The 243,793-nt window shown below is 38.2% G+C and overlaps 1 protein-coding gene and 1 non-coding gene across 2 annotated transcripts; both read right to left on the reverse strand.

Moving 5' to 3' along the window:
• Nucleotides 1-29,026: 29,026 nt before the first annotated feature.
• TMEM131 (transmembrane protein 131) lies at nucleotides 29,027-243,512 on the reverse strand. The gene is made up of 41 exons (XM_059134680.1): nucleotides 242,814-243,512; nucleotides 188,533-188,594; nucleotides 169,482-169,522; nucleotides 149,950-150,018; nucleotides 134,034-134,157; nucleotides 108,565-108,681; nucleotides 106,229-106,351; nucleotides 101,936-102,016; nucleotides 99,537-99,687; nucleotides 99,377-99,433; nucleotides 97,912-97,973; nucleotides 88,657-88,765; nucleotides 85,726-85,834; nucleotides 84,710-84,863; nucleotides 84,446-84,616; nucleotides 82,696-82,806; nucleotides 82,469-82,603; nucleotides 79,362-79,466; nucleotides 77,921-78,007; nucleotides 74,082-74,234; nucleotides 73,906-73,981; nucleotides 73,604-73,721; nucleotides 71,400-71,538; nucleotides 71,176-71,285; nucleotides 70,626-70,692; nucleotides 65,991-66,142; nucleotides 65,252-65,394; nucleotides 64,617-64,803; nucleotides 63,307-63,492; nucleotides 62,343-62,501; nucleotides 61,346-61,929; nucleotides 48,816-48,991; nucleotides 45,157-45,278; nucleotides 39,057-39,181; nucleotides 38,729-38,878; nucleotides 34,514-34,679; nucleotides 33,243-33,364; nucleotides 33,060-33,156; nucleotides 32,243-32,340; nucleotides 31,137-31,297; nucleotides 29,027-30,089 (listed from the first exon to the last, which is right to left on the reverse strand). Exons 1-41 carry the CDS (start codon nucleotides 242,992-242,994, stop codon nucleotides 29,805-29,807), a joined length of 5,625 nt encoding a protein of 1,874 aa, XP_058990663.1. The 5' UTR covers nucleotides 242,995-243,512; the 3' UTR covers nucleotides 29,027-29,804.
• Nucleotides 141,121-141,255, reverse strand: LOC131808739 (small nucleolar RNA SNORA42/SNORA80 family). The gene has a single exon (XR_009344938.1). It is a non-coding gene; the product is annotated as a small nucleolar RNA SNORA42/SNORA80 family (small nucleolar RNA).
• Nucleotides 243,513-243,793: the final 281 nt, after the last annotated feature.

The following is a 243,793-nucleotide window of genomic DNA, read 5'->3' on the forward strand; positions in this document are numbered from 1 at the left end:
TGAGCTCTTATTTATTTGGGAGATTTTTTTTTAAAGATTTTATTTATTTATTTGACAGACAGAGATCACAAGGAGGCAGAGAGGCAGGCAGAGAGAGAGAGAGGAGGAAGCAGGCTCCCTGCTGAGCAGAGAGCCTGATTCGGGACTCGATCCCAGGACCCTGAGATCATGACCTGAGCCGAAGGCAGCGGCTTAACCCACTGAGCCACCCAGGTGCCCCTATTTGAAGATTTTTGATGACTGCTTCAATCTCCTCACTGGTTATGTGTCTTCTTAGGTTTTCTATTTCTTCCTGGTTCAGTTTTGGTATTTTATATGTCTGTAGGAATACATCCATTTATTTCAGATTGTCAGATTTGCTTGTATAATGGCTCATAATATGTTCTTATAATTGTTCATATTTCTTTGATGTTGGTTGTGATCTCTTATCTTTCATTCATGGTTTTATTAATTTGGATCCTTTTTTTCTTTTTCATAAGTCTGGCCAGGGGTTTATCAATCTAATTCTTTCAAGGAATCAGCTCCTAGTTTTGTTGATTTGTTCTACTGTTGTTTTTGGTTTCTATTTCATTGATTTCTGCTCTAATCTTTACCATTTTCTTCTCCTGATGAGTTTAGGCTTTCTTCTCCGTTCTTTCTCCAGCTCCTTTAGGTGTAGGATTAGGTTGTTTATTTGATATCTTTCTTGTTTCTTGAGAAAGGCTTGTATTGCTATATACTTACCTCTCAGGACTGCCTTTGCTGTGTCCCACAGATTTTGAACAGTTGTGTTTTCATTTTCATTTGTTTCCATGAATTTTTTCAATTCATTCTTAATTTCCTGGTTGACACATTCATTTTTTAGTAGGATGCTCTTTAGCCTCCATGTATTTAAATTCTTTCCAACTTTCTTCTTGTGATTGAGTTGTAGCTTTGGAGCTTTGTGGTCTGAAAATATGCAGGGAATGATCCCAATTTTTTGGTATCAGTTGAGACCTGATTTGTGACCCAGGATATGATCTATTCTGGAGAATGTTCCATGTGCACTAGAGAAAAATGTGTGTTCTGTTGCTTTGGGATGGAATGTTCTGGATATATCTGTGATGTTCATCTGGTCCAGTGTGTCATTTAAAGCATTTATTTCCTTGTTGATCTTTTGCTTAGATAATCTGTCCATTTCAGTGAGGGAGTTGTTAAAGTCCCCTACTATTATTACATTATTGTTGATATGTTTTATTGATTTTGTTATTAGTTGGTTTATATAATTGGCTGCTCCCTTGTTAGGGGCATAGATATTTAAAATTGTTAGCTCTTCCTGTTGGACAGACTCTTCAAGTATGATATAGTGTCCTTCCTCATTTCTTATTATAGTTTTTGGCTTAGAATTAATATATCTAATATAAAGATTGCCACCCCAGCTTTCTTTTGATGTCTATTAACATGGTAAATTGGTTTCCACTCCCTCACTTTAAATCTGGAGGTGTCTTTGGGTCCAAAATAACTTTATAGCAGACAGCATATTGATGAGTCTTATTTATTTTTTAATTTAATTTTATTTTTCAGTGTTCCAAGATTCATTGTTTATACACCACACCCAGTGCTCCATGCAATACGTGACTAATATCAACCACCAGGCTCACCAACACCACACCTCCATCCCCTCCAAAACCATCAGTTTGTTTCTCAGAGTCCATAGTTTCTCATGGTTTGCCTCCCCCTGATTTCCCCTAATTCACTTATCCTTTCCTTTTCCTAATGTCCTCCATGTTATTCCTAATGCTCCAGAAGTGAATGAAACTTTCTCCGAGTCTTGTTTTTTTTTTTTTTTTTTTTTTTTTTAAATCCATTCTGGTACCCTGTGTCTTTTGATTGGGACATTTAGCCTGTTTACATTCAGAGTAACTATTGAAAGATATGAATTTTGTGCCATTGTATTGCCTGTAAGGTGACTGTTACTGTATTTTGTCTCAGTTCATTTCTTGTCTATGTTACTTTTAGGCTCTCTCTTTGCTTAGAGGACCCCTTCCAATATTTCCTGTAGGGCTGGTTGGGTGTTTGCAAATTCATTTGGTTTTTGTTTGTCCTGGAACCTTTTTATCTCTTCTACTATTTTCATTGACAGCCTAGCTGGATGTAGTATTCTTGGCTGCATATTTTTCTCATTTAGTGCTCTGAATATATCATGCCAGTTCTTTCTAGCCTGCCAGGTCTCTGATTGGCCAGGTCTCCGGCCAATCTAATATTTCTACGATTGTATGTTACAGACCTCTTGTCCTGAGCTGCTTTCAGGATTTTCTCTTTGTCAGTGAAACATCTAATAGTAAAATAAGTTTTGCTATTAGATGATGGAGTGTTGTCCTATTTTTACTGATTTTTGAGGGGAGGTTCTCTGTGCCTCCTGGATTTTGATGCTTGTCCCCTTTGCCAAGTTAAGGAAATTCTCTGCTATAATTTACTCCAATATACCTTCTGCCTCCCCTTCTTCTTCTGGGATCCCAATTATTCTAATATTATTTCATCTTATGGTATCACTTATCTCTCATTCTCCCCTTGTGGTCCAGTAGTTGTTTATCTCTCCTTTTCTCAGCATCTTTATTCTCTGTCATTTGGTCTTCTATATCACTAGTTCTCTCTTCTGCCTCATTTATCCTAGCAGTAAAATCCTCCATTTTTTATTGTACCTCATTAATAGTTTTTTTTTTTTTTTTATTTCGACTTAGTTAGATTTTAGTTCTTTTATTTCTCCAGAAAGGGATTTTACTTATCCAGGAAGGGATTCCCTAGTATCTTCCATGCTTTCTTCAAGCACAGCTAGCACCTTGATAATCATCATTCTGAACTCTAGTTTTGACATCTTACTAATGTCTGTATTGATTAGGTCCCTAGCCATTGGTACTGCCTCTTGTTCTTTTTTTTAGGTTAGTTTTTCCCCTTGTCATTTTATCCAGAGAAGAATAGATGAATGATAGAATAAAATACTAAAAGGGTAACAATGGCCCCAGAAAAATATACAGTAAGTAAATGGGAAGAAACCTGAAACTGGGGGGAGAAGAAAGGAGAAAAGAATATGTATTTATTATCTAATTATCTATTTACTATTTAATTAAATTTAATCTAATTAATAATTTATTATCTAATTATCTAATATATCAGACTGGTGAATAGAACAGGGCCACACACTTGATTTTGGGTGTATTTTGCTCTCTTAGAAGAAAGTGCCTCTCAAAATTTTAAAGAAAGAAAGCTTATATACATACAAAAACAATGGTAAACACAATGAAGAGATGGAACATCACTGTAAAGATGAAAATTTTAAAAGATTCTAAAGAAGGAATTGATAAGTTGGTTGAAAAAAGGGGGGAAAAGGAAGGAATGTGATCAGAAAGGGGACTAGAACAAAGCTTGCACTAGATTTAGGGTATATTTTGATCTATTAGAACAAACTGTATCCCAAAATTTTAAATAAAGAAAAACTTATATGTAAATAAAAAATAAGGTTAAATACAATGAAGGGAAAAAAAAAAGAATATGACAATATCAATGAAAATTGAAAAAATTGAAAAACCTTGAAAAAGGATTTTTACAAGTATTGATAAGATAAAATAGTTAAAAAAGTTAAAATAGGAAAGAGGAAAAATTAAAGAAATAGAATAAGAGAAAAATTTTAAAAATTTAACTTTGAAAGACTAAAGGATCATGGGGAAAAGTCATGAATTCTATGTGCTGTATTTCTGTGTTTCTGAATTTTTGTAGTTCTCATTGATCAGTGAACTTGGCCTTGGCTGGATGTTGTTGTTGATCTTCTGGGGGAGGGGCCTGTTGCAGTGATTCTCAGATGTCTTTGCCAGAGGCAGAATTGCACTGTCCTTGCCAGGGGCCAGGCTTAGTAAGCTACTCTGGTTTGTTTTTGGTAGTTTTTGTTCCCTGAATGATTTCCATACAGATTTGGAGGACAAGAATAAAGATGGCAGCCTCCCAATCTCTGGCCCCATAGCAGCCAAGAGCTAGGGACCACATTCCTCAAGGTACCCTCAGAGAAAAGCAGTTACTCCCTCCCATCTCCCTGGTCTCTGGCCACACTCTGAGCTCACCCAGCCCGTGACAGAGTGTTTCTATCCTTGGCGCACAGTTGCACTTGGAGTCTCCAAACCTAGCAGATTCCTGCAGCATGCTCCCATACTGCTCCTCCTGGAGGAGGAAGGGGGAGGTCTCCACAGATCTGCCTCTTGTAGGGGTCCCTGCTTGAAGAGCAGTGGCCTAATTATGCCTCAGATCATGGTTTAAGGCAACCCTAAGCTGAAAGCCCACTCCTCAGCTCCATCTCTGCAGCCAGCTTCCTGCTCTGATACCTGGGGGGCTCTGCCACAATCAGGAACCACTCATCTTTCTGTGTCCCTGTGAGTCCTGAGACCGCACTGCTCCCATGAGGGCTCCACCCCCTGCTTAGCCTCTGGAGTGACATCCCTCAGCGGAGCAGACTTCTAAAAGTTCCTATTTTGTGCTCCACTGCTCTACCGCTTGCTGGGAACTGACCCTTCCCCCCACCCCCCACCATCTCTCTTCCCGTGTATCACCTCAGATTCACTTCTCCGCATGTCCTATGTTCCAGAAAGTGATCGCTTTTCTGTTCCTAGAATTGCTGCTCTTCTCTTCAATATCCTCTTGAGTAAGTGTTCAGAATGGTTTGATAACTATCTAGCTGAACTCTTGGGACCTGATGATATCTAGGTCTCCTACTCCTCCACCATCTTCACCCTATGTCTTTTGATTGGAACATTTAGGACTTTATATTCAAAGTAATCATTGACAGTTGTGTATTGACTTTTTGTTACTTGTTTTACAATTGTTTTCATAGTTCTTCTTTGTTCCTTTTTTCTCTTTATTCCTTGTGTTTTAATGGCTTCTTTAATGTTATGCTTGGATTCCTTTTACTTTATATTTTGGGTATCACAGGTTTTTGATTTGTGATTACCTTTAGGTTCATATATATTATCTTACCCATATAGCAGTGTATATGAAGTTGATGTTTGCTTAAGTTTGAATCTGTTCTAAAAGCACTACTTTTTACTCCTCTGGTCCACATTTTTTGTATATTCATACTTTACATCCATTATTTTGTGACTCCCTTGACTGATTTTATAGATATAACTGATTTTACTGCTTTTGTGTTTTGACCTCTGTATTGGTTTTATAAGCAGCTAATCTGCTGCTTTTATTATGTTTGCATTTACCTATGAAAACTTTTACTTTCATATTTTTTTACTCCTGATTACAGCTTTTTCTTTCCACCCAAAGAATTCCCTTTAACATTTATTATAAGGCTGGTTTAATGGTGATGAACTCCTTTAATTTTTTTTTATTCCTTTAACTTAGTAAACTCCTACATTTGTATGGGGAATGTTCTCTCTTCTATTCTGAATGATAGCCTTGCTGGTACTGTATTCCTTGGTTGCAGGTTTTTTCCTTTCAGTACTTTGAATATATCATGTTGCTCTCTTCTGGTTGTAGTTTGTGTTGAATAATGAGCTGATTGCTTTATGATTGTGTGTAACTGTTTTCTTTTAGTGCTTTAAAGATTCTCTATCACTACTTTTCTATTTTTGTATTTTCACATTTTTATTTAAATTCTTGTAAGTTATCATACAATGCAATGTTGGTTTCAGGGTAGAATTCAGTGATTCATCACTTATGATACCCAGTGTTCATCATAACCAGTGCTCTCATCATCCATCTAGCCCATCCCTCATCTACCCCCTTCCATCAACCCTCACCATTTTAATTATTATGTATATTGGTGTGGATCTCCTTGGGTAGATTTTGCTTGGGGCTCTCTGTGCCTCTTGGATCTTGATTTCTGTTTCCTTCCCAAGATTAGGAACATTTTCAGCTATTAATACGTCAAATAAATTTTATGTCCCCCCCCCTTTTCCTCTCTTCTCCATCTGGTATTCCTATAATGATAATGTTATTATGTTTGATGATGTCATGGAGTTCCCTTAAACTAATCACATTTTTTTCTTTCTTTTTGCTGTTTAGTTTGGTCTTCCCATTCACTGGTCCCTTCTACTTTTTCTAATGTTATCAATTCTGTTGAAGGGCATTTTAAATTTCAGTTAGTTCTCCATGTCTTATTGGTTCTTTTTTATATTTTCTATCTCTTTGTTAACTGTCTCACTAAGATCCTCCACTCTTTTCTCAAGTCCAGTAAGTACTTTTATGACCATTATTTTGAATTCTTTATTATGTTTTTCGCTTACCTTCATTTCATTTAGCTCATTTGCTCTGGTTTTGTCTTGTTTTGTCTTGTTCTCTTATTTAGGACATATTTCTCTGTTGCCTCATGTGTCCAATTCTATGTGTATGTTTCTATGTATTCGGAAAATCAGTTACATCTCAATAGTTACATTCCTGACAGTAGTGGCCCTAAGAAGAAGATGTCCTATCGTGCCCTGTAGTGCAATGTCCTCTGTTCACTAGAACCAGGCACTTCAGCAGTGTCTCCTATTTAGGTTGTATGCATCCTATTGTTCGGGCTAAGCTATGTTTGCTTTTAGACCAGTTGACTGCAATGGGCCAGTTTGCCTGTTGTGGGTGTGGTTTGGTCCTTGTGCTCTTTTTTTTTTTTTTTTAAAGATTTTATTTATTTATTTGACATAGAGAAATCACAAGTAGATGGAGAGGCAGGCAGAGAGAGAGAGGAAAGCAGGCTCTCTGCTAAGCAGAGAGCCCGATGCGGGACTCGATCCCAGGACTCTGAGATCATGACCTGAGCTGAAGGCAGCGGCTTAACCCACTGAGCCACCCAGGCACCCCAGTCCTTGTGCTCTTAAGGGGACAATCTGGACCTACTGTGGGCTTACAGTTGGGTAGGTTTAGCAGTCAGACCAGATGCCTGCCCTCACCCTGTCTCCTGTGGCAGTAGTTATACTGGACTGCAAAGTACTCTCCCTCCATTGTCACCTGGAGGATTTTCTGGTGGGCAGGGCTTCAGTTAAACCAGAAGCCTTCCCCAAATCTATCTGTTGGGCCTGCATGACCCTGAACTGCAGGTGCCTCTCCATGTGCTGCTCCCTTGGGGCCAACAGGGAGACCAGATATCTGTCCTCAGTCCCTCTGCTGGGGCTGTAGTTGAACTGGTGTATGTGGTTATTGTCCCCTCTCCTTAGGGCAGGAGTCAATTTGGAGCAGTGCCAGTCCCTTCCCAGGCTTCTTGCAGGGTGTATTGCAACAGAAAGTACATGGAGGGGGCAGGTTAGATGGGGGAAGATCTGCAGAAGAACCTGGGAGCAGGGTGGGTGTTGTTAGCAAGGTAGGCACAGAGTGCTCTTGAGGGTTGTGTGTGTGTGTGTGTGTTTGGTGGGGGGTATAATGGTGCCTGCCAGCTCTTTTGTTCTTGGATAAGTCTCCTGAAGATCCCTGCCCTTTCAGTGCATGTTTAGAGATTAGTAAATGAATTTCCCTTGTGTACACCAGGAGCGTTTCAAGCTGTTGCTTTAATGCTCGTCTATGCTGGGTTGTTTGTTATGCTCTCTTTAAGGGTAGGGACTCTCTGACTATTGTTCTCTGAGTCTTCCAGAGCTAAGACCATGGATTTCTAAAGTACCAGAGGTAAACCCTGCTAATGGCAAATACTTGCAAAGTTAAGTCCCACTGGCTTTCAAAGCCAAATTTTATAGGGGTTTGTCCTCCCTTTGCAGGTCTCATGCTTCAGGGGTGCCTAATGTGGGGTCCACTCTCTTCCCTTCTCTGTGCTTGTGGTTCCCTCCTGTTTGCAGTTAGTCTTGCTGTGAATTTGTTTCCCAACCTTGTCTTTACCCCTGCTACCCTTTTTGATGTGTCCTTTCTATGATTAAGTGTAGAAAGTTTGTTTTGTCCATCTTTGGGCAATTTTCTGGGCTAGTTTACAGATGCGGCTATTATCTAGATGTGTCCATGGGAGGAAGTGAGTCTAGGATCCTCCTACTCTGCCATCTTCTCAGAAGTCTAAACTGTGGCATTTTTCTGTGCCCCACTCATCTGCTCAGTGTTCCTTGGTACCATCCCTTCCCAGTAAGCATTGGGAGTGGGGATTCCCCTCATTACTATGTCTCTACTCTCTTACAGTTTTCTCCCATCCAAGTACTAACCAGGCCCAACACTGCTTAGCTTCCGAGATCAGATGAAATCGGGCGCGTTCAGGGTGGTATGGCTGTAGACTCTCTTGCAGTTTTCTATGTGGTCTCCATCTTTTCTTGTCCAGAAGCCCCCAATTTTTCTTCAGGAGAAATTGCTCTATAAATAGGTGTAGAATTGGGGTGTCTATGGTGGGAGTGAATTCAAGGTCTTCCTACATTGCCATGTTGAACTCTTTTCCAATAACTAATAGGGATGTACTTATTTCCATTTTGTTTTACTTTAGCTGTTTTGTGATTACTTTGTTCTTTTCTTCTTGTTCACTTCCTTTTTGATGATCTTCTGTAGTTTTTTTAAAAAAAGATTTTGTTTATTTGATAGACAGAGATCTCAAGTAGGTAGAGAGGCAGGCATACTGAGAGGAAGGGAAGTGGGCTCACTGCTGAGCAGAGAGCCTGATATGGGGCTTGATCCCAGGACCCTGGGAACATGACCTGAACTGAAGGCAGAGGCTTTGACCCACCGAGCCACCCAAATGCCCTGACCTTCTGTAGTTTTATGTTTAGATTTATTTCTCTTTTTAAAATTAATTTATTTAATTCAATTAGTTAACATACAGTATATTAGTTTCAGATGTGGAGTTCAGTAATTCTTCAGTTTCATATAACACCCAGTGCTCATTAAAGCATGTGCCCTCCTTAATGCCCATCACCCAATTACCCATCCTCCCCACCTTTCCTCCAGCAACCCTGTTTGTTTCCTATATCTTATGGTTTGTCTCCCTTTCTGATTTTGTCTTACTTTATTTTTCCCTCTTTTCCCCATGATCCTCTGTTTTGTTTATTAAATTCCACATATGAGTGAAACCATATAGTTGCCTTTCTCCAATTGACTTATTTCACTTAGCATAATACCCTCCATTTCTATCCTTGTTGGTGTAAATGGTATGATTTAATCCTCTTTGATGGCTGAGTAATATTCCACTCTATGTATATGTGTATATATATACCAGATCTTCTTTATCCAGTCATCTGTTGATGGATATCTGGGCTCTTTCCATATTTTGGTGATTGTGGACATTGCTGCTATAAACATTGGATGCAGGTGACTCTTCAGCTTACTACATTTGTATCTTTGGTGTAAATACCCAGTAGTGCAATTGCTGGGTCATAGGGGAGCTCTGTTTTCAACTTTTTGAGGAACCTTAAAGTTCAGAGTGGCTGCACCAGTTTGCATTCCTACCAACAGTGTAAGAGTGTTCCCCTTTTCCACATCCTCTCCAACATCTGTTATTTCCTGAATTGTTCATTTTAGCTATTCTGACTGGTGTAAGGTGGTATCTCCTTGTGGTTTTGATTTGTATTTCCCTGATGCCAAGTGATGTTGAGCAATTTTTCATGCATCAGGTAGCCATTTGATGTCATCTTTGAAGAAATATCTGTTCACGTCTTGGCTATCATTTGGAGAGGAAGGAGAGATTAAAAACTTCCAGGACAAACAGAAACTAAAAGAATTTGTGATCTCTAAACCAACCCTGTAAGAGATCTTAAAAGGGATTCTTTAAGTGAGGAGACAGCCCAAAAGTAACATAGACCAGAAAAGAACAAAGACAATATACAGAATCAGTGACTTTACAGGTAGTACAATGGCACTAAATTCATATATTTCAACAGTTACTCTGTATGTAAATGGGCTAAATGTCCCAATCAAAAGACACAGGGTATCAGATTGGATAAAAAACATGACCCATCCATCCATATGCCTTCTACAAGAGACTCCTTTTAGACCCAAAGTCACCTCCAGATTGAAAGTGAGGGGGTGGAGAACCATTTATCATTCTAATGGATATGAAAAGAAAGCTGGGGTAGCCCATCATTATATTAGACAAATTAGATTTTAACCCAAAAAGTGTAATAAGAGATGAAGAGAGACCCTGTATCATACTTAAAGGGTCTATCCAATAAGAAGATCTAACAGTTGTAACTATTTATGCTCCTAACTTGGGAGCAGCCAGATATATAAACCAATTAATGGCAAAATTAAACACATTGATAATAATACAATAATAGTAAGGGACTTTAACACCCCACTCACAGCAATGGACAGATCATCTAAACAGAAGATCCACAAGGAAACAAGGACTTTAAATATTAAAAAAAATTTTTTTTATTAACATATAATGTATTATTAGCCCCAGGGGTACAGGTCTGTGAATTGCCAGGTTTACACACTTCACAGCACTCACCATAGCACATATCCTCCCCAGTGTCCATAACCCAACCACCCTCTCCCTATCCCTCTCCCCCTGGCAACCCTCAGTTTATTTTGTGAGATTAAGAGTCTCTTATGGTTTGTCTCCCTTCCCATCCATCTTGTTTCATTTTTTCCTTTGCTACCCCAAGCTCCCCATGTTGCCTTTCAAATTATTCATATCAGAGAGATCATATGATAACTGTCTTTCTCTGATTGACTTATTTCACTCAGCATAATACCCTCTAGTTTCATCCACATCATCGCAAATGGCAAGATTTCATTTCTTTTGATGGCTGCATAGTATTCCATTGTATATGTATATACCACATCTTCTTTATCCATTCATCTGTTGATGGACATCTAGGTTCTTTCCATAGTTTGGCTATTGTGGACATTGCTGCTATAAACATTCAGCTGCACATGCCCCTTCGGATCACTACCTTTGTATCTTTAGGGTAAATGCCCAGTAGTGCAATTGCTGGGTCATAGGGTAATTCTATTTTCAACTCTTTGAAGGACCTCCATGCAAAACAAGGGCTTTGAATGGCACACTGGACCAGATGGACTTCACAGATATATTCAGAACATTCTATTCTAAAGCAACAAAATACACATTCTTCTCTAGTGCACATGGAATATTCTCCAGAATAGATTTTTCTTTGTTGTGGATCTTCCATAAGTTTTTTGTTTTGTCATTATTTTGAAGCTTACATAAAACTGCTTATAACTATTTTAAGTTGAAATAACTTTAGGGTGAACACGTTCAAAAGTTCTACATTTTTATTTCTCCTTCCCACATTTTGTGTTTTTGATTCCACAATTTATACCTTTTATTTTATGTATCCATTAACAAATTGTTGCAGTTTTAATTTATTTCTACCTTTTGTTTTTCAACCTTTATGCTAGCTTTATAAGTAACCCACCAGATTTATAATATTAGATTATCCTGAATTTCACTATATATTTACCTTTACCAGTGAGGCTTATACTTTGTTTTCCTGTTACTAATCACTGCTCATTTGTTTTCTCTTACAGAAGCATTGAACACATAAGGACTGTCTAGGTGTGATGAACTCTTAACTTTTGCTTCTCTGGAAAACTCCTTATCTCTCTTTCAATTGTGACAGACAAGTTTCCTGGGTAGAGTGCTCTTGTTTGGCAGTTTTTTTCCTTTTAGCACTCTTAATATATTTGCTACTTCCTTCTGGCCTGCAAAATTTGTGCTGAGAAATCTGATAGTCTAATGGCTGTTTCCTTATATTTAGCAAGTTGTTTTTCTCTTGTTGCTTTTAAGATTCTCTCCTTGTCTTTAACATTTGAGACTAATTACATGTATCTTGTTTTGGATCTCTTGGGTTAATCGTATTTGGAATTTTCTCGGCTACCTAGATCTGGATTTCTATGTCCATTGCCAGACTAAGAAAGTTTCAACCATTATTTCCTCAAATAATTTTATGACCCCTTTTTCTCTCTTCTCTTTTGGGGACTCCTATAATGTAAATGTTGGTCTGCTTGATGTTTTCCTATGTGTCCCTTAAGCTATCTTCACCCTTTTACATCCTTTTAAAAATTTTGCTTCCTTGATTGATTGGTAAGTTCTCCTGCCCTGTGTTCAGATTCAGTGACCTTTACTTCTGCCTCTTCTAGTCTCCTGTTGAACGTCTCTATTGTATTTCTCAGTTCAATTATTATAGTCTTTATCTCTGTGACTTCTATTTGGTACTTTATTTTATTTTCTATTTCTTTGTTGAAATTCTTACTTTGTTCATTCATACTTCTCCTAAGTTCAGTGAGTATCTTTATGACCATTATTTTGACCTCTTCATCATGTAAGCCATTTATCTGTTTCATTACTGTGTTTTTCTGAGGGTTTACTTTGTTCTTTCGGTTGGAACATATTATTCTTTTTCTTCATTTTCTTTGTCTCTATGTATTGTTTTCCATGTGTTAGATAAAAGAGTCACCTTCCCAATCTTAAAGCATGGCCTCATTAGGAGATGGACCTTATCATTCAACCCTTCTTTAGCTCTTGGCTGTCTTAAACCTTTGTGATTTCCAAGAAGTCAGCTTTACTTTTAGTGGTTCCCAGTAGCTGAGGGTGTGCCAATACCCTCAACTACTGGGTGGAATACCTGTCAGTATTCCAAAGGGGAGGAACTTAGCACCTAGAGTTAGTCTGATTAGAAGCTAGAAGCTAGCTAATCAGGCAGCCGCTCTTTTTTTTTTTTTTTTAACATCATTATTTTTTTATTTAGTATTCCAAGATTCATTATTTACATATAACACCAGCTACTCCATGCAATACATGCCCTCCTTAATACCCACTGCTGGGCCAGCCCATCCTCCCACCCCTCTCCACTCTAAAACCCTCAGTTTGTTTCTCAGAATCCATAATCTCTCATGATTGGTCTCCTCCTTCAATTCCCCACCCTTCATTTTTTCCTTCCTTCTCCTAATGTCCTCCATGCTATTCCTCAAGTAAGTGAAACTTTAAGATAATTGACTCTCTCTGCTTGACTTATTTCATTCAGCATAATCTCCAGTCCCATCCATGTTGATGCAAAAGTTGGATATTCATTCTTTTTGATGGCTCAGTAATATTCCATTGAATATATGGACCACATCTTCTTTATCCATTTGTCTGTTGAAGGACATCTCAGCTCTTTGCAGTTTAACTATCGCAGGCATTGCTGCTATGCACACTGGGGGTACATATGGCCCTTCTTTTCACTACATCTGTATTTTTTTAAAATTTATTTTTTATTTATTTTCAGCATAACAGTATTCATTATTTTTGCAGCACAACCAGTGCTCCATGCAATCTGTGCCCTCTATAATACCCACCACAGCAACTTCTTTCAAGATATGTCTCCAAAGGCAAAGGAAACAAAAGCCAAAATAAACTTTTGGAACTTCATCAAAATCAAAAGCTTCTGCACAGCAAAGGAAACAGTCAAGAAAACAAAGAGGCAACCCACAGAATGGTAGAAGATATTTGCAAATGACAGTACAGACAAAAAGTTGATATCCAGGATCTATAAAGAACTCCTCAAACTCAACACACACAAAACAGACAATCATATCAAAAAATGGGCAGAAGATATGAACAGACACTTCTCCAATGAAGACATACAAATGGCTATCAGACACATGAAAAAATGTTCATCATCATTAGCCCTCAGGGAGATTCAAATTAAAATCACATTGAGATATCACCTTACACCAGTTAGAATGGCCAAAATTAGCAAGACAGGAAACAACATGTGTTGGAGGGGATGTGGAGAAAGGGGAACCCTCTTACACTGTTGGTGGGAATGCAAGTTGGTGCAGCCACTTTGGAGAACAGTGTGGAGATTCCTCAAGAAATTAAAAATAGAACTTCCCTATGACCCTGCCATTGCACTCCTGGGTATTTACCCCAAAGATACAGATGCCGTGAAAAGAAGGGCCATCTGTACCCCAATGTTTATAGCAGCAATGACCACGGTTGCCAAACTGTGGAAAGAACCAAGATGCCCTTCAACGGACGAATGGATAAGGAAGATGTGGTCCATATACACTATGGAGTATTATGCCTCCATCAGAAAGGATGAATACCCAACTTTTGTAGCAACATGGATGGGACTGGAAGAGATTATGCTGAGTGAAATAAATCAAGCAGAGAGAGTAAATCATCATATGGTTTCACTTATTTGTGGAGCATAACAAATAGCATGGAGGACATGGGAAGTTAGAGAGGAGAAGGGGGTTGGGGGAAATTGGAAGGGGAGGTGAACCATGAGAGACTATGGACTCTGAAAAACAATCTGAGGGTTTTGAAGGGGCAGGAGGTGGGAGGTTGGGGTACCAGGTGGTAGGTATTATAGAGGGCACAGATTGTAGGCAGCCGCTCTTAAAGTATGCAAATACACTTCTTTCAAGGGAAGACTGGAAGCTGGGTGTTTCTGTTGGCTCCCTCTGCACTGAGCCCTAATGTAATAGCTGATTAAGAACTGTTTCTTTGGTGCTATCCTGTTGAACCTATGAACACAAGCCCTATTGGTCATGGAGCCACACTACCAAGGGAAGTATTTTATGGGTGGCAGACACAAAAGTAGGGCTTTGGGAGAGCATGGAAATGTGCTTGTCAGCCTCACACTCTTTGTAGAGAGTCACCCCCTCGATGTGTGTTTAATTAGAAGCCTGTTCTTCAGGCCACAGCTTTGAAGATGAGCTAATAGGCTTCTTTCACAGATACCAAGGTAGAGGAGAATGCAAAGATGGTGGTCCCTGGATTATGTTCCCTGAGAGCAACTTCATAGGCCTCTAGATGTGTGCCAAACCAGAGGCCTGCCCCTTAGGATAAAGCTCTAAGACAAGCAAAGAAGCTTCTTTTACAGAAAGACTGGGGATGTGCTATCCTTGCTGTGCCCTGAGGTGGTGGCCAACCAAGAACAGTCTGTTTGGTTGCCTTAGTCCCATGGAACCCAAGAAACAAGGCCTCCTGGCCACCAGACACAGTACAAGCTTTCTTCCTGGGAATACTGGGAATCTGGAGTGTGGCAGGGGAAAAGCGTAAAGATATAGTGTCCATTTTCTGAGGTCTCTGGAGATGAGACATCCCTGACGGTATCTCTAACATTATCCCATTTAATATAATGGGCAACTTATCTCTGCAATTATGGGTAATATCAGGAATTTTGTTAGATTCCTCTCAAAATTTTTTTGGTGATTTAAGTTGATAATCCTTAAGTATAATGCACATCATAACTTCCCCCATTTTCTTTTTTTCCTAATCAGGGCCTTGTTCTGACAGTTAATAATAGCTTCTCTGAATTTCTCCCAACTTTTGTCAACAGTGAGATTACACAAGTATTTCTCTAGGTTAAACTTGTTTCTTTAGAATAATGGTTAGCCCAAGAATTATCATTAGAGTCTGGGTCTTTGTGTTTTATTTTATTTTTAAAAAGATTTTATTTATTTATTTGTCAGAGATAGAGAGAGAGCAAACGCAGGCAGAGTGGCAGGTAGAGAGAGAAGCAGGCTCCCTGCGGAGCAAGGAGCCCAATGCGGGGCTCGATCCCAGGACCCTGGGATCATGACCTGAGCTGAAGACAGTGGCTTAACTGACTGAGCCACCCAGCATCCCTGGGTCTTTGTGTTTTAATATTTATTGTTATTATAGCTATTTTTTGTTACATGTTAGTAAAGCATATAAAATGTCTTTTTGGGGCACCTGGGTGGCTCAGTTGGTTAGGTGACTGACTCTCGCTTTTGGCTCATGTCATGATCTCAGGGTCGTGAGATCGAGCCCTGCAATCAGTCTCCATGCTCAGCCGGAGCTTTTCTCCCTTCCCATCTGTCCCTCCCCCAACTCTCTGTCTCTCTCAAATAAATCCTAAAAAAGGGCTTTCTTATTCAAGGCTTTTTTCAAGATTTTTGACTCTTTGAGTCAAAAGCAGTCAGAATCCCTCCAAATGTAACTATGTACAGTACAGTAATAGAACAAGGCATCATACATATCATTGTCCTCACCTGAAATTAGCAAAGCTGGATTCTGGAGTGACACCACTCCTTTATCTCTTAACCAAAAATTAGCAATGCCTCCTTCCAAGCAGAGTCTAGGGGAAGACACAACTCCTTTATCTGTCTCTCTAGGTCACTTGTTCTACCTGACCTCTTTATATGGTTCTAATGCAGTTGCTTGCTCAATTTTACATATTGAGAGAGAGAGAGAGAGAGCGAGCGAGCGAGCGCACAAGCAGGGGAAGCTGAGGGAGAGAGAGAAGCAGGCTCTCGGCTGAGCAGGGAGCCCAAACGGGACTCAGTCCCAGGACTCTGGGATCACCACCTGAGCCAAAGGCAGAGACCCAATAGACCCAAGTGCCCCTGTAACGCAGTTTCTGCTTGTGGGAAATGGTGACAAGTAGTGAGCCAATACCCTGCCTCTTAGAACTTTCAGCACCACGGACAGCACCTCAGTCTGCTCTGAGATCCAGCCTCTTGCTATTTCACCCTCAGCCCTGTGTTTTCCCAGGCCCTTTACGTAGGGGCAGGGAGGTGGGGAATCAAGTTATTATTCTGTGGTCTGTGGGCAGTTCTGGCCAATGACTGGCCCCAGCACTTCTGCAAGAATCCATCTTCAGAGCTTGTTCCATTGCCTCTTTCACTCAAGGCATCAGTGGACCCAACTGCATACAGCTAGGGGAGTGAGGAGTGCCAGGTACAGGCCACAATCCTGCAGTTGTGACCTTCCTAGTACCCTTCCTCTACCTTCCTTTGCTTCTAGACATTTGACAACTTCTTACTTTCCAATCACAATATAAGATACATATTTATTGAAAATAACCCACATATAAGTGGACCTGCACAGTTCAAACTCCTGTTGTCCAAGGGTCAAATGTATATCATCATCTAAAAGTACTTGCATATTTTGTTAATTTAATAAAAGGTTAATTAAAATTCTTTTTGTATCCATTTCTTTCCATAAAGTGCACACCTCTAAATATTACTTACAAATGAATTTAAGGTCCAAGATTTTAGAAGTTAGTTACCAATCTGGACATTAAAATTTCAATAGCATATTAAGTCTTCATGAATTCTAGTATTTTAAGAATTTTTTAAAATTAAGCTATTTAAGGAGGAGTCAAGATGGCGGAGAAGTAGCAAGCTGAGACTGCTTCAGCTAGCCGGAGATCAGCTAGATAGCTTATCTAAAGATTGCAAACACCTGAAAATCCATCAGCAGATTGAAGAGAAGAAAAACAGCAATTCTGGAAACAGAAAAACAACCACTTTCTGAAAGGTAGGACCGGCGGAGAAGTGAATCCAAAGCGACGGGAAGATAGACCCCGGGGGGAGGGGCCGGCTCCCGGCAAGCGGCGGAGCAACCGCGCACAAAATCAGGACTTTTAAAAGTCTGTTCCGCTGAGGGACATCGCTCCAGAGGCTAAACCGGGGCGAAGCCCACGCGGGGTCAGCGTGGCCTCAGGTCCCGCAGGGTCACAGAAGGATCGGGGGTGTCTGAGTGTCGCAGAGCTTGCGGGTATTGGAACGGGAAAGCCGGCTACAGAGACAGAGCCGACAGTAAGCTTGCAGCTCCGTGTTACCTTGAACCGGTCGCAGGCTCGGTGAGCTCGGAGCGCGGCCGGAGGTCAGGCAGACGGGAGTAACTGGGCGCTGTTCTCTGAGGGCGCACTGAGGAGTGGGGCCCTGGGCTCTCGGCTCCTCCCAGCCGGAGACCAGGAGGCCGCCATTTGTATTCCCGTCCTCTGGAACTCTACGGAAAGCGCTCAGGGAACAAAAGCTCCTGAAAGCAAACCCGAGCGGATTACTCACCCCGGCCCAGGGTAAGGGCGGTGTAATTCCGCCTGGGGCAAAGACACTTGAGAATCACTACAACAGGCCCCTCCCCCAGAAGATCAACAAGAAATCTAGCCGAGACCAAGTTCACCTACCAAGGAGTGCGGTTTCAATACCAAGGAGAGCAGCAGAATTCCAGAGGAGGAGAAAGCCAAGCACGGAACTCATGGCTTTTTTCCTGTGATTTTTTTTAGTCTTGCAGTTAATTTAATTTTTTCTTTTTCATTTTTTTTTTTTCTCGCCTTCGGGTAAAATTTTTTTTTAACTGTTACCTTTTTCTTTTTTAACGATTTTTTACTAGTTTATCTAATATATATATATATTTTTTTACATTTTTCTTAGGTGTTTTCTTTTTTAAAAAAATTCTTTTCTTTTCTTTTTTTTTTTTTTTTTCTTTTTTCTTTTTTCTTTCTTCCTTTTTGAACCTCTTTTTATCCCCTTTCTCCCCACTCACGATTTTGGATCTCTTCTAATTTGGCTAAAGCATATTTTCCTGGGGTTGTTGCCACCCTTTTAGTATTTTACTTGCCCCTTCATTTACTCTTATCTGGACAAAATGACAAGACGTAAAAATTCACCACAAAAAAAAGAACAAGAGGCAGTACCGAAGGCTAGGGACCTAATCAATACAGACATCAGTAATATGTCAGATCTAGAGTTCAGAATGACAATTCTCAAGGTTCTAGCCGGGCTCGAAAAAGGCATGGAAGATATTAGAGAAACCCTCTCGAGAGATATAAAAGCCCTTTCTGGAGAAATAAAAGAACTAAAATCTAACCAAGTTGAAATCAAAAAAGCTATTAATGAGGTGCAATCAAAAATGGAGGCTCTCACTGCTAGGATAAATGAGGCAGAAGAAAGAATTAGTGATATAGAAGACCAAATGACAGAGAATAAAGAAGCTGATCAAAAGAGGGACAAACAGCTACTGGACCATGAGGGGAGAATTCGAGAGATAAGTGACACCATAAGACGAAACAACATTAGAATAATTGGGATTCCAGAAGAAGAAGAAAGTGAGAGGGGAGCAGAAGGTATACTGGAGAGAATTATTGGGGAGAATTTCCCCAATATGGCAAAGGGAACGAACATCAAAATTCAGGAGGTTCAGAGAATGCCCCTCAAAATCAATAAGAATAGGCCCACACCCCGTCACCTAATAGTAAAATTTACAAGTCTCAATGACAAAGAGAAAATCCTGAAAGCAGCCCGGGAAAAGAAGTCTGTAACATACAATGGTAAAAATATTAGATTGGCAGCTGACTTATCCACAGAGACCTGGCAGGCCAGAAAGAGCTGGCATGATATTTTCAGAGCACTAAACGAGAAAAACATGCAGCCAAGAATACTATATCCAGCTAGGCTATCATTGAAAATAGAAGGAGAGATTAAAAGCTTCCAGGACAAACAACAACTGAAAGAATTTGCAAATACCAAACCAGCTCTACAGGAAATATTGAAAGGGGTCCTCTAAGCAAAGAGAGAGCCTACAAGTGGTAGATCAGAAAGGAACAGAGACCATATACAGTAACAGTCACCTTACAGGCAATACAATGGCACTAAATTCATATCTCTCAATAGTTACCCTGAATGTGAATGGGCTAAATGCCCCTGTCAAAAGACACAGGGTATCAGAATGGATAAAAAAACAAAACCCATCTATATGTTGCCTCCAAGAAACACATTTTAAGCCCGAAGACACCTCCAGATTTAAAGTGAGGGGGTGGAAAAGAATTTACCATGCTAATGGACATCAGAAGAAAGCAGGAGTGGCAATCCTTATATCAGATCAATTAGATTTTAAGCCAAAGACTATAATAAGAGATGAGGAAGGACACTATATCATACTCAAAGGGTCTGTCCAACAAGAAGATTTAACAATTTTAAATATCTATGCCCCCAATGTGGGAGCAGCCAACTATATAAACCAATTAATAACAAAATCAAAGAAACACATCAACAATAATACAATAATAGTAGGGGACTTTAACACTCCCCTCACTGAAATGGACAGGTCATCCAAGCAAAAGATCAGCAAGGAAATAAAGGCCTTAAATGACACACTGGACCAGATGGACATCACAGATATATTCAGAATATTTCATCCCAAAGCAACAGAATACACATTCTTCTCTAGTGCACATGGAACATTCTCCAGAATAGATCACATCCTCGGTCCTAAATCAGGACTCAACAGGTATCAAAAGATTGGGATCATTCCCTGCATATTTTCAGACCACAATGCTCTAAAGCTAGAACTCAACCACAAAAGGAAGTTTGGAAAGAACCCAAATACATGGAGACTAAACAGTATCCTTCTAAAGAATGAATGGGTCAACTGGGAAATTAAAGAAGAATTGAAAAAAATCATGGAAACAAATGATAATGAAAATACAACGGTTCAAAATCTGTGGGACACAACAAAGGCAGTCCTGAGAGGAAAATATATAGCGGTACAAGCCTTTCTCAAGAAACAAGAAAGGTCTCAGGTACACAACCTAACCCTACACCTAAAGGAGCTGGAGAAAGAACAAGAAAGAAACCCTAAGCCCAGCAGGAGAAGAGAAATCATAAAGATCAGAGCAGAAATCAATGAAATAGAAACCAAAAAAACAATAGAACAAATCAACGAAACTAGGAGCTGGTTCTTTGAAAGAATTAATAAAATTGATAAACCCCTGGCCCGACTTATCAAAAAGAAAAGAGAAAGGACCCAAATAAATAAAATCATGAATGAAAGAGGAGAGATCACAACTAACATCAAAGAAATACAAACTATTATAAGAACATACTATGAGCAACTCTACGCCAATAAATTTGACAATCTGGAAGAAATGGATGCATTCCTAGAAACATATAAACTACCACAACTGAACCAGGAAGAAATAGAAAGCCTGAACAGACCCATAACCAGTAAGGAGATTGAAACAGTCATTAAAAATCTCCAAACAAACAAAAGCCCAGGGCCAGACGGCTTCCCGGGGGAATTCTACCAAACATTTAAAGAAGAACTAATTCCTATTCTCCTAAAACTGTTCCAAAAAATAGAAATGGAAGGAAAACTTCCAAACTCATTTTATGAGGCCAGCATCACCTTGATCCCAAAACCAGACAAGGATCCCACCAAAAAAGAGAGCTATAGACCAATATCCTTGATGAACACAGATGCGAAAATACTCAACAAAATACTAGCCAATAGGATTCAACAGTACATTAAAAAGATTATTCACCACGACCAAGTGGGATTTATTCCAGGGCTGCAAGGTTGGTTCAACATCCGCAAATCAGTCAATGTGATACAACACATCAATAAAAGTAAGAACAAGAACCATATGATACTCTCAATAGATGCTGAAAAAGCATTTGACAAAGTACAACATCCCTTCCTGATCAAAACTCTTCAAAGTGTAGGGATAGAGGGCACATACCTCAATATCATCAAAGCCATCTATGAAAAACCCACCGCAAATATCATTCTCAATGGAGAAAAACTGAAAGCTTTTCCGCTAAGGTCAGGAACACGGCAGGGATGTCCATTATCACCACTGCTATTCAACATCGTACTAGAGGTCCTAGCCTCAGCAATCAGACAACAAAAGGAAATTAAAGGCATCCAAATCGGCAAAGAAGAAGTCAAATTATCACTCTTCGCAGATGATATGATACTATATGTGGAAAACCCAAAAGACTCCACTCCAAAACTGCTAGAACTTATACAGGAATTCAGTAAAGTGTCAGGATATAAAATCAATGCACAGAAATCAGTTGCATTTCTCTACACCAACAGCAAGACAGAAGAAAGAGATATTAAGGAGTCAATCCCATTTACAATTGCATCCAAAACCATAAGATACCTAGGAATAAACCTAACCAAAGAGACACAGAATCTATACTCAGAAAACTATAAAGTACTCATGAAAGAAATTGAGGAAGACACAAAGAAATGGAAAAATGTTCCATGCTCCTGGATTGGAAGAATAAATATTGTGAAAATGTCTATGCTACCTAAAGCAATCTACACATTTAATGCAATTCCTATCAAAGTACCATCCATCTTTTTCAAAGAAATGGAACAAATAATGCTAAAATTTATATGGAACCAGAAAAGACCTCGAATAGCCAAAGGGATATTGAAAAAGAAAGCCAACGTTGGTGGCATCACAATTCCGGACTTCAAGCTCTATTACAAAGCTGTCATCATCAAGACAGCATGGTACTGGCACAAAAACAGACACATAGATCAATGGAACAGAATAGAGAGCCCAGAAATAGACCCTCAACTCTATGGTCAACTAATCTTCGACAAAGCAGGAAAGAATGTCCAATGGAAAAAAGACAGCCTTTTCAATAAATGGTGCTGGAAAAATTGGACAGCCACATGCAGAAAAATGAAATTGGACCATTTCCTTACACCACACACAAAAATAGACTCAAAATGGATGAAGGATCTCAATGTACGAAAGGAATCCATCAAAATCCTTGAGGAGAACACGGGCAGCAACCTCTTCGACCTCTGCCGCAGCAACATCTTCCTAGGAACAACGCAAAAGGCAAGGGAAGCAAGGGAAAAAATGAACTACTGGGATTTCATCAAGATCAAAAGCTTTTGCACAGCAAAGGAAACAGTTAACAAAATCAAAAGACAACTGACAGAATGGGAGAAGATATTTGCAAACGACATATCAGATAAAGGACTAGTGTCCAGAATCTATAAAGAACTTAGCAAACTCAACACCCAAAGAACAAATAATACAATCAAGAAATGGGCAGAGGACATGAACAGAAATTTCTGCAAAGAAGACATCCAGATGGCCAACAGACACATGAAAAAGTGCTCCATATCACTCGGCATCAGGGAAATACAAATCAAAACCACAATGAGATATCACCTCACACCAGTCAGAATGGCTAAAATCAACAAGTCAGGAAATGACAGATGCTGGCGAGGATGCGGAGAAAGGGGAACCCTCCTACACTGTTGGTGGGAATGCAAGCTGGTGCAGCCACTCTGGAAAACAGCATGGAGGTTCCTCAAAATGTTGAAAATAGAACTGCCCTATGACCCAGCAATTGCACTATTGGGTATTTACCCTAAAGATACAAATGTAGTGATCCAAAGGGACACATGCACCCGAATGTTTATAGCAGCAATGTCCACAATAGCCAAACTATGGAAAGAACCTAGATGTCCATCAACAGATGAATGGATCAAGAAGATGTGGTATATATACACAATGGAATACTATGCAGCCATCAAAAGAAATGAAATCTTGCCATTTGCAACAACGTGGATGGAACTAGAGCGTATCATGCTTAGCGAAATAAGTCAAGCAGAGAAAGACAACTATCATATGATCTCCCTGATATGAGGAAGTGGTGATGCAACATGGAGGCTTAAGTGGGTAGAAGAATAAATGAAACAAGATGGGATTGGGAGGGAGACAAACCATAAGTGACTCTTAATCTCACAAAACAAACTGAGGGTTGCCGGGGGGAGGGGGTTGGGGAGAAGGGGGTGGGATTATGGACATTGGGGAGGGTATGTGATTTGGTGAGTGCTGTGAAGTGTGTAAACCTGGTGATTCACAGACCTGGGGATAAAAATATATGTTTATAAAAAATATATGTTATAAAAAATAAAAAATTAAAAAAAAAATTAAGCTATTTAAAAAGATATTTAAATGCTATGTATGTACATATACATATACATACTGTATATATACATGTTTACATAAAAAACTTAAAAAATCTTTTTTGTTTTTAAATTTTTTATTTAAGTTCACTTTTGTCAACATATACTATATTATTAGTGTCAGAGGTAGAATTCAGCGATTCATCAGTTGCATATAACACCCAGTGCTCATAAGTTCAAGTCCCTCCTTAATGCCCATCATCCAGTTACCCCATCCCCCACTTCTGTTTGTTTCCTTCAGTTGAGATTCCCTTATGGCTTGCCTCCCTGTTTTCCTCTTATTTTTTTCTTCCCTTTCCCTATGTTCATCTGTTTTGTTTCTTAAATTTCACGTATGAGTGAAACCATGTAGTTGTCTTTCTCTAACTTATTTTGTTCAGCATAATACCCTCCAGTTCTATCCACATTGTTGCAAATGACAAGATTTCATTCTTTTCATAGCTTGTCATGTTCCATTGTGTGTGTGTATATATATATATATGTATATATATATACACATATTTTTTTGTATGTATATATACATATATACATGATGAATGAAGAAGATGTGGTATGTATATATATATACACACACAAATATATATATATAACAACACATCTTCTTTATTCATTCACTCGTTGATGGATATCTGGGCTCTTTCCATATTTTGGCTTTTGTGAACATTGCTGCTATAAACACTGGGGTGCACATGAACCTTCAAATCAGTATTTTTGTATCTTTGGATAAATACCCAACAGTCCAATTCCTGGGTCATAGGGTAGCTTTATTTGTAACTTTTTGAGGAACCTCCATACTATTTTCCCGAGTAGCTGCCCCAGTGTATATACCCACCAACAATGTAAGAGGGTTCCCCTTTTTCCACATTATCACCAACATCTGTAATTTCCTGAGTTGTTCATTTTAGCCATTCTCACTGGTGTGAAGTGGTATTTCATTGTGGTTTTGATTTGTATTTCCCTGATCCTGAGTGATTTTGAGCATTTTTTTCATGTGTCTCCTGGCCGTTTGTATGTCTTCTGTGGAAAAATGTCTGTTCATGTCTTCTTTCCACATCTTGACTGGATTTTTTGGTGGGCGGGAGGATGTTGAATTGGTAAGTTCTTTATAGATTTGGGGTACTAGCCCTTTATCTGATAAGACATTTGTGAATATCTTCTGCCATTCCATAAGTAAATTTCTTTTAAATTTTGTTTCCTTTGCTGTGCAAAAGCTTTTTTCTTGATGAAGTTCCAATAGTTCATTTTTGCTTTTGTTTCCCTTGGCTTTGGAGACAAAGCAACAAGTTGCTGCAGCCGTGGTCAAAGAGGTTGCTGACTCTAGGATTTTGATGGATTCCTGTCTCACATTTGGGTCTTTCATCCACTTTAAGTTTATTTTTGAGTATGTTGTAAGAAAATGGTCCAGTTTCATTCTTCTACAGGTGGCTGTCCAATTTTTCCAGCACCATTTATTGAATAAATGTCCTTTTTCCATTGGATATTCTTCCCTGCTTTGTCAAAGATTAGTTGACCATAGGGTTGAGGGTCTATTTTTGATCTATGTGTCTGTTTTTGTGCCAGTTTTCTGCCTTGCTGATTACAGCTTTGTAATAGAGCTTGAAGTCCGGAACTGTGATGCCACCAGCTTTAGTTTTCTTTTTCAACATTCCTTCAGCTCTTCAGGGTCTTTTCTTGTTCTATACACATTTTAGGATTGTCTGTCCCAGCTCTATGAAAAAAGCTGATGGTATTTTGATAGAGATTGCATTGAATGTGTGGATTGCTCTAGGTAGCATAGACATTTTAACAATATTTTTTCTTCCAGTATTTAACGATTTTTTTCTTCCAACCCATGAGGCATGGAATTTTTTCATTTCCTTATGTCTTCCTCAATTTCTTTCATAAATGTTCTATATTTTTCAGAGTACAGATCATTTACCTCTTTGGTTAGGTTTATTCCTAGGTATCTTATGGTTTTTGGTGCAGTTGTAAATGGGATTGGTTCCTTGATTTCTCTTTCTTCTGCTTCATTGTTATTGTAGAAATGCAACTGACTTCTGTGCACTGATTTTATATCCTACCATGTTGCTGAATTCCTGCATCAGCTCTAGCAATTTTTTTGGTGGAATCTTTTGGGTTTTCTACATATAGAACCATGTGGTCTGTGAAGAGTGAAAGTTTGACTTCTTTTTTCCCAATTCAGATGTTATTTATTTCTTTATATTGTCTGACTATTGAGGCTAGGACTTCCAGTACTATGTTGAACAATGTAGAATGGACATCCTTGCCGTGTTCCTGGCCTTAAGGTAAAGTTCTTCCTCATTGAGGACGATATTTGCTGTGCATTTTTCATATATGGCTTTGATGATATTGAAGTATGTTCCCTCTATCCCTATATGGTGGAGAGTTTTATCAAGAAAGGCTGCTGTATTTTGTCAAATACTTTTTCTGTATCTATTGAGACGATCATATGGTTCTTGTCTTTTATTAATGTGGTGAATACTGATTCAATTTCTTTGTTATGGGTTTGTTTAGGTTGTCTATTTCTTTGTGTTTCAGTTTTGGTGGTTTCAGAATGCATGCATTTCTTGGTGTAGATTGCCTAGTTTGTTGGCATGTAGTTGCTCATAATATTTAATTTTTTGTATTTCTTCTGTGTTGGTTGTGATCTCTCATCTTTGATTCATGATTTCATTTATTTGGGTCCTTTCTCTTTTCTTTTTGATAAGTCTGACTAGGGGCTTGTTCTTATTCTTTCAAAGAACCAGATCCTGGGGTGCCTGTGTGGCTCAGTCTGTTAAACGTTTGCCTTTGGCTTAGGTCACAATATTAGAGTCTTGGGATTGAGCACTGCATCTTGGGCTTCCTGCTTGGCAGGGAGCCTGCTTCCCCCTTTGCCTCTACCTGCCACTCCCCCTGCTTGTGCTCTTTCTCACTCCCTTTCTCAAATAAGGACATAAAATCTTTAAAAAACAAAACAAAAACTTGAAGCACCTAAAGAACCAGCTTCTAGTTTTATTTTTCTGTTCTACTGTTCCTTTGATTTCTGTGTCATTGATTTCTGCTAGAATCTTTTATTATTTCTCTCCTCCTGCTGCTGAATTGAGGTTTTACTGTTCTTTTTTCAGCTCCTTTAGTTTTAAGGTTAGGTTGTGTATTTGAGACTTGTTTCTCAAGAAAGGCCTGTATTGTTCTATAGTTGCCTGTTAGGGCCATCTTTGCTCCCTCCCAAATGTTTTGCATTGTCATGTTTTCATTTTCATTTGCTTCCATATATTTTTCAAAGTCCTCTTTAATTTCCTGGTTGGCCCATTCATTCTTTAGTAGAATGCTCTTTAAACTCCATGTATTTGATTTCCTTCCAAATTTTTCTTGTAACTGACTTCAAGTTTTAAAGCACTGTGTTCTGGATATACACATGGAATAATACCAATTTTTTTTTTTTTTTTTTTTTAAACTGGTTGAGGCCTGATGTGTGATCTGGTGTGTGATCTATCCTGGAGAATGTTCCATGTGCACTTGAGAAGAATGTGTATACTGTTGCTTTAGAATGAAATGCTCTGAATATATGTGTGGTCCATCTGATCCGTGTGTCATTCAAAACCCTTGTTTCCTTGTTGATCTTTTGCTTAGATGGTTTGTCCATTGCTGTGAGTGGGGTGTTAAAGTCCCATACTATTATTTTATTATCAATGTGTTTAATTTTGTTATTAATTGCTTTATATATTTGGCTACTCCAATGTTAGGGGCATAAATACTTAACAATTGTTAGATCTTCTCTTATTATGATTTAGTGTTCCTCGTCATCTTTTACTACAGCCTTTGGCTTAAAATCCAGTTTGTAAGACATAAGGACAGCTATCCCTGCTTTCATTTGATGCCATTAGCATGATAAATGTCCTCTATCCCCTCACTTTCAATCTGGAGGTGTCATTGTGTCTCAAGTCTCTTGTAAGCAGCACATTGATGGGTCTTGTTTTTTTTATCCATTCTGATATTCCATGTCTTTTGATTGGAGTATTTGGTCCATTTACATTTTAGTTTATTTTAAAAATATTTATTATTTAGAGAGAGCGCAAGCATGAGCAGGGAGAGGGATGGTGCGGGGGGGGGGGTGTGAGGGGTGAGGGGGCAGGGGGAGAGGAAAAGAATCCCAAGAGGACTTCTCATGGAGCAAGCTCAATCTCGATCTCACAACCCTGAGCTCATGACCTGAGCTGAGATGAAGAGTTGGGTGCTTAACTGGCTAAGCCACCCAGGTGCCTCAGAGCTTTTTAAAATGATTTTATTTGAGAGAATGAGAGAGAAAAGGAGCAGGGGGAGCAGCAGGTAGAGGGAGAAGCAGACTCCCTGCTGAGCAAGGAGCCCAATGTGGGGTTTGATCCCAGGACCCCAGGATCTGAGCCGAAGGCAGATGCTTGACTGACTGAGCCACCCAGGTGCCCCAAGCTTTTACTTCTAAAATTCAAACTCAGCTTTGTGCAAAGCAAACTACCATGCTAACAAGTTTTTCACCATAAACCGTTAGATTGAATCCTGTCAGTTCAGGTTAGATGGGTCTGTTGCCAGGCAAACATCTCCTGCGAGAGTTACTGGGAAGGAACAAAGTAACAGCAAAAGCTCTTGTTTGTATTTTTCCTCATTTCATGTGTATGGTTTTTCTCAGTCCTGCTACTGTTAGCAACATGGAGTGAAATTAGAACTTTTTTTTTTTTTTAAAGAGGAAGGCATTTTGGGAGTGTGAGGTGATTCTAAGGAAGAAGTTCAGAAGCCTTTAATGAGATACCTTTATTGAGGTAAAGTTTGGAACCAAATTGTTTCTCTTGTAAATGAGGTAAAGTTAACAACAGAAAGCTCACCTGTTTTTGTTGGTCAGTAATACCTGATTGGCTTTGGTGGATAAAGAGAAGCTCCAGCCTTGAATGTGTGTGTTGCAGTTTTGCAAGTGCATACAGGAGATAGGAGATACGCTAGTGAGACTGTCTGAGGGCCACATTTGCCATGGGCCCCGAGCACCAGGGCTCTGGTGTCCCTGAAGGACAAAATATAGGTTGGAAAGGCGACATGGCTGGTTCTACTGAGCCTTGGTGTAAAGCAGAGAAGAGGTGGGACTCAAATTCACTTTGCATGTTTCATCTGAACCACTTTGACCTTGGGGAATGGTTGGATTTCTTCATGATGTAATTGACCTCAAACAGAAAGTTTGTGTTTAGTGTCTGCTGGTTACCCAGCAAGGCTAAGTGTTCAAAAGCTGGCTTTTAAAATAGACTGGAAATAAGTGGGGGAGAAAAGCCAGTTGGAGCAGGCAAGACCGTGTGAGAGAGTCAGCCGGGCTGACGCACTGTGGCGTAACCAGTGTGCCTGGTATGTGGTGTTTCTACAGGTTCCATTTGGAGCATCTGAGGGGATCTGAAAAATTGCAAAAGGGTCTAAACACTTGTAATTAAAAGGAAGAATAAATTTTAGATGTGCCAATTATTTTCTCTCAAGGACCTTCAGTGACCACCATGGAAAGACATGGAATTTAATTAGACCACAGGGGTTTCCAGCCACAATAAATCAAACTGCACGGAATAAGGCAATGATAGAACGGTACGCTCTGGGGTGAGAGAATCCAGTGATGAATAAATTCATCTTACTGTAAAGAAGAGACACACAACAATTCAAGGCTTTTGAAAAAAGCATCATTTATTTCAAAGTACAACACAAAGTTGTATTTTTAAGAAATACACATTCAATCTTGTATCCCAAGACTTGGCTATGTGCATTTCAGTTTATCGTTAAAATAACTTCAGGTATACAAATGGTACATACCTCAAGTACAAACAGCACAGAAAATGCGTATGGTCTCAACCGAATGTTTTTACATTCATTCACGGTTCTTAAAGTTGACTTACATTTCTGTAATCTGCTTTTAAACCAAGACAGCCTTATTTTAAAAAAATACTCTGTATTTTTCAGCACAAAGTCCTCATACATTTTTAAAATTAGATCTTGGTGCATAATATTGCGAAATTATTAAAAACCAAACTTGGTAATTTAATAAAATTGTCACATGCCAGGACTTCTGAATCAACTCAAATTATCTCCTTAGCTGTAAATGTCAAATTTGTGTTCAGACAGATAAATAAAGGATGAAAGAAGACAGGTGGTGGAGACTTGATAGCAGCTAAGGTTTTCAGATGTACAGGTCTTATTAGAGAGTTTGTGGCTGAGTCCAGACTTTTCCCTAAAAGCACAACAGCAAATCTCATATTATCATAATTGCAAGAAAGATCTGAAAGAAGCGAGTGGTACAAGCCTGCCCTGCTTGAATCTGTTTTGCAAAGATGAGGAGGGTGGGGAGTGGGAAGCTACAGCAGTAACAGCCTTAAAAAGATGTCTCAAAAACTGGCATATCATGATCTAGATGAGGGGCCCCCACTTTGTTTTGTTTTGTTGCCTAATTTCAATTCTCATGAGGGAAGTGTGAATTAGACCAAGGGTCGGAGCTTCTTCTTCCGATTGTGGGGCTCCATATCCGCCATGGGTTGTAGGTCTGCCCCAAGTCATCGGCTGGACTCGAGGTGGAGGGAGCATGAGGAGCAGAGGAGTTTTCTGTGCCCATGAGGCCAATGCTTGGCAGCGCGTTGGCTGGAGTGGTGAAGGGCAGGGTACTGTTCAGGTTGCTGGACCAGATCGAGTTGCTGAATGGAGTGGTGGACCACAAGCTGCTGGTGTTGCCAAGGATCGACTGAGAAGACAGAAAACACGCAGCATGGAGCATCAAGGCTGACAGGCGCACATGTGCTACGCGGGTGACGCTTATGCTAGAAACTGGGGCTGGGCCAGAAGTGGTTTCACCTTCTTTATTTTGAAACAAATGTTTCATACGTACAGCCATCTCAGCATCTGAGCAGATGGGTCTGCTCTCTTAAAGGGCTGGCAAACCACAGTGGGCCACACCCAGCCCTGCCTGTTTCTAAGTCAAAGGGCTGCGGGCACATGACTGCCCCGCTGGGGGAGGGCCCGTCCGGCCATGTCCGCATGACGGCAGCAGAGGGGAACAGATGCAAAGAAGCAGGATGGCCTGTGAAGCCTAAAATATTTACTGACCCATTTTAAAAGCAGCTTAACCATTCTCTAAAGCTGAATCCAGAATGATTTACAAGTAAAGAAGGTAAAGTATCTACTTTCAACCCTGCATGTCTAATTTAGTTTTCCTGAGAATGAAGAGGGAATCACAGCAGGATATTTTTCTGTGATCATTTTGTGAAAGCTGAAACCAGTAATTATCTTGGCAAGAATACTTCTTTGGAGCATGATCTCGACAGAAAAATTTAGCTGAAAAACCAACAAATGTACACTGGAAAAGCTCAAGCTAAGGTGCTCCCCCAAAGCAAAATTAATGCACCCTTCCAGCAGCTTGCTGCCGGGGGCTCGACAGCCTACAGGTCGTAGAGGGTGAAGGCCACCCTCTGCCGCTGTCTGGCTGCCAGCCACACCTGCGGCCTGACTTGCAGGTTGGGAAGAGGCGGTAATGTTTTGGCTCAGCTCAGAGACCCACCCCACTGGAGCTCACTTGTGCTTCCTATAGTTTCCTGACTGTAATCGCTGAGGAATACCCGTGGGTCCCTTGGGCAGAGTATGAAGACACGGCAATGAGGACCATAGAAGAACTAATCTGCCCCTTCCAGGCCATGTTCCGGCCTCTGTAACGGCGTCAGTGCCGCCTGAGGAGCAGTGACAGTAACAGCAGGAGTGATGAGGGAGCAGGTGAGGCTGAGCCCCAAGTACTCACTGTGGCCGTGTGGGTCGGGGAACTGGAACTGGCTGGCCAGGAAGGGCTGGGATCTGTCGCTGGAGAGTCCCAAAGGTACGAAGGGCCACTACTAAACTCGTTCCAGCCTCTCTGGGAGGCCTGATTGCATGACCGAGATAACCCAAGTTTGCTGAAAACTTCTGCAAATAAGGAAGCAATTAAGTGTGTATTATTTTGCCATGCTCACTGGGGCATTCACTCAGAGGCACATGTCCCCCCAGCTCTCACTTAGGGCCGGCCCCTCACCTGCTCTGCCAGCTCCCACCACAGCCTGAGGAGAACGGGGCATAGGGGGTGTTCCCCAGAACTCGAGTGCACGGCACACAGTCTGAGCTCTTTACCCGGCCCGCTAACTGGATGACACAGTGCAAACATCCCATTGCTAACGTGACTGCAGCTAAAGCAAAGCTCACACTGCAGCCTCTAGTCTGGGACACCAAGTAAGGAGCCCAGCATGGCCTTTCAGACACACAATCCTTTCTTGAAGTTCTTAAATAACCGCTGGGAACCACAAACCAGCTGGCACTCCTAGCACTGAGCTGGCTCTACCAGATGCCTGGGCTGTGGGCGGGTAGAAGAGAAGGCCCTTTAGAGAGGTTCCTGCTGGGCCTCCCTTGCTACAGGCCGCTGTGCCAAGGGCTGATGGGGCCTGGGCCCAGGCATCTGTCTGGGAAAGCTGCAACAGCCCGGCTGCCCTGAAGTCAGCCTGCGTGTTTTCTGTCAGTGCCTGACTACAGGGACAAAGAAACGTGCTGACAAAATGACAGGCTGGAGGCGCCTGGGTGGCCTAGTCAGTTAAGTGTCTGCCATTGGCTCAGGTCGTGATCTCAGGGTCCCTGCTTAGCGCAGGGAGTCTGCTTCTCCCTCTCCCTCTGGCCCCACCACTTGTGCTCGCTCGCTCTCTCACTCACTCTCAAATAAGTAAAATCTTTTTTTTTTTTTTTTTCCAAATAAGTAAAAGCTTTAAAAAAAAAAAAAAAGGCTCTTCTAGTTCAGTGTGTTTCTCCACACATAAAACTAGACCTCATCTTCCTTTTTCTTTGTCCATGTGCTTATTAGTTGCAGGTCTAGTGTTAAACACTCACCACCAGTTAGGTTAAAAGAATTCCCAAAGGCCGAGAACGAATTGAGGGGTGTGAAGTCAGGGCTGCTGGGGTTGCTGGCAGGACTCCACAAACCCGAGCTGGATGTTACAGGAGGAAAATGCAACACACAGAGATGTATACTGGTTAGTGCGCACAGGCCTGTTACACATGGCTTCGCAGACAGCGGGCGCTGCGTCACCAGGGGGCACTCAGGCTATGGAAGACAGGCTCCTGTGCCAAAAAGGGTTCAGGCACAGAGAGGTTCTGAGCTCCTAGCCTACGCAGGAGCTGTGAGCCAGGCTCAAAGCAGGTGTTCTGTGGAGAGAACAGGTATTCTTTTTTTTCCTTATGTTGATCTTTTGGTAATGGAAGATTGATTTAAAAAATTTCCAATCCAGCACTCACCCCTTTCAGTACAGGGTAGGTTGAGTTGGGGCTGTACGGACAGTCTTTACTGTTACTGACCTGGGAAATGAACCACAGCAATCGCTGCCTGTCACCGTGCCCAGGAGGGTTGCTCAGGGTCAGGAGAGCACATCTCCAGTATTTAGTACACACTGTCACGTACCAACTCTCAGGCATAGTTTGTTCTCCTCTATGTGCTCACATCCTTTCTTACAACAGACCGTGACAGGGGAGTAGGACGGACACACACCTGGCCCTCTGTCGGGGGAGCCACTGGGCCTTCTGCTTCCACCCAACAGACCAGAGCTCTGAGAGGATGGCCTAATTGGAATCTCGTGGGGAACACAGGTATGGACGGAAGAAGCTAGCCCTGCCTTTTAGCTTTCTTTTGATTAAGAATGGTCTACTGTACCTGTCTGAGCCATCGCTGTCGACAGGAGTGTGTGAAATGCCAAGGCTGCTGGAAAAATCTGTTTTGTTTGAAGAAACTTTAGCAAAGCCATTCCCGCCTGTAACAATGGACTCTGAATCAATAAAAGGCAATTCTACTGTGCCCAAAGCCCAGGTGTGACAGATAGGACCCCAAGCCACTCACCTGGACTCTTGTCGTACCCGGCTGTGACTGCAGCAAAAGTAGGGTTGCCATTCTTGCCAGGGAGTGAGGCTGCTTTTGTCAACTTGTGTTTGCTTCCATTTGGCTGCTTGGTTTTAGGGTCACTTGAAGGAAGAAGCAAAGAGAGAGGCCATTCCTCATTAGTCCAGGCTGGAGGCCTGCTGGGGGCACTTGTCTTGGGTGGTCTGGCTGCCCCGAGACTGAGCCCATGCAGTGCCCTCACTGTAGCTGGGCCCAGGTTTTGACGGGGAGCTGGAAACAGCCCAGGACAGCCCCCCAAGTATGGCCTGGCCTCACCTAAAATGCTGCCAGACCTAAGACTGTGCCGTCTGATGGGACACAAGGGACTTGGGGGAAAGGTGTGAAAACAGAAGGCCCCTAGAAAAGAGACCAGGGCAGGGATGAACATTTAGGGGCTGGCAAAGCTGCAATCCCATTTTAAAGAACACTGTGTAGGGAGCCATTGGGTCATGGGCTGAGGAGGAGACCAAGGGCTCACTGGCAGGCAATACTACGTGACAGGGTTCTGGTCTATGGCCTGTCAGGACCTGGTAAGGGGCCCAGTACAGCAAGGGCCCCCCCAAGCAGGGCAGCCTGCCCTCTAGTTCTTTGGCAAGAGAGAAAAACCGGGCAGGTTGCCTGTCATTTCAGGCTGGGTAGTTCCCCAAGGGCAGAGCAGGGACGGTGACAACATTGGGCTTGGCTTGCAGGTGTGTGTGTGGGGAAAACGTGCAGCACTGGGGGCATTCTGGCACTAAGAACTCGTCCCGGACTCCTCACTCTTACTGAGGTTGCTGTTACACCAAGTTAGCCAAACATGGGGGGGGGCTCTGGGCCTCCACGAAGGAGCGCCATCGCGGGGTCCTGCCTGCCCATCGGGAGGCTGCCGCCTCTGTGCATGGCACCTGGTGCAGCAGCTCTTGCGCCGGCCGGTCTTGGCCTGTAACTGCTGAGCTCTGCAGCCATAAGGGTGAAATAAACATCCTGTAGAGCCGCTTCCTCAATGCACAGGGCGGCTGTAGATCTTCAATACTTAGGATGCTCACTGCCTCCTGAATTAGAAAGTAATTCTACTAAGTTAAATGATGCATAGTTGGGGTCGGGCAACAACCCCAGGAAAGGGCAGAAGATGGTAGAGGACAGGAGCGGTGGGATGGGACAGCAGGCTGCGGCCATTGAGCGCTTCCAATCCAAGAGTGCAAGCATTTACCGAACTTAGTTACCTGAAGGGTGGGGGACAGCCAGGGACCCACCTGCTGGAGCTGCTGTTAACGATGCTGCTGTAGCTGCCCCGGGTCGAGAACGGGCAAGGTGCAGCGGGGGGAGAGGGAGAGGCAGGTGTCGGTGAGGTCTGGCGTTGTTTCAAAAAAATGTCTGCGTTGAGGGTTTGCAGAGAAAGTTTATAAAGACTATCGGTAGCTGGAAATGAAAAATAAATGGTCTTGTTAATGTACTGTTTTGATATTTACTCTTGAAATTACTTTTGATGTTCTGATAGAATGCAGAACTCGACCGCTTCTATAAAACAAAAACGAAAACAAAAACAGCCAGCTTAAGTGGGTAGAAGAATAAATGAAACAAGATGGGATTGGGAGGGAGACAAACCATAAGTGACTCTTAATCTCACAAAACAAACTGAGGGTTGCCGGGGGGAGGGGATTGGGGAGAAGGGGGTGGGATTATGGACATTGGGGAGGGTATGTGATTTGGTGAGTGCTGTGAAGTGTGTAAACCTGGTGATTCACAGACCTGGGGATAAAAATATATGTATATAAAAAATATATGATTATAAAAAATAAAAAATTAAAAAAAAAAAAAAAAAACAGCCAGCAAGAAAGCTTTTACATGTGTTTTGTTTAAAGGTTTGAAAGGGAAAAAGGAAGTCCTGTGTCTCTCTGTCTAATGAGGCATTCTAATTCACCGCTCCTCAGTGCTCTGCCAGATGCTCCTGGACAGCTTCTCCCGGCTCAGGCTGGGAAGGCGGCTCTTCCTTGTCCTTCAGGGGTGGGCAGGGAAAGTCAGTGCCTGGGACCGGACAGAGTCCCTGTATTTCCACCCAGACACGTGTGGGGGTGGCGGGCAAAACATCCCTGAGTCCTATAGTTTGACCCTACCCTGCTGCTGCCCCAGTCCACAGCACAAGGATGCGAGCTCCTGGAGAGTCCTACTGCCCTTTAGGATAATGTGTACACAGCTGTTTGAAAGATTTAAAAAAGAAAAAGCCTACATAAATAAAATATTAATTCTGCACTCACAAAGAGGAAACACACATAACTTCTTTCAGAAAATGGCATCATCTGGCGAGGATGCATGCGGCCCCAGCCATGGGGGCCGTGGCCTCTGTGAGCTCAGCCCCCATGGGCTCCTGGGGTGTGTGGTTGCGCACCTCCCTGCAGTTCTCCTGGCACAACGGCCCCGTCCTGTCACCCTCCTTTCCCATCCCTGCCCAGCACACTCTTCTGCCGGGGCACATTCCCACTCCATCCCCACCTGACGGCCCTTCCTGGCCCGTGCAGGCCCTGTCTACAGCGAGGACAGCCTGCTCTACTCCCAGTCTCTGTGAATGGTCTGTTTCATCTCACGTCCAGAAAGACCAGAAGCCAGCTCAGCACAGTGCTTCCACTTCCCTTGTGACTCTCTCCCACACCCGTGGTTCTCCCCAAGCCCCCAGGGCTCAGAGCCCAGATGGAGCTGCATGTTCCCTGGCTGCATCAAGGCAGCACCTATGGCACTGCCATGCTAAGCCCCCTTCTTCTCAAAGCCTGAGCTAGCCATTCATTCCCCATCTCCAGTGCCGCCTTGCAACTACCCCAGGATTCTGGCATTCCTCAGTGGTGTTGGCCCCTTATTCCCTGTCCCTGCCTCCACTCCACCAGCTCTCACCCTTGATCATGTGGTTAATCCCTTTCCTATATGCTCTGTAGTCTGTTGACTTGATGCCCATGTTCAGGGACAGCCCATCTCAAAGCTCTCAACCTTTCTGCCTGCCTCAGAAGCTCCTACAGCGCAGTGTCTGGTGTCACCTCTATGTGGTAGGACCATTATATTTACAACTGTCCTGATCCTTCCCAGCCACCCCTTGTAGGACATCTTCTCTGACTACCCTTTCCCCCCAAGAAATGAGCCGGGCACTGTCGGCAGTGGGACAGTCCTCCTCCAATGGGATGTGTTTCACTGAGCCCAGGAGTAACTCAGTAAATGTCGGAATACAAGAGGGGAAGTTAAGTCAGAAGAAGACTTTTTGGACTAATGCTTGAAGTAAGAAGAGAAGATGGGGGGAAGGTAGAAGGTGACCAAGAATAGCATAGGGCATGTGCAATTAGAGAACTTTTTGACTCAACAGATTTCCTCTGGGGCTTTCTGTTTGCCTTTCAATAAACCCTTGGATTTGTTGTCTTTTAAAGTCATGATGTTATTCGAAGAGAATTTTCTCAGCATCTCCTAGGGGCCTAGGGAACCATGCTATAAGGGGTCCTGCCTGGGGGTGGAGCAATCTCTCCACATGGTTTTCCAGTGAGGTGCCGGCTAGCACAGCCGAGTGGAGAATGATCTACCCCCTGGAAAGCCTAGGAAGTGCAGCTCTGCTAGCAGGGGGTTTGGAGGCTTGAGATCTCAGCCAGGTCAGTTATCAGTGAAGGGTGGAAAAGGGAGAAAAGACGAGAAAACAGGGGGACAGAGAGTGTATTAGACTGATTCTTACTGGTTTCATGTAGCAGTTTTGTGTATATGATGGAGCCCTGCTGGAACTTTCCAGTAAGGCTAGTGGAGAGAGTGGAGAGGTTACAGGATGTGGGACCAGGCTAAGGTATTCCTTGCTTGGAAACACACACAATCGTTATGCAGATGTGGGCCTTGGAGCGAGTACACACTTTCTGCAGTGGCAAAGCCATCTAGCTGTCTGACAGGGAGCTCTGCCCCGAGGCACTGAGCTCTCGGAGGCAACAGCTGGCCTTCTTAGATGGGCCTGAGGAGGAAACAGAGCATTCTGCTTTCCAAACATTTTCTTCTCCAGACCATTTGTCTGGCATTTCTTACGTTCCTCCCCTCCTGAGGTGGGGAGCCGAACTCACATGGGTTTGGATCTGGTCACCTTTTCTCCTCAACCCCAAAGGAGGGACAACAGCATGTTTGTCAGGTGCCACTTGGTGGTGACGCTGTCACGGCCAGCTATCTGGTCTTGAAGGCTGTGCCTGTTGACACCCCCTCTCTCCTGTACGTGTTACTCATGGCAGCAGAGCTCACGCTGACCTCGCTGGGCTGCAGACAACCCTATGAAACTGGCTCCCTGGGAACCCGGTATCCCCAGTGCTGAAAACGTCCCTCTGTGGGGGGCGGTGATATCTGTTTAATACGGCACGGCCCAAATCACAAAGTGGAAGCCTAGGACCGGTGTCCAGCTGAAACTCAGAGGGGAATCTAAGGAAACAAAAAGCATTCAGCCTGGACACCAGGACTATTGAGAGATTCGTTTCAAGATCTCTTAATGACCAGGGATTTAGGTTTGTATCTCATCCCAGGCAAAAAAAATAGTATTAAATAGTGCCAGAAAGTCTCATGGAAAATAGGGGGCTAGAGGTTTTACCACAGAAAGTGTCTCTTTCCAGTGTACTTATACAGGTGAAAATGTAAGAGGCGCCATGTTTCCTATACAATGCACCTGGATTTCCAAGTTCTTTTCCTCCTTCCCTTTACTGAGGACTACAATCACACAGTCTTCATTTAAATCCCCCTTTGCCCCAAACAATCTTTTGTTCAACTCTGATTTTCCCTTTGGCACAAACTGGCTAAGTGTGAGTTCACTCTAACACCATATGGATTAGTCCTCAAGCTGGTCCTCTCTTGACCCCAAACACCTATAATTAGGCCCTTCCCTTGGCCTGTGTCTGTTGCCTTCTATTCTGGGTCATAAGTATGTAAGGCGAGGACTGCTATCTTATTTTAGTAGCCTGTGCTACTGCCATGATTTACTCTTGGCCAAGTCTGACAAACAAGGTCAAGAAGCTAGTGAGTAAAATAGAGAAACCTTCACACAGGTGGTTTACATAAAAGATGTGGGTCAAGCTGAAGGAAGACTGAATTTTTACAAAAACGATTATCACACTGGTAAACGTTATGAGGAACTAGCCAGGCAAAAAATGGCTGCGTTAACAATTTCCTAAAGAAGTATTTCTTTGGGTGAGTCACCGCTCCAGACAGATCTTCCCATTTTGTACACTGGGAAGTAGTGTGGTCTAGCAGCTCTAGAAAAAGAGCCCTCGTGTGAACTGTCTCCTAATTTTTCTGGTGTAAACACTCCCGCCATGGCCAAACAAGCTACGACACTTTTACCAATGGCAGACTATTGAACAAAGGGCTTTGGCTGGCTGGTACAAGTGGCCTCAGATACCAGGCCTCCTTTTAAAGCAATATGCCCCATGGAGTTTTCCTGCCCAGAGCGGACCCCATGGTTTCTCAATCCCCATACTTACAGCTGCCGGGCTTGTGAACTGGCACAGAATCCCATTCCGGGGGTGGAGAGTCTTTTTCACCTTCTGAGCTACTGGTGTTGCCTAGTTCTTGACTATTTGGGAGGAATTTTGCTAGAGCAGGTGGCCTGTTATCCACTAACTTATTTGTACCTACACAAAAACCAGGAAACAAAAAAATCATTAATGGAGGATAAACTCCTTTCTTTCAGGTCTTTTTCAATGAACCTTTTATAGGACCGATGACTACTAATCGATTACTGGTAACTCACAACTAGTAATTACTAGTACAATGAATCATGAAAATATCCATATGGTCAAACAAAAATACCTTTTGTTTTCTGGGAATTTCGTGATTTGGATCCACTTGTCAATGCAGTTGGAAGAGGAATCTTGGTTGGGAGATTTCTGCGTTGTTTACTTTCCAGTGGGGGGGTATAAGGGAGTTCTAAAGAACTGAAAGACAATCATGGATGGAAAATACAAATTTATGCCTTTGTTTTGGATCAGAGAGTAGAAGTTACTGATCACGCTACAATTTCCATTGCATATGTTTTCCTCATCTGGCTTCCTCAGACACTATGTAGTCATGGTCCTAACTTAACACTGGCTGCTTTCCAAATGTTTCTAAGACTGCTCAGAAGACATGCAGCATTTGCAGATTTATCCTTTGCTATTCTGAGTGCTGACAATGAACTGAGGTCCATTGTTTGATACTACGGAATGGGTTAGAGCATCTACCTCACATCGTATGTATAAAGGTTTTGGCAAAAACATGCCGTTTTGGGGGCTGCTAAATGCAGTCATTTTGCTTGTGAATGAGTCTCTCCCATTATCTGGACCACTAGCAGGATTCTTGAATGTGGAGATTCTGAAAGGTCTCCGACTTACAATGTCAAAGGGTCTGCACATTTGTCTCATAGAAACCATGAAATGAACCAGCGCTAAGTTCCTGGCTTGCCTATGAAAATCCACTAGCCCAATGCAGAGCAGGACTGATAGATTTGCCTAAGCTCTAGGGTGAATAGGGTGAGATGAATTTTCTTCTTTATTCTTAAACTCAAGGTTAACCCTGGGCAAACATTTAAGTACTATTTTTTATTCATTCAGAGTATATATGTGTTCTAAAAGATTCAGAGGTAAGCTTAACATAATAAACATTTATAAATAGAACTAACTGGCTCTGAACTTCCTGTCCAAGGCAAAATGGGAGGCATGCTGGGCTATTTTAGTTTCTATAGCCTGATGCAGAAAACATTAAAATCTGCTGGGAGAGAAGCAATCTCTAGGAGAAATGGACAGATGACCTATAGAAGGTAACAGTGTGAGCAATGTAGCTGTCTGGGCCATAAAGATATTCTTTACGAAGCTGCTTCTGTAATGGCCACCAAGATCAAGTCAGAGGCTTGGGAAGGCCTAGGACAGGAGCTAAGCTAACTGTGGTCCAAGAAGGGTGTTTTCCGATGAAGGCATGAGACATAGCTGAGAGAACCCAGTGGCCCCTTACCAGGATTCTTCCAAAATTTATCAGTTATCTTCACCATTCTGGTCATGGCCAGAAAGCTGTCGGTTCAAGGCTGAGCAGAGAGTTTGCTTTTCATTAAAAATCTGACCAAGTTTACCCGTGCCACAGATGTTCTAAAATGGGTGTGTTTCTGGCAATTTCCACCTTAGGGTACTTCCTGTTCTGTCCCCAACCCTCAGGTGCGTGACTCCAACACACCACTCTGGCCTCCCAGAGCCTGTCCTTCAAGTTCTTTTCTATGTACCACATCATCTTCCTTCCGTTACTACTCCAAATTCTCACTCCTAGAAGGCAGCCCGTTTCTGCTTAGGTTCTGGGATGGGGACAGCCCACTGTACTAATTCACATCAGATCTCAAAGGTCAGAATGGTTCAAACCTTCTAGGTGACAGAATAATATATAAATATTAATAATATAAATAAACCCATTTTAACATAGGCTATTTACAACTATTTATATGGTAGTAGGTTAAAGTCATTTCCTTCTCTTTCTTTTGTATCTCTGCATTTCACAAATTTTCTATAATAAATATGTATTAGATTTGGAATCAGTAAAAGAGCTAACCAAAAATCCAAAGGGTTCTGTTAACCCAAATAAGTAGAATTTTTGGCAGGTTAACAAACCAATGTGAAAAAATTCACTTTTTATGGGCAAGAGTATTAATGTTACAGTTTTATAAACCTTCCATGTCCTTCCACTTCTGATTCACAGTGTTATTTAAAAATTGCACCTAAACAACAACAACAACAACAACAATAAAGGCTCCCATGAAACCCTCTGGTGCTGGTGGCAGAGGTGGATGTGTGGGAATTATTTTTAGGTAAGTCATTTATAAATATGGAGGTTGGGGGTTATTTACAAAGCTAACTCTGTGCCACTGTTAAATTAGTTGGTTTCTTAAGAAAAAAGATGTCAGACAACTATTTTATTCATGCTGATTCATACTTTCCAAAATTAAGCTAAATGGTCTTTATCAAGAAACCTTTTTAAAGGCTTCTGAGTAAAACAGGAAAGAGCCTACTTAATTTATAATTTTTAAAATTAACATATAATGTATTATTAGCCCCAGGGGTACAGGTCTGTGAATTGCCAGGAAGCCTACTTAATTTAAATGATTCTTTCTAAAAGGGAAAAACTGTAAGGTGGTTCAGATGCCAGGCTTGATTTTTGCTCTGTAATACACATTCTGTGCTGCTGTCTGGGGAAGGGGGAAGGCAGAGAGCTGAAGCCAAGGTCAGGGTGAGCCAGGGCTCATGGGTCTGGAGGCCAGTATGTGAAATGTGGTGCCCACGGCTCTGAGCTGTGCTGTTAGAGTAATAAAGAGGACAATTACTCTGTGAAGGCTCCCCCCCACACCCTCATTTTAGATTATTACATTTAAGTCATATAAAGTGTTGGTAAATAAATAGACAACAAAAGGATGAATGGATAGCTGCTGTCCTAAGCCAGGCCTGCTTCTATGCCTGAGCTGGAACTCTCATTTCCTGGCCTCTTGGTCTTTTGGAAGTCTACAGGTCCACTTACTTCTATGGTGTTGAAGCTGGCCAAGATGGACTGACTGGCTCTCTGCCATTGCAACAGTGTGCTCCCCACTCCCAGGAAATGATTTTTTGAAGCGAACTTGAGGGAGTATAGTGGGAGGTGGCTGCAGAGGCAGACACCATGACTGAGTCACTGCTCTGCCTTTATCATCACCTATTTATAAGAAAACAGATTCCTTGGCATTTCAGGATTGGGTCTTGTAGCCTAGAGATAACAGAACATCCCACTAATACTGACTATCAGCGTTTTGGCTGACTGATAGATGGAACATTTATTCCCAATCATATAAAGCTTTCAAAAGAAGATGATAATACATATATGCCTCATTAATGGTATCTCTTTTTAAGAGTGCATCTATACCCTGCAGGTCATGGAATCACAGTTAACACACTCACATCATTTCTGAGGTGACAGGAGTTTTGGGTATCACTAACATAAGGACTGGCAGTGATTTTACCTGAGTGACAGAGCAAGGTCTTTCCTGTCATAACTCAGTGTAGACAGGGAATGACTCTATTCAGAGAGGCCACATTTCTGGTTATTAAAAAAGCCAGTCTTTGTATGATCTCATGGATACGTGAAATTTAAGAAACAAAATAGAAGATCATAGGGGAAGAGAGGGAAAAAGAAAACAAGACAAAATCAGAGGGAGTCAAACCGTAAGAGACTCTTAGTAAACAAACTGAGGGTTGCTGGTGAGGGGATGGGGTAACTGCATGATGGACATTAAGGTGGGCACTGGGTATTATATGAGACTGATGAATCACTGAATTCTATTTCTGAATAATAATACATTATATGGTAATTTAATTTAAATTTAAAAAATTAAAGAATACATGGTCTATTCTTTGTGAAAACAAACAAAAACAGAAACCAGTCTTTGTTTAACTCCATATCTGAGTGATGTCCTAATGAATTCTGACTGATTTAATAGATTTATCCCTGAGTTTGGAAAAACACAAAATAAAATTGGTGAGTTTTAAGAGATTAGATTAAGGAGATTAGAAGAGTAAGGCTGCATATGGATTTCTTCAGTTACAAAAGACAATTTAGAAAGACAATTCAGAGGACAGTGCTTAAACTATTTTGCTGGTAACGATTTTTCTCTTAACTATACACCAAGAGGATATGAGTTAGCCTTGTAACTGTCCCTTGATGGAGAGCCAGTAGAGAATGGACTCCTGTAGCTTTCTGTTAACCAGAGACTCAAAGTCCTTATAAAATTAGTAGCATTCAAGTGAAATCTTTTATAAAATTTTCAAAATCAAATTTTCTAATGGTCAACTTATTTTATAAAAAAATAATACTGTATAGGAGGAAAAGGGATAAAGGTAAAAATTAACATGTAGTATTTGTCTAAAAAATACTATGTCTCTGAGCTCAGGCATCAAGGCTAACATACAATGCAGAATGGGTAAAATCACCTGTAATTCTGCTAATGGTCAATTTATCTGATAAAAATTTGGATTATAACAGAAGTCAGTGGAAAAGGGATGAAGGTAAGAATTAACATGTACTATCTATTTAAAAAATTATGTCTGCCAGCTCACACATCAAGGCTAATCATGCAGATTTGGCAAAAACCACCTATGGAGGGGCGCCTGGGTGGCTCAGTGGGTTAAGCCTCTGCCTTCGGCTCAGGTCATGATCCCAGGGTCCTGGGATCGAGCCCCGCATTGGGCTCTCTGCCTGCTTCCTCCTTTCTCTCTCTGCCTACTTGTGATCTCTGTCAAATAAATAAATAAAACACTATTAAAAAAAAAAAAAACCACCTATGGAATGGTTTTGTTACAGTAATTTTTAGAAGGTTGGTTTTTAAATCCATGCTAAGAATTATAGCGTGGTTTTCTATTCTCACAAGATTTCCATGAAAACTATGGTTTTTCATAATCTGTATTTTTAGCTCTATTTACTTAAGAATATCTTATCCATCACCTAAGCCTGCTTTAAAAGGCCTAGAAGGATAATCCCTAGTCACTAGAGTGTTGTTGAGTCCTGAGATGCCAGAATGTTGTTAGCATTAATTAGTGCCTTAGGCTGATTTCTCTCTGGAGAGATCCAAGTGTGTCAACCACTGCTTCTAGCTGGATCAGATTGTTCTCAACGAACTGTGGGATTAGATCCAATAACAATTTGCACATAAGAGTGAATTTTAGGTCTAAATATTCCATTAGTAATAAATGACTGCCATATGCTGTATTATTTCATAAATTCAGAGATGACGTTTCATTCCACTAGTGTTAACACCTAATTTTTAGGAGCTGTTGATTCTGTGGAGGAGACTGCCTGTGCCTGATTTAGGCCCTTCTAGGGAAAAGAGTCCAGTTTATTGTTGTTTCTGGAAAACTCACGTATTATTCCCAGAATCAAAGAATGGATCTTTCCAAAATGTAAGGCCAATTCTAATGATAACAATGCTTTTCTTTAGTAATTTATACCCAATTCTCTCAACCTCCTAGGTCAATGCTCACTTATCACACAAGAAGGTAAACATCAGCTTCCAGGCTAATGGCCATTTTGTACAATCAACCATGAAGGGCATGAACAATGCTAAAACTAAACTTAGCTTATTCGGTAGATCTAAGGTTTAATGAAAGTAACCTTAGTTGATGACCTATTAGTTTAATTCCTTCATTCACTTGAGGAAACATTCTGTACCAAGGCTTCCCTATGAGGCCCACCAGAATTCTGTTCCATGGTGACTGGAATGGAGTTATTTCATAGTTAATTCTTGTCTGATAGGGGATATTTGCCCTGAACTTTTTTTTTTTTTTTTTTTTATTGGCGAGAGGGAGAGAATCTTCAGCAGACTTCCCCTGAGTGCAGAGCCCAACTTGGGGCTTGATCCAAGGACCCTGAGATCATGACCTGGGCTGAAACCAAGAGTCAGACATTTGACGGACTCAGCCACCCAGGTGCCCTCTTGCCTGAGTATTTTTCAGCTAAGAATAAATTCTTTCAAGTTTTATGGCACAGAATTCTAGACCCCAACTGCAGCTCTGGGCTAGTGAAGAGACTCAGGGGCTCTTTTTGAGAAAGTTATGCTCCTAGCTGTGATTAAACCACCAAGGCCACCTTTGTACGGAACTGAAATGGCTCTCTGCCTGGGAACAAATTACCAACCTAAAATTTCATCCTAAATTTTCAGAACAAGTCCTTAACTCTGCCTTTTCCATGTCTGATATCAGCAGCATGTGGTCCCCAATCAACACCAGGCATTAGAAAAACCCTGAGAGGAGCATGATGCAGCTGTGGCTTTTATTGCAGAAACCCCACAGTAACAACCCACCACAAAAACATGACCTGATTCACCAGTCATTTCTTATGTATACCTGATTTCTCTGCATACATTTGTTTTTCTTACCTGGGTTTCACATCTGTTGGGATTTCTTTCTTTAAGAGTTTTTTGCTTTTTTGCTTCACTTGAGACATTTCATTTTCCTGTTTTTCAGGCATGGCTTGTTTTCCCTTTTGCTTTTCTGTATCCTGTAAAAAATGTACACTTACACTTGCTATGAAGGATTAATAAAAATGAGTGATACAGCCCTATATGAAGGCAGAGACACAAAATCAAAGAGGCAGCAGATACAACACGTTATATGTATAAAAAGAATAAACTTCTTATATCTTTATTGTAGTTCTGTCAATTTTTTAGCCTTTGCTTTACTGTAATTATGTTTTGGAGAGCCTGAATTATAAAGAATGTTGTTATTTATACTCATGTTCTGCCTGGGGTGGGTGATAGCAGTGGCAGTGGTAGCTTCTCATTTTTAAGCACAGAGGTGGGTGTGTAAAACCTTGTTCTTTTACAAGAAAAGTCAGCTTGGAGTACAATATAAAGTCCTATACTTCCGGCAATGTTGCTAATCCTAAGTACAGGTAAAATCTGGGGTGAGAAAGCTGTGCAGGCAGCAATACACGTTCACACCTGTTCACCAAGTGTTCACAAGCAACACCGTGAGCATGGAAGTGTTACGGTGGGTTTAATGCTAACCATTCACCATCAACTAGAGGGGCTTCTTTATTTATTCACTTACTCAACTGACACTTACTGGTTAACCACTTGGTGCTGGGCAGTGGGGGCTCCCAGGGGCCCAAACCCTTTCCCCAAGGACTGTGAAGTCTAGCAGGAGGCAGACACATATGATGGTTGGAGACTTGTACCCTGGTGGAGGGCTGTTCACGGGCTCTGACCAGAGCAGAGAAGGGCTGTCTTACCTGGCAGTTGAGTGTGGAGCCTGCACAGAGAAGGCCACACCTAAGCTGCACTTAACAGCTATGCTGTGTCACTGGTCTGCTCACTGTGGTTTCTGGTCCCTGACTGGGTAAGTATGGAAGCCACACTTAGGCATGTTTATAGTGAGTCCACACTGTTGTGGCATCCAAGCATGAGACCAGTGGCCTGGCCTCCCAAACAAGGCACAGATCTGTTCAGGTCTTATTGGACTCATTGGGGGGTCCCATGTGGCATGGGTATGTACCGCCCATATGACAGACTAGAAAGAAACAACACCTTGGTTCTCACCCCAAAAAGCTGGAGCAACACGGTGTGCAGGGAAACACTGAGGCTAATCAGGGGACGGAAAGGGGAAGAACAGGCTCAGTCAAGCGGCACAGCTGTGGGTACGGGAGTTACTGGTACGGGTCAATGAAATGCAACCCAGCTTTACCGTTTATGGTCATTAAGGCACCGTGGGTTTTAACAGGTCACATCAGGTCAATCTGTTTAACTGTCAGGAGTAAATAACCAGAGAAAGGGCTAACTCACCCTCTTGCCCACATACATTTTAAGACTATTCTGAATTATTTAAGAAGTATTTCTTGAACACTTGACTCATCAAGCACTTTGTACACTATGAGCTCTCTGAGGATATCCAAAGAGATGGGTCTTTTGTCCTGCTGTTTCCCATGCACAAAGTTAGCATTCAGGTGCTTAGTACCTATTTTTTTTTTTTTCATTTTAATTTGCCTTAAAAAAGACTGAGTATAGGTGACACAAATGTGACACATTTCAAGTGTACAACACAGTGATTCAACATCTATGTTATGCTACACTCATCACAAGTGTAGCTCCCATCGGTCACCACACAATGCTGCAGTGGTATCATTGCCTAGATTCCCTATGCTGTGCCTTCCATCCCTGTGACTTATTCAGTCCACAACTGGAAGCCTGTACCTCCCACTCCCCCTCACTCATTTGGCCCATTCCCCCCCTCCCACCTATCCTCTGGCCACTACCAGTTTGTTCTCTGTATTTGTGGGTCTGATTCTGCTTTTTGTTTATTCATTTGTTTTGTGTTTTACATTCCACACCCGTGTGAAAGCAGGTGGCATTTGTCTTTCTCAGTCTGATTTTTTTTACCTAGCATAACTTCCTCCACCTGTGCAATCACATAGCAGGAGCTCATCCCTTTTTAATGGCCATGTAATATTCCACTCAAGCCTTCCTTTTCGAATGAATGGGTTGAGGAAGGTTGGAAAACACATCTGTGGGATAGTGACCCATCAAGTCTGTTATCTAGTTAGGAAGAAAACACACACAACTGGCAAGCAGATCAGTCAATAAGAAATAAAAGCACAGAAACTGTACGCAAGAGCACTGAGGAGGACAACTAAAAACCAATCCAGAGGGAGGACAGAGGTAATGGAGCTACACGGAGTCTGTGCTGTGTCTATAAGAAACAAATGTGGGGAAGGAGATGGGAGGAGCAGGAGGAAGTGAGCAGAGAGGGGAGAATAATGCCGGGGGTGCACAGAGAATGGCGGCAGATGGGGTCAGCTGGAGAGAAGCGTTAGGAGAAAAGCCAGAAAGGCAGGAAAGGGAAGTGAGGAAACGTGAAAAAAGCCTACCCTGAAAATGCTTCCAAATGCTTATTCATATCACTGAAACTGTTGGGATTCCACTCAAAGACAAGTAGATGGCATTCTACTTCTTTGAAGGAATCTGTTTGGTTATAATAAAGTACAGAACTCCAGGACTATGCACTGTCCTGAGGGCATACAGAGCACCCCACCAAATGTGACAGACCCAAAGGGGAGGGGAGCAGACAAGAAAAATAAGTCACATGTAAATTTCATTTAAATACTAACATGCAGATGACGCTGTTAGACATCTTTAAGAAATGATTCCTTAGATCACTAGATTAAAACTGAAAATGAAATTCGGGCCTGTAATATTAAAGGCTAAATAAGGATCATAATAAATTTGGAATATAGTTATCTAAAAATAAAAATGCCAAAATAGAATTATGCCTTCACTTTTCTGCATAGCACTTGTAACTTACAGTCTTAGACCTGTTCACAACGGTAACTTTAACTTCCATTTACCTAATGCCACTAAGTACCAGGCATTTTGCAGTATTATCTGACACTAGTGACAACCCTGAGAGCTGAGGACTTTGAGAAGTGAGGTGGTTTCCTTGATCTGGTAATGTGTGCCAAGCAGAGTCCCTATTTCTGGGTATCTGCTGAAGCCTGGGGTCTTCCCCTGGGCCACCTGCCTCTCCACGACAGTCCCTACCCTAACTGTGGGAGGACTGAGCTGCTACTGACGCCCACTGAACCAGCAGTGGTAAGAGATAAGTCCCATATAATTAAAATGGTCTAGTTCCTTCTCATCCTCTTTTGATACTTAAAATTTGAAAAATGACTTCATGAGCCAGAGAAGTTACTATTCCAGACAGTCCTTGACTTTCAAGCAGTGTGTCCATTTTCTAGTCCCCGACTTTCAAGCAGTGTGTCCAATTTCTAACTACTTTACTTTATCAACATGCTTGCCAATGCTCCTGTCGGGGCAGGGGGAAATAACAACCTCCAACGTGTAGCTCCCATCGGTCACCACAACGTGGGGGCTGTGACTGCTTCCTGAGAGCCAGTGACTGTCTAGGCCATGCCTATGCACTCAGAGGAGGCATTCCCAGAACGTGTGCCTACATTAGAGATAAAGCCCGATCTATAAGACAGTGTCTCGTGTGCTACAGGGGACACTTCCTTCTCTCATTTGTTTATGGGAGATTGTCATACCTCCTTGAGGAGAGGCTCTGTGTCTGGGTTGGAGGTCTCCGTGGTCGTGGAGGAGCTGTCGTCATCAGCCAAGGAGTCTTTCAGATCGTCTTCCTGTGGCTTTCCCTTTCCCTTTTTCTCCTTTTCCTCTTGCTTCTTAGGTGGTTTCACCTTGCGCTGAAGAGGTTTTCCTTTCCCTGGGGATAAAAATATATTACATGTTTATAAAAAATAAAAAAAATTATAAAAAAATAAAAAAAAATTAAAAAAAAATCAAAGTAAAGTAACTTTTTGATTTTTCAAATAGCTCAGAAAACACAGCCATTGCAACTTTCCTCCAAGAGGCTGGACTCTTTCATTAGCGAAGGTTTCTTTCTCTACTTTATTTCTTCTCTGATTAAAACTTTCCAAATCATGTTTGACTTTTTTGATGGGAATATTTGTAAAAGTCTATTTTATTCAGGCACAATTTATGTACAATAACATAAACCCATTTAAAGTGTACAGTTCAATGATTTTTGGCAAACTGAGTAGTTCTGACAAATCTATGTCTGTCTTAGAATATTTTTTGATATCTGAGGATGATGTGGCTTTGAAAAGTGACAGAAGTGAAAACCAGAGATCCTTTCCAATCTCTTTGGCGCTGGAAGCTTGAGAGTGACACAGGATGAACTGTCCTTGGTCATCACCCAAGGGATGCTAAGAGGCCTGGTGCCAGAGCCATGATGGCTGAGTCCAGATCTTGGCTCTCCCGAACCAGGTGTATGACCTTGGCTTCCCATCGGGGTTGTAATAAGGAATTGCATACAGCCCTCAAAACAGTGCCTGACACATAAACACCATGGAATGTTCTATATGGACAGAGTGAAACAGAGCTCTAGTGAGCTTAGTATTTTAAAAGATACGGATGCTCCCAAGACAAATGAGAAACCAACCCATAGCATATTTGAGTGCCTACTGCTTCCCAGGCAGCGCTCCATGTCCTGGGACTACAACAGCCCCAACGACATAACCCTTGCAGCTTCCGTTCCAGCTGAGTTAGACAACGGCAGAGAAACTGCCAGACTCCAAAACCTGTGGAATCACCTGCGTGGGCAGGCAGGCTAGAGCTGCAGAAGCTACATAAGCCACAGCCTCACCCATTGTTTACATGCCACTTGAAAATACATCCTTTTGATAATGGGGCTTAAACAAGTTATTTAAATCCTAATGTCTCCTGGCCACTGGTTAATTGTTGCCAGAAACTCCAACTCTGGCGTCTAGAACTGGGGTTGGCAAACGGTGGCCCTGGAAGGAATCTACCCTGCAGCCTGTTTTGTATGGCTTGTGAGGTGAGAATGATTTTTTCATTTTCAAGTGATCAAAAAAAAAAAAAAAGAAACAAAGAATATATGACAGAGATTGTATGTGGCATACCATGCCTCATGTATTTACTGTTTGGCCCTTTACAGGAAACCTTTGATGGGCCTGATCTAGAAAAAGAACAGGTAAAGGTCCGACTGGATTTTAGGAATGACATTTTGTCATTTTCTTTCACACTAATTCCAGGAGGTAATAAACTTGAAACTACAGCTAGGACATTAAGTCTCAAAAATTGAGAAGCTTTTGTTTTAGGAGAAGACTGAACAGTTGGTTTAATTACAACAGCTTCTGCTCCACCCTGACAGCCTGGAGCCCCTTTCTGCGATGGCAAACGGGAAGGAGCCTATGTGGCTCTGGCCCTCGGAGCCCCCCGATTTCTTAAATTCTGAGTTCAAGAGTTCATGCTGCGAGTACTTCAGACTTTCCCACATGCCTGAGATCGATACCCCATGCAATGAACAATTCTGTCATGCTTATGAACATTCTCTGGGTGAGAGGCACTATTTGTATAAATAACCAGTATTTACAATAACTCAAAACCTGCTTAATTAAATAGGAAAGCACTAGAAGTAAATTTTTTTTTAAACTGGCTCAAATTTTGAAGATACAGATACTTAAAGGAGAAAAAGAAACACTTAACAAACCAATAGTTAAGCCGAAAATTTGGGTTAAAAAAAGCTTATTTCATGAAAGATGCTTTTTATCTCCAGATCCCCATCTTTTCCAAATTTCTTAACGTCCTGCCCTTGGACTTCTTTTTAACTGTCAGTACCAGTGACCTCTAACACTCCTCATTCCTCAAGTTTGACTGAACACTGGACTATCCCTCTTTCCAACTCCTGCCAGACCTTTTCTGATACTGTGATTCTTTTGGCAACATTTTTTTGCCAGCTTCATCTTTGCTGGTGTTCCCTAAAGATCAGCCTTTGGAACTTCTCTTCCTCCTTTATATTCTCCCTGGGGGATGACTTTGACTTTAATCAATTTGACATAAGCAATTCAAATCTGAGATGCCCCAAACTGAATTAATCCTAAAAACTTCTTTTGGGTTCTCAGTCTGTAACAATCATTCTTAATCTGCTGTACCTTAGCCTAACTTAGGGAGCTTTTAACAAATATCAGTTTGTTTAGGCTCTACTCTGAGGTCCTGATGAAGCAGTTCTGTGTGGGACCTGGTGTGGGTAAGTATTTAAACTCCTTAACTGATTCTACTGTGTTAACTAGGCTGAGAATCATTAGTCACGGTCTCAACACAGTCACCACTATATCAATCCAACAGCCCAAGCTAGCAGCTACCTCACTGTCCTGGATGGTTTCTTTGGCTGCTTCTGTTTCCAATTTCAAATGTTGGTGGGAAGGGAAAGAGCATACTTTCATCAAAGGACTAATAAGAATTCAGACTGGATCAGCCTGATGACAGGCCTATGTGCCCTGCAAGGCTGTATGTATGGGGGGTGGTTCTCCTTCTTGCCACTTAGTGTGGGGCTTCTCAGGGAAGCTTATTCCCAAGGATCTCTTCTGTTCCTCAGGAACTGCTTCCCAGGGCTACGAATGGGCTCTAGGGAAAGACAGTCTAAAATGTTTTGCTAGGAGGAGACTGGGAAGTGGGAATCAGAAGTCAGAGGGAAACTGCCTTCTCAAAGATAAGTAATTTATTACCACGATACACAGGGGAGGACACAGGATATCCCATCTTAAGGGAACTATGCCTTAACCGGTGTATAATCTATATAAAAACTAACCCCTCTAAATAATGACAGTAAAACTGGAAGGAGAAGCAGCTGAGAAAAACGGGTTTCCAGCGGTGGCCAAGGGATACACCCAACATGAGTGACAGGCTCCTCAGGCTTCACCCCACCATCTGGATGAACAGTCCCCGAGGCTACTCACACTCTGCCTACTCCCACCATCACCAAGCAGACTCTTCTTGATTGAAGATGCTACCTGTCCTGCCCTGGGAAGCGTTTACCCCTTCGGTGATATTCCACATACAGTTTAAACACCTGAAGGGCAGCGATAAGCTTTACTGATCTCTCCATCCTCAGTGCCTTGCATGGTGTCCAGCACATAGTAATCACTCAGCCAGTGTCTGCCAAGCTGTACAAAACCAAGATGGTTTTGTGCTTTTGTAAACACTGAAATACGTCTATGGTGTGATCTGCTCGGGGGACTTGCCGCCCCTAGTCTGGAAGCTTATCCCATTTCACTCTTTCACGTTCACAACTAAGTATCAAGGACTGAATCCAAAGTCAGTCTTCACAGCAAACTGTGTGATTCCACATACAGAACATTCTTGAAATACCATATAGGAATGGAGATTAAAGGCTGCCAGGGGCTAAGGAAGGGATAGGAGTGGGAGGGAAGTGGGTGTGGCTAGAAAAGGACACACAGGGAAGGGATCCTTAAGATGATATAAATGTGCTATATCTTGGCTAGACAGGCATCAGTACAGAAATACCTCTAGATGTGGCCAGGTTCGGTTCCAGACCATGACAATAAAGTGAATCAAATTAATTTTGTGGTTTCCTAGTGCATATGGAAGTTATCTTTACACTATACTGCCATCTATTAAGTGTGCAATAGTATTATATCTAAAAAACCCAATGTACATACCTTATTACTAAAAAATGCTAACCATCATCTGAGCTTTCAGCGAGTTGCAATCACTGATCACAGATTACTAACCAAATTTAGTCATAATGAAAAAGGCTGCAATACTGCGAGGATCCCCAACATGTGACACAGAGACACGAAGTGAGCAAATGCTGCTGGAAAAGTGCCATGGACAGACTTGCTCTGTGTAGGACTGCCACAAACTGTAGGAAAACTCAGTTATCTGCGCAGGGCAACAAAGCCAGGCCCAGGGAGATACACATGCCTACTCACAGAAACGATCAGAATGAAACCGCTTCTTCATTGCTTTAAAGCCCAATTAAGTATATTTTTTCTAATAATTGAGTGGATACAAAACTTTATTGGCAAAAGCCGTTTGTCCCCATCAACAGGGTACCTCAGGACTGACCTGTGCATACAGGGCCATAAGGCAGGCTGCTAAACATTTGTGGCAGAGTACCATCTGCCTCTTACTGCTCTAGCATCCTGACTCAACAGAAAGTTCTAAGCCTCATCAAATAATCCAGCTATGAGCACTATATACGCACTGTAGTCACCACGAGTACTGTGCACATGGGTGAGGCTAAGCATACATCTGTGTGAAGAACATTCCCATGTTCTCTCCAATAAAGACAAATGCCCACTGTATTAATCAGTGTCCTCTGATGGAAGAGGGAACTCAGCGCCAGCGAAGGCTGTTTTTTTTTTTTTTTTTTTTTCAGATGTAGTCTCAGGCTTCCTCTTCCTGCACGAGAACTACAGAACAATGTTTTACTTTGGCCCTTGCTGCCAGGAACCACGCTGCTCAATTTAACACTCAATGGTAACAACACAGTTTTTCCTAGGTTTCTGAGGAGAGAGCACCATAATTAAAAACAAACAGATAAAACATCAAAAACTCCTTTTTGTCTTCACTGTTTTACCCAGGCTTTAATAATTTAAACCACCTCCAATTATTTTAAGGAGGCAAAGTATGAGTTATAAATTTAAAGAACACATCCTGGTCATTTACTTTTTGTCTTCACTAAGGAGCGAATAAATTTGTGATCAACTAGCCTGGCCAAGTTGCTTTGGCTATCTCTCTCCCACGTTAAGTCATTTCATTAACTTCAACCCAAAAGAATTTTTTCAGTAAAGTTTCAATTAGCAGCAAGTGGTTTCTCTGAATATGTGCTGTCCCTGGCAGCGACAGGCCCAAGGCAGGCCATGTAACAGGTGACCCCATGCTCTGGAGAAGCACTAATCCTGACAGGAATTTGTCTTCCTCCTCGTGTTTTCGCTGCTGAAATGGTCTAAATGAGGCCAATAAATAATACAGACCCACACACAATTTACTGGGGTCAGCACCAGGCATGCAAATTTATTTCCCCACATAATAACGTTATATAAGCATGTTAAACTAAAACATACAAAACATGCATATGAAAAAACTTCTTTAAGAGTTCTTAAAGCAAATAATGGTTTTCAAACTTATTCTGTCTGATTAAGTTTTGTGCACAGACTGTGAAGATACTAGTTTGGCTCAATTCAAGTTAGAAAAGAAGTTCTTATTAAATGAAATAATTTTACTTCTAAGCCGGGGAAGGAATTCATGAATTTGTATGAACGTGTGTACTCCTTTTGTTCTAGCTTTTCTGGTACCTTTATAAGGTTGTATATACCAACTGTGGTGCCTAAACAGAACCAATAAATAAGATACCCAAGACCTTATTCCTGTACCACCAAAAACATTACAGTACACAGAATTCAATTATGTAGGGTTTTCATAAAATTATTATACTCAACTCATTTTGGATTTATCACAGATATTCAAAAGCACACTGAACTACAATTTAATGTTGGGAGAGGACAGCTTCTGTTCTGTCTGGGTATTTCTGTCCATTCCCTTTAAGGGCAACTCCCTGTCTACCCAAAAACCACTAGAGGGACCTCCTAGAGGCCCACCTCCCAAGGACATTCACTGGTTACGTTCACTAGTGGGTTAACACAGGTTATCCCAATCACCAGTGGACCTTGTTGAATGCAGAGTATGACTGAGCACTCTGGGTTGGGGCCCACGATTCTACATCTCTTAAGGCCCTGGACCACAACTTTCAGTAGCAAATACTACCAACACTGCTCCCCTTGCGCTGATACTAGTCCTTCTCTCTGCTTGCTCGGGTCCACTTCTCTGCTCCTATTGGGCAAATCACGTTAGATTTACTCCGAGGACTGGTTACCTTTGCCTGTGGGACAATATGCAGTAGTAGAGGAGGGACTGGAAAGTTTATCAACCAAGCTTCAGGCTTTACCTATACTTGGCAGATGCCCTGCTTTGGGAGGCAGGTGAGTTTTTATAATTTTAGCTCTGAATCTAGTCTGTTTCCTTGGAGAAGGCCAGGAAGGCAGATCAGATAAACGCGCGCAGAACCCTCTATGTCTGTGACAACTGCACACACACTACATTCCTACACTGGCCTCACCAGTGTACCCTGCATGTCTCCAGTCCTCACTGAGGAGACTGACACCAGCCTCACGGACTTCTCTCAACCTATCACCTGGGCTCCAGGCCTCGTATGGGTCAGGTCAGTCATCTCTCCTCAGGACCTCTGAAATCCAAAAAGCTCTTGAGTTTCTCTCCCTAACACATTCAGAAACAGAACTTAAGGACTAAACTCTTAGTGCTGAACTGAAGTTAGACTTATGAATCACATGGTACATGTACTGTGTGCCTTTCTAGAATCTCAATTCCCAAACACGTGAGGCTTCCAGAGGGTTTTGTAAGGCTCTGTGGCCTCACTGTAGCTAATGGGCTTTACTTCTACATCCCATTGCCAAGGCTGCACCTAAGAACCTGTTACCGCCCAGAACTGCGTTTCCTTGAAGCCTACAGTCTCAGGTTTCACTTGCAGACCACAGTCTCCCGTCATTCCCTTGCTTCCACCATCTCTGCAGTTGGACATGTCGGATCTCCCATTCCTTGACTGTCCATGTTGTCCCCGTTTGTAGGGCTCCTTCCAGCCTCAGCTGGGTCCCAATGTTACCTGCGGGGCTGCTCTGCACATCCAGCTCTCATGTCCCATGGACTCCCAGTCCACAGAAATGTGAGCTCTAGAAATGAGCACCACCACTCTCAAGTGTTTCCTGTTTTTGCTCTCCCACTGGGCCCCTCAGTCCCAGCAACTGTGACTTCAGCTCAAACAGAAGCTCCTTGGACTCCCTGTACCGCTTCTGCATCTCTACCCACTCATCTACATCCACACAACTGTGGAATGAGTGTCTCATCTTCTGTAATCTACTGAACTGGGGCCAGCCCACCCACCTCCTTGGGCACTTGCTTCTCTTCTTTTTGGAGGTGGCAGGACAGTGTAGTTACAAGCTGAGGGCTTACAATTGGGCCTGGTCATGGTCTCCCATAATGCCTGTTGCAACCTTTCTTTCTGGACTGAGTTTCTAACTGGAGACACAGGGTCACAGCAATGCCAGCCACCAGGGTGCAGGAGGCATGTGCAGTCAGGCCTGGAACGTTAATTAAGTGTTGACCAACATCATTGCTCTCAGTTCTACTGCCTTTTTGTCCTTCACTCACAGATATTTCCAAATGCCATGCTCTCCATTTTTTTTCATTAAAAAGACGACCACACAGTATTTTCATGCCAGGGCACCTGGGTGGCTGATTTGATTAAGTGTCTGCCTTAGGTCCAGATCATGATCTCTGGGTCTGAGACTGAGCCCTGCATTGGGCTTCCTGCTCAGCGGAGAGTCTGCTTCTCTCTCTCTCTCTCTCTCTCCCCCTCTGCCCTTCCCCACTACTTGTTCTCTCTCAAATAAATAAATAAAATCTATTAAAAAGAAATTCATTCCCCTGCATCTTTTTTTTTCTTTTTTTTGTTAAAAGTTAAATATGGAAACTACAGATTAAAGAATAAATGCTCCCTTTCACTTACTTGCCCCCAACGCATACCCTAAGAAGTGGCCACTGTTAAGTCTGATGTGAACAGTACTCTCTACACCACAGTAACCAGGTTTCTCGTCCTATCACTTCACAGCAACTATCCTGCCAAGGTCAAGTAATGTCCTAGCTGCCAGACTCTGTGCAGCTCTGCTCTACCTTTATTTCTTCTGGCCTTGCTGGGATAGGGCGACTACATCTTCTGCCTGCTTTGTTACCCTGTCTGTGACCTTCTCCTTGCTGGCCCTGCCCTTGGCATTCTTTCCTTAGCCCCGTTTGTCCCATTTCTCACCCTTAAGATCAGTGCTGCGGTGTTCCACAGCTCCCTTCAACTCAGCAGGCTGAAGACCATGAGCGCCATCTCCTGCCTAATAACAGTCCCAGCAGAAGCTACGTCCCATGATGTAAGTAGCAGCTATCTCATCCACTTTAAAGGTAACAAATGGGGGCTCAGAGAAGTAAACGTCAGTCACACAGTTAGTAAGGAGCAGAGCCATGATTTAATCTGGGCCTGCCTCATGACCGTGTGCCACTCTGTGTCTCCCTACCCTAGATAAAGCTTTCCCTCATGCAACCATAGCCAGAAATAAGCACAGCTGCAGACGGCACCGTTTCTTCAGCTAATGCGGATACTGACATGTGACGGCAGAGCTTCCTTAGGTTTTAACCTTCAATCCAGCAATGGCCTCCATCCAGTGCCAAGGATTCTGTATTGCAGAGGAAGAAACCACACAAGTGTAGAGTCTGACGACTGTGCAGCTATATGAGGCCCTGCACAGGCCGCTTGTGAATAGAGGGCATTTCTGGGTGCCATCTTCCACGAGGAGCAGTGACAGGAGGAATGACTAGGGAAATGGCTTGATGGCCTACAATCTAGGTAAAACCTAGGGAGAGCTATTTATTTGAAGAGGAGTCACTTTGAACAGTCCAAAGGCTAGAAATTTTTTTTTTTTTTTTTAAAGATTTTATTTACTTGACAGAGAGACAGCAAGAGAGGGGATGCAAGCAGGGGGAGTGTGAGAAGGAGAAACAGACTTCCCACTGAGCAGGGAGCCCGATGTGGGGCTCGATCCTAGGACCCTGAGATCAAGACCTGAGCCAAAGGCATATGCTGTAATGACTGAGCCACTCAGTTGCCCCAAAAGCTGGAAATCTCATAAGCTCATTATAAGGTAGACTTTTTGTCTGAGATACTGGGGAGGGACAGAGGGGAACAGGGTGATTCTGAAACCAGAAGGTTCATATTTAATGTGAACATGATGAAGACTTGCAGGGGCTTGGGGTAAGCTTTAGAGAGCTTATAAAGGTTCTGCCCAGCTAAAAGCCTATGGTTTTATGACACACCACGGTTTTACAACCTGGAGATCAATGCCCACTTTTATAAGTTCTTCTAAAAGGCCAGTTTTCCACATGTATGCTACATTTCAATAAAAATACTTGCTAAAAAAAAATTAAAGGTTTTGTTTCCTTCCTTCTTTCCAAACAGCAGCAGTGGGAAGGATAACAAATATGATGTGATATGATGCCTGGAATCACTGTGTCCTCGTGGGCTCAAGAATCACTAACGATGTGGAGGTACACGTACTCCATCTCCAAAATACCTTTTAATAGGTCGATTCTAGGACCACTGTGACCATTAAAATCATTTTTTTTAGATTTATTTATTTATTTATTTGACAGACAGAGATCACAAGTAGGCAGAAAGGCAGACAGAGAGAGAGGAAGGGAAGCAGGTTCCCTGCTGAGGAGAGAGCCCGACATGGGGCTCGATCCCAGGACCCTGAGATCATGACCCGAGCCAAATGCAGTGGCTTAACCCACTGAGCCACCCAAGCGCCTATAAAATCATTTTTTAGTTTTAATATTTATGTTCTTACACTGTTGGTGGGAATGCAAGTTGGTGCAGCCTCTTTGGAGAACAGTGTGGAGATTCCTCAAGAAATTAAAAATAGAGCTTCCCTATGACCCTGCAATTGCACTCCTGGGTATTTACCCCAAGGATACAGATGTTGTGAAAAGAAGGGCCATCTGTACCCCAATGTTTATAGCAGCAATGGCCACGGTCGCCAAACTATGGAAAGAACCAAGATGCCCTTCAACGGACGAATGGATAAGGAGGATGTGGTCAATATACACTATGGAGTATTGTGCCTCCATCAGAAAGGACGAATACCCAACTTTTGTAGCAACATGGATGGGACTGGAAGAGATTATGCTGAGTGAAATAAGTCAAGCAGAGAGAGTCAATTATCAAATGGTTTCACTTATTTGTGGAGCATAACAAATATCATGGAGGACAAGGGGTGTTAGAGAGAAGGGAGTTGGGGTAGATTGGAAGAGGAGGTGAATCACAAGAGACTATGGACTCTGAAAAACAATCTGAGGGGTTTGAAGTGGTAGGGGGGTGGGAGGTTGGGGTACCAGGTGGTGGGTATTATAGAGGGCACGGATTGCATGGGCACTGGGTGTGGTGAAAAAATAATGAATACTGTTTTTCTGAAAATAAATTGGAAAAAAAAATTTATGTTCCAGATGGATGACCATGAAAGTAAAAATGGACCCATCACATTGATGTTAGCAGACTATCTTAGACATAGGTAGTGAGGTATTCAGTTTGACTGCCTAATTCCTTCTGGTAAGAAATGATTATATATGTTTATTTTATTCATGCCTCAATATTGAAAAAACTCATTATGTAACTTGATCTAATAAAAAGAACTTTAAGGATTCATTTCCTGTTACTATGAAAATTACCCTAAAATAAGTAAGCTCTACTAATAATGAGTTAGCAAAAAATACATTTCTCTGGAAAAAGTTAAATAATATTTGAGACATTTTACTACTCTGCAAATCCAAACACATGTAATTCTAAGAGGATTCTACGTAACTAGTCTTCATATCCAAGAATAGGAAATTCTCTAATAAAAGTCCTGGACTCTGGGATATTGGGTTTCTCCTGGTCTCTCATGACAGCCAAGCTCCCTGTTTCCCTGTGTAAATGAAAGGCAAAAGCCCTCCCTGGTACACTGGTACACCAGTGAGGGAGGTCCTGAAATAGGCTTGGAATCAGGTGTACTGGCAGAGCTGCCATGGGAGAGAGAGGAAGATGCAAAAGCTTGGGCTGTAAAGGGATTAAACTGAAATAGAGCTACAGGCTGTTATTGGTTTTTATATTTTGATTTTGGAAGTTACCAAATAGCTTACCTCTGTTTATGTGTTGATAGGTCACGTCTAAGATCCTAGTGCACCCCTGCCTCCTGGTGTTTATGCTCTGTGGAATTCTCTCTCCTGGAGTATGGGCGGGACCACATTTCTGAGTAGCAGACCACTGCCAAAGTCATGTGACGTCACTTCTAAGATTAGGTCGTAAAGGACTGTGACTTCTGTCCTGCTAGCTTCTCTCTCTTGCCTTCTAAACTTCCTTGCTCTGGTGAAGCCAACTGCTTTAAAGTGCCACATGGAGAGGGCTCATGAGGGTGGGGGCCACAGCCATCAAGGAACTGAGATCCTCTGTCCAACAGTGTATGAAGAACTGAATCCTGCCATCAACCGCCTAAGTGAGCTGAGAAGCAGATTCACCTTCAGCTGAACCTTAAGATGACTTCAGCCCCAGGCAACACCTTGACTGCAGTCTTGCGAGCCAGAGAACCCAGCTAAGCTGCACCCAGATGCCTGACCCACAGCAACTCTGGGATAGTAAATGTGGGCATTCTAAGTGACCATGAAAGTAAAAATGGGGTCAAGTTTTGGGGTCATTTGTTACTGAGAAATAGGTAACTAATGCAGTATACAGAACTCCAGAGCAGGGATCAGCAAACTTTTTCTGTAAAGAGATAGATAGTAAATACTTTTCAGGTTTGTGGACCTCATGGTCTCTTGCAGTTACTCAACTTTGTTGTTGTAGCATGAAAGCAGCCATAGACAATATGGAAATGAATAAGCATGGCTATGTTCCAATAAATCTTTATTTATAAAAACAGGCGGTGATTTGGCCCCCTGGCTGTAGTTCGTTGGCCAATCCCTGCTCTAAAGTACAGATTCTGTGGAAATATTATTATTATCATTTTTAAAAGATTTTATCTATCTATTTGAAAGAGACAGCGAGACAGAGAGAGCATGAGCAGGGGAGAGAGGCAGATGGAGAGGGAGAGGCAGACATCCCCGCTGAGCAGGGGAAGGTGAGGGGCTCCTTCCCAGGACCGTGGGATCATCACCTGAGCTGAAGGCAGATGCTTAACTGACTGAGCCACCCAGGTGCCCTGGAAATATTCTTTCTGAGTTAAAATGCATGGTCTCCATTTTTACCACTGTATTAAAAATCAGTTTAACAACTAAAAAAAAAAAAGCACAACCTGTCACAGCACAACAATTACAGACAGCTGAACATGGAAACAGATGTTCAGGAAATTTCTAAATTTGGTAAATAACCTAAGAAATTCAAATATTTTTTATGATAAGTGGATACTTCTCTATCTGCATCAGATATGGAAACGTTGGAAGTCCAAACTGGAGGTAAATTAGAGCCAGAAGAACACTTACTACATCAGCTGTTTATATCACAACTACAATCACAATAGCCCCTTAATCACACACCCACTTTCCCCTCATATGTCATGCTTTTCTGCCAGTGAGAACCAACGATTACCTTTGCTTTTGGACAATGGTGATGGCGGCTGCTCTGTAAACACTTCTAGGGGTGGGGAATCGTGGTGGTCGAAGTCTTTGTCCATGGCTTCTATGAGACTGGTGATGTCTGAGTCCTCTGAGCTGTGCCTTGTACTGCTGGCACGTTCTGGGTGGGCAGGGTGTGAGAGGGGGGCAGGGGACAGCCTGTCCAGCTGCGGCTCCTGGTGCTGAGGCACTGGTGGTGGTGGTGGAGGTGGAGAGTGCTGCTCCAGCGGGCTGTGGACATGGTGCTGACTACTGTGCTGGCTCTGTTTGGCTCCTTTGGACTTTCTGCCTGCTGTGTGACCTTGGGCCACTGCACTAGAATCTAAGACAAGGGCGCTTGCTTTGCTAGCAGCTTGTGCAGAAGTCCTGCTAGAGGTACTTGAGCTGTTTTTTGCTCTGACGTTTTCCACGTCAGCTGAGTTTCTATTGCTGTGACTGCTGTGTGGGTGCACTGGTGGGCCACTCTGCTTGTGACTCCCTCCACTGGTCCGGGATGACGAGCCGCCTGCTCCACAGAATCCCCTACTGTGACCGGGGTCACAGCTGAGTGTGTTCAAGCTGAAAAAAGGACCAACTGCAGATCAGTAAATAGCAACTTACAAAACCTAAGATTAAAAAAATGTTACCTCCTCAGGACAGCCACAAGAGAAATATAAATTAAGGGAAAAAAAATCCAGCAAGAAATAGGGATGCTTTCCACAATTTTATAGGATCTGTTCTCTCTGAAAATTTAGCAATCAAGTCAGTGATCTAAGAATATTTTAATCCTCACTAACATAATAATAAAAACATGGGGTTTGCTGTGAGTTCTTAGTAGAGAAGAGAGCTATACACAAGAGATTATGAAGTTATTAAGAATTAAGATTTCTTCCCCCCTGAGCAAAGACAAAAAGAAAAACTTATTTTTTCTTTTAATTATATCAGCCACATCTATGTGTACTAGCGAATTTATTTCCAGCATGTGAACATACTTTCCTTCAGATGAAATACCAACGATTCTCCTGAGATCAAATGGTCTGCCCACATCAAAGGGTGGGTTCGAGGCCTCAAAGGACAGTCGCCTTCGAAATGGCTCCCAAATTCCTTGAGCTTCTAAATAGGCTGTTCCAATTACCAAGAGAAACAGTGCACTGTAGGGGCAAAGAACGTGGAGAGTTGGGATTCACTTGTTATTCTAAGGGTAACAAAATTTTATATTAAAGGCAGAGTATCTTGGTACAGTACAACTGGATGTAAAAAGCAGAGATGCCTGAAACAATTTTTACTGGACTAGACAAAAACGAAGTGTCATGAATAAAAGTCTGCAGGCTCCTTTTTATAGAATGCCAGCTTACATGGAGGCTTATAGAGAAGAAATAATTATTTGTATCAGAACAGATACTTGGAGGTTACTTTTCCTTTTACAAAGAAGCTTTTGCCTTGCGCTTTTAACCTTCTAGGCCAATTCTTTTCCCTTAAAGGATGTGTGGGGTAACTATGTAAATTTAGAGGCAAGTGTATCAGATTCTCTAAACCCATAAATATACTGAAAAAAAGATAAGGTTGCTGAGGATTTAAAAAATATTTCTCATGTTTTGTGTTGCTTAGGTCTGCTTAAAAAAATACTATATAATGTTGAATAAATTGCCTATGCCCAAATCAAGTAACTTTACCTGGCAAATTATGAGTGTTTTTTTTCCTTTAAGAAATTAACATGTACTTAATTTCTATAAGAAATTTTAAAGGTAGAAGACTTTTGCTTATTGTATATGCTACTCAATCGGGGTTCAGTTCTGACTGTTCCCACTAGTAGATGTGGTTTGATCAAGGCAAAAAGGTCTGTTCTGTTTGCTGACATAGTCCTAGCACTCAGAACAGTGACTGGTACACAGTGGGCATGCCAGCAATAGTGTCAAGTGATGCCTGAATACCAACCTCAAAAGAAGACACAAGTACCTCATTATTCCTGAGATGATGATGTACAGAGCCAGCTCCCAGTTGGGTCTGGGCAGGGCTTCTGCACAGGTTGCTAACATATGGTATGGAAGGGATGCATTCAATACAAATACAAATTCAGAGCCACTGGTTGTTATAAACTTCAGTTCACGGATAACTCTAGAAGCTGTGAAATCAGGAGTAAACCTAAAACAGAATAGCAGCAGTTAGACTAGTTTTAAAAATACACCACAGCAGGTTACATCTAATACCAGTCCCACACACCTTTGGATCCTAATGGGGAATTTTAGAGTTTGGTATGTCTATTCAACTTTTAAGACTTCATTTTAAGGTTTCATTTTAATACCGAGAAAGCATTATTCTAAGAGGTTAATAACAAAAACTGCATGAAAAAAATAATGAGCTTAATTATTAATTCAGGAAGTGCTCTCTGAGCTTCTCTCCTTTCCTCTTTTCTCCTTTATCTGAATCCACTCTTTTTTCTCAGGATATATTCCTAACATATCCTGAGAGATAAAGCTGAATATATACACACAGAACCTGAGAGATAAAATAAAAAAAAAAAAAACAAACACACAGAACAAAAAAACCATCTTAGCCCTGGTGATCTTCTCTTCATCTCTTGCAGTACTGATTTCTGCCCTAATTATTTTACTTTTATCTTTTGCTAACTGTATGCTCTCCAACCAGATGGTCGGCACCATGAGGAGAGGCGTCGTCTTCTCCACTGTGTCGTTAGGTACCAAGCACTATGCCGTACATGAGTACTATCATTCCGTACTGAGTGACTACCCATTGAAGATCATGAAAGTATCACTCAGTTAAGGGGACAGAGGTTACATTTTATTACACAAACTCTATAATCTAACAAGTTACCAATTAACTGTCAAATAGGCTGCAGCTATTCCCAATACAGGCATTAACAATGTCTTCTGACCAGAACATTACGCACTCCTCCATTGTACAACATGGAAAAACTGCATGTGTGCAATGCAGGGACCTCTCTGTTACTGAGACTGAATTTAGAATCAATTTCCTACTAAAACCTTATGCTTTAACACAGCCCTGGAAATAATTGTGAAACCAGTTTCTAAGATTATCTGATCCACTTTGGATATATAGGAAGTTTCACAAACAATGATACAAAGAAATAACTAAAGATGAAGGGGAAACAAATCAAATGAGTACATTTGTGGATAAAGACTTTTTTTGTGAGTATGAAAACGTATCTTTGCACAGTCTGAACAACTGTACTATTTGAGGGTGATGGGAAGCCAGTAATTCGTTACATCTCCCAAGATAATACTTACAATATGATTATGTCTTTAGAGGCGTTGGCACTTAGTGCAAACTCTTGACAATTAACAACTTTAAAGCCGTATCCCTCACACGAGTACCCACTGACTTCAATGGTTTCTATGTGAATAGGAAGTTGCCCTGTATTCTCTACTTTAAATGTTCTTTTCAATGTGAAATTTGGTTCTCTTAGTTTCAAACCTAAAGGAAGGAATGTCAAGAGTATAAAATCTTGTTAGCAGGTGCTGCAGGTCCAAATGATCACATTCACCATAAATGTATGCCAAACATTATGTATGCCAATGTATGCCAAACTCCTGATGCTGAAGAGATTAGCTGGTACCCAGACTTCATCAGGAAGTACTATTCCACTTTATTGTACCATTTGAGATAGCAAAAGTTTAATTATGCTTTATTTTTCATACTCAGGGTAAATCATCTAAGACATGCAATGGAAATTGAACTTTTAAATATTTGAAGATTCAAATCAACCCTGAAAACAAGTCAGGGTATTTCATTAAAAATCTTAAGTATTCATCACTAATATACACACATGAACGTAGAGAAATACTGTTTGTTTTGGGGAAATTATTTATTTTTGGAAACGAACACTGAAAGTTGTGCCACTGAAACTGTTAGGAATACTTACTATCTGTACAATCTTTCAACAATGCTTCTGTGATTTTAAAGCGTAAGGAACTCCCTAGACCTGGAAGTTTGCCTGCCACCCTCAAGTTCTCAGTTGTTCCTTGTCCTTGGACCATCACAGCATCCACCACTGTCAGATTATTTCTGTGCAAGAAATACAGAATTTTCTCCCATTAAAATTTGCATTAATAAATTATAAATTTATATAAATTATAGATAATTGATCTATAACTCTTATTTTTTTAATAAACCATGTAAAAATGAATATACTAAACTTTAGAATGAAATATTTACACTTCAAGAATTTAAAAATCTTTACACAGAGAGAAGCAAGAGTTTTTCATTTTTAAGAGTCACACATGGTATAGTAAGAACACTATTCAGGTTTTCAAGTTCTAAATATAATCACAGAGGTACATTTCATCAAGTGTGATATGTTGTGTGCATGTTTTGGACAAAGTGAATACCCTATTTATTTTTAATTTATTTTTAAAAATACCTGAGAGAGAGAGAGACCATGGGGGTGAGGGTCAGTGGGAGAAACAGACTCTCTGCTGAGCATGGAGCCTGATGTGGGACTCGATCCTGGGACTCCAGGATCATGACCTGAGTCGAAGGCAGTTGCTTAACCAGCTGAGCCACCCAGGCACCCGTGAATACCCTATTTAATAAATTAGACGCAAGTAAGGACTTCTGAGTAAGTACTAAAAATCAACGCACACTTAAATCAGAGAACATACCTGATTATGATTAGTGAAGAAACAGTTCTATTGTGAATTGGAGTAAACTTTACTTTCACAGATTTCTTTTCTCCAGGTTTTAAAATTAGGTTTAAAATTGAATGTCGAGAGAGGCCTTCTGTAAATCCTGTTGAACTCTGCAGTGGATGAGCCTTAAATCATTGGGTAAAACAAGAGAAGTCACTACTATATTCTCTGGAAAGAAGTTTTTTTCTTTACCCCATCCACAGCCCAGTACTACTTTCTTGAACTGATTAAACATGTGAACAATTTTACCCCTCATGATTCAGATACTGTTTAGCCTGCAGAGAGAAGTAGCAACCAGTGATGGCCCTTCTCATTGTGCTTTAAGTCACCAAAAGGACTTTGAACCCCTGTCACAAAGTCCCTATATTTGTACTAGGCATTTGTTTTTGTATACATATCTTTTTAAGACTAAAAAATTCTGAAATGTAATACACATATATGAAAAGGGCATAAACCTAAGAAGCAAAGCTCAAAATTTTAGCACAAAGCTAAGAGCTGTGCAACCAGCACCCTAAAGTCCTATGTTGCCATTCCTACTTTCATCTAATCTTCCTGTTCCTTCTCCTTCTGATGGGTATCAGCTGAAGAGTCTTCAGGGTATATCAGATTTTTTTTTATTTGTAAAAATATTTCCAACTCATATCCATCTATCTTTGAATATTATTTTGAAAGCTCAGCACATAATTACTGTTTAACATTTGACTGACTGAAAGTTAAATAATAGCTTAGTTTAATAATCAAAAGATGGCTTATTGATAGCCAGTTACAGATAAGATTTAAAATATACTTTTTATTAAAAATATGATAGTTCATACTTAAGGATACGCTGTTCTAATTTTTAAGCAACATTAAGTTTAAGCTTTTTTGGTGGGGCGGGGGAAGGGTTGGAAACTCCTGGCTACAAATGTCCACGGTTCTTCAAGGCTCTGCTAATATGTGGAAGGGGAGTGAGGTTTGCATGACTTTCTCCTCCACTTGGCATAGTTAGGTTTAAAACCTATATATCTATCTTCTTGTGTTGGCATGATTCTACAAACATAACTTACAGTCAATAGACTTAATGAAGCTGCCTACTGAAGCATAACATTGTCTACCCTTTGAGAGACAAACTGAATTAGTTGCTTTTCTCATGGAAGACCATTTATAGTTGAAAGAATGACTGACAGTCTGTGGTTGTTCAGACTTGGGTATTTGGTAGAGATTTTCGCAAAAATGAAGTCCATCTGTCCAATTAAGGAAAAACAACTGAAGTATTTGTTGCCCATGATAAAATTTGAGTGAGAAAATTCAGAATTTTGGAAAACGTGCATCTACCCCTGTGAACTTCACAGTTTTCCGATAGTTAAGGAATTCCTTGATGAGATTGGTAATTATATAAATGAATATGATTTTTTTTGGATTTTGTAGAGTGAATCATGTCAACATTTGGAAGCTCTGCCTCTCAGTGAATCAGTATTTTCTGAATAACTGATGCATGCTGTTAGAATTAATTAAAAAGGCAGTTAAGATACTCTTTTTTTTTAAACTATGTATCTGTGCCAGGTCATGTCAGATATCTGTCATATACTTCAATCAAAACAATACAGCAGGGCGCCTGGGTGGCTCAGTGGATTAAGCCGCTGCCTTCGGCTCAGGTCATGATCTCAGGGTCCTGGGATCAAGTCCCGCATCGGGCTCTCTGCTTGGCAGGGAGCCTGCTTCCCTCTCTCTCTCTCTCTCTGCCTGCCTCTCCATCTACTTGTGATTTCACTCTGTCAAATAAATAAATAAATCTTAAAAACAAAACAAAACAAAACAAAACAACAAAAAAAAACAATACAGCATGAGAGACTAAATGCAGAAGCAGTGGGGCTCTATTTGTGTATTAGGTCTGAGAGCCATTAAAAGAGATCTGTAAAAATGTAAAACAATCTGCTCTTCTTGCAAAAAGTCTTTTTGGGAAAATACAGCTATTTTTAATTTTTATGTTACCTGTGTTAAATGGAATGAGTTTATTCTTATTTTAAATGAATTAAATATTTTAAAGATCTTTCACAGTTTTTTCCCAGTTTTGAGATATAACTGACATACATCACTGTATAAGTTTAAGACACAGGGGTCTCATTTACATATACTGTAAAATGATTATTGCAATGGGCTCAGCCAGCATCCACCTTCTTATACAGACATAGTAAAAAGAAAAAAATGAAAAAAAGAATAAAAGAGCTTTCTCCCTGTGATGAAAACTCTTCGGATCACTCTCTTAACAACTATCTACTATATACAGCAGTGTTGGCTCTAGTCAACATGTTGTAATCACACATCACATCCCTAGTACTTCCTCGTCCTGTACTTGGAAGTTTATACCTTTTAACCACTTCTCTCCCAATTCCCTCTCCCCTCATCCCTCTACCTCTGGTAACCACAAGTCTGATCTCTTTTTCTAGGAGTCTGATTTTTTTCCCTTTTTTTAAGATTCCACATGTAAGTGAGATACAGTACCGCCTTGCTCTGACTTATTTTACTTGGCATAATACCTTCAAAGTCCATACATGTTGCCACAAAATGGTAGGATTTCCCTGTTTGGTTTTTTTTTTTTTTGGCTGAATAATATTCCATGTATAAATTTATATACCATAAGTTCATTATCTATTCACTCACCAATGGACACTTAAGATTGTTGCCTTGGCTATTACAGATAATACTGCAGTGAGCATGGGGGTGCGGATATCTTTCTGAGTTAGTGTTTTTGTTTCCTTTGCACATATTCCCAGAAGTGGAATTGCTGGCTCATTTGGTAGTTCTATTTTAAATTTTTTGAGGATCCTCTATGCTGTTTTCCATAGTGGTTGTACCAATTTACATTCCTACTCTTCTTTCCACATCCACACCAGCATTTGTTATATCCAGTCTTTTTGATAATAGCTATTTTAACAGGTGTGAGATGATATCTTATAGTGGTTTTAACTTGCATTTCCCTAATGACTGTGATGTTGAGCACGTTTTCATATACTTTTTGGCCTTTTGCAGAAAAGATCTCTCAGTTTTAATTTTTAATATGGTAAATACTGAGAGATGTGACCCACATGAACAAAAAAACCTCTTGGGAGTCATGAATAATTTAATACTGTAAAGGAGGCCAAATACTTTGAAAACCATGGGTTTTATAACCACTAGAGAGGACGGTGATAGAATTCATCCTAACCTTATTCTAAGATCTAGTATTTCATATTTAGAATAAATTTGTGAGATCTAGAATATTCTTACACATCTTCCTACCTTTCACAGTGCCTACATTTCAGTGTTTTATACCCTGTAAGTAACACTAAAGAACTTGTGTTTGATAAGAAAAAAAGGTAAATATTAGCTCATTTACTTATGTATATTTCGTCCCTTATAAAAGCAGGGCAAAAGAAATCTCTGATTATTGAGCTTTCTAATTATTTGGAATCTAGATAACCTTGAGCTTATTAGGTTGTCATTTTATGCATTTTATGCATGGAAAAAACTGACCACAAAAAGATTCCAAGAGAAAGGTACGAGACTAGAATATATGTCTACATTCCAGCCTGGTGTTCTATTATTTGGCAGAAAAAAGATACATTGAAATTTACTTTCTTACACAAAATTGACTTTAAGACAGTATAAAAAAAACTACTATTCTACAAAGATTTAGCTTACACATGCCTTATAGACTAAAACATGAAACTATGGGAAAGAACACAAGTATTTCAAGAACTATAGGATATCTGGTTTGACAGGCTCATTAGGGACACTGACTACGTGGCATGACAGTATGGGGGAGGGCTCTGGGATCTGAGAGAACCAGACTTTAATTTCGCCCTGCCAGTTATTTCATACCTGCTAGGTATGAACTTGGGGCAAGTTCCTTCCTTTTCCTGAGCTTTATTTTTCCCCAGCAACAGAACAAGGAAATCTTTACCTTTGGGGGTAGTTAGTAATTGCTCAGCCTGGCTGCCTGTAATTCACAAATGTGAATGTACCTGCTATAATGCTGACACAGACGAGATGCTCATGCAATTCTGGGAAGCATTCTTCAAGATGGGTCCCCAATCCTGAAAACCTTCCTACTGCTTTTCTTTCCTGGCCTACTTAGCCACAGATTGACTTATCTAGTCAACATTCAGCATAGTCTTCCTACGCACCAAGGAACCATTTGAAGGACTTCCCATGAGTTTGTTTAATCCGTTCAACAACTATGAGTCTGGCATTAATGGAGCTTACAATTTTATTTGGAAGTATCCAAAATAAAAATTTAAATGACCAAGCTCAATATTTTGAAGCTTAATAAAAATAAATTATGTTAGTATATACCTCATTTAGATACTCTCAGGGTTTCTGGTAGCCAATATTGTAAACCTTCATGGACTCAAGGAGTAATGCCTGCAAACTGGAATCTTCTACCCAGTGTGCCTCATGTTGATCTAAATCCCATCTATTCCTCCTGGGTTTTTTTTTTTTTTTGCCTCTAATTATTGGACTGCTCTGACTTCTTCAGTAACTTCCCCTTCAGCCAAATTTAAGGATAGTCAGTAGGTTTCCTCCATGTTTGCACTTATCATATCATAGAGTTATTTCTCAGGAATAGTATGAAGTTTGCATACTTACACTGTTTCTGAAGACTTGGAACTCTAGCGTTCTTAAATCTACCTTTGCCACCTTACTCAAGTTAAACCTAAAATAAAAAGGTATATGTATTTCTTCATAAACAGCATCATAATTAATGGGTAATTAGAGTAATTATCAAGTCTGTACTTTATTTGCAAATTACCTTTTGGCAGATTCTGAGGTCAGTATTACCAGATTAATAGCCTTCCAAAAATTAAAGGCCACAATTTATAGTTAATCTTTTGTTCAGTTTTTAAAACTAAGATATTTAAAAGGTTCCACTTGCTTTCTCTTTATGATCTTTCACTTTTTAATATTTTTTTAGAAAGGAGTTCAACATTACTTTTTCTTGTCTTAAACTGAAAACTCTTCTAGATATTTAACATATTATGAATAGCTCTTTCCAGAACCCCCTCTCAATTTTAATTACGGATTTAGAATTTCTCTAAGTCAAATCTCTAACTGTATAAGCTGCGATAGAGTTCTAAATGTGTAAAATAATAATTCAATGCTAATATAGAACATTTTGATTAATTAAAGCAGAGCTTACCTTGATATTAACTTATCTACAAAGACTGAAGGATTGGAATATAAAGCCAAAGGAATAAATTGAATATAGACAGGAACATCTGCAGGATTTTCCAAAGTAATCTCTTCTTCCTTAAACAAAGTAACAAAACAGTAAATGAAATGTTTCCATAGTTAAAAGTAAGAGTAGATACTTAACAATCCTGTTACGAATTTCCAAAAACCAATGTCACTCTGAATACTTACGGAGGAGCAGTTTGTATTAGTAAGTGGAAATTTCAAGTGCCGGGGTGAGCTAATTATAGAAGGCCAGGAGAGCTCAGCAGTGATTTTTGATAATATATTTTTTTGAAGGTCTGTATTTACTTCAAATAAAGCACTCAGTCTAGAAAAAAAAAATTGTTAGTTACTATATCAAAATGAAGTATCTGAGTTTTCTGAATATAAGAAATCTAATTAGGCTTGTATACTTCAGAAATTTTATTCTGGCCCTGAATAAATATAGTTTTATTTGTTCTGACATTTTACTATGTTTTTAATAGACATCTGTAAAGATGTCTGTTTTGGCACAAAGAGTTGCCAAAGTCTCTATCACTGATCACCTGTGTTGTTTTTGTACTGAATAGTGAAGGACAAGGTAGGCATATACGTATAACATATGGTGTTAAGAGATCCTAAAGGAACTTGCAGCCTAGTGGAAAGATCTAGACACCAACAGCAGAGTGCTGATGCATATTCATCAGTAGAACTTATGAGAAGGCAGTGCATTGCTTGGCATACATCTTTTTACCCCCCGAGATTAAAAAGAAAAAAATGAAGGAAAATCTTAATATGCAACGAGGATGTCAGCTGAAGTGGTAATACATATGAGGGTTTTGCGCAGATATATGTAGAGTTATCAAAAATATTCAGGACCTCATTTGAATATTTCTCTACTTATGAGCATTCATAAGCCAGCTGTTTAGAACTCAAGAACATATTCCCTAAGGAAACACTATTACACACAGCACTAAGGTTCCTGGGCCCAAACACAAAAGCCCACTTTTATTTGTTTTTTTACATTAAGATTTTATTTATTTATTTGATAGAGAGAGAGAGAGAGAGAGAGAGAGAGAACACAAGCAGGGGAACTGGGAGAGGGAGAAGCAGGCTTCCCACTGAGCAGGGAGCCTAAATCAGGGCTCGATCCCAGGACCCTGGGACCAGGACCTGAGCCGAAGGTGGACGCCTAATGACTGAGCCACCCAGGGCCCCCATTGAAGCCCATTTAAACCCACAATACTACTGAACTGTGACACTCTAATATTGGTAAGTTTCTACAAGACGAAGAACAGAAATTCTCTGTAACACAAAAGTCAGCAGCAGGGAGAATGCCACAGTCACTGTGCACCTGGGACATGATGGTATGGGACAGATGAGAAGCCTAGCTTCTTAGCTGTGGAGTGCTGGGCATACAAGGAGGAAGAGAGAGGTTTTGGTAGGGGAGAGGTGAAGAGGCTCTTTAGCACCGCTCCAAGTTTATCTATTCATAATGTTAACATTTGGAGACTGTCTATACACTGTAAAGTCAGTAACGGAAATGTAGGCGACCAAGAACTAGTGAATTCATTAGAGATTTCTCTCTATTTATTTTCACCATTTTAAAGTAGAAATTTAACTCTTTTGCCTTAAGAAAAGTTTTGATAGTAGATAGTTCAGATAAACGAAACCCTCAGATTCAATCACTAATGGTTTGAAAAACTTATAGTACTATAAATTAGATTATCTTGATACTGACAAATACATTCAAATTAGCCAAGTGAAGAAGAGCAGTTGTTATCAGTTACCATGTTATCAATATTCTAATCAAATTCTCTTCTGGAGTACAAGAAAGATCGTACTTCTACCTTGCTGAGGAAGTGTGTTTCTGCTTTTGAATCCAGGTGTGGTAGGATTTGTCATTAGCACGTTTTCTGCTTGCCAATGACATATGGCTGAGCCTCAGTGAACTGGGCTCTAGGTGCGCCCTAATGGCTCAGCACCTGGAAAGGGACGAGGCAGTTCTTTTCACAAGGAGCAAATGGACACTTGGTCTCCACTGCAGGATTGAACCTAGGAAACAGAGCCTTTAGCAGAGGGCAGTGGTAGCTCTTACGCAAATGGCTGTATCTCAGGTGAACAATGTATGCATCCTCTATAAAGACAACTTCAAATAGGTCTTTGATTTTAAGGAAGTATCTCGAGCACTGAAGGAAAGAGAAAAATGGTAGTGTGTGTATTTCTGAGCAACATGGAATTAAAATGGCAATTTAAGACTCCTTTTTAATAAGTTTCTGAAGATGAAGCATTATTTTCTTAGCTATAGAGAAGTAAAAGAACCTAATATAAGAGTAACATTTAGAAAGTAGTATCAACAGAGACATTTCAAACTTATAAAAACAGCTAAACATACTTAAAGCAAAACCACTCACCTATGACCTGAATTTTCCTTTATTCCCATCCATCCTTTGAAGAGGCTTTGATGCAAATCCCAGTCAGCATCCCATGTGTCCTCCTGCATGGCTACACCAGGCTGTACTTTGGGTTCAGCTACAACAAGGACACATACTTTATGACAAACTCAGCCCTACAATCTACAACCACTCGTCAACTTCCCTTCAAATGACTTCCATGGTACCACGGGATAGAGATGGACTTTGAAAGCGGCAGCCTTTCATCAAAGAATATTTTGGGTGGAGTGAAGGGGATGACAGAGAATAGCAAGATAACTTACATTTGGATAGAAAAGGCAAGCCAACATAGCAATGATCCCCACACTGCAGTCCAGGATCAAAATAAATGTTTGCAATCTACAAAGAGGCACAGGAGAACCGTGAATCCTAAATCCAGAGAAGGTCACTGTAACACAATACTAACAGAAGGGAATCCTCAAATACAATGTTCTCAAACCTTTGACTTTTTTCCTGGCTCCAAGTCTTCCTTATTGCCCCGTAATCGTTTGTAGTAAAATCGCACATCTTCTGACAAAGATCGTATTTGTTGTATTTTTACCTTCTGTGAGAAGGAATTCATAATATTTAAGCTTTGATGAACTACTTTCCCCTGAAGAAAACAAACAAACAAACTCATTAGTATATGGTTGGATTTTCTTAAGAACACACAATTTAGAGGTGACAGACATATTTTTCAGAAACCAAACTCCAAAAGACACTTGGAATTTTTATCACTTGATAATCTCTAATTTTGTAATCAGAGCGCTCCCAAATATATCTATATTTATCTCTCTCTATGTGTGTGTGTGTGTGTGTGTATATATATATATATATATATATATATATATATATATAAAATTATTTTTTAATTTGTCATTTTCATGACCTGTTATACAAAAATCAGCTGGACAAATCTCTATAATCTTGTGAAAATGAAATAAAATAAGAAAAATGTCCATATCTGATGTTAAAATAATGAGGCTGCCAACAAAGGTAATAAACAGAGATAGCTTTGAATAAAGGAAATGGTCATTGTCAGTTTGTTAAGCAAGATTTGTTTATACCAAGGCCAGGCTGCCCTCCAAGTATCCAAATTCACGATGAAATAATTTAATTCTAAAATCAAAAGCCAAACAAGACAAAAAAAAAATCAGATTTATTTTACTTAGAAGTATTTTCTTTTTAAAAGAAAAAATATCATTTGTGCTAAACACAAATTAGACATCTTATAAAAATACAGGTTATCAAATATCTTAACACAGCAGACAGATTAAATAACCAGATAACCAATGACTGCTCTTATCAGCTGCATGCTTCTCCCTATGATAGGGTATCAGATTTTAAGTAAAAAATTAAATAATTTAAATAATCTTCAATAAGAAATATATTATAATCTTTCCTTTCATTTGAGTTTAGAATTCGATCTTATAATATGATTCCTAGTCATTGGAAGAAGTCTCAAAAATGATCATACCCACTGGGCAAATATCTGGTATAAGAAGACACAGAAATTAAGAGAGCACACAGAAAAAAGGAATTGAATGAGGGAGGGTGAGGTTAAAAGTAATACTCATCATTTGCACCCCAGGCAGAGGGAAACACAGCAGAAAGCCCATCTTTGACAGCCCGACAGCCCGACAGCCTGAGCCTGGCTTCTAACCAGCTGTGTCTTCCTGGCATGCACTGGTAATAATCATTTTGCTCAAGTCCATGTTTTGTCTCTCAGGAGTGTGTGTGTGTTGGAGGGTGGGTCAAAAGAGGTAACAGGTATAAAAGTTCATTTTATGATGGTATTCAAATATTAAGTATTAAATTATGAGTACTTGAAATGCTAATTTGGATGTATTGTTTTCATTAATTGGTGCTAGCTAGTATACTCCATTGGATAAGGATTTTACAGAACCTGTGACTGTTATGGAATGAATGTGACCCCCCCCCACCAACCCATTCATGCGTTGAAATTTTAACCCTCACCGTGACAGTATCAGAGGTGAGGCTTTTGGTAGGTGATTAGGTCATAAGGGTGAAGTCCTAATGAATGGGATTAATGACCTTAAAAGGAGAGACAAAAGAGCTTGCCCTCCCTCCCTGATCTGCTGGCTATGTAAGGATACAGTGAGAAGACAGCCATTTGTAAAATCAGGACCAATGCCCTCACCATATACTGCATCTGCCCAGTGCTTTCATCTTGGGCTTTCCAAGCATTCAGAACTGTGAAAAGTAAATGCTTGTTGTTTAAGATACCCAATCTGTGGTAATTTGTTATAACAGCCTAACTAGGACAGTAATATCAAGTTAATCTGTGATTCCAAGTAAGTATTTGGTAATGTAAGCCATATGAGGATATTTAAAAGTTTAATCCTACTTTGTTCAAAATCAACACCTTGTTTTTATACAGACGCTTTCTCATTTACTCCATCCCTGGGCCTTATGCTGTGTCACTACTGAATTATTCTGTTCTAGGATTTGTGCTGTATTTAAGGAGATCATTGATTGAAAAGGCAAAGGAACAAGGTCTTTTTGGATAAATAATGAAGTCAAGTGCAAAGTGGAATGATAAGAAGACAAAGATTTAATTAAGAATCAAATAGGTTGAAACTATGAACTCAAAAGTTATCTTTTTAAGGTGCTAAATTCCAAATTTAGGTTTTATTATATATAGCATTAAGATTTTTACAACATGCTGTTTTCTCATAACCCACCATGTTTCCTTCCACACGGCAAGGGACACTTCTACATTTGCCCCCATGTCTCCTGAACTTACCACATCGCCTTCCTGCAAAAGGCTGTGGCTGTCTCTTGGTTTTCCATTTCTTTTTTCTTTATTCTTTAGGTTCAAACTCTAAGTCATATTTTTGACTCTATCTACTCTACCTAGCTACTTCAATTAGTAGGGCCTTGTCAGGATATTCAAGCAGTTTGAATCTGAAATGTCTCTTGCCTAAGCTCACTTCTCCATTATTTTGCTCTTTCATCCACCCATTACCTACTTACTAACTGCCTGCTTTGGGGATATAGGATCCCTTATCCCTTTCCTAGAGGATCTTAGAGTCTCATGGAGAAGACCAACACATAGAGCAATACTTTAAAGCACTTGTGACACCTGCTGCAAGAAGTAATTTAAAATCATTCCAAGATGTAATACTTAGTAATTATCTAGCAGAGTCAAGAAATCGTCAGGGAGGGACGCCTGGGTGGCTCAGTGGGTTGGGCCGCTGCCTTCGGCTCAGGTCATGATCTCAGGGTCCTGGGATCGAGTCCCACATCAGGCTCTCTGCTCAGCAGGGAGCCTGCTTCCTCCTCTCTCTCTCTGCCTGCCTCTCCATCTACTTGTGATCTCTGTCTGTCAAATAAATAAATAAAATCTTAAAAAAAAAAAAAAAAAAAAAAAAAAAAAAAAAAAAAAAAAAAAAGAAATCGTCAGGGATATGACGACATGGAATTGAATCTCGGAAAATGTGTAGTTCTTTGTTGGTAGGCCATGAGGAAGGGCATTCAAGACAGACTAACAGCCAAGGCTTAGAAATATGAAAGGGCTTTACTGCCTCTGCCAATGCCCTAAGCTCAAAGCCCCTCCTGACATTTTTCAAATGGACAATGAACAGAGTTCCTGGGTTGACCTCAGGCACTCTACTGTCACTTCCGTATGCACCCTTTATTTACTTCTGCCAGAGAAACAATGTTTAAAGCTCAGCTCTAATGATGTCATGCCTTTGCTTAAAAACTTTAGATTTTTCATGGACTTAAATGCATTTTTTTTATGCTATCACTCCAACATGTCATTTCATCTCCTCTTCCAATTTCCCTCGATTCTTGTCAAACTAGGCAACTCACTACTACATAAAGCCATCTCAGACTTTACTGCCTCTGTGCCTTCAGGTTGATCCCAGGGATCTGAATGTAAGTTCTAACTACCCTTCCTATCTATCCTGCCAAAAGAAATTCTAAGCTAGCTCACATGGACAATTATGTGTGTAGTTCACTCACAGCACTTCATTTTTATAACTTTTAGGGCATTTTCTACATTCTGCTTTTACATTTATGAATCATGGGTCCATTTCCCAATCTAAATAGAAAACTTTTTGAGAAGGGACTATTTCTTATTCCTCTTTATACCTCCTATGGAGCCTAGTTCAATGTTTTACCTTAAAATAAGTAACTAGTTCAATGTTTTACCTTAAAATAAGCAATTAATAAAGAATAACTCACTTTACTGTTGGATTCTAGGAACACAGAGGTAAAGGCAAAGAAAAAACATATATATATTTAAAAACCCCTATAAATTAAATCTCTTACTGGAAAGGAAGGTGGAAGAACCATATGTTTTGGGAAGCAAGTCAGCGAACCCACTGCAATTACAGCCTTCACAGGAATTGTTAGGATCTGTAAAGTGAAGAAGCAGACCATAAAGAAATGTGTTTAAGTATGAGATTGATCTTGATCATTATTGCATTATTCTTGAGGATATAAAAGAAGGTCATCTTGGGACTTATATTAGCAATAACCAACTCAAAAGCAATATTAAAATTACCCATGAAAACTGTTCAATTTGACCAATGTACTCCATAAAATGCTCTGAAATACATTTCCATGTAAATGTAAACTGAAAACATGGTAAATAAGATGAAACAATGGGGAAGAAATGAAGAATAGATTTTTCATAATACTGGTTATTTTGTGGATGATTACGTTAACAAGGAAAGTCAAACTCTACTCCTAAAACAATGTATGCAACACTTAGCATTTTCCAGAGTTATGTGATTCTAAATTTTTTGTATGCAGCAATTGACCTCAACTTAATTTAAAAAATGAGTTTAACAGTATAGATGCTGAATATCAACTTACACTCTGAAACTCATAAAAATACTTAAGATATTTTTTCCCAATTCTCACCTTTATCCATACTAATAAAAATTTATCTTAGCTATGAAATGTACTTATTTCTCTCAGAGTGCTAAACAAGAATTTTTCACTTTTGGAGGTAATTAGTTGACACACTCCCAACAAATCTATTATAGTTATTACTATATATTATTTATATATATTATTATTAAATGACCAGTTCTGTTTATTCTGAGTTAGCTTTCTTTTATGTGGGGGTTGTTTGGGTTGAAAACAAGAGACTAGCGGAAGCAACTTGTTGAATTTAGCAGTGTTCAGCTTCCTGAAGAACTTGTAAATATTAAATTAAAATACTTAAGTCTGGCAGAAATATATCCATTAAAAAATCTGACTGAATGCAACATGATAATAAACACCACAAAGAGTCTTTCAAAAGCTCAATGATTCTTACTCTGCCCTTGACTTAGAATGACTCATGTAAATACAGTATCATAAGAACTCAAATTAAGATATGATTTCTTGATTGTATCTTCCTTTTTGGGAATATTACACAGGAGTGTATTAATGATTGCAGAAGAATCAGTTATCTCATTTAGGAATTTCAGTCAGGATCTGTGCAATGCTATAACTATGTGTAAGCAGGTTTCCAAGAGAGCAATTAAAAATGTGCCAAAGCCATTTTTCTGAAGTTGTTTTTAGTTAAGAGGTTTGGATTATATCAGAAAAGTAGGAGCTAATGAACACCAAGATTTTGTAAACTAAAAGCTCAGTTTTTAAGGTACAAAACAGATAAACTGTAACTTTATTAGCAAACTTAGTCATTTCTATAAAAACAAACAAAAAAAGACTGAATTATCAGAAAAACCTCATTGACATGAATTCCCACAGTCTTTACCTCATAGTCTGTGGTGATCTGTATGGCTCCATCGTGAATCCCTTCCAGTTTTTTTGCAGTAAGTTTGACTCTGAATACTGCAAAGTAGCCTGAAGCTAATATTACCTGTGTGTGGTAGAAAGGATATCATTCATTAGCCTCGCTAGCTGCAGTTTCCTCTTAAAATGGTAAAGAACACTATTTGTAATGGCCTGACCTCCAAATTCTAACATATACTGTATGACACTGAATTACCATACTATCTTGTACAAATATCTCAAAATAATGCCCATTCTTAGATCCCTATTTACTACACTTATTCCATGGGCCACTGAGACAACAGTTCCCTGAGGAACAGATTCCCGTCTGCCAAGGTGCAAAAGGGGTATGGTCCTCACACATCCTGCATGTACCTGCACCAACAGAGAGGGTGAGGGCTGGAGCAAAGGGAGTCAGATCGAAAAAAATCATCGCCAACCCTGATGTGATCAAGGGACTTGCCCCCTTCGTCTAGGGGGTTTTACGGGTTCAGGTCTTAAATTTAAGTTTTTCATCTGTATGAGTTAATTTTTGTGTGTGGTGTGTGACAGTGGTTGTCCCCTCTCCTCCTGTCAGCACTTTTCAATTGTGAAATTCCCAAAGAAAAATAATTCATTTTGTGAAGTTGCACCTTAATTATTAGTTATATTTTATCTAGAATTCATGGTTACCTTAAAATAGAAGATGGTAATACACCAAACATAGTCACTTTCTCCTTTTAAGAAGCATTTTCTGTGTTGGTTTTGTGCCATTCTAAGGCTTTCTACTCTACTGTGTAGACTGCACAAATCAGTACAAAGGTCTGAAGAACACTGAATTGTTGGCAATGTGTGTTTTGTAAGGAACAGGACGATAATTTAGTTCATAGCTTTGGGTTTTAGAAAAACAGTTGAAAGTTTAAAGTGTTATAAGCTTAAAGAAAAATCATTTTGTGGAGTTGCTATTTTGAAGTTGGCAACTCACTACAACTTCCTATTTTAAAAGTTCATAACAATGATCTCATCTTTCTGTCCCTTGTTTTTAAATTTACAGTTTTATATAAAAGCTAATTCTAAAACCCTAAATTATCAAACTGGCTTTATGTTTTTAAATGGACCTTTCAAGTTTAAATAGTATGTGTTAACATATGCTATTTATTGCTAGGAAATGATCCAGATTTCTAGAATTATTATATTTTTAATGTCTTCCCAGGAAACAGTAAAATGCAAACAGCTGGGAGTAGATATACATACACTTTTATTCTAACTTTACTGTTGAAGGAATACATTAATGGCTGGCTTAATTATTGCCCTTTTTCAGCATTCTACTTTTTCTTTTTTAAGATCTTATTTATTTATTTGATAGAGACACAACGAGAGAGGGAACACAAGCAGGGGGAGTGGGAGAGGGAGAAGCAGGCTTCCCGCTGAGCAGGGAGCCAGATGCGGGGCTTGATCCCAGGGCCCTGGGATCATGACCTGAGCTGAAGGCAGTCGCTTAATACTGAGCCACCCAGGTGCCCCTCAGCATTCTACTTTTATTAAAAATAAAACCTCAGCTGGAGTGACAAATATTACTTCCCTTGGACATATATATACTTGTTTTAAAAGGAGGCTTTATTTTTGAATCAAATTTAAAATGTTATAAATTATTAAAATATAAACAGACATAAATTACCTCTGTTCACAAATATCTGATTATGTAGCTTGAATGCTACATAGTTGCAATTAGAGTATTTAGTACTGTCTTCCACTTTCTCATAAATCATCTTCCAAAACTGCATCAAAAACTAATGATGTACTTTATGGTGACTAATAGGACACAATAAAAAAAAATCATCTTCCAAGTTTCTACACACAATTATATTTATAGTTTTTTTATTTGCTTCATACGCAATCATAGAATCATGATTTACTTTATGTATTTGACTGTTTCCAGGTACTTGAAATTATTAATAACACTATTACAAACATCTTCTTTTTCACAGATTTTAGCTTTTTAAAAAAATTTTAATACTTTTCATTTATTCTAATGTATCCAAGTTATTATCATTTCAACATGTAATCAATATTAAAACATTATCAGTAGTTTAATATTATTATTAACAGCTTACAATCCCAAACTAAGTCTTCGGATCTGGTGTGTATTTGACGTAAGACATCTTAACTGAGACTAGCCACATTTCAAAGGCTCTGTAGCCATATGTTAATTAGTTCCAACTGTCTGGGCAGCACAGTTTTATACCAGTGAGCTTTTAGCGCTTAAAATTACTTCCATGGGAAGAATTCCAGGAGTGGTACATAGTGCCAAAATGCCCTCCAAAATAGTTATTTTGGAGGGTCCTTCTGGCACAAACTATTTAAATAAATTTTTATAGCTGATGGCATCCCATGGAAGCATATTTGCCAACCATCTTTGTGCATAAGGACATTCTCTCTTTCTTTCAGAAGACTGTCACAAGGAGTTCTATCCTTAACTTACAGATGAGGTATGTTACGCTCCTTCTCACATAAGGTAACTCTCCTAGTTCTGTTGTGAATCGGTATAAACTCCAAGTTCCACTTTCAGTAGTGGTATGGCCTTTGACTGATACATCTGTTTTCTCTTGTTTCATGCTCTTTTATGACCAATTGTACCTATTTCTAAGACAGAGTTGAAGTACATGGGCAGATCTACAAAGGGATCAAACAAGGTTTGTCTCACTTATGGAAAACGGTCCAGAAATATTCTGTATAACTAAAAACACTTTCTACCAATGCACAGGGCTATCTCTTTGGCCAAGTAAATTCAATGAACACAGGATTAGTGTAGTACCAATTGGAATTTCTCTTGTAATGACACTTGTGTTACAATAAGATCACTTAAATTTTCTTTGTTAACGGAACTTTTTATGACAAGCTAGAACTTAACTCCTTTGGGTTTCAAGTGCCCTCATCATAAAAGAAGGGAGTTGAAGTAGATTATCTACAAGAACCTTTTAATATCAAATAACTGATGCTATTAAGAGTCTCATAAAAACATTAGTTCAAGTATGTGTCGTAGGAATAGTCTTTTATTTGGGGTTTAAACATATAACTAAGTTTAAGGAAATAATAAGAAAGTTTGCTTACTGATGACTGGTCTGATAAAGATGACTTTTCTAATTCCGGAAGGCTTGCAATTATCGTAGTTCTATTGCCTCTTTCAGTAGCTACCAGTTCTATTGATAAACCGTCTCCTATGATGTGCCAACTTTTTATAGCCAACTTAAAAAAAGAGAAAGATATGAAAAGGATTACTATAGCTCTAGCATAAAATCCCTAAATGTGACTTAGAATAAAAACAATTTTTTTTTTACCTCAATTGGATTGCTGTTTATAATTGCAAATAAAATATTACTTGCTTCTGTAGCACTCAATATGCCAAAATCTATGAAACGTTCCTCTATTTTCGGGGGTAATACAAAGTACTGGAAAGATATTAAAGAAAACAGATTAAACATTAAATCACACTTATATAAAAAAAAGCATGTTATCAAGAGAATGTAGCTATATGGACATACTAAGGTTTCTATATTTTATGGCAAGATATACATAGATACAAATATATAAAATATTCTTAATCTCACAAAACAAACTGAGGGTTGCCGAGGGGAGGGGGTTTGGGAGAAGGGGTTGGGATTATGGACATTGGGGAGGGCATGTGATTTGGTGAGTGCTGTGAAGTGTGTAAACCTGGTGATTCACAGACCTGTACCCCTGGGGATAAAAATATATGTTTATAAAAAATAAAAAAAGTATAAAAAAAAAAAGAATTCTGTACAATGAAGTATTTTTAGTAATTAGAAATGAAGACATTCATAGTCTCTACAGAATAACTATTTCTCCTCTAAAGACCCATAAAAGAAGCAGGAAGCTAAAGTACTAGGCACAGGTAAGTAGAGCCCCAGAGCTTAGGCAAAAAGTCCTTGGTCTTAGTGAACAATGTATTCATGATAGCAGCCAAAAATGTGTAATCACTCAAGCAAAACAAATGAAGAAAGAGAAGTCCCCTCAGCTCTGAAATTCTTGCTGATGTTGACTTTTTGGAGAACTACATCTCTATATGTTCTAATTTTCATTTTATCTTTCTTATCTTTCTTACCAGTTTTATTTCTTACCTAAAGTTCTTTCATTGATTATCCTAAGGATAGCTTAGTTTGGACCCCCACCCTGGCTTCTTTTCTGTATTAGAATGACTTTTATTATTATTATTATTTTTTAAAGATTTTATTTATTTATTTGACAGAGAGAGATCACAAGTAGATGGAGAGGCAGGTGGGGGGGGGGAGCAGGCTCCCTGCTGAGCAGAGAGCCCGATGTGGGACTCGATCCCAGGACCCTGAGACCATGACCTGAGCCGAAGGCAGCAGCTTTAACCCACTGAGCCACCCAGGTGCCCTAGAATGACTTTTATTCTTTTCTGCTATTCCAACTGTGTGTCTTTACCACCTTACTCTCTTATTTGGTTCTTTTCTTCATGCTGTATTTCCTGATTTTTTTTTTTTAAGATTTATTTATTTATTTGACAGAAATTACAAGTCAGCAGAGAGACAGGCAGAGAGAGAGAGGAAGAAGTAGGCTTCCCGCTGAGCAGAGAGCCCAATGCAGGGCTCGATCCCAGGACCCTGGGATCATGACCCGAGCGGAAGGCAGAGGCTTTAACCCACTGAGCCACCAGGCGCCCCTATAGTTCCTGATTTTGGTCACCACCTCCTTAAATAGTTTCCTTTTTGCCCTCCTTGTATTATTATTATTATTATTTTTTGCTTATTATCTTCTTCCCCTTAGTTTGTTTTCAGTTTCCCCGTGACTATAACTATTTAAAAGCAAAGCCAAGAGAAGCACAATGTGGAAAAGATCTAAATGCCAGCTGTCACAAAAGGATAGATGGCTACTGGGAAGGATGAAAACAAGTCTCCTTGAAAGTACTAAGAGGAGAGATTAGAGCAACTTGTAGAGCTCAGAAAACGGCAAAGTTTAAGCATGTACAAAATGATCGCCTAATAATACCTGAAAACACAAAAGATGGCTGGGAGCTTAAATGTTAAAGGTAGATGACATACTTACATCTAAAAAGCCTGTATATACCCGCACAGGTAAATGAAATTTAGAAGCATTGGTAATAAGTAAAATATTATTATCTATGTGCATGGACAATGTGGAGGGCATAAAAAACAGAGTAAAAATGTATCCTGATTCGTTCGGGAGAATTAAGACTGGTTTGCTGAAGTTGTGAACCTAGGAAATGAGGGGAGAGAAAAAACAATGGGTCAGCATTATCTAGTTGGTAGATGAATAAAATGAAGAATGGGGGGGGGGTCCCAGACATACTTTAAACATTGTTTTGGCTTCTTCTGGTAGCAACACATCATGAATGAGGATAGCAAAGCTGAAAGTGTTAGTCAGGTAAATTGGCCTTTCCACGGGGTCAGCAGGACTGTCTCGAATGTGAAATAATGTGGCAGCATGATCAAATCCCAAATAACTATTTGAAAAAACATAAACAAAATAAATCATTTTTATCTCTATCCGTTAATTTAAAATCCAAGTTCTGTTGTATTAATTTTACATTTAGCATTAAAGACTGTTATGGGAGAATCAGAACTATGAATATTTTAGAGCTTGAGCATACGATTCAAAACAAACATTAGACTGCAAAATACTGACATGTAATATAAAGAATTATTCTCTATTGAATTATATGCAATTGAACAATTAAAATCAAGAACGTATTAACAGAAAGTTTTAAGCTACTTAAAAAAGATCATGTTTATCATTTTTTTGTGGTTTCATATGTAATTTTATTAAAGCTTTTTTTTTTCATGTTTATCATTTAACTGTGACCAGCTTTGTTAAAATGAGTTCCTACCAAGTTGCATATTAAACTATTATTGTTTTAAGTATAATGAAAAATGAACTACATTATATTATTGCCCATTTATAAAAAGTTGTAATTCTAGAACACTGTTTATGAGTTTATAAATGAATATAAATGATTTTGTTTCAAGTGACAATATGCTTTAATAACAAAACACAACCACTTTTATGTTACAAAAGGAGTTACAGAAAGGAAATAGCTCCAATGATTTAAATGTTATTTAAAAATCATAGATTCCTTTTTCTATGTTATTACTGAATCACTAAGACTTCATTTAAGCCCAAATCTTATCATCCCATTTACCTTTTTCTTCTAAAAAAGTAAAAACTATGAAGTGTAAGATGTTTTTTTAATAGTAATTCCAGGGGGTTCATGTGAATTTGGTTACTACTTTTGCTAAGGTCAATTAGTAGAAAAACAATTTACCAATTAGCGGAAGTTGTAAAGCTTATTTTAAAGAGAAACTCACCCATCCAAAACTTCTGCCTGATAAGGTATTTCGAGTTTAGAGTAACTCTTTTCCTTTGCTTTAACAGTTATTTTCCCAGAAAACTGAGATGGTTTTTTTGCCTTTGATGCTAAAAGGAAACATAAAAAATAATCTCTGTCACCTTTTGCTACGAGAGTTTCTACAGAAGTTGAGAGTGACTACCGACTAACAAAATCTTTAAAAAACAAAGTTGAGCTTTCAGATTGGCAAACAGGAGACTTTGACAACATTTTACATCAAATACCACATTTTTCATCCAAAAAAGGGAGAAATATTTTAATTTTCCTGTAATGGGATTAAACAGACAAGGATTTAGCAAGTGAACATAACTGAGGAAGAAAAAAACAGTTATTTGAGCTGCTTCCATGGAGCCTGAAGCTATGGCTTTCCTTATACCAGCGCTTTTCACACTGGGCACTACTAACATTTTGGGCCAGGTTAGTTCCTTCTGGGGTGCAGGGGCTGCCTGTGCTGGGCACTGGACGATGCTCAGCTGCATCCCAGGCCTCTACCTGCTAGACAGCAGTAGCAGCCCCCCAGATGAGACAACCAACAATGTCTGTGGACACTGCCGAATGTCCCCTGGCCTGGGAAGCAAAACCAGCTCCCACTGAGAACCACTGGTTTACAGCTGTATCAAGGACTAACATTCCTTGTATGCCAGAGCTGTGTTATAAATAACAGTAAAATAGCATGAAATAAATATCAGTAAAGTGTCATGGAACAAGAAGTGTCAGGAGCTGCGAGCTCTGACTTTCTGTATTAGCCAAGCCTAACTCAAAAGAGTGTTAAAGCCATCATACTGTCCTCAGAGATGAAGTAAAATCTTTAAATTTTGTAGCATTATGAATAATTCCATCTGGAATTATAGAAATAGATTCAGTTGGATCCATTCTGGGTACCCACTGGATGTTCTTTTCAAAGCAAATAAAGAAGCTGTTTATCTTTATCCCACTTAAGGTAGTTTAGGAACACTTCTAGTTAGGAGAACTTTATGTGAGTTTTGCAAATGTGTGTTACCCAACGTTAGCACAAAGAAAGAAAAATAAAAAAGATGGTATGATATCTAGTATATGGCTATGTCAGACAGTGATTTCAGATTTTTACAACTTGCATTAATCCTCATTTCTTTCTGTTTGCTGTGTAGCCCTGGGCTCATTATCTTAGGAGGCTGTACAATATTCCCACCATGCACTGGGGTGATAGAAGGGGAGGTGGGAGGTGAAAGGTGGAAGGATTTTCCCATGATGATAAAAACCACGTTTAAGAAATGTAGCACTGGTTTAAAAGATGCTTTTCCTTTTATTAATATTACATTATTTAAGAAATAATTTTTTTAGACCCTGTGATCTCAGAAGAACTAAAGGTACTGACATTCATTTATCTCAAGAAGGGGAACATTTACTGGGTTGTCGATTCAGGAGCTGGAGAAGAAGAACTTAGGAGAACTATACAGCACACCTGCTCTTGGTGCACACTCCCCCACTGCCTGAATTTATCAGAAGGATGGATCCTGAAAGTTCTCAGGTTCAGGATACTACCAGCTGCTCTTCTTGTTGAAAGAAGAGAAAGCACTCACTGATGCTGATACTGGTAGACATGACTGTGGTACTCCAGCAACACAGAAGACAATTTATCACAGATTTGGAAGTAACTGGGGCATCAAAACCTTCTACATTACTATTTCCTGATAGCTGGGTTATGAAAGTATGCCACATATTTAATCTTGTTTCTTCAAGAGTTTTCTCTGAGCTCGTAAGTTGAACAGTAAAGCTTGGCATCCAGCCTGTGCACTGCTCCAGAACCTCCCCAAGCTCTTCATGTACAAGGAGTAAGCACAGATGCTCTTACAAACACTGTGCAGAGTCTTCCACACTCGGTAGGGCAGAGTGATCAAATGCTCTTTTCTTTTTTTTTTTTTCTAAGATTTTATTTATTTATTTGACAGACAGAGATCACAAGTAGGCAGAGAGGCAGGCAGAGAGAGGAGGAAGCAGGCTCCCTGCTGAGCAGAAAGCCCGATGCAGGACTCGATCCCAGGACTCTGGGATCAGGATCTGAGCAAAAGGCAGAGGCTTTAACCCACTGAGCCACCCAGGCGCCCCACAAATGCTCTTTTCTGATGAGGAGTTAAGCTGTGAAATGTGGGCTATGAATGGAGGTGGCTTCATCATAAAGCTGAAGTGTAAGCTTCAGGGCTCCTCATTTGCAAGGGCCCTTATGAGAAGAGTCCCATTTGAGTGTCAGTTCTCATTAAGTACAGCTAAGCAGCCACTAAATCACTATTTAAAAATTTCTGTGACAGCAAACTCAATAAATGTTCTAGTAAAGTGGGCAAAGCTTAATAAGAACATGCTATTAAGATATGGTAAAGTCTGGGTCAACATTTCAACTGTCAAAATATATAATATACATGTCTGAAATAATAGTTCTCTAATTTGACAATGCTATCATGAAGGCTATTATTTTAGTGCCCAGTTCTAAAATAATAGAACTGTCTGCCTTGTTTAAAAAGCCAATATGTGAAACTGTTACAGAGAATACTTTATTTCTAGTCTCAAATTCAAACACACTTATGAAATCCAAATACATTACCACTCAATTACAAAAAAATAATGACTTCATCATTAAGGCAAACCTTACTAAGTATATATGTGAAAACCCAGATTACAAAAATTTAATTGTAATCCTAATGTATTTGCTAATACTAATTGCAGTTTACGAACTTGCATTTTCTTTCATGAAGCAATCAAATAAGAGTTTGTGATGGTTTATAAGATAAACCAACCTAAGCAGTAATATAAAATCTGACTGTAAATGGTCAGTGTTTCTACACTAAGATATCAATATATATGCTTCTGGTTTATCAAAATAAGATACTTCAGTAGAGAGAGAAAGCTGAATACTTACCATCAAAACTAATACTTGCAACCTTGGTATATTTACTTTCTGAAGCTTTCAATGTAATTGGTTTAAAGTGTACCGTTATAGCGTCATTTTGTGGTGTAGGTCGAACACTCTGTAAACAGAAAAATATATACAGCCTTATTTTAGTCTAATGGCTCAGTAACTTTATACTGGAGAGTGTACTGAAAAGTGAGGCAGAATCAAAATTGGAAAAGTTTTACTTTATGTGCTCCCTTTCAATAGAACAGGCCAAACTGACACAAGTTCACATTAATGTCATAAAGTGTCTTCATGAGCACTGGGTGTTGTACATAAACAATGAATCTTGGAACACTACATCAAAACCCAATGATGTATTTTATGGTGACAAACATAACACAATTAAAAGAATCTTCATGAAATAAAATGATGGCTAGAGGAAAAGTGTATGATAGGTGAATGTATAAATCTAGAGACAAACTAGTACACTAGGTATGAATACATAAAACAGAAAAGAAAAGTATTTATTTTCTAAACAAGTGCCCAGTTCATATTAAGAGAGAAGGAGACGTGAAGATTTACGATAGGGTCTTTCTTGAAGAACTCCACAATAACAAATATAATATCCTGACTATATGAAGAATGAACATGAATTTGGGAGCTGGTAGCCCTTTGCCAGTAGTTTTGCAGATCCCACTTTTGCTGGTACTTTCTCTATGTCTCTAGGGCATGGCTGTGCAAGTGAGGCATGCTGCTGTTACTATACAGGGCTGTGCTCCCAGCTGTGGGCCTGAGCAATGGGGAGGACTGAAGGGCTGTGTAGCTTGGAGAGGTCAGAACAGTTTTAATTTAAAAAAATCAGATCTTACTATTCACCAACTAAGCCTATAATAACAAACAGTACAAGTTTATAGTTTTGGAGCAAGCTAGAAAAATAAATGCATTTTAAGGTGCAGTTACCTTTTTTTTTTTTTTTTTAAGATTACATTTGTTTATTTGAGAGACAGAGAGAGAACACAAGCAGGTGAATGGGCAGAGGGAGAAGTGGACTCCTGGCTGAGCACGGTGCCTGAAGTGAGGCTCAATCCCAGGAGCCCAGGGGATCATGATCTGAGCTAAGGAAGACACTTAACTGAATGGGCCACCCAGACGCCCCGTTAGGGGTTTTTTATCTTTACCGACACAAAGCATTTTTCATTGGAAAGAACAAAGATCCCAACCTGCTTCCCTGTTTTACAGATGAAGAGAATCTTGTAGTACAGAGAGATGTTTCAATACTTAGGCATCAAGAAGTGGGGCTGGAGGGACGCCTGGGTGGCTCAGTTGGTTAAGCAGCTGCCTTCGGCTCAGGTCATGATCCCAGCGTTCTGGGATCAAGTCCCACATCGGGCTCCTTGCTCCGCAGGGAGCCTGCTTCTCCCTCTGACTCTGCCTTCCACTCTGCCTGTACTCGCGCTCTCTCTCTCTTACAAATAAAAAAAAAAAAAAAAAAAGAAGTGGGGCTGGAAACCGGGTATCCTGACTTGATCCAGGGTCTGGGCCCTTTACTTGGCATCCTACTGCCTAAACATGTGTCAATGAAGTCATGGTACTATATACAAATCTTGATCAATAATATTCCTTTAGAATTCAATTTGAATCTTACTTGGGTCTCGAAACCTTTCTAGGGTTTTTGCTGAATTTTCAGGGGCTTCCTGAACTTGTTGTCAAAGCCTGATGTGACACTCACCAAGTGTACCTGCTAACATGGGCACAGACAGATCTCTGCAGGTCGCGGAGTTCTTCCCCTGGCTCCCTACCCACCCTTCCAGTTGATCTGTAAAAGTGGAAATCTGACTAAACCGAATGAAGGGCAGTTGCAGGAAGGCACAAGAAGCACGTGAGAGGAGTATGAAGAAAAGCTCTTTTTGCATTGTGTCCATGATCCGAGGGAACAAAGCTGGTTATACACATATTGATTAAATGGTAGGGCATCTCCCTTCTCACCGCTGTTTGTCTTTATTGGACCTGATGGTGGTTCTGCAGTTCTCCGAGCTGGAAATCTTAGTAGCCTGAGCTCTTGGCTCCAGGCTCTCTCAGTAGTTTATCTTTCTTCTGAATTTCTCATTTGTTTTTGAATCTCTAATTGGAGCTGCAAGTGGATTTGTTCATATTGATAATATTTATTATCAATAAGCTTGCTGTTAGTAGCAATCATTTTAAATATCAATCCCTTCCTTCCTTGAAGGCTGTGTGTCCATGTGTGTGTTATTTTTAAGGAATAAAACAATGCAGTTTGACCTGTGAGATAAACTACATAATGGAAAGGTCTCAAATACTATACTACTACACTAGTACTTCTTCCAAAAGAATGGAAAGCAGTACAGAAGTATATGTGACAGTCCCATAGTGATGGGTTTATGCACAAAGAAGAAATTAACTATTTAAGTAGAAGTGTCAGTTTGAGTAAGCTGCCCATCTACTCTAGGCCTTATTTTTCCTGCTTGTAAAAACACCAGGATTGGATTATGTATTTTTTCAGATTCCATCTATCTACAAAGTTTTGTGATTCTATTCATTTTGTTCTTTTTTCAAATGAGCCACTTTTCTCCTGAGGTCGAGATTTGTTAGAAAGATGATCAGATAAAGCTCTGTAGTTTGCAGAGGACTGCTACATACTCTACTGAATGTGACAGAGCAGCAACGAAATCTTGACCATTTTCAAACATGCCTAAGGTGGCAGTTCAGTAGGAACAACCACAACATTTTTTGAGTGTTATCAGCCTGCACAAACCAGAAATAGCTAAGCAATGATATTTATTAAAATACAGTCATTCTAAGTTGTTGGTGGGAATGCAAACTGGTGCAGCCACTCTGGGAAACAGTATGGAGGTTCCTCAAAAAGTTAAAAGCAGAGCTGCCCTATGACCCAGCAATTGCACTATTTACCCCAAATACTAGCTATTTACCCCAAAGGATACAAACATAGTGATTCGAAGGGGCATCTGAACCCCAGTGTTTATAGTAGCAATGTTCACAATAGCCAAAATATGGAAAGAGCCCAGATGTCCACTGACAGATGAATGTATAAAGAGGTTGCATGTATATACAATGGAATATTACTCAGCCATTAAAAATAAATGAAATCTTGCCATTTGCAATGATGTGGATGGAACCAGAGGGTACCATGCTAAGCAAAGTAAGTCAGTGAGAGAAAGACAAATACCATATGCTTTCACTCGTATGTGCAATTTAAGAAAAAAACCAGATGAGCATAGGGGAAGGAAAGGAAAATAAAATAAGATGAAAACAGAAAGGGAGGCAAACCATAAGAGGCTCTAAACTATAAGAAACAAACTGAGGGCTGCTGGAGCAGAGGTGGGTCGGGGAATAGGGTAACTAGGTGATGGGCATTAAGGAGGGCACTTGATGTAATGAGCACTGGGTGTTATATGCAACTGGTGAATCACTAAATTCTACCCCTGAAACTAATGACAATATATGTTAATTAAATTAAATTTAAATTAAAAATATATAGTCACTGTAAGAAGTAAGATCTTAGAATACTTGATGAAAAGTATTTTTCTCACATGAAACATATTACTTTAAGATTCTCCTTACCAGAGGAAAATTTTTATATTCAGTATTATTACATATATAATATATATGTATATATATTATAGCAATAGTATTTAATTGATTTGTGTTTTATATGAATGATCTGTTCACTTATTATCATTAAAAATAAAAAACAAACACCCAACCCTAAACCAGTTAAAATTCATCTTCCAAGGAAACAAAAACATGGTCAAACAAACGAAACACTTAAATAGTTGGCCATTCTGGTGGCTTTAAAGGAAAAATAATACATAATCATTAACTTGTATTAAGCATATTTACACTAACAATCTGTTTTAGTATCAGTCACTAACTGCTGCTTACTAAAGATCATTGAGAAGTGGAAAAAATATGGCAAGATTCCCAGGAAAGGCAGCTTGCACATGTTCTAAATATAGTTCTAGCCTTTTCTCATGATATTCATACCCAATTAAAGCTCACTAACTCTCAAGTAAGATTCAAAGGTCCAGGACACTCTAAAACTACTCACAAAAACATTTGAGCAAGTAAGGAAAAAACCTTCCAGAATGTAACAATTGTATTTTTAACAGTAGCTACACAAATTCACTAAAGCTCACATCAAGTTGACAGCGGTAAACTGACAAATACATCCGTGTTTCTTATTCATTATCAGTAAGGAAACTTTATGCAAATGTTCCTCTTAAGATGTCTCATGCAAATTTATTCCATCATTTATTCCACACTAATGTTTTTTAAGTGTTGAGGAAAATCATATTCTCGGAGTTGCATTATACACCATCAATGTCTGGTAGGTATCTTGTCCAATTGCAGGTAAGAAACTTTTATTTTGAGACACTTGCTTTAGGGGTCCCATATCTAGAAAGATGAAGAGACTCTGAATTCCCTGAAGGGGAATTAAAAAACCCTCCAGCTTCTGATTAAGATGTTACATATTTGTGAAATGGACAGAGGCAGGGACACTTTAAAAAAAATGTGTCAGTTTCTATGTCTGGCATGCTATGCAGAAAGGGGAAAAAAACCTTAGGAAGCTCTCTTAAAACTCAGTTTCCATGGTAGATGGGCCTGTCCCCTGGCTGATAAGGTAAGCAGTCTAAGCTAACACCATCTCAAGTGGACCAGTGCAATAGACTCCTAACTCTATGTAGTGCATTCTCCACAAAGTAGCTACTACGATCTTTACAACACAGATGATGACCCTCACAAATCAGATGATGTCACTCCCTTGCTTAAAATTCTGTAATTTGCTGTTGCACTTATAATAAGATCTAAACACTTCTCAAAGCCCAAAAGCCATGGCCCTCACCTTATACATTCAACCCTTCCTTGTTTCCCATGACATCCAAAGCTGTTCCCGCCTCAGGCTTTTGCACTTGCTTTTCACTTTGATGGGAACTTTCATCTGCCAGCTTCTCTTATGGGTGCCAACTGCTTACTCTTCAGTTATTACCTCAAATGTCAGCTCCTCAGAGACAACCCTATCTAAACCATCTCCCTCCCCCAACTTACATGCCACTCTGTTTCTTTTTTTGTTAGAACTTGGTTCAATTTACAATTATGTTGTATACTGGTCATCAGCCTCCCAGCTAAAAAGTGAGCTCAAAAGGGGTGGAAACCTTGGTTGTTTGATTTACTGCTGTGTTCTCAGTACTTAGCACAAAAGCTGGCATATAGCTGACGCTCATTAAATATTTACTGGGTGAATAAAGGAAGAATGAATGAGGAAATATGACAAGACTACCAAAACACTGGCAGAATTTAGGCTCTGGATATTAGAAAAAATACATACACAGGTAGCTACAGATGCAGATATACAGACAGGTATTATAGATCAAAAGGATTTTAGTAGAAATACTACATATGAAATTAAAATGATATATTTGCAAAGATTTGATTGGTATCATTATATACTAATATACTTTTAAGTAACTTTTGAGTTTTTATGGTTGAAGAAGTCTTTAAAAAAAGTTCTGATTCATCTACCTTCTTTGGAAAATCAGAACCTGTGTATGTTATAGGACTGTTGTATTAAATAAGGTAATCCACGTATTAAATAAGATAATCCATGTAAAGAACCTAACATAGTGCCTGACCCATAGTAAGAACAAAAATGTTGACTTATAATGTATCCTAAAACTCTAAGAAAAAGGAGGAACATGAGCCTCTTTCCTTCTCTTTTATAACTGAATTTCCTTCTCTTTCCTAACTATGGTATTTTTTCATTCATATTCTTATGATTGGTAATTTCATTTTAAAGAAAACGTTTATTGGAAAAGGCATTTAAAAAACAAGATTTTATTTATTTGTTAGAGAGAGCACAAGCAGGGGAGAAGCAGGCAGTGGGAGAAGCAGACTCCCCCCTGAGCATGGAGTCTGATGCGAGGCTCTATCCCGGGACCCAAGGATCATGACCTGAGCTGAAGGCAGACACCTGGGTGACTGAGCCATCCAGGTGTCCCAAAAGACATTTGTTTCGGTCCATTCATTGTATGTAAAAAGTTGGACAAAATTGCTTGGGCTAAGTAAAGTCATTTTCCCATCAAATCTCTAAACCCTCACATTTGGAGAAGTGATTGCAGGCGTCAAGTGTGTCCAACAAGAAAGCTCTCACAACGACCCTGCCCTGTGCAATGGTGTCCCACAAACAGAAGAAACCAACCATGGACAAACAGCACGGAGAACACACAAAAATAAAAATTATCAGACATCTCAAATTGAGGCAACAGCTGGGTGATCCATCAGTGACAGTCAATGTCTGCCCTACAGGCGAAGAGCTGCCGTCTGCAGCAAAAAAGGGATCTTCCAGTGTGCTGCCAGAAAGCTGTGCTAGGAGAGGCTTTCCCAGTGGAGAAAGCACTTAAGCTCACTCCAGAGAAAAAGGGCTGGGGGGAGTGGTAGATATACTACCACAGATACAGTAAATGTGCTCTATGTAGCCAAATGGGCTAAAGAAGAAATCAGTATCAAAAAGTTCAAAGAAGGTAAGTAGGTTGTAGCCAATAGAATCTAAACAAATCTAGCAGAAGGAATTATATTCTATTATGGAGGAAACCCAGATAAACGAACTCAGAAATTTTTTAACAAAAACAATCATAATTCTGGGTAAAGAAAGATTTCAAAATGTTAACATTTTAGTGATACAGAGGGCCTTTGCATTTCACTGACCGGTACAACCTAAAATGTGTGTGTGTTCATGGTTGGAGAGGGAACTCTAACAGATTTCTTTTTTTTTAGTTTGCAAATGTGAGGATAATGGTGTCAAGGGAACAAAGGGGTTCTCCTACTCTCTACCATCTTTACTCATCAGCTAAAGGATGTTTTAATGGCAGACAAAAATAGAAAATTAACAAAACCAAAAATTAATTCTTTTAAAGATTTTATTTACTTACTTGACAAAGAAAGAGAGAGAGAGCAACAGACTCCCTGCCAGGGAGGCAGCCCAATGTAGGACTTGATCCCAGGATTGTGGGATCATGCATTACTGAAGGCAGAGGCTTAACCGATGGAGCCACTCAGCTGCCCTCTTTCAAAGGATCAACAGAAGTGACAAACCTTTAGCTAGACTGACCAAAACCATCTTTAAATACAGAGAAGACTAACTTACTTAAATCAAGAATGAAAAACAGGACACTGCTACCTACTTCACAGGGACAAAAGAATCATAAGGGAATACTATGAACACTGGTACACCAACCGATTAGAAACTTGAGACACAGTGAAAAAATCTCTAGGAAGACAAAAGCCACTGAAAGTGAAGCAAGAAGAAACAGACAATCTGAATAGGCCTAAAGAGACTGAATTTTAAAACTTCCCACAAAGAGAAGCCCAGGCTTACAGGACTTCATTGGTGAATTCTACCAAACATTTAAGAAGAGTTAACACCACTTCTTCCAAACTCTTCCCCAAAATAGGAGAGAATACTTCCCAACTCATTCTACTGGAAAACAAGAACAAAACACAGCTACCTTTATAAGACAACAGGTATTTTAACATCAAACAAAGAAAACAAGTATATTATTACAGAATGGTCCTTGTCCAAAAGGGTGTTCTTATTAACACACATATAACTCACATCTTTATAAACATTTACACTGTTCTTATTTTGCTCATTTTTCCATATACTTTGAAAATGTCAATATAGTTAAAGAGACAAAATCAGTCCCTAACCCCTCAATATAGTAACAGTCAGCATTACGTATTTAGGAAAACATAATTAATTATTGCTAAAATAGGAATTACAAAGATATCATACAACAGAAATATTCACTGTAATATTTTCTTATGTAAAAGGTCATTACTAGAGAACATGGTGATAGTTTCATTCCACAGAGACTTTGATGGTAATCTTTCCAAAAACTGAATCAAAAAAAGTTTTTTAAAAGCAAGCATATAAAAATATTTCACTAAAGCTGCTATTTAAAAAGAAAAATAACAAAACAAAGAGATATAACGCTACTATTCATACTGTTGTGTTTTGTTTCAATGGTACCAGGGTGGCCAGGTCAAAAGAGCTGTTCCTTGTCATCTGTGGTGGGGTCCCAACCCATAAGGACCCCCTGAGAAGGACGGATGTGAATCACAGCAGACCCAGGCAACTGGACCACAGGTTTCTTTCAGCCTGCCAACAGTGGACAGGCAGGAATTCCAAGTGGGGCAGTTTCAGCCCAGAGTAGAGTTGGGGAAGCTCCCTACCAGATCCCATCTCCCTAGTTCTTCTACTTAGCAGCAAAAAATACTAGGTCAGACAGCAGGCCACTGCCTGGATTATGATCAATGAGCACAGTTACTGCACAGATATGGTTACCTGGGATGACCATCTCTTGCTCCCTCATTTAGGATTTGCAAACTCTCCTCTCTTTGGTCCATGCTACCAGCTGGCTAAAAACTCTGGATTTGGCCATGGATGGACAAAGGTCCCTAAGTCTCATGCCCATTTGATGTATCTCATTTTATCAGAATTCTCTGATTTAGGCTACTGATATTAGCACAAATTATAATAAAAATGTACTACTTTCTTTTCCCATTATTTCCTATATATGTATCTTCAGGACTTCACTAGGAGGTAAAGTTGTGGACCAATGCAAAATTTGGGTCTCTCTCTTTTTCCCTAAAATCGTGGAATGGCTCCCCAATTCCACAGTAAGGCCTAAAATTCACTTGTTTCATGTGCATCTGTGAGGGGAAAAGAGGACCCTGGTTTGTAGTCTGCTATCTAGCATGCTGTAGTAGTTGCCAGTTAGAAGGATACTTTGGACAAATACTAACAGCATTCTCCCAATACCTACCATATCTCTTTGCTTTATTATTATTTCCCAACTCATCTGAACCCTTTCTACCCCTCTCTCTTTACTTACCCATACCTTATGTCTAACAGCTAAACCTGATGGAACCATTATAACCCGTTTTTCTTTGCACACGGCACACATCCTAGGATTTATCAGAATCCACAAGTTTCTTAAATGATACCTAAAGAAGAACCTCAGGGACTTTGGTTCAGACTTGGCTTGAAGAAGATCATCTACTTTCCTTCTCATCTTTAAGGAAGACAGAGGAAGAACAGGTTTCTCACATCACACTTAGAACCCAACTACACTAGGCCACCATAAAACAGAATCATTTAGAAGAGGAGTTTAATTATTTTTAACTTTCTCTTAAGTTTAAAAACAGAATATATAAATTTGGAAAAAATAGATAAAAACTTACTGTTATTGGTACATCTTTTGTTCCTGAATTTAATAAATGAAGGTTTAAAACTTTTGGTAGATCTGTTAAAATTGAAGAAAAGAAATATTTCTTTAACATGTGTGCTTTACAGCAAGCTAGAATTTTTACCTTATTAGATATGAGACTGAACCTATTCTAGGACATGAAAAAGAACTACAATTACATTAGTAAAAAGAATGTGATCCTACCCAGCTCATAAGGATACAGTGTATTACAAGAACCATGCCCTCCTAAATAATCAGAAAAACAAAACATAATTTTTTTTAAAAAAGATTTTATTTATTTATTTGACAGAGATCACAAGTAGGCAGAGAGGCAGAGAGAGAAAGAGAGAGAGAGAGAGAGAGAGAGAGAGAGAGAGGAGGAAGCAGGCTTCCTGCTGAGCAGAGAGCGCAATGCGGGGCTCAATCCCAGGACCCTGGGATCATGACCTGAGCTGAAGGCAGAGGCTTTAATCCACTGAGCTGCCCAGGTGCCCCCAAAACACAATTTTTTAGTGGAATTAGACATTATTACTAATCTTTCAGTTTTCCAGGAAAGCATAAGGAAGCAAATTAATAATGTGCAATGTGAAATTATCACATTAAAACCAAATCTAATTTTCAAAAAGGGGTCTTTAATCCTAAACAATCAAATTCTAATTATACATGACCCACAGAAATCCCAAATTATAACTATTTCTATTTTTTTCTTAATAAATCCTTTGAGTGATTTCAATTTTAGAAATCGAATACTTTCTTTGAACATCTGGGGTAAATTTAACATTATGTTATTATAATATAACTGAATAATTAATGTTAATAATAAAATTAATAATAAAATGGCATTATCTACTTCTAAGAATCCAGAAATAGTTTATTTTTTATTTTACTATTATTTTTTTAAAGATTAAAAAAAATTTTTTTTAAAAAGATTTTATTTATTTATTTGACAGAGAGAGAGAGAGAGAGATCATAAGTAGACAGAGAGGCAGGCAGAGAGAGAGGGGGAAGTAGGCTCCCCGCTGAGCAGAGAGCCCGATGCAGGGCTCAATCCCAGGACCCTAAGATCATGACCCGAGCCGGAGGCAGAGGCTTAACCCACTGAGCCACCTAGGCACCCCTATTTTACTATTAAAAAAAAGATTCAGCATAACTGAATATGTGACAAACTAGATTAAAAAACTCAGAAACTATAACTTCCGCCTCACTGTTCTGTTTAAAAGACTTCACTTATCTCATGACCTTGCTTTCCCACCTAGTAAGCAATGGTGTCCCTCAGAGGAATGGGGAATGAACTTGTGAGGGCTCAGAGTTCCCAACAGTAGGTTTCTACGAGATCGTGTAACTCACTGAAAGGTAACTCTGAGTTACCAAGGAGTTAAAGAAGAGTCAGCCATTCAACACTGTTCCGAACAGAGAGTTTTTTTTTAAAGACTTAGAAAAACACTGTCTCTTTTCTTTACCTTGTGTTCGTAGTGTACCAAAATCTAACATTTCGGTTGAGGAATAAATTCCAGGAGCTTGGAAAAGAGAAAAGTAAACCATTAGATTTTACTTAGCCCAAAGTAAGATGTACTAGAAACAAAACAAACACATTTGCAACTCCTTCGGTTTTCTACTAACCTGTTGTAACTTCTACCTCAACAGGAAGAATGATAAACTCTGTGCTGTCTGAAGCATTCGTTTTTATTCTGATGAAGGCTGTGTGGTTATCTGCTTCTCTGGATGAAAAGCTGGCTCTCATCACTCCCTTGGTTTCATAAGGAGGGATCTCCTGACAAGTTAACAGACCATATGTAGCACAGATTTTGTAATGTTCCAAAACCACCACAGTTTAGTGAATAAGATGAGAATGACTGAAAGATGATTATTTTATATGCCTACTAAGAAAAAAAACCACATTGCCACTTAAATATATTCCATGGGTTGTAACACACTCCAATTTTGAAGAACATTAAATGTGCAAAAAAAAGTGCATCTTAGAATTGACGAAGCATGATATAAAAAATCGAGCGAAGAAAAAAAATCATCTGGAAACAAACTGTCAGTTGCAAAATTATCATTAAAAGACTGAATTATTCTATAAATCATTTATTCTTTAACGTGATGTTTGTGTATACAATTCACTCCTAAAATTCTCTACAAATAGACATGTCACTATTGGAGGGAAATGCTTTTCCAGAAGTCTACAGAAATTTCTTTAAATAATAAATAATAACTTAGAGAACTCTTTAAATGAAAGTGTCCTTGCATTTAAAACTAAACACAACAAAGCTTCCCAGGCAATTGCAGTTCACCAACTGCTTTCAGTAAGACTCTTAGCAAGTAAGATAGCAAACATTTTCAGGCCTGAACGACAGAACATTCAGAAACACACTAAAAGGAAGATTCATCAGGAAAAAACAATTTCTTATAGATGTATTTTTTCCTGGTTTTACAACAATCTGGCTTCCTTGGGACCACCAGAATTTCTCTCCACTCACCTTTTGGTATATTTGAGGAGATCCCTGTGATATAGAATTTACTGGTCTTCACTTACCTCTCTTCTCTTAACTTTTTAGCCTCAAAGTAGGAAAGAAGTGATTGGAACCCTCCTGGGGCCACTAGAGATGCACCATCCACTTCCCCATCTCTAGGGAGCTGACTGGTCTCTGGGCTTTTCTTATGTACACTGTAAATGGGCTGAGGGTGAGGTCAAGGCCAACTGACTTTTCTTACTCTAGGTTTGTAAGAATAAGAATAACTTTATCTTTTCTTGTAGCCACTGGGAGTCTTAAAACATTATGCCATCTCTGCTATCACTGATCACAGTTCTTAAATAATGAGAAATCTCAATTCTCTGATGTTTTTTGGTTACCAATTATATTTCACAGTAAATTCTTAGTTCTTCTATCTAGAATTAGAATACAAGTTGAATAGCTTATAGTTAATTCTCTGAAGCACTGTTTTAAATACTATTTCTCGTAAAGGCTTTTCAAACACTAACATAATTTCAAGATAAAATATTTTTTGTGAAAGGATATACATGAACCATCCATTAAATATTTCTATCTGCTAATGTGTTCCTGTATCGGAGGAGTTAACCAAATCCCTGAAAAAATATTTCTAATTGCTCAAGTCAACATTCTAAAAATGTCCCCTCTGCATCTCTTCCTAGGATGAGACTGGTCAGAAGGCAGAACAAGAGGTTAGGTGTGTTTAATAGAGCAATTAATAAATAAATTTGATATTCTGAACTTACTCATACCTGTAAAGTCTGTTGTCTCCAATTATGGATGATGAGTGGTCTGAGTGCCCTTGGTATAAGAACTGTACCTCCTGTGCTTTTCCCCTCTTTGATTAAGGTGTGGTAAATAACATTTAAAGAAAAACCCTCTGAGGACAGGAAACTGTACAAATAAGATAGTTGCTACATATTCATTGACTTGGCTAATATTTGCCAATATTCTCTAAGAAAAGGTGGTTCTCTTAGAATTGACACAAACTAGTATTAACTATTCAGTAATATTAAAGGTGGATGTAAATCACCTAAGAATTTAAAATGTTCTAAATTGTCATGAGGGCTTAACTACATTCTCTCTGAAAATGTCATCACTATCAACAATAAATCTGCATGTTCAAGTCTCTACCTCAAACATATAATGGATCTTTCCCACAGGGTTTTTTTTTTTTTTTTTTTAATTTTTGGTATAAAGCACATTATAAATGATTATATTCAGAGACAACATTACCAATATAATTCTATGAAAGAATAGTTGAAATCTCTTCCTTTTCACAGAGTGGGTTAAAGCTTCCACCAATTTTGTTCATTGCTCTTCCCCAAAATTACTACTTACACTTTTCTCTCCATGTATCATCTAATTTTCAAACATATCTGATGTAAGTTTAAAATTAAGATATAATTAAGGGAAAGTCACCCACATTTATATAGCTGATAAATGTAGTGTATAATTTCTGGTGTATTTAAGAACATAATTGGTTCCATGTGACTACACATGAGAGAAAAATATACCATCACTCACCCACAGTTTTCTGGTACCTCCTTGTTGACCTGTTGGAAGTTCTAGGTGAAGATCTCCTCCACTAGAGTACATTTCTACAACCTGTGACAAAACAGCATGTGATGGTTAAGTTCAAAATCACATTCTCAATGCAACTGATTTGCTGTTAAACAGAAATACGCCTGGCATCCTGTGTCTTAGAACAACTTAAAAACATTTACAGATATAAAAGTAGGATAAGTATCATGTCTTATCACTGGAGTCAGTGATTCATATGTGTGACCAGTGGTGGTTATTTTTTATTAAAACAAAGTAACTTCCAAATATTAGAGTATGGTTATATCAGACACTGGATTAAAGAAAATCCATCCACAGAACACCTTTTATTTTTTTCCGAAGGAAAAACACTTTATGGAAATACAACTTTTGTACTTCTTATAGTAACATGGTACATTTTTTTTTTTAAAAAGATTTTATTTATCTGAGAGAGAGAGAGAATAAGAGAGAAAGAGAGAGAGAGAGCATGAGAAGGGGAAGGGTCAGAGGAAGAAGCAGACTCCCCATCGAGCAGGGAGCCCAATGTGGGACTCGGTTCTGGGACTCCAGGATCACAACCTGAGCCGAAGGCAGTCACTTAACCAACTGAGCTACCCAGGTGCCCAACACAGTGCTTTTTTCAGTCACACATTTATATCAAGATTTAGCAGCAGATCTAACAACTACTATAATAGTGAAATAGTGAAGAATGCATCATTCTGGGATATATGTAACTTTTTTTTTTTTTAAAGATTTTATTTATTTATTTGACAGAGAGAGATCACAAGTAGGCAGAGAGGCAGGCAGAGAGAGAGAGGAGGAAGCAGGCTCCCTGCTGAGCAGAGAGCCCGATGTGGGACTCGATCCCAGGACCCTGAGATCATGACCTGAGCCAAAGGCAGTGGCTTAACCCACTGAGCCACCCAGGCGCCCTATATGTAACATTTTTAATGCAGTATGGCAGTATTTGGTTTCTCTTGGCAGCAAAAATCACAGGAACTGTTAATAATACCTCTGTGGCTTGCACCTATACTCATGATTTTGCTGAGCTAAAACTGATATACGAATAAACCACCCATATTTCAAATGCACAACTTGATAAATTCTGACATACATATATAGGTGTGGAGCTACCACTGCAATTAAGACTTTAAATATAACCCTTCCTCTAAATTTTCTTCATGGCCTTTGTAATCTAACTGTCTCTTTCTGCCCCCTCACACCCCCTAGCCAACCAATGAGCTGGGTCTGGCCATTCAAGATTAGTTTGAATTTCTAGAGCTTTATATAAATGGAATCATACAGTATGCACACTTGTCCTAGCTGCTTTTATTCAGTGTAATTATTTTGAGATTGATCATGTTATTGTATGTATTAACAGTTCTTTTCTATGTTATGGTTATGCCACAATTTTTGATCCATTCACTTACTGATGGACATTTGGATTGCTTCCAGTTTTTGGTCATTACAGATAAAGCTGCTATGAACACTGCATTTCTATAAGTCTTTGTGTGAACGTCTGCTTTCTTTTCTTTTTGGTAAATACCTAGGGATAGAATGAGTCATATGGCAGGAGACTTTCCTTTAAGAGCAGGTAACCCAGCCTCTTAAAAAGAAAGAATATACTTAATTTTTCATTTAAAAAATTTTTAAAAAGATTTTATTTATTTATTTTAGAGATAGAGATAGGGATAGAGAGAGTGAGTGCACGCAAGTGGGGAAAGGAGTGGAGGGAGAGAGACAAGCGGATTTCGCGCTGAGTCCTTGGTGGGGCTTGGTCCCACAACCCTGAGATTGTGACCTGAACTGAAATCAAGAATTGGCCGCTTAACTGGCTGAGACATTCAGGCACCCCAAGAATATTCTTAGTTAAATACAAATTTGGGGTGAAGTAAAAGAATGGGTGGAAGACCTTCACTTGTTTTACCATGTAAATCCTTTAGGAATACATAAAAAAAAAGACAAAGCAGGAAAAACAGCAATACTTTAGTAAAAACTTCAAGGTTTTTGGTGTATATTGTTAAAATAACACATTTAGCAAAGACTAACAAGCTAAGATTTTCTTTGAGTATTATTGCTTGCTTTCTGTTTTATTACAGTGTTCCCCTATAGTCCCAGTTGTATTAATAGTGATACCATCTAAACTGATGGAGTGACTGTAGAACCTTTGCTGAAAAACCAGAAGACATCACATACTATTTTGTTTATTCTTACAAGGTATTAAGGAAACAAGCACAACAATGTGTGGAAACAGAAGATTAAAATGTAGACTACTGATTGTAGGGGAAGGAATAAGGAAATGGGGACAGAAAAAGGCTACACTATAAAATTCAAAGGAAAGATCACATTAAAGCTAGGAACACGACATATTCCTGACTTTAAGTCCAGTAATATTTATTCTAATTAAACAACATACAGAAAAAAAAGGAAGCCAACAACAGAGAATATAATTTATATAAAAAAAACCTGCTCAAGAATGTTTATTTTTGTGTCCACATATATATATGCAAATGCACTATAAGGGGGGGTTTGGGACTAGAGCTGTGCTAATACAACAGTTATCAGCTATGTGGTTATTTAAATTTAACTGAAATAAAATAAAATGAAATGTTCAGTTTCTCAGCCACCCCAGCCACAAATTCAACTACTCATTAGCCACATGTGGCTGGTGGCTGCTATACTGGACAGAGCAGATACAGATATATCATTGAAGAAAGTTCTATTGGAGAGCACTGGATTAAAAAGTGGAACTCAAGAGGATTTTTGTTTCACATGTTTGAGTTAACTTTTTTTTTTTTACAGTGAGAACATACTCATGTTTGTCCTTTATCAAATCAGATGCAACCTGTAATTTACAGTATTTTCTTAAATTTAAGAATAAGACTAATGACACAGTATAACACAGAACCATGAGGTTAAAGTGCCTTCCAGATAAATAACCTGTACTGGTTCTAAGAGGGCAGCTTTGGCTTTTCCATTTGCTCTCCTGTGTGCTGGTGCCAAGTCCAGTGTGAGATATATTCTTCATTAAAATGTAGTAACTGGAAAAAGCCCAGATTAACAACAACAACAAAAATCAGTTGACTGAAAACAAACGAGGAAAGAAAGCAACAGGAATTTATGAGATTTCTGTACAATTTGTCATTAAAAATTAGTCAGAACAGGGAAAATACACAATTACCAAAAGTTAGCCAAAAGGATATAAATGATCAACTGATGATGAAGAGGAAACACTTTTCACTTGTAAAAACAGGATAGAAAGGCATTTTCTTCTTTTGTAACAAAGATATCTAGCTAAAAAATCATTAAAATTTGGGCAGAATATTCCTATGAGTAGCTATGCTCACCAAATGTTAGCTAAGTGTCGGGGAGAAACCCCTTTCTTGCTAATTCAGCATATAATTTCACAATTCATGTTCTAAAAATCTCACTATACTCTTCCTCACTTTCTGTTTATGAACATTTCTGCCAGCGCCTCTGGGATGACAAGAACCATTCTGGCTGTGAAAGCCCTACAGTTTGCCACAATATGTAGTGCTATCCCTCCAATGGCTATGTTCAAACTACTGTTAAGGCCTGCAGCACTGGTCCTAAAGAACTCTGGGTGTGGATATTATGGACTATTCTGGAAAGCATCCACATCTCCTTCCAACCAGATGACACAAGTAGCAGCAAATATCACGTAGTTGGAAGTCACTGAGGATGCAGGTGGAGATCTTAGGAGTACATGAGGGAGGAACATCAGCCATTCCCACTGTGCCAGAGACGAGGAACTAGTGAGGAGATTTCAAACTTGAAAACACTCAGTACTAACAGACTGAGTAAGATCAGGAGTGGACTTTTTAAATAAAAAAAATACGTTTGCTTTTAATCATGATTCTATATTACCCTTCCCTTGGGCTTCAATTTCCAGGCCGCCATCACCAAAAACTTATTACCAAAAGCAAGCATGAACAGTGTTATAAAAAATTTATGTCATACTAGAAAAGTAGTGGCCTTGTGTAGCTGAAAACTCCTAAATTAAATGTAGACCTGTTAAAATCTAATACCAGAGGAAACAGTTTTAGAAGTGGTCCCCAAAATTCAATACCTGGACTACTGTGATCCAAAACTCCAACTGCAGAAAGCTGCACTAAAAGAAAGCCCCCACCACTGTGATGCATCCTTTCAACCCCACTATTTTAAACAGTCTTGAAAACTGTAACAGACTGAGATTTCATACTAAGCATTAGTTTTTGCCAAAATGAAACTCATTCAAAATCACCATCATAAACTCACCTGTAAAGGCTCACTGTGAGGATTGTGTATATTTATTATAGGTGAGAAACTGCTGTTCACAGGAACTCTGGCCCCAAGGAATGGCCTCAATCGATATGGGTTTGGAACCCCAACACCAAATACCTATTTCAAAGATGAAAAAAATATGAGTTGCTCTGATAATTAACATTTTTATAGTTATAACTGACAGATCCAGAGAAAACGAGTGAGTCTTATTTAGATGGACAAATCTTAACTAATTTAAAAAGAATACACGTGTAGTTTCTATACTTTATTTGGCTACATATTTGTATTACTACATATATATGTGTATTTGGAATTATTTCTATATCAGAAATTAAAATGATAGCAGACCTTCATGAGCTCATAGAATAGACAAAAGAAGAAAATAGGGACTCAAAAGATTTCCTTACTCTAATCATAAGGAGATGGATCTAGGGCCCAAGGAATTTCTCAAATATCAAGCTCAGCTCCAGGTCATACCAACATGGGAAGAGAAGGCCCTGGGTTGACTTACTAAACAGGGTGAGCCAGTCATTCAAATGAGAAATATTTATTAAGTGCCTATGATGTGCTAGGCATAGATATACACATAGTGAATGATTTAATAGTGAATAAGAAAAATAATATGTCTTCTGTCATAAACCTTATATTCTAGTATGAGGAACAGACTAGGTAACAATAAAAAAGTTCTAAAAACCAGGTAATGTGGTATAGAATAACTGGCTGGGGGTAAGGCTGGGAATATTCTTTTAGAGAACATGGTTACAGCAATCTTCTCTGGGGAAGTGATGTGAGCTGATGTCACCAGCAAGATGAGAAAAAACTGCAGTGAGAGTGTATTCAGGCAAGGGGAAGTATGCAAAGGGAATGAGGCAGGAAATGGGCTGACTTGTTTGAAGACCAGGAATGCCATGAGAAGCAAGGTCACGGGGTGAGGTGGCAGGGCTAAGCAAGGCAGAGCCTTGTTGGCCTTGATCAGAAGTTTACATTTTGTTCTAAGAGCAATAGGACAACATTAGGATTTCCATGGGCAAGTTGACTAGATGTGATTTATGTTCACAGAAGGTCACTCTGATTACAGTGAATGAGGCCCATGGCAGGGACTGGAGGGGTGTGGAGGGTTGGTTGGAGGCTACCGTGTCATCCAGAGAGAAGCAATGGTGGCTTAGAAGACAGCAATGGCAGTGAAGAGAAGAGAGGTAGACAGACTCAAGATATATTTAGGAGGGGAACTTTGTGAAAGATTAGAAGTGGAGAAGTGAAGAAAGACAGAGGCCACTGAGGCTCTCCTTGAGAATGACCAGATCACAAGCCTCAGGTAGTCCAGCTTGGCCACAACCACCTAGGCAACTGGGGGTGCCTTTGTGGAGTAAAGGTCTTAATATTCTTATAACAGTCTTCACTTACTCAAGAGGTTCTTGTTAAATGAGTGTCATATATACGGTACTTCAAAGTTACTAATCTATGCAGGCTGCTTACTAAACACCCATTAAAGACTTATTCACCATACATAAACACAGGTACCTGACTATCAGTTTACTGCGACACTAATTTTCAAGATACATGGTATGTTCTGGGTCCTGGAGAAGAATGTTGAAAACAGAATCATAGACACTGTCAAGTAAGACATTAGCTAAGTAAGGAGTTAAACCATGTGTTCCAAGCACAGTATAACACAGTGGTTAAGAGGATGGTTATTATAGGTACAAAGACATGGGTTTGAATACCTGCTCAATAATCTACTAGTAGCATAATCTGAACCAATTATTTAACTTTTCTAAACTTCTCCTTCCCTATCTCAAAAAATGAGGATAACAGTATCGATAACATAGGCAGAAATGCATCTAAGTTATGTAGTATAGTGCCATATAAGCATTTTTTCTTAATAATCTTGATAACCTTGATATATAAAAGTCTTGATTCATAAAACATTAACTTTAATAACCTAAACAATAATTACATATAAAAAGAACAAATTTTAAACAATCATTTACTAAGAAAAGCAGCCATGTATATTTTACTCTTGAAACTATTATAAAGCATAATGTGCAAAGTAAAATTAAAAAAAAATTTAGTGTAAGATATTTTTTACTATTATTTTGTTAACCAATCTTACATTAATGCTTTAGCTGTAGCTTTAAAAGACTGTTCAGTCTGATCTGAATAGGGATAGTCACAGACACAATAGTGAGTAAAAATGCTCTAAGGCTAAACTCCTGTATTTCCTATTATCCCTGAGTTTTTAAGAGGGTTCTTGATAGGCTGTCATATGACACATCAGAGATGAGAACTATATTTTATAAAAAAATGAAAGTTTTACTCCTGGTTCTTACCTGGTAAGTAAATACCCCATGATTGGATGTGTTAATAAATAAAGTATTTTCTACATTTCCCACTACTCTTGCAAGAAAAACTACATCAAATGATGTATTTCCTCCTGGAAGTATTTTCTGAAAAAGAACAGCAATAAATAAAGTTAAATTAACAACTAAAAAATCCAATTGTGCTGACCACAGTCAAGTAGCTGAAGTTCTCTAAAACAATCATCTTAGAAATATTTCCATGAACTAGGTTCTCTCCCATGAAGGTATAAGCTTTAAATTAGCTAAATTATTCTGCAATGGAAAATAATAAAAAGGTATCTTCATATTGATGTCTATAGTCATATAGCTTTGCCAATTACCAGCTTAAAACCCTGTAGAGCAGAGTTTCCTTAGATTCTATTCCTTCAACAGCCACTAGGCTGGAATGAAGTGCCTAATTATAGGCTGTTCCCTCAACACATAATCAGGCAGGGACTGAGCCAAAGCTAAACTTCTTATATAGATGTATTACTCTACTATTAAGCAGCAACTTGTACTATTCCAAAGAAGAAATAAGCCCAGGCCTCAGCCTCCTGACCTATGTCACCCATTCACACAAGGCACTCTATGGGCCCACAACTTAAATTAGAAAAGAAGGCAGGGGTGGCAGTTATTTGCAGAAACTCACTCCTGTTATTTTGTGCAGATTGAAGATGTCATTGTTGTTAGTGAAATAAAACTTTATTACAACAGAACAATTGGGTTACTCCATGGACATCAAAGAGAATGTGACTGCAATTGTCTGCAATGAAGCCTTACAATGCAGAGTCATCAACCTCTCTCTTTCTGCCTCTATGGCTCAAACTCTAAAACACTGCCCAGATTGTAGCTTAAAATATATGGCATTGAGACTTCTGGCTTTACCTTAGGATGGAGAAAGCTGGAAAGAACACTTCCCCTGCTTATCAATAACCAAAACAATAATTTACAAAATCATAACTTTTCTTGAACCTATAACGGAGTTTGTGTAAAAAGTAACACAAAATTCAAGGAAAGACATGCACCTCCAAGGAGTCATGGGACTGTATTGGCTCACCATGGCAGAGAATGGGAAGATGAGGCTACCACATAAGAGGGTAAAATGTATTCAGCTAAAATGTTCACCCTCTGCTAAAAGCTGACGGTGGGCTAAAAGGAGAGTATACAACCACTGGAAGCTGGAAACATTAGATAGAGGTCACACTTGAACCAAAGTCAGTAACAGAAAGATACTTGGCAAATCTCTAAGTAGCTTGAAATTAACACACTTCTAAATAACCCACCGACCAAAGAAGTAGTCACGAGGAAATTAAAATATTCTGAATCAACTGAAAATTAAAACACAACATATCAACGGGCATCTGGGTGGCGCAGTGGGTTAAAGCCTCTACCTTCAGCTCAGGTCATGATCCCAGGGTCCTGGGATCTAGCCCTGCATCGGGCTCTCCGTTCAGTGGGGAACCTGCTTCCTCCTCTTTCTCTGCCTTCCTCTCTGCCTACTTGTGGTCTCTCTGTCAAATAAATAAATAAATAAAATCTTAAAAAAAAAAAAAAATAACCCACAACATACCAAAATACGTTGGCTACAGCTAAAGCAATACTTGGAGGGAAACGTACAGTATTACATGCTTATTTTGAGAAGAAATGCTTCAAATGAATAATCTGTGTTTCCAGAGAAAGGACTCAAATTAATAAAATCACAAGTGAAAGGGGGAGAGATCACAACTAACACCAAGGAAATAGACGTAATTATTAGGAATTTTTACTAGCAACTATATACCAACAAATGAAGCAACCTGGAAGAAACGGATGCCTTCCTGGACATTTACAAACTACCAAGATTGAAACAGGAAGAAATAGACAATCTGATTAGACCAATAACCAGTTAACGAAATTGAAACAGTAATCAAAAACCTCCCCAGAACACAAAAGTCCTGGGCCAAATAGCTTCCCAGGGAAATTGTACCGAACATTTAAAGAAGAAATAATACCTATTCCACTGAAGCTCTTTCAAAAAATAAGGATTTTATTTATTTGACAGAGAGAGAGAGAGAGAGACAGCAAGAGCAGGAACATAAGCAGGGGGAGAGGGAAAGCAGGCAAACAGGGAACCTGATGTGGGACTCGATCCCAGGACGCTGGGATCATGACCTGAGCCGAAGGTAGAAGCTTAGCAACTAAGCCACCCAGGCGCCCTGTTTCAAAAAATAGAAACAGAAGGAAAACTTCCAAACTCCTTCTATGAGACCAGCATCACCCTGATGAACATGGATGTCAAAATACTGAACAAGATCCTAGCTAACAGGATCCAACAATACATTAAAAGGATGACACACCACGACCAAGTGAGTTTTATGCCTGGGATGCAAGGCTGGTTCAACATTCGCAAATCAATCAACATGGTAGGGCACATCAGTAAAAGAAAAGACAAGAACCATACAATCCTCTCAAATGATGCAGAAAAAGCATTTGACAAAATACAATATCCGTTCCTCATTAAAACTCTTCAGAGTATAGGATTGGAGGGAGCAGTCCTCAATATCATAAAAACCATCTATGAAAAGCCCACAGCAAATGTAATTCTTAATGGGGAAAAGCTAGCCTTTCCCTTAAGATCAGGAACACGACAGGGATGCCCACTCTCCCCACTATTATTCAACATAGTACTATTAAGTCCTAGCCTCAGCAATCAGACAACAGAAAGAAATAAAAGGCATCCAAATTGGTAAAGAATAAGTCAAATTCTCCCTTTTCTGATGACATGATACTTTATGTAGAAAACCCAAAGATTCCACCCCCAAATTACTAGAACTTATATAGCAATTCAGCAACGTGGCAGGATACAAAATCAATGCACAGAAATCAGTGGCCTTTCTATACACTAAGAATGTAACTATAGAAAGAGAAATTAAGGGTCAATTTCATTCACAATAGCAACAAAAAGCACAAGATACCTAGGAATAAACCTAACTAAAGTGGTAAAGGATCTGTATGCTAGAAACTACAAAACACTTATGGAGAAATTGAGGAAGACACAAAGAGATGGAAAAATAGTCCATGCTCAAGGATTGGAAGAAGAAACATTGCTAAAATGTCCGTCCTACCAAAACAATTTACACTTTCAATGCCATTCCTATTAAAATACCACTTGGCATTTTTCAAAGAGCTGAAACAATCCTAAAATGTGTATGGAACCAGAAAAGATCCCGAATCGTCAAGGAAATGTTGAAGAAGAAAAACAAAGCTGGGGGCATCACATTGCCTGATTTCAAGCTATATTACAAAGGTGTGATCATCAAGACAGAATGGTACTGGCAAAAAAACTGACTCACGGACAATGGAACAGAATAGAGAGCCCTGGTATGGACTCTGAACTCTATAGTCAACTAATCTTCGACAAAGCAGGAAAAAATACCCAATGGATGAAAGATAGTCTTTATAATAAGTGGTGTTGGGAAAACTGGACAGCAATATACAGAAGAATGATGCTGGACCATTCTCTTACACCATACACAAAGATAAACTCTAAATGGATGAAAGACCTCAATGTGACACAGGAATCCATCAAAATCCTAGAGGAGAACATAGGCAGTAACCTCTTTGACATCAGCCACAGCAACTTCTTTCAAGACATGTCTCCAAAGGCAAGGGAAAGAAAAGCAAAAATATACACAATGGAATATTATTCAGCCACCAGAAAGGATGAATGCCCACCATTTACATCGACATGGATGGAACTGGAGGGGATTATGTTAGATGAAGTAAGTCAGGCAGAGGAAAGACAATTATCAGATGGTTTCACTCATATGTGGAACATAAGCATGGAGGACCACAGAGAAGGGAAGAAAATCCAAAGGGGGAGAAATCAGAGAGGGAAATGAACCATGAGAGACTATGGACCCCGAGAAACAATCTGGGGGTTTCAGAGGGGAGGAGAGTGGGGAGAGGATTAACAGGGTGATGGGTATTGAGGAGGGCACGTGCTGTGATGAGCACTGGGTGTTATACTTAACTAATGAATCACTGAGCACTATATCAAAAACTAATTATGTACCATACAGTGGCTAACTGAACATAATTTTAAAAAATCTATTTTTCCCACCTTGAGAAACTAAAAACAGAATGGAAAACCAAAATATACAAAACAAAGAAAATAAAAGACAAAAGCAGAAAGGAATAAAGTAGAAAACAGAAAACAGCAAAAAGTCAATAAAACCAAAGATAATGCTTCAAAAAGGTCCATAAAACTGATAAAACCCTGAACAAAATGATCAAGATTAAAAAGGAAGATGATAAAAATGTAAGCAACTGAAATGTGGACATTAACATGTACCTTTTTACACATAAAAAGGAAGATTAAGGAATATTACAAACAACTGTATGACCATAAATTTAATAACTAGAAGAAATGGACACATTCTTTGAAAAACAGAATCTGCCAAAGCCCATTCAAAATGAAACAGATGATAAGGACAGACCTCTATCCATTAAAGAAGTTTGATTTGTCATTTAAAACCTTCCTACAAAGAAAAACCCAAGCCCAGATGGTTTCACTGGCAGAATGGTAGAAGTCTCTATCATCAATTTAAGAAGGAATTAGTATCTATCTTACATACTTTACAGCATATAGAAAAGGAGAGAACATTCCCCATCTTGTTTTACTGGCTTAGCATTATCCTGACACCAAGACTAAAGACATGATGAAAAAAGAAAAGTCATTAAGTCTCATGAATGTAGACATACAATCAACTACAAAATATTGGCAAATTAAATCCAGTCAATACATAAAAAATGATAATACACCATACGACTAAGTGGGTTTTATCTTGACAATGCAACTCTAGTTCAACATGCAAAAGTCGTCACATCAATGTAACTGATACTATTAACTTACTGAAGAAAAGAAAACTCAGATGGTCATTTCAAAAGGTGCATAAAACAAATTGACAAAATTCAGTATCCATTCATGATTAGAAATATCAGTAAGCTGATATTAGAGAAATTTCTCAATCTGATAAACAGCATCTAAAAAACCCTAGAACTACCATATTTCACGGTGAATGACTGAGTGCCAAAATGTGGAACAAGGTAAGGATGTCCTCTCAGGACAGCTGAACAAAATTATACTGGAAGTACTGGTCAGCGCAATGAGACAAGGAAAAGAAATAAAAGGCATACACATTAGAAAGTAAGAACAATTTGTCTTTATTCACAAACAACACAGCTGTCAATATAAAGAACTCCAAAAATACTTCAAAAATCCTCCCAGAATAAAAGAGTTTGCCAAATCACAGGAATCAAAGTCAATATATAACGATCAGTTGTATTTCCATATACTAGCAATGAATTTTAGAATTCTAATTTTTTAAAAAGCATAATTAACAATCACACACACACAAATACTGAAGTGTAAATATATTAATGTGCAAGATGAAACCTGAAAGAGAAAAAATATTGCTGAAAGAGAAAAAAAAAAGCCTTTAACTTCAGAGAAATAAAAATCAAAACCACAGTGAGATACCACCTCACACCCATAAGAATGGCTAAAATTAACAAGTCAGGAAATGACAGGTGTTGGCGAGGATGCACAGAAAGGGGAACCCTCCTATGCTGTTCGTGGGATTGTAAGCTGGGGTAACCACTCTGGAAAACAGTATGGAGGTTCCTCAAAAAGATACAAATGTAGTGATCCAAAGGGGCACGTGCACCTGAATGTTTACAACAGCAATGTTCACCAGAGCCAAACTGTGGAAAGAGCCTAGATATCCATCAACAGATGAATGGATAAAGAAGATGTGGTGTATGTGTACACACACACACACACACACACACACACGAATACTATGCATACATCAAAAATGGAAATCTTGCCATTTGCAACGATGCAGATGAAACTAGAGGGTATTATGCTGAGTGAAATTAAGTCAATCAGAGAAAGACAATTATCATATGATCTCTCTGATATGAAGAATTTGGGGGGGTGGGGGAAGGGAGGGAACAATGGAACAAGATGGGACTGGGGAGGGAGACAAACCATAAGAGACTCTTAATTTCAGGAAAGAAACTGAGGGCTGCTTATGGACACTGTGGAGGGTATGTGCTATGGTGAGTGTTGTGAATTGTCTAAGACTGATGAATCACAGACCTGTACCCGTGAAGCAAATAATGCATTATATGCTAATAAAAAAAAAAAAGAAGCCTTTAAAATGGAGACATACTGTGTCCCTGGATTAGAAGACCTAATATTGTTAAGATGTTAATTCTCCCCTAACTGATTTATATATCCAATGTAATTGCAATTAAAAACTTCAGAGAAAAAGTTGCATGCAATGTGAGATAATATCCTACAGCAGAAAAAGTACACTGCTGATAGGAAAACTGATGAAATTCATATATTTTTAAAAGATTTTATTTATTTGGGAGAGAGATGAGAGCGATCATGACAAGTGGGGGGAGGGGCAGAAGGAGAGGGAGAAGCAGACCCCTGCTGAGTGGGGAACCTGCCACAGGGCTCAATCCCAGGACCCTGAGATCATGAACTGAGCTGAAAGCAGATGCTTCAGCCACTCTGAGCTGACTGAGCCACTTAGGCGTCCCTCATATAAGTTTTTTAGTAATATTGTACTAATGTTAATTTCCTTATTAAGATAATTATACTCATTATATAAGATGTTAACACTAGAGAGACTGGGCGAGGGATATAAGGATCTATCTGTACTGTTTTTTATACATTTAAGAGTACATCAAAATAACATAATAATAATTTCTTAGAAAGATTTAAAACAAAAGAAATTGACAAGCTGATTCCAAAATTTGGATGGCCAGAAAAGGGAATAAAAAGAGCAAAACAGGGGCGCCTGGGTGACTCAGCTGGTTAAGCGTCTGCCCTCGGCTCAGGTCATGATCTCGAGGTCCTGGGATAGATCCCTGTGTTGGGCTCCCTGCTGAGTAGGGAACCTGCTTCTCCCTCTGGCCCCCTCCCCGTGCTCATGCTCTTTCCTTGCAAATGAATAAAATCTTTTTTAAAAAATCTTTTTTTTAAAACAAAACAATTTTCAAAAATAAAACTGAAGGATTCACAATATCTAAGAATTATTAAAAAGCTATAGTAAACAATAAAGTGTGGTATTGGTGAAAGGGTAGACATTTTAGAGTCTATTAGATACATATTTGGACATAATGGAGAGTCTAAGAAACAGACCCATACTTAGGTCATCAGACTTTTGACAAAAATACAGAGGGGTTTCAATGAGAAAGACTATTCTTTTCAATCAATGGTGTAGGAACAACTGTGTATTCATATGCAATACAAAATGAGCATGAACCACAGCTCACACCATAAACAAACATTAACTCAAAATGGATCACAGACCTAAATATAAAATCTTAAACTATTAAACTTCTGGAGGAAAAATAGGAGAAAATTTTTGTGACCTTGGTTTGGGCAAAGCTTAGCTACAAGTCCAAAAAAGCATGACCCATAAAAGGAAACTTGATAAAATGGACTTCATGGAGATTAAAAACTTGTATTTGGAAACATTCTGTAAAGAGAATGAAAAGATATGCTGCCAACAGGGAGAAAAGATGTGCAAATCACATATATGATAAGGACTTATATCTAGAATATATAAAGAATTCTAAACAACTCAGTTAAGAAAACAAACAACCCAATTAAAAAACAGGCAGAAGATCACCACGACCAAGTGGGATTTATTCCAGGGCTGCAAGGTTGGTTCAACATCCGCAAATCAGTCAATGTGATACAACACATCAATAAAAGAAAGAACAAGAACCATATGATACTCTCAATAGATGCTGAAAAAGCATTTGACAAAGTACAACATCCCTTCCTGATCAAAACTCTTCAAAGTGTAGGGATAGAGGGCACATACCTCAATATCATCAAAGCCATCTATGAAAAACCCACCGCAAATATCATTCTCAATGGAGAAAAACTGAAAGCTTTTCCGCTAAGGTCAGGAACACGGCAGGGATGTCCATTATCACCACTGCTATTCAACATCGTACTAGAGGTCCTAGCCTCAGCAATCAGACAACAAAAGGAAATTAAAGGCATCCAAATCGGCAAAGAAGAAGTCAAATTATCACTCTTCGCAGATGATATGATACTATATGTGGAAAACCCAAAAGACTCCACTCCAAAACTGCTAGAACTTATACAGGAATTCAGTAAAGTGTCAGGATATAAAATCAATGCACAGAAATCAGTTGCATTTCTCTACACCAACAGCAAGACAGAAGAAAGAGATATTAAGGAGTCAATCCCATTTACAATTGCATCCAAAACCATAAGATACCTAGGAATAAACCTAACCAAAGAGACACAGAATCTATACTCAGAAAACTATAAAGTACTCATGAAAGAAATTGAGGAAGACACAAAGAAATGGAAAAATGTTCCATGCTCCTGGATTGGAAGAATAAATATTGTGAAAATGTCTATGCTACCTAAAGCAATCTACACATTTAATGCAATTCCTATCAAAGTACCATCCATCTTTTTCAAAGAAATGGAACAAATAATGCTAAAATTTATATGGAACCAGAAAAGACCTCGAATAGCCAAAGGGATATTGAAAAAGAAAGCCAACGTTGGTGGCATCAGAATTCCGGACTTCAGGCTCTATTACAAAGCTGTCATCATCAAGACAGCATGGTACTGGCACAAAAACAGACACATAGATCAATGGAACAGAATAGAGAGCCCAGAAATAGACCCTCAAATCTATGGTCAACTAATCTTCGACAAAGCAGGAAAGAATGTCCAATGGAAAAAAGACAGCCTTTTCAATAAATGGTGCTGGGAAAATTGGACAGCCACATGCAGAAAAATGAAATTGGACCATTCCCTTACACCACACACAAAAATAGACTCAAAATGGATGAAGGACCTCAATGTACGAAAGGAATCCATCAAAATCCTTGAGGAGAACACGGGCAGCAACCTCTTCGACCTCTGCCGCAGCAACATCTTCCTAGGAACAACGCAAAAGGCAAGGGAAGCAAGGGAAAAAATGAACTACTGGGATTTCATCAAGATCAAAAGCTTTTGCACAGCAAAGGAAACAGTTAACAAAATCAAAAGACAACTGACAGAATGGGAGAAGATATTTGCAAACGACATATCAGATAAAGGACTAGTGTCCAGAATCTATAAAGAACTTAGCAAACTCAACACCCAAAGAACAAATAATCCAATCAAGAAATGGGCAGAGGACATGAACAGACATTTCTGCAAAGAAGACATCCAGATGGCCAACAGACACATGAAAAAGTGCTCCATATCACTCGGCATCAGGGAAATACAAATCAAAACCACAATGCGATATCACCTCACACCAGTCAGAATGGCTAAAATCAACAAGTCAGGAAATGACAGATGCTGGCGAGGATGTGGAGAAAGGGGAACCCTCCTACACTGTTGGTGGGAATGCAAGCTGGTGCAGCCACTCTGGAAAACAGCATGGAGGTTCCTCAAAATGTTGAAAATAGAACTGCCCTATGACCCAGCAATTGCACTATTGGGTATTTACCCTAAAGATACAAATGTAGTGATCCAAAGGGGCACATGCACCCGAATGTTTATAGCAGCAATGTCCACAATAGCCAAACTATGGAAAGAACCTAGATGTCCATCAACAGATGAATGGATCAAGAAGATGTGGTATATATACACAATGGAATACTATGCAGCCATCAAAAGAAATGAAATCTTGCCATTTGCAACAACATGGATGGAACTAGAGCGTATCATGCTTAGCGAAATAAGTCAAGCAGAGAAAGACAACTATCATATGATCTCCCTGATATGAGGAAGTGGTGATGCAACATGGAGGCTTAAGTGGGTAGAAGAAGAAGAAATGAAACAAGATGGGATTGGGAGGGAGACAAACCATAAGTGACTCTTAATCTCACAAAACAAACTGAGGGTTGCCGGGGGGAGGGGGTTTGGGAGAAGGGGTTGGTATTATGGACATTGGGGAGGGCATGTGATTTGGTGAGTGCTGTGAAGTGTGTAAACCTGGTGATTCACAGACCTGTACCCCTGGGGATAAAAATATATGTTTATAAAAAATAAAAAAATTAAAAAAAAAAAAAAAACAGGCAGAAGAATTGAGCAGACATTTCACCAAAGAAAATATATCCATGACAAAGAAAATATACACATCAAAGAATATAAAGGGGCATTAAAGATGGTGAAAAGATGTTCACCATCATTAGTCAGTGATGAATGTACATTAAAATAAAAATGAACACTACAACTATTTGAGTGACTAACACTAAAAACAAGCAAACAGAACGCATCTTCACAATATGGAGTACTAACAAAGATGCTGAACAACTGGAGCATACATTCATTCCTGTTGGTAATGCAAAATGGTACAGTCATTATGAGAAACCATTAAGCATATACTTCACAAGAGACCAAGCAATTCCACTCCTAAGTATTTATATTAAGGGAAATGAGGAAAAGAAAATTTATGTTCATACAAAAATCTGTATGGGGTCATATTGTTGGCCACCTACTTACCACCTTCATTACTCCTCTGACAGTTCAAGGACTTGTTGCTGACACCAAAGGGCAAGGAGAGGAGCCTCAAGGCTTTTGAGAAAAGAATGTGATTTTTCCCATATTTATAGTGGTTTTATTTATAATAACTCCAAAGTGGGAAGAATGTAAATGTCTTTAAGTGGTGAATGGATAAACAAACTCTAATACTGTCATCCAGTGAAGTATTACTGAGAAATAAAGCGGTACAAAGAATGGATACATCCAACTACCTAGATAACATGAAATGCATTATGCTAAATGAAAGAAGTTGGACTCCAAAAGCTAGATAATGCATGGTTCCTATTTATATAACCTCTGGAATAGGGTATACTCAGAGGCTTGAACTGACTGAGCTGTCAATTACAGGACCATGAATTTTTGAAACTCAGAACTATACATTAAAATGGATGAATTTCAGGGCACCTGGGTGGCTCAGTGGGTTAAGCCTCTGCCTTTGGCTCAGGTCATAATCTCAGAGTCCTGGGATCGAGCTCTGCATGGAGCTCTCTGCTCCCCACCCCCCCCAATCCCCCACTTCTCTGCCTACTTGTGATCTCTGTCAAGTAAATAAATAAACGAATCTTAAAAAAAAAAAATGGGTGAATTTTACTGAAAGTATACCGTAATAAAAGTATATACATATATACATTTGCACATTCACTCAAGACAGTATTTTAGCCTGGACCTTTTTTTATAAGGGTCTCAGTTTTTATAGGAGTCTTCCAGTTTCCTGGAGCAAGGACAAGTAATTGAAAGTTTAGGTTTCACTATTGGCAGGCAAGAGTAAACTCAAATCTACTTTAAGACAACAAAAATCTCTAAACAAAATGGATTAATTTCACTGAGCACAGGCAGTCTGTCCATAATTCCCACTGCTGTGAGTTTAACTATAAGGGGTCATATTGTTGGCCACCTACTTACCACCTTCATTACTCCTCTGACAGTTCAAGGACTTGTTGCTGACACCAAAGGGCAAGGAGAGGAGCCTCAAGGCTTTTGAGAAAAGAATGTGATTTTTCCCATCTAAGATACCAGTGCTTGTAACAGAGATGTTTAAATTTTTAACACACCAAGAAAACAAATTTTTAACCACACTAAAAAATGCAGAGTTAAGCAGAAACTTCCTATTTTAAAGCAAGGAGTGTGGTTAACAGAAGCCTCACAGAAAGGGTTAGTGAAGAAATGTATATGGCTCATTCTAGGCACTGCATTAAGGTAGGAAAACTCATTTACTCTTAGCATTTCAACTGTAACTCAGGACTCATGAAGGTTTATAATCTGATTACAGATTATAATTTTTTTTTTTTTGAGGGTGGTCCCTCAAAAACCTCAAGCAGTAAATGTAATGTTTAGTTGGTAGCACTGAGACACTAGTGCTGTCAATCTGGGGAAAACGCAACGTCAATGCAAGCTAACAGTGACAGTACTATGCCCTTCACTGTAAGATGTGTTCCAAGTTCAGAGACATAAAAATGTTGAAAAAACTGTTTTAGAATCAATGAGTATGGTATCTCTGTTTAACAGCATTTCTAATGTCAATGAAGATATTCATAACTTACTACAGGGAAGTTTATCCAGCCAGAGAAAAACTGGTTTCCTTTAAAATTTTAATGGGAACTTACATTATATATTTATTATATATATAATAACTTACATATATATTTATTATCTTTCTATATCTATATTCTCTATATCTGTATCTATATTCTATTATCTATATTTTATATAAAATTATCTTTCAAAAGTCCATCTAAATTCAAAAAGGAAGGAAAATGATCATAGAACACTTAATTCTTAGTATAAACTTTGGCTACTACCAGAACTGGGTATCTAGTTTTAAGTAAGTACATGATGCATTAGAGACCTGAATTTCTAGTTCTGTCAGTAAAAAACTGTGATTTTGGCAAATAATTTAACCTCTGTAAGTTTCAACTTCTCCTAGTTTTATTAGATGATCTCTGAGATCCCAATTATTAAAGAAACCATAAACATGACCAGTCTGTTTAATTCCTATGGAAGATAAGGCTTTGCTTCATGACATCATTTATATCTGAGGAGGGGCAGGAAGAATCTAGCAATGAGAGTATAAGTTCTCTTTGATAGTTCTCAGTATCTATCAAGACTTGACTCTACACTTATTTTAGTACTTGAAGAAGATGCTGAGACAGAACAAGTATTTCCCTCCCTCCCCTCCTCCTTCCCCTCTTCTCCCCATTTTTTCTTCTTCTTCTCATCCTCCTTCCCCACCTTAGTAACAGGGAAAATCTAATTCCAAGTGACACTTAAGGTTATAACAAAACAGAGCAGCAGGCTCAGGAACATAACCTTCCCACAAGAACTCTGTCCTTTAGTAGTCTGGGACAAAAACTACAGTCAATCTTGACTCTCGTCTTTCTCTTGGTCTCACATCAGGAAATCCTGTTGACTGTGTTTTCAAAATATATCCAAAATCCAACAGCTTTCCTCACTTCTTCTTCTTCTTTTTTTTTTTTTTTTAAAGATTTTATTTATTTGACAGGCAGAGATCACAAGTTGGCAGAGAGGTAGGCAGAAAAAGAGGGGGAAGCAGACTCCCTGCCAAGCAGAGAGCCTGATGGGGGGCTTGATCCCAGGACCCTGAGATCATGACCTGAGCCAAAGGCAGAGGCTTTAATCCACTGAGCCACCCAGATGCCCTGCTTTCTTCACTTCTTCACTCTTGTCAGAGTAACTGTCTTTTACCATAGGGTACTGCAATAGTTAATGTAGCTGGTGTCCCTGATTCTCCCCCTTGTTATTCTGTAGTCTCTTTTTGATAAATAGTGATCCTTATAAAACATAAGCTATCATTTAATTTCTCAGCTCAAATCTGTGAAGGCTTCCAATTCCAATCAGGATAAGAGCCAAAGTCATCCTCATAGCTTGTAAGAGCCTTCACAGTTTATCCCTTCCCATCCCCATTCATTTCCCTCACCCTTGGTCACTCTGGTCTAGCCACACTGTCCTGTTTGCGCACAGGCAGGCTTTCACATCAGAGCCTTTGTACTGCCTGTACCCTGCCTGGAATATTCTTCTTCCATATATTCTACTCCCTTCCATTCAGTACTCTCTCTCACCTCTTTCAAGTCTGTCCAAATGTCACCTTCTAAATGAAGCCTGTCCTGACTATCTTATTTAAAATTGGAAGAGTGATGGCAGCATAAGATGTCAGCATGAGAATGACATGGCAGCCTAAGATGATCCTCCTTTTTGTCCCCCTTTTTAAGTTATGGATTAGAAATACATCCACAAACAGTAGTGTTTTGTGGGAATTGTGGGATTCAGCACCATATGCCAGGGGACTTGGGAGTTGTCTCAACCACCGGTGCATCTGGTAGTAGGTAGGCAGACTTCAATATGGGTTGCAGAATCAGTCCACTTGCCCCAACCACTCTTGCCATAATGGAAAAAAACCTGGAGAGTGCTGACCTTACCTAGGCAGATACCCATACAAGACAGATGTTGTTTGTTTGTTTTATTTTTTTAAAAAAAAGGTTGGTCACAATGGAAACTGTAAGAGGAATTTTCCCAATGCCAGTTCCATTTCCCCTTCTCCACCAAAGCCAACACTTCATGGGAATGAATAACCCAGCAGTGGAGACCTTTACAAGAAGGGAAAAGGAGAGCAGTGAGTGAGTACCCAACTAGACCCATTGTGCAGGGCGTGGCAGGAGAAACCAGTTTCTTTCCAGCAGCACCCAGAGTACTGAGGCAGGACCTCCAAAACTGGGGAAGGGAAGAGAGCAGGAAAGAGAAAGAGGAAGATAAGAATATAAAAGGGCATTAAAGATACACAGTTGCTGGTAACTGTACTCAGGACTTCAGCAGGAAGCCTGCCCATGAACCTCTGGGAATACTTCGCCCGAGGATACTCCCCACCCACTGCACTGGGTCTACAAGGCACCTCAATGGCCCAAGTGCTAAATCCACCTCCCGTCTCACACTGCAGTGGCTCCTTGCGCTCACTCCCAAGTGCAGTGGTGAGAGCAAACCCCGTAAATGGAATGTTATCAAGAAAACAGCAGAACGTGTGGGGAAGTGAGAAACCACAAACTCGAGCACCACCTTCTGGAAAATCTAAAAGGTGGAGAAAATCCAAATATAATAGCACCAACAAAGAATATACCACATCTGAAGACAACTACTTCAAACACAAAAGCAGAAATGCAAAACTTTAAGAAACATGAAAAATCGAAAAAACTATGATCACCAAAAGAACAGTAATTCTCCAACAACCGAAAGCATAGATTTTTGCAATCTACCTGTTTAAAAAAAAAAAAAAAAGGAACTACCTGAATCCTTTAAGATTTTGTTTATTCATTTGAGAAGGAGAGCACAAGCAGGAGGAGCTTCAGGCAGAGAGAGAGGGAGAGGGAGAAGCAGGCTCCCCACCAAGCAGGGAACCTGGTGCAGGGCTCAATCCCAGAAGCTGGGATTCTTTTTATTTTGTTCTGATTGATAATACCTGAGCAGAAGGCAGACGCTTAACCAACTGAGTCACCCAGGTGACCCTCAAAGTAGTTCTTCTGAACAAACTCAGTGATGTACAAGAAAACTCAGAAGGACATCAATGGAATCAGGAAATAATACACAAACAAAATGAGATATTTAACCTAAAGAAGAAATTAAAAAAAAAAAAAGAACCACATTGAAATTCTGGAGCTTAAGATTTCAATGATTGAAATGAAAAAAAATCCAACAGAGACCATGTATGGCAGAGTATAGCAAAGAGAATGCAGAATAAATGATCTAGAAATTTTGTATTATCAATTAGAACAAAATAAAAAGAATTTAAAAAAGTGAAGAAAGCCTATTGAATCTATCTAATTCCATCAAAGAACAAATATAATAATCAGAGTTCCAGAGAAGAGAGGGAGAAGGAGGCAAAAAGTTTATTTAAAGAAATAGCAGCTGAGAACTTCCCAAACTTGGGGAGAGACTTGGACGTCCATGTACACGAGGCTAACAGATCACCCTATTATCTCAATGCAAAAGACCTTCTCCAACACATGGTATAAAGGAACTGCCAAAAATCAAAGCCAAACCGTGGAAGGAACCAAGATGCCCTTCAATGGACAAACAGATAAGGAAGATGTGGTCCATACACACTATGGAGTATTATGCCTCCATCAGAAAGGATGAATACCCAACTTTTGTAGCCACATGGACGGGACTGGAAGAGATTATGCTGAATGAAATAAGTCAAGCAGAGAGAGCCAATTAACATATGGTTTCACTTATTTGTGGAGCATAACAAATAGCATGGAGGACAAGGGGAGTTGGAGAGTAGAAGGGAGTTGGGGGAAATTGGAAGGGGAGGTGAACCATGAGAGACTATGGACTCTGAAAAACAGTCTGAGGGGTTTGAAGCGGCCGGGGTTGGGAGGTTGGGGGAATCAGGAGGGGGGTATTAGAGAGGGCATGGATTTCATGGAGCACTGAGTGTGGTGCAAAAACAATGAATACTGTTAAGCTTAAAAAAAAAAAAAAAAAAAAGAAATGAAATGAAATGGAGGAAGAAGGGGGAGGAAGGAAGAGTTCTTTCCCCAAACTTCATAATTTGACTTTTCCTCAATTGGCTCTCATGCAAAAAATAAATACATAAACAAAAACATTTAAAAAAATAAAAAATAAAGTTCGTTTTCCCTCTTAAAAAAAAAAAAAAAACCAAAGACAAAGAATCTTAAAAGCACCCAGGGAAAAGAGTGTAATCTATGATGGAACTCCATGAGGCTATTAGTGATTTCTCAGCAGAAACCCTACAGGCCAGGAGAGAGCAGGATGACATACTCAAGGAACTGAAAGAAAAAACTGCTAGCAAAGAAGACTCTTACCTGACAAAATTATCCTTCAGATGCAAATGAAATAATTACTTTCTTGGACTAACAATTCACTGGTGAACTCTGAGGGAGCTTATCCCTGCTAGACTTGCTTTGTAAGAAATGCTGAAAGGAGTTTTTCTAGTGTTATTAGATATTACTAGTGTTACAAAAGCATATGAAAGCATACAACATACTGGATAAAGGTAAATACATAGTCAGACATAGAAAATCCTAATTCTCTAAGAGGATGGTTTATTAACCATTTAACTATACTAGAAAGCTAAGGAGAGTATCAAAAATAATGATAGCTACTATAATTTGTTAATGAATACAATATAAAAAGAGGTTAATAATGACATCAAGCATATAAAAGGGGGAAGAGTAAAAGGTGATGCTTTTACACAACTGAAGTTGCTATCAGCTTAAAATGGATGGTTTTATAAGATGTTTTACGTAAGCTACATGGTACTAAGAAGCAAAAAAGAGATTCACAAAAGTTAAAGAAGTAGGAAACAGAATGGGGGGAAAAAACACAAATCTAGAAAGGCAGGCAGAAAAAGAGGGGAAAAGAATCAGTGGAAACACAGAACAACCAGAAAGCCATTAAGAAGACTACATTGTAAGTCCATACATATCAAGAATAACTCTAAATGTAAATGAATTCACCAATTAAAAGGCACAAAGGAACTAGATAAAGAAATGAGACCCAACTCTGTATTGCCTACAGAAGGCAAACTTCAGCTTTAAGGACACACACTGACTCAAAGTGAAAGGCTGCAAAAAGATATTAAGTGCAAGTGGAAACCAAAAGAGAGGGGCGTGGCTAGGCTTGTATCAGGTGAAATAGATTTGAAAAGCCAAAAATGCTAACAAGAGACAAAGAAGGTCATAATATAATAATAAAGGGGTCAATGAATCAAGAGGATATAAAAATTGTAAATATATATGTATCCAACATCAGAGCACCTAAATATATTAGCAAATACTGCTGGATTTGAAAGGAGAAATCGACAATACAATAACAGCAGATGACTTCAATACCCCACTTTCACCAACGGATAGATCATCCAGGCAGAACAAAAGCAAGGAAATGTTGGATTTGAACCATACATTAGACCCAATAGACCTAACAGACATTTATAGATCATTCTATCCTACAGCAGCAAATATGTGTTCTTCTCAAGTGCACACAAAACATTCTTCAAGGCAGACCATATGACAATACAAAGAACAAGTCTTATGGCAAATTTAAGAAGACTGAATAATACCAAGTATATTTTCAGACCACAATCCTATGAAACTAGGAATCAGAAAAGGGAAGCTGGAAAACCTACAAATGTGTGGAAATTAAACAACATACGCCTAAGTAACCAGGTCAAAAAAGAAATCAAAAGGGAAACAAACAAACTGTAACAAATGAAAATGGAAACACAACATACCAAAACTTATAGGATGCTGCAAAAGCAGTCCTAAGAGGGACTTTCTAGTTATAAATGCATATATGAAAACAGAAACATCTCAAATAAACATCGTAACTTTACACCTCAAGGAACTAGAGATAGAAGAACAAACCTGAGTCCAAAATTAGCAGAAGGAAAGAAATAAAAATCAGAGCAGAAATACATAAAACAGAGACCAGAAAAACAACAAGGAAAAAAACAATGAAACTAAGAGCTGATTTCAAAAAAATAAAACAAAATTGGTAAACCTTAAGCTACACAAACCATGAACGAAGACAATATTCGAAGTCAGAAATGAAAGAGGAGACATTACAATTGATATTACAGAAATACATAGGATCATAAGAGACTATTATGAACAATTATATGCCAACACATTGGATAACCTAGAAGAAATGGATAAATTCTTAGAAACATACAACCTAACAAGACTGAGTCAGGAAGAAACAGAAAATCTGAATAGACCAGTGAGTAAGGAGACTGACTCACTAACCAAAACCTCCCTACAAAGAAAACCCCAGGATAAGCTGGTTTCACTCATGAATCAAACTCTTCTAAAAATCTGAAGGGACAGAACACTTTAAAACTCATCTTATGAAGCCAGCATTACCATTACACCAAAGTCAGACAAGGATAAACAACAAAAAAAACCCAACAACAGACCAATACCCTAGATGAATAGATGGAAAAATTCTCAAAAAATATCAGCAAACTGAATTCAACACACATTGAAAGTACTATACACCATGACCTAGCAGGAATTCTGCATGGGATGAAAGAATGGTTCAGCATATGCAAATCAATAAATGTGATACACATTTAACAGAATGAAAGATAAAAATCAAATGATCATCTCAATAAATGTAGAATGCATTTGACCAAATACAACACATTTCCATGATAAAAGCCCTCAACAGATTAGGTACAGATAGGCCACAATTCTATATAATAAAGGCCACAAAGGAAAATCCATAGCTCACATCATATTCAACAACAATAACAAAAAAAAAATTGAAAGCTTTTCCTCTAGGATCAGGAACAAGACGAGGGTGCCCACTCTCACCACATTTACTTAGAGTAATAATGGATGGCCTGCCTGGTTGGATCAATTAGGCAAGAAAAGAAATAAAAGGCATCTGAATCAGAAAGGAAGAAGTAAAATTGTCATATTTGCAGATGATCTGATTTTATACAGAGAAAACCCCAAATAAAGACTCAACCAAAAAACTGTTGGAATTAATAAACAAATTCAGTATATTTGCAGGATATAAAATCAACATACAGAAATCAGTTGTGTTGGTATAAACTAACAACTAAACATTTGAAAAAGAAAGAAATAAAACTATCCTGTTCAAGTGGCATAAAAAAAATACTTGGGAATAAATTTAACCAAGGAGGTGAAAGATTGTATAGGTGAACCTCATTTTATTGTGCTCCACTTCATTGCACTCCACAGATACTTTTTTTTTTTTTTAAACAAATTGAAGGGTATATGGCAACCTACAAGTCTATCAGTGTAATTTTTTTCAATGGCATTTGCTCACTTTATGTCTCTATGTCACATTTTGGTAATCCCTGCAATATTTCAAACTTTCTCATTATTATATTTGTTATGGTGATATGTGATTAGTGATCATGACTCACCAAAAACTCAAATAATGTTTGGCATTTTTTAGTGATAAAGGTATATGCATTGTTTTTTTTTTTTTAAGACATAATGATACTGCACACTTAAAAAACTACAGTACATTGTAAACATAAATTTTATGTGCCCTGGAAAACTAAAAAAAATAATTTCATTGTGATAGTCACTTTACTGTAGTGATCTGGAATCAAACCCATAATATCTGAGGTATGCCTGTGTTAGGAAAACTACAAAACCTTGATGAAAGAAACTGAAGAAGACACAAACAAATGGGAAGGTAGGCCATGTTCACTGATTGGAAGAATCACTGATAACTGTCTGTTAAAATGTCCATACTACCTAAAGTCACCTATAGAGTCAAGGTAATCCCTATCAATGACCCAAAGGCATATTTTTTTTACAAAAATAGATAAAACAATCCTAAAAATTCATATGGAACCAGAAAAGACTCCTAATCACCAAGGAAATGTTGAAAAAGTAAAACAAAGTTGGGGACATCATGTTGTTTGATTTCAAGCTATATTACAGAGCTGTGAGCACTAAGACAGCATGATACTGGCACAAAAACAGACACACAGACCAATGGAACAAAATAAGGAGCCCAGATATGGACTCTCAACTAATCTCCAACAGAGTAGGTAAAAATATCCAAAGGAACAAAGATAGTCTCTTCAATAAATGGTGCTGGGAAAATTGGACAGCTATATACAGAAGAATGAAGCGGGGCCATTCTCTTACACCATACACAACGATAAACTCGAAATGGATGAAAGACCTCAATGTGAGACAGGATTCTATCAAAATCCTAGGGGAGAACATAGGCAGTAACCTCTTCAACATCAACCACAGCAACTTCTTTCAAGACACGTCTCCAAAGGCAAAGGAAACAAAAGTGAAAATGAATTTTGGGGACTTCATCAAAATAAAACGTTTCTGCACAGCAAAGGAAATAGTCAACAAAACTAAGAGGCAAACCTCGGAATGGGAGAAGATATTAGCAAACGACACTACAGACAAAGGGCTGATATCCAAGATCTATAAAGAACTTCTCAAACTCACCACCCAAAAACCAGATAATCAAGTTAAAAAATGGTTAGATGACATGAGCAGACAATTCTCCAAAGAAGACATACAAATGGCTAACAGACACGTGAAAAAGTGTTCATCATCATTAGATGTCAGGGAAATTCAAATCAAAATCACACTGAAATACCACCTTATACCAGTTAGAATGTCAAGAATCAAGAAGTCAAGAAACAACAAATGTTGGAGAAGTTGTAGAGAAAGGGGAACCTTCTTACACTGTTGGTAGAAATGCAAACTGGTGCAGCCACTTTGGAAAAGAGTGTGGAGGTTCCTCAAAAAATTAAAAATAGAGCTACCCTATGACCCAGCAATTGCACTATTGGGTTCTTACCCCAAAGATACAGATTATAGTGAAAAGAAGGGCCAAATGAACCCCAATGTTCACAGCAATAAAGTCCACAATAGCCAAAATGTGGAAAAGAGCCAAGATGCCCTTCAACAGATGAATGGATAAAGAAGATGTGGCCCATATAAACAATGGACTATTACTCAGCCAACAGAAAAGATGAATACCCCAACTTTTGTATCAACATGGATGGGACTGGAGGACATTATCTAAGTGAAATAAGTCAAACAAAGAAAGTCAATTATTATATGGTTTCACTTATTTGTGGAGCATAAGGAATAGCATGGAGGACAACAGGAGAAGGGAAAATTGAAGGGAGAGAAATTGGAGTGGGAGATGACCCATGAGAGACGACGGACTCTGGGAAACAAACTGAGGGTTTTAGAAGATAGTGGGTGGGAGAATGGGTAAGCCTGGTGATGGGAATTAAGGAGGGCATGGATGGAGCACTGGGTGTTTATAAGCAAACAATGAATGGAACACTACATCAAAAATGATGTACTGTATGGTGACTAACATAACACAATAAAATAAGTAAAATGGGCAGAGTAACTGAACAGATATTTTCCCAAAGAAGACATAGCCAACAGGTATACAGAAAGAAGTTCAACAATTCTAATCATCAGGGAAATGCAAATGAAAATCACAATGAGGTATCACTCCATAACTGTTAGAATGGCTATCATTGAGAAAACAAGTGTTGATGAGATGTGGACACAAGGGAATCCTGTACACTGTTGGTGGGAATGTAAATTGGTTCAAAACAATATGGAGGTTCCTCAAAAAATTAAAAACAAGAACAACCATATGATCTGGCAATCCTACTTCTGGGTATTTATCCAAAGGAAATGAAAACAGGATAGTGAAGAGATATAAGCACTCCCATGTTTACTGCACCATCATTCACAATAGCCAAATGTCTATCAACAGGTAAATAGGAAAAAATGATATGATATACACACAAACATTCCCCCCATGGAATATTATTCAGCCATGAGAAAAAAGGAAATTCTGCCATTGTAACAATATGGATGGACCCTGAGGGCATTGTGCTAAATGAGTTATATAAAATCATTCATTAGATAAAAAATTCATTAAGACCTTCAACCCATGAGAAGAGATTATATTAGGAATAGTAAAATATGTGGGCTAAAACATTTTTAGTCTGAGATTGAAACAATGTTTTCTTAATCTTCAAATTATGTGAAAATTTAATCAATCAAAAGGTTCTAGACAATCAAGGAAAAAATAATTTGTGTTGCTTACCTATGTCTGTAAGGAACTACCTTTTTATAATTCTTATCATAATCCAAATTAGACTATTATATACAGTATTAAAAAAATCTGTATTCTTTGATACAAAACATGTATTACATGTTTCTTTTTAGTATTACATGTTTTATGGCCAATATACAATATAGTCATGAAAGATGGATAGGTTTAAATTGTGGTAATAATACTATGGAATTTTATTTATTTATTTATTTATTTTAAAGCTTTTATTTATTTATTTGACAGAGAGAGATCACAAGTAGGCAGAGAGAGAGGAGGAAGCAGGCTCCCTGCTGAGCAGAGAGCCTGACGTGGGACTCGATCCCAGGACCCCGAGATCACGACCCGAGTCGAAGGCAGCGGCCCAACCCACTGAGCCACCCTGGCGCCCATATTATGGAATTTTAAATCGTAAGTATAATTAACTAGACAATTATAGTTAATTAACAGGTAATAACAAGTAATGTAATTAATTATTGGAAGTCACATACAGAAAAACAAATTGTCACACAACCACATTCTTCACTACCCTTATTCTTCTTGATTTTCAGGTTAAAAAAAGACCTTACTAAGGGGGCTATTTGCCTGTGGGTTATTATATGGTTATATAAAACCGGCCTTTTAGAAAAATAACTACTCTTTTCTCTATTTCCTATTGGTTAGTTAATATAGAGATGATCCTGGTAAATAACTGAAAACTTAAGTGAGTTATAGGAAATGTTCTATTTTCAAGGATGTAAGATCTGACCAGAAATTTTGAAATTTCAGAAAGGGTCTGCCCTCCTGGACATGAGAAGACTCTTTTCATCTTTCACCAAAGGCTCTTAATGCAGGCATAACATTGAAGTAAAGGGGAAATAAGGTTATTTCTTCCCCCCAAGAATTCATTCCATTTCTCCCCCCCATTATTCGGCTGCTGGAGTCCACACCTTACTTCAGGAAATTAAGATGGAAACCAAGAAGAAGAAGAAGAAAGAGAAGACAGCATAGACTTTGGCTATCTTCTTCTGAAACTAAATCTAGGTGATTCAGCTGTAGATTTTGGTAGGTATAGATAATTTTTGTTTAATTTCACCTCCTGACAATGGAAAACAAGTATGATTTTTAACTTATCCTTTGACTAACATACAGATTTACTTTATCTTTTGAGGAATTTTCAGAAAAACACTTCTCTCTGCATAAAATTCATGTGTAGAAATAAGTCCTGGGAGAGTCTAGTTTGGAAATGTCAAGCTAGTGGCCGTTAGTTTATTTCGTTTGGTCTACACCATCTGTCTTTTTAAAACTGAATACATTTTCAATGTGTAAAAGCTGGAAGATATCATATAAAATTCCTCCTTCTGATTCTTTTTGGAACATAAGAAGAACCATGGATGGGCTTACATTCCCACCTGGTTAACCACTGGCTGGACCTGAGTGCGGGCTGATCCCTTTAGACTGGCCACATGTTCTCCAGTCACCCTCATTCCACGTGGCCCACTTCTCTCATTTACATTATTTATATGGTCCCTGTAAGCAATCTTTATTTGTTATTCTTGGTCTAGTCTTTGTCTTATGATAGAAACATGAAAAAAGTGAAAACCCTGGCCTTTAACAAGGGTGAAGCTCAGGCATTTTGAAACAAGAAAACATTGCTTGAATTAGCAGAGAATGCTAACGAGTTAAAAATAAAATCCGTACTGCTGTTGTGAACTATTTTTAAGCTGTTTCCATTTTCACTTCACTATTTTGCTCTTTAACTCAACAAACAAGTCTCTGCACATTGGCCATTCCCGGAAGTTGGGTGGTTACATTTACACATAAGTGCACCTCTATACACAGGTGGTAGCATATACATCTCATAGCCTAATATGATACAAATCGCTGGGTAGGCCAATAGAACACATAGACACTCATCTTGGGTCTTATCATTAACTGCATGACAGGGGCAAACCCTTCTGAAATTGAGCTCTGTCTTCCTTTGTATAATGAGGATACTGGACTAGATGAATATGTAAATCTCTCCCCAGCACAGTCACTCTATTATTTGAGAACATCAGCATGTTTTAAAAGCTCTGAAAACATCTTTTAAGTAACAACAAAAAAATAACTTCAGGGAAATTTAAGAAATACCTTCGAAAAAGGGACTTCTTCCATGAGAACCACAAAAATAAAATTTTTATTACTGAAAGTAACATGCTAACTCATCAGTTCCCTGCTAATACTTTGAAATTTAAAAAAAGCCAAAATTCCTTACTCCAGAAGTTGCTAGCTAAGAACAACATATGATGAAATAGGATTTTGAAAGGAGAAATGTAATATCTAAATAAATTCTATAATTTTAGCTACTTTAAAAAAAGATCCTTTTTATTTGGTCCTATCTCTTCAAAGGAGTCAGTGGAAACTCTGGGAAGATGAAATTAAGTTCCACTCACTTATCTCCCTCTGATGCTTGTTATTTAGCTTTTTTGGAAGCTCATCTATTAGTTATTTTAGCAGCCTATCTGTTAAAGCTTAATGTGTGCACTGTCTCAAATTCAAAATTTTTTTGAAGGCTCAAGTTTTCAGTCAAATATATATTTTTTAAATTACAAGTTTGCATACTATCTACAAAAATGATTATAAAATTAAATTTCAGAGGATACTTGTAATAGACAGAACTCTAAAACAGCCCCCAAATTTCCTGCCCTAATCTCTGAGATTATGACTACGAGGAGATATCACACCTGTGGTTATTTATATTACACAATAAAGGGGAATTTGCAAATGTAACTGAGGTCATTTTAGTTAGTTGACACTAACTAACTAGTTAGTTCATCAAAAATTTAGTTAGTTGACACTAACTAGTTAGTTCATCAAAAAGGAGACTATCCAGGTAGTCCTGGTCTGATGATACGATTAAGGCAGAATTTTCTCCACTGGTGGCAGAAGAGGAAGCCAAAGAAACCTGAAGCATGAGGGAGATATGATGCATTACTCCTGGCCTGAGGGTGGTGACAAGCAATGTGGGCACCCTAGGGAAATGAGAGAGGTCCCTGGCCAAGAGACAGCAATGAAATGGGGACCTCAATTCTATAAGCATAGGAACTGAATTCTGCCAAAAATTTCAATGAGTTGGGAAGTGGATTTTCCCTGAGATTCCAGTCAAGGACTCAGCACAGCTGACGTATTAATAGCTTTATGATACTCTGAGCAAAGAGCCCACTGGACTTATTATTATTTCAAACTTAAGGGAAACATTTATTGTAGAAATACTTACCCTATTTTGAAAAAATGATGCATGAAAATGTGATGTTGTAGCAGATATTGATACTAAAGTAATAGTTTCTTCAGAACTAGGATTATGTAAGTAAACTTTTTCCATTTTTGGCATTCCAACTGGCCTGTAAAAGCAAAAACAAAAAACAAAAAACACAACAATAAAAACCTGTCACAAATACTTCATAGATTCCTAGTTAAAAAATTAAATATCAAAGCCATTAGACAAATATACATCCAAACATATAAACAATTTATTAAATTGGTTTATATTTAAAATTACAAATGAAAATGCATTCAGCAAATGTATAGAAGTGCCAATTTTATGTCACATACTGAGCCAGGAGCTGGGATATGATGAAGCAAATCTCTGCCTGAAGGAAGCTTACAGTCTAGTGAGGAAGCAGGCAGGAAACAAAATGGTCAGATCCTTTCATTGCTTTCTGTAATACTGCCTTGCTTTCCTACTAATTCTGAATCATGTTCTCTTCTCCCCAAATTCCACGATACACACTCTTCAGTTTAGGAGAAACTGAGTGGCAAAGTTATATGAGCAGATCTGCTTTATGAGTTAGGGGGTATTATTGTCCTCATTTTATAAATGAGGACACTGAGGCACAGAAAAGTTATTTAACTTATCCAAAGTCACACTTGGAATCTAAGTTTGAATCCAGGCCACCTGGCTTTAGTCCATGTTCTAACCCATTATACTAAATTGTCTCCTCTCATAGGAATAACATAAACCACAAACTGAGTGGTCTGATATCCACAGATGCATTTTAATGTTCTCCTTGGCATCCACATTATAGTTTGTCTCAAAAGTGAAATCTCCCCAGTTATGTAGTCCATTAAGTACGTACACAGCTAATCTTAGTTGTACAGGCCTCCGGACTCATACAGCATTAGAGAATTCTGCATAAAAATTACACTTCTTCTATGCTCTCTAATCATTTAATTGGCACCAGTCTTACTTCCTCAACAAGATTATCAGTACTACTTTGGACAAAGGTTACATTATATATGCACCGTGTGGTCTCCATATTATCTAGCACAGGCACTTGGTAAGAGGGTTCGTGGGTGAGCTGCATCCCCCCACACCCCTCACCAGTGGAAATGAAGGTTCTCCTCAACCTGACATCAATCAACCTAAACAAGAAACTAATGCCTTATGTTTTCACAGCTTTCCAACCTGGCTCAGGCTGGTCTCATGTGCCAGGCCCTCATGCCTTTACCTATTTCTTTGTTCTGTGTTTTCCTCTCTATCCTCTATGCCAATCCAAATTCTCATTTTCTAATTCAAATACAGTTTCTTTCACAAGGTCCTCTCCTCAGGCAACCATTCTGGTCCACATTTTTATTTTATTGCTGCTACTGCTCTCCTCAAGCACCCCATCCCCATACATACACAAACAATGCTGGAAAAATGTAGAAGCTAGAGAAAGGTACTGATCCCAAGTATTAACTAAGAAACAGTAAGAAACCCTTGGGGGAACAAAAGGTTGCCTTGAACTGGAAAGTGGGGAAAAAGCAAGGGACAAAAAACAGTCTAAGCTGACAATGAGAGGCTAGGGGATAGGAAGTCTTCAAAATTTCATTCTCCATTTCCTTCCCTGCTTGTCTTGGGACAATCGGACCCTGTGCCCTCAAACTAGAACAGCAGAGGGTGGGCCTTACAGAGATAAGAAGCTGATAATCAACTACCCTGGAGCATACCAACCTCTAAGTCCTCTCTTTGGTCCTCCAAAGACCAAGACTGTTTGATTACAGTTTAGGAAGACACCTCCATACAGATGCTTCTGCCTGTCAGACAGAGTGGTGGCCAATACAGGACAAATAACAGTTTTTACACATATGTGAGTGTGGAACTGGATCCTCCTTCCTTGGGGATCATCTTCCTTCTTTAATTCACAGGAGACAAGAACCAAAAGGTGTGGTATTCTGCCTTTCCTCAATATGCATTACAAGATGAATGCAAGCGGAACTCTTAAGTTCACACATCAAAATAACATGATCTGTAAGGGGTATAATCAATCAGAAAATATACCATGTTGTGGTAAACTGTAATGTTCCCAATCTGCTGACAGAACCTGTGAGAGGATTATACTTCTCCACTTTAACATTAGGCTTGCCTGTAAGATTTTCTTTGGCCAGTGAAATGTAAGCAAAAGTGACATATAACATTAAATTTTAAAAGTTATCTTTTACTCTTTGCTCTTGTACATTGTTCCAAGAAATGGCATTTCTCAGATAGGCGTGCTGATTAGTCTATATCCCACTAAGACTTTGGGGCTGGTTGTGGTCATAGTATATATATAACTTGGTAAGTTCTGAATAATACGCACTTGAAGTTGGAAAAGTTGAACCAAGAACTAAAAATAAGCACAATGTGATATATTTAAGGAGATATGGCAAGACATTAGTAAAAGGAGGTAAAAAACCATATAGAAAAAAGAAAATATTAGTATAAAAATACAATGTATAGGGACACCTGGGTGGCTCAGTTGGTTGGACTGCCTTCGGCTCGGGTCATGATCCCGGAATCACGGGATCGAGTCCCACATCAGGATCCCAGCTCCATGGGGAGTCTGCTTCGCTCTCTGACCTTCTCCTTGCTCATGCTGTCTCTCACTGTCTCTCTCTCAAATAAATAAATAAAATCTTAAAAAAAAATACAATGTATAAAGGTGGATAAAAAACTATTAGTGACTTGGAAGATCAGACAAGTTAGTTGAGAATTCAGCAAGAAAATGCAGATATATATTTAGAATATTTCAAAAGAGCTTAAAAAAAGAGAGAAGCAGATAGATACGGCACAACTAGAAATGGTAATATTTAGAAGAATATTTAGTAATATTTAGAGTGTGGATAAAATGAATGGGTAAAATCCAAACTTTAAAAAGGCAAATTAATTCTTTTTCTTTTAAGACTTGAGAGTGCATGCACATGCATGGGGTGGGCGGAAGCAGAAGGAGAGAAGAGAAACTTTAGCAGGCTGCACTCAGCAAGCAGCCCAACCCAGAGCTTGATCTCATGACCTGAGATTGTGACCTGAGCACAAACCAAGAGTGGGAGGCTTAACTGATTGTGCCACCCAGGCACTTCAAATATAAACTAATTCTTAATTGAAAGCGTTTATGAAGTGTCAACAGGAGAGATAAGGAAACCCTGTACTTAATTAAACACAGAGTAAAATTAAAGGCATTGCAAGAGTTCCTTATACAATGTGGATATCAATTGTCCCAGCACCATTTGTTGCAAAGACTATATCTACTTAATTGTTTTGGCATCCTTATCAAAATCAATCGGCAATAAATGTGAAGTTCTATTTCTGGGATCTAAATTTTATTCCATTTATTTATGTATTTCCTTACGGCAGTGTCATAGTGTCTTGACTAAAGCTTAGTCAAGAAAGTTTCTGATATTGGGGAGCGCCTGAGTGGCTCAGTGGGTTAAAGCCTCTGCTTTCGGCTCAGGTCATGATCCTGGGGTCCTGGCATCAAGCCCCGCATAGGGCTCTCTGCTCAGAGGGAGCCTGCTTCCTCCTCTCTCTCTGCCTGCCTCTCTGCCTACTTGTGATTGCTGTCTGTCAAATAAATAAATAAAATCTTAAAAAAAAAAAAAAAAGAAAGCTTCTGATATTGGGCACTGGAAGTTCTCTCCTGTTGGTCTCCTTTTAAAACAATGGCTGCTCTGGTTCCCTCTTATTTCATGTGAATTTTAAGATCAGCTTGTCCATTTCTAGAAAAATGTCAGTTGGGATTTGTGCTAAATTCATAGATCACTTTAGGGAGTATCGCCATCTTTATTTGTATCTTCTGATCTATGAATAAAAAAATGGCTTCCATTTATTTAGTTCTTTAATTTCTTTTGACAATGGTTTGTTGTTTTTAGTATACAGGTCTTGTATTACTTCTGTTAAATTTATATCTAAGTATTTTACTCTTTTTGAGTTACTACAAATGGAACTGTTTTCTTATTTTTAAATTGCTCATTACTAGTGTATAGAAATATAATTTACTTTGCATACTGATCTTATATCCTGTAACCCTGCTGAACTCACTTATTCTAATTTTTTTAAGTGGATTGCTTTTAATTGTCCATATATAAGAGTACAACATCCAAAAATAGAGATGGTCTTCCTTTTTCCTTTCCAGTCTGGGTATCTTTTGCTCCTTCTTCTTGCGAAACTGCCCTGTTCTTGATGTAGGGGGAATTTTTCAGTCTTTCATGAATATATTGTTAGCTGTGGGACTTTCATAGGTGTTCTTTATCAGGTTAGGGAAATTCTCTTCTATTCTTAGTTTTTTGAGTGTTATTATCCTAAAGGATTTTTTTCTTTTTTAAAAAGATTTTATTTACTTGACAGAGAGAGAGAGTACAAGCAGGGGGAGCAGCAGGCAGAGGGAGAGGGAGAAGGGAGGAGTCTTCCTCACTGAGCAGGGAGCTGAATGGAGGACTTGATCCCAGGCTTCTGAGATCATGACCTGAGCTGCAGGCAGCTGCTTATCCAACTGAGCCACTCTGGCGCCCTGAAAGGATGTATGTTCAAATTATTTGTGTGTGTGTATTTACTGACAAGATCATATGTTCTTCTTGCCTTTATTCTTTTTTTTAATAATTATTTTTTATTTTTTATAAACATATAATGAATGCATTATTAGCCCCAGGGGTACAGGTCTGTGAATCGCCAGGTTTGCACACTTTACAGCACTCACCATAGCACATACCCTCCCCAACATCCATAACCCCATCACCCTCTCTCTACCCCCCTACCCCCCAGCTACCCTGTTTGTTTTGTGACATTAAGAGTCTCTTATGGTTTGTCTTCTCCTGATCCCATCTTGTTTCATTTATTCATTAGATAAAGAATATCAAATTAAATTTAAAGAAAGTCCAAAGAAAGAAATGTTAAAATAAGAGTGGAAATCAATGTAGTAAAACATTAAAATAGAGATGATCTATGAAATCCTAAGTTCACACATCTTGGGAGTAAAAAACTAGTAAGTTGATAACTACCTGACAAAACTGAGAAAGAAAAAAAAGATGGCACAAAATATCAATATCAGCAATGACAGGAGTTACAGCTATAGATGCTGCAGGTATTAAAACAATCATAGAATGATATTAGCAACTTTATGTTAGTAAGTTGGGAAATTATCCTGAAACTGCCAAACTCCTGGAAAAACATAGCTTACCAAAACTGCTAAATTAAAAAAAATATATGTAAGCACTACAAAAATAAAACTATTAAAGGAGCACATGGATGGCGCAGTCAGTTAAGTGTCCAACTCTTCTTTTTTTTTTAATCTAGGTTTTATTTTATTTTTAAAGATTTTACTTATTTATTTGACAGAGAGAGACACAGCGAGAAAGGGAACACAAGCAGGGGGAGTGGAGAGGGAGAAGCAGGCTTCCCACTGAGCAGGGAGCCTGATGCACGGCTGAATCCCAGGGCCCTGGGATCATGACCTAAGCTGAAGGCAGCTGCTTAATGGCTGAGCTGCCCAGGTACCCCAAGTGTCCAACTCTTGATCTCAGCTCTGGTCTTGATCTCAGGGTTCTAAGCTGAAGCCCCATACTGGGCTCCACACTTAAAATGAAACAAAAAACTATTAAAGAAATTAAATTCACAATTTAAAACCTTACCAAAACAAAATTCCAGTCCAGGAGTACATTCTACTGGCAAACTTTACCAAGTATTTAAAGGTAATATTCTACCAATTATTTGGGGGTATGCAGTGAGATGCAGGCACAAAATGGGAAAAATGAGGAAGAACTCTATGACTTTGGATCTGTGTTGGGAAAATATGAATTAGAATTATCAGTATCAGGCATGATTTACATACATGCATTTATTTTTTAATTAAACCTTTTTTTTAGAGAGAGAGTGTGTGAGTGGGGTGGGAGACAGAGGGAGAGGGGGAGAGAGAGAGAATCTTAAGCAGGCTCCATGCCCAGGGTAGAGCCCGACTTGGGGCTTGATCTCATGAGTCAGATGGTTAACCAACTGACTTATGCAGGTGCCTCTACACATATGCATTTATATATATATATATATATATATATATATATATATATATATATATACACACACACACACACACACATCTGAACAGATAAAGATATGGTATATATATATAGAATGAAATATTATTTGGCTATGAGAAAGGACATCTTGCCACTTGCAACAGCATGGTGGTCCTTGAGGGCATGATGCTACATGAAGTGAGATAGAGAAAGACAAACACTGTGCATCACTTATATGTATAAAAGCTGAACTCAGAGAAACAGAGACTTAAAATAACAGTTACCAGGGGCAGAGGAGTGCAGAAAGACAGAGATATTGGTCAAAGAGTACAAACTCTTAGTTAGAAGATGAGTAAGTTCTAGGGATCTAATGTCCAGCATAGCAATTATAGTTGTCAATACTATATTCTATAGTTGAAAGTTGCTAAAACCTCCAATATTCTCATAACAAAAGAGAAGTGGTAAGTACGTGATGTGATGAAGGTGTTAGCTAACTCTACAGTGGTAATCATTTTGCAATATATGAGTATATCAAATCAACATGTTGTATGCCTTAAACTTATACAATGTCACATGTCAACTATATCTCAATAAAGACAAAAATGAGTTATATCACAATACTTGTATACTAAATATATATATTAAAATATATTAAAATACATATACTAAAAATAATTACATAAACTAAGAATATATAATAATACCTATAGGGGTGGCAGATATAAAACTACATTATATATATATATACACACATATATATCATGCATTTTTCTGTGTATTTCATGAAAAAAGGTAAAGACAGCATTATGGTAAAGTAATGAGAATACTCTGGAAAGTAACACTACCCCTCAATTGTTAAGCATCATCATATAAAACTAGAATAAAGCTTTTAGAGGTTTTTTTGTTTGTTTAGAGTGACTTCTTCAGTCAAGATGGTTTTGCTATGTGACTTGTTTACTTGAGGTCAATGAATCAAAAGGTATTTGCTGATGGCCTATATTTGAGCCAGCTTTATAATGATGCTGGCTAATTTTTATGGTTGATACTTCTTTTTTTCTTTTCACTGTGCGGCATGCTTTAGTGCTTGCAGGCTATGGCACAGAGGCCAGGCAATGGTTTGGGGCCACAGTTTGTTCTGGCATGGGGCACTATGAAAGGCCCAGCAGGACGAGCCGGCCATAAATCCAAACCCATGCATTAGAGCTGATTCTTATATAACTGTATAATGCTCAATCTTATTTAGTGAGAGTGAGTCTCATATATTAAATATGATCCCTCAAGAATTCATTTTTAAAAGTACTTAAAGTACTTTAATAAATGCCACACGAAATAGAGTATTACAGAACTTAGGGTGGGAAGTAATATAATTAAACATTACAAAAAATAAACTCAAAGGTCATTTTATTGTCCAAGTAGAAATTTCAGTCTGTTTCCTTATAGGTTTTTGTCTAACTTCCTCATTAGGATTTCATAGATTTTTTTTTTCTTAAATGCTTAAAGTCAGAAGTTGGTCAGATTTCATGTATTTAAACTGACTTAATATAGTCACATTATCTCACCTGATTTTCATATTCTGTATTATCTAAATCGACATCAAAATCTAATTTACCACTACTTTACTCAGTTCTTCTGCAGCTTTATCTACAGTTTGATCTTGGACTATTTTAAACATTTTGTCATTTCTAGAACGGAGTAACAGTCTCTTCTTCCATATCACACAGGAAAGTCAGGTTCACCTGTGTAAGGTTCACCAGTTACATAAAAAAGAATTATTCACAGTCTTTGGAATATTCAACACATTTTAATGGTTTTGATAATGGTCTTTGATGTGGTTTATTTTACACATCAACTGACAATTTCTTTATAATGATGACATGAAGTTTTGTTGTGGTTAATGTTTTCTGGTACCTCTAAGGGCTAAACACCAAGTCTTATTCCCCTTCGGAGAGTTCATCAATGCAGATGCTAACCACCTCTTGCCACAAGCCAGAAGGATGTGGAACCAAAAGCCTGGTCCAAAATCACTGTATGGCTTACAGCCCAGCCACCATTTGGTCCAAAATCTTTCTGTGGCTTAACTGTCCAACCGGGGGGAAAAAACCCAAAGGTGGAACAAGGACTTCGTCCTGAGGCAGGGACAGAGGGGTATCCAGAGAGAGACTTATAATACACATTTAGAGTTAGGAAGTAGGAAGCTGAGTGCCCTCATAAGCTCTTCAAACTTAGTGGAATCCTTCTTGCCTCTAGTAAAAGGAGCTAGACCCCTTAACCAGGCTCATCAATCTCAGGCTGGAGGTCACAGGACCATGAAAGTAGTGTAGTTAAGTGTACATCCTGCTGGGGCCTCAAATTTGGGGCACGATGCTGTAGGAAGAAGCTGTATAAAGATAGCATGGAAGATAAAATTCTTTTTCCTCAAGCTTTACATAGACATAGAATAACAGTACACAGAAATAAAAATGGCTTTACATCCTAAAAGTTTACCACTAACATGCTTTCTTCAATAAATACGCTCTTTCACAATTCAAGTGTTCTGTAAGCGAACTGGCAACAGTCATTCACCTCCCTATAAATTTGACTTACATAATGTTTTCCCTCCTGTGGCCTTAGTAATAATCAATCTCAGTTAAGATAAAGAAGACAGAGTATAAGATGGACAGGTAGTCTGGGGAATCCTTCGAGAAGACAGGACTGGAGACGGCCTGCTCAGGAGGTGACCACAGGGTAAGTAAGTAGCTTGGAGGTATTTGGAGCCTGGAAGCAGGGAGTGGATCAGAATGCTTGGTGTGCAGTGCTGCTGAGGCTGGCCTTGCCCTTTTTTCTAGGGATCAAAGAGCAAAGGCCCTGGTCACACACTACAGAAATGAACTTTTGTTCAGAGGAGAAGGGTTATCTACTTCTGTTTTTCAAAGAGGTCTGGAGTAAGAGGAACAGAAGAAAGATCTCAGGAAGGGTGTCAGGAGGCTACTCTAGCTATGTGGGCTCAGACAGAGCAGGCTTCCTGTAGCTCTGGGCAGTCCACACCACAGGAAGCAGAGGGAGGCCTCTTTGAACAGACCTCATATAAACAGCTTCCCCTGGCCCTCCCTCTCCTCAGTTCCCCTGAGGATGTGAACAGATCCATGATAAAGTGGGATGCTTGAAAGAAAAGTCACACTAAACCATGAAAACTTTGGCCAAGTACTAATGTCTGCTTACTTGTAAATAAATAAGCAGTGCATTAATTTTCTGCAACATAACAAATTACCACAAACTTAGAGGCTTAAAGCGATAACCATTTATTATCTTACAAGTCTGTAAGTCCAAAGTCCAGGCCCAGCATACCTGGGTAATGTGCTCAAGGTCTCACTCAAGCTCAAAGTCCTCTTCCAGGCTCATGCAGGTTATTGGTGATATTGAGGCTGCTCTCAGCCTCTTGCCATATGGCCCTCTTCAATTCCAAAAGTAGCACAAGAAACTTCCTTGCATCAAACACCTCTCATGCTTGAAATCACTGCATTTCCGTCTACGACTGCTACAGACAAATGTTGAGGGCTCATGACATCACCTCAGGGCCCTGGATTATCTCCCTAACTTAAAGGTCAACTGATTTGGGACCCTAATTACATTTCCAAAATCCTTTATGGCAACATCTAGATTCGTGTTTGATTGGGAGGTGTGTGTGCATCTTGGAGGGCCAGGAATTTGGAGGACCATCTTAGAATTCTGCTTGCCATAAGCAGCACGTGTGACTGCAGGGCTAGACAGGTAAGATTTAAAAATAAAACACAGATTTTTCAAATGGCCTGCAGCACTGGTTCTGTTTGTTTCCACTGTCAACTCCTCCAAAGACAGAAGAAGGGTCAAAGGGGAGAGTGAATTATTTATAGATAAAATAAGCAGAATCAAAGATATGGCTGTTCTCTGTGCTGTTTGTGCACAGCTACTGACTGCCCATATTCCAGAAGAGTCTGAGGTGCAAAAGAATTAGCAAGCAGCAGCTATGAACTAGAGACGAGCATAGAAAGTAAGCTGTAATTCTGTGGTCAGTGGCAAGTTTCCCATGCCACAGAAAGACAAAGCAATGCCAGGAAACAGCTGCAGAAATGGCTGAGCAGCTACCCTCAGACAAACCTTATGAATGGCAGTGACACAGCACTCTACGAAACAGAACTTCTGGCAGGAAACTGGGCTGAATCAATATGCAGTACTTTGTACCACTCAATTACCACAAAATTCGAGCATCTTCTTATACACATTTGAGATTGAGGGCTGAGGGAATGGCCTTGAGATTGGAGGGGACGGCCTTGAGATTGGGGGGTGGAACAGTTAGAAACTGAAAAAGTGAAAAGAGAACCTACTTGATTTTATCCGAATATTAAAAAAATGATTAGAAGAAACACCTTTCAAGAACTGAATTTAACTTGAAAATAAAGACCTCTGATTTTAGCAACAGACTATTCAATAACTTCCATTTTTTAAGCCATTAATTAGGTCTCCATTTTAAGCTTTAGATTTGAAATCAAGATTTCCTGCACTTAATAATTACATAAACCAAAGAACTCAGTAAACCAAGTTTCCACCCAAAGCATCTCTCATAGTCTGCAATAAATGTCTGAAAAAAGGAGTTGTTTTGGAAACAGAAAAATATTTAACAGCCTTGGCATAAATAACTAAGAGGGGTGCAAAGGGATGGGGGGAGGTGGTCATGCCCAGATTGTACCAACTAATCGTTAGAGAGAAAGCAGGGAAGGGAGAGCGGGAAAGTAGTAGAATTAAAGAATAAATTTAAATGTAATGGATGAAAACATAGAAAGCCTATTTTTTTTTTTTTTATAAACATATATTTTTTATATACATATATTTTTATCCCCAGGTCTGTGAATCACCAGGTTTACACACTTCACAGCACTCACCAAATCACATACCCTCCCCAATGTCCATAATCCCACCCCCTTCTCCCCAACCCCCTCCCCCCGGCAACCCTCAGTTTGTTTTGTGAGATTAAGAGTCACTTATGGTTTGTCTCCCTCCCAATCCCATCTTGTTTCATTTATTGAGGCTTAAGTGGGTAGAAGAATAAATAAAAGAAAGCCTATTTTTAAAGAAAGTTAACTTATTTACTGTGGAAGAAGCTCTAGAGGGCAGTAGCGATGCTCACAGTAGTGAGAAGAGTCAGTACAGAGGGGGGTCCAGAAGGGGGCCAGGGTACGTCCTAGAGCTGCATCCTCACTAAAGGGCCTGGAGCTCTTTTGGAAGCCCTGGGTGACCATCAGATGCAACTTAGAATGGTAAGTTTTTCCAGATACTGCAAAGGATGTTTTAAAATTATAAGTGTCTTCTGGTTTAGCAAAAAGACCACAAGCAGTATGGAAATAGTCCAAAAAAAACCATAAAGCAAAACTTCAGTGCATGAGTCAAGGTAGTAAGCAATGATAAGTCTACTTAGAATTTTTGATAAAAATATTATGAAGTGTTAAGGATATTCTTCTCAAGTCCTAAAATTACTGCTATACATATCAAGTCAATGAAACATTTATAGCATGGGCATTAAGACAGTGCACTGCCAGATCAAGTAGAAAAGTAAAGCAAATGTTCAATGTAGTCTGGCAAAAAACACTTGATAATGTAAAGTTAATTTAATTGAGATGAAGAAATCAACAGGCAATCTTATTGGACTTAAAGATAACGTACTGTATATAAGCGTTAGGTGTCAAATACGTGCCAGAGAGACAAAGATAAATAAATTCTCTTCACAGCCTGATCTAGAAGGGAAGCAGACACCTGAACAGACAATTAGAGCAATAACCAGCGTGCAGACAGAGGTTAGTATAGGTCATGAGTAATGAAGACTGATTCCATTTTTGATGTTTGATTACTGACAGTTTTTAAGCCCCATAACGTCCCCTCATTTTATATGCCACAACTGGGCAAGCCGATAAGAGAGCCTGTACTCTTGCTCTTAGATGCCATGAGTTCAAACTTTCCAAGTCTGCCCCAACCACAATAAAAGTCAAGCCGGTCTCCTCTCTCTGCTCTCTCAGGTCATTTTTCAGACTTGCTTGGGAGCCCACCAAGCTCTCCCCAGAATGCTTTATTCTGTGAGTAGAATAAACCTTTCTGTACCCTCTTCACATGTGATGTCATCAGTACTGAGTCAGTATCCCTCCCAAGATAGGTTCATTTTTGCCTCATCTAGTTTCAATCAGATTTCCATCACTTAGAACCAAATAACTGAAGTACTGACCAAAACAGAGGGAATAAAGGCATTCTGTAATTATTGTTAATTTTCTTACAATATGAATAGCAGTAGTGTAGTTATGTAGAATGTCCTTACATACAGAAGTGTGCTGAAGAATATAGGAATAAAATGTTATTGTGTCTGCTTTCAAATGATTTAAAATTGACAAAAATATGAATATGGCAAAAATCTTAATTATTGAATTTACCTTAAGAGTACATTCATTACCTATTCTTTCTTCTTCATTTTTTTTGTTTATATGAAAGCATCCATACAATTCTTTTTAGAGCAGAGACTCAAAGTAGGTACAACATGGCTAGAGCTTAAAAAGACCACTTACTTTCATGAAGTGATTTCCTTTGGCAATCTGTTACTTCCTAACCTACCAATAATTCACCTTTTGCACAACCTCACTTTCTTTGAACTAGAATTTCTACTTTCAATTTTAATAAAAAGAAACTTAGCTCGAAAATGGCTAGGCAAATAAATCCTTCCAATCACATTGCCTGTGATCTTCCAGGGTTGAAGTTCTAAATTTAGGGACCTCTCTGCTTACATCCATGTGGCAGCTCTGTGGTCTATCGACTTGAGTGGGCTGAACTAGAGTTCCCAGAATTCCCTAATACATTACTGCCTAGGGTGGATTATGTGTGATGCTCTCTCCTGAGAGCTGGAACATGGAAGGGAGGCAGTTACATTCTGTAGCATACAGTAACTTCTCCCAGTTATTCACTCAGACACTAATGTTGGTGCCGCTGGGAAGGGATTCTGCAGGTATAATCAGTTGGCTTTAAATTAATTAAAAGAGAGATTAGGTAGCTTGTCTTAGCTAGTTGGAAGCCCTTTCAAAGAGAACTTAGCCCTTGCCTGAGCTAGGAGACTTGAAACAACAGATGGATCTGCAACTGCTCTGCTTCCTCAGGATCTTCCCTGAGAGCCTGCCTGTGGACATCAAGCTTCAGCACTTGCTCACGATCTTCCCTTCCTGTGCTGTAAATAAGAGCCCATGCTATGCTTCAAATAATTTTCTTCACTGTATTACCCAGCCCAGCTTGCACTGGAGTTCACGTGTCCATTTGCACACCTTCAATAAACTTTCACAATTTCTCTCATGAGATTTCAGTTCCAGTCTCTTAAGAAAATCCCATTTATTTCCTCTCTAGTCATACATTAATTCATGTATTCCTATCATTTCTCTTTGTTCATGACACCAAATTATTCCCTAGCTTAAATATTAACTGAAAACCTTTAAATTCTGCGTATCACTTCATCCCACAACTCCATTCTTAGGACTCTCTCCTGAGAAAAGTCATGCTGTATTTAAATCATTAGTTTCAACACTGATAATAAGAATTAAACATTTAAAGCAACACAAAACAATAAATAGATCCATTCAATTTGATGTTTCCTAATAACATAAAAGAAAGTAACAGATAATTCAATAGAATGAAAAAATGCAAAATGTGTTATGTTTAGAAAGCAGGTTATACAACAGTTTATGTTCAGAAAATACCACTGTGTTTTTTTGTGACTCAATAAATAAATAACGATGCACAGAAGAAGGACCTGAAGGATAAAAGCTCAATGTTAATGTTTCTGCATGGCAGGACTGCTAGTAATTTCTTACTTTCTTCTTTCTCCTGATTAGTAATTTCTAAGTTTACTACAGTGGACATGCACTGCCAGTATAACAAGCAAAATCCCAGTAAGTTCTGTAGTGGTGACTTATTATTACCTGTGGCCTAGAACAGGAATTCTTCATTACCTCTGAAGAATCCTGTATGGACTTTGAGAGGGATGTCCAGAAAACCCCTTAACCTGAATGCACAACACTGTCTGTAGGTGCAAAGCTGTGTGCCTTTGTGTGCATTTGGAGAGGTGAAGAAAAAGGTTCACAGCTTTCATCTAGTCCTCAAGAGATCCATGATCAAAAAAAGGTTAAAGCCACCAGTCCAGCATCTTTCATGACCTTACCTCAATTTCTCCTATTTCCAGGGTAGGGTATTATTTAAAGAGTTCAGAAATTTGGAACAGAAATTCCCAATTTCTACTCAGGCATTTTGTATAGCTGAAAATATCTTTATCTCAAGTGATATATAAAATCTGTAAAACTCTCTCAAAAAAACAAATTATAAAGTAAAAAACAGCTGGGTGTAACTTTTGACAAGATCTCTCTAGAGTGGTTACTGCTAAGCTTTCCAAGTAAGAATGCTGTTTGAGACTAATGATTTTGGTGCTGTACACTGACCTCCTCTCCTTACCCTCAGGTGGCACCAGAAATATAGCTCATGCCCTTGTCTTAGAATGGAGTTCATTAGTCTCTGTTCTGGGCCACTCTAGAGCGAGCAAACATATTCCAAGAGAATTTTACTATACACAGAAAACTCACTAGTAGTTAGAAAATAATGAACTCTTTCATGGAGATCAAAATATGTGCCATGTTTCATTAAATATCTTGCATTTGACAGAAGGAGACTGTGGGCGACACATTATTGTGATGTTCCTTGCAATCTTAACATTGTACACTTAAGCCGATTTTGTAAGACACAAATGATAGTGATATGTTTCCCATATAAATATTATGGTCTTTAAATCTAACACCCAAAAGTTAATTTTACTTACACAATGACTATTCTAAAATACTGATTCCATCTAGAAGTGCACAAAGAACTACACAAACTTCTCTCTACACCCCTACTCCTAAAATCCATGATCTCTGTAGGAATATAGTCTTAAAAGATAGAAGTTGCTATCAGATATATTGCTTTTTATGCTAGCTATTCCACCATGGTCCTGTACAAATACAATTAGTGTATTTACTACTCCAGGTTTTGAGATTATAAATAATTTATTTGAACTTAAGGTGTTTACTAGTAAAAAAATGGTTAATTACAACTTTGACAACATTAAATTTTAATTTTCACTTACTGAATCAAAGAGATCTAGATACAGTTTCTCCACCACTTCCCTTATATATTTTTTTTTTCTGCTAGTTTACCAGAGTGGCATGGCATGGCTCTAGCAGTTATATCACTAAGAAGTTCTCTTTATCTACTTGCTGAATTAGATTAGAACCAAATACAGGTGAAGACCTGTCTTTTCTTAATGTATCTGAGATGTGCAAAACCTGAGACTCAGAGGTAGAAGAGAAGCCAGAAATGTGGTTTGAGGAAGCAATTCTGTACACCATGTCTTTCTGTGGGATTTTCTTTTGTCTGCTCTTTTGGGTTAGTGATAATGATATTTATTTGGTGATGTATAAAAGTCTGTACGTTAAAAGCACATGCAAATAAATAAATAATACATCTTTCTATATCCCTATGGAAAATCTTTAATAGTATAACTGGAAATGAATTACTAATCACAAAAGTAACCCAGAAGTATTATGTTGTTTCTGAAGAGAAGATCCTTTGAACCAGGGAATTTATTAGGTGGGTATCTCTCAAACTTTAAGAATTAATATTATATGATAGACTTGTAACATACTGGCTTCCCATTTTCAAACCACCTTCAACAACATTGCTTTCTTGGACTTTCTTTGTAACTTTCTCTTGGACTTTCTTTGTAACTTTCTCAGAGAGATGATACAGATAAAAACCAAGATAAATGCATGCATAAAATACACATAACAGTTTAATGAGAACTTATGGTCTGAAAATTTTAAACTTACTGTTCATGGAAATCCAGCATTGGTGGCTCAAATCGTATAGGTCTGCAATTACCCCGGTACAGAGATATACTGTGAGTAAAAAGAAAAGAGCATAAGAAACAATTTTTAAAAAAATATGTATATCCCAAAACTGAAGTCAGACACTTGAGTTTTGTCAAAACAAACTATCTTTAAGGAAAGTGTAGTCTAATGTTCTGTTGTTTCCTTCTTAGTAAAGGAAATCAATAAATACGTATTTTTAAAAATGGAAAAAAAAAAGGAGAGTATTTTTCCTATTCAAAGGCACGTGAAAACAGAAAATGCTCAGGTAGACTCTATGTTGAAATTTATGTGGTTGAAATACTTGATAACAGTATATATCTTAATATGTTCACTCATATTTTTTTTGATACATGTACCATGAACAATAAACAGTCAACACAACTACACATACCTGGCAGACAATACAGTATACAGACTAAAACTACAATGACATTTTAACTACAGTGGCAAAGGAAATAAACAAAAACGAATTTGGGGATAGAAACCTTTAGGAAATGAAGTATCTTTTCCATCTGAGAGTTTAGAACATACTGATCTATTTAAGTATCACTTTCTCACCATCCCACTTGATACTAGAACTTCTCACTAAAACCAATTTCTGAACAGCAAGCCTCAAGCCATCACCATGACCTAACAATGATGTGATACAGAAATGACATGGGGGTTTGGGGGATGTCCACATACCTCAAGTTATCTGCTTAAGTATTGAGAGAGTCAGAAATTCAGGAAGCCACTTAAGTTTCTAAATAGTAAGACGTTTATCTTTCTGTTGTATTTTAAGAAATGATGTTAGAGCAAAACCATTCTGTAAAACTTTATTTCCATCAACACAATTCAGAAGAACACAAGCTTTGAATGATATAGTAATTTTTATTCAGGAAATACAGGACATATATTAGAAATAGACAAGGACATTCAGAATATGTAGGATATTTAGCTTTAACTCAATTCTTTAAATAATTTAGACTATTTAAAGATTAAACAGTCTGATTAGTAGAATCGAAGCACTAAAAGTAATGAAGTCTTAAGGTGTTTTTAGCTTGAAATCCCTCTACATATGCTGAGCAGAAAAAAAGGAAAAACACAAGAAAGGAGGAAAACAGCAAATATAAGACTACTTTACTAAAGCACAAGTCTAAAGACACTGAGACAAAGGTGGCACAGTTCCCCCCAAGATAGGAGCCACATGCAGCAAGAGGAACAAAATCTATTCCCTCTTGATTTCTGCTCTTCTTAGGCATGATCTAACAAGGACACTTTCTGGCATTTTTAAAATAAGAGATGCCCATCAGCTCATTCGTTTCAAGGGTATGAAACTCAAACAATAAAATATTAATCCAATGAAGGAGGAAAAGTATAATGCATGAAGTGAATGCATGTAAGTCATTAATTCATAAATATATATATATATATATATATATATATAGACACTGACTGTATTAGATGCTAGAGATACAAAGAAGATTAAGATACTATTTTTTTGTTTGTTTGTTTGTTTCACAGAAATGAGCATCTGCTCCCCAAGTTGTGCATGGAAATGTCTAAAGTGGCCAGGAAAGGTTAAGAAAAAAACAAGCATATACATTGTGTTGATTCAACATAAATCAATGAGCGCGAGGGGGGCTGTCTAGTGGCTGGGGCTATGGAAACAAAGCAAAGAGCCTGTTCTCATTGCACTAACATCCCAGTAGGGGAGACAAAAGTAGAGCATAATAGGTAATATGGGACAAATAAAAACAAACCAAGCACAGTAAAAAAAGAGAAGGTCTTTCTGAGGAGGGACATTGGAGCCGAGACCTGAATGGCGGAAGTCTGGGAGAAGAAAGGAGATCTACTTGGCATGCTGTGGAACAAGAGGGCTGAGGTGGCCAGAGTGACCAGAGGGAAGGGTAAGGAAGGGGCTGAGATCAGAAAAATACAAAGGCCAAGTCTCCATGCAGGGATCGGGATTTTATTCTAATCGTGACAAAGAGCCTCTATAGTGTCTTCTGCAAGGGAGTAACATGATCTGACACATCTGAAAAAGTTAATTCTGGATGTTGTGTCAAGAACAGATTGTAGGAGACCCAAAGCAGAAGCAGGAAGTCTGCAGAAATCCAAACAAGAGGTGATGGCAGCAGTGGTCTAGGGAGGATTACAAGGCAAAGTGGGGAGAAGTGGCTCTTTTCTAAATATATTTGGGAAGCTAAAGGAAACAGGTCATGCTGATGGATTGATTTTGGAATGTGAGAGAAAGGAGAGAAATCAAGGATCACTTAATTCTAAAATTTTCCTGAGAAACTGGAGAGAGTCATGACATGGGAAGAATAGGTTAGCAATAGGAAGGATAGATGGGTTAGACGTTCAAGAGTATTTATTGTTTTAGACATTTAAATCTGAGATGTCTTGAATTTGAGATGAAATGTCAAGTAGGCACCTGGATATACAAGGGTATTGCTTTCTATTAAAAAGTTACTGATTTTCTACATGTTTATAAAAAAATAAAAAATTAAAAAAAGAAAAAGAAAAAAAAAGTTACTGATTTTCGTGTGCTGATCTTATAGCCCAAGTCACTTTGGCAAGTTAATTCTAACAGTTTGTTTACAGATACTCTTAGATTTTCCCAGCACAATATGTGCTGCCAAAAACAATCACCACCTTGGGTTACCTCTGTAGACAAATCATGTGCAAGTAACAATCACACTTCCTTCTTTTAAATCCCTAAACCTTGTTTTCATTTTTTATGCCTCGTGTGGGCTAAGATCAACCAAAAAATACTCCACAGAAACTGTGTTTAACAATTTTTCTTTACAGATTTCTCACAAAATATGATAGAGGGACAAATGCATTAAAGAAGATTCCCCCATAAATAAATGTGTATTTTCGAAACAATAGCAAATTTATGTCTAAGGAACAGTTTAATATTTGAGTAGGTACAACACAAGTTGTCATAGGTATAATCGTATTTAAAAAAAAAAACAAAAATTCAATAATATAGTTTTCATGTATCCACAGCTGACTGAGATGCTTGCCACTATGCCTACTTTAAAAAGGGATGGCACTGTTTAGCATTTTATTAACAGAAAGCAAATGTTTGCAAATCTTTAATGCTGAATAATAAACTGGGGCAGAAGTAATGTAAAAAGTATACATTACCAATTTCAAAGAAACAGAATCTGAGACATTTTAATAGAATACTGCATGATTTTTATCCTTTCCAGTGACTGTATTTGTTTGAAAGTCTCAAATGTTTTTATTCTTATTACCCACTTGGGGACAAGGAGGTACAAAAAGACGGTTTTCTGACTTCAAGCTAGGAAATGACTAGAAAGATAAAAGAAATCTTGTGGGCTATGGTCTATGATGGTTGGTGGACTGTCAGGTTAAAGTTAAGCAGGTAGCTCCCCAATGAAGCAAATAAAGGCTTCTTGGAACTTTGGAAATTTTTTAAACTAGGAAATTTTAAATGTTTTCCTAAAGGCAGTTATTATCCTAACAAAAGGTACTCTTCAGCCAGTATTTCTCAAAGAATGGGTTGTGGTCTATCTACACCTTAATCAGCTAGAATGCTTGTAGAAAAGCAGATTCCAGGGCCCTACCACCATAAAGTGATTCCTTACATCTAGTCTGAAGTCCAGAAACCAGTGTTTCATGTACACTCCCACATTCAGGACTACTCTTTCGCCATCCTGATCCACAATAAGCACCGCAGGCAGAAATAAGGGGACAAAAGTACCTTAACAAAACTTTTAAAGTCACCTATAGTTTAAAGAAAATAATAACAACAATAATAATAAAATAGAACAACTGTCAAACAGAGATCATCAATCACTACAAAACCTGGCTCTCTGGAAATACAAGTAAAACTAGATCTGTTAAGACTGATAAAGAAAAAGGAGAGAAGAAATGAATGATGAATAGTAAGGAATAAAAGTGGACACAGCAATACAAATTCCACAGAGATTAGAAGGATCAAAGGAAATAATATGAACAACTTTATGGCACTAAATTCAATGATTTAGATAACTCAAGAACAGATCATCTGAACAGACCTACATCTGTTAATTTAATTCATACTTGAATATCTTTGCATGAAGAAAACTTTAGGTCTAGGTGGCTTTACTGCTAAATCCTTTCAAATACTTAAAAGAAGTAAGTAGTAAGATAAATAAAATTATTTAAAAAAAAAGTCACCTATAGTTTAAAATATGATTTTTATTAGAGACAGCTAAAAAAATACATGACTTAAGAGAAATTATATAGATTATACATTTTAGCTTAAATTTGCATTTCTCTAAGGACTAATAATGTTGAACATCATTTCATTTATTTATAGTCCAACTAGATATCTTCTTTTGTAAAGTGTATGTTCAAAGTTTTTATATTGGGATGTTTGTCTTACTGAGTTACATGAGTTCTTTACAGATTCTAGATATACGTCCTTTATCAAATATATGTCCTGTGAATATCTTCTCCCTCTCTTTCCTATTACAAACAGTGTCTTTTGGGGAGTGATTTCATTGAGATGGTGAGATAGGCTGTTGCTAACTTCAGTCCCCTTCACAAGAAGATCAATTAGCAACTATCCATGGATAAGACACTGTTGTAAAGTTCAGTGAGGGTGAAGAACCCTCCTGGACCACAGAGACTGAAAAGACTATGCAATAGAAAGGCAAGAGGAATGGCTACACTCTGATCACATTGCCCTTCCAAGGCAGGCATAGAGCCACAGTAAAAAGGTGCTGTGAAGTGTGTAAACCTGGTGATTCACAGACCTGGGGATAAAAATATATGTATATAAAAAATATATGTTTATAAAAAATAAAAAATAGAGACGTATTCGTCAAAAAAAAAAAAAAAAAAAAAAAAAAAAAAAAAAAAAAAAAAAAAGGTGTCCTGGGCATACAGTTTCTCCAGAGGGAAAGAGACAAAGGTGTAATGGGTTGCTTCCCAGAAGGCCCACTTGGGTCTTGTCACAAGGGGATCAGAGGAGGAATCTGCGGGGTGAATCTGTAGGTCTTGACTACTGGAGATTATACTGGGATACAGGGGAGGACAGGATATACAGCAACCAGAACTTGATAGACTGCCCTCCTCCTTAAAACAACACCCAAGTGGAGATCTTAGCCAGTGGCTATACCTATCTGCAAAGTCAAACCAGAGGCCCAGTCCGGCCAGTGATGTTGGTGGACAATTCTACATGATTTGGGTCCCCACTCAATGAGCCATACCAGCCATGAGCCTGTTCTGCAGCCTCACCTAGGCTGGGAAGCAAATTAAAAGACCTGCCTAGGGTTGAATATAACCTTCAGCTCCACCTAACCAGAAAGCCTAACTAGAACATCTGGAACCTGTAAACTCAACCTGCAGCCCTGCTTAAAATGGCACTTAGCAGAGAACTCAGCCAGTGGCTCAGCTCACCTGCAGAGCTGAGCTGGTTGCCCCGTCTGGCCAGGGAGCTTGGTGGGCAGCTTTGCTAGATTCAGGTCTCCGGCCATCAAATCATAATGGTTATGGAGCCTGTTTTATGGCCCCATCCAGGGCCCCATCAGGCAGGGAAGCATAGTCCTAACTGCTGAGTATAGCACGCAGTCCTGCCCAACTAAGAAGCATGAGCAGGCACTGTGGAGGGCATGTTCCAGCTATGCGTGGACAGGAAAGCAAGTCAGTAGTCCTATCCAGTTGTTCCCAGCCAGTGGCAACCCTGCTGACATCAAAACTCCACTAGCATCCTTGCCCAAATAGAGACCCACTTGCCCACGGACACTATCAGCTGACTCATCAAGAACCCCAAGCTGACTAAAGAACTGTCTCTGCAAAGACACACAGACAACCAAATTTTTTTTTAAAAATGCATAAATGAAATGAAAAGTTCAACAAATAGAGGATTTCTATTAAATGAGTTATATATTTAATATAGAAAAACAACAACCAAACAGAAACCCTAGGGATGAAGAATATACAATGACTTGACTGAAGAATTCAATAAAGAGCTTCAACAACAGATCTGACCAATCAGAAGAAAGAATCAATGAACTGAAAGGTTATTTGAAATTACCCAACAAGAGGAGCAAAAAGGAAACAGAATGAGAAAAAGTGAAAAAAGCATGCTGATTTATGGAATAACTTTAAGAGAAACAATATATAGTTGATCCTTGGACAACATGGGTTTGAACTGCATGGGTCCACTTACATGTGGATTTTTTATAGGATACTATTTTAAATGTATTTTCTCCTCCTTAAGGTTTTCTGAATAATATTTTTTTCTAGCTTATTTTATTGTAAGAATACAGCACATAATACATAAAACGTACAACACATATGTTCCGGTCAACAGTAGGCTATCAGTTAAGTTTTCATAATGTTGAAATTATATGTGGATTTTCAAATGCATGGGGAGTTGGTGCCCCTTACCCCGTTGGTTCAAAGGTCAACTATAGCTTTCAGTATATTCAAAGTTTTTTTCATGAATTTATCCTCAAGTATGTAACATCTTTAGAGGCTTCTGTAAATGGCATTTTTCTGTAACATTTTACGGTTGCACTTGTAATACAGAAAAAGTGTTGTTAATATTGACTATGTATTTTTCAGTCTTACTAAATTCATTTATTTTCACAGCTCTTTGGGTATATTCTTTAGGATCATCTATACAATCATTTTGTTGACAAACACCTTCCTTCTCTTCCTTCCCAAATGATGCCTCTTATTTCTACTTTCTGTCTTAATGTACTGACTAGCACATCCAGTACAATACTGAGTAGAAGTGATGAAGCTAGACATCCTTGTCTTGCTCTCAATAGAAAGAAAGCATTCAATCTTTTACCATAAGTATCATGTTGTTTTTTTTTGTTGTTGTTGTTTCTTCCAACAGATGCTCTTTATCAGACCGAGGGAATTCTTTTCTATTACTAGTCTGCTGAATGTTTTAAATTATGAATATATGTTTAATTCTGTCACATATTTTCATTTCAATTTTTTAAATTTCCCAAATTGTTAATGACATCTAATTTAATTCTGCTATGTCAAAGAACATGATTCTGACTGCTGAGTGCATTGTTGAATAAATATCTATGAAGAAAAATATCTATAAGAGTAAGTTCATCGATAGTGTTGTTCAAGTCTTTTACACCTTTACTGATTTTCTGTTTGTCAATTATTGGCAGATGAGTGTTGAACTCTCCAACTATAACTGTGGATTTATAATTGTGAATTTACCTTAATTTCTGTTTATTTTTTCTTCATGCCTTTGGGAGCTCTGATACTAGGCTTATAGAGACTTAGGACTACTGTATCTTCATGATGAATTTTCTCTTTTATAATGATAAAATGTCTCTTTACCTCTGATAATATTCCCTGCCCTAAAGTCTAATTAGTCTGATAATGTTATTCCCCACCCCATCTTTTTACTTTTAACGTACTTGCATTTTTTTTAAAAGATTTTATTTATTTATTTGACAGAGAGCTATCACAAGTAGATGGAGAGACAGGCAGAGAGAGAGAGAGAGAGAGGGAAGCAGGCTCCCCACTGAGCAGAGAGCCCAATATGGGACTCGATCCCAGGACCCTGAGATCATGACCTGAGCTGAAGACAGCGGCTTAACCCACTGAGCCACCCAGGCGCCCCTACTTACTTGCATTTTTATACTCAAAGTGCATTTCTTCAAAATCAAATCTCCCTGAAAAACAGGGAGAAAATATTTGCAACACAGGACTACTACCTCTAATAAGAGAAACAGTTTAAAATGGAAAAAATAAGTATCAAAGGTCCTATGGAAAATTATGTAGAATGAAGACAGACAACATCAAAAAATAAATATAAGCATGGCATAAAATATGTAGAAAGATATACCTCACTAATAACTAGAGAAAGACAAATTAAAACTATATGACAGAATTTATGACCTATCAGAGAGACAAAAATTAAAAAGTATGATAATATATTCAGTAGGAAAAGTTGTAGGAAAATAGGGACTTTAATTCATTGGTGAGGGTTATGCAAACTGGTGCAGCTCCTGAAAGAGAATTTGGCAACATTAACAAAACCACGTATGCATTTACCTTTTGACTCACCAATCCCATGTCTAGGAATTTACCCTAACCACGTACTTTCAACAATACAAATTACATATGCACTTATCTTTTTTTTTTTAAGATTTTATTTATTTATTTGACAGAGATCACAAGTAGGCAGAGAGGCAGACAGAGAGAGAGGAGGAAGCAGGCTCCCTGCTGAGCAGAGAGCCTGATGCAGGGCTCAATCCCAGGACCCTGGGATCATGACCCGAGCCATAGGCAGAGGCTTTAACCCACTGAGCCACCCAGGCACCCCTGCACTTATCTTTTGACTCAGAAATCCTATCTGTAGGAATCTATTTTGCAGATAACTTTGAAAAATATGAAAATACATATATGCAAGGCTATTCTTTGAAGCACTGTTTGTAACTGCAAAATACTAGAAACAAATTGCTCATATGCAATCTACATCCAAATAATATGTATGTTGCAGTCCATAAAAATACTGAGAAGGGTCTCTATAGGACTTATTTTTAAGTAGATCAAACGAAACACAAAAAAGCCTATACTACGTTTTCTTTTACAGAAGAAAGGGGAGGTATAAAAGAAAAATCCATGTGTTTGACACTTTTGTAGAGTTTGACTTTTTGAATTCTACTGTTTCATATTTTAAAATGAGTCTTTAAATGGAGGTAAAAAATCTCAAATGAAAACAAACAAGCAAACAAACCAGAAGCCAAAGAGCCAAACTTTCTTTAGAATGAACATTACCACAATGCAGATGAGTGTGGAGGGGGCAGTGGAGATAGATAGAATGGTGAAGAACACAACACATGTAAATTTTGAGTAAAATATTACTCAAATACCACATACATTCAAACTAAACAAAATAATAAATTCTAAACACTGTGCTTCCAACTAGTAGGTTTGTTTTCATGAGTAATTAAGTCTATATTCTGTGGATAACTGGAGCCAGATTTCTCATTGCTGGAGAATATATGGAAACAAAAAGGGGAAGGGCAGAAAGAACACTGCGGTGGTATATTAAAACTGGAGTTATCAGTAACAACTCATGGTTTTTATATACATAGATATTAAGATAGATATAAACAGATGTATGTTTGTGCATACATACATATAGAAACATTTCTTCCTAACTCTAACAAGGTCTAGAGACAACCTCACCCCAGTGATTACACACAACATACAGATCTTAGTTTGTAAATATCCTCCACTAAAATGAAGCACAAGTCTCTGAAGAAGTGGGACGTTCCTGGGCTAGGTGAGGAAAATTATGAAATATACCTGGTACATCTTGATGTTTCAGAAAGTAAGGAAGTGTTCGAAGAATGGGGACATGTGAAAATCATAGAGAATACCCCCAAACATATATGGTCAATTGATTTATAATGACCGTGCTAAGATAATTCAATGGGAAAAAGTCCTTGCAACAAAAGGTGGTGAAATAACTGGATGTCTAGACCAATCAAAGTGAACTTTGACTTTTACCTTATGGTTTCCTTGCATTAGAATGTCAACAACAAACAAAAAACTGAAAGAATGATAGAATTTTTTTTAAAAATTACCACAGCAGTAATTTCCAGGCAAGATGCACCAGTGAATGCTCTAACTAGTCAGAGTTTGATGCCAAACAGCATATTTACAGGGTTTCAAAGTACTTCTTTGCAAAGTACTACACTTTTCATTATAAATGAAAATGGTACAAACAGACATCTTGTGCCTCCCAATAATCAGATGAACTGAGCAGGACACATATTTAAGTGATATTCCTGCCAGAAATGCATAATCTAAAATGAACCATGAGAAAACCCAAACTAGGATGCTGGCCTCTACTTTTAAAATAAATGGCCTCTACTTTTTAAAAAAAATGTCAAGGTCATAAAACAGACAAACCAACTATTCCACATTAAAGCTGAGTCTAAATTAAAATTAAGTATGACTGGAACCAGCCTGAGATTTGGACCAAAAATTTCTTTTCTTCTTAAAATAAAAATTATCCCTAAGGCCGCCTGGGTAGCTCAGCCGGTTGAGCAGCTGCCTTTGGCTCAGGTCATGATCCCAGGACACTGGGATCAAATCCTGCATCAGGATCCTTGCTCGGCGGAGAGCCTGCTTCTTTCTCTCCCTCTGCTGCTCCCCCTGCTTGTGTGCTCTTTCTCTCTGTCATATAAATAAATAAAATCTTTAAAAAACAAAAAATAAAAATTGTCCCAATAATGGGACAATTATCAAAGTTTATAGATTAAATAATACTATGTGTGTTAATGTTAATTTACTGATTTTGATATGCATTCTCAGCTTTTATAAAATTATGTCCCTCTTTATAAGAAATACACCCTCAGGTTTTAGGAGTAAAGGAACAACATATCTATAATTGATTCTTAAAAAATTCAGAAAAATAATTACATATACATTACAGGTATGTAGAGAAGGACAGATAAGAGAAGGTAGGGAAGAAAAAGGAGGGACAGAAGTAGAGAGGGAGTTAATTAATGATAAAGTAAATGCAAAATGGTAAATGAGGGACTCTAGATCAAGGATATATGGGAATTCTCTGTATTATTTTTGCATTTTTTTCTCTGAACTAAATCTATTACAAAAAGTAAAAAAAAGTAAATATAATTTGAAAACTAAAGTATATTTCTTATAGATAGCATATGCTTGGATCTTTTTTTAAAGATTTATTTATTTGATAGACTGAGAAAGACAGCAACAGAGGGAATACAAGCAAGGGGAGTGGGAGAGGGAGAAGCAGGCTAATGCGGGGCTTGATCCCAGGTCCCTGAGATCATGACCCAAGCTGAAGGCAGACACTTAATGACTGAGCCACCCAGGCACCCCAGATCTTTCTTTTTTAATACAGCCTGATAACGGTTTTGAAACCGTTTACATTTATTCTAATTTTTTTATATAGTTGATTTCGGTCTACCATCCTTCTATTTGTTTTCTATTTTTTTCCATCTGCTTTTTATTCCTTCTGTCTTCTTTATTTGCCTTCCTTTAGATCAAGTATTCCTTCAGTATTTCACTTTATATCCATGACTGCTCTGTTAGATCTCTTTGGGTTTAATCTTTTTAAATGATTTTAATGTATCTTCCAGTATTTGTTTCATCTTTTCACAGTCTAACTCCAAATTATGTTTCCACTTTACATACATGTAAGAACTTCACAACTCAATTTTCTCTCCTCTTGTCCTTGGTGCTGTCATCATACATGTAATGTTTACAAGTTATCAATTTCATAAAACTATGTGATTATTTTAGGATTTAAATGTCAGTTATCTCAAAAAAAATTTTAATGAGAAAACATGTCTTCTGTATTTTTCCACATATTTTCACCTTTTTGGTGATCTCCATCATTGTGCCTAGAGCTATGTTTTCATCTGTAACAGTTATTACCTTCAGAATTTAAAGGAACTGCCTTTACATTTCTTACAGTCTGCTGGCCACATGTTCTTAGCTTTTATCTGGAAATGTATTTGTGGAGGGTATTTCTGCTGGATATAATATCCTGGCTTGACAACATTTTCTTTTGATTTTAAAATATCAATTTTCTGATTTTGTGTTTGCATTGTCTCTGATGAAGATCCATCAGTCATTCCCAGCTTTTGTATCCCTACATGTAATTTACTTCTTCCTGGCTGCTTTTTGTCACTGATTTTTAGGAACTGGAATATTGTGTGATTTCATGTGGTTTTCTTTGTTACTTGTGCACTGGGTTTAGTGAAGTTCTCCAACAGCTCTTCCCTGTCCTCCAATTCCTGGAACTTAATTACACCTGTGTTAAATTGCTTGCCATTATACCACAGGTCATCAGGGGTTTGTTTATTCTTTTCCAGTCCTTCTTTTCTCTTCCTGTGCTACAGTTTGGGTTACTTCCATCACTGTCTTCAATTTCACTTTTTTTTTTTTTTAAAGATTTTATTTATCCATCTGACAGACAGAGATCACAAGTAGGCAGAAAGATAGACAGAGAGAGAGGGGGAAGCAGGCTCCCCGCTGAGCAGAGAGCCTGGACCCTGAGATCACAACCTGAGCTGAAGGCAGAGGCTTTAACCCACTGAGCCACCCAGGCGCCCCAGTTTCACTTTTTCTTTTGTAATGTCTACATTTTCATTAATCCCACTCAGTGAAATTTTCATTTCAGAAATTGTATTTTCCAGCTCCAGAGTTTCCATTTTGTTTTTTTTACAATGTCAATTTTTCCTTCATTATATTCATGTTTTCCTTTAAATCGAAGAACATATATAATGGATGTACTGAATTCCCTGGGTGCTACTTCCATCATCTCCATCATTTCTAGATTTTTTTTTTTCTTGGTTATGGGTCCATTTATTGATTCTCTACACATTCAATAATCTTTGATAAAAATAATTATTTCTAGTACATTATTACTATTCTAAGTTACTTTCATTTCCATATGAATTTCAGAATTAGCTAAACTGTAGGTAATCTCTAGAAAAAAAAAAGCCTATGGGGATTTTGATTTGGATTGCATTGAAATATACAGATCAATTTGGAGAGAACTGATACCTTGACTTTTTATCCATGAAGACAGTATTCTCCCTCCACTTATTTGGGTTTTCTTTACTTACTCTTGCTGATGTTTGGAGATTTCAGTGTACAGTCTTGCACATCTTTGGTCAGACTCAACCCTAGGTTCACTAATTGCCAAATATACCCAGACTAGGCTACACCTAAGAAGCTAGGGCATATGAGGCCTATGAGCTCATGAGGCATATGAGCTAGGGCATCACTCAGCTGCTGAGCACACCAGGACACAGAGCTCTCCAGGACACAGAGCTATGTAGGAAAAGGGGACTGTTCTTTTCACCAGCCGCCCACTCTAATGTCCATACTTGGAAAGGGTGGCGGGAGGGGAGACAAGCATCACCTGATTGCCACCAGCCACTCAAAAGCCTCTACAGCATGGAGCCTACGGAAAATGAGATCTGCCAATGTTCTCCGGCTGTCATATCCGATTGGAATAACTGTCCCATCCCAGCGAGCTGCAGGAGATGGGAATATCTACTTGTCTGCCAAGCCCACTGAAACAGCTCTGATGCAAGGCAGAGCTGTGGAGTGATGGATGCAGTCTCTAGCTTGAATGCTATGACCTCCCACACTGTTCTTACCACGTTGAATAAATGTTTCTCAATTCATTTTAAGTCCTTTGAACTATCTCCAGATACTCTGTCTTTGCTCATTTTAATCATCCTAACAAATGTTTCTTATGGGGAGAAGTCCCCAAGCTCCTCACCATCATTCCAAAAATCTCAATTCTGTCACACTTGTATTTAAGGTGAGAATAATGTGACGCTTTAAAAAAATAAGTGAAGTAAACTGGCCTACTCAAAGGAGCTTACCAACATCTGCTTCTGTGGTTTAATGCAAAGTTAATCCTATCTTTACTTAAGCTCACTTCTGGTAAGTTGACTTCCTATCATCAACTTACTACAGTCTTCAAGATTTATGTAAAGTAGTGCCTTTGGGGGGGGGGGCAATATTTGTCACTTCATGTGCAGCTGAAAGCTCCAGAACTAGAAAATAAAAATACAAACCCCAGTGAAATCTTAACAACAACAAAACAAAAACCACAGCTTAAGGACATTCCCTTTAGTTTTTCTGGTTTTTGTTTTTTTGGTTTTTTTTTTTACAAAATTTAAAACAGGTATTAGTGAAACTGTAAATATTAGCAGATTTTATCTTCCACTAAAATATTACCAAGTTTTGGATCTAACTACAATCTTCTGCGTGCTTATGGCTACTATAGGCAACCAAAAGAGTTGTACTTAATAATAAGAAAACTATATAGTCAATTAAAGAATCCCAACACCATGTATTTCCCAGCCCAGTATTTTTGGCTTATTTCCCAGGTACACCAGGAAACTTAAAGATTAGAAGAATCTGATTCTTCTCATGAACATTAAGTGTATACACGCACACATACACATATATCCTTCTTACCTAGCTGGATTTGCTAACATTTTCAGCTCTTATGAAAATGACAACAGTAGCAGTATTCCTAACCCAAGAGCTCTGCATTAGCTGCTTCTCTGTCTGAAATGCTCTTCCCTAAGACTTTCACCAGGTAAACTTAAACACCATTTCAGAGAAGCCTTCCTTAACATCCCATCTAAAGAACCTATATAGTCCTGTCTATTCCAGACTACTCTCTAGCTGCATTTACTTATTTAGTGGCTTACTGTCTGTATTCCTCATTCGAACATAGGCTCCACACCAGGGCAGGAAGGAGTATTAGACTATCTCGCCCATCCAGCACTGTAGTAGTTTTAAAATATGGCCACAGATTCTCTGATACTTCTCTCTTCAAGAGATGGCACTTAATTCCCCTGGCCTTGGGGCTGACTTCTTATGAATGGAATATGGCAGAAGTGATGGTGTGTGACTGTAAGACTCAATTATAAAAGACACTGTGGCTTCCTCCTCATTTCTCTTGCATCACCTGTTCTGGGGTCACCAGCTGTCATGATGTGGCAACATTTAAACAGCCCTATGGATGGTTCAACATGGTGAAGGAAAAAGGCTTCTTGCCAACAAGCCAAGAAAAACTAAGCCTTTTTTTTTTTTTTTTAAAGATTCCGTTTATTTATTTGACACACACAGAGAGAGATCACAAGTAGGCAAAGAGGCAGGCAGAGAGGAAGGGGGAAGCAGGCTCCCTGTCAAGCAGAGCCCAATGTGGGGCTCGATCCCAAGACCCCGAGATCATGACCTGAGCCAAAGGCAGAGGCTTAACCCACTGAGCCACTCAGGCGCCTCCAAAACTAAGGCTTTTTGCCAAGAGTTACATGAGTGAGCCATCTTGAAGAGGATCTAGCTGGCCCAGGCCTTCAGATGTGGGTTGATACCTCAACTGCCATCTCAGGAGGGATCCTGAGCCACAACTACTTCACTGAGGTGCTTCCAAATTCCTCATTCCCAGAAACAGGAAGATGATATATGCTTGCTGTCTGAAGCTGCTAGGTTTGGGGGTAGTTTATTACAAGGCGAGAGATAACAAATACAACTACTAAGTCACCAGGTCTTACAACAAAGCCTGGCATATCCGAAGATCCCAGCAAACGTTTGCTGAGTGACTGAGCAAATAAATGATCACACAACCACAACTTACATTCATATAACATTTTAAAGTTCGCAAACTACAGTTGGCCAGATAAAACTGCTCATTTGATCCTCACAACAACTTTATATAAGTACATAACCTTATTATCATCTGTAAGATATACCAGGCAGAGAAATCATCCTCCCCAGTTTGCCAATGAAAGTTGTGCTCAGAGCAGTGAAGTAGCTGCTTTCCAGGCCCCACAGACGGTGAACAGAGAACTCAGGACTTTTGACTCCTCATCTTCCACCACAGGCTCCACACTCCCAGGAAAAGTCAACCATGAAAGATGGCCTCATGTCACAAAATACTCAACCATTACTGGTATTTATTATAATATTTTGGTGTTCAACTCAAATAAACACTGATGGAACACTATCTGCACATCCTCTACCATTCTATCATTGTAAACAAAATACTGTCACGTTAACTGATAATCATATTAAAACAAATCAGAAGTGGTGAGCCAGAACAAAGGAGAGGAATAGGAAAAGGGGATCCTGGAAAATTGTGTTTTCCATGGTTTTACTTCCCACAATTCTGAGGTCATGACAGCAGCAGTTCATTTCCTTGCAGAATATCCTAAAAGCCCATGGAGCCAAACCTGTCCCCAGAACTAACACAGATGATAAGGGTGGGTGGTGGGGGGGAGGAGGGAGAGGAAAAGGCTGGGGAGAAAGAAACGGTAGCCGGAGGCTAGCATCTACCATTGTACTGCTATACAATTCACTAGGTACAGAATCATTCTATTAGCTGAGCTTTTCATGTTACAAATTTCCCTGGGGCAGGTGAAGTTTCACTTAAAGAATGAGATTTGATCCAAGATCACATACAGGAATTTTAAGAAAGCAGGGGCAGAATCTACTGGCTTACTAATAAAGCCAGGAGGCAGGCAGCATGTGGCTTATACATCTGGGGAGCACCAACAGTGAGAAATTGATGTAGAAAAGACGAGAGAAGTTCAAAAGACAAAGTGTGCCTCCCAGCAATCTAATGCTCAGTGGACACTGGCCATGCCGCAAGGGGATACTGGTAGAGGCAGTAATCTCCAGAGGTGGACCAGGCTCTGGGGTCAGAAGCCAGCCTTCACCTCAGCTATGCCTTGGGCCTTGTGGATCAGTTTGATGATGCAAGTGAAGGGAATGCCTGTGTCTTCTGTACCTTGATCCCTACAACCCTTTATGACATCCTTTTCAAGTGTGTTTTTTTCCCCACACAGCAGGCTGTGTTTTGTCACTTTAACACCTGTGCTCTATGACCTCATCAGAAGGGATGTCTTCATTGCCCTACAAGACACCTAAAGGCAGGGGCTACACACACAGTCTCAGCACTGAACAGATACTTTCAGAAACCTCTAGGAATACTGGCTGAAAAAGAAAATCCAGGGAATACAGAAGGACTACATACTTGCTGTGCACATAGTCAAAGTGAACACAACATAGCTTGGCAATCAGAAGATGATGAATTCTAACTGAAACTGTGCTGCTTTCACTGCAAGCATATTCCTTGGTTCTAAGGGTCTCAGCTTCCTCGTGTGTCAAACAAGGGGCTCAATAACACTACCTATTAGGGTCTCCTGTACTTAGAATCCTTTGAAATCATATAACTTTCACCTTAGTCAAATTTTGAGACCCAAACCCAAATGCTGACATTTTTACAGAATAGTTTTTTAAACTGAAAAAAATTATAATTTCTGTTGTGTTTACAACTACACATCTCATTTACAACTTCTGTTGTTACACAACTGCACACTTATATTTTCATTCACATTTTATTTTGCATATGCAATTTTATTTAAGTTATTCTTTCTTAAATGAGAGCTCTGGCAGTGTTTACTTTGTGCAGCGCTGAGCCACACGTTAAAAAAACCAGCTAAACGTGTGCAAGCTACGTTCTGATTATGTTCTTGTAAGTGTGGAGCCTTTATTTGCTTTTCCATGTCATATATATGCTTTTAAAATAACTTATTAAGGGTGAGTCAAAAATATAGCCCTTTAGTTTAGTTTTTTGTTAGCTGATATTAGGTTCAAACTCTAAATTTAAGCCTGTATATTGTTACGAATTGAATTGTATCCCCCACCAAATTTGCATGTTGATGTCCTAACCCTCCGATAGGATAGGCTTTGAGAGGTAATTAGGTTTAGAGAAGGTCACAAGAATGAGGCCTTCATGATAGCATTAGTGCCTTTAAAAGAAATGACACCAGAGAGCTTGCTTCCATTCTCCCTCTTTGCCATTTGAGGATAAAAGGGAGACACAGCAGCTATCTGTAAGCCAAGGACAAAGCCTTCACTGGGGAACCAATCTGCTGGCATCTTGATCTTGGACTTCTGGTCTCCAAAACTGTGAGGAAAAAAATGTTTAAGCCACTCAGTCTATGTGCTATTTTGTGACAGTAGCCTGGGCTCAAACGTATGTTTAGTACCTAATCCAGGTTCATACCCATAGCATATGCATTCCAATTTGAACCCAGTAGTTTAATGAATTCAATGATCTTAGGAAAAAAAAAAAGTGAAGTGTGATGGTTTTAAAAAGTATCTGTAAATCACTGAATATTCATCATTCCCCTCACTCAATTTCCCATCTCCACATCTTTCTCCCCTCCCCCATGCCTTAAATCAAGACCAACCTAAGTGACCGGTTGAACAGCAGCAGCCAACAGAGGTAACACTATTACGACTTCAGAGTGAAGGTCAAAAAAAAGTGATACAGCTTTTACTGGCTCTCTTTGGGATGTTCACTCTTGAAATCCAGCTATCATACTGTGAGGGAGCCCAAACAAGTCTTTGTGAACAGACCACACAGAAGGGCCCAAATGCAGGCATTCTAGGTGACAGCCTAGCTGAATTCCAGGTAACAAACTAACATCAGCATGCGAGTGAACATGCCTCTAGCTCTGGAGTCTCCCCAGCTGAGGCCCCCATCACCATGAAGCACAGACAAGCTGTCTCTGCTGTGCTCTGTCTAAACTCCTGGCTTACAGAGTCTGACAGCATAATAAAATGATTGCTCTATGCCAGTATACTGGGCTAGTTTGTTAGGCAGATGTGGATCACAGATAAGTGGAACATGAGATCAGAATATAATTATGTATTGATGTAAATTCTTCATTATACTAGGAAAATAACTTAAAGCCAAATCTTGATCATGGATGAATAACCTCATCTTCATAAATGTAGCCAATATAATTTCATAGCTAATTTCCTAACTGCTGGAATAAAGTAACAAGAAAGTAGCACAAGATAACAGGTGTGCCTTTCTTCCAAAAAGTTTAGCTCTAGAGGATTCGGGGGTTCTAGGGTTCTCAGATGGTCTAGCCAAGGTGGCATCAGGCTAGACATGGATTATTCTGGAAATAATCCACCCCAGTCCCCAAAATATTTGCGAAGGGGTAAAGGGGTAGAAGGGTGGCATTAGGCTTTACAATACGAGAGCGGGGAAGTCTACATCTTCGTGTAGGCAGTAGGTGTTTCTTTTGGGTAGGGTTCATGGGTAAAGCAGGTCTCAACAGGGCATAGAAAATTAGGCAGACGAACAGAACAATGAGGAAGTAGGGTCATGTTACTGTAGATCTAAGTGAAAAAGCAAAACCAGTGAATGAAGGAGTTTCATTATTAATGAAGTTGAGTTTTAATTGTCTTACTCTGAGTATGTGCTACTTTTCTTTCAGAATAAAGTTCTTTGCTGATGAAAACTGCATTTTACTAGGCCAAGAACATTCAAGGATATTTAATTCACAGCTCTCATTCTCCTTTAAATACCACGTACAGACCCTCACTGGGTATGGAGGTTCATCAGGATAGTAACTTTCTGTTTATATGGTCTCCCTTTAGGTGTGAGAAGCTACCAAAAGACCAAAGAATTTGGATGTGAGAAAGACATCTTCAAATTCATATGCATGTACCTATTTTCATAATACCTAAGGGCAAAACAATTCCCTTGTTTGTTTTCACAGAGAAGCTGCGTTCAAAAGGGGTCTCTTTCAGTGACTTAGGTTTCACAGCTCTGTAGGCAGACACCTTATGGTAACTAAGGGCAGGAAGAGTCAGTCCACAATAGGTAGCAATAGCCAGGGGAAATTACTAGGGAGTTATAAAGCTGATCCTCCCCGGTTATGATGGGGAGAAAGACTATATGATACTTCACCTGCAAATTCAGACCTCAACCTGGTTTTCCACACTTGAAATTCATGATATAATGTGACTTATAATTTGCTTTTTCCTCTTCACCAAAAAGGGTGGTGCAAGAGGAGGACAGTATTGCTGGAACACCCCAAAAGGAACTGAAATTATGTTAGTATCTTATTAAATACATACAATTTTATGTTATAAAATATACATATATTCCTTACCTTTTCTGTTGATACGAACTGAGTCCAAGTGTTGTCTCAGTCTGTGAAAGGAAGAAAACAATGAAAAAATACTGAAATCTTTCTACTACAGACAAACAGAACATCCAAAATATACAGCAGTTTCCACTTTGATCATATACTCACTTAGATTTTCAGATTAAACCCAATCCTTAAATCACAGGAAATGATATGTCATATTACATAATTCAAATGAGAGAATAATTTGGGATTAAATTTTAAACACACATGAAAAGAATACAGAGTTATGAGATTTTTAAGAGTTTGCTAAACCAATACATCCTGTGAGAAGAGGCCGCTATGCAATCACTTTGGGAGGCCAGCTGTGCCTCTCAATGTTCACTGCTTACCAACTGTGTGGCTGGTGCTGGTGGATAATGGCTCCTGCTGCCATGGAGCTCAAGGGTGTGGGGGCAGAGCCATTTTAAAACTAAATAAATATAGGAGCACCTGGGTGGCTCAGTTGATTAAGTATCTACCTTCAGCTCAAATCATGATCTGAGGGTCCTGGAATTGAGCCCTGTATTGGGCTCCCTGCTCAGCAGGGAGTCTGCTTTTCCCTCTCCCTCTCCCTCTGTGCGCATACTCTCTTGCTCTCTCAAATAAATAAATAAAATCTTAAAAACAACCTAAATAAATATAAAAGAGCTATGAAAATGTTGGAAAGGTACTGTGAAAGAGAATAAATAGGTGATGTGTTTCAGTGTATCATGAGGGAAGGCCTGTCTGAAGAAATCATATCTACACTGAATGTGATTAAGTGTAAAAAAGCTGTGTGTGGAAACAGGGCTGTGTAGTGGTGGAAAAAACAACAGGCACACAGATCTGACTTCAGAATAGACAGAAGGTCTATTTGGATGGAGCTCAGAGGGACAGGGGGAAGAAAAGTAGAAAATGAGTTTGGAGGGCTGGACAGGGGCTAGACTATGCTGAGTCCTGGTAAGAAGCCATGGTAAGAAGTTTGAAATTTGATCTACTCTGTATGTATTACAAGGGATCTGAAGGAGTAAGAGAGACAGAGACAGACATGGTCTGATTTAATTTAAGACACCATTCTGGTGGCAGTGTAGAGAGGATGGAGGAGAGGAGAATAAGACAGAAAGCAAGAAATTGGTAGACAATTGAGGAAGGTAAGTTCTTAATAACGGTATGTGAGAAAATGCCAAAACTCTAAGGAATACCATCAGTGAACTTATCCCAAAAGGTTAGCTTCTAGGTGGTAATTAGAAAAAGCAGAAGAGTTGTGGCATTATTTTCCCCATTAATATATATTATTTTGCAATGGTATTTTTGGAGACTGTATAAGGAAGAAATATGACAGATGTGGGAAAATATCCTTAGTGTTTGAAAGTGAAACCATAGGTGAAGGTGAAGTGTCAGGATATCTGTAATTTTCTTTAAAATTTTGGGTGCCTGGGTGGCTCAGTGGGTTAAAGCCTCTGCCTTTGGCTCAGGTCATGATCCCAGGGTCCTGGGATCGAGCCCCACATCGGGTTCTCTGCTCAGCGGAGAGCCTGCTTCCTCCTCTCTCTCTGCCTGCCTCTCTGCCTACTTGTGATCTCTGTCTGTCAAATAAATAAATTAAAAAAAAAATCCTTTAAAATGTTTCAGCATATGACTTGCATGTGCATGGAAGTATGTGTGTATATAAGCAAATACGACAAAATGTTAATAATCTATCTCAGTGGTAGGTAAATGGGTATTCATTCTTAACTCTTATTTTCTATGCTTAAAAATATGTTTAACTTTTCATTGTAAAAAAATTTTTTTAAAGAATGTATTTATTTATTTGAGAGAGAGAGAGAAAGCACAAACGAGGGGGGGCAGGAGGAGAGGGAACCTGACATAGGACTCAATCCCAGGACCCTAAGATCATGACCTGAGCCAAAGGCAGACACTTAACTGAGATTCCTAGAGCCCCCCCCCCAATTTTTTCTTGTGGGAGAAAAAGTTATATATTTGATAAAAGGTTAATATATAAATATATAAAGAAGCACTAAAATTAAATTTTGTTATTGATAAATAGCAAATAAACAAACCTGATTTAAAAATGGGTGGGTGGGGGCCTGGGCAGCTCAGTAGGTTAGGTGTCTGATTCTTGATTTTGACTTAGGTCATGATCTCAGGGTCCCGAGACTGGGCCCTGCACTGGATTCCACTCAGCATGGAGTCTGCCAGAGATTCTCTCTCTCCCTTTCTCTCTGCCCCTCGCCTGCTTACATACTTGCTCTCTAAAATAATAAATCTTAAAAAAAGTGGGGCAGTGCAAGCCTTGATAGACATTTCTCCAAAGAAATATACAAATGGCCAATGGTCTCATGAAAAGATGTTCAACATCACTATTAGGGAAATGCAAATCAAAACTATAATAAGATACCACTTCACTCCCATCAGGATAGCTACTATCAAAAAGCCAGAAAATAACAAGTGCTGGAAAGGTTGTGGAGAAATTGCTATCCTTGTGCACTGTTAATGGGAATGTAAAATGTGGTGCTATGGTGGAAAATGGTATGGTTGTTCCTCAAAAAATTAAATACAGAATTACCACATGATCCAGCAATTCTACTTCTGGGCATATACCCAAAAGAATTGAAAGCAGAAAGCAGGGACTCAAATAAATATGTAGATATCCATGTTCATTACAGTATCGTCTACAATAAAGTGTAGAAGTAACACAAGTATCTACCAATGGATAAATGGACAAATAACATGTGGTTTTTATGTACAACAGAGCATTATTTAGTCTTTTAAAAAAGGAAGAAAATTCTGACATATGCTACAACATGGATAAACCTTGAAGACAAAGTCTATACTAAATGAAATAAACCAGTCGCAGAAAGACAAAGATTACATGATCCTATTTATATGAAGTACTTAGAATAGTCAAGCTAATAGAGATAGGAAGTAGAATGGTGGTTGTTAAGGGTTAGCGTGAAGGGAATGAGGAGTTATTGTTTAGTGAGCACAGAGCAGTTTCAGTTTGGGATAATGAAAAAGTCCTGGAGCTGGATGGTAGTGATGTAAAAACAAACATGAATGTATTCAGTGTCACTGAACTATATAAAATTAAAATGGTTAAAACTGTAATTTTTATGTTACATATATTTTACTATATTTTTTAAAAAGTTACAGTAATGATGACAGTGAGCTGCCATAAAGATAAGACAAACAGATCAAGGAACTGGAGAAAGTCCAAAAATGGACTTACACATGTACAGTCATTTGATTTTCAACAAAGGAATCAATGCAGTTAGTTCATGGCAGAAACCTTTATCTTGTCAGCAAATGGTGCTGGAACAACAGGACAAACCTATGCAAAGGAAAACTGAGCCTTTATCCTTATGTCACACCATGTACTCAAATTACTTTTATACTTATAGTTTCAAGCATAAAAACTAATTATACAGTTTCAACAAGAATACATAGGAGATTATCTTTGCAATCCTGGAAACAAAGATTTCATGAACAGGACAAAGGCAACTAACTGTAAAAAAACAAAACAAAACAAAAAAACTGACAGACTAGACTCCAAAAAATTTTTAAAATATGCTCACCAAAAGACACTGTTATGAAAATGAAAAAGCAAACTGTATATTGAGAGGATATTTGCAATCACATATTTGATGAAAGACTTGCATACTGAACATATAACTTGTGAATACAAATTTATAAAAACAACACCATTTTTAAAAATAAGCAATAGTAAAAATGTCAGTTAAGCACATGAAAAGATGCTCAGTATGTTATTAAGGAAAAGCAAATGACATACTACACACCTATTATAATGTCCAAAATTGAAAACACACTAAGAGTTGGAGAGAATGTAGAAAAACTACAACTTCCATACATTGTCAGTGGGAATGTAAAATAGAACTACCACTCTAGAAAAAGCTTAGCAATTTTTTACAAAGTTAAACACACCCCTACCATATGATGATGGCTCTCCACTCCTAGAGATTTACCCAAGATAAACACAAGAAAAGCATGTGCACAAGAATGGTTACAGCAGTTTTATCTTCATAGCATGTTTATACCAGGTCAATACTGGGACAACCCAAATTTCCATTAAAAAGTGAATGGATAAATGCATAGTGGTATATCTACACAATGGAATACTACTCAGCAATAAAAAAAGAATGAAGACTGGGAAAGTTTCTTGTTTCCTTAAACATTTCTTTTTCATTTCATAATACATATATTATTTTTAAAAGAGCAAAAAATAACATTTGAGCATAAAAAAAGAATAAACTGATGATACAACATAGATGAATCACAAAATAATTATGCTGAGTCAGACACCCCCCCACCCCCACCAAAGTACATTCTGTGTGAATGCATTTATATAAAATGGTTTATAGTATAAAATGATAGTGACAGCAGAATAGTGATTGCAACTGCCTAGAAATGGAGGGTGAGGGGATTACCAAGGGTCACAAGTAAACTTTTGGGTGTGATGGATATGTTACTTTGACTGCAGTGATGATTTCACAAGTGTATAAATATTTAAACTCTTCAAACTGTACACTTTAAACACATATAGTTTATTGTGGGTCACTCATACTTCAATAAAGAATGCAACCTAAGAATTCTAGAACATGCAACACTGTGGTTCTTAAGTGAAGCTGACTAAAAGGGAACTCAAAGTTTATCACCCATGTACACTTTCTTAAGGGGGAAAAATTCTTCATGAAGACAATCTGGCCAACAAGATTACTCATGAAGAATTGCAAATGAGGAAGCTGTCTTGTGAAAGATAGGCAGATGGTCATGGCAAAGGAACTGTGGAAATAAGATTAGAAAAGCAGAAAGTAAATGTTGTTTTTAAAGTGTAAGCCACAAAATAGAAAAATCATTTAATCATAATAAACAAGAATAAAAATCTCAGCACATGCCAACAAAACACCGTAAGAATTAAAAGAGAAAGAGCACAATAGATATGATTTTATTTTTGAAGTAATTTGAGAAATAAAGGTTTAAACATATTTAAAACGTACATCTGAAAATTAAGCTCCTAAATCAAGAGAAAACAACAAAGAAAAGATAAAAATTAGATGGAATAAATATGTATACAGTATGATTAAATGAGATAAACTCATCTATTTTTTAAAAAGACTAAAGGATTGTGTTAGAAAACTAAAGGCCAACTATAAACTGTAAATACCTAATACAAAATGATGCAGAAATGCTGACAAACAATGGGCAAAAACAGGGTAAATGCTCCTACCCCCCAAAAAAGAAGAGAAAAAGCACACAGATAAGGGTTACAACACTAATAAAAAAATGGAAAAAATTTGTGAGGTTAGGTTTTAATCTGTATTTTCTGGGTGGGTAATATGGTTGAGCAGTTTTCAATTGCCCTTTCTGCCATCTGTACATCCTTTTCAGTGAAATGTCTGGTCATGTCTTTTGCTGATTCCTGACTGGGTTTTATTATTGAGTTTTGAGAGTTCCTGATAAATTCTATAAACTAGGTCCTTTGTCAGGTATATGGTTAGCAAATATTTTCTCTTAGTCTATATTCTGGCTTTTTATCTGGTTTCTGGCAGAGCAAGCTTTTAATTTACAAATTTTTCCTTTATGGATTGTACTTCTGGTATCAAGTCTTTGGTGTCAAGTACTCTGCTAGCCCTCTATCCTGAAGCTTTTCTCCAATGCTTTTTTCTAAAAGTTTTATAGTTTGGGGGTGCCTGGGTGGCTCAATTGGTTAAGCGACTGCCTTTGGCTCAGGTGACGATTCCAGAGTCTCGGGATCGAGTCCTGCATTGGGCTCCTGGCTCAGTGGGGAACCTGCTTCTCCCTCTGATCCTCTCCCCTCTCAGGCTGTTTCTCACTCTCTCTCTCTCTCTCAAATAAATAAATTCTTTAAAAAAATAAAATGATAAAAATACGAGTTTTATAGTTTTATATATTTTTGCGTAGTTTTATATTGAAGTCTACAATCATTTATGAGCTAGTTTTTGTATAAGCTGTGAGAGATGTCTGTATATTTTAATACCATTTTAATATCTTTTGATGTTCTTTGTTCTCAGTTTTTAAGGCTATTTTTGAGCCAGCTACTTAGCTTTTTTGGTACCATTTATCTTTAAAACAGAGGGTATGAAATGGTAATGTGAAGAGAGTACAGAGTCAAAAATGGGCATGAGACAGAGAGCAGATAGTTCTGAGAAGACTCAGAATTGGAAGTAAAAAACAAAAACAAAACCAAAGAACCCGTGTTCAAATACCAACTCTGCTCTTACTAGCCAAGTAACCCTGGGAATATGTGAGAAGGCTTCCTGTCAACTGTGAAGAGCTGTACAGATGTTAGTCTCTACTGAGGGCCTTCTAGTGTCCCAAACATTTCCCCACCTCCAACAAGCAATTAACTTGACATGATGAGAAATCACTGCTCTGCGCAATGAAATCAGTTGTTATACTGTAAAACTTGACGATGCAGAATGAGAAATCAAAGCTATGTCCACAATGAAAATCATGGAAAATCAATAAATAAAACTATTAACATGTACTACATTTGGGTATTGGAATACAAGGATAACTCCCAAGTTCCCACTCTAGAGTACAGTGGTTTAGAACTTGTGCTTTAGAGTCCAAAAGTGTGGTATTGAATTCTAGCTCTACCACTTACTAGTCACTTACTGGGTTACTCTGAAAAAATGATCATGTATTTAAGAATTAAAAGAGTACCTGGCACTTGGCAATATCCAATAAATATTACTTATTTATTATTTTTCCAAATTTTCCATATTTTTTACAAGCATGTATTTCTTTTGTAATAGAACCACTTTCTTAAAAGAGAGATGAATGCTTTTATAATTCTGTGTATGTCAAAACCACAGCTCCCTCTTCCTTTATCTCAAGAAAACAGTAAGGCCATTCCCAAGAAAATTTAGAACAGTGGCTGATAATCAATAGTCCATAAGCCAAGTCTAGCCTGCTACCAAATTTTTGTTTTTTTTTTCCTTTTTTATTGTAGTAAAATACACATAATGTAAAACTTACCATTAAAAAAATTTTTCTTTATTCATTTGACAGAGAGAGACACAGCAAGAGAGAGAAGTGGGGAGTAAAGAGGGAGAAGGAGGCTTCCTGCTGATCAGGGAGCCCATGTGGGACTCGATCCCAGAAACTTGGGATCACAACCTGGCTGAAGGCAGGCGTTTAATGACTGAGCCACCCAGGTGCCCCACCTTAACTATTTTTAATTGTACAGCTCAGTGACATTAAATAACATTTGCAGTGTTGGGCAACTGTCACTACCATCTATCACTAGAACTCCTTTCTTCTTGCAAACTTCAAACTCTGTACCCACTAAACAACTTTCTAGTCCCTCCTCCTTCCAGGCCTGGCATGCACCATTCTTACTTTGTCTCTACAATTTTGACTAGTCTAAGTACTTTGCATAAGTAGAACCATACAGTATTTATCTTTTTGTAACTGACTTATTTCACTTGGTGTATGTCCTTAAGATTCACTCATGGTATACCATATGTCAGGTTTTCCTACCTTTTTAAGATTGATATGTGTTCTATTATATTTATAAACTTCCTTTTGTTTATCCGTATATCTGTTGGTGGATCCCTGAATTGCTTCAATGCTTTGACACAGTATATCATCCTTTTTGTAAGTGGTTACATTCAGTTTGCTAGTCTTTTGTTGAGGACTTTGCATCAGTTTTCGTAAGGGATATTGTCTGTACTTTTCCTTCATTGTCCTGTCATTGGCTTTGTTATCAGAGTAATGCTGGAATTATGAAATGTTCTCTTCCTCCTAAATTTTTTGGAAAAGTATAGGGAAGGATTGGGAGTTTTTCAAATGTTTGGTGGAATTCACCAATGAAGCCATCAGGTGCAAGTTTTTTTTGTTGGGAGATTTTGGATTACTGATTGACTCTTCTTACCAGTTATACAGGTCTCTTCAGATTTTCTATTTTTTTATGACTCAATCTTGGTAGGTATTGTGTTTCTTAGAATTTGTCCATTTAATTGAGGCTACACAGTTTGTTGGTGTACAAATGTTCACAGTACTCTCCTATAATTCTTTTTATTTCTGTATGATCAGTAGTGACGTCCCCACTTTCATCTTTGAATTTAGTAATTTGGCCACTTTTCATTCTTAATCCACATAGGTAAGACTTTGTCAACATTGTTGGTTGTTTTTCAAAAAAGCAATTTTTGGTTTCGTTTATTTCCTCTATTTCTCATATTCTCTAGCTCATTTATCTCTGTTCTAATCTTTACTACTTCTTTCCTTTTGCTACCTTTGGGGTTAGCTTATTCTTATTTTTGTAGTTCCTTAAGTTGTAAAGTTAGGTTATTGATTTGAGATCTTTTTTTCTAACATCAGCATTTACAGCTATAAATTTCCTCCTTACCACTGCTTTTGGTGTATTGCATAGTTTTTTGGTATGTTGTGTTTTCATTTTCATTCATCTCTCTATAGTTTCTAATTTCCCTTGTGTAATTTCCACAAATATGTGAATTTTTCAGTTTTCCTTCTGTTACTGATTTCTAATTTCATCTTCTTGTGATTGGAGATGATACTCTGTATGATATCTATCTTAAAAAAAAACTATTGAGGACTTTTGGGAAGATGGTAGAGTAGGAGGATCCTAACCTCACCTCTTTCCCACAGACACACCTAGAGAACAGCTACAAGAGTATAACTAAATAAGAAAACAATATGAAGACTAGAAGAACAGACTTGTCACAGTTAATTGTAGAGAAGAGGCCACACTGAAAAGGGTAGAGGGCAAGAAACGTGGTCAGGAATCAATCTGCCTGCAAGGCTAACCACAAACAGGAGAAACACCACAAGCATGTGGAAATGTTAGGAGCAAACTCCACAACAGGCACCCCAGACAAGAGGACCTACCCTAAGATGCAACCACATAACATGTGGCTTTAAAAACCAGTGGGGCTTAAATTTACAAGTTTTACAATCAGTGGAGCTTAACTCTGGTTACTTTTAAAATCAGTGGGCTTAGTTCTGGGAGAGCCAGGGGGCCTTAGGAGGCTGAGTCCCTGCCTTTAAAGAGAAAACAAGACAATCCCATGGAGATATTTCATAGAAGCAGCAGTTTGAAAAGCCTGTGGGGTATATGTGAAAGTGATTATATATTCAGAACATGTGCTGGAGGAGCTGGGATCATTAGAAGACTTCTCTAAGAACAAAGAACTTTCCCCCACCCTCCCAAATAGCAGGATACCTGTGGGAGCCAGTTAAAACACCCTAATTGCTAAGACTGTGTACCACACAGATCTTTTTTTCCTGCAGATCTGCCCCATCTAACCTGCCCTACTTGGTAAGAGTGCCTTCAAAGTGGCTCCTGCTCTGTCACTTCCAGCATGTTGTCCTGGACGGGACCACTACCACTCCAAAGTAATTTCTGCTTTGAGTAAAGGGGGGAGATAACCACACATACCAGTTTAACTGCAGCCCCAGCATGTGAACTGGGAGTACACACTTGATCTGACTGCCAACCCTGTCCACCAACAAAAATCTCTCAGGGGACACCATGAGACAGCACTGTAGTTCCATGTAACTATAGACCGGGGAAATGGCCTGTGGGCAGGCATCTGGTCTGACCACTAGATACTACCCAGCTACAAGTGCAAGGTAGCCCCAGACTGGCCCCTTAACAGCACAGGGACCAAACTGTGGCCCAAACAGGTAAAGTAGGCAATTGTAGCTGACTGGACTAAAAGCAAACACAGCTTAGCCACAACAGTAGGGCACATACAACCCACACAGGATACACCCCTAGAGCACCTGGTTCTGGTGAACATGGGTCACTGCACCAAGGAACTCTTCTTCTGAGGGCTACTTTCAAAATTGGAAAACGGATGATTTTTCTTAATACAAAGAAATAAACACAGGGTTAGACACAATGAGGACACAGGAATATGTCCCAAATGAAGGAACAAGACAAAAACACCAAAAGGCATACATGAAATAGAGATACGCAATAGACCTAAGAATTCAAAATAATGGTCATAAAGATACTTACTGCACTTGAGAAAACAGTGAAGGATCTCAATGAGACCTTTAACAAAGGGACAGAAAATATAAAAAGAACCAATCAGAGATGAAGAACTCAATAACTAAAATTAAAAATACATTAGAAGGAATCAACAGCATATTAAAGGAGGCAGAACAGATCAGTGAGCTGTAAGACAGAGTAAACGGAAAGCAACAACCTGAAACAGCAAAAAGAAAAAAGAACAGTAAAAAATGAGATGAGGTTGGGGGAATTAAGAACAACTGCATTACAGGGATCTGAGGAAAGAAAGAGAAAAGGGGGCAAGAACTTTATTTGAAGAAATAATAGCTGAAAATTTCCTGACTCTGGGGAAGGAAACAGAAATCCAGATCTAGGAGGCATAGAGAATCCCCAACAAAATCAACCCAAGGAAGTCCACACTAAGATACATAATAATTAAAAGGGGGGGAAAAAACAGTGATAAAGATAATTTTATTTTATTTATTTATTTTTTAAAGATTTTATTTATTTGACAGACAGAGATCACAAGTAGGCAGAAAGGCAGGCAGAGAGAGAGGAGGGGAAGCAGGCTCACTGCTGAGCAGTTAGCCAGAAGCGGGGCTCGAACCCAGGACCCTGGGATCATGACCTGAGCTGAAAGCAGAGGCTTTAACCCATTGAGCCACCCAGGCGCCCCAAGAGAGAATTTTAAAAGCAGCAAGAGAAAACAGTACACCCAGGGGGAACCCCATAAAGCTGTTAGCTGATTTTTCAGCAGGTCATAAGAGAGTGGCATAACATCTTAAAAGTGCTGAAGGGAAAAAACCTGCAACAGAAAATACCTGACCCAGCAAAGCTATCATTCAGAATAGAAAGAGAGTTTCCCAGACAAAACTTAGAGAAGTTCATTGCCACTAAACCAGTCTGCCAAGAAACAGCAAAGGGAATTCTCTGAAAAGAAAAGGCCATAATCAGAAGTAAGAGTTTTAAAAAGAAAAAATTTCACAGGTAAATGCAAACATAATAAAAGAGTAGATTCATCACTTACAGAAACAGTACAGACATTGAAGCACAAAAACAGCAAAATCAACTACATATATAAAAATGAGTCAAAGGATACACAAAATAAAAGGATGGAGAGCATGGCATTATATACACAGGATGTGGGTATGAGGGGTAAAATTTTAGTGCTTCTAGAATCAATTCAAACTTAATTGATCATCAACTTAATATTGACTTCCATTTGCATAAGGCATGTACATTAACCTAATAGAAACTACAAATCAAAAACCTGTATTAGATATGCAAGAAATTAAAAGGAAGGAATTGAAGCATATCACTAAAGAAAGCCATTAAGCAAGGGAAAAGAGCATAAGAAGAAAGGAAGACAGAACTATAAAAACTACCATAAAACAAGTTAACAAAATGGCAATAAGTACAAATCTAACAATAATTATTTTGAATACAAATCCATTAAGTGCTTCAATCAAAAGACACAGGGTGATGGAATGGATGATAAAAGAAGACCCACCTATATGCTGTCTACAGGAGACTCATTTCATACCTAAACACATATGTAGAATGAAAGTAAAGAGATGGAACAGTATGTACCAGGCAAAATGAAATTAAAAGAAAGCTAAGGTAGCACAGTTTTATCCCAAAAAAATGGACTTTAAAACAGAGACTAACAAGAGACAAAGAAGGACTCTACATAATGACGAAACACTCTAACAAGAGAAAAAATAAAGACATTTTCAGACAGACAAGATTGTAGAGAATTTGTCACCAGAAGATTTGCACCAAAGGCAATAATGGAGAATAATATTCTTCAGGCTGAAGGTAAATGGTCTCAGCAGCTCAAACATACAAAGGATAAAGAACATTAAAAATGAAAATATGTAGGGGCACTGGGTGGCTCACTTGGTTAAGAATCTGGCTTAATTTCAGCTCAGGTTATGATAACCTGAGCAATAACAACTGTAAATATTTAAGCACCAAACATACACCTAAATATTAACAGACATAAAAACAGGCATTAAAAAAAATTGATTGTTCTTCCTCCTAGATAATTCCAAATAACACATCTTGTTTGCTTATTCTTTCTTCTGCTTGAAAAAAATCTGCTTTTGAACCCTTCTAATAAATTTTTTCAATTCAGTATTCCTGTTTGGTTCTTTTTAATTTTTTCTATCCCGATTATTTTTTCCTCCATGAATGGGTCACACTTTCACTTTTTTTTTTTTTTTTTGGTATCAATGGTTATTTTTTCTGTTGAAAACCGGACATGCGAATCTAATAACATAATAACTCTGGACATCAGATTTTCCTAGGGTTTGCTTTTTCTTGTTATTTTCTCTTTACATGTGAAGAGTATTTTTCACTGGGGATAGAATTCTAGTTCTAATTTGTTTTTAGTAAATTTTATTATCTTTTGCTCCTATTGCCCTCAAGTAAATCCCTAGTACTTCTCTGACTCTACCTCAAGATCTTGCTGAGAACCCCAACTGACACATATGATAAAGAGTATCTATTGGGGTGGAGAAAAACTATACTAAACAACATACTTAATGAAATGCTGGAGGTTTTATCTCTGAGATGAGGTATCAAAGTAGGGTCAAAGATACACACTAAATACCGCTTATATTCAACATCATAATGACTATAGCCAGTAAAGTGAAGCAAGAGAAAGAATTAAAAACTAAAAGGACAGTAAAGTTGGAAATACAATGTTATTAACTTAAGACTATGATAGTTTGTGGACCTAGTCCAGAGCATCTACAGATAAGTTTTTAGAAACAACTAGTAATTTAGCTAGTTTGCAGTAATAGTCAATATATAAAAAACAAGTGCATTTCTGTATTTTATGTTGGCCCATATGAATTTCTACTTTTATAAAAGAGAAAAGGCAACCGAGCCCAGAAATAGATTCATGCATACATGGATCCTTAACTTATGAATAAAGTGTCACTGAAGAATACTGGGGAAAGAAAATATTGGGGAACAATGAAGGTACTGGGACAAGTCAATATCTATATGAGAAATAAAACTATGACCTCACACCAATAACAAAGTCAATTTAGAATTACAGCTAGAATCCAGATGGCCAACAGACACATGAAAAAGTGCTCCATATCACTCGGCATCAGGGAAATACAAATCAAAACCACAATGAGATATCACCTCACACCAGTCAGAATGGCTAAAATCAACAAGTCAGGAAATGACAGATGCTGGCGAGGATGCGGAGAAAGGGGAACCCTCCTACACTGTTGGTGGGAATGCAAGCTGGTGCAACCTCTCTGGAAAACAGCATGGAGGTTCCTCAAAATGTTGAAAATAGAACTGCCCTATGATCCAGCAATTGCACTATTGGGTATTTACCCTAAAGATACAAATGTAGTGATCCAAAGGGGCACATGCACCCAAATGTTTATAGCAGCAATGTCCACAATAGCCAAACTATGGAAAGAACCTAGATGTCCATCAACAGATGAATGGATCAAGAAGATGTGGTATATATACACAATGGAATACTATGCAGCCATCAAAAGAAATGAAATCTTGCCATTTGCGACAACATGGATGGAACTAGAGCGTATCATGCTTAGCGAAATAAGTCAAGCAGAGAAAGACAACTATCATATGATCTCCCTGATATGAGGAAGTGGTGATGCAACATGGGGGCTTAAGTGGGTAGGAGAAGAATAAATGAAACAAGATGGGATAGGGAGGGAGACAAACCATAAGTGAGTCTTAATCTCACAAAACAAACTGAGGGTTGCTGGGGGGAGGGGGTTAGGGAGAAGGGTGTGGGATTATGGACATAGGGGAGGGTATGTGCTTTGGTGAGTGCTGTGAAGTGTGTAAACCTGGTGATTCACAGACCTGTACCCCTGGGGATAAAAATATATGTTTATAAAAAAATAAATAAATAAATAAATAAAGAATTACAGCTAGAATTACAGTTAGAATTACAGCTATAATTATGAAAGGCAAAACAATAAATATCTGTATTTTATACAGTAATACAGGAGAATATTTTTATGACCTTGGATAGGAAAATATTTTCTTAACAGTACAGAAAAAGTATAAACTGTAATGGAAAATAGAGTTTAAACTACATTAAAATTAATTAAAAGTAAGAATTTCTGTTTATCAAAGTCACATTATGTGTAGAAAGGTAATCCACGAAGCAGAAGATACTTCTAATATATATAACCAGAATTGTACCAGATTTAAAAAGAACTCCTATCACACAAGAGGAAAAAAGACATGCAACCCAAGAGTTAAACAGGGCAAAAGATTTAACTGAGATTTCACAAAAGATATCCAAATGGTCAAATAAACATGAAAAATTACTCCACCTTATTAGGAATCAGAGAAATGCAAATTAAAAGTACAATAAGATACTATCACTCACTCTTCAGAATACTTTAAAAAAACATATGAAGTACTGCAGAACACTTCCTGATGATGGAACTATAAGCTGGAACAAGCACTTTGGAAAAACATATGGCATTACATTCTAAAATAGAAGATTCATAACCTATATCCCAGCATTACACTCAACTCTACCAGAAATGCATATGTTCACCAAGAGACACCGTTTATTTATAATAGCCCAAATCGGTAACAAGTGAAATGTCCATAACAGCATAAATTATATGTAAATTGGGCCATATTCAAATAATGCAATACTATTCAGCAAGGAAAATGAATAACCACAGTCACACTCAACAGCACAGAGAATCTTTGAAACTTAACACTAACAAAAAGCTGAACAAAAAAAGAATACAAATGGTATGAACTCCAAAAACAGATGAACTATAGTGTTTAGAGACACCATACTTAGATAGTTAAGACTTCTAGGGAAAGAAATTATCATATACTTCAGGATTATAACCAAATCTTGGGGACAGTGACTTAGAGAGAGCTTCAGGTGGGAACTTATGAGAGTGTTGGCATGTTCTTAATTTTTAACTGGGGTGATGATTATAAATAGATGTTTGCTTTGCAAAAAAAACCCCATATTTTATGCATGTATATATGAATTATACCTCACGACAAACACCTTAATTAAAGAAAAAGAAATTAATCAAATTCTTAGATGTCTTTATACTCCTTGCAGGAAGACTCAATATAGGATCCCTAACTGTGTACTTAGAACCATTTATACCTGCCTACATCTAGAATAAACCTAATTCATTTTCTAGAATGCACAGTTTCCAATGGCTTCAACCCTAACTCCTTTTAGTTACAGAAACTAAAAAAACTTGTTTAGGGGCTCAAGTTATTCCCAATAACCTCTTTACAACTGTTAAGTTTTACTATGGCTATCTTTAAAAATTATTATTATCTTTTAAATGTAAGCTCACCCAAGAACAACCAAACTACATGCTCACTTGCTTATTCTATTGAGTGTTTTGGTATGTTGCAAATAATTGTCTGGTTAAGGAAGGTCTCCATAGTCCTTTCCCAACCAACCTGACACAGAATAGTAGACAAACTTTCCATAATCTTTTCCCCAACCTTCCTCTGAGAAGACTGGGAAAAGAGTTATTTCTATAAATGAACAACTCTGGCTGACTAACCATGGTCCTGTAGCTGAAATACTGGGGGCACAACGAAGTGGAATCTGTGATCTATTATGTATGTATGAAAAGATCTCTTAGACCTGAACTATCTTCTAAGCACAGCAATTAGGAATTTATCTCCTCCTTCTAAGGCAACCTTGTTACTTAACCTTTAGGCAATAGACCAATGGAAAGTATTAAATGTTAAGAGATTTAGAATCAAAATTGCTTCTTATTCTTCTTGGACCCCTTATTAGCACTGAAATTTGGGGCCAATTAATGAACTAGCTGAGACTCCAGCAAGTACTTAAAAAACAGGAGTTCTAGCTAATCCTGCCTTAGGTACCTGAAAGTTAGGTAGTGAGCAGAGATAATAGGTGCCTATAGGTTATGAGAACGACCAATGAGCATACAATGAAAAGAATGTTTCTGTTTCTTGACCAGTGAAAGGGAAGGAGAGGAGAGGAGAGGAGAAGGAAGGGGAGGGGAGGGGAGGAGAGGGGAGGAGAGGGAAAGAGAGGGGAGGGGGAGGGAGGGGGAGGAGGGGAGAGGAAGAGGAAGGTGGGGAGGAAAGGAAAAGAGATGAAAGGAAAAGGAAAATACAAAGCCAGCCTTTTCCTTGGGCTTTATCTTCATTTGTTTATAAGAAACTTAGATTAGGAAACAGATTAAGGCTTTTAAGTATATCTTTTGTTATTCAATCTTATAATGATCGATCAAAGGAATGGGTCAAGAAGAGGCAACCACTCACATCAGTTAGGGTTGGAATGGTAGTTTGAGATACTTCTTGACCTGCAACCCCTATGGTGAAGAGTCTTCTACTGACAAGCAGAATTCTCAGGGTCTGTATTCCTCTTAGGAATTATTTATCCTTCTATATTCTATATACCAAATCTTAGTAGCCCTGCCAAACAGGAATGGTGATGGCCAAAGCACCAACTACAGAAAACATGTGCTAAGAGGATTACTGTGATTTCTAATCACAACCCAATATTATTAGTGGTAACCCAGGCAATGCACTGGGAGGAACTGCATATACGTGGTGCTGTGGAAAGAGCTCTGAAAGCAGAAAGGCTGGTTACTTACTGAATGCTGGAATCCTGCACTAGTAATTGAATAGGGAGCAAATTATTTAGTGTCTATGAGCCTCATTTTCCTTATCTTTAAAAAACAAGGAAGGTAAATCCAAAGTTTCTAGCAAATTTTTTGTGAGCTTTGGCAATTTTTATGGACTTATTATCAATTAATTTTCGGGGCTTAAAAAGTTACTATGAGCCAAGTGGCATGAATTTAACATAAAATTCAGGATCAGAGAAGGAATGGTCTCAGGCAAAATGCTCATTTTAAATAATGCAATACAAGGCTGTTGCTTTGACTCTTTCCCTGATTTAATTATAATTTAATTTGAAAAACCTTGATAATATATTCTGCCATAGGAATGCTACATGTAAATACTTCTGTTCTAATCATACCATAAGAACCCAGGAAGCTGAAACCCAGGAGTTGTTTAAGAAATGGTTTAAGCCACTGATAAATTATCATTAGAAATCATTATGTCAAACATCGAAACTGTTGTTCCTAGGAAATATTCTTCAATATTAAAATGAACAATTTACATGTATCTATTCAAAAGGGTCTTATATTCTGCTACCTGGGGATAAATAATACACTATAGCATCTTGACATTAGATGTACTGCAGGAGTCTTAGTGAGGTTTCACTGTGGTTGAGGTAACCAACTGGTACCACCTACCCTCAACATTGCTCCTACCTAAAATTACCTTTGCTAGGGAACTCTTGAGAGGTCTTAACCAAGGTCGCAACCAAGCTCCTGCCCAAGCATTTTGAAAACTCAAAGAGGATGAGCAAGGCACATAGCAGTCTACCAGTTCTTCCACAGCTAAATCCATGTAGACAGGGGCGGACAGCCTCCCCAGACAAAAACACCAATCAAGCTCCAGAATTTTCAAAATGAATTACCATTTGCAACCTAGATGTCTAATTTGTAAAGAACATGGGTCCTTCTTCAATCAACCAATAAAGGAGAATTTTTCCAGAAATTCAGTCCTCATTTGCCTATTATCCAGATCCTGCAAACCACTTAAAGGGAGGTATTTAAAACAGTCTATAGGTTCTCTAAGTTCTCAGCTTGCAACAGACTAAAGAACTAGAAAAAAGAGACTAAGCTCATTTTCTAGTACGGTGGCTTTACAAAATTTGAGATTATATATCTTAAGTCTTTATTCAGTTTTTCAATATAAAAAGCTGTACACTTTTCTGGAAGTACCATGTAGACACTGCCTGTTGTGTTTTTCAACATCTCTTATGTAAAGGTATGAATGATATGCTTATTTAAAAATTTGGAAGCAAGAAAAAAGTTATTCAGAACACTTACTTGCTTTATTGTCAGAGAAAAAGAACCTTAAAACCCATCACTTTTTTTCTTGTGCTCTCTGGTTTATGGTCTGAAATCTAAATCTATGATAAAATGCTAACAGAAATCTTATTTGAGGTTGCTAGCACAATTATTTTTTTTCTATTGTCTTAATCTAACTTTCAGTTTCCTACCATTATTACAAGCTACAGGGAATAGCTTTTCAGAACTGCTTAACTTGTATACTTGGTTTTAATTAAGTAAATAAATACATCATAGGAAGCATCACATAAAAGAAAGACAAACAATCACACCTGGAATGAGAAGACGAGAATTCTAATACTAGCATTACCACAAAGTAATGGGATCTTTGGCACCTTTCTTAAACTAAACCTTGGGACAACTGTGAGTCATGCTACCAAATAGATGGTACTTGAAAACACACGTTATAATTACAAAAGTGTAAGTATTATAAAACAAGCACAGAATATGATAAAAGTTTGGAAGAAGGGAAGAAAACATCTCAGTCATAAAAATCAGAGGGGTGGTTAAGATGCCTTTACTCTCTTTTTTTAGCTCTGAAATTCCAGAACTGATTTTTAGCTAGGGAGACTAAAAGAGGCTTCGTGGGATATCTGTGCTATCTGGTGTGCTATCTAGTGTCTGAAAAGCAGGACACCAGATTATACCTTCCAATTTTATGTATAATATATTTAAAGATGTGGCTTAGAATGGCAAATGGCAAGATGATACAGATGTATATCTACCGAACTTATATTTTAGAGAAGTCTTCTTCCAGATAAATATTCTGAGGTCTGACATTTGAACTGAGTACTTCACTCACTGGTTCTAAACTCACAGAGCTAACCACCAGTTCCACTGCCCCTGATCTGACTCTCCCCATGTAACCTCCCAAACCACCCCCAGAAATAATTAATTTAAAAGATAATTCATATAGCTAAGGAGGTTTTTGTTACAGAATTATCTGCATATAAGGCTCATAAAATATATTTCACAGAAACCAGTTATATTTTTTAAAGATAAATAACAATCTGATAAAATTCAAGGTTTGACACTCAGATAATTTTTCAACTTAAAATAAAATTACCTGTAGTAACCCTCCATCATCAAACCGTAGTACTTCTATTATGCTCTCCGACTGAATAAATGCTGTGAAGGAAACAAAACACACTATCACTTTACAGAAACATAAATCTGATTTAAATAAATATCTTTTACCTTAAGATTAATAAATACAATTATATATTTTAAAAAACATACTGCTTGAGGGTGATGGTTAAAGAGGAAAGTGCAATCCTTCAGAATTTTAGCAACTATAAAATACTATAAAATAAAACAAGACAACCTATTTAGAAAGTAGTTGTAACAACCTATAGGCTGTGTACGCCAGCTGCCAAATATATTTCTGCCATACTTCCAGAAAGCACAAACAAATTAAACTAGATGCAGCTGATTATTTTCACCAACAGTTAACTGAAAATATCACAAGCACATGGAAAAGATCATCAAAGGGTTCAATTACCCCCAAAAAAGATTAAAAAAAGATAAGCTCTTTTATAGCGATAATAAGACCTGGAATCAACAGTTAAAAGAGACTTGGAGGGAGAACAGGCAAAGAAAATGGGAAAGGGAGATTATTGCACTCCAAGAAACTATGTACAATGCAAAGACAAGATATTTAAAAAGCTCACATACTTTTATCATATGGTCTGATTGTTGTACTCACAGGTATTCACCCAACTCATATGAAAACTTATATCCATACAAAAAGCTGCAAGCAATTCTGTATAGCAGTTCCATTCATAATCACTCTAAACTGAACACAGTCAAGATGATGTTCTTCAATAGACAAGTAGATAAACTACAGTCCCTCCACAAATGAAGTATTATTCAGTGATAAAAAGTGAAATAAAAAGCTACATACTGTTTGATTCCAAGTGTATGACACTCTGGAAAGGGTTATACTACAGAGATGGTAAAAAGACCAATGATTGATAGAAGTTTGGGAAGAGGAAAGAAGATGTAAGTGAAGCAAACGAAATCTTTCAGAGCAGTGGAACTATTCTGAAGGACACAGGAATGGAAGCTACACAGCACTATGCATTCATCAAGACAGAACTTTAGAGTGAACTTACTGTATGCAATTTAAAAAGTCATTTAGGAAACCAGGGGGTCCTGAGATGAAATGAATATGACAAAATAATTTAACTATATTACAAATGTATGAAACCACCTTACTGAAGTGTGGGTTAGAATGGAGAAAGGTGCTAACATGAGTCATGCGAAAGTGAGTGGAATCTATAAGACTAAAGGTAAAAGCCCAAAAGGAAAAGAAACTGTAAGCACTATACCCTAATTGATAAAGTCATTTCCCATGGGAGCTTGGGTTAACAATTCTCATGTCACTTCCATGTTTACTGGAACTGAACAATTAAAGACACAGAAAGTGAAAATCAGACTTCTCACTACTGGATTTAGAGTGTATGCCAAAGCAAGGGGAAGAAGCGATCATGATCCATGTGGTACTGAACTGAGTTGGCAACATCAATATGAACTCATATTTAGTTTAATATAGATGTATAGAAATATTCATGTTATGTATAGAAATATTCATAAATATGTGTGTATGAAAGGGTTATTAGCATACACATATTTTCTTGCTTTGTCAGTTGAGAGGGCCTATAAGTAATGACACCCCAGCAAGTGCTAACCATCCAAAAAAACCCCAAAATACTGTACTGATGAGAATTTGTCAAAGGGATATAAGAATTAACAGAAAGAGTTCCCATACAGCCAAACCTGTAACAACTTGAGCAGTACAACAGTTTTGGATTACAGCCCAAAATATAAAATAAATAGCCATGAGTCCATGCTGATATAAATAAATGATTGAATAAATAAATAAATGGAGGAGAAGATACAAGACTCCCAGGCAGAATTCTAAATAATTTATGGATCTAGAAGATGGAGGACAACTCCCCACCTTTTAACAAGTGTGGGATGCACATAGGGACTTCCTTCCAAAAACAGTATGGAAAGGAGGGGAAAAAAGAGTAATTTTACAGTGGAGAAATCTGACAAATGTGACCTCAGTCAGATGATCTAGGTCAACATCCCAAGTGAAATGTCATGTTGACAGTACGTATCCTTCATATGACATAATAAAAATGGTATCTTATCTTTGTGGTCTTCCTCCCCAAATCACATAACTCCAGTCTCATTATGAGAATCCCAACCAAGAAACATTCTACAAAATATCTGAGCAGTACTTCTGAAAACTGTCAAAGTCACCAAAAAGAAGTCAAGTCTAAGAGACTGTCTATCACAGACTGGTGCAGCCTAAGCAGATAGGACTACTAGATGTAATATGTTACCTAGGGGCGGATCCTAGAAAAGAAAAAGGAAATTACATAAAAACTAAGAAAATCTGAACAAGATTTTATTTTATCATGCACTGTGTGGCACCTGGTGGCTCAGTGGGTTAAAGCCTCTGCCTTCAGCTTAGGTCATGGTCTCAGGGTCCTGGGATCTAGCCCCACATTGGGCTCTCTGCTCAGCAGGGGGCCTGCTTCCTCCTCCTCTCTCTGCCTGCCTCTCTGCCTACTTGTGATCTCTGTCTGTCAAATAAATAAATAAAGACTTTAAAAAAAATAATCATGCATTAATACCAGTTATTTGTTTAAAAAAAGGTACTATATTAATGTAAGGTGTTAATAGGGGAAAGGGTGGGGAGGATGGAAATTGTGGTATCTTCAAGGTGTTTATATAAATCTAAAGGTGTTTTAAAGTAAGTTTATTTTGGGGGGCTGCCTGGATGGCTCAGTCGGAAGAGCATGTGACTCCTGATCTTGGGTTTGTGAATTTGAGCCCCACAAAAAAAACTTTAGTGAAATAAAAATTTGACTTTTAAAAAACAACATTCACTGACTCCTCTTTCTTGGTCTTTTGAGTATTCGTCAGGAAAGCTGCTTACTATTTCATCCCATATACCTGGCTTTTCCAGCCTGACTAAAGCTGAGCAGCAAGGTAGGATACCAGCTAATTAGTTCACGTTACCTAACTGAATGGTATTTCCTGCCTGCCGAGTATTACTTTTCCCTTGTTTTAGGAACCACATACCAATTTTATTTTGGGGAAGTTCTGTGTCAGTCTGCTCCACTGCTCATTCCCCATCAGTTCTCAATGTAGAGAACACTTCATAAATACTGAATGCATGAGGGAAATCCCACCTTTTTTGCTCAGATGCAAGTACCAGTATTTGCATTTGTTGATGCAAATGATCTCTTTCCGGTTTGTTATCTAGTCCTAGCTTGTGGTTAGTTTCAGATCCATACCCAGCCCATTACCCTCCCTTCCTCTACCTTTTAACATAAACTGAAATTTAGATGATCCAGAAAACATCTTTCAGTTATACTCCTGTTGAAGACAGATTTACTGATGTAAGAACACAATGAACTAACAAGATTTAGCTGAAGAGCTAGATGCTCACAATGGAAGAGACATAAAGTAGGAGCTCCCAGTTGGAAGCTTTCAGTAAGAAAGTACCAGAAACATGATCTATTTGGAGGCTGCTATTAGAGTTATGATAGATAGAGTTATGATATAATGACTATCACCTAACTTCCCATCATCAAGCTATATCAGACCTTTAGCTAATTGAGGAGAACTTTCCTACATAAAGATAATGACAACAATATATTTGGTTGTATTGTATTTTTAATTAGGAGCTTTTTAAAAAACATGAATTACCTTAGTTGAAAAAGTTAGTAACAGCAGCTATTTCATAAAGACCTAAAAGGAAAATACTGTGTCATATATCATCAGTTTCCCTTAAAAGATATAGAAATGAGTAAGATTCAACACAGGCATGAAATAAAGCTAAGATATTTCCCTTTAAATGGTCAGTTATAAGAACTTCGAATTTTATGCCTAGAAAAATACAACTGACACCAGGTAAGTACTTAATCATTTAAAGCGTTAACAGTGTTGGGCTGTGAAATACAAAAAGTAACCTACGCAAGCCAAATTCCCCTGTTTCTGGATTCAAAACCACAACTTACAGCTATTTCCTCTCCTAAGAACTTTCCCCCTAATTTTGTATTTTAAATGAATCCCAGATTGTCCCAATGTTCCCCAGTTCAAACAGCAACCAGATGTAATAGAAATGAGAATAATATCCAATAATTATCATCACTATATTACTGTTAGCCTTCAAACTAAAGGTATGACACAGACATTAGAGGTTCCATTTTAAAATAAGTAGGCACAATGTGGCTATGCTTGAGGACACCCAGCAAGAAAAGTGGCTAGAGTCAGACTATAAATTTCAGCAAAAGGACCCCAGAATCTATGGTCTAAACCTATCACTATTTACTTACAAAGTAAATTTGACATTATGACTTAATGGTACCTTGAAGCAACCTAATTTCTAAAATTCTGGCATATATTTCCAATAACAAGTGAGGAAAGAAGGAAGGGATTTCTATTTCTGGCTTTTATGATTTTGAAGGCATTAACTCTGTGTACCTGGGCTCCGTAAGATATACTTTAAGGTCCCTGTATCCGCCCACATTTCCATGATGTCTGAGAGGAATAAAGACATTTCCATACAGTGTAAAAATCTCCATTTGTCAGTCTTTAATCACTTTCAAAACAGAAGTTTAGAAATTGAGTTTGTTTACTTCCCTATTTCATTTAGTAATGAATGACACAAGCAAAATACCTTTGCTTTAAAGGCAAATTTTTCTCTACTGTAATTTCTTTTTTTTAGCTAGAGATTTCTTTTCCTGAATGTTACAATCTGCCTGTTTTCACACATCTTTGGAAATAATTGATGAAAACAATGAATGTAAATAAGCAGTAGAAATATGTGTCATATGGGTGTGTGTGTGTGTGTGTGTGCGTGTATGTATACCAGGCACTGGAATTCTAGGCTGTCACCACTGACTCTCTACCTTCTAGCCTTCATGGTCTCCTTACCCATAGGGAAGGAGGTTGGGCTAGTTAGGTAAGTGACTTTTTTTTAATAACTAGGAAGCAAAGAAAGGGCCACACAGGCAGGACTTGGAAGGGCACTCAAATCCTGGGTCAAACCACCACCCTGCCTGGAATATTCTTCTCCTGGCTAGTGTCTTCTCCTTCAAGTCTCTCCCAGAACACCATCGCTGACCCAGGTTTCCCATGACTGTTCCAAGCAGCTCTCAGTCATCCTCTATCATCTGCCCTATTCTAACTCATCACTTGTTCCTGGTTTGCTTGTCATCTAGCACAAAGTCTGAAAAACGGCAGATAAAAAAAAAACTGGTTAAAATAATGGCATTATTATTTCAGAATTCATCACTGTTAATGATATTATCTTTTACAGTTACACTTGCTCAGGATTTTATTGCAACATACAATCACTAACAAAAATTTTTAAACATTCTGGACTAGATTTGTGTGGGTCCCTTCTATCTGTAAAGATACCCTGACTGAAACCTTGTTTCTCCCCCTCATTAATTTTCTTACCTGAAAGACGTAATATATACCTGTTATCTTCTTCCCACATTAAAAGTACAAAGGAATTTATATATGTCAAATTCTAATTTTACCAAGATCACTCAATATTACCAACCCCATAAAAGGCTGTGTCCATGTTATTTACTCCAAATCAAAAGATAAATTTATGCAACTCAGATATGCCAGATACACACCACATATCCAAAGAGGTGTGGCACATATATTTTCAAAATTAACCTCACAGTTATGATAAAATATCATAATTAATTTTCATTTTATCCTGAAATGCTTAATTTATATAAAATGATCAATAAACTCTAAGTTTTAAAATGAATGTCTGAGAACCACCAACTACTCTAAATAAGCAACAGAAAATCACTAATACATTGAAGCATATCCTACTATGGTCCCCCTTCCCAGCACAAGCAGGGATTAGGGGGAGCACTAGAGGCACTATATAAAACAAGCAGATCAAAATAATAATATAAAGGCTCTTAAACTATTCTGCAACCATAGCTCACAAAAGGATCTCTGTGATAAACCTAAACAGGCTGACTGCCTGCTAAAATAAAAAATTTAAGTAGTATCCATACATAATAGAATCAACCCAAGTGTCCACCAACAGATGAGTGAACAAACAAAACCAGATATATAAATACAATGGAATATCATTCAGCAATAAAAATGAAGTTCTCATATATGCTACAAACACGGATGGACCTTGAAAATATTATGCTAAGTGAAATACATCAGACCCCGAAGGACTAATATTGTGATTCCACTTAAATGAAATATTTAATATAGGCAAATTTACTGAGACAGCAAATACATCAGAGGTTACCAGGGGATGAAGTAAGGGGGAGTGGGAGTTGTTGCTTAATGGCCACTGAGTCTCTGTCTGGGATGATGAAAAAGTTTTGAACAGATAACGGTAATGATGGCACAACAGTGAATATAATTAATGTTACTCTATAAAAATAATAGTGGTTTGTGTTACATATGTGTTAAAGTTTTTTTTTAATTCCTGCAGACAATTAAAAAAAAAAAAACCAAACTACACACTACATCTCATTAACTTGGACTAAAAAACAAAACACAAAAACACAACTATTAACAAACTATTAACAAATTGAATCCAGCAATGTATAAAAAAATTACACATCATGACCAATGAGATTTATTTAAGTTGTTTTTAAGATTTAAGCCAGTCTTGTACAATATATTTTAGTGTACTATTGTACACTATTAAGAGGCTACAGAAGAAAAATTACTTGACCATACTGACTGAAACAGAAAGTGTATTTGAGAAAACCCAACACACACTCATAACAAAAATTCTCAACAAGATTGGAGAAAAGTAGATCTACCTCAACCTTCAGGTAATACCTTACTTAATGGTTAAAGAATGAGACTGGGAACATCACAATAACAGAAGTTCTAGTCACTACAACAAAGCAAGAAAAAGAAAAACCTATACACTGGAAAAGAAATAACACTATCTCTATTTGCAGGTTACATAACTATCTATATAAAAATCCCAATGACTCAAAAGCAAACAAATAAAAAACCACCTATATCTAATAAGCAAATTAGCAAAGTTGCAGAATAAAGGTCAAATCCCCAAAATCAACTGCATTTCTACATATTAACAACAAACATATGGAAACCAAAATTAAAACCACCGTACCATTTTTTAAATACATGAAAAAATTAGATATTAAATCTAAGATAACAAGTACAGAATAATATACCTAAATACACTAAATGCCAATGGAAAAAAATCTTTAAAAGACTGAAATAAATGTGGAGATATACCATGTTCATGGATTAGAAGAGTCAAAATAGTAAAGATGTCAATTCTTCCCACACAAACCTATAGATTTAACACAAAACCTATGAAAATACCAGGATGATTATTTGCAGACTAACACAAGCTTATTTTAAAAATTAGATGGAAAGGCATAAACCCAAGAATTACTAAAACAATCTTCAAAAATAAGAATGAAGTGGGAGGTATCACTCTAACAGATATTATATCTTACAATACCTGTATCATTAGAGCATGCTATTGTGGACAAATAGACATATAAACCACTCAGACAGAAAGAAAACCTAGAAGTAGACCCAAACGAATATCCCCACCTGATTTTGACAAAACTACAAAAGTAATTCACTGGACAAAGTACAACTTTTCCAAAACACACAAACAAACAAACAAGCAACTAGACATCCATAGGCAAGAACCAAAATACCTTAATCTCACTTCTTTACAAAACTAACTCAAAAGGGATCATGGATCTAAAATGCAAAACTGTGACACCTTAAAAAAATAGTTAATGAAAAAATCTTCAAGATCCAAGGCTAGAAAAAGAGTTGTTAGAATTGACACCAGAATCACAATTCAGGAAAGATAAAACTGAAAAACTGTACCTCATCAAAATCTAGAACTTTTACCCTCCAGTGACCCTGTTAAGACAAGGGCAAAAACTACAAAAGGTGAAAACTGGAGTGGATATTTGTGTAAACATATATTCAACAAAGCGATAGAATCTAGAATATACAAATAACTCTCAAAACTGAAGAAATAATCCAATTAGAAAAGAGGCAAAAGAGAAACAGACGTTTCACCAAAATAAGTAATAAGATGGCAAAATGAGTGCAAGATAAGGCATGCAACATCATTAGCCAACAGGGAAATGCAAACTAAAACCACATTATGAGAATGGCAAAAATTAAACTCAGCTATCAGAATGTCAATACCCAAGTCATGATAGTGTAGTGTTCTTTCACAAGATGTTGCCATTGAGACAATCTAGGTAGCCTGAGGTGATGGATAAAAGGCCAAAGGATAACCCAATGCTAGAGCTTTTTAAAAGGAAAAGTTGGGAATGAGATGTCCATATGGGCTATAAAAAGCTATGGCATCTTGGGTCGCCGGAATGGCTCCATTCGTTAAGCGTCCACCTTCTTCCTGGGTGGTTATTCCAAAGTCCTGGGATCAAGTCCAGCATAGAGTTTCTTGCTCAGCAGGGAGCCTGCTTCTCCCTCTGCTTCTGCCCCTACCCCTTGTTTGAGCACTCTCTCTCTCTCCCAAATAAATAAAATCTTAAAAAACCAAAAACCAGAAAGCTATAACATCTTCTAGGCAATCTAGAAGACCATGTGCAAGGGGGCTGTACATATACTCAGGAAAGACCTGAAGGCCTAAATGCTCTCATACCTGACTGAGGCTCTGTGTGAGCAGGATGTGAAGGCTAAGGCCTAATGGTCAACTGCCTGGATAGTGAACGTGTGCTGCAAGAGCCTCTCAGCAGAGACTGAGAGAATTACTCATTCCAGGCATTTAAGGGAACCTCTGTTCAATTTACTGGCTGACCATAAGACTAACCAAGCCAACTGCACTGACCATTTATGACAAATAAGAGACTTAAAAGAATTAGTTCAGAAAAGACAACAAAAGAAACAAATAGCAACAACAACAAACCTGGGAAGGGGAAAAATCTGATTGTCAGTTGCCACATTACATATTACTTTAAATGTCCAGTTCTCAATATAAAGTTGAAAGGCAAATGTATGGCCCATACAAAGGAGAAGGGATATTCAATAGAAAGTGCTGCTGAAAAAGCCCAGATGCTGGCATTATTAAACACTTCAAGTCACCTATATTAAAAATGTTCAAAGAATTAAAGGAAACCATGGGTAAAGAACTAAAAGTATGAAAATGATGTCCCACAAAGAATATTAATAAGGAAAATGAATTTGTTGGAAAATCAAACTAAAAAGTGCAGCAACTGAAATTCCCTAGTTTTTAGTCAACTATTATAAGCAATATTTAAAAAGGGGGGGGGCAAAATGTGGCCTATACACAGGGAAAAAATACAGTGGAGAGAAACTGTCCCTAAGGAAGTCTAGACATAGGACTTATTAGGAAAAAAATGTTCCATAAATTAAGTATGTTAGAAACAAAGGAAAATATATGCCAAAAAAACAAATCCTAAGGGAAAACATGAGAATGTTGTCTCACCAAATAGAAAACATCGACTAAAATTAGAAACCAATAACGCGATATAGCGAAGGAAACTCAGAAAGTATGTGGAAATCAAAAAACAATCCTATGAATGGATAAAGAAGATGTGATACATACACACACATGCAATGGAATTACTTGCCATAAAAAAGAATGAAATCTTGCCATTTGCAACAATGTGGATGGAGATAGAGTATTGTGCTAAACAAAATAATTCAGAGAAAGACAAATACCCCATGATTTCACTCATATGTGGAATGTAAGAAATGAAACAAATGAACAAAGAGGAAAAGAAGAGCGAGGGAGGCAAATCAAGAAACACACTCTTAACTATAGAGAATGAAGTGATTAGCAGAAGGGAGGTGGGAAGGGGAATGGGTTAAATAGGCAATGGGTATTAAAGAGGGCACCTGTGATGAACACTAGGTATTGTATGTAAATGATAAACCACTAATTTCTACAACTGAAACTAATATTGCACTGTATGTTAACTATATGAAATTTAAATAAATACCTAGAAGAAAAAAAAAATCCTAAATAACTAATGTGTCAAATAAGAAATCAGAAGAAAAATTAGAAAATATATTTTGAAAGAAACAAAAACCAAGGCACAAAATACCAAAACTTACAAAATGCAGGGAAAACAGGGCTTAGAAGAAAATTTATAGCTGTTCTGTGTCTATATTAAAATAAAACAAAGATCTCAAACAGCCTAACCTACCATCTTAAGAAACTAGAAAAAGAGCAAATCAAGCCCAACCTAAGTAGAAAGAAGAAAATAATACAAGTTAGAGTGAAAATAAATAAAATTGAGAAAAGAGAAATTAATGAACAAAAATATGGTTCTTTTGAAAACATCAAAACTGACAAATTTTTAGCTTAGGCAAACAAAAAATTCATGAATGAAACAGGGAATATGACTGCAGACCTAACAGAAATAAAAAAGAACCTTACAGAGAAGTAATTAAAGAAGAGTAACTAGCAACAACTACACACTAACAACTCAGCCCATATGAAATGAACAAATAAATACCTAGAAAGACACAAACTACTGAAATTAACTGAAGAATAAACAGAAAATCTGAATGGACTTATAACAAGAGGTTGAATTAGTAATCAAAACATCTTGCTACAAAAAAAAGCTTAGGGACATATAGTTTTACTGATGAATTTTACCAAATGTTTAAAGAATTAACAACAGTATTTCACAAACTCCTCCAAATTTTAACAGAGAAGGAAACAGTTCCCAACTTTTTCTATGAGGTCTTAATACTCTGAAACCAAAAATCAGATAAAGCCATCACAAGAAAAGAAACTATAGACCAATATCCCTTATGAATATGGATACTGAGTTCTCAACAAAATACAGCAAACCACACCCAGCAACATATGCAGAAGATAATCTAAATAAATGGGAAGACACTTGGTGTGAAAAGTTTGCAAAACTTAGCAATGCTGAGATTGCTATATTCCCCCCAACTGCTTGCTTTTTTCTAAATTGATAATTTGACCCTAAAATTCTTAAGAAAATGCAAGGGACCCATAATAGCCAAAACCATCTTGAAAAAGAACATAGTGGAAGACTCACATTTCTTGATTTCAAAACTTACTTAGCGTAGCAAAGCTACACTAATCAAGACAGTGTGGTAGTAGGAATTAAGATAAATGTACAGATTAATGGAATAGAACTGAGAGTCCAGAAAGATCAATCACATTTATGAGCAATCGATTTATGAAGGCGTGCCAAGAAATTCAGGGGAGCAAAGGATGGTCTTTTCAACAAACGATGTTGGGAAAACTGACTAACTGCATGCAAAAAAATGAAGCTGGACTCTACAGCTCAAACCACATGCAAAAAGCAACTCTAAATGGATCGAAAATCTGAGTTTAAGTGCTATAAAACCCTTAGAAGATAACAAGTGAAGTCTTCCCAACCTTGGATTAGGCAATACTTTTCATCTGAGATAGCTAAGCAATCAAAGACAAATACAGACACACTGGACCTCAGAATTAAAGCCTTTATGCTTCAAAGGGCACAATCAAGAAAGTAAAAAAGATAACCCACAGAATGGGAAATTTTTGCAAATGATACATCTGTTAAAGATATGTACACAGACTACATACAGAGAACATTCACAACTCAATTAAAAAAAAAAAGACCAATTGGGATCAATTTTTTAAAATAGACAAGGAATCTGAATAAACATTTCTTTAAAAAAAAGGGGGGGAGGGCAGGGGAATAGCCAATAAACACATGAAAAGACACTTAAGAACAGTCCTCAGAGAAAAACAAATCAAAACCAAAGTAAGAAATAAGATACCACTTCACACATTCTAGGATGGCTATAATCAAAAAACTATACAATAACAGGCATTGGCCAAGATGTGGAGAAACTGGAAACCAGTAAGCTGCTGGTGGGAGTAAAAAAATGGAGCAGCTACTTTTAAAAACAATTTGAGTTATTCAAATAATAGGTGAATAATGTGAGTATTCTTAATTCTGTTTTGATTCTTAGAAATTTTCTGAAAACTTGAAAATATTCCAAATGAGAAGTTTAAAACATAAATATTTACGCAAGACTTATAAAATTTTGGGTGTCTAAACATGTTTACTCTTTTAAAAAGCCATGTATCATGCTACAGTAAATGTCCACTTAACGTTAAGAGCTAAAACTCCAAAACTGCTAGAGATCAACATAGAAAATTATAGTGACCTTAGGTTTGGCAAAGACTTCTTAAGTAGGATATAAAAAGTCATTAACTATATATAACTATATATAAATACAAAAAGATGCATTTCACTTAATTTTGTTTTTTAAACTTTTCTTTAAAAGATGCTGTTACAAAAGTATAAACAGAAGACACAGACTGGAAATAAATACTTGACAAAACATTTTTCAGACAACGGATTTGTGTCCAGAATACGTAAAGAGCTCATGCAATTAAATTTTAAGAAAACAACACAATTTTTTAAATGCACAAAGATTTAAACAAATGTCCAAGCAAAGATACTATAAATGGTCCGGGGGGAAAAAAGCATATGAAAATATGGTCAAAATTCTCATTCAAGAAAAACAAATTAGAAGGCATCAGGGTCGGTCAATGGGTTAAGCCTCTGGCTTCTGCTCAGGTTAGGATCTCAAGAGTCTTGGGATTGAGGCCCACATGGGGCTCTCTGCTCAGTGGGTAGCCTGCTTCCCCCTCTCTCTCTGCCTGCCTCTCTGCCTGCTTGTGATCTCTCTCTCACTGTCAAATAAATAAATAAAATCTTAAAAAAAAAAAAAGAAAAGAAAAACAAATTAGAAATACAATGAGGATACCGATACATAACCCAATAAAATGACTAAAGTTAAAATTAAAATTTCTTAACATACCAAATGTTGGTAAGGATGTGGAGAAACTAGAAGTCTAACACATGCTGATGGAAATATAAAATGATACAACCACTCTGGAAAACAGGTTAGCATATCTTCCTCTTTTTTTTTTTTTTAAAAGATTTTATTACGTATTTATTTGACAGAAAGACAGCATGAGTAGCGGGGAGGAACAAGGGGAATGGGAGAAGCAGACTCTGTGCTGAGCAGGGAGCCCAACAAAGGACTTGATCCCAGGACCCTGAGATCATGACCTGAGCTAAAGGTAAGATGCTTAATCAGATGAACCACTCAGGTGTCTAGGTTAGCAGTTTCTTAAAGTTGCATTATGCTCCAGACATTCTACTCCTAGATATTTACCCAGAAGAAAATGAAACACATGTGCATACAAAGATCTGTAGATGAGTACTATATGAAGCCTTACCTGGAATAGCTCTAAAGAGGAAATTATCCACATTCCCATCAATGAACACATGAATAAACAAATTGTAGTATAACCGCATAATGGAATACTACTCAGCATTAAAAAGAAACAAACTATTAAAACATAAAATATCATGAATGAATCTCAAAATAATTATGCTGAATAAAAGAAGGCAGACAGGGGCACCTGGGTGGCTCAGGGAGTTAAGCCTCTGCCTTTGGGTCATGATCTCAGGGTCCTGGGATCGAGCCCCACATTGGGCTCTCTCCTCGGCGGGGAGCCTGCTTCCCCCTCTCTCTCTGCCTGACTCTCTGCCTACTTGTCATTTCTCTCTGTCCAAAAAATAAATAAATAAATAAATAAATAAAAATAAAGAAGGCAGACAAAAAATACATACTATATGGGATCTGTTTATATAAAATTTTAGAATATGCACACTGATCTATAATTATTAAACAGAAAACAAAAGGGAAGTTGCTTGGGTCTAAAGGAGTAGGAAGTAGATTACAAAGGGTCACAAAGAAACTTTAGTAGGAGGGTGAATAATGTTCATTATCTTTAGTGGGGTGACAGTTTCACCTGTTTATACATGGGTTGAAATTCAAACTGCACATTTTAAATGTGTACGGCTTATTATATGTCAATTTACTGCAACAAACCTTCCTATAAAAAGTTAAAATTCCTTTCTGTATTCTACACATGGTCTGTTTCTTTGGTTCTTTGGTTCTTTTTATACAACAGTTTTTGAAGGATTCCAAATCACATCTCATCTTAACTATATGGAGGGAATTTTCTTCATAAGCATAACCATTCTCCTTTTCTTATTCCTTACACCTGCATACTCAACCAGCCTATTACATTGAAATATTTCCCCTCAGAAATACCTAACTTTCATGTGATGATGATGGCTATCAATCTCATTAAGCTAAACAGAATCTTGTAGAATATCCAAAATTTTAACACAAATGAGACAGACAAATAAACGCCTATCAAACCAATATTTAACCAAAGCATCAAAGCAGTAAATGGGTGGGGCACCTAGGTGGCTCAGTTGGTTAAGCAGCTGACTCTTGATTTTGACTCAGGTCGTGACCTCAAGGTCCCTTACACTGGGCTCCTGCTCAGCAGGAAGTCTGCTTGGGGATTCTCTCTCCCTCCCCCGCTGTCCCTCCCCCATCCTGCACGTGCACATGTGCTCCAACAAATAAATACAATCTTTAAATATACAAAGCAGCAAATGGGAAAAAGGTTTTCCCAGTGAAAAATACTGGCAAAGATTTGTATCCTACATTTTCATCTAGATGACAATTATAAAGTATATACATATATAAAAATGTAAAAACCCGTATTTAAGGATGTATATTCTTTAATGAATGAATATAAGTTATGCTTCAATTTAAAAATTTCGTCAATATTTGAGGGTACCAGTTCTATAGTTCACAGACATTCCTACCTTATTCCAAACACGTCTCTGTGGCTTTGGAGCCCCAGTCCTCTCTCCAGTATGCTCTGAGCCCACATGCCTAAACCTCCTATCCCTCTTGGTACCCCTCCAGACTCCAGTAAAGACCATCAGGCAAGGGCCTCTCTACAGGATATTCTCGCTCAGGTGGTAACAGACTGGGGATACAGTAAATCTCAGCAACCTTGCAGAAATAGTGTTTGACTTTTTTTTTCTTTTTAAACATTAAGGGTACCTTAGAAATCTCACAGAAGTCGAATGAGTTCAGAGCCAGTACTAGGACATCAGTTTGCTAATTCCTAGAGCCCTGTATTTACACACCTACATCCTAACTTTTTAGCTCAGATTCCAAACCAGTCTTACACAACACAATTAAAAACTACTCAGTTGTAAACCTGTAACCAAAGATTACTAAAATTTGAGCCAATAAATTCAAAAAGAGGAATTAACTTTATGAGACACTAATGGCATCATAACAGCCTAAATTTACAATAGAGGGGGAAGTACAGTGAACTAGGACATAGCCAACAAACCAAGAGGAACTCATTTCCTAGAGAACATAGTTTTAGGATTTACCAGAGTCGCCCATTTTAAAATTAAAATGACTGACCGATAAGAACAGAACCAAAGAGGAGCGCCTCTGCTGTCAGCTCAAGTCAGGATCATGGAGTGCCAGAACTGAGCCCGTCATTGGGCTCCCTGCGTAGCGGGGAGTGTGCTTCTCCCTCTGCGCCTCATCCTGTTCCTGCTCTTTCTCTCTCAAATAAATAAATAAAATCTTAAAAAAGGTAAAAAAAAAAAAAAAAAAAAAAAGGAATGGAACCAAAGGGATACAAATACACTAACAACTCAAGTGATGGTGGAGACTCACATTAAATACGATCTGACATATTTTATTTTATTTTTTTTAAAGATTTTATTTATTTATTTGACAGAGAGAGATCACAGTAGACAGAGAGGCAGGCAGAGAGAGAGAGAGGGAAGCAGGCTCCCTGCTGAGCAGAGAGCCCAATGCGGGACTGGATCCCAGGACCCTGAGATCATGAACTGAGCCAAAGGCAGCGGCCTAACCCACTGAGCCACCCAGGCGCCCCATCTGACATATTTTAAATGGCAAAATTCCCTTTGATTATGTGAAACTGATCTAAAGTGGTTAGAAAAACATGGTCTCATTTAAATTTGGCATGTAGGTTCTGGTCTACTTCTGTGGCCAATAGTTCAAAAGACAATTTAGTTTTGTAACAAGGCTTTGTAATGCTATGCTTAACTGTTTCACTCTTCTAGCCCTGCCTGAGCTCCCAGTGGGTAACTTCTGGGGACACAAAGGGGTGGAAGGCACTTCCTTTGGTCCCCATGGTATGATTACATGACTGGGTAAAGGAATGCCAGGCCTGTGGGTGAAAAGTATTTATTGTGGTCTGTTTTCTTGGTCATCCCACTGGTGAGTGAGCTTCCCATTCTCTCTCTATTGCCATGGGCAGACCAGGACCATCAATGCCGTTGGGTAAATATCTCATCGCTAGGTCCCCTTTCCTGGTTTTTCTGTTTGTCTATGTCTGTTGACAATTCTAAGTTTTAGGTCCCTCCAGTGTGGCATATATAGGAAACAAAAAGAAAATACAGGGAATCTACCATAGTGTCATCCTTCAAGTCCTAAAGTCCCTAGCCAGTCCACCTTCTTTCTACCTTTCAGAATCTTTTAGTGTTTGTCTATTAAGTTGTTTCCAAGATATTTTGTTTTATTTAGAGGTGAGGAACAGGGAAAAGTAAGCCTATGCCATCCTACTAAACCTAAAAAAGTAAATGCTTGGTAAAATAAAGATTTAAATTGACCCAGAGTCTCCTAACAGAAAACATGTTTAAATACAATAGGAAATGACTCATTATAACACAAGACCACACAATGTAAATGAGAAAAGACAATCAACCGGAGCCAAAACTAAGATAAATCCAATGCTGGACCCGACAAAGATTTTAAAGCTGCATAATATTAAAAAAGGAAATAAAAATGCATAATAATGTTTCAATAAGTAGTTATAAATTCCTTTGAGAAAAATGAAAAATACAAACCTCAGGTAAGAAATGTAAGTTTAGGGTGGGGGGATGAGGTAGTTGGGTGATGGGCATTAAGGAAGGCACGTGATATGATGAACAGTGGGTGTTATACCCAACTGATGAATTGTAGTGATGAACACTGCATCTGAAACTAATGATGTATTATATGTTGGCTAACTGAATTTAAATAATAATAATTAAAAAAGAAGTATGTTATAAAAAATGTCAATTATAAAACTGAAGGCTCTTAATTGAAAATTAAGGAATTAAAAAGAAGATTCTGTAAGATCAAAAACTCCCCAAATTTGGTGAAAGATATAAACCTTCAAAACAAATCCCAGGCAGGATAAACCCAAAGATCATGCCAGGACATGTCACAAGTAAACTGCCAAAAACTGGACAAAAAGTTTTAAAAGCAACCTATGAGAAATGACATATTACCTACAGCAGAACAGCAATTCTTAGGGCAGTGGATTTCTCATCTGAAACCACGGAGGCCTGAAGGAAGTAGCACATTTTGTAAGTGCTGAAAGTACAAGAACTGTCAATTGTGAATTCTACATCCAGCAAATCATCCTTCAGGAAAGGTAGAAAAATTAAAATATTATCAGATGAAAAGAACCTAAATACTTCATCACTACCATGCTTACCCCTAAAGAATGGCTAAAGAAACCTCCTCCCAAAGAAAGGAAATGATAAAAACAGATTTGGAAACAAGAATAAAGAAAGAGGAAAAACAAACAAACAAAAAAGAATAAAGAAAGATTTTAAAAACAGGGATAAATATAATAGACTACCTTTCCTCAGGAGTTTCTTAAATCATACTTGATGGGTGAGACAAAATTATAACAACATCTGTTGTGTTCAATGTATGGACAGGAAATGCTTCTATCTACCGACCTACCTACCTACCCAAGTAGGCTCCAGGCCTAGCATGGAGCCCAATGTGGGGCTTGAACTCATGACCTTGAGATCAAGATTTGAGCTGAGATCAAGAGTCAGATTGCTTAACAGACTGAGCTACCCAGGTGCCAGCAGAAATTATATTTTAAAAGATGAGGAGGGTAATGGTATCTTAATGAAAGCAAGGTTTTGTGGCACCTGGCTAGCTTAGTCATACAGCTTGCAGTTCTTGATCTCAGGGTGTTGAGTTCAAGCCCCATGCTGAGCATGAGCCTACATAAGAAAAAAAAAAGAAAAGGAAAAAGGCAAGGTTTTAATACTACAAACCAGTAAAACATTGACATGGGTAGGCTGTGATGAGTTACAAATGGTAGTGTAATGTGCAGAACAACTACTAGGAAAAATATATAAAAGCAATACTTAAAAACAATATAAATAAAACAAGATGGAATCCTTCAAAAAAGGATTCTTTTAGGGGTTCCTAAGTGCCTCAGTTGGTTAAGCATCTGCCTTCAGTTCAGGTCATGATCCCAGGGTCTTGGGATAGAGCCCTGTATTAGACTCCCTGCTTGGCAGGAAGTCTGCTTCTCCCTCTTCCTCTAACCCTCCCTTGGGCTCTCACTCACTCTATCTTTCCCTCAAATGAATAAATTAAAAATATTTTTAAAATAACAGTAATTTTAACTGTATTAACAACAAAAGGATTCTTTTAAAAAAGAGCAAAATAAAACCAAAGAAAGTAGAAAGAAGGAAATAATATAAATAACAAAAATCCATGAAACTGAAAAACAGGAAAATAACAGAAAAGAACACCAAAATCTAGTTCTTTGGGAAAAAAAATCAACAAAATTAATAAGCGTCCAACAAAACTAACACACTAAAAAGAAAAGACAGAAATCACCAATACCAGGAATGAAGCAGGGGATAGCACTATAACCGCTACAGCCATTAAAAGATTAATAAGAGAATACAATGAATAACTTCACTCTCATAAATTGGACAACTTAAAAAAACTGAACACTTCCTGAAAAAACACAAAATACCAAAGCTCAACCAAGAAGCAGATGGCCAGTATATATTTATAGTCATTAAATACAATGAATTTGGAAGATCTCCCCCAAAAGAAATCCTTAGGCACAGATGACTTTACTGAAGATCTTTATCAAACACTTAAAGAAGAAACAGCACCAATTCTACTTAAACTATCCCTGAAAATAGAAAATGGGAATACTTCCCAACTTTACGATGTTAATACTACCCTGATACTAAAGCCAGACAAAAACACGACAAAAATTTTTTTTAGAACTCTATGCCAATATGCCTCATTAACTTAGATATAAAAACCCTCAACAAAAAACCAGCAAACTGAATTTAGTAATGTAAAAAAGGAACTATATACCATGACTGATTAGGATTTATTCAGCATATGAAAGACTAACTCAAATATCTAAAAATCAATCAATGGAATCTACTACAGATAAACTTTTTTAAAACCCTGCATGATCTAAACAAATGATGCAGAAAAAGCTTTTCACAAAACCCAACACCCATTCATTATACAAATTCTCAACAAAGAACAAAATGAAATTTCCTTTACACTATAAAAGAGCATCTGTTAACATCATCATTAATAGTAAATGAATGATAGCCCCCCAAAACAGGGGAAAAGGTGAGGATATTGCTTTCACAACTCTTGTTCACCACCGTATTAGAAATTTTAGCTGCTGCAGTACGAAAAATAAAATGTACAGAGAAGGAAGGGGGAAAAAAACTGTCTCTATTTGCTGACAGCATGGTGGTTTATGTAGAAAACTCAAAGGAATCTATAAAAAACACCAAAACTCCTAGAATAAGTGAGTTTAGTAAGGTAGTAAGATATAACCCCAAAATCAATCATATTTCAGTATACTAACAATGAACATGTGGAAACCAAAATTTAAAACAAAATACCATTTACAATCAATCCCCCCAAAATAAATATTTAGGTATACACTTAACAAAATATATAATAATCAACCCCCCCCAAAATAAATATTTAGGTATACACTTAACAAAATTTTGTTAAAGTGTTTAAAATTACAAAATGCTGACCTGAAAAAAAAAGACTTAAATAAATGAACATGCATACTGTATTGATAGATTAGAGTTTTCAATGTAGTATAAATGTCAATTCTCCCAAATTAGTATACAGATTTAATGCAATTCCTACAAATATCTTGGCAAGGTATTTTATAGACACAGACAACCTTATTCTAAAATATACATAGCAGGGCATATTCCCTGAAGTAGCTAAAATAATCTTGAGATATAAGAATAAAGTGGAAGGAATTACTCCACCCAATATTAAGGCTTATTAATAAAACTAAAAGCACTCAAAAGGCAGAGTAGAACTGGAGGGATATGCAGAGATCAATAGGATCCCACACAGAACCCAGGAACAGACCCACACAAAGTGTTAACTGATTCTCACAAAGGTGTAGAAGCAATTCACAGGAAAGATAGCCTTTTCAACAAATGGTGCTATAGCAACTGGGACAGGATACCTATAAGAAATAAGTATTTAGTATCTTAAAACCAATTTATTTTGCTTGTGCTAAGCAGAAATGTGAAAGTTATAAAATAGTTACAATGTCCCATCAGATAACTTGTTGATTATACAGATAACACCCCTTTTAAAAAAAAAAATTGCATTCTTTGTTTTAACTCATGTGGTGCTCATCTCCTATACTCTGATCAGTATCAGGAGCAAATTAAATTTTAGTTTCTTTCAAGGAATTCTTATAAATGACAGGTCATACTCCATAAGCGGTAAAAGGATAAAAGACTTAGAGTTAGGAAAATTATCTTGGGCCCAGTAGTAATTGGAGGAAAACAGATAAATGTCAAAATGAGAATGTGTTATAATTAGAAATAAAGAGTTACAGAACATTTCCTTTTTCAGTAAACAGTGGAAACTAGACATTTTTATTAAACATGATTTTTGTAAAAGCATGATTTAGTATTTTTATTCACTATCAGTCTTTAATAGCTTCTTTAATAGCTTATTCCCTATCTCTGACATAAATTTTAAGTTTAAAAGATTATTCAACACATTAACTTAAAAATAAAATTAGATGTCCAAATAAATGTGAGATGTTTTACAAAGAGGAAAAAAAGTTGAAGACACCAATTTGGTGTTCCAGACCAAAAAAAAAAAAAGAAACAAAAATCCTACTATCCCCAAGCACTTAATGTTTTACTTAAATATAAAATTTAATAATACTACGACTTCTAATTTTGTTCTTGTTTTTAAATTTTATTCACATATTTTCATGTAATCATATGGTTATACAAATACAAAAATACATTATATGTATTTTTCTCCTCTAGCAATGAGGCACAAATCTTAATTTACCTCTAGTCTGTGCTGGTTTGCTTCAAAGCTCTAAGGATACCATTTTTGGCACTAACCATTGGATATAAACAGAAGGTACCAGCTAACTCACAGGATAGGAAGGGCAAGGTTACTTTATGATCTCATTGTGGGGTGGGTCAATTACAAACCTAAACTTAAAAAAAGAAACGAGTTACCTCTTCAGACATTGGGGGGGGGGGGGGTGTCCAAGCACTAAAATTTCTATTCCAAAAGAACACAGACTTCCTGTTTTGAAAATGTGCTGGGAAGTTTCCTACCTGTTGTCACAGCTGCCAAGTATGTTGACAAACAAGTAAGGAAGAAAATTCATAATTAGGCCTCCAAGATATAATTAGCTAGTGCCATAGTAGGTACTCTGATAATTTATATTTAAAAAGCAAACAAGAAAACTTTTAACAGGAAATACTACACACAGACTAGGGGCTACAGCTAGACATTGCCTGTCTTCAAGGAGCTCCCAGACCAAGAAGGATAAACACCAACAAATCAAGTACTGGGGGCTCCGGGTATGCCATCACCCAATTAAGCCACAAGTCTTCAGATGCCTCCAAGTAGTGATTAAATGTGAAACACAAGTGAGAGATAGGTGTGCTTTCCTTCCAAAAAGCACAATAGGCCAAAGGAATTAGAGGTATGAGAAAATATGGTACTTTCAGAAAATAAATTTACTAGGTCTGATATTTAAGAAGCAGTGGAGGAATTAGAGAAAAAGCTGGCTAGGGAAGCAGAGGCTGAGTCACACCCCATGCTAAGCCCTGGAAATTATGTGTTATTTTTTCCCATTTTTCTAGTAACTTGCTCAAAGCCACAGAGCATGTAAACAGCAAGGTCAGGACGAAAGCTCGTCTGTTTTTCGACAATATTCCATACTAAGGGGGACAGAGGGTCCTCTCAATATTAGCTTCTTGAAGGTAGAGGAATCCCATGGTGAACCAGTAGACTAACCCTTAAACTGATCATTAAAACAGCAGTTCTCAAAGGATGGGTCCTTGGATCCCTACATCTAATCCCCCTGGTGCTCAGTAAAATGGGGATTCTGGGTTGACTTCTAAACCCACTGAATCCTATTCTCTGGGTCTGAGCCTGGGACTTTGCATTTTACAGTGCTACACACAAGCTCTGGAGATTAGTGATTTAAAGCCCTTTTCAACTGAAGCTAGGTAGATGACCAGATTTTGAAGGGAGTATGAAGAAAGGAAAAAGGCTTAATTCAACCTCAGACTACAGGATTTAAGAGAACAATGGAATATGCAAGTGAAAATGCTGACGCAGGCAGTCCCATAACAGTGTTTGAACTTGGGGAAAGAGGTCAGAACTGGAAACATTCCCAAAACAGATGAAAACTGAACCTCCTAAGCTTTAAAAAGTCACCAAGGAAGAAATGGTAGAGAAACCTAGTCTATACAATTCATAGACAGGGTAATTATAGACAAGCTTATATAGTTTAGTCAGGGCAGAATGTTCCTCGGGAGCAATGGAGTTACTGAGAGTAGAGGTATCTGACAAAGAGGACCAGAAAAGCAAAGCACGTTCATGGAGGCCAAGAGAGGAAGGTTCGACAATGTCAAAAGCTATCATACAGAGAGGAAGGAAGGAAAGGGAAGTAGAGACTAAAATAAGCCACCAGATTTGGCCAATTGGAAGTCACTAGCAAGTCTTGAGACAGGTTTCTGAATGGCAGAGGAGGACAACTAGTTTTATGTTGATCCAATAATATTTAAAAAAATATGCAGCACACATTTAGGTTTACCTCAGTTGCCGACCCAAATGTTTGATATTTTTGTGCAGTTCAGAATCCAATTGAGGATCATGCATTACAAATGGCTGTAATGTTTCTTTAGTCTTTCAATTAGAATAGTATCAAATATTTTTTGTCTTTGACAACATATTTTTAAAGAATCCAGACCTAATGTTTTATAGAATATCTCACGATCTTCATTTACTTTACTACTGCCTCAAATTAGATTCAGATTGAACATTATATAGATGACACTGTGCATTCCAACATTAGGCAGATATGTTGATTTGTCTGCTATTACTGGTGATGCTGAATTGGATCACTTGGCTAAAACAGTATCCACCAGATCCTTCCATCAGAACTAGGTTTTATTTTTGTAAAAAACAAGTAATTCATACAGAGAACACTGAGCTAGTAGGCATCTATCTAACGAACAACATTTCACCAATGATTTTAGCACCCACTGATGATTCTTGCCCAAATCAATTATTACCCTGGTAGTTATAAAATGGTAATTTTCTAATTCAATAATTCCTTGTACATTTACTACTTGACATTTTTTGGCAATGCCATTTTCATTTCCCTTCACCCTTTTCATTTCTGAGTATCTCTATACACTCTGGATTTTTCTCTGAATATAATTGATTACTATTATTATTCTTTTGGGATGCTCAAAATGTCCCAAATTTGGTCAAGTAGAGTCCCTTCAAGCCAGCTCTTGTGTCCTTGTGCTGTGTTCCCATTCGTCCTTGGGCACATCTTTGCTTGCTGGCACATACACACAAAAGTGTTCCAGTATCACCTTGTAGTTTTCCTGTCTGAGTTCTAGATGGTTTCCTGAAACAGGTTTATACACACACACACACACAAACACACACCCCAGACCAATTCTATATATAAATAATTTCCACATTAGAAAGGAAATATGTCCTAATTAATTTTATGAGATCAACATTATCCTGTCACCAGAAACAGACAAAAAAATGCTTTAAAAAATTAAAACCAATATCCCCCATTAACACTGATACAAAAATGTTTTAACAATGTTTTCCCCATGTTGAGTCCAGCAATATTTAAAAAATAAGTAACATAATGACCAAATGAGGATAACACCAAGAATGCAATGTTGGTTTAACTTTTTTAAAAAAATGTTACCACATTACAACGTACTCAAAGAAAGACCCATCTACAACCATCTCAACAGATAAGGAAAAGGCATCTGACAAATTCACTAAGTTGTAATGAAAACTATCAACTAAGAATATAAATGAACTTTTCAACCTGATTATGAGCATCTATGAAAAACCTGCTATTATCATACACAGTGGTGAAAGACTGAACACCTTCCCCCTAAAACTGAGGACAAGGCAAGGATGTTTGTTCTTGCCACTTTTATTCAAGTGTTCTGGAAGTCTCAGCCATTGCACTGAGGCAAGAAAAAGAAGCAAAGAAGTGCAAAATACAAATATGGGGTGACTGGGGGTGGCTCAGTCGGTTAAGTGTCTGACTCTTGGTCTCAGCTCAGGTCTTGATATCAGAATCATGAGTTCAAGCTCACACCTAGCATGGAACCTGCTTAAAAAAAGAAAAAGGAAGAGAAAAGAGAAAGGCATACATATTGGAAAGGAAGCTGTAAAACTGTTCTTAGTCACACACATGATCATGTATGAATCTACCCAAACTAGATGAATCCACATATGAATTTGCCTTAAGAGAGGCATTATTAGAATTAATAAGTAAATTAATACAAAGTCAACATACACAAATGAATTACATCTCTATATACTAACAATGAACAAATGAAAAATAAATAAAAATACAATTCTATTTACAATAGCATTCAAATACATAAAAGAATAAATTTAACAGAATACATGCAATACTTGTACACTGAAAACTATAAAATACCACTTAATGAAATTAAAGACCTAAATAAACAAAGATGTACCATGTTCAAGGCCTGAAGATTGAACACAGTTATGATGTCAGTTTCTTTCCAAACTGACACAAAGATTCAAAGTCCCAACAGCCTTTTTTCTTTTTTTAGCAAACTGACAAGTGTGAAATATATATAGAAATGCAAATAAATTAAAACAGCAGTGTAATTTTTTTAAAATAATGAAGTTGGAGAACTTTCACTACCTCTTTTAAAAGACTTATTAAAAGGTCTCAGTAATCAAGACTATGTGATACTGACAAAATGACTAAATCAATGGAATAGAATTAAGAAACCCAAAACAGGGCGCCTGGGTGGCTCAGTGGGTTAAGCCGCTGCCTTCGGCTCAGGTCATGATCTCAGGGTCCTGGGATCGAGTCCCGCATCGGGCTCTCTGCTCAGCAGGGAGCCTGTTTCCTCCTCCTCTCTCTCTCTGCCTGCCTCTCTACCTACTTGTGATCTCTCTCCGTCAAATAAATAAATAAAATCTTAAAAAAAAAAAAAAAAAAAAGAAAGAAACCCAAAACATATATACATATGTCATATATATAGTTAACATATATATGTTATATACATAGTTAACAATAGTTAATGGATTATGAGAATGATGAATTCAGAAAAATTAATTTCTCCCAACTAAGAGAAAGGAAAACTCCCCATAAATGGTACTGAAACAACTGACTACCCACATGCAAATAATGAATCTTTACTCTCACCTCATATCAGATACAAAAATTAGCTCAGAATGAATTTTAAACCTAAATATAACAACTAAAACTATAATATTCTGGAGACACACATAGCAGTAAATCTTTGGGAATTTGTGATAAAATTGTGGCAAAAATTGTTACAGGTCTCACAAAGCACAGAACCTTGCATGAAAAAGGTGAAAAATTAGACTTCACGTAGCTCAAATTATTTCTTCTCAAAAAAGTTAAAAAATGAAAAGGCAAATAATATACTTGGAAGAAATTATGAATAGGATATTAAGTAATAAATAAAATAAATAATAGTATTAGCTGTATATCTGATAAAAGAATCACATACAGCATATTAAAGAATTTATAAAAACTAATTAAGACCACTCAATAAAAATGAGGCAAAAGATTTAACTAGAAACTTTATAAAAGGAGATCCATGAATAACCTGGAACCACATAAAAAGATGCTCATATCATTAGCTCTGAGGCAAAAGCTAATTAAAGCCATACTGAAATACTGCTACACATCTACTAAAATGACTGACACCACCAAATGGACAAGGACGAATGGCAAGAACAGCTGGGAACCTCATGGTGGCGGTTTGGCTGCTTCCTATAAAGGTAAAATGTTAAAAAAAAAAAAAAAAAAAAAAAAAAAAAAAAAAAAGATTTTTACTTGGATGTTCATGAGAACTTTAATCATACTGGACCAAAATGTGAAACAACCAAAATGCCCATTAACAGGTGAATAAATAAGTTGTAGTATATCCATATAAGGGATCGCTATTTGGCAATAAAAAGAAGTGAACCACTATATATGCAACATCAGTGAATCTCATAATACAAAGTCAAATAAGTCAAGGGAACAACTGCAGTGCAATTCCAGTATGATTCCATTTATTCTGAATTCTATAAAAGACAAAACTATGGGGACAGAAAGCAAATCAGTGGCTGCCTGGGGCCAGTAGTGAGAGGAAAGCATTGATTGCAAAGACGTGCAAGGGAATGTTTTGATTTGATCAAAGTATCCTGTATACAATGGTGGTGGTTTCATAACTGGGTATATCTGTGAAACTAATCCAAGTACTTAAAACTGGTGAATTTCACTGTACGTAAATTACTTCAATAAAGCTGATTAAAATATGAAATAAAGAAGGTAGGCACAAGCTCAATAAAGTTCACTTATCTTACAGGGCTATTTTAGGTACACAGTGCTCTATAGCCTAATATACTCTAAATACCCCTAAGGCAAACAACTGTCATGTAGTTTATGTCTTTTATTATCTCCTATCCAGTGAGGAAAGAGAGAAAGAGTTATGTTGCCTTAATTTTTTTTAAGATCTCGGGAAGTAGAGAGATTAAAAAATTTTCTTCAAGATTGCTAGAACAACTTGATTTTCCACTTTAAACACCAAATAATATTTGTATTACATCATGTATTTTTAAAAAGGTTTTACATCGGGGTGCCTGGGTGGCTCAGTGGGTTAACTTCGGTTCAGGTCAGAATCTCAGGGTCCTAGGATCAAGCCCCAAATTGGGCTCTCTGCTCAGCAGGGAGCCTGCTTCCCCCTCTTTCTCTCTGCCTGCCTCTCTGCCTACTTGTGATCTCTGTCAAATAAATAAAATTTTAAAAAAATAAAAAATAAGAAGGCTTTACATCTATGCAAATGTACCGTGGTCAATTTCTGTTAAAAGTTCAAAATACCTGGATATGGAATGAACTAATATTTGAAAGAATGTTATCTTTTCAAATAAACATTTTCCTCAGTCTGGTTTTCTGACCCACAGGCATACATAAAAGTGACACAGGTATAGTAATGTTTTACAACACTTCAACCCACCTCCAGGAAAACTAGCAAACCAAGCTTTCACATTCCTACATGTTCTGCCAATAGGACAGTAGCAATCCCTCCACACCCATTACTCTAACACCACTCAGACAAAGGCCTCTTTCTATTTTTCAATTAGAGCTCCTATGTCCCTGGACAAAAGAATATAAAGGAGACCACCACCTAAAAGTTTCAAAATACTGCTCTAACATTTAGGAAATTAGGAGACTTAGGCATTCTACTGGGTTTATTTAAGACCGACAATTGTGCTGTCACTTTTTTTTTTTTTTTTAAGATTTTATTTATTTATTTGAAAGAGACAGAGACAGCATGAGAGAGAGAAGAGTAAGTGGCAGTAAGGGATGGGCAGGGCAGGGGGAGAGGAGAACCGGCTCCCTGCTGAGCTGGGAGCCAGATGTGGGGCTCCAACCTAGGACCTGAGCCAAAAGCAGACTTCTAAACAACTGAGCCACCCAAAGTGCCTCCTCATGTCACTTTCTGTTACTGAAACTGGTATGCAAGTCACACACTTTCCCTTTAGAGTAAATTCAGTCCTACTGCAAACAATTACAGTCTGGGGGAATATAGTTAGAGAAGAAGTCAGTATTTTCCATAATTTCTTTCAAACAGGCAAATAATTCTTGCTGAGGAAAGCAAAAATCACATGTAGCTGGGAATGTAGCTTGCTAAATACATAGTTGAGACACAATGTCATTGACTAAGTCAATTCTACAACAGATTGTCTTATCCTTATACTATACCTTCACTTCCAGACAGAAGTCAAAATAAAATGACATCTACTGAATGCCTTCTATCTACTGAGCACTGAACTAGACAATTTGCATGCACTATTCTTTTTTAATCCCAACAAATCCTGGGAAGGACAATACTAATCTCTAAAATAGGGAGATAGGGATAACGATAAATCATTATCAAATGATTATGATGATTAAAAATACACTATTAACTACTCTCAGGAAAATCTGGGAAAACACTGCCTCACATAATCTTTAAACCCCAGCCCCCTCACCTATGAAATACATATATATTTCCTGTTACGACAGGCAGTACAGTAAAGTACCTGGCATATAATAGCCACCATTTACTTACTAAGCACCTATTATCAAGATTATTTATGGGGCTACTCAGCTATGCACCAAATGGAAACCTGGAATAATGAATGTGGATGGTCTGACAAGTCCTGTGACTGGGCACCCACTCATCTGATGTCCTAAATAGTACAGATTATTTAAAAATTCCCTAGTGTAATGAAAAGTACTGCCTCCGGAAATATGAAGAAATTCTCTAGTGAATTTTGATTTGTAAGCTGGCTTACACCTAAACAGGCTAACTTTGAAAGCTAGCTTCTACCTTTCTTTAGTCCACCATGGAGAAATGATCTAAATATAATTCTAAAATCCACATAAAGGTAGCAATAGATGGCACTGGCCAAGTTTCCTGGCGTGGCTCTTTAAACTGTATCTACAAATGTAAATGAGTAGAAAAAGAACAGTAATGTAAGGATGATCTAGTAACAGAATAAGCAGAACCTAAAGAAAAAATTAAGCAGAAGCAAAATTAGAAACTAAAGAAAAAATTTACATGTGAGACTAGCAAATTTTTTCTATGATTTTATTTATTTTACAGAGAGTGCAAGCACAGGAGCAAGCAAGTATGCACACCTGCACAAGCAGGGGGAGGGGTAGAGGGAGGGAGAAGCAGACCCCTGGCTGGGTGTGAAGCCCAAGGTGGGGCTTGATCCCAGGACCCTGCTATCATGACCTGAGCTGAAATCAGGAGACAGCTGCTTAACCCACTAAGCCACCCAGGCACCCAGAGACTAGCAAATTCTTACATTTAAATTGCCATCATTAATTTAACAGGGCTAGCTATATTTTTTTCCCTTGTCATAAAACAAGCTTCTATCATGGATGTCTCATATGTTAAACTATCTGATTACTAAGGCTGACACAATGCATACACCAAACTTATACACCTGGGAGAGTAAGTAGAGATGTTGCTCACTGTGACATAATTCAGCAGATGCTAAATCTGTGCAGTGTCTGGCACTCAACTAAGCTGCAGTCTTTCTGGGGTGGTTCCTAAGGTCCAGCAAGGGCCATTTGCTTCAACTACCTGGTATTTTACTTTAAGAAAACCCTTTTTAAATTTTCTTATTTCTTCCCATTTTTCAAATCTAACTACTTAAATGTCCTGATCTTAAAAGTACTCCGGAAAAGCAGAGTACAATACAAATAAAAAATATAAACTACTCCAGGCCAGAAATCACCTCTTATTTGTCCCTGAGGCCCCAATGACCAACCCAGTGTCTGACACACTACTTGGCCTTTAATAAATGTTTGCGGAGCTGAACACATGGAATACCTTCAGACCAAGGTGTCATCCTGGTCCAGCTGAAAATAACTACAATCTGGCTAGCCTGGTATTACACAAGCGGTCCAGACTGAAACACAGTAGAATATGGAAGGCCAAGAAGTAGAAGCACTAATCTAGCAATTACTATATGCCAAGCCCTACAGATGATCTCATTCAGTCCTCACATCAACCCTCAAAGGTAGGTACTCCTACCAACCCCATCAAAACATATGAGGAAGCTGAGGCATGTGGGCTGGATAACCTCCTCCTGGTCAGAATCGAAGTGGTATTCCAAGTGACCTTTACGTCTGGTCTCTACAGGGTGGTCGATAGGAAGCCTAGTTCCATGCAAGACTGACAATTTATCAGGAAAACATGAGCTTGCTCTGACCAAACTTTTTTCAGGAGTGTTCAAAGATCTAAATTCAGTCATACCCACTCACTACATAAAACAAACAAAAAAGGCACACATGTTAAATGGGTAGCAGTGGTGATTAGAAAGAAACTATGAAACAGTGTTTTGACTCATTCTAAAACTGGGTTAACATGGATCCAGATCTAACATCCTTACTAGTATTGTTCTCTCCATTATATAAACTGACCAACATAACTTCATTTATACAATCAACCTAAGTCCTTCCTGTGGGCACACAACCTTGATACATATCTTTAACCCCACATTGTAATTATGTGTTTATGCCTGCCTCTCTAGCAAGAAATTCTTGGAAGCTAATGACTACGTCTTACTCATAAACATATTCCCAGAGCCCAGCAGTGTGCTCAGGAAATATTGGTTGCATGAGAAAGGCAAATAGAGAACAGGAAGTGTAGCTTAGTACCAGGTATGTAAACTTATTCACCTCTGACTACAGAATGGAAGGCTTGAGCGGGCTCCATTTATTTAAATTCCCTGGGTATAGACCAACTGGCAGAAAGGAGTTAAAAATCAAAATATGAAGATCACATGGAAATAAGGAATTTTAATAATTAACAAATTATGATTTAAGAATTACATACTTAAAAATCTAAAGCTTACTATGGGGAATTTTTCAAGAGGGTTGATACGGAAGGAGAAACTGTGATGGTAGATTCATTAAGCATTCTCAAACCAAAAGTTCAAACTCCTCAACACTCCATAAAAATTTTTAAAATGTAACCTAAGAAAAAAAGGACTCTCAGCATAAGTAACTTGTCCAAGGTCAAAGAGTTAGTAAGTACTAGAACCTCGGTGTTTTTCATCAAACCATGATGTCTTCCCACATAAAACAACGTGTTGAGAAGTCTTAAAGAATTTATTTTTTTAAGGTGGGAAAGGAAGAGGTAAAGGGAACCCCCAAACTCCCTCTTTGAGACATAGACACATTATGACAAAGCTAGTGTCAAGCCTAAGATCCAAAAATGGGTTACCCGTTCTAAGTAAGGTCAGTTCACAGTGTGTTTGCTTATTTATGGTCCTCAAAAGCTTTATTCGAAGACAAATCTTCCGCTTATAAGGGAAAAATGGTCCTGATAAGAAACATGTAAATTGGATCACACTGAAATGTCTTTTCTGATTGTTCCCAAGTAAGGTCTTCTGCCTCCCGCAGCAACCCTAGTCTACTTATTCCTTTCCATAGCAACTGACCTATCTTGGGCAACCACTTGGAACCTGTAACTCAAGTGTCTGTCTGCAGGCCTGCTCAGCCCACTGTGCTGGAGGCTTTTTTAGGGCCAGAACTGTGTCTTTATCTTTTAGACATAGGCTAGGATACAGCACCCACTAAATAAGAAGTAATGAATTAATTGGCCAGTATTCAGCCTAGTCTGGTGACCAAGTAAGAACTGGGGTGTGACTACAAGGTAAGGGCTCAGAGGGTCTGTATTTAAAAACAAAACAAAGCAAAACAAACAAAAAATACAATGCTGTGTTTTGATGTTTTAAGTATTAACATTTTGAGAAACCAGCATTAAGTTCCGAGGTAAACACAGGGATGGTTAGGAACTAGCCCACAAAGTATATATAATTCAACACAAGACTTTCAACTGAGTCAAGATTTTCTGAACACCTGCTGTGTACCATGCACAATGCAGGTAACAGTAGGCTCCTATCTCTCTATAATGAGTCCTCTAAGAACCAATTCCACCCTCAGGAAGAAGATAATCAGATAAAAACATAAATCTTCCGAAGGTATGCCAAGCCATGTTGGCATATGCCTGCAGGGAAGACTACACAAAGCAAGAGTGACTTCCAACAGCTGTGGTAAACAGAGACCAGACCATAGCAAGCTTCTCAGCTGCCAACATAACGGGACCCCTTCTCCAAATCACTAGCCAAGGCAGTTTTCGAAGACACAGCCTTCCCATCAAAACAAGAAGGATATGATAAGCTATGCTCAACAGCTGATTTAACTCACTAAAGAACAATTTGTTGATAGGTAATAATTACCAAGCATGTGTAAGACTTTTATTTTCAACTGTCTGAAGACAAATCACTCTGAATGTGGTACAGATCTTAGGCCCCCTAAAGATATCCTGGCGGTAGGTGGGGGGTAGAGGCTTAGACCACTGTTTTATCACCAATTTCTTCCAGGCCCCAGGCCAAGCCCCCTTGCTTAGGTCTTTCAGCCTAGCCGCAATACCTCCTTCCAAACTTCTTTCTCCTTGCATTATCGCTTTCCTCCCTTGTGTCTGCAACCCAATGCCTACTTTGTGTTTTGAAAACTTTTCCTTTTCAGAATCTAGTTAATGACACTCATAGGCCTGCTCTGTTACCTTCAAACGTATCTTTCTGTGCTGAAGCTCCTCCAAATAGGTTGTTACCCCCAAGGTCTTTGAGCACTCATTCTGTAGTGATTCAGAAACCTATCTACACACCCATCTGGTGAAGATTATCCATATATCGCTGTATATAACCTGCTCCAGTTTAAAAAAACAAAAAACTGATGCACTAAGAATCTAGAGGAACAGAACCACTAAGCTAAAAGCCAAAGTCAAACACCTTCTGCCACAAGTAGCTGGAATCCACCATGGGCTTTCACCTCAAAACAACGCTGGATAACCTGGTTACTGCAACTAATACAAAACTGTCTACTTCTCTACATTTTCCCAGGGCCTTTCACAACAACTTGTCTGATGCTGTGGTGCAGGGACCCCCAGGTTAGCAGTCTACCTCTGAAGACTAAGACTCTAGAACATTCCATTCCATTCTGATTGTTGACTGAGAATTGCTTTAAGAGTGCTGCTGTAGCAAGTAAAGAACTGTTTCCAGGAGCGTGCTGATATGAACTAGAAGTAGGAAACATGAAACATCTTTCAGGAGTAACCGCTTAGGAAAAATTGTTTTTCTATTGAAATCAGCATGGAATGGAATGCAAAATATGCCTATATGATTAAAATAAAACCTAACAACGTTAAAAAAATGGCTATCTCTTTGGGGTTTGTCCTTATACTTACTATGCCCCCCAAGGAACACCTTAGTAGGGAACATGAGAGTGTTAAGGACTGATGCAAGAGGAAAAAGCTCTAGGCACAGTTTCTTCCCCTAGGTGAAAGGAGCAGGAAGATATAAACAGAGCAGCAGGCCAAAACAAACAGCACAGGAAAACCCTTTTTTTTTTTTTTTAAGGTAGAAGTATTCGCTAAAGATATCAAGAACTAAGATTTGAGTACCTATGTTAAGTACCTAACAGCTCTATTAAGCATGTGTATACCCCACTATATAGCTGAGAAAAGTCAACAATTAAATAATTTGTCCCATGGACACATACAGCTAGAAAATGATAAACCAATACATGAAGAAAAGTCAGCCATTTGCCAAACCTTGACCTTGTCTACTTACCAGGCACCAGACCCCAGTCAGAAACCAGCCAAATGGAAGAAGTGGTGCTCGGCCAATCTGGGTCCAGGCCCCAGAACTGTGGCCAGAGGAGGATGACAACCCTGAGTCTTTTCCCGCAGCAAGGACAAAGTGCTGATTTCTTGGCCAACTTCTTATTCATCTGCCATGCCCGGTACATCTAACTCACTTCCACCAAGGGGCATGCCAGTGGCAGCAAAGCAAAACAGAAGAAAGAAGCAGCAGAAGGCCTCATAAACAAATGTCACTGACTTTACTACGTGGTCTAAACACTGGCCCTACTGACCCTCAACTGTGCTCAGCCATACAAAAGCTTAGTTCATTTTTAGATGGGGGGGGTAATAAATAATGATTAAAATCTGCTTCACCGTTCTGCACTATTATTTATTTTGAGCTTTGACTTCTAGCTCAAATACTATAAAGAAATATTGTATTCAACAACTACTTTAGAATTTCATTGATAATTATTTAGACATATGAGGAATATGGGAACCACAACACAGAGGCAGCTATGGAAGGAAAAGTGAAACTTAATCATAGAGTGGCTGTGCATAAATTACTCTGTCAATATTAAGTACACATAACCCTTCCCATAGAACTTTGGGTAAAGGTCAGGGAGAAAATCATGGGTCTGCAACACTGACAGTTGTCAACGAGTACAGAAAATGCTGACATGCGGGAGATGACACTGACTCAGGTCTTGCCTTAGCTGTGGATAAAAATTGGTCCTAGACTGAGCACTGCTCCAGATCCTAACAAATCTTAAAAACAATACTCCAAAAAAGATCAAACTTTCAAGAAACTTAGTTGTACCTTAGAACAAAGCTCAAGAATATTTCAACAAATTCACCCAAAAAGTCGAATTCACAACATCTGGCATTCAATTACAGACAACTGAGCAATGAGGTAAGAAAACATGAACCAATAGGAGAAGAATAATCAGTGAGAACTAATCTGGAACTGGCACAAAAGTTAGAACCAGCTAACAATAAAAAAGGTTTTGTAAGTGTGTTCCATATGTTCTAAAAGTAGAGAAATAAAAGATATAAACAACACTGAACTTACACTTCTAGAGATGAAAACCACAATGTGTGAGATGAAAAATACAATGGATGGGATTAATGACAGATTAAATACTGCAAAAGAAAAGATTAATGAACTCAAAAGCACAACAACAGAACCTATCCAAAATGAAATACATAAATACACAAAAAATTGCAGAAACTGAATAGTATACTGAGTTGTGGAGTCAACTTCAAACTACCTAATACATTGATTAACTACAGTCCTTAAAACTGAGGTTGGGAATGACAGGAAATATTTAAAGAAATAATACCTGAAAATTTTGCAAACCAAATGAAAGCTATAGATACACAGATCCAAGATACTTGGTAAACCTTAATCACAATAAACATGAGAAAACTATACCAGGAGATATCAAATTGCTCAAAACAAGGGGCAAAGGGATATCTTAAAAACATCAAGGGATAAAAGATATGTTACATAGAGAGAAACAAAGATAAAGATGACATCTAATTTCTTATGGGAAACAATGCAAGGGAGAAGACAGTGGAAATGACATTTTTAAAGTACTAAAATAAATAAAAGCTTGTCAATTTATAATTCTATATCCAGCAAAAAAATATCTTTTAAAAGCAAAGACAAAATAAATACATTTTCAGACATAAAAGCTGAAACAATTCATACACACTACAAGAAATGTTTAAGGAAATCCTTTAAACAGAATTGTGGGCATATAAAAGAATGAAACTCACTGGAAACGGTAACTAAATATTAACTATACAAACTAAATGCAAATACATATTATTTAAACAAAGACCATAATGATGTATTGTGGGGCATAAAACATGTAAAATAAAAAACATAATAGCAGCATAAAGGAGCAAAGAGAAAAATGTACGTAAAATATTATAAGTGGCATAATATCACTTAAGCTTGATTGTGATAAACACCTATACTATAAATCTTAAAGCAACCTTTAACTAATGTAATTTTTTAGTTATAGCTAGTAAGTCAAAATGAGAGAAAAGACAATAAATCATTAAATAATTAATACAAAATCCAGCAGGAAAAAATGGAAAAGGAAACAAAGAGATGGACAAATGGTAACAGAGCAAGATGACAGACTCAACCCTAATCATATCAATAGTCACATTAAGTGCAACCAGTGTTATGGCAACTAAAAAGCAGAGATTATCATATTGGGTAAAAGCCAGACAACTCTACAAGCATCACATTTTAAGTAGAAAAACACAAAAGACACAACTAGGTTAAAATCAAGCAGATGAAAAAATGTACACTATACTAACACTACTCCAAAGAATGCTGGAGTGGCATTAACATCAAAGTAGATTTCAGAGCAAGGAATATTACCAGGGATAAAGAAGGTCATTTTACATTGATAAAGTGGTTAGTTCATCAAGAGAACAGAACAATTCTAAACATTATACACCTAATAACAGAGTCTCAAAATACATGAAACAAAAACTGATTAAATCATAAGGAAAAAATAGATAAATACACAATTATGGTCAGAGATATTACTACTCCTCTCTGGATACTTGCTACAAGTAATCAGAAAGTCAGCAAGGAAACGGTAAACTTGAACAACAATGATCAATCTGATCTGACTGATATTTGTAGAACACTCCAACAACAGTAGAATCCACATTCTGCTCAAATGCACACAGAACACTTAACAAGATAAGCCCATCTAGGCCATAAAACGAATCTTAAATTCAAAAGGATTCAAATCATACAAAGTAAACTCTCTGACAAATGGCATTAAATTATAACTCAGTAATAAACAAATCCTTGGTAAATCCCCAAGGGCCTCAAAATCAAACATCTCAGTTCCCACCTTAAGAAATTAGAAAATGAGAAGCAAATTAAGCTCTAAGTAAGCAGAAGAGAGGAACTAATAAAAATCTTAGCAGAAATCAATATAAAGAGGGACCAGAGAGGAAGAAAAATACCACCAAAAGCTGTTTTTGAACAGATTATTAAAACTAATAAACCTCTGAACAGATTGATCAAAAAAAAAAAAAAAAAAGACAGAGAAGACACAAATTACATAAGGAATGAGAGAGGTGTCACCTCTACACACTCTACTATATTCAAAAGATACTAGAACATTATGAACAAACTTGTCAATAAATCTGACAACTTAAATGAAATGAACAAATTCTCCAAAAGACTTTAATTACTAAAGCTCACTCAGAAAGAAATAACTTGAATAGCCTTTTACTATAAAAACTGACATTGTAGTTAAAAATCTCCCCACAAAGAAATTCAAGGCCCAGATGGCTTTAATTCTTATCACACATTACAAGAAAAATAATTTCAATTCTATTTGGACGCTTCCAAAAAATTAAAAAGGAAGAAATACCTCTCAATTAATTCTATGAGGCCATTATTACCCTAATACCAAAAGCAAATACATTACATGAAGACTTAACACTATCATGACCTCATGACCACAGACATAAAAATTCTAAACAAAATTTTAGCAAAAATAAAAAATCCAAGAATATGCTACAAGAAAAATACATCATGATCAGGTAAGAAACTCAAGTTGGTAACTCACCATATTGACCTAAAAACAAAAACAAAAACAACAATGTAAAAACCCTCAATAGACACAGAAAAGCCATTTGATAAATTCAACATCTATTTGTTAAAGACCCTCAACAAACCAGATGTAAAAGAGAACTTCCTCAACCCGAGGAAGACTATGAAAAATGTAGAGCTAAAATCACACTTAATAGTGAAACACTCACTGCTTCCCCCCTAAGATTATGAACAAGACAGGAATGTTCACTCTTAATTACTTCTGTTAAACACTGTCTTAGAGGTTCTAGCCAGTACAATCAGACAACAAAAATAAAATGTATCCAGACTGGAAAAGGGCAAGTAAAACTGGCTTTATTTGCAAACATAATTATCTATACAGAAAATACAATGGAATTTACAGAAAAGCTATTAGAACTAATAGATCAGTTTAGGAAGACTACACAATACAAGATCAATATACAAATATCAATTCATTTCTATATATTAGCAATGAACAGTAACAACTGAACTTTTAAAATACCATTTAGAACAGTGTCAAAAATATGAAATACGGGGGCACCTGGGTGGCTCAGTAGGTTATGCAACTGTCTTTGGCTCAGGTCATGATCTCAGCATCCTGAGATGGAACCCCATATCTGGCTCCCTGCTCACTGGGGAGCTGGGGAGTCTGCTTCCTCCCTCTCCCTCTGCTGCTCCCCTTGCTTGTGCTCTCACTCACACACACTCTCTCTCTCAAAAAAAAAAAAAAAAAAAAAAAGTGAAATACTGGAGATAAATCCGATGAAAGATATAAAAGATTTTTACAGTGAAAACTACAAAATACTACTAAGACAACTTAAAGTTGACCTAAATAGAGAAAATGTCCCTCTTCAGAAGACTATTAACATGTCCATTCTCCCCTCTATACATTTAATACAATCCCAATTAATATCCCAGCAGTCCTTGTTACAGAAATTGATAAACAGGACTCTCAAATTCTTAAGGAAATGTGAAGGACATAGAACAGGCAAGACAACTTTAAATAAGAACAAAGCTGGAGCACTAATACTGCTTCAGTAATTATTGCAAAGCTACCGTAGTCAAGACAGTGGTTCTGGCATCCAGATAGACAAACAGATTATTGGAACAAGAAACCGGATATAAACCTATGCATAGGCAACTGACTTTCAGTAAGTGCACTGACAATACAATAGGAAAAGGACAGCCTTTTCAAAGAAATGGCACTAGAACTGGATAAGCATATGCAACAACAACAACAACAAAGAACTTGGATTCTTACTTTGTTTCATTTGCAAAAATAACTCAAAATGGAGCTTAGATCTAAATGGAAGACCTAAAACTACAAAACTTTTAGAAGAGAACCTAGGAGAAAATATTTGATACCGTGAGTGAGGCAAAGATTTAGTTGCAATACCAAGAAAATGATCTATTAAAGAACAACTTGAAAAACTGGAACTTAATTAAAAACTTCTCTTCAAAAGACATCTGTTAAGAGAATGAAAATACAAGACACAGACTGGAGGAAATCTCTGCAAACTTGTATCTCCAGAGGACTCAGAGCCAGACTATATAAGGAATTCTCTAATTCTCAAGTCTCGATTACAAAACAAATAATGCAATATAGACATGGGCAAAAAAGAGCCACTTTACCAAAAAAAGATATATGGATGTCAAATAAGCACCTGAAAAGATGCTCATTATCATTTTTCACTGTGGAACAACTATTTTGGAAAACAAATTAGCAGTCTAAGTTAAACATACACCCACTGGATCATACAGACTTTCCACTGGTAGGTATTTATGAAAGAGAAAAAAAACCATACGTGCATACAAAAACTTGTCCATAAAGGTTCACAGAAGCTTTAATAGTCACTCACTGGAATGCTACTCAGCAATTAAAAGGAATAAACTGTTGATACACATAAGAAGTTGCACGAATTTCAAAGCATTATGGTAAATAAAGGAAACAAACCCCAACATCATAGTCTCAAAACTATATATACCATAGGATTTCATTTACATCACATTCTCAAAAAGAGAAAACTACAGTGATGGAGAACACATCATTTGCCAGGGTTTAGAAGTGTGGACAGAGTGTGTGACTATAATGACAAAGCACAAGAGAGTTTTGGGGACTAAGAGAGACAAGAGAGTAATGCAACTGTTCTGTATCCTGATTGTGGCGGTAGTTACACAAATCTATACATATATTTATAAAACTACACATCACACATACAAACAAAACATAAAAACCAAATTTGTTGGGCACCTGGGTGGCTCAGTAGGTTAAAGCCTCTGCCTGCGGCTCAGGTCATGATCTCAGGGTCCTAGGATCGAGTCCCGCATCGGGGCTCTGCAGAGCAGAGAGCCTGCTTCCTCCTCCTCTCTCTCTCTCTGCCTGCCTCTCTGCCTACTTGTGATCTGTCTGTCAAATAAATAAATAAAATCTTTAAAAAAAAAAACAAAAACCAAATTTGTTAAAGGTAGCATACTCTGTACACAACATAGACATATTCATTTCATCTCTCTCTCCTTCTCTCCCTCCCTTCCTTTCTCTTTGGCTTTTTCTTCTGCTTTCATTCTGCAGTGTATCAGGTAATCATGAATAACAGACTCCAGAGATGTGCATTCTGTTTTATAAGTATATAATAAGAATCCACTACGGGATGTAATATAATTTATTCAACAACATATGGACATTTAGGCAGTTTTTCAGTATTTTTCAATTACAAACAATCACATTATGAATAACCTTGTGCATATGTATTTGTACGTCAGATGTGTACTTTCAGGGTCAGTTTCTAGGATTGGGATTGCCGGGTTAAAAAACTAAACATGTATGTAGTTGTGTCAGATAATGTGCCGAATTTCATTCCATTAAGGCCATACCATTTTGTGTTCCCACCATCAAGGTTGTGCTTTTCCACAGGCTCACCGAGATGTTATCAAGCTTTTAAACTTTTGCCAGTCAGGTAGGTGAGAAGTGGTAGCATATTTGTTGTTTGGTTGGTTTTTTTTCCTTAGACAAAAAGGACATTTGTCAATTTTTACTTTTTAAATAATAACTTTATTGAGATATAATTCACATACTATGGAATTTCTCATTTAAAATACACACAATGTGCAGTTTTTAGTATATTCACAGAGATGTTCAATCATCACCACTAATTCCAGGACATTTTCATCACCCCAGTAAAGAAAACCCAAATCCTTTAGCAACCACTCCTCATTCCTTCCTCGCCCAGTCCTAAGCTTTCTGTCTCTACTCAACTACTTTCTGGCTCTAAGGATCTATCTATTTTGGACATTTTTTTGTGATCATACATGGTCTTTTGTGACTGGCTTCATTCACTAAGCACATTTTGAAGGTTCATTTGTAATTACAGCCCACATCCATACTTTCTTTTATGGCTGAATAATATTTAAGATTTTTATTTATTTGACAGACAGAGATCACAAGTAGGCAGAGAGGCAGGCAGAGAGAGGGGAGGAAGCAGGCTCCCTGCTGAGCAGAGAGCCTGATGCGGGACTCGATCCCAGCACCCTGGGATCATGACCTGAGGCTGAATAATATTCTATTTTATTATTCATTCATGAGTTGATGGGACGTTTGAGTTATTTCTACTTTTGGGCTTTTGTGAAAAATACTTCTAAGAACATTCCTATATGAGTTTTTGTGTGCACATATGTTTTCATTTCTTTTGGGCATATACCCAAGACAACTGCTGGAACATACAGTAACTCTATACTTAGCATTTTGAAGAGCTGCCAGCCTGTTTTCCAAAAAAACTGCACCATTTTATATTCTCAGCAGCAATGTATGACATTTTAATTTCTTCACATCTTCACCAATACTTGTTATTATCTGTCACTTTTATTTTAAGTGTCTTGGTGGGTGTGAAGCTGTATTTCATCTTCGTTTTGGTTTGTATTTCTCTGATGGCTAATGACACTGACCATCTCTTATGCGCTTATTGTTTGGGGAAATGCCTATTTAGATCCTTCACCTATTTTTAATTGGGTTGTCTTTTTTCTACTGAGTTGTAAGAGCTCTTTACATTTTCTAGATACATATTCCACATCAGGTATGTAATTTACAAAAATTTTTGCCTATTCACTTTTTTGACATTGCCCTTTGAAACTCAAAACTTTTTCATTTTGATGATGTCCGATTTACCTATTTTTCCTTTCACTGTTTGTGCTTTTGGTGTCTTATCTACCAGGGAAACTCAAGCACACAATCAATGCTGTTGACAGGCTAAATGATGGCTCCTCAAGATGTCCACATCCCAATCCCCAGAATCTAGGAATGTTACTTTATATGGCAAAAGGCATTTTGTGGATGTGATTAAGTTAAGGATTTGAGACAGGGGGATCATCTTGGATTATCTACAGGAGTCCAATGTAATTATATTGGTCTTTACAAGAGGGGGGCAGATTAGAGGATCAGAAGGCAATGTGCCAATGAAAGAAGCTGGAATGAATTAAGCAAGACAGTGGAGTAATAAGAGGAAAGGGCAACGAGCCAAGAAATGCAGGCAGCCTCTAGAAGCTCACAAAGGAGAGGGATAATATCCTCCACTTAAACATCTGCAAGGAACACACACCTGCCAACATCCTGATTTTATAATTCTGCCCCTTAGAACTATAAGGCAATAAATTTGCATTATTTTAGGACACTAAAAACTGTGGTAATCTGCTACAGCATCAATAGGACATTAATACAGGGTACAAGGTTTTAATTGGGGGGCAGCCATATAGGCACTCCCTTACTCGTACATTCCAGACTCCCCAAATGAAAGCAGGTATGTAGCATAAACCACACAGACTTAAGATCTGTTTACAGAATTTCTATTCTATTCCACTTATTGGTCTATATACATACACCAATACCTTACATTTTGCAAGTATATAATTGCTTTACAGTATGTTTTAATAACTGCTTGTGCTAGTCACACCTCATAACTTCTCTTTTTCAGGGTTTCCCAGCATTCCTACATGTTTATTTTTCCATATGAACTTTAACATCAACTTTCCTAACTCTATAAAAAAGTTGTGTTGGTATATTTTTAATTGCATCTGTGCCAAATTAATGTTAACTTGGGGAGAACAGACATCTTTATGATGTTGAGTTCTCCTATCCAAGCACAAGAAATGTCTTTCCACTATTCAAATCTACTTCTCTGGCTTCAGAAATGTTTTAAAGTTTTCCTCAGATTCTGCACATTTTTTGTTATTCTTAAAACTACTATTTATTGCTGCTATTACTTTTGATAACTTTTTGGCAGTATCTGAAATATTTTAAAAGCTTTTAAAAGAGTTTGGTAAAGAGGGAGAAACAAAGAAAGAGAAAAAAAAAAACCATAAATAAAAATGTACACATCAGCTAGAGGGAACAAATGTGTGAATATGTGTGAGAGTGGCCTGTTAGCAGTTAACAGCCCAAGTTCAATTGGCATCATGGACAGACTTTCTAAAGGGAACAGAGATATGGTTTAATTCACTGTGCCAGTTCAGTGGGAAGGAGTTAAGATAATTGCTGCTGTGATGCAAATAGCCAAAACCAATAGCTTAGAGTAAAAACCTTAAGAAAAGTTCACCTGATATAGCATTAACATCTACCCCCTACTAATTCTTAAGACTAAAACTCTTAAAAATGTAAGAAATTTTCTATTATCAAAAACATCCAATTTCAACCAACTGCCACCATCATATTTCACAAGAGACACTGAAGGTATTTCCCTATAAAGATGAAAAAGATAAGGCCTGCTTTTTCACTATTTTTATTTAAGTGTTCGAACACTCTGGCCAATGTAAAAATTAATGTAAATGTACATATTAGTATTATTTAATAAGCTGCTATTCAATCATTTGGAGCCTAGAAAAATGGCAATTTCAAATGGTTCAACTTAATGTGTGTGTTTGTGTGTGTGAAAGGAAAATAGAAAATATTTAAAAAGATGTCCACAAGTTCCAAATTTGTCTAATATTTAAATGCAATCCTAATCAAAAAGCAAACAAAGGGGCACTTGAGTGGCACAGTCAGTTAAGTGACTGCCTTTGGCTCAGGTCATGATCCCAGGGTCCTGGGATCAAGCCTGGCATCAGGGAGCCTGCTTCTCCATCTCCCTCTGCCGCTCCCCCTGCTTGTGCTCTCTGTCAAATAAATAAATAAACTCTTTTTTTAAAAAAAGCAAATAGAAATTTTACATTTTCTTCAAAATGATTTTAGGGTTTGTAGAGAATAAAGACAAGACAGATAGTGTTTTTCAAAGAACAGCAATTTAGGGGGAGAGAATGACCTGCCAAGCCACCTAATAAAATGGACAAATGAATAAAGTAAGACAAAGATGTAATACTTAATATAAATTGAAAACAAAAATACACATCAGTTAGGAAAAAAACAGAAGATCAAGTCATTCATCCAAATATGTTGACAGACTTTGCAAAAGGATGTACTGTGTTTAACTCAATAACTGATATTAAGGCAACTAACCATTTGAGAAAAACAGATTCCTTACGTGATATCAACAGACTGATGAATTAGAGATTTTCATTTAAAAATAGAATTAGGGATGCCTGGGTGGCTCAGTCAGTTAGACCGCTGCCTTCAGCTCAGGTCATGGTCGTGGAGTCCTGGGATGGAGTCCTACATCGGGCTCCTTGCTCAGCGGGGAACCTGCTTCTCCCTCTGCCTCTGCCTGCCACTATGTCTGCCTGTGCTCACTCTATCTGACAAATAAATAAATAAAACCTTAAAAAAAAAAAAGAATTATAGAGAAAAAATACTGAATATGTTTTATGCATAGGGCTTTTTACACATAACAACAAAGGCAGAAACCATAAAGAAAAGAGTGACAGATTTGGCCAATAAATTTTAAAACTGATAATAAAAAGAAAATTGAAATGTAAAAAATTTAAATGCAAATGAAAATATGGGAAAAATGAAATCCGTAACTGTTCATTTAAGTCAAAAAAGAAAAATCCAAACCCCAATGGAAAAATTGACAAAAGACAGGATCAAACAATACAAAAGAAATATAAACAGTAGGGCGTTGTCTGGGTGGCTCCGTGGGTTAAGCCTCTGCCTTCGGCTCAGATCATGATCCCAGAGTCCTGGGATTGAGCCCCAAATTGGGCTCCCTGCTCAGCGGAAAGCCTGCTTCCTCCTCTCTCTCTGCCTGCCTCTGCCTACTTGTGATCTGTCAAATAAAATAAAAAAGAACTACAAACAGCTAGCAAATGTATAATAGTATTCCCAGTATTTTTTTTAATGTGTCAGACACTGTGCTAAGAGCTTTTCACCCACCACCTCTGTAAATCCTTGTAACAACTCAAGGAGAAAGATGCTCTTAGCATCCTTACTCTATGGGTAATGAAACTAAGACACAAAGTGGTAAATCATATTTACCAAAGTCATACAGCCAGAAAGCAGAAGATGACCAGAGCCCAGAGCCACACTGTGAGTCACTATTTCCATTTCCCAACTATTACCTCTTAAGAGTCCTAGGCAAGGCTGTGAATTCTCTCACTGACTTAGGTCACTCCCAAAGCACTTCTGATATGTTCTCTAACTCGTTGCCATACACAGAATGGTGGTTCCCAGAATTCTTTCCTCACTGACACACATTTTGACAGAGGTCCATATGCAGAATACTACCTAGATCACTCAGAATTTCCTGAGGTTCTGTGAATCTCAGAATACCAGCTAGAGCTCTTGACCTCTCCTCTCTGGACTTGAGGTACTTCTTACACCTGCCAAAATCAAGAGTTGGACACAACCAATGGAGCCACCCAGGTGCCCTGGTTCCTTATACTTGATAGACAGAAACTGTTCTCCATTTACTCATCCATATTTTATAACTTGTTTCATTTTTACAATGAACATGAATTTTTTATGGAAGTGAAAAAAACTTTTTCAAACTGACCTCCAAACTGTATGCCTAGGAAGACTTACTATATATTATACTGTCTAATTTTATTGGAGATTAAAATCATGTATTATACTATCACAAGCAAGCACCTGCCAAGAGTACTGACAACCACAGAGGAATTGTAACCAAGAAAAGATGTGAAGAGTTAAAAAAGAAGGACGAGCACCCCACACAGGGCTAATATGAGGATTAAATGAGATAAGGTATGCAAAGCAATTAACACAGTGAAAATACTTGATAAACATTAGCCATCATCATTAAGTAATTACAGGCATTACCAGTTATAGGCAATAACTGCAAACATAATATATTCCCCAAATGGTGAAAAATCAAATTTGTATAAATACTAGCATTTCAGAAATACCTCTTCTTCTTCAATCAGGTTCATCTTTAATCGGTTATGGTTCACTACTTCTCTGACCAAGACAGGACTGAATTTGTTGAAACACTTAAAATGCTTGGTCCAAGAAGAACATGACCCAGTCCTTAACCTCCAAAAGATCACGCTCCTATATGAGCACAAATAAACCCAAATGCAGTTGGGAAGGAATTGACAATACTCAGAAATTTTCTATTTACAAGAATTTCTAAGATCCTATTAAAATTCAATCTAACTTCTTACATCTTCTTCTCCTCAACATAAGTCTCAAGTAACCTTTTTTCACATCCAGACAGAACCCAAGAGAAGCCCCCAGTACCATGAGGTAAACCTTTAAATATGAAATAACTCCCCTACATCCCTACATGTGAAAGATCTGAAAAGAGAAACTGACTTGTGGTAGTCCTATCTACTACTTCATTTCCTATTTGCAAATCAAGAAGCAATACTTCAGATGAAGTCACCAATTCACCAAGCATTTTTAAAAGTGTTCCAGTCTGAAAAATGTTAAAGTGTTCCACTGCCCTCTCCTTTTTTTTTTTTTTTTTTTAATTTGACAGACAGAGAGAGAGATCACAAGGAGGCAGAGAGACAGGCAGAGAAAAAGAGGGGGAAGCAGGCTCCCTACTGAGCAGAGAGCCCAATTCGGGCCTTGATCCCAGGACCCTGAGATCATGACCTGAGCTGAAGGCAGAGGTCTAACCCACTGAGCCATCCAGGCACCCCAACACACTGCCCTCTCTTATGCACTGCTCTACTAAAAAACTTCTGGAATGACAAACTTTACTTACAAAGAGCTTTGAGATACGCTTAAGATCTAGACAGCACCTTTCTACTATAAATAATTCCTTAGAAAATCTTCTGCTTCCAATTTAACCATTCTCAAAAAAAGAAAATCCAGGTAGGGCCCTTGCCATACCCTGGATACTAACTGCTAATTAATTTGTAGCAGTAGGGTTGTCTTAGCCTATTTCTCAAACTTGACTGCTGCAACAGTTTTTCACTATTACATGTTTTGATCCAAATGTAATACTATAACTAAATAAAAATAATTAGCTAAGAACCAAAGTTAGACTGTCATAACATTTTGCAATCATAACTGATTTAGAAAATAGTCACAAATTTCTTAGAACTTAGGATGACTTAAAATACATTTCGATTTATAGGTAAGCAATCTAAGGAAATACTTTAAGCATGTAGAATTTTTTGTTTCAAATACAGAGCATGTTTCTTTTCTCAAACACTACAAATTTACAACATGTAGTCACACAATAATTGAAATAATTTGTTCAAAAATGCAAGTTTGATTTATAGTAACATAAAAATAAAATACCTAAGAATAAATATAATAACCAAGGGGAGGAAGGCTTGTACACATCGAAAACTACAAAACGCTGCTGAAAGAAAATTATAGACAACACAAATAAATGGAAAGACATCCCATGTTCAGAAACTAGAAGACTTAATACTATTTAGATATCCAAACTATCCAAAGCAATTTCAAGATTCCATGCAATCCCTATCAAAACAAGAGCATTTTTTTGCATAAACAGAAAAAGCCATCCTAAAATCCATATGGGATTTCAAGGGATCCAAAACAGCCAAAACAAACTCTGAGGACTTACATTCCTTGATTTTGAAACATGTAACAAAGCTACAGTAATGGAAAGTGTGGTAACTGCATAAAGAAACAAATAGACCGGCGCCTCGGTGGCTCAGTGGTTTAAAGCCTTTGCCTTCAGCTCAGGTCATGGTCCCCGGGTTCTGGGATGGAGCCCTGCATCAGGCTCTCTGCTCAGCAGGGAACCTGCTTCCCCCTCTCTCTGCCTACTTGTGATCTCTGACAAATTAAAAAAAGAAAGAAAGAAAGAAAGAAAGAAATAGACGAATTGAACAGAGCCCAGAAATAAATTCTCATATATAGTCACATGACCATCATGCAAGGTTTCCAAGACCACTCACTGGAGAAAGGACATCTCTTCAACAAATGGTGCTGGGGAAACAGGGTATTCACATGCAAAAGAATGAATGTGGACACTCATCATACATCTTATACAAAAATGAACTGTAAACAGACTAAAGAACAGAAAGATCTAAAAACTAAAATTCCTAGAGAAAATGGGAAAAGCTTCATGACATTGGACTTGTCAATGTCTCCTCAGTAGGACATTAAAAGTACAGGCAGCAAAAGCAAAAGTAGACAAATGGAACATCAGACTTAAAAACTTCTATGTATCAAAGGTTACAATCAAAAGAGTAAAATTGCAACCAACCCAAACAGTATGGCAGTTGTTTAAATAATTAAAAACAGAACTACCATATGACCCAGTAATCCCACTTGTGGTATATATCCCAAAAGAATTACAAGCAGGATTCAAAGGCACACCCATGTCCACAGCAGAATTATTGACAAAAGCTTTCAAGCAGCAAAAGCAATCCAAACGTCCATTGACAGGTAAATGGATAAATGAAATGGAAAAAAATGGTCTATAAGTATAGGAGAATATTATTGAGCCTCAAAAAGGAAAGAAATCCTGTCACATGCTACAATATGATGAACCTTCAGGACATTATGCTAAGTGAAATAAGCCAGTCACAAAAAGGTATTCACTCTTGGTATCTGCATGATACCACTTACATGAGGTATCTAAAATAGCCAAGTTCATCAAAACAAAGTAGAATGATGGAGCAGGAGCAGGGGAGAGGGATGGGGAGCTACTGTTCAGTGGATATGGATAGATAGTTCTGGAGACCTATTCCACAATATGAGTATACTTAATACTACTGAACTGTATTCTTAAGATGGTTAAGATGGTAAATTTTATGTTATGTGTTTTCTTACAATTAAATAGAAACAAAGCAGGTTTGACACTTGATTGTGACAGACATGTCAAGGATCCTCTTAGGCCTTAGGCATTTTTCAGACCTTTGTTCTAAGTGTTAAATGTAACAAAATGAATCACACTAAGAGTTATGGCTTTCTAAAAATCTTTCTAAGGCAATCTCACAGGAATGAAAGAAAATTGATTTAGTACTATAAATGAAACCACGTAACCCAAAAATACCTTCATAAGAATGAACAAAGCACTAGAAATGAACATCTTTGGGAGCTCCTGGACCTCTAACAGAAGTCTCAGAGATTTCCCCATTGTCAAAAGCCAATGCCACTTCCAACCTTTGGATTAATTCTAGTTCCTTTTAATCAGGGCTAATTTCTGAGACTATCCCACATGTCTAGATTAACCTATCATACCAATCTAGAACTAAGGATTATTCACAAAATTTAGTCTTAATCTTGACCTAAGAATATATCAGGTACTTAAATCACTGAGAACAGAATCAGTAGCTTTCGCTACCAAGTATCTGTTCCCAAGATTATCCACTGGGTTTCCTTTTACAAATGTACATGAATGGGGTGCCTGGGTGGCTCAGTCATTAAGCATCTATCTGCCTTTGGCTCAGGTCATGATCCCAGGGTCCTGGGATCAAGCCCCCACACCAGGCTCCCTGCTCAGCAGGAACGCCCTTCTCCCTCTCCCACCACCTCCCCCCCACCCCCGCTTGTGTTTCCTCTATCGATGTGTCTCCCTCTGTCAAATAAATAAAATCTTTTTTTTTTTTAATGTACATGATCCAGAATGGCCTGTAATCATTTTAATGGTTAACAATATGGATGATACAGATGTCTAAAGTTGTTATAAAAAAAAAAAAGTACACTTCACTGGAATACTGAATACATTGCCTCTGCAGGAACTGGCAGTTCTGTTCTTTATCCAACTGGTATACATCAGAATCTCCTACCCTAAGTACTCATCCAGGATTATATATTTGGTCTAGGAACAGACAGCTTTGGATGGAAACCTGGCTCAACTACCTACGAACTCTGTTACCTTCGAGAATACTACTTAATTTCTCTGTGCCTGTTTTATAGATTGGGGTATGTAAGAATCTGAAACCTTAAAATCCAAAAGTTACAAATGTGTGATTTACGTAAGTGTATATTGCTCAGTTATAAGGAAAAACAACATGCAGGGAAGAAAAAAGTAGTGTCACCCTATGTCCAATTAAGCAGAATTCCTAATGACACCAGCGACCAAGGTCCAAGTTTCACCTGTACTCTTGACTCTCAGCCCAGTCTCAGGTAAAAGTGGAAAGACAAGGTCATTTCAGATAAACCTTCATTTAAAACCGAATACATAGCAGTTGACAGAGGTTCAAAAATTCTGGTCTAGGTGAAGAAATGTCACCCATAAAATAATTTAAGTTGCTAAATGTTCAGAATGAATAACAAAGCCAATGTGAACAGAAATGGAGAAAGTCCAGAGGTGAGAGCCCACCACAATGCCTCTGGCTGTAGGTCATGGGAGAGCTGACTAAGAAGGGGAACGGACATTGACATCACTTGCTAAGGGTCAAAAACAAGACCAATGTGGCAGAAAGAACAATCACAGCATTAGTAAAACTGGGAAACCAGAGATGGTGTGATTATTCTGCCCTGGACATGTGCAGTGCATGCTGGTGGCTGGACACACGTATGAGGGAAGACATCCCGTAGGCAACGGGAAAGCAGTGACCGAGGACTAAGGCAGAATGATAACCAAGAACTACAAAGTCCTGGAAATGAACGGGGAAAAGTTCCAAGAAGCAGCTATCAACAGTGTCTGATGCTGCTTAAAACAGATAGGAAAAATTCAGCCATAGAAAAATGGCCTCTCCATCTGCCAAGGCTGGTCAGAAAGCTCAAGCCACATGCAGATGAAAAAGAGATTCTAAAATATCAAAGACTCAGCAATGATTTAATTTTCCCCCATGAGTAGTCTGGCTTATTACTACTCCGGATGATAACAAATTAGATGATTTTACATCTACTCTCAAAGCTGATCTTCTTGGCAAGTGTCTATGAGGACCCACTGAAAGGATTATAAAGAGAAGGAAAATAGTCATTAACAAGAGAAAGAGAGGATACATTTTTTCCAACTACAGGATTCCACAGCTTCTGGCAGTAGCAAACAGCTTTTAGTAAAAGTAAGCCAACAAAAGTTCATTAGTGAAGCACTGTTAACAAAGTAATATTCTACTCACTGGGCTTTAAAGAATAGCCATTCTACCACCATACAAAAGATTAGAACAACTCACTCTTAAGAAAAACAGTTCTAAAAATATTTTTACATTAAAAAGTAATAATTTGATTAGAAAAAAAATACCACTCCTAATCAATTCTACCATCCTAAGACAAATTCCCTAATCACATCTTCATCTCTTCTGACCTTTATTACTAAGTATTTTGTTCATATGTTTTATAGATAAAATACTTTTGGACCCTCCTCCTATGTCTGTCAGAAATACAAACTTAAAAACAAAAATTTCTACATAAAACTAATACATCCAGCAAAAAAAATTTAAAGGTCCTTGGGACATCTGGGTAGCTCAATTGGTTAAGCATCTGCCTTCAACTCAGGTCATGATCCCAGGGTCTTGGGATAGAGTCCCACGTTGGGCTCCCTGCTCAGTGCAGAGCCTGCTTCTCCCTCTCCCTACCACTCCCCTTGCTTGTGGTAGCTCTCTCTCTGACAAATAAATAAAATCTGTAAAAAAAAAAAGTCCTAATAAAGATTATCAAACTTTGCCTTGCCATTAATAGACAATGAATATATGTGACACTGAAATTTATCACAGACTCAAACAACCATATTCCTGAAAATCTGTCCAAGTTTATATCTACTAGATACATAAAATGCAGCTTTTTATTTATAATAAAAGATAACCATGCCTTCCAAAAACCCATTTGACAGTGAAACTTTATTACCTGATATAAGATGCATTTTTAAAAAGCTCTTCTTTGCTGGCTACAATGGGCAGATTAATAAATCAAAATACTACTGGGGTGCCTGGGTAGCTCAGTTGGTTAGGCATTCGACCCTTGGTTTCCACTGAGGGTCATGTAATTGAGTCCTGCACTGAGCTTAGTGCTCAGCATGGAGTCTGCTTGCCCCTCTCCCTCTGTTCCAATTTCTTTCTCAAATCAATAAAAATCATTTTAAAAAATCAAAATACTACTAAGAATTGTATGTTTAACACACATACACATATTTTCACTATAAAGATCAATTTCCACTATTCTCAACATCTAGATCTTCGCTTCAAAGAATATTTTGACACCAACCCAGAATAAGTGAGTTCTCTGTAGTAATCATAGTAACTTCCTCCTCTCCCAAGTCTTTCAAAATCCTTACAAACTGCAGAGCACAGCCAAAACATTCTTAAAGGTCCCTTTTCTCTGAAGTAATTATACACTCCCACTGATCAGTAAAATTTGATGTTAAGATACAGGAATGTTAAAACACTCAGGATGTTAAGACAAGGAATAGGCTCACACTTCTGACTTAAGGAAATTAACATCTAGTCCAAACATAAAAAACTGCATTAGATAATGCACTTAGCTATTTCTGCTGTTTTTCTTCAAGAGACAATGAGTTTTATTCTGTTGTGAAGATTTTCTAGTGAAATTCTGCTGCAACTGAGGGAAAATATATAAAATACAAAATACCCAAAGAACCATCATTAATATTGCAGGAAAATCTTAACTTTGAAATACTAGTTTATACTACTAAAACACAAAAATTCCTCAAGGTATAAATTGACAAAGTGAACTCAACTACCTTCACAAATCTGCCCAGGCTTCCTGAAAAAACTAAACAGCACGTTTTTAGGGCAAATGCTGTTATTTGCGACCCATCAGGTGCCAAACTCATGGTATCACAATCATGTAAAAATCTATCTCATTTCTTCTACTGAACTCCAACAAAAACAATACTATAGTTTGATCAGCAAGAAGGCTCAAAGCATAGGCCAATTTTGGAGCAACCTCCACAGAAGATTTGATTAGAACCAGATTTCATATATGATGGGTAGAGGCTTATGTTCTAAATCAGTATAATTATCGTCAATATCTTGACTAGCTTGTCTGTACACTGAAACCGTTCTTAAAGACACCACGTCTCCAAACACCACAAAAGGTGTTTGATTCTGCCAGGACCACTAGTCAGCCACATCTTTTCAGACTTCACACAGTGGCAAGAAATTCTCCTCATCTGAGCCTTAGACTTATCGGTATTAGAGACGTTCACTAAAACTTATAAACTAAACAAATAGGAAATTAACAAATATAATTTAGGCTGATATTTCACAAACAAGGGATTTGTTAACTATACACAGGAAATTAGCATATATATGGCTGTGGGAGGAAAAAGCAGCAGAAGGATAATATAACCTTAATGTTTTACGAGACTCAATCATTATTTTATTTCCCTGTGCTAATGGCCCATGAAGATAATCATTCACGCAAACAAATGTTAAATCCCTACTGTGTGCGTGGCACTGTACAAAGTAAGCAAAAGAACATAAAAAGCAAGGACACAATACCTGCCAAGGACTATTTGAAACAAAAGGAGACATGCCCATTAAGTTATTGTACTGTTTTAGCTTTATTGGACACCAACTACACGCCAGACCATACTGCACACCAGAGACGCACAACAGTAACAATAATCTAACTGCAGATCTGTAACCAATCAATGAACTATGACAATAACAGGCCTGACTACTCCTAAAACAGCAATATTTTATTCTGGAAATAATCTTGCCTCTGTCAATTAATTCTTCCAATGGATGGCAATTCTCTGAATAATTTCCACCTACATTAACCCAAACTAAGGTTGCTTACAGAGTTAAATGAGAGAATGTAATGTTTTGAACAAAAATAAATAACAGTAGAGAGAGACATATTTGTACTTTAACATTAATTTGGTTTGCATTTAGCTACTGCCTTCAACATAGGTAACAAGTGACAGTCATAAAGCAGAACACCAACCCGAAAGTTACTGTGGCAAGACATTAGTTTCTTGTCGTAGCAGTACAGTGGGAAGTGGAAGCTAAACTAACAAGTTTTGCTAAGCTTTTTAAAAACCACTCACTTTTAGTGATTTCTTTGTGAAAGGTCTGTGACCACTCATTTCCTCTAGGCTCAAAACCAAGTAGTGCCAACACAACTACAGATTTGGTCCTCTAGGTTACAAAATAATTTTTAACCCTGTAGAACTACCAGTTCTACAGTCATTCGATACTAACGAGCTTTTTAAAAATAGGGATCAGCCCTTAACCTAATTACAGATAAAGTTTTGCAAACTAGAAACGGTATTCGTTTTTAAACTCTTCCACATTAAAGATGACACTCAATCTTAAAAATGTAAACAGACTTACTAGAGAACTAAACAGAATTGTGTTACATACACCGAATTGGTGGTTAAACAATCAACACGGCAAAGGGATAAAGGAGAGGGGAGATGAAGAAACAAGATTCCTCTCCAAGAAATGTCTGAACAAATTCAAAGTGAAATTTCGGTAAGCTATGTTTTGAACCTTTCCACCAGTCTTGCTATTTTCACTACGACATTTTCGGTGTGCCCGCCGTTATTAAAATCACAACCAAAGGGGGGGGGAGGGTCCTAAAATGTGACTATTAACAGCAATCAAGTCTAAAAATATGCCCCTCCTACACAGTGGGCCAAGTGGCAAGAAGATACGAGAACTCATGAAGTTTTGAAATGACACTGACAGGAGTCAAGAGGAAAGACAAGGGGAAGGAATCACGGAGAACAAGAGCAACTCCGTGCAGCCAACGCCGCGAGTTGGCATCCGAACTGCAAGTTCCTGGCTCGGGACGGGACTCGACCGAGCAACTTCGCGCCGGACGGAGCTGCGCGCTCGGCCGCCCTCCGAGCCCCGAGCCGCAGCCCTTCCTCCCCGATCGCAGCCCCGCGGCCGCCTCCGCGAGGGCGCGCTGACAGCCGCGGGGCCGGGCCTGGGAGATGCCGGCCGGCTGACACCCACCTTCTTTCTCGGCCCGCGCCGCGGCCACTACGAGGGTCATCACCAGGTGCAGCGCTCCCAGTAGGCCGGCGGCCGCGCTCCTCGGGCTCCCGCCGCGGCTGGCCGCGGGCTCCACACCGGCCCCTGCGGACGTGGAGGCGGCGGCGGCTCCTGCTGCTCCTCCTCCAGCCCGCTTCCCCATCCCTGCCGGCCGGGGGCCGCCGCGCTCGAGGTCCGGCGCGGCCCTTCTCGGCGAGGCGGCGGCAGGGGCGGCGCGGGAGCCGTGGTCCGGGCTCTGGCCGCGGCGCCGGGGGCGAGGGCGGTTCCGGGCCCAGGGCTCGGGCTCCGGGCGTGGGTCTGGGTCCGTGGGTGCGTGTGAGCAAGAGTGTCAGTCACGGCCTCGGCCTCGGCATCGCCTACGGAGAGTCGAAGCGGAGAGGCCACGGGTCAAGCACGGCGGGCGGCCATACTGGAAACGGGCACGGGCCGCGGGCTCTGGGCGCTGGCTTGCGAGGGGCGGGGCGCGGTCCTGGGCACCGCCCCCGTCGTGCCGTCACCTAGGGGGCCGGCAGGTCAGTCAGTCTGCTCCGGAGTCGGTGGGCCCGAATTTCTTGTCCCGCTCTCGGATGCCCACGGCTTCACCTGCCGGACGGGACACGGGCAGTACAACCCCAACCTGTCACCGCTGCCCGCGGAGGAGGAGGAGGGAAGCAGGCCCGGGACCAGCCGCCAGGACTTATGATGGCGGGTCACGCTTCTCAGAGGCAATGACGGCAATCGCGTGGAGACAAGGGGGCCTTGCCGCGCAGCCGCCTTGGGGTGTGGGCGGGGCTGGGAGGAACTGCAGGGTACTGGGGGAGGCTCGCCTGCTGCTCCAACGCGGGAACTAACCCCTTGCGTCTCCGGTACTGCAATGCGAGAGCCTTCCAGAGGACTGAGTGCGCATCCGGACCTCGAGGCCCAGCGCGGAAAATCCATTCCAGTGACTCCTCCTGGTCCCC

Source organism: Mustela lutreola, chromosome 9 (assembly GCF_030435805.1).
Source record: "Mustela lutreola isolate mMusLut2 chromosome 9, mMusLut2.pri, whole genome shotgun sequence".
Classification (NCBI taxonomy): domain Eukaryota; kingdom Metazoa; phylum Chordata; class Mammalia; order Carnivora; family Mustelidae; genus Mustela; species Mustela lutreola.

Coding starts and splice junctions, on each gene's coding strand:
- TMEM131 (XM_059134680.1), bottom strand. CDS start 242,994: ATGGGGAAGCGGGCTGGAGGAGGAGCAGCAGGAGCCGCCGCCGCCTCC. Junction 73,982..74,081: donor AGCCAGGAAAAAAGTCAAAG/GTTTGAGAACAT, acceptor GCCTCTTTGTAG/ATTGCAAACATTTATTTTGA. Junction 34,680..38,728: donor AGTTCACAAGCCCGGCAGCT/GTAAGTATGGGG, acceptor TTTCATTTCCAG/CTACCGATAGTCTTTATAAA.